This window comes from Molothrus aeneus, chromosome 10, assembly GCF_037042795.1.
Source record: "Molothrus aeneus isolate 106 chromosome 10, BPBGC_Maene_1.0, whole genome shotgun sequence".
NCBI classification, from domain to species: Eukaryota; Metazoa; Chordata; class Aves; order Passeriformes; family Icteridae; genus Molothrus; species Molothrus aeneus.
The window spans coordinates 25366784-25603532 of NC_089655.1; the positions used below are offsets into that span (position 1 = coordinate 25366784).

General features: G+C 45.4%; 12 protein-coding genes and 2 long non-coding RNA genes across 26 annotated transcripts; 7 read left to right on the plus strand and 7 right to left on the minus strand.

Moving 5' to 3' along the window:
• The first annotated feature begins 279 nt into the window (after positions 1-279).
• On the plus strand, positions 280-8949 carry MINDY4B (MINDY family member 4B). Its single transcript, XM_066556258.1, has 12 exons — positions 280-383; positions 636-663; positions 1501-1638; positions 2339-2458; positions 4069-4160; positions 4397-4562; positions 4953-5018; positions 5549-5619; positions 5776-5845; positions 6160-6318; positions 7154-7334; positions 8697-8949. The coding sequence occupies exons 1-12, from the start codon at positions 280-282 to the stop codon at positions 8837-8839; spliced, it is 1338 nt and encodes a 445-aa protein (XP_066412355.1). The 3' UTR covers positions 8840-8949.
• Positions 8950-10999: 2050 nt separating this feature from the next.
• Positions 11000-14374, plus strand: SIAH2 (siah E3 ubiquitin protein ligase 2). 2 transcript variants are annotated; one of them, XR_010784193.1, is made up of 3 exons: positions 11000-11430; positions 11959-12675; positions 13927-14374. XR_010784193.1 is itself a non-coding variant. In XM_066556646.1 (2 exons), exons 1-2 carry the CDS (start codon positions 11062-11064, stop codon positions 12514-12516), a joined length of 927 nt encoding a protein of 308 aa, XP_066412743.1. In that variant the 5' UTR covers positions 11000-11061; the 3' UTR covers positions 12517-14374. The 2 variants fall into 2 exon arrangements, 1 of the variants encoding a protein (XP_066412743.1); XM_066556646.1 differs by having other exon boundaries at positions 11959-14374.
• LOC136560675 (uncharacterized) lies at positions 11761-16450 on the minus strand. The gene is made up of 2 exons (XR_010784194.1): positions 16130-16450; positions 11761-16032 (listed from the first exon to the last, which is right to left on the minus strand). It is a non-coding gene; the product is annotated as an uncharacterized lncRNA (long non-coding RNA).
• A 406-nt stretch (positions 16451-16856) lies between these two features.
• On the plus strand, positions 16857-22350 carry ERICH6 (glutamate rich 6). Its single transcript, XM_066556259.1, has 9 exons — positions 16857-17069; positions 17876-17974; positions 18051-18208; positions 19168-19232; positions 20023-20456; positions 20593-20678; positions 21023-21175; positions 21446-21671; positions 22084-22350. The coding sequence occupies exons 1-9, from the start codon at positions 16857-16859 to the stop codon at positions 22348-22350; spliced, it is 1701 nt and encodes a 566-aa protein (XP_066412356.1).
• Positions 22351-23124: 774 nt separating this feature from the next.
• Positions 23125-29386, minus strand: SELENOT (selenoprotein T). Its single transcript, XM_066556872.1, has 6 exons — positions 29225-29386; positions 27984-28094; positions 26792-26918; positions 25443-25530; positions 24574-24725; positions 23125-23917 (listed from the first exon to the last, which is right to left on the minus strand). Exons 1-5 carry the CDS (start codon positions 29383-29385, stop codon positions 24601-24603), a joined length of 612 nt encoding a protein of 203 aa, XP_066412969.1. The 5' UTR covers position 29386; the 3' UTR covers positions 23125-23917; positions 24574-24600.
• A 132-nt stretch (positions 29387-29518) lies between these two features.
• On the minus strand, positions 29519-43519 carry EIF2A (eukaryotic translation initiation factor 2A). The gene is made up of 14 exons (XM_066556878.1): positions 43484-43519; positions 42396-42465; positions 42031-42105; positions 41292-41410; positions 40132-40231; positions 39679-39761; positions 38419-38492; positions 38129-38273; positions 37023-37139; positions 33274-33845; positions 31892-32008; positions 30928-31056; positions 30037-30102; positions 29519-29961 (listed from the first exon to the last, which is right to left on the minus strand). Exons 1-14 carry the CDS (start codon positions 43509-43511, stop codon positions 29896-29898), a joined length of 1761 nt encoding a protein of 586 aa, XP_066412975.1. The 5' UTR covers positions 43512-43519; the 3' UTR covers positions 29519-29895.
• A 131-nt stretch (positions 43520-43650) lies between these two features.
• SERP1 (stress associated endoplasmic reticulum protein 1) lies at positions 43651-45571 on the plus strand. The gene is made up of 3 exons (XM_066556492.1): positions 43651-43804; positions 43893-43968; positions 44171-45571. Exons 1-3 carry the CDS (start codon positions 43721-43723, stop codon positions 44209-44211), a joined length of 201 nt encoding a protein of 66 aa, XP_066412589.1. The 5' UTR covers positions 43651-43720; the 3' UTR covers positions 44212-45571.
• Positions 45572-48655: 3084 nt separating this feature from the next.
• On the minus strand, positions 48656-72555 carry TSC22D2 (TSC22 domain family member 2). 3 transcript variants are annotated; one of them, XM_066556680.1, is made up of 4 exons: positions 70387-72553; positions 57746-57817; positions 51027-51078; positions 48656-50271 (listed from the first exon to the last, which is right to left on the minus strand). In XM_066556680.1, exons 1-4 carry the CDS (start codon positions 72327-72329, stop codon positions 50032-50034), a joined length of 2307 nt encoding a protein of 768 aa, XP_066412777.1. In that variant the 5' UTR covers positions 72330-72553; the 3' UTR covers positions 48656-50031. The 3 variants fall into 3 exon arrangements, with proteins under 3 accessions (XP_066412777.1, XP_066412778.1, XP_066412781.1); XM_066556684.1 differs by having other exon boundaries at positions 50158-50271; positions 57709-57817; positions 70387-72555; XM_066556681.1 differs by lacking the exon at positions 57746-57817.
• Positions 72556-92517: 19962 nt separating this feature from the next.
• Positions 92518-131471, minus strand: LOC136560671 (uncharacterized). Of its 7 annotated transcripts, none has more exons than XR_010784189.1 (8): positions 131233-131468; positions 121828-121988; positions 119540-119750; positions 112133-112342; positions 109291-109374; positions 99291-99503; positions 94817-94934; positions 92518-92999 (listed from the first exon to the last, which is right to left on the minus strand). It is a non-coding gene; the product is annotated as an uncharacterized lncRNA (long non-coding RNA). The 7 variants fall into 7 exon arrangements; XR_010784187.1 differs by lacking the exon at positions 92518-92999 and adding an exon at positions 130661-130820 and having other exon boundaries at positions 94689-94934; positions 131233-131471; XR_010784190.1 differs by lacking the exon at positions 92518-92999 and adding an exon at positions 108444-108567 and having other exon boundaries at positions 94689-94934; positions 99291-99489; positions 131233-131470.
• Positions 131472-131648: 177 nt separating this feature from the next.
• PFN2 (profilin 2) lies at positions 131649-136872 on the plus strand. 2 transcript variants are annotated; one of them, XM_066556982.1, is made up of 3 exons: positions 131649-131845; positions 132816-133008; positions 135149-136872. In XM_066556982.1, exons 1-3 carry the CDS (start codon positions 131714-131716, stop codon positions 135244-135246), a joined length of 423 nt encoding a protein of 140 aa, XP_066413079.1. In that variant the 5' UTR covers positions 131649-131713; the 3' UTR covers positions 135247-136872. The 2 variants fall into 2 exon arrangements, with proteins under 2 accessions (XP_066413079.1, XP_066413078.1); XM_066556981.1 differs by having other exon boundaries at positions 131659-131845; positions 134835-136872.
• Positions 136873-138912: 2040 nt separating this feature from the next.
• RNF13 (ring finger protein 13) lies at positions 138913-157543 on the minus strand. Of its 3 annotated transcripts, none has more exons than XM_066556979.1 (10): positions 157443-157543; positions 153962-154089; positions 151804-151884; positions 147702-147827; positions 145687-145774; positions 143891-143981; positions 143306-143411; positions 141194-141287; positions 140762-140842; positions 138913-140361 (listed from the first exon to the last, which is right to left on the minus strand). In XM_066556979.1, the coding sequence occupies exons 2-10, from the start codon at positions 154073-154075 to the stop codon at positions 139997-139999; spliced, it is 1146 nt and encodes a 381-aa protein (XP_066413076.1). In that variant the 5' UTR covers positions 154076-154089; positions 157443-157543; the 3' UTR covers positions 138913-139996. The 3 variants fall into 3 exon arrangements, with proteins under 3 accessions (XP_066413076.1, XP_066413075.1, XP_066413077.1); XM_066556978.1 differs by having other exon boundaries at positions 157412-157537; XM_066556980.1 differs by lacking the exon at positions 157443-157543 and adding an exon at positions 157097-157118.
• A 310-nt stretch (positions 157544-157853) lies between these two features.
• Positions 157854-161609, plus strand: COMMD2 (COMM domain containing 2). The gene is made up of 5 exons (XM_066556877.1): positions 157854-157989; positions 158075-158152; positions 159174-159256; positions 160501-160674; positions 161167-161609. The coding sequence occupies exons 1-5, from the start codon at positions 157923-157925 to the stop codon at positions 161362-161364; spliced, it is 600 nt and encodes a 199-aa protein (XP_066412974.1). The 5' UTR covers positions 157854-157922; the 3' UTR covers positions 161365-161609.
• Positions 161610-165071: 3462 nt separating this feature from the next.
• On the plus strand, positions 165072-208913 carry WWTR1 (WW domain containing transcription regulator 1). The gene is made up of 6 exons (XM_066556720.1): positions 165072-165460; positions 187781-187917; positions 198513-198694; positions 203326-203459; positions 204008-204120; positions 205160-208913. The coding sequence occupies exons 1-6, from the start codon at positions 165072-165074 to the stop codon at positions 205342-205344; spliced, it is 1140 nt and encodes a 379-aa protein (XP_066412817.1). The 3' UTR covers positions 205345-208913.
• A 2719-nt stretch (positions 208914-211632) lies between these two features.
• Positions 211633-218784, minus strand: TM4SF4 (transmembrane 4 L six family member 4). The gene is made up of 5 exons (XM_066556759.1): positions 218614-218784; positions 218278-218367; positions 215362-215495; positions 211876-212065; positions 211633-211650 (listed from the first exon to the last, which is right to left on the minus strand). Exons 1-5 carry the CDS (start codon positions 218782-218784, stop codon positions 211633-211635), a joined length of 603 nt encoding a protein of 200 aa, XP_066412856.1.
• Positions 218785-236749: the final 17965 nt, after the last annotated feature.

Below are 236749 nucleotides of genomic sequence, written 5' to 3' on the forward strand. Positions count from 1 at the left end.
GTGCTGGACAATGCCCCCGCTCTGCCCCACTTTGGGAAACAGCCCCGTTCCTGCTCATGCTGGACAATGCCCCCGTTGGGAAACAGCCCCGTTCCTGCTCATGCTGGACAATGCCCCCGCTCCTGCCCCCGCTCCCGGCCCCGCATTCCCCGAGCAGCCGCTCCTGTGGCATTAAACATCATTAAACATCATTAAACATTGATGCTGCCGGGCTCTCTGACTCCCCGGCTGGCGGGAGGGTCGGTGCCTGCGAGGGCCAGCGCGGCTCCGCTTGGGGCCATGGGTGAGCAGGGCGCCGGGCACGCTGCGCCTGCACCGCTGCAGGAGATCGCCAGCAGAATCTCTGACCTCAGCAAATGGAGAGAAATCTTCAGTTTCCCCGGGTAAGGTTTTTATTCCGCTTCTTTAACACAGTTTTAATTCCAGGTGGTTATTTAATGCAATTTTTCAAGTTATGTTTTATTACAAAACTTATGTGACAATGACAAAAAGTCCTTGTGTACCCAGTAATATAAATGCTACAGGTCTTATTCTTCCTTTGTTCTGGGGTTCTCTTCTGGCTGGACTCCAGTTTCTCCACATGCTAGGAATACCTCTGTTGGGTGTTTTCATTTGTACTTTATTTATGCTTTCAGCTTGGAAATCAACAGCACGACTCATCAGGTAACTCCTTTTCCAAAGGTAATATTTTCTGTTTGTCTGGTGAGTTTTGGGCTGTCATTAGATGGCACACGTCCATACCTGCAGCCCACGTATCTATGGAGATTCATTTCTCATGCTGCTTCTTTGAGAAACAGACTTCAGTTATTTTGAAGTCAAAGGGGCAGACCAGTCCTACACTTGATTAACCTTTCCATCAAAAACTAATGGTTTTCATGGTGAGTTTTAGAAAACAAACTAAGATCTCTAAAATGTAAGTATTTGGAAAGCCTGCTGTGCCCTTAGGTTGGGAGACACTGAAGGGTATTCAGTATACAGTTTGTCGGTAATTCAGACAAACACAGCACTATTACCTGCTGCAGTCATCAGCTCGGAAGGATGTGTTGGGAATGTCTGAAAACAGCTGGAAGTCAAGGGCACCCCCATTCCAGGGCAGCCCGTGCCCCCAGCCCCCTGCCAGCCCAGGCGCTGTGCCCACCCTGGGAGCACTGGGGCCACGCTGGGTGATGGAGCAGCGGCCCCGGGTGATGCCCAGGGGAGCAGCAGCGCCGGGTGAGGCACTGGGGGCACGCTGGGTGAGGGAGCAGCGGCCCCGGGTGATGCACTGAGGGCACACTGGGTGATGGAGCAGCAGCCCCGGGTGATGCCCCACGCTGGGTGAGGGAGCAGCAGCCCCGGGTGATGCCCGGGGGAGCAGCAGCCCCGGGTGATGCCCGGGGGAGCAGCGGCCCCGGGTGATGCCCCACGCTGGGTGAGGGAGCAGCGGCCCCGGGTGATGCCCCACGCTGGGTGAGGGAGCAGCGGCCCCGGGTGATGCCCTGCCTGCTCCTCTCCCTGCAGCAAGGACGGAGCAGCGCTGGCCACGGACCGCCCGGAGCCGGGGAGTCCCCGGGGTCACAGCCGCCCTCCACCGTCCCCCGGCCCCTCCTGCTCCCTCAGGGCATGGGTGGCTGCCCCATCTCCCCGGACACGGCCATGGTGAGCTGCCTGCTGAATTAAGAATGAGCTGTAATTGAATCTCCTGAAGGGAAAGAGACTGGGGAGCCTTTCCTGGTGCTCTGACTGCAGGGTTCAGCCTGCTGTCAGCTGAACAGGGTGTGGAATGGGGATGGATTATTTAGGAGACTCTTAACAAATATGGCTGGAATGCCACCTTAAAGCTGATACGCAATAATTCTCAGGAGAGACCCAGTCCAATGACAACAGGCAACATTTCCCTGCACTTGGAGGCTTCCCTGACAAACAGCCTCAGGAGGCAGGATTATGGAATCTTAGAATTGTTTGGCTTGGAAAGGGCCCTTAACACCATCAGGGAGGGATTTCAGCTCCTGCTGAGTGCCTGGCCCCAAAAGCACTGCTGCCAGGTGCTGTTGTCCAGCAGCTTGGCAGATCTGCAGGCAATGGCACGATGGGCCCTGGTGCAATCTTCCCCAAAATGCGCACTGTACCCAAATGTAAAATGTAAATGTACAACCAAGCTTCACCAGAGTGGCTGAGTGCAGTGTGAAGTCCCTTTACTGAGCTCAAACGTCACTTTGCTCTGAAGTGGTGAGGCCTGGCTCTAGGCAGCTCTGGCTGAGGGCACGCGCGGCACCTGCACCCTGAGAGCCCTGATGGGACAGACCCTCATGCCAGGATGAGAGCCCTGACCCTGGCCCCTCTGCCTCCTCTTCCACAGAGGCTGCAGCAGCTGCTCTTCAGGAGCACGGCCCCGCTCTTCAGCTGCGAGTGGGCAGCAGCGCGCTTCAGGTTCCACCCGCCGCGCTCCCACCTGGCCTACGCGCTGCAGGCAGGAAAGGTGAAACTGTCACACAGCACCTGCCGCCAGCTGCTGCTGCCACAGACACTCCTGGGAGCTGGAGCAGGGCAGGGGCCTCAGCAGCACACACACCTGTACCCCGCACATCTGTACCCCCATATATCTGTACCCCGCACACCTGTACCCCGCACACCTGTACCCCGCACACCTGTACCCTGCACATCTGTACCCTGCACACCTGTACCCCACACACCTGTACCCCACACACCTGTACCCCGCACACCTGTACCCCGCACATCTGTACCCCCATATACCTGTACCTCACACACCTGTACCCCGCACACCTGTACCCCGCACACCTGTACCCCCATATACCTGTACCTCACACACCTGTACCCCGCTCACCTGTACCCCGCACACCTGTACCCCGCACATCTGTACCCCCATATACCTGTACCTCACACACCTGTACCCTGCACACCTGTACCCTGCACACCTGTACCCCACACACCTGTACCCCGCACATCTGTACCCCCATATACCTGTACCCTGCACATCTGTACCCTGCACACCTGTACCCCACACACCTGTACCCCGCACACCTGTACCCTGCACATCTGTACCCCCATATACCTGTACCTCACATACCTGTACCCCGCACACCTGTACCCCGCACACCTGTACCCTGCACATCTGTACCCCCATATACCTGTACCTCACACACCTGTACCCCGCACACCTGTACCCCGCACACCTGTACCCTGCACATCTGTACCCCCATATACCTGTACCTCACATACCTGTACCTCACACACCTGTACCCTGCACATCTGTACCCCCATATACCTGTACCTCACATACCTGTACCTCACACACCTGTACCCTGCACATCTGTACCCCCATATACCTGTACCCCACACACCTGCACCTTGCACACCTGTACCCTGCACACCTGCACCCCACACACCTGCTCAGGAGAAATGCAACAAGTTGCAAAAAGCTCGTATCTTTTCTGAGAATTAGACTTACCTGATTATTCCTGCTCCACCTAGAAATCCAACAAGTGAAGTCACCTAGACTATAATTTATAATTTTCTGAGATGGAGGTTTTCTTCTTCCTTATTTACCATCACAACGCTGCACCCAAGAAAGCAGAAGGCCAAGATACACACTCAAATTGTAATCCCCCCACCTCATCCGGGGGCTGGAATGCGAGGTACAACCACGGGTGCCACTCCCTGCATTCCAGAGCTCGGTGCTCATGGAGGGAGCACAGCCCTGGTGGGTAAGCACAGCCCTGGTGGGTGTCAGCACGGTGGGGAGCGGGCACAGGCACTCCTGTGTGCAGCCTAACATCAGCCCTGGCTGCCCCAGCACCTCTGTCCCTTTGCTGCGAGGCCAGAGGGGACAAAAAACAAACCTTGGGGCTTCCCAGCACAGAGGGTCCCTGGAGCTGGGGGCTGTTGCTGGGACAGAGGGAGGAAGGGCACCCACCCACAGGATCCCTGCTGCCCCTGCACATGGCCAGGGCTACCCTGCAGCTTCTTCTCCATAAGGGCTTCTTGTTGTCCCCCTGGCCAGGGACGGCTGGGTGTGACAAGTGCTCATTCAGACTCCTCAGATGGCAGGGGCTGTTTTTCTTTTCCTAGGGAGGAACAAGAGCCATTCTGGCAGCTGTACAAGCACACATCATCACATACCTGCTCTTCACAAGAGAGACAGAATGTACCCACCTGGAAAGGTAAGTTGCTGGGCCTCATGGGACTCATGAAAATTATTTCCATGCATTGCTTGGTCAGAACCTCTGGGTTCAGGCAAACCGGATCCAGGTTCAGGTGGGGATATGCACTGGGAGAGAAGCCTTGGCTGACTCCAGGCAAGGTTTCTTCCCACCAAATCCTCTGATTTTGGGACAGTGGCATGTGCCCCCTCCTCTGTGGTGCCACAGTCACAGCCCCTGGTTTCCCCCTGGCACAGGCTGTGCCAGCTCGGGCGCAGGGAGCAGGGGCAGGCACTGGCCACAGCCCTGGCAGAGACCCTGTGGGCAGCAGGAGGAGGTGGCAGAGCTGTCGTGTGCCTCGTCACTGCCCCTGTCACCACAATGCCACGTGCAGGCTGCAGAGCCAGCAGCTTCACCGACAGAGTGAGTATGGAACCGTCCTCTGCCATCGGGATTTTCCTTAGAGATACCTTTGGCCTGAAACGCAGGACCTCCTGCACCTGCTCCCCCACTTATGTTGCCCTACAAACAGGGATCACCCCAGGCCCAGGTCTTGCTGTGGCCTGTGATACATCCACCTCCCCTGCACCAAAGCCCATCTTCCTTCTCCTGCAAAAAGGAGAGTCCTGTCACCATAAAGCTGCTGCCCTGACTCCCTGCACAGCGCCAGAGCCCACAGCTGGGCAAAGGGGCAGAGCAAACCTTTGCATTGTTCTTTCACTTGACTAATGGAACAACAAGATTCAAAAGCTCGGCTTTTTGGTATAATTCTTGTCTCCTTTGCACCACCCTCACGGTGCCCATGCCCAACAGATCCGGCTGTTTGAGTTCTCAGAGAAAGCTGCTGCTCAGGAGTTCATCTCTGATCACATAAACTCTGTAAGTGGGGATAACTGCTTTATCCAAGTTATTTTCTTGCTAGATTACATCTTATTTCCCAATCAAATTGGGCATTTTGGACACAGCAGTGTTAACATCATCAGGATGTTCACATAATTAATGTACAGTTAGTTCATGGATCATTTCCAGCCTTTCCTATGGGAAGGGATTCTGCTCCCATGTAAACCCCTGTGACTTTACCCATTATTCCAGCTCTTTCAGCCCACAAACACTGGGTAAACAGGGCAGCATTTTGTACATCATTCAAAGATGTGATTCCTTGCAGCCTCAGCAAAAATATGGGGAAAATTGTACAAAACGCACTTAGCCAATAACTGGAAGTTTCTTCTTTCTTTTTTTGCCTGATCCTATTAAAAAAAAATTAGTTACAAAATATTCCTGGAATAACACCTTACTCATCTAACTCAACACACTCACATAGGGCTGTATTGAAGCAGAGGAATTGTTTTAATTAAATATTATTTACAGGCCATAATTCCTCCCCTGTGATGCCTTATTTCTTTTTTTAGTTCAAAGGTGAAGGAAGCCATGGAGTGATCCTATTTTTATACAGTTTACTTTTCTCTAGGACACTTGAAAGGTATATTTTGCTTTTTGAACATCCTCCTGTAGTTTAGTTTCATCTCCTGAAAAGCCTTTTCCTTTCCTCCCTTTTCTGCTGGCCAGGCACGGAGGTACAGTGTTGCCTCTGGCACAGGCCCAGTGCTGCCCTGATGATCTCTGCTGGGCCACACAGGGTCCAAGAGGATTTGGGTGACGCAGCTCCTCTGTTGAACATCAGTTCTGGAAACATCACCTGTACGGAGGTAGGATCAGCCACATGTCTCAAGCATTCTGGTTTTATTATTCCCACATCCGATTTAGGAAAAAAATTATCACTTGGTAATTAATCCAAAGAAAAAAGAAGCCTAAGTTCATAAAAAAAATATTTTGCAATTTTAATCATGACTGTACACTTAAAAAACAGGTGATGATGATGATGATAGTAACAATAATTTCTAAAATGCCACTGGCAGCCCGGCATTGCCCTATTTGTGGCAGACGTGACAAGCTGGGAGCAGGACATCCCGTGCACGGGGCGTTTGCCCGTGTCGCCGGTGTGAGCGGGCTGTTTCCGCAGGCCGTGCTCAGCCTGCTCCTGACGGGCCGGGCGAGCCCGCGGCAGCTCGGCGGCGGCCGGGAGCCGGAGCGCGGCGCTGGGAGCGGCGGTGCCGAGGCACCGTGCCCGCGGGGCCCCGTGGGCTTCCTGCGCTGGGAGCGGGCGCCGCTGCAGCGGCAGGTGAGAACAGGGACGGCCCCAAGACAGCCCCAGGGCAGCGGGACCCCGGCACAGCCCAGGGGAGCGCAGGGACAGCCCCAGGACAGCCCCAGGGCAGCGGGACCCCGGCACAGCCCAGGGGAGCACAGGGACAGCCCCAGGACAGCCCCAGGGCAGCGGGACCCCAGCACAGCCCAGGGGAGCGCAGGGACAGCCCCAGGACAGCCCCAGGGCAGCGGGACCCCGGCACAGCCCAGGGGAGCACAGGGACAGCCCCAGGACAGCCCCATGGCCAGTGGGACCCCGGCACAGCCCAGGTGAGAACAGGGACAGCCCCAGGGCAGCGGGACCCCGGCACAGCCCAGGGGAGCGCAGGGACAGCCCCAGGACAGCCCCAGGGCAGCGGGACCCCAGCACAGCCCAGGTGAGAACAGGGACAGCCCCAGGACAGCCCCACGGGCAGCGGGACCCCAGCACAGCCCAGGTGAGAACAGGGACAGCCCCAGGACAGCCCCACGGGCAGCGGGACCCCAGCACAGCCCAGGGGAGCACAGGGACAGCCCCAGGACAGCCCCATGGCCAGTGGGACCCCGGCACAGCCCAGGGGAGCACAGGGCAGCCCCAGGACAGCCCCATGGCCAGTGGGACCCCGGCACAGCCCAGGGGAGCACAGGGCAGCCCCAGGACAGCCCCATGGCCAGTGGGACCCCGGCACAGCCCAGGGGAGCACAGGGCAGCCCCAGGACAGCCCCATGGCCAGTGGGACCCCAGCACAGCCCAGGGGAGCACAGGGCAGCCCCACGGCCGGCGGGACCCCAGCACAGCCCAGGATCCCAACAAGTGTCCCCCTGGGCAGGTGAGCCCCGGGCTGCGGACGCCCCGGCTGCCCGTGTGGCTGTGCAGCCTCTCGGGCAGGCACAGTGTGCTCTTCGGCACTGACAGCCGGCTGCTCTCCGACTGGAAAGCCGAGAGAATTTTCCACCTGTACTTCTACAGTGGGCAGCAGGAGCAGACCCAAACTGCTCACCTGACGATAGGTACGGACCCAGATTTACCAGGGACTGAGGTATGGGCAGCGCAGACAACTCATTCCTGCGTTAAACAAACACTCAATACAAAGTTTAAACACACCAGGAAGCTGGACTGTTTCATGATTAGTTCAATATTTATAACAACATTCTCTCCATCTGCCGGGGTTTTACCCCACCCAGCCCTTGAGCCCCGTGTGGCTGCTCACTCACACCCCCACCCACAGCATCAGGGAGGGAATTGGCAGGGTAGAAGCTAAAGAACTTGTGGGTTGAGATAGAGATAGGGTAATAGGAAAAGCAAAAGCCACACACACACAAGCCAAGGAAAATAAAGAATGAATTCGCTTCCTCCAAAGGCAGGCAGGTGTTGCAGGGCCCCATCACACACAGCAGTGACTTCGGAAAACACACATCATACTCAAAAGGCCTTTCTCTTCTCTTCCTTGCCCCCACTTCATATACTGAGCATGATGTCACAGGGTCTGGAATACCCCTTTGATCATTTTGGGTCCTCTGTCCTGGCTGTGTCTTCTCCCAGCCTGCCATGCACTCCCAACCTCCTCACCAGCGTGGCAGTAGGTGGGAGCAAAAAGGCCTTGGCTATGGGGGCACTGCCAGGAGTAACAAAATCACCTCTGTATAATCAACCCTGTGTTCAGCACAAAGCCAAATCACAGCTCCATACCAGACGCGGGGAAGGCAATGAATTCTATCCCAGACAAAACCTGCACACCAACGCAGCGAGGCTGGCATGCAGCAGGGCCACCTGCCTGGCTGGCTGCGGCTGAAGTCTGTCTTCCTGCCCAGCACCAGGTGCCACCATGGCCCTCGTGTTCCCCACCAAGTTTCATATCCCCTCAGGAGGGATGAACTGCTCCTGTAGCAACGCTTGGGTTGTGAACCAGGCTTTGTGCTTGAGGTGCAAGGTTCTTGTTTCTCTGCTGCTGTGCATCACTTACCTTCCTCACTGGGTGCCTCCTTCCTTGCTCTCCTTTCACTGCAGCATTTAAAGCAAAGTCAGAACCTTGAAACTAAAGGGTAAATTTGCAAGGAAGCAGAGTGATTTGAGATAACTGTCATGATACCTGGTGTGGCCACAGATACTATCTGAGCATCTGCCCAGAAAAGCAATATGCAAACACATCGTGCAAGGAGCCCAGAGCTGCACTCAGAGCACCGGAATTTCCCGGGGGGCCCTCGGCGCAGGGGCAGTCCCCAGCCCGGGAGGCCCTGCTCAGCGCAGGACAGCAGCACCTCTACACCAATGCAGCTGCAGAGGCTTCTGCTTTTAGCTGTCACTGAAGCCTTTATGAGTGGGGTTGGGTTTTTAAGATTTTTTTAGACATTTATTTTTCACTTCCTCTTCAGACACTCATTCGCATCACTGGGAAGAGGCTCAGAGAGAAGGCCCCTGCAGCCCAGGGAGGAGGCGCCCAGCCCTGGAGATGGCAATCAGGACCAAGTGGGCAGGTGCGACCGTCAGCTGGAACGGGACAGACCCTTTCTTCTGAGGAGGGAGCAGGATGGACCCCCGCTCCTGAAGGGTACTGCCATCTCCCACACACTACCAGCTGCACTGGTCACTGCAGTCTGGAGGACAAAAAGCTCTCTCCCCAGTCAAACAGCCTTTGGTGCACTGAAGGGACACCCTGTCCATAAGGCATCACACCCACTGCAAAAGCATCCACTGCAGGAACAGTGACTTGCAACCCTGTCCCACTGCATGCCTTTTCCAGGTGGTAGGATGCAGGTTCTCCTGCTCCCCACCACAGCTGGCAGGAAAAGAGTCAAGCACTGGCAAAGATGCCATGGCAGTAGCGGAGTCTCCATCCTTGGAGGGACTGAAAAGCTGTGATGTGTGATCTGGGAACATGTTTAGTGGTGGCCTTGGCAGTGCTGGGGTAATGGTTGAACTTACTGGGTCTTAGAGAGCTCTTTCAACCCAAACTGCTCTGGGGTTCTGCGATTCAGTGATTTTACTGCCTTTGCCAAATCCTGGCACCCTACATTCACCTGACAAGCATGGGCAGGGCACATTGTTTCTAGCTGACAGAAACCACTGTCCACTTCCTTTTTCATTGTCATTACTCCAAAACGACCTGTAAGTCACACCCTTACTGTGTTGCTAACAACAATTGAGAACAATAAACCTTCTGCAAGTGATCCAGAAACTTGGTTACGATTTATTGAATTTTACAAAAAACAAAAAGAAGCCGCGGCACCCAGCCAGAGATTATGCTGGGCCGGGATGAGGTTACAGCAGACGCGAGGTCTGCGATCGCACTGCGGGGCCGCGGCTCAGCCCCGGCGCTGCAGGCCCTGGGCACCTGCAGCTCCCGCCGCACCGGGGGCATGCACGGGCCCGGTTAGTGGCACGGGCCCGCCGGCACGGCACGCTCCCGCTGAGGGACACGGGCCCGCCGGCACGGCACGGTCCCGGTGAATGGCACGGGCCCGCCGGCACGGCACGGTCCCGGTGAGGGACAGGGCACGGTCCCGCTGAGGGACACGGGCCCGCCGGCACGGCACGGTCTCGGTGAATGGCACGGGCCCGCCGGCACGGCACGGTCCCACTGAGGGACAGGGCACGGTCCCGCTGAGGGGCACGGGCCCGCCGGCACGGCACGGTCCCGCTGAGGGACAGGACACGCTCCCGCTGAGGGCGGGCAGTCCCGCTATGGGGCACGCTCCCGGTGAGGGGCTGGCAGGGCACGGTGCCGGTGAAGGGACACGGTCCCGCTGAGGGGACACTGTCCCGTTGAGGGGCTGACAGAATACGGTGCCGGTAAAGGGACATGGTCCTGCTGAGATGACACGGTGCCGGTAAAGGGCTGACAGGACACGGTGGCGGTAAAGGGACACGGTCCCGCGGAGGGCACACGGTGCCGGTAAAGGGACACGGTCCCGCAGAGGGGACACGGTGCCGGTAAAGGGACACGGTGCCGGTGAAGGCACACGGTCCCGCGGAGGGGACACGGTGCCGGTAAAGGGACACGGTGCCGGTAAAGGGACACGGTCCCGCTGAGGGGCTGACAGGACACGGTGCCGCTGAGGGGACACAGTCCTGCTGAGGTGACACGATGCCGGTAAAGGGACACGATGCCGGTAAAGGGACACAGTCCCGCGGAGGGCACACGGTGCCGGTGAAGGGACACAGTCCCGCTGAGGGGCTGACGGGACACGGTGCCGCTGAGGGGACACGGTGCCGCTGAGGTGACACGATGCCGGTAAAGGGACACGATGCCGGTAAAGGGACACAGTCCCGCGGAGGGCACACGGTGCCGGTGAAGGGACACGGTCCCGCTGAGGGGATGCTCCCGCTGAGGGGACACGGTGCCGCTGAGGGGCTGACAGGACACGGTGCCGGTAAAGGGACACGGTCCCGCGGAGGGCACACGGTGCCGGTGAAGGGACACGGTCCCGCTGAGGGGATGCTCCCGCTGAGGGGACACGGTGCCGCTGAGGGGCTGACAGGACACGGTGCCGGTAAAGGGACACGGTCCCGCGGAGGGCACACGGTGCCGGTGAAGGGACACGGTCCCGCGGAGGGGACGCTCCCGCGCAGCACGGGCGGGCCCGCGCGGGGCACGCCGGGAGCGGGGTGGGGGCCGCGCGCAGCCGCCGCTCGCCCAGCGCCGCCCCGTCCATCGTCCTCCTCCTCCGCCGCCGCCGCCGCCGCCGCCTCTGCCCCGTCCCCAGCGCGGCCCGATGGTGGCGGCGGTGGCGAGGCGCGATGAGCCGCCCGTCCTCCGCCGGCCCCGGCCCTAGCAAGCCTTGCGGAAAGCAGCAGCAGCACGCCCCGTCCCCCGCCGCCGTCCTGCCGGGGACCGGCGGGGCTTCTCCGCCGCCTCCCCCTCCTCCTCCTCTTCCTCCCCCCCAGCAGCAGCAACAGCAGCAGCAGGAGCTGACCTCTCTCTTCGAGTGCCCCATCTGCTTCGACTATGTCCTGCCGCCCATCCTGCAGTGCCAGGCCGGGCACCTGGTGTGCAAGCAATGCCGGCAGCAGCTGAGCCTCTGTCCCACCTGCCGGGGCTCCCTCACCCCCAACATCAGGAACCTGGCCATGGAGAAGGTGGCCTCGGCTGTCCTCTTCCCGTGCAAGGTAAGGATGAGGGGCTGGGCAGGGGGACGGGCGGGCCGCCCCCGGGACCACCCCCGATCCCTGCACCCCTGCCGAAAACCCCCAGCCATCATCCCCACATCCATATCCCCAGACCACCCCCCACATCCCCCTGCAGAGGACACCCACCCACCACCCCAGTTGTTGAAACTAGAATCCTCTGTTCTTTTTAAAGAAAAGGAATATCCAAGCCAGGACCTCTCCAGCTGATCTGGACGGATCAGATCTAACTGCAACAGCAGATCTAAGTACAACTCAGCCATACAGCCCATTTTATCTAAGTGCTTGCATTAGGAAAAAACAACCACAAAAGACAAGAAGAATCCATTTTAAGTGGAAACAAAAACTAAGTAAAGCTCAGCTTGAATCCAGGGCTCCATACAAGTAATGTAATATTTGCAATGAGCACGGTAGCTCTGGTTGATCACCTGTGTTTGCAGCTGATGGGTGGGAGCAGCACATACTAGTGCTGGTGCCTTTCCTGACGGCTTGTGTTTGGTCTCTTTCCAGTATGCCACAACAGGCTGCTCCCTGACCCTCCACCACACAGAAAAGCCAAAACATGAAGCCATCTGTGAGTACCGTCCCTACTCCTGCCCGTGCCCCGGTACCTCCTGTGACTGGGAGGGATCCTTGGAAGCCGTGATGTCCCACCTCATGCATGCCCACAAAAGCATTACCACCCTTCAGGGAGAAGACATCATTTTCCTTGCCACAGACATTAACCTGCCAGGGGCAGTGGACTGGGTGATGATGCAGTCGTGCTTTGGTCAGCACTTCATGCTGGTGCTGAAGAAACAGGAGAAGTGCGAAGGTCACCAGCAGTTTTTTGCCACCGTGCTGCTCATTGGCACCCGTAAGCAGGCAGAGAACTTTCAGTACAGACTGGAGCTGCACGGCAGCTGCCACCGGCTGACCTGGGAGGCATCTCCCTGCTCCATCCACGACGGCGTGCTCGTGGCCATCCGCAACAGCAACTGCCTCGTTTTTGATACAGCCACTGCACACCTCTTTGCTGACAACGGAAACCTCGGCATCAACGTGACGATTTCTATGTGTTGCCCATGATGCATTGCTAGCAGACTCGAGCTGGCTGGATGTAGTGCTTCACTGGGGTTTGGTTTTGGTTCCTGTTTTTTACGGTGTTCAACTGTGTCATCTTGTATGCTAAGGTTTCTGACTAGCCAACGGTTGCAACTTTGGGCAGAAGAGGAACAAGAGTGTGCTGTAAGTAATCTGAGCAGGACAAGGTCTTTTAAAATTCTTGGGTGCCTTAGGAAGATTACACACACAGTTACCTTTTATAATTTAATTATATTTTATGTAAAGAGTGCTTCCATTGGATATATGGCTTAAGAGGCTCCTGTTTGGAGCACACCTATAAGCCTTTTCATCAGCAGTACAGACTCCCTCTGATGCTGGTGAGCTTTAAGAAAAGGCTTTAGTATCACTAGAGGGTTTGGTTTGGAAGAGACTATCATCTGTTCCAATCCTCCTGCTGTGGGCAGGGACACCTCCCACTGTCCAGGCTGCTCCAAGCCCTTTCCAACCTGGCCTTGGACACTGCCAGGGATCCAGAGGCAGCCCCAGCTGCTCTGGGCATCCTGTGCCAGGGCCTGCCCACCCTCCCAGGGAACAATTCCTAATTCCCAATATCCCATCTCACCCTATCCGCTGGCAGTGGGAAGCCAGTCCCCCTTGTCTGTTACTCCAGGCCCTTGTCCAAAGTCCCTCTCCAGCTCTCTTGTAGCACCTTTAGGCACTGGAAGGAGCTCTAAGTTCTCATGATTTGCCCTCAGTGAAGCCACGTTGGCTATCACCAATCACCTCCTTATTTTCCATGTGCCTTAGCATAGCTTCCAGGAGGATCTGCTCCAAGCTCTTTCCAGGCACTGAGGCGAGACCTGACCACCTGTAGTTCTCTGGATCTTCCTTATTCCTCTTTCTAATAAAAGAAGGTTATGTTTCCCCTTTCGAAGTCAGTGGGAACTCCTCTGGACTGCCTCAACTTCTCAAACACGATGGATGACAGTGGCCAAGCCACTTCCTCCACCAGTCCCTCTGAACCTGCAGGTGCATCTCATTAGGTCCCATGGACTTGTGCACCTTCAGGTCCCTTCGACCTCCTCTACCCCAGTCCTCCCCTGCTGCAGGCAGTTCTTTGTTCTCCCACTCTCTGCCTTTGCCTCCTGCGACTTGGGCAGAGTGGCTGGAGCAGCTTGCCACGAAGGCTGAGTCAGAAACATGGCTGAGTACCTCAGCCCTCTCCGTGTCCCAGGGAACTGGGGCTCCCATTTCCTTCCTTAGAGGGTCCACATTCTCCCAAGTCTTCTTTTTATCACCGGTGTACCTATAGAGGTTGCTTTGCTTGTTGCCCTTGATGCCCCTGGCCAGATTTAATTCTTTCAGGCTTTAGCATTCCTAACCTGATCCCTGGCTGCTCACAATCCTCCCTGGCTGCCTGTCCTTTCCTTGTAGGTGGGGAAGGAAGGAAATCCAAGGAACCTCTCACAGGAGAAGCCGTGGGGGGAACAGTAGGTACTTCAGCAATGTTTCTCCATTCCCTGCTACCTTACAGAAGGGAAGGGCACTGGGTCAGCTGTGGTGGTGGTTTCAACAGGAAAAAGGAGAGAAGGGGCTGGATGGCATGGTACATTTCACATGGAATTGCTGGCTCCTGTCTGCTTTAGGGGGATCAGGCCAGGTACAGGTGCAAGCAGGAGGCACAAGTCCCACAGACTGCAGATGGATGGAGCCAGAGACACAGGGATGTCCATGTGCAGCTGCCCTGGGACACATTCTACTATTGATTATTGTAAAAGATTCTTAATATAGCAAGAGCTTTATGGCCAGTGTCTTGTCATTTGGTATTTAAGTTTTGTTGCCATATTTCTTTTATTTTGCAATAAATATTTTGCAAAACCTGCGCTGAGGAGCCGTGCTAACCCACGAGTGCGCGGCAGCTGCTCTGCGGTTACGCCGCGTGCTCGGCCGTGCTGGATCAGCTGGGATCCCCTGGCATGGGCTGGCTCTCCTGGCGGGGTCCTTGCCCCTGCCACCTCCCCGCCACCGTGCTGGCACCACAACTGACTCTGCCTGCAGCTCCCACCTCTGCCGTGGGATCGTTCTGCTTGAATCACTGACAGCAAACAGCAGCTCCCCGTGGGCTGTGCCAAACCTCGTCCCTGTGCCCTTTGGGGGAGGCACTGAGCCACGGGGTCACACTGCCAGGGGAAGCCTCACAGGGGTGGAAAACGGCAGGTAAAGGGACAGGTGAGACTTGGTGTGAATAAATACAATACAAACGAGGAAAACCAGTCCTGACTGTTCCTCCTGGGAGAGCTGTGTCCAAGCCCATAGCAGCCATCACCAGCCCTCAGAAAAGTGCACAAGAATAAGTTTAGCCTCAGTGAAGGGAAGCTCAGTCTGGCTGCAAGAACTTGGAAGTAGCCATGGAAAAAACCTCCCAAGGATTTACTCTCTAGGCACTGAACACCAACAATTAAAGATTCTACATCTGGTCTCACTTACACTGTGCTCTGGCAGAACTCTGGCAGCATCAGCCTGGTGAACTAATTGCTCCCTGCATAAGCAGGATCAAAGTCAAGCCATGCTTCCAACACCTGTTACCACCTGTGCTTTCATCAGGATTCATCAAGCAAGAATTCCTAAGGATTTGATTAATTTTTCTGTAATTCAGTAAAACTTGTAGTGGAAGGTAGTTTTCTTACTGACAGCTGGGACGTAAGAGGATTTTTGCATAAAGTAAAACTCCAAAATGTGTCTTTGAATATAGCAGGATTAATTAATTACTCCAGTGTTACCTGTAATCCACATTAGATAAGTTAACACATGTTATCATTAGGTCTGTCCAGACACTCAGTTCTGAAGAAGTGGCAAACTCTTGTTAGATTTCACTTCAAAAAAACCCACACAAAATGAACCCATCACCTCGTGTCTTTTCTGACTGAAACTGAGTTTAGGATAAGGAATACCTCAGCTGGCACTGCCAAGAAAAGAGGCATTTCCAGTTCAGGTCATTGAGCAGATAGGTGACATTCATTCAGGATTCCCTCTGGTTTCAGGTTTTCTTCCCAAGGCAGCTGATATGACTTGCCAAGTAGAAGTGTGACAGTTCCTCAAGACATTCAGAAGAGGTTATTGAGGCCTGCCTGGTTCTTGGAACAGAGCTGACCCCTCTCAAGCCCTCAGACTTGAAAGGGAGGGTGAAGCACATCCGGACAGAGCTCACAGCAGACAGACCTGTATGCTGGGCAGAGCGCCAGCCAGGTGCCCTGCAGCCCCTTGGCTGCTCTCCAGCCCACCAGGAGCACCTGCTGTGGTTCTAGAGTTCTCCCTAGAAACTATTTCCACTTCAGACACAAATTAAAATGCACCTGTCAGGGACTGATGAGTTTGGAGCGAGCACAGCTCACCTCGAGGGGCCTGCCCTGGCCGTGCCTGCCGGCCCTCTGCTGTCGGGACCATGGAAGTGATCTCGCAGTGCTTTGGGGAGTGCTCGGCACCGACAGACACCAGGTGAGCCACCGAGACACTGGCTGCACCTCAACACTCTCTTTCCATCTGAAATAGAAGTGAAACTGACTTCTCTGTTGTGGAACTCACGTGCTAGTAAGACACTGCGAATTCTTACCGACAGCACAGCTAAAGCAGCACACACCTGCTCTCCCGAGGGGAATCCAAACCTGGCTGGGTTTGTGCAAGACGGTTTTCTCTCTTTTATTCTCCGAGCTGTATGTGCAGATTCCTTGGAGAGGTTCGACAGCGCCAAGTCCTACGGGAGAGATCGGGAAGATGTGTGACAAACGTGTGACACAGGTGTAAGGAATCCACTCGGGCAGGTGTTCCAGGTGCAGACAGGTCGTGTCCGAACAGGCAGTCACGTCGGGTTTGGTAACGCGTGTCACCCCCAGTCCAGCTCCCAGCTGCTCCGGGGCTCGGCAGGCGCGGAGCGCCGGGACGGCGGGACCAGGACCGGGCGCGGCGGCTCGGGCCCCCACCAGCACCACGGGCCCCCGCAGCCCCGCGCAGCCCGGCCGCCTCCGGCTGCCCCGTGAGAGCCGCCCCGGCTCCGCTCCCGGCCGCGGGCCCCGGGCGGTGCGGCCCGCACGGCGCCCGCAGCCCCGCCGAGGCGGGCACGGGGAACGGAGCAGCCGCAGCTGCCGCCCGGAGGAGCAGTGCCGCGGGGCAGCGGCGGCCCGGGCGGGACCGGGTACCGGGCGGAGCGGCGGGGCTCGGGCCCGGCCGGGGCTGGGGCTGGGCCCGGAGCGCCGGGGCGGGGCCGGGTACCGGGCGGGGCGGGGCCTCGGGCGGAGCCGCCCCGCGCGGTCCCGGCGTGCCCCGCGCCCCCGGCGTCGCCCTGGAGACGGCGGCGCAGCGGGCCGGGCATGGACGGGCCGGGCCGGGCCGCGGAGCCCAGCGGAAGGGCGGACGATGCGGCGGGCGGGCCCCGCTGGCCCCCGGCCCCCGAGGAGGGCACACACCACCCGGCAGAGCCGCAGTGCGGGACGCCCCCGGCCGGCCCGCAGCCCACCCCCACGGGCCTGCCCACCCTCCTGGCCTACAGACCCGAGTCCTCAGAGGCAAACGTACACCACGAGGTCAGTTGGGGTTGGCACTCCCCGCTGCTTCATTCACACGGTTCTATGTGGAAAACTGGGAACCAACGCCCTTTGCCGAGCCCGCAAAGGAGCCCCTTCATGACAGGTTTTTCTTCTGCGAGGCTGTTGAAACAGCCTGGGCACCAAGAGACTATGCAGCCCCCCCCCCCCCCCCCCCCCCCGCTGCATCCTCTGTTGAGAATTTCCCAGCAGAATATTTTGTCTAAATCAGACACAAAATGTATATAAATAGGTACAGCCACCTAATACAAGCAGGGCACAAAGTTCCCCGTAACCCTTAGCAAAGTTACCAAAGAGTTAACTCAAGGCACGAGGTGAGGAGCAAGGGAATTTTGTTTCAGGATATCCAGTACCGATCCTCAAAACACACCCTGCTGTCAGCCTGTTTTGCATCTGGTCAGATGTGACCAGCTCTGTATCACCAAGTCTGCTGGTGCTTCCTCAGAAACTCCCACAACTGGAGTTTTTCTCTCTGTAATGCATTCAAATCCTCAGCTCCAGTGTTCTGTGCTCTCAGCTTCCCTGGGAAGGAGCAGAACTCACAAATACCAATCATTCCCTTTGTTTGGGGGCATTTATTGATTTATTTATAACACATCTGCTATTCTCTTTGGTGGTTTCCTGAACCTAATGTTTTGAGTCATTCCACGATATCCCAGACATGGATCTGTCGTGAGTGCCCTTAGGTGCTTTGTCACATCTGTTGCGTTTTCACCGTGCTAACCGAGGATCTGGGGGCTGGTGCCCCTCGTCCTTACTCCCTGCTCTCCCCACCATTGCTGCAGGCAGAGGAGGATGCTGAGCCAACCTGCGAGTACTGTGGCAACCTGCTGAGGCCGTTCCCCTTCTCCCAGGATGTGCCTCTCTCTGAGGACCAGGAGGACGTAAGCTGGCAGGGAGGACAAGCAGGGGTTTGCTGTGGAACAGCCACACTCACGGCTCTGCTCTCTCACCCTCTAGAAATTCTGCTGCAAGCGCAGCCGGGAGCTCTATGAGTTCATCATGAAGGAGAAGAAGAGGCTTGAGGATGCCAGCAGCCTTCCCAGAGCTGTCAGCACCCAGGAATCCCTCAGCTCTGAAGCCAACCTGCTGCTGTCAAAGGAGCAAGACAGCCAGAGGTACTGGGAGGACTGGGGATCAGGTCTGTGTAATGAACAACAGGGAGCTTTGAGGGGAATAGGAGCGTTAAGAAACCGCAGGGAGAGGGATGAAAGAAGAAAAACCTTTGCTTTAGGCACCAGTCCTGATTCTCTCTGGTCCCTCCTGGCTCCCCTTATTGCCAGGCTGCACAAGGAGGTGGCAAGGCATGTGCTGAGTGAAACATTAATTCCAATCCTGACAGATGAATTATCCAGAGACAGGTAGAGCCAAAAAAACCCACAGCTGTGGGAAGGGACAGTATTTGGGTGTAGCTTCTACCTCTGGCACTGAAACAAAGCTGGTGTTTGTATTTCTGTTTTGATCTATAAACTGTGTTTGGATTACAGTTTCCAGAGTCACACACAAGAACTCTGCAAGTTCTCAGGCTGTTTAGCAGGAGACCCAAAGCTTGTGCAAGAGTTTAAGCCTCCAGGGAAAGTCTAAGCCACAGGTGTACTGGTTTAGTTTTCTTTTCCTTTAGGGAAAACTAAACCAGTACACCTGGAAGTAAACTGTTGGTCTCCTCAAAAATCCTGCCTACTATGTACAGAGCACACACCAAACCACTGTCAGATTCACAGGAAGCTACACATGAATAGTGAAAATATTCTTGGAGATGAGCTGTTTTCTTGATCTTGTGGTCGTATGTCCTTCTCTTTCACATAAAATACTGATCCAAACCCCATTAAAATATTCAGCTCTCCTTCCAGCAGAGCTGATGCCACTGCAGTGGCAGTCTGTTCACTGAAATCTGTGTGGGCACAATTCCTTTCTGCTGAGGTATGAGTATTTTGGTGACGCTGTGCTGCTTATTACTTGGAATTGTGAGCAGAGAGAAAAATAGATTCAGAAATTGTGTTCCTAAAGCAGGGGTATCCACTACTTGTGGCTTTCTAAACATGATATGTGAGGTGTCAACAACACTTCTATTTTCCAGGCAGCAGAAGAGACACCTGGCTAGAGAGTTGGCTGACCAGTCTTTAAGGCTGAGTGCCACTAAAGGTGAGCTGGTATTTCCTTATGGATTTGTCCATTTATCTCAACAGTGCCTTCAGTGGAATTGCTGGTTTCTAACTGGAGGATTTTATATAGCGACATGTTTGTTCATTGTCAGATAAGCAATCTCATTAAATTAGATACAAATCATTCCAAGTCTTGTCCTCACACATGAGCACAAGAGGAGGCACATCCTCTTTGCACAGAGTTTGTCATGATTTTCAGTATGTATCTGTGATGTTTCCAGCTGAGATGCACAGAACCTGACCTGAGAGGATGAGTTGGCAAAGCGAAGCCCTTAGGAAATAGGAACTGCCAAAATGAGTCTTGCCCATATTTTGCCTGATCAGGTGGATATTCCATCAATTCCTAGTCCAGGCTGTAGATGACTGAGCAGCCTTTGGATAGAGGAGTTTGGACAGGTGAACCAGATTTACGATATGGGCATGTTTTCAGAGAGGATGGCAGGGCAGTGAGGCTTCTGGAGCACTGGGATCTCAAATGGTCAGTTCCAGTGCGTGGAGCCAAATGTTATCCCAAAAAGTTGCTCTTTACACAAATGTGTGTATATATGTAACTGAAAAAAATGCTATCTTTTATCATAATCCTGTGCTCTGAAATAGCTGAGCACTTTGGACTGCCCTTGTTAGAAAATAGCCCGAGACAGACTGTCAGGATGGAGCGTTTCAGCCAGGAACTCCCTCTCCCCCAGTTACAGCAGAGGTGTCGGGCAGCCCCACGGGGAGCACTGCCAACCCTCTCTGCTGCACAGAAGCCCTCTCCCTGTGCTCTGCAGGGTTACAGCAAGCTGGATCCGCTTCCTACAAGCCTTCCCAGGAACTCGCATCTCCCGAAGGTGGGACACCAGCGCCTGTTGCAAGTGCAGCCAAGCCCGAGCCCCGGCCTAAGGAGAAGCCCAAGCCCGAACCTGAGCCCCGACCCAAGGAGAAGCCTGAACCAGAATCCCAGCCCAAGGAGAAGCCTGAACCAGAATCCCGTCTCAAGGAGAAGCCTGAACTGGAACCCCGGCCCGAGGAGGAGCCTGAGGAAGAGCCCCGGCCTGAGGAGGAGTCTGAGCTGGAGCTTTGGCCCGAGGAGGAGCCCGAGCTGGAGAACGAGCCCGAGTCCCAGCCCGAAGAGGAGCCTGAGTCCAAGAAAGAGCCCAAGCGCGACAAGAAGCCCATGTCCCGCAGCGTCCTCTGCTACGAATTCAGTCTTCTGGGGAAGAAGGCAGGTACCTGCGGCCGACAGCGACGGGAGCACCTTGGACATGTCAGCACTCCGAGCTGGCAGAGCCTGGCAGTGCCCATTTTCACAGGGCAGCTGTGCCAGACTGCCCTCATCCATTTTATCCTTCCAATCTTAGGTGGGGAAGGGTAAATTGGTGCAGAAGTACTACAAAAATGGAAAGAAATTCCTTACCATGCTCCCAGACGGAACATCACAGTTATTGTATCCTTTACAGGGTTCACTTGCCTGCCTTAGTCCAGGGCTGTTACTAATTTTAAGTGTTCCCCGTCCGCTTTATTACAACCCAGCTCATCGATCCCACTTGCTCTGAGGAGCAGCAGCAGTGAAACTTGACACAGCTCCTGGGCTGAGGTTTCAAAGAACAGCCAGCTCCAATGAGCAGTAGCTTCCAAGACCCAGCCCAAGGAAGCAGCACACTTTTTAACACTGTGCTCTGGGTAATATATCAGTTTTTACACTCCAAAGTAGTACTCAGAGGTATTTAGTGTGTAATAACAGATCAACCAAGCAAAGCAGGCGGTTACAAACACCTTACCTAGTGGCAGCTATCCATCTGGAAACCTGGCCATCATCATTGCACAAGCCAAAGACCAGCTGATGTGCATAGTACAGGAAGACGAGCCAAGGACAGCCAAAATCCGAGCACTGTTTCAGTCTGATGGCAGGAGCACATGCTATTACCCTTCCGGAGATGAGTGGTGCGTTCAGCAGCTTTGCTGTCTCCTCTGTGCATTGACATTCCAAAGGCCGTAAAGGCTATTTTTAATAGTATCCAAAAATAGACAAATTTAGCAGCTCATAGGCCCTGCTTCAGGTGCCCCCAGAGCAGCAAGGCAACCCAGCTGTGCCTTGAGAGGTGGGGGACAGACCCTGCCCCTGCTGTGCCTCTGTCCCATCCCTCAGAGGAATAAGAGACCTTCTGCCACAAGAGCTTACAGGGTTCAGAGCTTCCATTTCCCTTTCTTTAGGATAAATATGAGTATGCAGGGTGGGCAGTATTTGGACCAAGCAGGCAACAGGGTAAGAAGGTGGATGTGGCCGAACTTGTTACCAGAACCCCAGGTCCCACTGAGCCCCATTTTCATCTCCCTGAACCACTACGTGGGGGTCAGGATCCTGGCCCAGGACAAGATCTTCGTCTCCTTCCTCGCCATGGGGCGACAAGCAAAACTCAACATGGGAACCAAAGTGCAGGTAATTGTTCCTGTGCTGAGCCACTCCCCACAGCGGGAGCGGGGCAGCCAGGGAAGCTCCCCTCCCTCTGTGCTTATCCTGTGTATCCCGTGGCGGATGCTCCCTATGTTGTCCCATGCTCCATCCCCAAAAAGAAAGCTGTGGAGATGCACATATTCCTGCCACTCCTATGGAGATGGGACACTTGCCAGCCCCAGCTCTCTGCAAGGGGCCACAGTGTGGGACTCCACTCCCAGGCAGATGCCTGGTAACATCCCCAAGGTCACCCTGGCTCTATGATCCATGTGGGCAGGGTGCATGGCAGCTCCTTTCCTCCGCAGGCTCCTGTCCCAGGGGCAGGTTTGTCTGCTGGAGATGGAAGCCCCATGCCCAGCCAGGGTGGCTCTGCTGACACATGTGCTCTGTTCTGCAGGTCAGCACCGACAGCCAGCTGCCTCCTCCAGCCCGGCTGGGTGAGGACGAGCTGCTGCTGCTCGCCTTCCGTGTGAAGATCCTGCAGCTCTTCGACAGGATGCGGGGATGCCTCAACTTCCCCTCCAGTGAGCAGTGGAACAAAATGCAGCCTCCCATGTACCTCATCAGCCAGGCTGTGAAGATCCTGGAGCTCTGCATGACTGCTGACATAAGTGATGAGCTGGCCAACTCCATCAAGGCGATAGTAAATGCCCAGCAGCTCTGACCAGTGTGTGTGTGGTGTAAGGGAAAATGAGCCAGAGACAGCCCCTTGACACTGTGGCACCTGCATGTGCTCAGCAAGATTTCTCCTCTGGCCCTGCCTGCCCTGGTGCAGAGCAAAGGGCAGTCCAGGGCTGATCCACACAGCCCCAAATGGGTCTTGCTCAGGGCACGGTACCAGCCTGCAGTGACAGCACCTTGGTCACGGAGGCATGGGAGGGCTTTGCTCAGGCAATCCCGTGCTCCACAGCAGTGCACTGCTCCTGAGCAGGCCCCCTTCTGTCTCCAGCCCCAGCACAAGGCACAAAGGCACAGCTGAGCCAGGGCTTGGGACAGCTACACAGGTACTGCTCTGCCGCTCCTGATAAGAAGGTGGCATCAGCAGGAAGCCCCAGGTGTTCCTGGTGCCCATGCCTACGGCAGCTCAGCCAGCTGCAGGTACAAGGCAAGGTGGTTCCCTGCGCAGAGAGCGACAAATGCCCTCAGAGTGCCCAAAGCAATCACCTATGCTTGGCTCCAGGGAGCACCAGCTGCAGCCTGCAATGGGCTCTGGTTCAAGCACTGCAAACACAGAGCTATCAGTGGGTGTTTAGAGGCTCAAGGTGCTGCAGTCAGCCTCTCAGAGCTGCCCTTGAAACTAGGGGTGCACCTGGCCAGCTTCCCCCAGGGAGGCCACACCTGAACTGTGGCAGGTGCCTAAAGGATAAGACCAAGCCCCATGTACCCTTCCCCACACTGGAGGTTCTTAGGGGCATACACATGACAAATACAAGGTCAGTAACTTTGGAAAGTTGGCTTTTTATGCAGTTTTTCAATTGCAGTTCCAAGAATGTCCATCGGTGACAAACCAGGTACTTCACACAGGAAATGGGAACTCTTTATTTCAATTAATGTTCTCGGGTTCTGTTCAGGACAGCAGGAAGGCCCAGCTCATCTCTCAAATGGCCAAGAAGAACTGCTGGAGCTGGTCCACATGATTAAAGAGTAGCTGATCTTAATTTTCACTGAAGTCACCAAGTGATGTAACAATTCCGCATATAATTTTCCTTATATAATTCAGTATATAATGCACTGTTCGACTCTGCCATAGATTTTGAAAAATATACAAACCTGTTTTAACCACATTAAAGAGATTTGATAGACAGCTATCAATTACTCAACAGTTTAGGACAATATCAGACACTCCTATAACTTCATTTTAAACTACAAAAACATAAATTCATATAAAATACAACAGATTAAACAAACTTCTCTTTTTCCAAGGAAAAATTAGGTATCAACTCAATCTGCCATAGTGTGAAACATGAATATAAAATAAGTTACCATTAGTAATGCCTGCATTGCTGATCTATGAACTGGTCGAATGAAGTCTTAAAAAAACTATACAGTATTATTGCACTCGTGGCTGTGCAGTGAGGACTGGCCAGCACTGAAACAGGGCTCATTGAGTGTTTGTCCAGGAGGCACAACGTGGCTGCAAGAGAGGCATCCAGCCTGCACCAACAGCAGCTGTCTTCAGTGCAGGCCTTCATGGGTCTGCAGCACGTGGCCCGGGAACCACCACCCAATGCCTGTGGAGAGACACCTGGGTTACAGTCAGCAACAGCCCTGCAGCACAGCAGCACACCTGCACTGAGCCAGCCCCAAGGTGGGGAATCGTAAGCCATGCGTTTTGAAAGCCACAGGTGACACAGGGACGTGGAAGTGCTTGGTCATAAAGTACCTACACGATGTGAACTCCACGCTACCAAAAGCTGTGGAGCTTTTGCAGAGGAACGGGGCAGGACACCAGAGCATGACATTGTTCTGCTCTCCAGGGTTAAGCAAGGAATAGACAGCATCCTGTTCCCCAAGGCTCTGGAATTCAACTGGGTTAAAAGCCAGGGAGACCTTAAGCCCCAGGACAGAGGCAATTGTAATGCACAAAGCAGTGTTCCTGATCTCTGCACCACAGCTTCACTGACACTAGGCCTTCTGCCTGTAGTAACACACATTCTCCTGCATCATGGAATGCCAGCTTCCTGCTCTGAGACAGGCGGAATGAGCCACATCCCAAAACCTCCCACCCAAACAGCCTCTGTGACACCACATGTGGCAGTTTTAACATCATGGGAGCTGGTTCTCCAGAAAAACATTTAACTGAACAAACACACAATGCTAAAATCCAGTCTCCAGCGTGCCTGTCTTACGTGGGCAAACACACTGGAGGAGACTGGAGGAGACTTACGAGAAGTTTCAGTGCTGATCGATGGGGCTATGATCGATGATGGGGCATTGACTCCATGTGCACATTGAGCTTCATCTCGTTATCAAGGATTTGTACAAGCTGCTGCATGGAAGGGAGGTGGCCAGACTCCAGCTTAGACCACACTGGGACATCTAGTGCAGAATACACACGGGAGAGAAGCACCGTTACACTGGGAGCATCAGAAAACAGGCCGAGCTGGTGTAAACATGGAATTGAGAAGCTCTAGGAAACTGAGCTGGTACTGATCTATGTTGAGGAAAGCATCTGAATCAACAATGCTTCCAACCTCTGGCTATGCTGAATCCCAGCCCAACTAGGAGAGCAGAGTGTCTAATGCTTCCATTTAGAAGTGTATCATATTGATGGAGAGGTGTAGAATATCCATTGACATTCCCCTCTACCTGAAATATCAGTACTGCTGTCCATCAGTACTGATAATCCAGTAACAGTAATGGATTCTTTAGGATTCCAAAGCTAAAGCATGCTGCAGAACAGAGAGGAAAAGCATCTAATTGGAAAGTACATGCCCCTAGCTGATGGTTTCTTATTTAATGCCCATCACACACAAAGAAAGAACATAACACAGTTATTCCAAGGCACCAAATATCCCTCTGAGAAAGTTTTTACAGACCTGTTCTAGAATATCTAACATCTGTATAAATTGCTTTAGAAGACTCTTATGATTTTCATGATTTATTCTGATAGGCAACACCTGAAGATCCAAATGGATGGCAATTTCCACATATCACATTTGGGACATAAATTTACCGACACCATCCCTCATTCTCCACACCCCACAGCCCTCACATGTGTATACGTGACACCCCTCAAACAAAGTCTGAGCTCACCATTCAAAGTGATTTCAAAAGCCCCAGTGGACATACACTGGTTCTCAATCATGTTGCTCAGGAAGAAGACCATCATGCAGGCGTACACCTGGAAGGGAACAAAGACCCACACAGATCTCAGCCATGTCAGGCACGCCTGCTGTTGTTCACAGGTGCCTCGGAACTCCCTGTCATTGCTCAAGGAATGTTCCCATCTACAGACACCTCCCCTTCCTCCTTTTATAGACTGCACCTTGCCTTCCCCAGAAAAGCACCAAACCAGCTCCAACCCCATCCAACTTGCAGCCTCTGCACACCTCTGGACCCAGCACAGGCAGCTGCAGGGGGCTGGCAGTGGGACATGGGAACTCAACTGTCCCCAGACACAGCCTGTCACTGTCACAGCAATCTCCAGATCACAGAGCCAAGGGCCCAGCCACAAACAGCAGAGCAAGGCAAGTCCCATGCATAAGAACCACCAACCCTCCTGCACACCTCCAAGCTCTTCATCTGGAATTTTCTCTGTGCATGGGTGACTAAGGAGGAAAGGACAGCATCTTCAGCAGTGCAGCTCCTCCCTCACCACCAGCACCTCTCCAATTTCCTTTTCCTGTTCACAGGCACACTCGCACAAGTCACTGCAACACCACAGAACCTGGCACAGGGACAGCAGCCATGCACTGCGGCCAGCCCAGCCAGGCACGGAGCTGGCCCATTTAATTCAAATGGAAATATTACAGCTTCTGGGCATGCAAATTGGCCAGTGAAAGACCCAGGGCACTAGGCAGCTCAGCATGAAGGTCTGTAAATTAGTTTAGTTTAGTGGAATAAATCTGGAACAAGGTTACTCTAAATCAGAGTACAAAACCCTGAATCTACTGGCATCATCAGTACTGACTCATGGGAATATTCTCCCACAATGTCAAGCCAGTCTGCTCTCCAAAAACACCCACAACATTTCAACTTCATTTTTCTAACACCCTTCTAATTGCTGCCTAATCTATCAGGAGTCTGATGGAAGCATCAACTGCAAAACCATTATGAGACAACAGAGAAGGGAAACAGTAATTTTAACATCAACAATACTGGCTTGAAATGCTCTTCTTGAGCCCTAAAAAATAAAGAACTCTTTTATCGTCTTTGTCAGCACTTTAACTTCAGCTGCCCCTCTGCAGTAGCAGCAGCTTGGAAAGAGATCACAGAAGCACACTTGGCTTTGTCAAAAGCGTAAAGCACAATTGGTAAAATTATTCTACTGTAAGGCTGCAGCATATGAAAGGTAAATCAGTCAGAACTGAGGGACTCACAGCACACCCTCATGAAGTAACTCTGAAGCTGCTTTTTTAGATTAAAAGAAGTATGTCCTTTACCTTGTTTTCCTGGCCCCACTGCCAGATGCTTGGAGCTTGCATGCCAAAGAAAGCAAACGGGTCCTTGCCAACGATGATTAAGCCAATTAATACTAGTTTGAAGACAGACAGGAAGGATGCTATGTGCCTGTTGGAGACAACACACACCAGTGACTGAAGGTTCAGTTCCTACTTCACCATACACAACTGTAATTCACATCACTGGGAGACAGTACAATCAAATGTTTCAGGGGAAGTACAAAACTTTCCACAGTTTGTCTCACTGGAAAAGAACCCCAAACCAAATCAAACCAACAAAACAAAAAAGCAACACACATAACAACACCTCCAATAAGGCCCTGCTTCTGCACAGCACCCCAGAATGCCACCTTCCTGTAAAACACAGATTCTTTTGCTCCTCAGCAGACTTCAAATGGGACTTTGCTTTTATGCCTGGCTAACAGATTGAGTTTCTAAAGCTGTGCCATATTACAGACATGTCTGACTGACGGGCACCACTTCCTGTGGAGCATTTCCCAGTGATGTGCAACTCCCCAGAGCCAGCCCACGCGGAGGCACTGCGCCCCGCAGCCTCCCACCACCACAACCCTGCCAGAAATCGGGCCAACGAGCGTTCCAGGAGCCACCCAGTAACTATGGCATCACTCTCCTGCGTGGGCACGCTGCTTTAAGTAACAGGAATAACACTGTTTTGCCTTCTTCTGAATTTCTTTGGGCTTTCCCCCCACAGCTGCAGCAAAGGCCACTCTGGCAGCCCCTAACCTGAGGTGAGCTCTCCCTGATTCAGATGTTAACACTGAACTTTTCCTTCCTCTGTGTCCTTAACCCATTACAGGCATTTGTCACTAAGTGCATAAGCCTGAGCAACAAATTGAATTTATGTCCAGATACAGCATGAAGAAAAGCTAGGAAAATTCACTGTTTCAAAAACAAGTTATGTAATTTATTTTAGGTTGGATATGACAGGCCTCATCATACAGATATACAGATAGTGATACTTGTATGGAAAACTAAGGCAGCTACCTGGAGGGCAGAAAATCACATACAAGAAAACCATACGAGCGTCCTTGTATGCAATCGAGTAGAAAATCCCCTCAAGTTTATATTTTCAGTATTATTTCAGTGTGAGTGCATGTGTTTAGCAGTGGAAAGCAGACAGACAGAGAGCACACAGCATGAGGCACACGCTCACCTATAGATAGGTTGAGGAAGGTAGTTCTCCCCTTCGATTCGGATGTCTGGGTACCGCTGGCTGATGACCCGCATGTACTCCTCAAACACCCGCCTGTAGCCTCAGGAGACACTGAACACAGACAGCATGGTCACCACAGCTCCAGGGCTGCACTGCTCAGCAGCACTCACCCTCTTCAGAACCCCATCAAACTAAAATAGAACTCGCATTTTTTATGGCACAAAGAAAACCTCATCTGCAGTGAAATTACACATCACAAATCCCGACAGGTAAGCCCTGGGTGTGACACTGATTTGCTCCACATCCCAGCACAGACACAGAGTTCTGGAAATACTCACTTAAGCATCAAATCACACGCTTTCCCTGCAAAAATCTGTAAAGTTATGATTAATTTACGAAGTCAATGTAAGCAATCCCTTGCTCTGTGCCGAAAAAGTCTTCACACAGAACGTGTGAATCCCTCTCTGGGACTGTCCAGACAGGCAATGTCTTTTCCAGCCATCTCTATGTCAGCACGACAAAGAAACTGCAGGAGTTAAATAGTCCCGAGCTGTCCTCTGCCTCGCCTTTCAGCAGCCGCCTCTATAAAACTGCGGTAAACCGCCGAAGACCCCGAACGCGGCACTTTCCGCTGAGCGCTTCTGCGGTGCCTCAAGGACCCGCAGGGCCCGCCCAGGCTCGGCTCCGGCCTCCACCTGGCCCTGCGCACCCCGACGGCCGGGAACCGTAGTGACGAGTGCTCCGGGCCTGTGGAGTTTTCTCGCCGCCAAGAGGCTCCGTGCTGCTGACACCATCGGCAACACCGCCGGAAAGGTGCAAAGGTGCCCGAACGCACCGACTGCAATACGGGCACAGCACCAACACACAAAATTACAGCCATTGCTAAGACATCGGCTCCTCCCAAACGCTAGTCCCGCACCAGCACAACGCCATACACGGCATTAAAGGGCCCGAAAAGCGCGATTTTATGGCGAGTGGCCGTAGAGCAGGACCCACTGAAAGAGCCGCCGCCCGCCGCCCGGTGCCGCCTCCCCCGCTCCAACAAGGCCGGGCTCCCCGACAGGTCGCCTGGGGCGAGGCGGCCCCTGGCCCTGGGGGAGGCCCCTCCACGGACAAGAGCGAGCGAGGCCGCCGCAGCGCTGAGGGAAAAGAAGGGAAGAAAAAGGAACGAGGGAGGGAGAGGCGACGGCCCGGCGGACGCCGCCATTTTGGCCGTCGCCATCTTGGCGGGCGCCCCTCACCAGATCTGAAACTTGAGCAGCGGCCCGGTGGCGTAGGCCATGCGCAGCTTCTTCGCCGGCAGCCCGCCCTGCTCCGCCGCCGAGGCGCCGCCGCCGCCCGGTGCCGCCGCCAGCCCCGCCAGCAGCAGCAGCAGCAGCCGCCGCAGCCCCGCCGCTCGCATCTCGCCGCCGCCGCCGCTGAGGCACCGCGCGCGCGCCGCCTCGCCAAGGTCACGCGCGCGGCGGGGCGGGGCCATGGCCGGAGCCCTGCCCCCGCGCGCCCCCTGGCGGCCACACAGCGCTCCGACAGCTCGCTGTTATAAATGCTCTTTATTTTATCTACAGCCCGTCATCGCATAAAGATCGCATCTCTTCTTAAATATAATAAAGCTATCAAATGTCTTTGTCGCCTTCCCTTCTCCCACCCAAATAAGGAAAAACAATCTGGTCTAGGCAGTATGTTCTCAGAAAAGGAGCGCATTTCTCGTTGGAACAGCAGCAGAACTGGCTGATGGATACTCATCACTTGCTCATGGCTTCATGTGCACAAATCTTTAGGAAAATTCTTTTTTAAAGGCAAATGAGCAGCAAATCTGTGGACTGTCGAACCCTTGGTCATTTGCTGAAATGTTTAACAAAACTACATTTTGCATGAACTTTGTGTTAGCACCACACTGGAGCTCGAGGAAGATTTAAACACCCAGTTCTAGGTCTTCCAGTTCCTTAAGGAGAGCAGCTTCTTTTTGAATCTTCTCCACCTAGAGCAGAAAATTTAATAGATGTAGCTTATTGTAAAATGAACCTGGAATAAACTGTACAGATCTCAATCGTACCTGATTCTTCTCCAGCTGTTTGCCAGCAGCTGCCTGTTCTTTCAGCTGCTCAATTGCCTTTAGTTTCTGAAAAAAACAACCAACCAACCAAACAAAAATATTGGTGAAACAAGAACAGGAAATAAATCTTAGAAGTTGCTGATGTGTCTGGAGGCAGGTCTCTATGGAAAGCACAATCCCTTGAGCATCTCCAGATGCTTCACCCAGAATTTCCCACCCATAACACATATTTCTTTCAGGAACAGAACTTAGGAACAGCAGTACTTCATCTCAGATACAAAACCACCAGGCATTGTCTCACTGAAGGGCTAGATCCAAAACTGGAAATTACTCCATCACCATCCCTCTTCACCACACATTCTCCTCAAAAAGCCTGGAAAGTTAATCCAGAGACTATGAGCAGCAGGAGGCAGCAAGATAAATGGGAAAGATTCTCTAGCCAGAACTTAACAATTTCTGTTCTGGAATTATTTAATGCGAGAATTCTCAAGACTGGCAGTAAACTTTGCACTCATGCCACAAGGGCACTCTTCCCTTGGCGGATGCAGGTCCCAACACCCACGGAATGCACAGAGCTCCTGTCTGAGCACCAACACCTGCCAGGGCACCCTGACCCTCAGCTGGGACTGGCTGCACCTCCACAGCATTCCTGAGGGTCAGGAAATGCTGAAACTCCTCCCTGTACTGCCACCTCTGATGGGACCTTCAGGAACCCTGGCACATGATGGCTGCACAGGTAGGAGGGCAAAGGGAGGTGGGTACAAATCTGGGACAATTCCGTGAAGGTTCCTGCATCCTCCTGGACTCAGCTCACCTTACACTTGCACTAGGTGTGACAGACCAGCCCTTGGAGGAATACTGTCTATTAGAAATCTAAGAATCTCTTCACACCTTTTTCAAATTCTTTATCTTCTTATCCACTTCAGGATCTCCCGTGGTCATGGCTGGCACAGTGTTCTGTAGGGCATTCTGTGGGGCTCTGACCTGAGCAGGGCCTTGGTGTGCATCAGCTTTGGCCTCCTGTAGACACATAAACACAATATAGAAAATACCTTTGATTACAAAGAGAATGAAAAATGTCTTTAATCACTTTAGGATCCATTTAATATTCCTTCTTTCCCCAGTTTGCTGGATGTATTCCAAAATCCAGGATGGCTTGCTCTGAGGTACTGCATTATCTATTGATCTGCCTTCCATGGACAAAGGCTTATCTGGAACAGCTCACATGCTGTTTCTTGTTTAATTTCTACTTCCTCAAGATCCCAACCACACACAGCACAGGGAAACACCAGTTTAAGGGTGATATGACAAATACATACACAAATATTTTACAAAGCAGACTGGGTCATTGCCTGTGAAGCAAAAAAAAAAGGGCTCAAAAGCAGTGCTAGAATTTTTTTAAAATAGCATTTAAAGAAATTATTGCTGCAGAGTTTTGTAGTAATTGGAAGGCTAATACCAAAAGCTGACTTTTATCTACCTAGTCAAAGAACAGTAAGTCCAGAAGTGACAGACAGGCTGTCTCTGGCCTGCCCTAAAAACACACCTCAGCCTTGACCTGCAGGAAACACAAAGCACCCACCTGTTCCTCCCTCCTACCTAAAACCAAACCACATTCTGCAGGATGTGAGAAGCCAGGATCACCTTGTCTCGACACTGATTTTAGCTAACATTTGCAGTGACTCTGCAAAGCTGTTACTATTGAATCACCCTTCTGTAGCTGCTCTTCTCTGGTTAAACTCTGCTGCCCTTCCCACACTGCTGCACAAGCCACTGCTCTGAGACTGACCCCTGCCCTTTGGGGAAGCTAATTAACTAATTAACGTGATTCTTATAACGGCGACTTTTGCAGTACCTGTTTAGCAGCTTTCTTAGCTTCATGCTTCCTCTGATTTTTGAGAGCTATTTTAGACACTGGCTTATCACTGCCTCCCAGCTGGGGTTTCATGTTCTGGGGTGGCTCATCTTCATGCTGCGGGACATGCAAAATGGTTAAAACTCCATATTCCATGTTGGCACAGAAACCCTAACATCTACCTAAGACAACATCATACACAAAGATGAAAGGAAAAAGAAAGAAAAAAGAAAAAAGAAAGTGGAGGAAAAAGTACGCACTCCTTGGAACAGCCAAAGAAAGGTGAAAAGGGTTTCAAACTCATCCACTCAAGTGTGCATGGGACTACCCCATGTGCCCCAATGATTTCATAGTTTTCCAGTAAGAAAACAAAATCATTGTTTTCTATCTCGGGAAGGAAACAAAATCCAAGAAGAATAACCTATCACAAAATGACTGAAGCCTGGCATTTTGCTGTTGCTGACAGCTTTGTAACTCAAACTCCCGATGACCAGAGGGGAAGGCTGAGTGCTGGGAGGGGAGATGGGGGGTTCTTGGGAGGCAGTGGGGGCTGAGAAAGGGGGCTGCTCGGTGTTTTTAAGATAACTCTCAACTGTGGCACTGTATTTTTTTAATGCATGTGACAAAACTTTTTGCCCATATAAGTAAGGAGAATTATTTTACTGACTGTATCTTTTCCCTACTCCCTCTGCTCAGGGATGGCCTGTGAGAGCAGCCCTCAGCATGGCTAACAAGAGACTGCTCGCAGTCTCCTGCAAAAGCACAGGGCTCAAAATCAAAGCTCTCCGGGACCCAAACACCAAGGATGCAGCTTTTACATGGAATTAGTTGCTACTCAGCCTACTCTGGAAACCTGCAGAAAGAAACTAATTATACAAGCAGATCACTGTACTGAAATGTGTTTAAGCTGCAGCTGACTTGCTAATGATCCAATCTCCAATAAGTATATTTACCTTATTAAAAAGAAAAAACCCAAGAAAGAATGGCTGTTGGGAGGCTACTCAAGCCCCAGGCTGGCTGGGTTCAGAACTGGCAGGGTCAAGTCACCCAGATCAGAGGCTTCTGTCCTAACCAGAGTACTCAATTTCACCACACGTGAGTTTAGTGTTCCAGTGCATGTTGCAAAGAGCATTACAGAAATTTGCAAATGCTTTGTGAAAGGACAGTGTTTGGGCCAAAGAGATGAGATCTTTCTAGCATACATTCTTGCAAACTGTGAGCAGAGTGCCAAAGAAGGTCACCAAAACCCCTCCAAACCCCCACAGTGCTGTCAACCTGGTCACTGTTCTCACGCTCCTCCTCAAAAGCACACAGATCCGCGAGGCCGAGCTCCGAGGAGGCAAGAGCCAGGCGGGCACCTGCCCCGGGACAGTGCCACTCACCAGCTTGGAGCTCGTGGCAGGTCTGTTGCGCAGGGCGGGCGGGCGGTACGCCTGCGCGGGGCTGGGCTCGGCGCGGGGCAGCTCGCCGGGCACCGCCTGGTACCGCACCGCTCTCTCCGGGAACACGCCGTCCAGGAAGGGCTGCCACAACACCTGCCACATCTCCTGGTCAGCCGGCACCTCGTGGGCGTGCAGCACGGAGCCCGTGTAGTGCCAGATCTTGTAGCCGTTGCCGACGCGCAGCCGGGGAGCGCACGTGGCCGTCACAATGTGCTCCCCGTCGGGACACCAAGCAAAGTACGTGGAATCCGAGGCCACTGGCTTGGAAATCAGCTTGTAGTTCTTAACGTCCCACACTTCCATCTGTCCCCTAAGGTTTCCAAACCCTGCCAGCACCAGGATGTGTCCGTGGGGGCTGTAGTAGGCAGCATTGCGAGGCCCGGTGCCAAAATCAAACACGGGGTCACATTTCAGGTTAAAAACCGTGGCTTTGGCAGGCATGAAACCATACACAGCACAGAACTCGACAGAATTGGGGCTCCAGGCAACATCGTAAATAGGGCCGTTTTTGGCTGAAGGAAAAGGAAAAACATGCAACTGTTGGGAGACTGCATTTTTTCAGAGCAAGCCAAAATAAAATCCATAGTGACTCTTCATGCTTTGCTAAAATGCTATATTCTAATTATTGACAGTGAAAATTAATTCTGCTAACAACAGAGGGAAAAACAACCTTGTATCTTCTGATAACTTTAGTTACGGTTTGCAACAACAACTGCAGTCATTCCAAATTACCTCTGTAGGGCCAGCACCAACACTTTAACAGTAAGCATAGCTTGACATGTAAAAAAACTCCGTTTTTTTTTTTTTTTCCTCAAGTATGACCTCAGGACCATCTCAAATTGTCCCACTGGAAACCTGCAAAAACAGGAGTTTTATACCAGCTGGATAACAGTTTCTCTTCTTTTAATCTAAGAAATATTGTGTAGTTCAGCTTTATAGAGGTAAGCAATAGTGACCTGAGTTATCTTTGGACTATGCCCATGCACAATATTTTATAAGTCAGACTTTAATGTGGGTGAGCACACAAAAATGGCCTTACATGCAATGATCAAAACTTGCTACCGTTAGAAGTTATTCTGGGGGTTGGAACATTAGGATATACTGAAAAATAATGAATAAGTGATGAAAACTCGGGTAAAATACCCAGAGGTAAATACAAACCACAGGCCATTATAACTTTTCATCATCTGGGTATATTCACCCATAGTTCAGATAAATGCCAAATGCATTACTGAATCCTTAAATCCAGAGTTGACCCAAGATGTTCAAACTGAGTTAAATGGTTCATGCCTGCTGTCACTCTGAAGTCTCATTATCTTTAGAAACAAGGATGTATAATCACACTGTGTGTTCCCCTTCGAAACCCTTTCAGTGAAATTAACCCAATGCAGCTCAGCTACAGAGGTGACAGAAAATGATATTTGGTGACAGCAACAGCTGGAGAGATGAGGGCAGCTCCATGCAGGCTTCAGAGCTCTGCCAGAGCCTGCAGCAGCACCACATCTTAGTCGAAAATGAAAAGCCCTTTGCAAATGCCTGAGTGGAAAAAAGCTTCAAAACTGCACTTCAAAAAAGATCCAACTCCGCAGGCACTCTCAGTCCAAGTGCCCACCACTTGCTTTAATCAGTTTGGACTTTTCCTTGAAAAGGAATAGCTAAATTAAGTGAAAAGACTTCCTGTTAAATACAGATGCAGTAGAAATAAAGAACATTTTAGTAGGTATGTAGTTAAACAAGTAGTGCTCTACTTGTAAGCTGGGTTAAACTACTCCCAAAGAGATTCTATATACTGAGTCATGACCCCAATTCTCCTTCCCCAGGGCAGTTACTATCAAGGGGAAACGTGGCACAGTACTCATCCACAAGTTTTGCAGCAGAAGGCAAACTGGAAATGTTCCCAGCCAGCACTGTTATGGAAGTTACATTCACAGTACCTCCAGCAAAGGTGGTCAATGTCACCCCCAGTGCTCTCAAGCACTCCCAACAAACCAGCCTCTATAATCCCAAGCAGGCCAGATGTTTGCACACAAGAGCAAGAGCTTGAGAGAAGGAAAAAAGACCCCCACAGCAGAAGTTAAGGCATGGACTTCCAGCTAAAGCTAGACACTGGAATTAAGCACATTCATCTGCTGCCCTCCAATATGTCATTTTTAGGTTTTAAAACACTTTCAGTATTACAATACAAAATAAAGGAGTTTTATTTTCTGACAGACTTCAAAACACTGCTGTCACTCTGCCCTGGCTCATTGTGGGCAGTATCTTGCATATGTTGAAGTGCAGGTAGGACTATTCTGTTTGGTGACACACATTCCTGCCTGTTATGGATTCTCAGACATCAACCTGGCTCCAGTGTCCAGGTGTTTTCTCAGAAAATGAGTATAGTTCCCTCCCTGTGCACCTGAACACCTTCCCAGTCAAACTATCAGTATGTATTAACTGGAACCTTTATGTATGTATTAACTGAATGCCACTGACATCAAGATGGTAAGTCTATCAAAGGTAATAAAATCCAGCTACTGAAAAAAACCCCACACCAACCCAGAAAAAAGCAACATCCTCCTGCAGAGGTAAAAAACAAACAACAACAACAAAAAAGGTGAAGGATTTTTTGTTTAGAGGATTTTGCTTTAAAGGTCAGTTCATGAGACTAAGAAGCCCAGCAGAGGCAGGAGCTGCAGCGCAGCCCAGCCCGGCCCGGCCCGGCCCAGCCCAGCGCGGCCCAGCCCGGCCCAGCGCAGCCCAGCCCGGCCCGGCCCAGCCCGGCCCAGCCCGGCCCAGCCCGGCCCAGCCCGGCCCAGCGCAGCCCAGCCCGGCCCAGCCCGGCCCAGCGCAGCCCAGCCCGGCCCGGCCCGGCCCGGCCCAGCGCAGCCCAGCCCGGCCCAGCCCGGCCCAGCCCGGCCCAGCCCGGCCCAGCCCAGCCCAGCCCGGCCCGGCCCAGGCCAGCCCAGGCCAGCCCAGCCCGGCCCGGCCCAGCCCGGCCCAGCCCGGCCCAGCGCAGCCCAGCCCGGCCCAGCCCGGCCCAGCGCAGCCCAGCCCGGCCCAGCCCGGCCCAGCGCAGCCCAGCCCGGCCCAGCCCGGCCCAGCCCGGCCCAGCCCGGCCCAGCCCGGCCCAGCCCGGCCCGGCCCAGGCCAGCCCAGGCCAGCCCAGCCCGGCCCGGCCCAGCCCAGGCCAGCCCAGCCCGGCCCGGCCCAGCCCGGCCCAGCGCAGCCCAGCCCGGCCCAGCCCGGCCCAGCGCAGCCCAGCCCGGCCCAGCCCGGCCCAGCCCGGCCCAGCCCGGCCCAGCGCAGCCCAGCCCGGCCCAGCCCGGCCCAGCGCAGCCCAGCCCGGCCCAGCCCGGCCCAGCGCAGCCCAGCCCGGCCCAGCCCGGCCCAGCCCGGCCCAGCCCGGCCCAGCCCGGCCCAGCCCGGCCCGGCCCAGGCCAGCCCAGGCCAGCCCAGCCCGGCCCGGCCCAGCCCGGCCCAGCGCAGCCCAGCCCGGCCCAGCCCGGCCCAGCGCAGCCCAGCCCGGCCCAGCCCGGCCCAGCCCGGCCCGGCCCGGCCCAGCCCGGCCCGGCCCGGCCCGGCCCAGGCCAGCCCAGGCCAGCCCAGGCCGGCCCGGCCCAGCCCGGCCCAGCCCGGCCCAGCCCGGCCCAGCCCGGCCCAGCCCGGCCCAGCCCGGCCCAGCCCGGCCCAGCCCGGCCCGTACTCACGCAGCTGCACCACGGCGCTCTCCCCGCTGGCTGCCAGGTAGTGCAGCGTCTGCTCGCCGTAGTACGAGGCACCGCTCTTGTCCACCTCGGTGCTGGCAACCACCAGCACAGCCGTGGCTGGGAACACACACAGTTACTGCAGCACAGCTTCTGAAAGCCACAGCAGCCACTGCACTAAACACCTGACTGAGCAAAACCAGCTCCACTATGAGCTCCTGCTGGTTGCTTGTGTGATAGGGCTCGTATCATTCTCTTTTGAATCGAGTTTTTCCTAAATGCTACCACAAAAGCACTGAATACATTCCTTCCTCAGGTGGGAAACATCAGCTCAGTCTATTCATTTACTGTTAGATCACAAGCAACTGAACATCCTTTGCAGCGATTAAAAAAAAATTAAACTATGGCAGAAACCAAACATCCTGATCAATCCTTGACCGAAACATTTTTTCAACATCTTCTGTATGCACATCTGTTACCCAAAGCTGTGGGGGGTGCAGAGCAGGGCACTGTCTCACCAGGGCAAGGCCCAGCCTGCCCATTCCCACAGACACGTGCACCCCAAAATGTCTCGAGCAACAATCTTTGCTGTCTCTCACAGTCCCCAAGCATGGTTTCTACATGTGTGAAACATCCTCCTTTATATTCCAAACTATGTGGGTTGAAGTAAAATGATTTGTACAAAATCATTCTGAAACAGCTCATTGCTAACAAACAACCAAGCACAGAGGCCTCTCAGATCACCCCAGTTATCATATATATGCATACAGATGATTCTACAGATTAAGATCATATCATCACATGAACGGTTGTTATGTTTACAATCCAATTACATTATTGACACAGGATGCAAAATTATATAGGAATTTGTCATTCAACTGAAAAATTTACCAGCATGTATAGAATATTTTCAAGCACAACACAAAAAATTATGAAAGTCACAAGATAAGTGCTGAGCACCCCAGGGTGTGCAGAAATGCACCTCAGCAAAGCATTAATGGCTGCCCTCAGGATTTATCAACATATGCAAATTAAACACAAACCCCACACAGCACACAAAGTCAATCCAAAATGAGCACAATATAAGTCTCAGTACATAGCTGCTATACCTTTTTTGTTCCATAGCATTGTCACCTTGTCAGCTTTAAAGAAGCTTTTGTTGGCTAGTGCTGACTGCGGGCCCCCAAAGTTGGGGTACTGGTAGAGCCTGACAAAGGACGGAGCACCTTTGCTGCCTGGGACATAAACAGCAACCTGAAACAGCCACGAGATTTCACTGCAGGTTAAAGCCTTGGTAGCACAGGGCATAGTTACTAAAATAGTTACAACTGTACTAAAATCACAGTGGGTTTTTTTTTTAAGAAAACAAAAAAAGGACTGGAAGCTGGATCAGAAGTACCTTGGTTGGCTGTGCTCCTGGGGACAACACGAAATCACTGACCTTCTGCAAATGCAGCTTGTTTGCAATGGTATCTGCCATGAAAAAGGTCACAGATGTCTGATGTTAACGACAAACCATGTTACCTGGATGTCCTAACCACATCCTTCTATGGGGCTCTATCCTGGATAACACAGACCAGTAAAGACAATCTCAAAGGATCTCTTTTTCTAGGCAAACAAATATTATTTTCCCATTTCACCTACAAAACCAACTTTAATCAAGCCTATGCCTGAAACTCAGCACTCAGTACTTGGAAGTTCAAAAAGCAAAGGAAGCCTCTGAACCCAAGGTGAATGCAGCCTGTGTTTGAAGCAGATATTCTTCACCTTATCTGTGCTGGCTTCAGTCACATTCAGGTGCCATCACACAGAGGGAGGGGCTCTCCCCTCACACCTCCATGGGATAACTCTTCCCAACAGGCCTGCACAGAGCTCAGCACTGCTCCTTCCCACAAACAACTGATGGCAACAGCATCACCCCACAGCTCCACTGCAGCCAGGAACCTGCACTGTCAGCAGACATCCTGCTGAGGCTGACATTCCGTGCTTCCCACAGCTTGATTAACAACACCAGGACTAATTCTCAGGAAACTGAGCCTCTTGTAGCCCTAATTCCTCTATCAACTTTATATTTAAAACAAAACAAAGAATGCAAAACTAAATACAAAACTAAAACCACATGCTGCTGTTCTCCCCTCCGTTTTCTTTTCACTCCTTTACATTTTTGTTCTAATTAGTTTTTATCTTTCTGCTTTTTTCTTCCCCCTTCCCTTTTAAACACCCATCGACTCCAGATATTCTATCACCAACAGTACATCTCTGTGGTAAAAATCTTCAGGCTTCACTATTTCATTTTTGCCACCAATTTTTTAATGAGCCATTTTTAGCAATCTATTGACAGAATATGCACAACCCAAGGAAGTAATGGCAGATTACATTTTCTACAAAACAATTTCCTGGATCTCATTAAATGAGTAACAATATAGAATCAGGCCTTCTTAACTGAGAATCAGATGCATTTCATATCATGTCAGTCAGTGAAAAGATAAATAAGAAAGTGAAATAATGATTCTGAATTTCAAACTGAAATAGAATGTAGGCAGTATTTAAAATAAAAGGCAAGCAAATGAAGAAACAAAGAAAAACCTGAAAACAAAAACCACCCCTCAAAAGTAGCAGCATTTATAGAAGGAATGAAATGTGAGAAATACTCGCATACTGAAGTTGTTGTATTCAAAGAAGTGCACTTCATTGTTCACATTTCTGGCACAAATGCTTTCATCCTCTGCCCAGCAAGGACACCTGCACATTAAGGGAAAAGTCACAAACATGAAATGATGCTCATCATTAGCACTCCAGGATTGTTTTTTCCCTCTACTGTGAGCCCAGTATGTTCAAACATGATACATTTAATGTGGATAAATGACATCTGCATAGCAAAAATGTACAAGTGGACTTAGTTATTGTCTGCTCAGCTTTCCCCTGTGGTGCAAAGTGAGAGTGAATTTACAATAAACTACACACAGACACTCACAGGCACAGACTCTGGCTTTCAGCGGGCAGCAGGCACTGCTTTGAAAGCCAACACCACACTAACAGCTCCATTTACCTGGATCAGATTTTGAAAACCACATTTCTTTGTAAACAATTAGCATCTGGAAGGCTTATTTACCAGTTCTGCATCTTTTTCTGCACAAAAGACTTTAAGCATTTTCCCGTTCTCAGATCATGGAGCTGCAGGTTGGGCACCCCTGCTGTGCCATCCTTAGCAGCTGCAAAAGAACATAGTGGTATTTGAAGCTTAAATCTGCTTCACCCCAACATCCCATCTCATGGTTCTGCATGAACTTCTTGCAAGCATGCAACTTCTGCCCCTGAGGGACCAAGCCCATGAATGCTGATTGCTGTGCCTATTAACCTCAGCCTCTTTGCAGAAAGAACTCACATTTGGAGTGCAGGTTTCTACTCCCCACTGCAAGGCTGCAACCAACACCTGCACAGCTTTTTAATCCAAACCCAAAACCATCCTCAGGGCAAACAATGGAGGCATGTTCTCTACTCCAGTGTTTTGCTCTCACAGGAATGAGGTGATTTTGTCCCTTCCACTGTAGTCAATGCTGCTCTCTCTGCAAGCCATGCAAAATGGTTCTGCTGCTTTTAAGCTGTCTGTACTCTCCTCCTAACCCAGGCTAGCAGAGCCTGCCTGCTGCTGTCAGTGATTTACAGCAGCCCCAAAGCAGCTCACAGCTTGTGATGTTGTCTTATCCTACAGCCTGTCCCAGTTCCCAGTCTCCCCACAGCCTGGCCAGCTCCCAAGGCCCAGCCTTGCCCAGCTCTTCCCTCCCAAGGCAGCATTTACACTGTCTGTGCCTCAGGCAGGACTGCAGCTCTCAGAACCAGGATCTCAAACCCCCCAGGGATGCAGAGCAGGGAATAAAGCTCTGGACATGGAGAACCCTCCAGCCATGGGCCCCGGGCAGGACACAGCTCTCCAGGACAGCATACCATCTCCCTTGCCTACCCAAGAACAGGAGCTGCCTGCAGGGCACACCAGGTGGCACCAGGACCACTTCCCAAAGCTTAGGAAAGACGTGCCTGAGTGACAGAGTGGCTGTGAGCACGAGCACTCTGACAGAGCGTGGGTGAGCGTGCCCAACGCCAGCTGCTCCGACAACGGCATCCCTCCCTCTCCACTGTGCTATGACTGCCCACACAACTTCCTGCACCTTCCTGCACTGCCCATTTGGCCAACACACGCACTACAGAGGCCACAGGCATGGGCTCAAAGCCTCCCGGCTGGCACAAAGCTTCCCCAGCTGGTACAATACTCACTTGCATAGGCCTGCCACGTTGCCAGAACGCTATTCTTTGGCGAGAATTCAAGGCAAACTGTCTTTGGGAGATCAAAGGAATGCAGTAACTCAGCTCTGGTGACATTAACAACATTGACTCTGGAACCAAAAGACGCTATTTCAATAAAACATGCTTACAATAGTTAATTAATGCTGAGAGAATTGTTCAGCATTGACTCTTCTAGATCTGCTTCAAATTTGGCCCACGGAACAGAATTGGAAGAGCTTCCCCCGCCCCCCCTTGTTTTTACTAAATTTTTCCAAGAGCACATTTTAAAACCAGACACCCAAGCCTGACAGAAACCACTGGTCAAAACATAATATGTATTTTTATATGCAACACATAAGCTCTAAATATGAGACTGAACTCTATAATGTACCTGATCTGTAAAAAAGGAACCTTGTATTGTAATGTCCACAAGGTGAATAGACTCATTATTTTCTGTAGGCTCTACTAATAGATTAATCCCAGAGACCAGGTACTGGGAGCCATAAATAAAAAAAACAACCAACCAAAGAGAGCATATCCAGACTGCATGAGAATGGATGCATCATGGGTGCACCAAGAACACAAAATGTTTCATCTGATAAACTCCATTTCAAGTGTACATGCAAACACTTGCATTAACAGCAATCATCTTTACACAGACAAAAGTAAATGAGGCATAACTGATTACATTTCATACAAGCTAAACATTAAGATAATAAAATGCACCCACTTTTCTCCATTGCACCAGGCAAAGAGGGAGCCGTCCTTGCTAAAAGCAACAGCTTTGCAATTTTTTCCAGAATCCCTGAAGAAATAAGAAATATACATAAGTACCCAACAGTGCCATGGTTAAGGTTTCCTTAACAAAAACCAACACAAGAGCTTTCCTGCTGTGCTCCTGAGGAGCCCTGTGTCACAGTGCAGTCCCTGCTACCCCTGCCCAGGGACTGTCACCTGGCAGTGAAAGCTCAGGCAAGTGCAAAGCCTTCCAAGTCATCAGTGTTCTGAACTCACTTATATTCACACATTTTTCAATTCCACAGTCTACCCTTACTTTACAGAAAGCAATTTCTTTAGTGCCAGTGCCAGCAGTACCTTTGGAATGCCACGCTCTCAGTGAAGCTGGGGGGCCCATTCACCATGTACAGCCCCTCGGAGCCTCTCACTGCAAGGGGAAACAAACAACTCATTTCAAATGCAGGAAATTTGACAAAGCAGGTGATTTTCTAACTTGTGAACCCTGAGCCATGCACAGTGCTTCCCATACTTGCTATAAGGAAATTCCAAGGCACAGCCGGGACACAGCCCTGGAGCTGCCATCACTGTGCAGGATGTGCCCCAGGGTGGGCAGCCACAGCCTCACAGGAGAACAGCCCTTCTCATGCCTAAGTACAATTGTACAGGGTTCATGCACACCACAGCCCCCAGAGACCCTAAGGGAACCCCTAACACACCTGAGGTGTGACCCAGGACCAGCGCAGCCCTTCCTGACCGTGTTCTCCAGCCCTCCCGTCACGCTCCCCGTTAGGATCCAAACTCACAACAGACGGCAGTGAGCAGCCAAAAATCCACCCGAGCAACTGCCGCCACCACGGGGCCGAGTGCGGGGAAACGGGCTCGTGTTTAAAGCTTACAAATACAGAAAAGGACAATACGCATCCCTTATGTTGGGGCAGTTTAAACAGTGAGACACGGAAAGGGAACACGACTCTCAAGAAGCGGCAGCCAAATCCCGCGGAGCCCAGCGGACACGGCAGCGGGGCCCGGCCGGCAGCGGCTGCCCGCCTGCCCCGGTACCCGCGAGTGAATCACCCGCGGCCGGAGAACGAATCCGCGACACGGGGCCGCGAGGGCCCCGCGGGGCGGGGGAGTCGGCGGCGGGGCGGCTGCTCGGGCATAGGCCCGGGGCAGGACCGGGCCCTCCTCTGGGGCACCGCTGCTCGCCCCGGCCCCGGCCCAGCGAGCACAGGGCCCGGCGAGCCCTGACCAGCGCCGGGGCCGGCACCGTCAAGAACTCCACGACCGGGGCCGGACGTGGCCACGCCGCGGCAGCGCACGCCGGGGAGGAGACGCGCAGCGGAAACCAATGGGCACCGGAGGAGCAACGGAGGGACTCCGGGCCACCCCACCCCAACTTGGCTGCCATCTCCCGCACACCGGCCCCGGGCCCGGGCCAGACGCACCTGCGAGCAGCGGCGTGGGCGGCGCCATCTTGAGGCGCGGGCGGAGCGGTGTTTCCGGTTCCGGGGCGGCGGCGGCGTAGCGGCCGCAGCGCGCGCCACGTTACCGGGCGGGGCGGGGCCCGGGGCGCGTGCGCGGGTTGGCGCGCGCGGGCCCCGCCCCCGGCGCGCTCCCGGCGTGCGGCGCGCGCGGTGCTGACGCGGCAGCGGCGGCCGGGCCGGACCGGGCCGAGCGCGGACATGGTGGCCAAGCAGCGCATCCGCATGGCCAACGAGAAGCACAGCAAGAACATCACCCAGCGGGGGAACGTCGCCAAGACCTCGGTGCGCGGGGCCGGGCTGAGCCGGGCGGGCACGGGCGGGGGTGGCGGGGCCGGGCCGCGCTGCGCTGACGGCGGTGCTGTGCTCGCAGAGAACGGCCCCGGAGGAGAAGGCGTCGGTCGGGCCCTGGCTGTTGGCTCTCTTCATCTTCGTGGTTTGCGGATCAGGTGAGCGGCCGCGCGCGGGCGGACGGGTCTGGCGGCGGCTCGGGCCGGGCGCTGCCCGTCCGGGCCCGGTACTGCCCCTCCGGGCCCGGTACTGCCCCTCCGGGCCCGGTGCTGCCCCTCCGGGCCGGGCGCTGCCCCTCGGGGCCCCCGAGCTCGCTGCTGGCGCTGCCCGGCGAGCGCTCCCCTCTCCGCTCTCTTGCAGCTATCTTCCAGATCATCCAGAGCATCCGGATGGGCATGTGAGGGGCCGGTGTCGGGCCATGGCCCGCCGGCCCCGGCCGCCGCGGCAGCTGCCGAGGAGCGGCGCGCGGCTCCGGCCGTGTCGCATTCCAGGTCCCTTCACGAGTCATTCCGAGTTTTCTAGCCCGTGCCACAGTGCCTTGAACAGCACCACATGTATAAAGCAATAAAAGTCTGTTGTTGATCTACAATCGTGGACCTACTTATTCGCTGAAGATCCGGCCTGGTCTCTGTAATACGTGGAGCTATACGCGACGTAGGTCCGTAGGAACTGGCATCTGTTTAAACACCGGTCCCAGATCAGTGCCACCCTCGCTGTATAGCTGGAAATGGCTTTATTTGACGCTGGAAGCCAGGATTCCTGTAGAGGCTGGAGCCCGACTGTGCAGCATGTTCCCGAGGAGCCTCTCTTGCTCCGACCCCGCCGTGCATCCTCCCGTGTGCGCCGGGCGGGCGCACTGCAGCATGGGCAGTGCTCGCCATCCCCACGCCACGGCACCGCCTGTAGCTTTGTCCTAATCCACGCCAAACGCTTGTCTGTGTAGGGGTAGAGGGGTGTGTGGAGCTGGCATGGCCGGGCAGCAGCTGCTCTGGCAGGACCCAGTGCTGGAGCTCCGTGGACTGCGGGAGCACCCTGGCCAGACCTGCGGCTCCCCAAGCCTCTCCCGGCCCTGCCTGTGCTGTAAATACTTCTTGGACAACTTTCAACAAGTGGTGATAGTTTTAAATTTGACAATGTTGTGTGGGAATATTGGGTGCAGGGGGGGACACACGCTGCCTCCCTGCCCACAGTTCTGCTTCTGTATGTGCAGCCCCTGCAGAGTGTGGTGTGTCTTGCAATATATATTTAATCCTATTTAAGGTAAAACCTGCCTTCAACTCAATTTCTTTTAACAATGGATTCAGTACTTAACTGCTTCCCTACTGGTGATCACAGTTCCTTCTTCTGTAGACGACTGTAACTTGAGATCACGTGGAAAATGCTGCTATTGATCATATTTCCCTGCTGATGGCCCTGACTCCTGCTGGCTCTGCTGTCTGCGTGGTGACAAAGGTGGTGGGAATTGCTCTGCTGGTGCACGCTGTTGCTAAAGGAAGATTTCTCCAGATTTCTTAGAAGACAAATTTTAAGTCTGGTTACACTAGAAATCATAGAAAACAAAATGGGTTGAGGTTACTGAATTGCCTGTTAGCCGTGAAGGAGCAGATCTGTACACGTTGTATTTCCATATGGAATCACTGGGACTGCTGTGAGCCGGGGCTGCCCAGGGCACGGGGACCTTGTGCTGGGACACCTTGTGCTGTGACAGCGGGGGCAGTCTGTATCATCGCTGATTTTAAATAAAGTTCTTTTCAAACGCAAGCTGTGTTCATTCTGATGTGGGCAAGGCAGGGCTCTGCTGGCTGTTGAGGCTCGGCCATTCACACCAAGCAGGGATTGATTGGCTTTTCCCTGGGAGGAGCCTCTGTGCCATGGGGCGCCCCGTGCTGGGCCAGGCTGGCACCGCGGGGCCTGAGCGGGGGCTGCCGAGGCTCTGGATGCCCCCAGCTGCCGCTCCCCTTCCCTCTGGGCCCCGGCCATCCCCCACGGGGGCTCAGCAGGTGCTCTGCTCTCTCTCACCTCCTGCCTCTGCTCCCGGGAATGCCACGGCGGCGCAGGGCTCTGGCTGTGCCAGCACAGCAGCTGCTCCCGGGCTGTGGGAGCGTTCAGGGTGGCTTGTACGAGTTGGTTCTTTGAAGTTCAGGGAATCCTTGCTTTGGTGCGAGCTGGGCACAGAGGTGTGTGCAGCGCTGTGCCTGCAGTGTGAGGGTCATGGGCAGCTGCAGTGCCAGAGCTGGGGCTGGGGGCATCTCTGGAGGGCCCTTCTGGCCCCAGCTGTGCTCTGGCTCCACACACCCAAGAACAAATGCTGCAGAACACCACACTTGTTTCTTTCCAAAACCCATCCGAGCAATACCCGTTTATTTCCCCTCGTGAGATGCAGTTGGTCGTTTCCAGGCCCTGAGAGCTGAGGCGTTGGCTGACCCTGTGCCACAGCCGCGGCTGCTCGGGCTGCTCCGCGGAGCTGAGCTTGCTCAGGTGACGTCAGTAACCACCTGCAACACACTTATTTAATTTTACTTACTTAAATTATTTTTTTTTCTTTTCACCTGTGAAGCCTTCTCAAGGCTGGCTGCAGGACTGTGCTCCAGCAGCGCATCAGGAGGGGCACACGGTTTGCCTCCCAAGGCGAGAGCTCCCTGCTGTCCTGCCAGGCCTCTCGCAGCTGCCGGCACCGCACAAAGCGCCGCAGCCACGTCCCCGGCGCCGTGTCCCGCCCATCTGCGCACACGCTGCACGGAGGGGACCCGGCAGCGACAGGAGCCACGTTCTCCGGGAACAGCCTCGTGGAGCGGGGACAACCCCTGCGCCGAGGCGGGAGCCCGGGACAGGCGGCGGCAGCGTCGCTGGGAGTGACGGCGCGAGGGCCCGAGCGACGGGGAACCGGGCCGAGGCAGCGGATCCTGGGCTGCGGAGACGGTCCGGGACCGGGACCGGGACCGGGAAAGAGAACGGGACCGGGCGGGGGCGGTGCGGGGACAGCCCCGCCCCGCCCCGCTCCACAGCGCCGCCTCGCGGCCGCCGCGGCCCCCCCAGGTCCCGCTGCGCCACGGGCGGAGCCGCCCGCCGCAGCCGGGGAAGGCTCGGGGGCAGGGAAGCGTCTGTGCCTCTCTGTGCTCACCTCACCCGGCACCCGCTCCAGAGCCGCCTCACTGCTGTGCGAGCCTCCTCCTGCACATGCTCCCCTCTGAGCCAGGGCCGCGGCCTTGAAGCTCTCCTCAGTAAGCATTTCCTCCGCATCCTCCACTGTTTCCGTAGCTTTTCCCCGCATCTTCTTTCACGTCCGGTCTGAGACGCCGGGCCTAACTCGGAGCCCCCCTCTGCCCAGCCTCAGTGCATTCAGAGCGTTGTGTGACACCGCGACTGCAGCCCGCTCCCCACCCGTGCCAAAGCAGACGCTGCCGTGAACGCAGCAGCTGAATCCTTTATACCAAAGCTATGGAACAATGTCGAAGACACGCGTTAGAGCACCCGCATCATGTGCGGAGAGCCGGCTGCCGCAGCCAGCTCGCCCCGGGCCGGCCCGAGCGCGCCGGGCCAGCGGCGGCAGCCGGGACAAGGACGGGGCACAGCAGCGCGGGCGGCACCGAGCCGGGCTGGCAGCAGCACCGAGGCTCCCTGCCAGCGGCAGCCGCGCATCTACCGACACCACGGCGCTCTCACTGTGAGAACTGCTGCTCCTTTTCCTCGGGCAGCCTCTCAAGAAGAGCCCGCAGCATTCCCAGACCCTTTCCTACAGTTCAGAGCTCTCACAAGCCGAGCCGCTGTCCACAGCTGAATACAGCTTATCTCTACGCAAAAACTAAACACAAACCCCCAAAGCAAACCTGACAGGAGCAGAGCAAAGCAAAGGCTTTCTAACAGGATCCGTTCAATCTTTGTTTCATCCCCTTTTTCAGCTTTACTAAATGCTTCTTGCTTTTGGAGAAAGCGCCTCTGCAGCGCCCCGGTGTGAAGGATGTGCCCATCACTGCCTCACAGCTCTCACACAGAGGAACAGGCATTCCCAGGGGAGCAGAGCTGCCCCCTCTGCTCCCAGCAGGAAAACAATCAGCACCTGTGTCTCTGTTCTGTTTCACTCAAAAGTGAACTGACAGCTACAGAGTATCCTCCAAGAAGTTTTAATCAACTACTCACCTGAGGGACTCTTGTTCCCAGAAATCCCCATTTTGTCCTTTTTCTTTCTTTACCAGCATCATCCTCATTGTACAGCTGGAGTGAACCACTGATCACACTGCAGAGGAAACACACATAGCTACTGGAATATTTTGCTTTCTAATCTGTGGCACTGAAGTCTCCCAGCAGTGCTCACAGCACAGGGGTGCAGCAGGCAGAAAACACCAATCCACAGCTAATGGAAAGATCATTTTGGTGTTACTTCAGCAAGAACTTTTCAATAAGCACACAACACAGGGTTTGTGTGAACTGTGCTGAACTGATGCGTACCAGGAGGAGATGCTTCTCTGTTTCCAGGACACGGACACTTCTTTGAGATCCGAAGACACCAAAACTTGCAGTTTCCAGCGTTTCCTCTGTTTTACCTTAGACATAAACCTGAGCAGAGTTAGAGCTGCTCAGGGCTCAGTACTGAAGCAGACATTCACAGTAGTGACTGAGCAGGCCCAGCTGTTTATTCAGAGCTATCAGTGCAACCCCAAACCCCTAAGGCAGCCACTGACAGCATCAGGAGATGCTTCTCCTAGAAGAGAAGAAACCAGGCTGTTGCATGAAAAGCGGTAACTCTGGCATTGGTCTGTTACTGCCTCACTGACACTACATTTCTCCATTTTGTTCAGAAGAGCTACTGAATTTAATTACACTGCAACAACATCTACAGCCAAAAAATTCAACAAAACTGGTTTAATTTCAGAAAATGTGTTAAAATATATATATATTTGTACATCAATTTGACACACTGCATTAGTTTACACAAATGATGGTCTTTTTTGAAACTGTATTTATGAAATGTACATTTTTAATTTAAATACTCAGTATACACTGCATTTAATCTGCATGTTGCATTTATTAAATACATTAAATCTGCAATGTAACAAAACGTTTTCTGCATACGAAATTCAAAACACCATTTTAAATGAACAAAAGATGGCTCACTTCATTTATTTGTTTTAACAACTAGTGCCTAGCACACTAGCTTAGCTCCACCAACACCAGCTGTTCTTTCTCTTTATTGACATTGTTCACAGACTAGTACATATTACACTAAGAGTGCTGGATAAAAACATGAGGTACGGAAGTGGTTCAAAGATTACAGGTCATGCAGATCATGCGAGACAGCAAAGAAAGTTGTGAATGAGAAAACACTAAATAAAAAATACATAAAGAATGTGCATTATAAAATAAAAAAAAAAAACCAAAACAACAAAACAAAAAATCAACAACCAACTCAATTATACAGCTTTGCTTCTTTGGTTACAAAGTAGGTTGAACAATTTCACAGCTTTTTATTCCCACCCAAAAAACCAAACCAAAAACGAAATGTCAAAAAGCAGAGGAATCATGGCCCCCTTCTCTCTATTAAAAAGTAGAAACAGAAATGAGCAAAGTTTTCTTCATCAAAATAGCCCATCACTTATTTATTATATCACAAGGACTGGTGACTACCTGTACAGATGCACTATGGTCTTCATACTTACACTCTATACAAAATTTACATTCAAGCTGGATCTTTACTACCGTAAATAAATACCAAAGGTCAATTGCCATTAGTGTTAGAAATATGCCAGGATTCTTTGTTCAATTATTGCCTAGACATTGTATCTATTAACGCAATCCCATCTATCATTTTACCCATACAGACGTTTATTAAAAAAAATTCAAAAGTTCTGTGACATTGTTCATGTACATTATGAAAATAGCAGCCCTGTAATAAATAAAACAAATAAATGAAACTAACATAGGCAAATGTTACTTATATGAAAAGAACAGTGGCTCTGAAGAGGAATAGTTGCTCCTTACCAGACAGCAAGGCCCAAAGCAGCCCAGGAGCAATGGGAACCTCGGAGAGCCACCCCGCGGTGACAGAGCTCCGTGCTGCAGCCGGGGACGAGCCCGGGCCGCGGGGCCCTGCGCGGCCTCCGCGCCGCCGCAGCGCGGCCAGGGCAGCTCCGCAGGGCGATTGTCTAATACTGAAAAGGCCAAACACACAACAGAAGCAGGCTGCTCGCTCGGGCTGAGCCGGCGCAGGCACCGGACGGGCCGGCTCACGCCGAGGAGACGTTGGGCTGCGGCGGCTGCGCGGGCGGCGGCTGCGCCTGAGAGGAGCTGCTGGGGCCGGCCTGTTGGCTGGAGAGCTGGGATAACTGATCGTTGTTGGAAAGGGACTTTAACAGTGCATTTTCTCGTTCAAGTAAAGAGTTTCTTTCAACTAATTCTTTTATTTGTTCCTTCAGAACTTCCACTTCTTCTCTCACTGCATACATCAAATGGCTTTTCACTAGATCCTGCAAAGAACAAGTGGACAATTACACCACGGGAAAGAACAACTTTCCTTCACCCCAGCCCCAGAACTTACTGTTACTGCTTTCGCTGCAGTAAGCCTGGGAAAAAAAAGCACTCATCACCAAAAATTTATGAATAAATCAGCCTTTGAGCACAAACAACCCAGCCCTTATGTGAAGTGGGCCTGATATGAAAAGCTTTGTCTCCAGCACTCCAGTCACTTCAGTTCTGTGGAAGCCGAGGAGAAGAGTGACGCCCCAGCTCCTCAGAAGGAAAGCACCTGCTCTGATGCTGTGACCTGGGGTATGGGTCTGTGGTACACAGGCCCAGCCACTGAGGCGTATGAGAACTAAATCAACAAGAAAGCTTTTACGCCATCACAAGCAAAAATCCAACAGCTCTAACTGAAGCTGAGCAGTGTGTTAAGGATGGCCACTCAGAAAAACCAGTAATGAACTTGGCTAGAGTAAGAGACTGAAATATGCACTCTATTTTCAGCACTCCATGTTCAATCACCTTGTTCACAGCAATTTGTAAGAAAATTAACTGAAAAATATTTCTAGGCCAACACTAAAAGCAATAATGCTTTGTGGTCATTCATAGATGATATAGAAAATCCTTTATTGATGCTCTCAGTCTGACCCACCTGGAAGGATATCACAGAGAAGCCCCAGAGAAACACAATAAAGCAGGAAACTTATGTTCAGTGATGAACCACATTAATCCTGTTAGAAATAACAACTTATATTTTACTTACCATTGCCTGTTCTATTTTGTTGTCAATGGCAACAACACTTGCACCAGAGGCACTGTAAATACAATGAGAAAACTCCGTGAGCGGTATTGAATCACTCAGGTCAAACTGTGCACCCGCAGGACTCCTGGATCATGCTGTCACTGGAAGGCTGAAGCTTAGAGTCAAGAATCCAGTATACACTCACAGGGGGGTGTCCCATGTCCCTCCCACCCCACCCCACCCAGCTGCCCAGTACAGTTGTGACTCACAAGAAACACTGCTCCTTCAGTTTATATGTTGTCATACTGGGCTTATGACACCCATAACCATAAAAATGCATTAGAATAAACACTAAATCAACTGCTTTAATTCCTGGCCTCATTTACCAGCTTTCTTCACTGAGGGAAAAAAAAATTCATGGGATATTCATCAGATTCTTACCACTACCATTATTTCTTCCAAACTGTTTTTCTAAAGCAATGAAGAAAACATCCTGTTTTAATACCTGTTCTCTGGACTCATTTGAGTCCACCTTCCAGGTAAGGAGCTCCTGGCACAGCACTGCCCCTGCAGCCTGTGGCAGCAACCGGCAGGAGGGCGAGACAGGACCAGAGCCCTGAGCCCGCAGCCACTTCCTGGCTCCCAGTGAATTCTGCCAGGATCCTGTCTGACAGCTGACAAACACACGGCCATGGGCCACAGCTAGGGCAGCTTTGTTCCACAGACACGCACACTGCTGCAGGACATCTACCAGCACACCTCAGTACACTGTGAAGATGTTAATTCCTGTGCCAACAGCACCCCAAACTGGGATCTCTGCATCCTGTGTGACAGGAATCCAGCCCTTAATAGCCAGGGTCTGTTTCCAAGCCACGCCAGAGGCGCACAAGCCAGTCCCTCACGGGCAGCTCTGGAGTGGGATTTCAGCAGGCCAGGGTGCCCTGTTCCCCCCAGACTCTGGCTTCTCCGTTCAGAGAGGAGCTGTGGCTCGCCCCTGGGCACGCAGGGCTGCGGCCTGCAGCAGCCACCTCCCCACCCTCCACATCAGCCTCCCATGTCCCACCCAGCCCCGGTCTGACTCTGACAGTAGCTCCTGGGCTGTGGCAGCCCCACCAGTGAGAGCTGCTGATAACACTCCCAGCCATGGACGTGGCTATCAGCATTGTGCAGCCGCGTTCAGTACACTTAACACGGGGAAAATGCGAGGGTTGCAGTCATGCTGGAAAACTCGCCTCTCTGGAATTGTGCAACTCACCAAAACCAAGTGCTAAGAAAAAAATCACTCAAGGCTTTTTACAAAGAGTATGGCAATGTGCTCAGCAGTACAAGTGACAGATGTGAAACACGGCTCAGCTCCTGAAAAGCGATACTGGTCAGAGAAGTTAATTTTAAGGGCTCCCACAGAACCATCAGCACTAGAACTGGGCTTTTACAAGCGGGGGGCATCAGGTTTGCAGACTGGGGGAGTAACAGCCTCTATTTCTACTGAACCAATCTTGAAACCCAAACCAAAAGCACCGAATACCCATTTCAGAAGATAATTGTTCCAATCTCTTACTGTCTTCTAAGCCTCTTCCAAACCCTATCTATGGTAAACCTCCTCAGAATAAAAGCTACTTATAACTCATGCCAAGGGAAGTATGCCTTTTCATGCTGAGTTAACATATATCATCAGACTCATCTGACACATTGACACTTCATGAACACAGAAGTATCTGTGTTCGCGAACCACAAAATCCCCAAGACTCCATGTCCTCTCACAGTCCTTCATGGACACCACTCTCCAGATCAGATGAGGCAGCTCTGAAGAGGTAACAACAAGAGGAGGACAATTAAAGCAAACTGCACACTTGGCAGTGGGATCTACTTCCCCATCTCTGCACCATAATCGTACAACTTTTGTCAAGACCCATCTAGTCAAACTTGAGATTGGAACTTTGTTCTTCTATCCCTGTTTCAGCTACTTTGTAGTGTGATTATTTAAAACAACAAACCCCACTACATGACTCTAAGTAAAGGCATTCAAGCTGTCCCATGAGAAAGACAGGCAGCCTTCCCTGAGCCTCCCAAAGAGCTGTACCTGCGTGGCATGCTGCAGAGGCACCTTTCCTGTGTGTACCTTGTGCTCTGAGCTCCCCTCTGCCTGTTGGGTGGGTGTAGAAGCTGTCCCTCACTGCAGTGTGACTGGAATGAGCCAGGGAAACCACTGCTTTACCACACACACTCCACACTTGACATGTCACCAACAGTGCTGAAAGCTCTAAGCAGCTTTACACACAACTTTGTAATGTTCTTGCTGCTCCCATCCCCAGAGCAGCTGTGCTAGGACTGAGATGCTGAGTCTGGATTCCAGCCCTGCTCCCTGCACACATCCTAAGTGCCAACTTCAGCAGGCAGAGGCTGGCACCGTGCAGACCCCTACTCGCCCACCCAGGAGAAGCTCCACACTGACACAGGGCGCCCCAGTTTGCCATCAGGATGAAACCAGTTGATTATACTTCATGCCACTTTCTCAAAGCAGATGAGAATTAGATGTTATGGTAGCACAATCCCACATGATTTTGTTCTTTATTCAGCTGACAGTGCTCCCAACACCAAGCAGCTCCTACGGGACATTCATCAGCAGAGCCCTCCAGTGACAGCTGCTCTCATGGGAAACTCCAAACATGCTGCCAAATCTTAAAATTTTGTATATTTTTCTCAAATCCTAAACTCTTGACATCAAATTCCAGTTTGCATAGAAATATTTTTATCCCATGGCTGCAGAATGACATTTATAAATACAATCCAGACCTTATGAAAAGGCCAGGAATAAACCCAAAATATCCCTTAAACAAGTCTTTTTGGATGACTGAATGGAGAGAGAGTCTGACACATTCTGTGAGTGCACCATCCACTGTAGAGCCAATGCCTCAACTTGCAAATCCTGGAATCAGAAGAGGAAAGACACCATTTAGCTCTTGTAAAAAAAGACCAATTGCTGATTGCTCCAAGAGCTACAGAAGTCTGACAACTATTGTCAAAACTGCAAAAAAATCCACATCAAGTACCACAGGGCAGATGAAGGGGTGCATTAGGCATGTAATACTTGTTTTTAACAGCAAAACCCCCATCCCATACTGAGCTTCTGCAGCCCACGAAGTATCAAACACATACACTGAACATGGCACACTTAATTTTGACGTGGACCTCCCAGTTAAGGTCATGTCCATAGAGGCTCTACCCAAAAGGATGCTATATTGGTACATCAAGTTCACACTGAAGCCCACAAGGTACATGGCAAGATTTACAGTCAGCAATAACATCAAAGGTGCCCCAAGCACAGTTTGTCATTCCCAGAGACGCACAGTAATCCCAGTGTTTTCCTACCTTATACACCAGGTAGACAAAACCCCATTTTGTCAGAGAAATCCTCATTTTGATGGTTTAAAAAAAATCTCAGCAGCTTTTGTTTTACCTACTAAATTGTCTTTATGTCAACTGACAAGTTCTCTCACTTTTCCCATTGTGGGAGAAGGGGGAGCTGAGCGAGCGGCTGCATGGAGCTTAGTGCCAGCAGGATTAATCCAAAACACCCCTTTTTGGCACCCAGCATGGGCTTGGAAGGGCTTGAGGTAAGGACAGATTTGACTGGGATGTTCTAGACTGAATGGATTGCTGTTCCTTCTGTGCAGCTATTGCCTGGAAGCTCCTGTGCTTGCCATGGGCTTGCTTGCCTGAGTCTCTTAGAGCCCACTGCTTGCTAGTGGCCACTCTTTGCTCTCACTGCTGCCACACTGCTCTTATCACCTCACTGCTGTGCCTGGAACACTTGATAACAGCCACTAACTACCATGTGCCCGGGCTGGCAGGTGCCCAGGGCAGTGCTGCCACACTGGGCAGGCTGCAGCTCCAGCCCTGTGGCCATTTATTCCTTCCCCTCATTGTTTACTCATTTATGAGCTACTGTCTTAGCACTGGTTGAGCTTTTCAGTCTACCCAGAGAAATCTTTTCTATTCTTTCAAGAGTTAAGGTCTATTTAATTGGCCTCCATCCCATAAAGAGGTTTTATAATGATAGCATCCCAAGCAATCCAATCACCTATCCAGCCTGGAAAGAGGATCTGTGTGAATTTGCAGACTTCCATTACTGTTCTTTGTCAAAGCCATGTGAGAATGTGCAACAACCTGAGGCAGAACTCACCACCTCAGGAGTTCCCACACACACTTTGAGTTAATTTATATTGTGAAGGCTTAATGCTTCACATATAAATGCAATGGAAACATAAATCCTACTACTTTAAATTCAAGATTCCAAATAATGTCTGTGCTTTAGGCAGACCCACCTAAAGCTGTGCACCTTTACTGTGCAAAGACAACCCAGGCCCAGAAGAGCAACCACCCAGACTCATGTGGACATGCCAAGAAGCCACTATTCCCCTTCTCAAATCACATCAGCTGAAAAAACCAACACACGAGACCTGTGCCTCCAGCAACACCCATGCGAGCACTGTGCATGAAAACATCCCTGCTAATGTGTCAGTAACAGCAGCATCTCCCTGAGTGCCACCAGCACTCTTCCTGCCACAGCATGTTGGTGAAAAATAAAATAGTTTCTATTCACCGGAGCAATTCAGCAATCTCTCTCTATTGCAGTATCATGTGTCTACCTAGGCTGATTTCAGCAGGTCCCCAGAGACAGCTACTCATAGGGGAATAATCCATATTTGTTAGAAAAAGTACTAGAATTACACAGAAAGATTTTCAGTTTACCCTGAAGTCTCCTAAGTCAAGCCCCTCAGGTTCACAAAGTACTTCTGAAAGAACTGCAAAATGTAATTAAGAGCTCACTGCCAGCAGCCTCATGGTCCTGGTGCTCTGCAGTGTGTCAACCCACACATTTTGTGATGGGCAAACAAAGGGACAAGTCACCTAAGTTTCTTGTTTTCACAGCAGCAATTTTTCTTTCCCAAACCAGAGATGCCAAAAAGAAGCCCCACACCATGTTCTTGCTAGAGCCCCCACTGTGTCCTGCCCAGCTCCATCCTGCAAGGGTTCCACCACCAGCTCACTGATGGCCCTGGTGTTCCCTCCACCAGCTTTTACTGGAAGTTTATAGCTGACAGCTTCTCTGTTTCAGTCATCCAGTGAAGGAAAGATGCCTAATGTGACCTTAAAATCCAATAACTCAGGTATAAATGCAAAACCTGCAAAATCCTGTCAAAGACTTTGGAATTTGAACGGATTATAAGTTTAAAACATGTATCAATCCTGATGAATTGCATTCTATGTTCTCACAAATGCTTGTTTCTAGCACAAAGAGTTCACTGGCAAAGATGCAAGGTTATTTTAAAGGTAACCATTTACATTCTTCTATCTGAATTTAATGTTTTATATCCCACATTTCCAGCATTTGCTTCAGGCATTGTACATAAACGTCAGATTTGTGAAGCCTCCATCTTAATAATTCATTATTTGATTTTAGGGTTTTTTGAATTAGCTTCCTCATCTTAAGCCTTATTTTGAGGCATGAAAATAGAGAAACAGCTGAAGGCTAGACCACAAAGTGACCTTTTGGTCTACAAACCAAATGTGTATTCTAAGCCCTGAAGTTCGTTCCAGTGAAATAACAAAGTCCTTGAAACCTAAATACCAACTCTGTTCCATAAATACAGGGAAGTGGCATCATCCAGAGCTTGAAGCAAGAACATAAATTTGTCCAACTTACTGCTGAAAAAGGAAGATGTGCTTTGAAACTGAGCTTAATGCCAGCACCCCAGCAATACAAAATAATTTTTAAAAAAGAGCAGAACACTGAGCATTACTTATAACCTTCATCATTGTGCAGTATACAAACTATTGCCAAGCAAACTTTAAAGGATTCAGTTGAGCTGTGCAAGTTGAGAAGCCTTTCAAGTCAAATACAGCCAGGACAGTGACGAAATGGTTATCAATACTTCAACAGCCAAACAAAATTTACATTCTACACAGCTTGTTAAGCAGAAGTTTTGACAAGCCAGAGCAGCACAAGGCATTAAATCACATCATCACTAGGACTTTGACTTAATGCTGACAAAAAAAAAATCCCTCAAAATCATTAAAGCACAGGAGAGAAACAGTTTGCAGCTACTGATGAATTAGTAATGCACCTCTCTCAAGTCTATCCATGCCAGATAAGACTTTGTTGCACTTCACTGCAGTTTCTCACCGTGAGTTCAATGCTAACCTTGGAGATTTACTTTGTCCTTGTCACAGTTCACCTCTGTTCCCCATCCAGCTTTACTTGAGCAGAATGAAAGTAAGCCAGAAAGCTTTTTTTTCCTGGTTTAAAGATATATATATATATATATATCTTAACTTTGCCAAAATTGTGTTTAAATGTAGTATTTTCACAATGTGTTTTCTGATATAGGACTCAATGCCAAAAAGTTTCCTCTTTTGGAAAAGGAAATTGAATATTTAGGCAAAGCTCGCCTAGGAGCTGACTAGCATTAAACTCTGAGCTTACACATCATGTATGATACATGCATAATGGAAGAAGAAAAAAAAGTCATGTCATATTTTAGAGTTTAGTTCCATGTCTCAGAACAAACACTTCACTTCCATGACCGCTTTCACCTCTTCAAACTGCAGAAGCCCAGTATGGAGTTGTGAACACAGGCAGCAGTTGTGTGCAAACAACAACAATGAGAAACTTGCACAGAGCAAAGCAGTTCATGCATACCTCAGCATGTATGCATTCCATACTCAAGCATCCATACCTATCCCAGGTGGTCTTTGACTCGTGTAACTTGTTGAAATGGAACGCTTGGTAGAATGCAGTTGACGGATTCCTATGAGATCCAAGAATCAGACAGACATATTGAAAATGGGTACGTAATAAAAATACCAACTCTCTTAATTCAACCTGCATTACAAAGTGAATTAGCTGTCCAGACAGGTTAAACTAATGTTTGAAAGGCCCTACTGTTTCTATGAGTTTGCATTAAGGACACAAGGATCCAAAACAAAATAGCAATTCTCCAGCCCTATGGATTTTCAGGCTATAGCAAGCTGCTCCTTTACAAAGATGAGACTGTAAGGCCAAAAATAAGACATCTCCTGTCCTGCTGGCAACACTGTATATAGTTTAGCTGACCACCACCCCAATGCCAAACATACCTAAACCCAAGAGACACCTTTTCCATTTTTGGTATGTTCCAGACTACCTCTGCACACAGTACCCAGTGTTTCCATCCTACTTAACCCCCTGCTTTGTACTCAAAACAGATGATTCCTTCAAGGGGACCTGGAAGTCAGAGCTCAATGCACCACATTCAAATTACGACAGATCAAGTTACAACTGAAAAACAGATCCAGCTAGAAATGAGAAATGGAACATCAAGTACCTTCGTAAGCACCTGTCAGCCACCTTGCCCTTCCCGAGGTGCAGGAGGGCAAGGGCTGATGGAGCCCTGCCCTGCACTGCCCAGAGTGCTCTCACAGCCACACGGCCAGAGCACAGCCCCCCTCTTGCTGAAAACCCTACCTGTGGCCCCGTTCCAGTGCCAGGGGCAGCCTCACCCTCCCGCCTCAGCCCCACCATGGCAACTACACTGACAGTGCAATTAGAACATTCTACCTCTCCAAAGTCTCATCTGAACATCTGTTGGGAAGTGGATACTGGATGAAGCACACGCTTCTCTGCTGCCAGTGGCTGCAGCAGCGTTACACTGAAGTTACAAACTCCCTTCCTCAACTGCTCATCCTCACATGGGCAGAGCTACGCCAGCCCTAGAGACAAAGGCAACAGCCTTGCTGAAAGATCTTCAGACATGCAAACGTAAGTTCAAATTCCTTTTAGAATCTGTTTTAAAATGAGATGTTTATAACGCACTGGAAGCACAGGTATCAATCCCTTTTCTAAGTTAATGGCAAGAATATTTCTAAAAACAACAGTTTTCAAGTTAATTAATTATTTCAACTGAAATACAATTACTGCATAATAATCACATAAAATAAAACAAAAACATCACAGAGGCAGCACCATAACAAAACACTATCAGAAGTAATTAGATTCTCATGGCAGGTGTATACCAAAAATCTTGGAAGGATAGTGGTATTTGTGTATCAGCAATGATCAGGAAGTGTCTGAGTTTAAAGTGTCTGTCACTCCTTCTCCCACCTTCAGTACTGTACCCTTCAAAAAAAGAAAATTCACACAAGTCTGGAATTTAGCTTAAAATCTGCTGCAGAAGTTGCTTGATTGAAACTGATAAACACCATCCTCCTATGTTGGTAATATCCACATTTTCTTAAGAAGCACTGCACACAACTCAACAAATAATTACAGGAAGAGCAACACAATAGCTAAAGGACATTGGTGTAATAGAACTTCACATGTGGAAAACAATTGGCATCTGCAGATCAGGAGAGCACTTCAGGCCCAGGCTCTTCTTTCTAACGCAGCTGTCAGGAGCATGTACAGTCCCCTCCTCGGAATGAGGCTGTAAATAGAAAGTCATTTAACTTCCAAGATAAATTTACTTGTAGCATATAAAGTCATGTTGCTACTGTTAGGTATAAAAAGTGGTTTATAACCACACAGCATGTATTCCATATAGTCTATTTTTGTACTGATACACTCTATGCTCTGTATTTGTGTACTGTTTTTAAGCAAGCATCTGAAAAGATATGGAAAAATTTTCCTTATTAGATTCTCATTTGTAACCCCTACTGTTGAAATTGCTTTTGCATTACTTCAGACAAGTAAGAGAATCTTTTCTACTCCACAGCTATATATTTTAAAAATAATTAATGGGGCTGTGTGTACCTAAACAGGAAAAGTAAATCCACAGAGGCATCATGAATGATGCCTCACATGCAGATCTGAATGAATATGACTGAGTTTCAGACTGATGAGGCATCTAGTTTAACCATAAGAAACAGTGAAAGGTTAGAGAACAACTAAAATGCCTTTCTGCTTGCAGAATCAACAGAGAAAACAGCTTACAGGAGCACTAAAGCCTAGCCTGCTGCTGCTGTGCCACAGCTGCAGCCCCACAAGTCCTTCTGACACTGCCCTAAGTGAAGGCAGGGACAGCCTGGACCAGAAGAGCAGACTGCCTATGTCTCTTCCCTGGCAGAATGCCAGGTCTGAGGTCAGGACTCGGTCCCGGTCCTTGCAGAGTGATGCAGAGGAACTGAGAGCCACACAGGACAGAAATGTCCCAGATGCTGATCCAGAGAAATAGCAAGCACCTCCCACAGAAGGTACTCCAGAACTTCTCTTCCTCCATCTCTGGTGAGAGACCAGGTATCCCCAAGGGTACACGGGCTGAATTTCATTCCCAGCTTAGTACACTTAAACATTTGAAGTGTATCTCAAGTGGCCAAAAATGCCTCTAGGTCTCTCTAAACAAGTCCTACAACATATACTGCATCTTTAAAAGCTCATGAATGCCAATATTCACAACTCACTCCCACACTCTTGTTTCTAAGAACAGTTTTCACACAACAGGAAATTTGATCCAAATTTAAAGAAGGAGAACTTACTCAGATCGCATAATGCCCAGGTCATCAAGCTGTCCCTTTAAAAGGGAAGCCTAGACCTCATCCCAAGTCTCATGTCACTGTTGGAAGTGTATCCTCCCACTGCAATTCATCTGGACAATATTCCAAATACAAACTTCATCCTTGAAGGCTCTGTTTGCTAGAAACCATGCTTGTGAAAGCTGGCAAATCATCAAGTATACAGATAAATGCCTTTTGGTTCAAGTAATGATACTGGCTTTGGACTGGGTATCAGCCCGACCACAGATGCCTTTTTACCAGCTACTTCCTTTGAAAGAAATAGTAAGATCATTGTTCATGAACAAGTCCCAGTTCAAACTACTGACCAACCTCAGAAACTGAGGGCAACAACAAGAACACATGTAAAATAGCACTTTTTTCCCGATAAAAAAATCAATATCAATTCAGACAGTTCTCTCTCAACCTGAGCTATTTTCTTTAGGTTTGAGAATAGGAAAAGGCCCAACCACCTGTCTTTGAAGAACATGAGAACAACAGGTCAGACAATCCACGCTCAGTACCTCTAAGGAAAACCAAATAAGAACAGAAGTACATATTCACGACCCAGACAGAAGCAAGCACACATGGGTGACCTTTACAGAAGCTCACTTCAGCCATAATTCCCTCTGAGAGCAATTAACAGGTCTCATATAGAAAGCCACAGGAGATGTGACCATGTCATAAAATCAGTTGCACTTTTAATGCCACCTTGCGTGACATTTTTGTTGGTAACAAAAGGCTGTTTACTGGGGTACTATGACCTGCAATGGACACTGATTACAGCTGCTCTCAAAATTACAGACTTGGGAGGGTTCATCTGAGATCTGGATGAGGGATTTGATGATCACTTGATCACAGTTTATCAAGAAACTTGCAGCATAGCTTATGGCATTTTGAGATTATGTTTACACTAGTAACATAATTCCTTCTCTATCCTTCTCCTTTTAAATGATGTTTCACTTTATTTTTAGCACCTTCTATTTAAAGCAGCTGCAACTTTGAATTAGCTTTCTTTCATAAGACTCGATCTACAGAACAGCAACTGGAGCACAAAGCTTTGCAGGAGAAAACTAACAGGGACTAAATGTGGGGGAGTCAATGCAAAATTAAGGAAAATAACATCTCAAGCTCTGAAGCAATGTGTTTAATTGCACATTCTGTTCATGCAGTTCCTTAAAGCCATTATACTTGCGATATACACCCTAGAAGACCAGCAAGAATTCAGAGGTTTAACACTCAGTTTTAGGTGCATTGTAGCTACAGATAAGAGGAAAGGCTGACTCAATGACCAACCCACATGACAGTTTTTGGGACAGTGGCTCTCAAACACCACAACGGATTTAAAGGGGTTTCACACGCTACTACAAAACAAACATATTGTAACAACGTAGAGAAAGCACACTGCAGGGAACTGATCTTCACTGAATAAACCAAAAGCAGTAGCCCATACTTCTTCACCTTGCTCTCAAAAGAAGATTTTGGCAAACAATTTCCTGCAGTGACCAGAAGTCTCTAAGGAGAAGGAACTACAGAAAACTGCCTCAAATACACAGAGTACGAAGTCTGGCAGAGGCACTTCACTGATCACTTCCCTGCTCTGTTCAAACACTGGCATCAAGCTCCCCCTGCTCTGGGTGGGCTTGAGTATTTCAAAACAATACCAGGAATATTTTCCAAATCCTACCAAGGTTATTACTTGCTTTATGTAATTATGTGATTTTAATAAATAACAAAAAAAATTAAGTTTCATTATTACCTATACTGGGTCATAACCATACACTAATTCTGAAGGAGCTTTGCTGAAGAGTTCAAATAGTGAATTCTAGTATGACTATTTAATACTAATCAGAGAAAGAATACAACAATCTTCTAAGTATCTTGTTATTCCTGATTTCAACAGCTGCAGCTCAAAGCTCTGGAGTCCAGTTCTCTTGGGTCCCACAGATTGGTCCCCAAGGCTCAGGAGAGCTGCACACAACTGTAATCGTAACAGCTTTATGATTTCCAGATCCAGTGATGACCCTTTCCATCCTCAGCATGCTGCCTTCCCACTGCCCAAAGCCAGGCTGGGTGCACTCCTGTCCCAGCCAGGCACTCAAGGCTCTCCTGCTCCTCCTGTCCCAAACCCCACTGCCACAGACGAGGTAATTAACACAGCTCCTGCTAATGGAGCGCGGCTCTTCTGTGAAGGCTGTCAGTCAGGCTGAACTTTAATTACTTCATCTTACAAACTGCGTGAGGACTAATCTGAGAGCTTCTGTTCTTAAATCAAAATATGTAACAAGCTAAGATTTTTTGTACTAATGATTTGTCTTCTCACTGGATATAATAAACCTTCGGTTCTTGGAGGGAGGATACAGAACAAAGTAGTCCACATGATGCACAGCTTGGCCTCCAGGCAAAAAAAATCTACAGCAGATCACATTTTCAGTGAGAAACTTACGGATTACAAGCTGAGAACAGCAATGCAGAAAGTCTGCCTGATCTAGTCAGGGATTCTTGCCTCTATCAAGTAGCTTTCAAGAAAAGCCATAGAAAAACTCACCAATATTATCCATGTTTGAATGAACTGAGAAAAGTTAAAAAAAAAAAAAACAAAAAAAACCCCAACAAACCAAAAACGAAAACCAAACAAAGTCTTATTGATAATAACACCCATGGTCACAACAAACACTTTGAACTCCACTTCACATGGAGTGGAGCCCTTCAGCATCTACTGATACCTGCCAAAGAATATCATAATGCCATCATACTCTCCTGCAAATTACCCCATCCATTCAAGAGAGCACGCTCTGAGTGCTCCTACCCAGCAGACCCTGATATGCTGGTATAAAGGAGGGAGCAAAATAATAAATTCAGCATTTCTGAAATAAAAAGAGCCACATTTGCTAGTATTGCATTATAGATCCAAAAATCTGCAAAACCCCTCAAAATTACTGACTTTTATACAACATGGCTGGTAAAGAAAAGGCATGTATTTGCATGTATGAACTTGTTATTGAAGATGATCAGGCTCCTGCTGCCTGTGATGCCCACAAAACCTGATTTTCTCAAACACAGTGATAAAGGGAAAGGTGCCTGTGATGTCTGATGAAAGTGGCCCCGCGTAGTGGAACAGGGCTTGAATATTCATTCTCAAATAAAACTGCACTAAAATGAGATTTTTTTCCCCCACTAAGTTGCAGTGACACTTTCAGCTATTTCAGTCATCTATAAACACAAATGGCTCCTGTTTTTTTGACAACAAAATATTTCAGTATCTGTGGGGGGTAAAAAATGAGTGGATAAAACAGCTTTAAGCAGACTCAGATGAATCCCACCTGTCCTACTCATGTGATAATGGTCAGGAATGCATGTATGAGCAAACGTTTCAAATTACACATTTGACTTTAAAAAAAAGATGTTAGATCCTAGGCCACGTATGGCACTTTGTTTTTACACAGAATATTATAAATCTGTCTGCCTTCCCACAACATTTACAAAGTCTCTAACACTCAAGTTTCAGGCCAGCTTGTGCTGTCAGTGAGTGCTCACCACTTGGTTTACAGAAAAAGTATTTTTAAAAATGCATTTGTAGGGTTGGTCAAGGTATTTACAGGCCTTGCACCCACCAAAGAGTGCTCGACATAGGAGACATTCCCAGGAGCTCTCATCCACACCCCTACAAAAATAGCCAAAGTAACTTGATGGAGAAGCAAGCAGGGTTTTTTAACCCTCATTTCTGACCACCTTATCCTCTAATGGATATGATATCTGCTTGAGATGGATGCAAAAGGTTCAGATACTGCTTTCAGTGAAGTATCTCATCTCCTATCCAATCTACACTCCTCCCCTGCAAGCTCACACCCCTGCCCCACTCCTCCCCTCCCAGACAAACGGGTCAGGACTCTGCCCTCCCTGCACAGGGGGTGAATGCCGTCCTGGGCTGCACAGGGCAGAGTCCAGCAGGTGGAGAGAGGGGATCCCTCCCTCCCCTCAGCACTGCTGAGGCCGCACCTGCAGGGCTGTGCCCAGATCCCACGTCAGTTTGAACCTTTCCTGTGTACGAGACAAACCCACCAGCTGCCAGTGCGACTGACAGCTGACACCTCTCCAGGGCACTAATTAATGTTTCTACCTTCTCTCTACACTGACAAAAGCACTCAAGCAGGCTGGCACAATTCAAATACATCCTTTATAGCTTCAAAGGGAGACCAGATATACACTCTCTTGGACTAATTTTGTCTTGATTGACAAAGAAAATTAAGACAAGCGTATAGCTGTCCTTCATGTGGCCAAGTAATTCACCTGCCCTGCCTGAGTGAAAATAGACTATCCCATAAGGAAAAGATTTCCTGGCACTTAATACACATTCATATTTATGAAGTGTGAAGTTTAAAGACGGAGTAATTTTCAAGAGGAATGAAAGTACAACCTTACTCTGCACTTCAAGTGACCTCTTATGTCTGGAGAGTCTTCACAGAAGACAGTGGCTTTAGCAGTTACTATAAATACTTTTATCTTTATACTTTGTCAAATATAGGAATAAAAGCAGACACCTGTGCTTGACAATCTAGATTTACTGAACAGACCCATCCAGATGTACTTTAGCAGGAGGAGCATCACAAAAGTTTAAGGAATCGTTGCTGACACAAAGCACAAACAAGGTTTGCACTTCTCCTGAGCAAGAGAAACTGCTAATTGCCAGCTTTTAAGCAGGAAAATTAATATACAGCCTCAACACACAACAGGCTGATAACTCAAATATCCAGTAGAGTAACAGGAAGCAACTCCTTTTTACTATAGTGTCACCTGAAGTCATAAAAATTATCAGCAGCTCCCATAAAAATGCAGCCTCTGAGAACTTTCAGCCCTTCTGGTGTCTGAGAGCAGTTTGGTAGTCCTGCCTTTTCAAAACATCCAAATACTTCAATATTCAGCTTTTAACAAGAAGTTTAAAACAGCTTCCATAAAACATATGCTGTTATTTCTGTCATACGGACAGTACTCAGAAATCAGCTATGGAACATCTTTTGTAGGAGATGAGGAAAAAACTAACCCCCAGCAGCTGAGCAGAACACTCGTGAGTCTGAGGTACCGGGAACCTCTCCTGTCAGGGCTGGTCACTACAGTCTTTGAAACAACCTGAAGAGTATCACTGTGAATTTCTTTCAACTACTTTCCCCATTCCCTCCTTTTAATAACTCTCTCATCTGAAACACTTGTACCCCATTAATTTTAAGAATCTATTGACTCCTCCTTAACAAAGGCATTTGAATGTTTAAACTGGGAAACAGTACTGTCAAACAAGCAACCACAGTTTTGTTTAGCTATCTTGCACCACTCTAAAAGTGACTGCACAGCACGACAGGCTTTCTACCGTGCAGAAACCCATGCAGTGCTGCAGTTACCTTTGGTCATGTTTGTTATAGAAAGTATAGCAAGCAGTGAACACAACCAACTGGAGTTCCTTTGCATTAACCATCGTTTGCTGCCATGAGCTGCAGAGGCCACCCCAGAAGTCCCAGCTCAGTTTTCGAACTGTCCATCAAACCAAAGGCTCTCCAGGCTCTGGAGCGTGTCTGTCCAGGCCTCATTCCCACCTGCTTCCACACACACTCACAAACACGGGCCTTCAGCAGGAGAGCTGAGAACAAGTCTGCAGCTGTAGGAGAGCTCAAACCTCTGTAAAGTTTATAAGCAAGGTGAAGAAAGGGATAACACTGCAAACTAATGCAATTCAAGTGCCATGTGCTGGTAGGTACTTGCAGAAAACTTATTATTTTTCTTTAGGAGCACAATAAAATATGCATGTAGGGCAATACTTAAATGATCCCATGCCCAGCTTTGTCTGAACATGGTCTCAAGAGCACAGTTCTCCCAGCAGTTAGTGCTCCACACGAGTACGTGATTTAGCTGAGCTCGCAGCCACGCTGCCGAGAGCCCTGCACAATCAGGTTCTCAACAGCTCAGCTGCCATAGCTGACAGTTCACAATTGCAGCCATTCATTAGTGTTCCTGGAATACAGCCGGAACAGTTCAAGCCGGGCAGTTATCTCTGGAAAATGATCTATACTCTGCGCCTTTTCCAACAGCCCCAGTAATATTTTGCCCCAAAAGTCTGCCAAACATGTAGGAGGTTTGAACAAGCTTTCTCAGTAACATTCTTTTAACAGAAGCCACATATTTCTTTTCCCCCAAGAGCCAAAATAAAGTTATTAAGCCAGATGAAATATTCTGCTTGTCAATTACAAATTTGTGTATACATGGGCATAAGGGCAAGCAGAGAACCTGACACACACTGATACCAAAATCCTCTCAGGTGCTCTAACTGCCCTCCCTTCAAAATAATTAGTACTAGTGTTGAAGTCCAACGAAAGAGAGTCAGAGCAATTTTGAGACCTAGTTCCAATAATGGTTTTACACAATTAGTATTTTCCCTGTTTGAGACAGCAATACCCACATCTGCCTCAGTACCAGTACTAGCTCCTCCATCCTTTAATACTGCTGCAGCTTATTTTATTTGCAGCCACATTTAAAGAGGAAAATGTGTTATGCGGTAAAGATTTCATAACTTTCACACACAATTTTTTCTTTTTAAGAGCTTAGCAATTTGGACACATCAACTGAAATACTGGCTTTGCTTTTCAAGGAAGGTGTGACACACTGAAGGCTTTTTTCTTTTTCATTCTTTTGGGCCACCTATCCACCCTTTCTTCCCCCACAGACAAGATTTTCCAATTAATTGATTCTTCACTATTCATCAGGTCAATGCAAGAAACCACAGGTTTTTAGACTACTGACAAGGTGTACTGGGCTATGGGAACATGAAATTAAAAGTCTTTGGGCAATGGCTTGGAAGAAAGCAATCTATAAACATAGTTCTCTTTATATATCATACTAGATCACCTCCACCCCTAATAACCTTAGATGCTGTTCGATTTAAAACAGCAGACTATAAGATAGGAGTAATAAAAAAAAAATAAGTTTCAGAAATACATTAACTGATCAACTTTTTACATCATGTTTACTGTATTACCAACATGCTGCTTTCAAAGAATTTCCATCCTAACTATTTTACCTTTAAAACAGTTCCTCTTCATATTCAGAATGGTAACTTTCCAGGTAAATCCAGGGTATTGAGAGCTATACACTACTCCTTGATGAGTCACTGTTTTAGAAGATGACTATAGGAGAATGATCTACGCAAGTCTGTGAAGCTTCAAGTATGTGCAAATATTGAAGTATAACTGAAGGTGCCAGAAGAAACATGGATACCTGCCTCCACACTAAGCCCCCTTTCTGGGAGTGTTACAGATTAATAGTACGGAAGACAAAGAGAAAAATGATTTCCACAGATTTATAGCTTCTATGACCACCAAGTAACCTCTCTGAACTGAGCTGTGCGCTAACTTCCTGGACCTGCCAGCACAAACCATGACTCATGATGTATCAGCTCCCTTTGTGCTTTAATAGCTTTATCAGTGTCAACCCCCAGCCTATTAATGACACTTGAAGGTCTTCATTAACTATTTCACCACCGATTCCAGCAGATAAGGCAGCTGGGCAAAGCCCATGGGAGTGGCAGCACAATTTAAATGGCTGGAAAGGGGAAAAAAAGCAGGAGCAAGAATAGAACAGCAGACAAGCAGGAGACAGTTTTACAATAAAGCCTTCCCAGAGAGTAAAGCACATAAAAACCAAAGCTAAAACAGCCTTAACAAGCTGCTAGGTTTTCATTCTCACCTTTCTCTGTCTGAAGCCAGTGCAAATCAGGCTACTGTTTGAGGGGAGCAAAGAATAAACTTCCATCTACTGTCTCTGTATCTATCTCCTATGTTATGTATGAGGTCTAGGTCTGCTTAAGGTGAGCTTTCACGGCTTACCAGAATCACCTTCCCAGCTAGGAAAGACTCTCACACCGTACATGTGCTCCTGGCTTTCTGACAACCCAGCACACAGCACAGTTTTATCACCCAGTGCAGAAGCTGACAAACGACACACAGGCGCTCCTTCACTGATAACCAGACTTTCGTTTCTCTACCGAACACCACAGCATGGCCTACCAAAAGGGCACACTGCATTCAGACCCCACTTCCATTTCTTACTCATGGCAAAGTGTCTGAAAGAATCACTTTAGACATGAATACCATGTAAAGCACCACTGCAAGGTGGCAAGCTCAAGGACTAAACTAGAAAATTAACTTTAGGAATCACTGTTCTGGTAAGAGCACCAAAAACTGACCCACTGGATTGCCACACAAAGTTACATAACCCCTGATTTGAGTAAGCAGAATAAGTTTTTCTCTATCTTTACACAGAGGTTATTAAGTTGTCACAGACAATCATGTTCATTGCCACAATTTATATTAAGTATTAGAAGCTATGGAAAACAAATGCAAAATGTATTCCTTTCTTTCTGATTCCTGAATCAAGAGAATGATTAAACACCAGACAAATTGTCTTCTCAAAAAACACTGAGCTATGAAAAGAACCCATCAGCTTGAAATCAAACCTTACTTGCACAAGGCAGTTTGTCAGCCAGATTAGCAGTCCTCTTAAGGTGGGCAAACTGCGAGTAAATTTTAAACTTTTAGTTAGTCCTTTACCACTTTATTCAAAACCAGCACAGGTTTCCAAACCACAGCTTTTCCTTGCAGAAAAGCACAGCAGTTACTTTCTCAGGCACAGCGTCAGCCAATGCTCCAGCGAGCACAGGCCTGCATTAAACCTGCAGCCTGAACTCACCATCCACTTTGAGGTGCTCTCTCCATGCACTGCACCCCAACTCCACAGACACAGCTGCTTCACTAAAACATCCTCAAAGCAACACTGACATATTATCTTCATGTCTGGTGCTGTCTCAAGGTGAGAGAAGATTTACAGAGAAATTCACCATAAGATCTGCTCTTTAAAATGGACTAATGCCTGTTTTTAAAAACAAGTAACACACATGTATTCCCTTCCTCCAAACTGCAGCAATTCTGACAGTAAATGTCGGGACTTAATTTCAGTGCTAAAACACTGCTTGATTCTTCTTTCCCTCAAAGAAGTCAATCAAGTGGTCTGGCCTTCAGAGCAGTCTGACGTGTCCATGGGAACAGCAGCCACACACCCACTCCCTCTCTCAGGCCCTCTTAGGAGTCTGCTCACACCACACCCCTCTGTTACAAGTTATAGTTCCAAATTACTTTCCAACTTAAAAAAACTCACTGTAAGGTTGTACTTCCCACCGTGTCCACATCTTTGCCCAAGTGGTGTCTGTTTTCTCAGCACAAAGGACCATTCTCTGCAGAGCTTTCCCTGCATACGGATTTGCACACAAATCCACATACAAGTGCAAGTACTTTCCTTACTAACTGACACTATAAAGTGTTAACTCCACAGCAGGGTAAAAATCAAGAGTCTATGTTAAAAGCCCTGAGATAGCACCACAGAGATTTAACACTGCAATACAGTGTCATTTTAACCCAGCTGCCATTGAAGTGCTTTATAATGCATTCAGGAAAAATGAGAGAACAACCCTTCTCACAGCCTCAGTCACTGGCTACAGAAATACAGCTTTCAGTCTTCTGATTTGGAAGAGGTAATATTATTCATGCATTAAGCAGCTTCCAGGATACTTTGTACCCCATTTTGTGAGAAAATAATCACACTCACACCCTGCAAAAAACAAGTACAATTCACTACTGGCCTAAATACTTTGCTAAGGTTTGCACTCTTAAAATAAAAATACAGTCCAGGTGAACCTCAGCATGACCTTCTGAAAATAAGAATTTACAAAAAACACTGGGCAATTACTTGAAAGTTGACTTCCCCCCCCCCCCAAAAAACACAGTTCTTTTTTATGGCATTATAAAATAATTCATACCTGTCTTCATCACCATCAACAGGAATGGATATGCCAAAAACAGAGCTGGCAAGACTGTTCATTGGAGTACTTGCAGGTAACTGAAGAGGATTTGCTAGAGTGTCTGGAATGGGAGGCTTCACAAGAGGTTTATTTTCAGCTATAAGAGAAAGTGGTGGCTGAGGTAGGGGTTCCGATTTTCTTCTAGTATCATCAATCTGGCCTACTAAGGACTGGGCCTGGGTCTGAAACTGTCCGAGGCTTGCCTGAGGCAGACTGGCGGGTGCGTTGGGCGCACCTTGCATCATCGAGTGTCCGACGTGCTGGGACTGGACTGCGCCAGTGCTTCTGCTGGCAGAAGGGTGGCTTGTCAGCTGGGACTGGACCAGCGTAACAGGGACGTTTGGCATAGCAGCAGAGGCCGTGGTGGACACGCTAGGCACACTTGTACCGGGCACAACCGCAGGCACGCTCTGAACTCCAGGGACCACAGCATGGGGGGCACCAGGCATTCCCGACACTTGACTGCTTCCCCCCATTGGATGCTGAGTCACAGATTTCTGTTGCACAACCCCCGTATGTCCAAGGCCTGGCTGCACCACACCTCCCGGCTGCGGGAGGGCAGGCTGACTCGCTGGTGCCTGGCCACTCTGCAGCAGCCCCGATCCCTGCCCGACTGCTTCGCCGGGCTGCGCTGACACCCCCATCACTGGCGCTCCCACAGCTGAGGGGTTCTGGCCCGTCACCTGCCCCACAGGAAGGCTGGAGGCCACAGTACTTGGAGCAGAGCTTGTAGTAGCCTGCTGAATTGCTCCTTGAGACTGCATAATTGTCATGTGCTGCATGTATTCAGCCTGCCCAGGAGACTGCGTCGGCAGTAGATGCACTGGTGGAATCTGGGACTGAGAATAAGCAAATTGTTGAGGCTGAGTCACTGGTATGTTTGCCTGCTGCACCTGCTGCTGGGCCACAGGAATGCTTGACTGCCCTACTGTCACGTTTGGAGGTGCCATGCCTTTCCCGTTGGGTCCAGCCTGTGAAACACCCTGTGGATTTACCTGTGGCTGTGGTTGCTGTGGCACTATCATTTGCTGACTTGCTCCTGAAGCCCCAGAAAACACAGGCTGAGCAGTACTCTGAGGCACGGCCCCACCTACGGGCTGTTGCTGTTGCCCAATGACAAAATTAGGTTGCTGTAGAGAGGACTGGTTCATTTTCTCTGTCTGAAGCAGCTGTGACACAGCAGCCAGGGAGCTGTCAGCTATAGAATCGGGGCCATGGGCTGATGCCGGCACAGTGGAGATCACAACAGAGCCTCCTGTGGCACCGAGGCCACTGTCCCTCTCTTGAGCAGCCTGCTCGAAGGTGCTGCTGTGCCTAATGCAATCTCCAGTCCTGCCCAGAACACCACCACCATCTGAGTCCCGGTCATAGTACTCCATACACGTCCATCGGCCTCGCCTGTAGGGCTCCCCAGTACCGTGGTCCAGCTTGATCACCCTGAAGCGTGAGCTGCACGCAGCAGCCGCCGTCTGAGACATGGCCCCGGGGGCAGTGGGTGCCTGAGCACTGCTGCCTCCCCCCACAGCAGTGCCAGGAGCAACAGCTGGCAGGGGCACAGCCGAACTTTTGGGCACAGCCCCCCCGTTGGGGCCTGCAGCCACCCCAGCAGCAGCCACAGCCAGCTGCCCGTCCAAAAGGAGATTGGGAGAGACGCTGCTGGGAGTTTCGGCCTCGCCCACGTTGTTCAGAGTCTCTTCGGAGGAGCTCCGCTCGCAGACGTCCTCGGGGCCGTAGTCGGTGGCTCGGGAAACATCAAAGATTTCAGAAGACACGTCCTCGGTGCGGGACTCATCCGGGTCATCCAGGCTCTCGGTGTCCTCGGTGATGCTGCTGGCCACCTGCGCCGTGGTCACGCTGGTGATCTGGAAGCAGCTCTTCTTCTTGGCCGGCATCTTGGACATGTTTCCTCCGCAGGAAGGGGTTCGGCCGGCCGTGGCGAGGCGAGCGGGATGCTAGGGCGGGCTGTCACGGCGTGCCGGCCGGGCCCCCGGCGCTACCGTACATCCTCCGGCGGCTTCCTGCGGCGGGCGAGGGGCGGCGGGGCTCCTCCTCTTCCTCCCTCTCCGCAGCCCTCTTCCCGCGGCCGGGCCTCCTTCTCCTCCCTGCCGCCGCTCCGAGCGCGCCGCGGCTTCCTGCGGGCCGCAGCAGCGGGCCCGCGGCCCGCCCCGCGCGAGGGGCCCCGCGCTGGCCGGGCGAGGCCCGGGCGGCCCCGTGTCCCACCCCCCCCGCTGTCTCCGCGCTCTACCTGGAGACCAGCGCCAGGCGCATCCTGCTCGCAACCGGCCCGTGGGCTCGCCCCACGGGCAAACCCCCGCCGCGGGCGGGGTGCCGGCGCCGCGGCGGCCCGGGGAGCGGCGCTCAGCGGCCGCGGGCGGGCGGACCCGCTGCGCTGCACCGGCCCCGGAGCTCCCGGAGCGCGGTAGGGCCGCGGCTCCTCTCGCCCAAGATGGGGCTCAACTTGTGCGCTGCACCCTGGGAGCGACGTGGCCACGCCCCCGGCGGGTGACGTCACGGCCCGGCGCAAAGCAGCGCAGCGCGGCGCGGGGGTGGCTGGGGAGCGCGGCCTGCGGGGGACAGTTGGGATATGGCGGCGCACGCCGAGTTCCCCCCTCCCCCCCGGGGGTTGGTCGCGCCCGGCCGCACACAGCCCCGGCCGGCGGAGGGTGCGCGGCCCCGCCGGAGCGCCGGCGAACGCGAAAGAGCGCCCTCGTCGGGCGGGGTCGGGCAGCGCTCCCGCTGCGGTTGGACCAGTGCCGGGCCCGGGAGCTGCGCGGCGGCCGCGGCTCGGGGCCCTGACTGCAGCCCTGACCCGCGGCACCGCGGCCTCATTCCGGCTGGAACGGACCGCTGAGACCGAACCGTGCGCCATGCCCACCTCGTTACCCAGCCCAGAGCACTGGGTGCCACGTCCAGCCCTTCCTGGGACACCTCCAGGGATAGGCACTCCAAACCTCCCTGGGCAGTTCTAGTGCCTGACCCCCCTTTCCATGGGAAAATTCCTGCTGTGCCCACCCTGAGCTGCCCTGGCCCAGCCTGAGGCCGTTCCCTCTCCTCCTGTCCCTGTTCCCTGGAGCACAGCCCGACCCCCCGGCTGTCCCCTCCTGTCAGGAGCTGTGCAGAGCCACAAGGGCCCCCCTGATCCCCCTTTTCTCCAGGCTGAGCCCCTTCCCAGCTCCCTCAGCCCCTGCTGGTGTTCCAGCCCCTTTCCCAGCTCCGTTCCCCTCCCTGCATGCGCTCCAGGGCCTCCGTGCCCCTCCGGGCTGCGGGCCCGGGGCGGACACCGGCGGTGCCTCAGCAGGGGACGGTCCCCGCCGCTCCCCGACGGTCCCCGCGCTGCTCACACCCCGGCCGGGTGCCGCCCTCAGGAGCCCAACAAGGAACGGGCTAGTGTGGTCTAGCAAAGAGAAAGGGAGATTAATAAAAGTAAAATACTCAAACGATAAGGAGCAAGAATGAATAAGGTGAACTGATTCACTAACAAACCAGAAAGGTTTCTGAAAAGTCAAGTATGAAAATTGCTACAGCCCACAGCCAGGTTAGCCAAGATCCACACAATGGCCTTGCAAGCGTTACACTGATAATATTTTTGCGATGTTGAATTAGTGCTGCACAATATCCCAGTATGTTGGGCACAAATACACTGATATTTTCATTAAGTGTCAAGCATGTACATATTCCTTTTTTTCCTTCAAGAACAACATTGGCCACAGTTAGCTGAAAGGAATTCCCAGGTGCCTGCTGTTTGTGCGTGCGAGCGCCGGCGCTGTGGCACCCTCCCGGTGTCCGTGTGCTGGTTGTTTAGACCTGGACAGGACAGATGGAGCAGGCAGGGAAGGGCCGCAGGCTCCCTCTCAGTGCTGCTGTGTCACCTGACAGAGGTTTGGGTAAAATTCTCCCCGCTCTCTCCATCACCTTCACCATTACACTCTTCACCCCCATACAGGTGTCAGTGGCAGTGAGACCCTTAGTGGCTTTCCTTGTGGTTCTCCTGTTCTCACTGTGGGTGATTTTACATATTTTACATATTTTGCCATTTAAAGATCATGCACCAGTCATGTGAAAGAAGTATCTCTCACACAGCCTCTGGCCTGGGCAGAAATGCCCCCACAAGTGATAGAAGACTGAAAAAGAAGCTGTTCTGGAGTGTGATAGCTCTAGATATCCAGTGAAAATGGCACTACAATGTTCTGTTTGTTTCTAGAATTTTAAATGGTCAAAAGGTGGTGCTTCCACTGATGGTGGCTGAAATCTGTGTGTCACTAGCACACACTAAACCCCTGAATGCTTATGGAGTGCACACAGCCCCACACGTGCTCACACCCAGAAATGAATGCATGGCTGGATAAAGATGTATGTTAATATATATTATTATGTATGTTGTATATTAATGTGTATGTATATATATATATATATGCATTAATATATACATTATATTTATAATATATAATATATAATATATATCTATAATATATAATATATATCTATAATATATTAATGCATATTAAATTATTGTATTAATATACAGTGATGTATATTATTGTATATACTATATATGTTGTGTATATTAATATATATTATTTATGTATGTTATATATTATTATACATTAATATTCATGTATACTAATAGGTGTATATGTACATTTAAGCTTTTGAAAAGCCCTGATATAAACTTTAAAATTACAATGTTTTTCAAAAGAAAGATGTAGGAATATTAAAAGGAGTCAGTTTATTAGTATCTAGAGTGCATGGGTTCAGATCTATCAGCCTTTAATGACATTAGGTGATTACTGTTGGAGACGAAAATCTAGCCTGGGGATGCCATTGATCTGACAACTAGGGCGTCTACTCAAGTGTCAGGAGTCCTGGCTGAGACTGTTTGAGGGGAAGTCAGTAGGAAACGTTCAGGGGATTGTTTTTATCTTCAGTCTCACCCCTCAGTTGGTATTGATCTGCAGTATGGCCCTGTACAAGTTATTTTTCATTATTTGATCTTCATTTTTTTCTCTCCCAACTATCATCTGCCTTATCTGCAGATACAGAGAACTGCTGAGGGCTCCACTTACCATTCTTTTGTGTGTTGAGTACTGAGACCTAAATTTTAGTCAGGTCATCTGATACTGTCTTAGCAATAGTAACATACTGGCACAGTAATGAACAAGTGACAAGCAGTTTATTTTTCCCTAGGGTCTTTTCAAATTTGAGGAGAAATTTAGGAGTTACTAAAACCCGGGTATTCTAAGAGTGCACTCTGTTTCTGATGACCCATATCAAATCCTGCATTAACTATAAATTTTAAAATAAACAGTAGTATAGCAATTCCTTACTGTAAACTGTACATTTTCCTTTTTATGAAACTTGTGGTTCTAGACAGTAAGACATTGACTCAAATTATTCTTGTTTTTAAGACTCCTCTAAATTACCCCAAATAGTCACAATCCTGACTGAGATGCAATTGTAATTTGAATTTCAAGTTCTTTTGAATTTCAAGCTGTAAGACACAAGACCTGGAAGACAAATACCAGGTTACAGACTGCTGGAGGGGAGAAGGGCACAGAAAATGGCAAATCAGTTATTTGAATGTCTAAGTGGGATTTTTGCATTTATAAAGGCCACTAACTATCCAGAGAACCATGAATAGTACCGCAGTATTTAGCTTCAGGCTCTTAAAGTTTCATGTGACAAAGAGCACAGAATTTTCCTCTCCCCTGACTCCAAAAAAAATTGCTCTTTTTGTCTTCGTAGTGTTCATAGTCTTCTACATGGGAAATAATAAGCACTAAATCCAACAACTAATGAAAAAAAAAATAGGAATGACAAGTGAGAAAGATGGACACTGTTTCACACATTGAAACACATCGAAAGGGCAAGTAGAAATGAATGGACGTTATGAAATACCATCAGCAGTTTTTAGCCTGATCCTGACCCCTCTCAAGTCAGTGGCAAAACCCATCAAATGTTAGTGGCAGGTGTGTCTTTCTTTACTGAGAGATGTTAAAATCTAGGAGTACATTTGTACAGATCAACAGACAGGCCTTTGGCAATTAGGCTCTTCTTCATGATGGGCACCTTTACTTTTTCTGTAGATCTTGTGCTGCACACAGTTGTGGTGTTTGAATAGGAGCAGCTCCTCTAGTCAGAATGATAGGTCAAACACCACTGTTCTGTAAATGTAAATTATTCTGTAAATAACTGAGGGAAATGACAGCATTCTGTGGAGACTGCCGTTCCGCTGGGGGGCCTGAGGTGGTCTCTTGGTGGATGGGTTACTGCCAATACCTCCTGGGCTGAATAAGCCCCTGTATGGATTTCATCTGTGGGATTTGGCTGCTCTTATTTACCACAGTAGTTCTCAGCCTTGCTGTCTGCTGCATTTTGAACATTTGTGGTTTAGAGGCAGAGGGAAGAGAAGTATGGACAAAATCTGAGCTGCAAATCTAGTTTGGGATTGTAGTTTGGGATTGCTCTTGATGCTAAAAAAGAACTGTGGATTTGGAAGTCATCATAAGGCAACTACCATGTTTTGGCACTAATGATGAATTGCTGCTGCAAGAACGAGGCTTTTAGTGAAGGCACAGAGCAGACCTGGGTTTGGGCCACAGTTTTAAAGCCAGGAAATCAATCCTGGCTTTAGGATAAATAAGTTACGTTGGTCTGTCTTTTTCTCAGTTTGAACGTGCAACAGTTTGTAAACTGTTGCTGTTTAGCTAATACAGTGGAATGCAGTGAAATTTAAAGACATGCAATGTTTCTTCAATTTGATGTATAAATAGATTACAGCATTTTCAGCATTCCAGTCTTATGATCAAGTGGAATCCAGATCAGGTTTCATTTAACCTAGTAAAGAGAGAAATGTGAACGGTTTCAGAGAGCTCTTGTGGCATTCAGCAGCATACTCTCTCATTTATTTCAAACTCATATTAAGTAAAGTGTGATATCAATATTGGAGAAAATCCACATCTCTTTGATAGACTTGGTGTGTCTGGAATATTTCTGATTGGCATGGTTTTATTTTAATGGACTTTTCAATAATTCATGGCTGGATTTCCTAGAATCTAGGTTGCTCATTTTCTTGAAAATTTCTGCTTTGAACAGTAAGTAATCACTTTGCTTTGTGTATAAACCATTCGTCCGACTTTTCACCAGCTTTATCAATTACATCTCAGTGTTAAAAGCATGAATAATGGCAGGGCATTTGTTTTTAATATGTTGTCTAAGTAAAAAAGGGAACATAGACAAACTTCAGAGAGCTTGTCAGATATTTTAAATAAGTACTATGTGGCACAATTTGATCCATAGTTATAAATCTATTTTCAGGACTGAGTTCCTAAAGGACTTATGTAATACTTCTCTACAGAGTAGACATTAAAGCCATTGCAACTCCATAATAATGATGTTTAGATGGCCTATTTAAATGGACATCGCAGGGAATCCTGGTTGTTTGGAGTGATGGGATCTGTGCTAAGGAGCCATGTGCTTGGGTCTGTGGGATGCTCAGGTTCCAAGGGGAATGTGTACCTGCACCCCTCACATTTCACTTCCAGAAGTGCAATGCCCTCTTTCCCCTTTTCCTGCAAAGCAGGAATTCAAAAGCAGAGATCAGAGCTGGATAAATAAAGGTGTGGGGAAACATGTACATATTTAAGTTCTGAGCAATTTTTGACAGCTCTATTGCTACCACATCATGCAGGACATGAGACAGCAGTCAGCCAAAACTGGTTCCCTGGCCTTTTCTGCATAAACATGCTTCAGAAAACTTACAGTCTGGATTAGCTCTAATTTTGCTACAAAAGAACAAATGCGAGGTTTGTAGCAGAGAGTGGATTGATGGATTCCCTGTCTCCACATGGAATCTGTATGCAAAATACATACAAAAAAACTACTACTTCTGTGGCTAATTCTTGCTTTTCTCATCCAACTGTACAGCTACTATCAACGTCTGTGACTGCATCCACTGAAATACTCCTGCTGCCAGACACTAAAATGATGTGGTGAATATAAACCTAAATTCTCTTCATGTAAATCTCTGCTTTTCTGCTGTTAATTTTGTTTTAAATCTTATATAAGTAGTTCTGCTGAAATCCACTAAAATAGAATCATCAGAAATTGAGAGCTTGCTAAGCACAACTAGTGTTTGGGGTAGACAAATAATAGTTGTTTATGAGGACCTGCATTTTGTATTGTTATTATTATTTTATAATTGAGCACTTCCATTATAAACATGATTAAAAGGCACAACCTGTGCTTCATTAATGCTGAAGAAGTGATCTCAGTGTGTATCGGGTTTGCAAATTCAAACCATTTTCAGAGGTCAGGTTTTGGAGCCTGAGAAAAAAGGGAAAACAGAACATTTGGGGAAGTGAATGTTCTGACATTTGTCAGAGTAAACTGATGGAAGTGATACAAACTACTGGGTTAAATGAAAAATACCACAATAATTAAATTACACTACTAGGATTCCCAAAGTAATTACCTGTTTCATGGCAAGCCCTAACAGATTCTCCATGAGAATTTTGATGCGTGGAATTGTCCTGTAGGTGTTAAATGGTGTGGGAACTCTTTAGTAATGCATTGCAAAGAGGTGATATACTCAGCATCATCATTTGGAGGATTTTTTTCCTCAGTTGCACTATAAATAATTCCATATGGATAAAAATTAGCTCATAAATTCTGCAAGTTAAGACTAGGAATTTTCTCTTCAAGGGCTTGTATTCTGTTAAGACATCTGAAAGTCATTAAAAGCTCTCAACATGGAATTGTCTCCAAGAAGAGGAGCTGTGGTCTCTGTGGGGACTAGTCAGGACATAGAGACTCCCTCCAAAACAAGGAGAGGGGGATTGTTGGGTGTTTTTCCACCCACAGTCCCACTTGCTGTTGTTTGCATGAACCTGACAGCACCTGAAGGGAACTGGTGGAGGTTCAGGTGTTGCTCTGCAGCACGTGTGGCGTGGCAGCTGCCAGGTCAGGGTGGGGAGGGATCTGCACAAAATGCAGCACATACAGACCAGACACAGGAACAGCACAACTGGGCTTTGGCTTTATCTCAGGGGAAATCTGGTGGTGTTGCCTCCATCCGTGGCACTGACCCGTGCAGGTGCCCAGTGGTCACCCAGACACACAGAAGAGGTGATGAACAGCAGAAACTTGGAAAGCTGGAGCTGAAGTTGTGCAAGGAGAAGAGAGATGCTTTCAGTTCCCTCCCACATTTTCTGCTTATATCTTTCCCTATCAGAATTGCTTTCTCATTCCTGTGCCAGCAGGAATGTGCTGGGTTCAGAGTAAGCCCTCTGAGGATGGTCAGTGCTGCTGGCTGGCACGGAGCCACGGGGCTCCCAGCGCTGCTGATCAAAGCTCTCCAGCACAGACCTCGAGGGCTGCAAGCCAGAGCCACACTCGGGCAGGGGTTTGACGCCGCAGTGTGACTGAAGGCACACCAGCTAAAATCAGTGTAGGTAGAACTGGGTAGGTCTGGAATTTTGCTCCCAAAGACAAGCTGTGGGATGTGAAATAGAGCCAGTGACAGGAACCTGACAGGGACCTGCATTCTGTACAAAGAACCCCAAGTGACAAGTCCATATGGCTTTTCCCTGTGGAATATGGACTGTGGATTGTTTCCTCCTATGACTCATTGACAGTTGCACACAGGTAGGATCCCTTTAACCCTGATTTCACTTTGTAAATCATTAGACTTAACACTTTTCAGACTCCTCTTGCTGAAATACTAAAATGAACCCCACAGCCTGGTAATGCCTGCTGGCCCTTGTTCCACCTGGGCATGCTCTGCTGCAGGGCTCACTGGCACTGGCCCACTCAGCTGGAAAAGAAAAAGCTTCCTCACAGGGTGCTTCTGGTAGGATCATGACTTCAGGACAATCCCTCTTTTTTAAAGTCATGTTTATAGGGAGTAGCACACTGTAAATTAAGACATTTGGAGATCTGCAAATCCAAAGCTGGGTACTGTACAGCAGTGACGTTCTGGTCAATAAGCAATCTCACTAGGCAGAATGCTGGTTCACACTAACAAAAGGGTTTAATGATGAAAGTGATCAGAATCTGATCCATAGCAATGTCACTGCAGGCATTAACACTTGGTTGGACTCAGGGTTCTTCAGGAGGGCAGTGAGGGAACAGAAAGGCAGAATGTGAGAGGAAGTACATGGTGAAAGAATGCACAGTGAGGGCTCTTTCCTGCAGCTGCTGAAGCCCTCTTTTCTCTCATAACAGTCATTCTTTAAAAAAAACAAACTGAGAGAAGTGAAGATTTATTGCTTAGTCCTTTGATGCCATGGTCTGTTGAAGCATGGAGAATGGCCATAAGAAGTGGGTTTAGTGTTCTTTTGTGGTAAGTTACAAATGGCACCAAGAATGAGGAAATGTGTCTAATCCTTGCATGGACATCAATTGATTCAATGGTATCGAGTGAGTTTCTTCATCTCATTGCATCACAGTTACTCCATCTTTGAAATCAGGTCGATGACTATCAAGCATTGTTCATTGTTTGAGATCTGCAGTTATAAAATAGGAGCAGCATGGGCAGTCAGGATGCCCCACGTGCAGCTGTGGGGTCCTGCCCTGTGGCCGGAGCTGTGTGCTGCCCAGATGGGTCATCCAATAGCCCACAGCAGCTGCCAAGTAACCACTGGAGATTATGAAAAATCTAATACTCAGAATTAAAAACTGGGGAAAGATCCAAGCTCACCGCAAGACCTCTCCCAAGGCTTCCTTATAATTCCACGTTTGGGGAATATTTTAAATTCATCACTGACATTATTTTTATGTTGCTAATTCCCAGAGCCCTATTCAAGTTTTATGCATCAAAAAGGATAATTGTGTTATCAAAGTAGGTTTCAGAAATTGACTTCTATCTTTGATACCCAATAGCTGCAGTCACCTGTAGGTGTCTGGGTTTGACATCAATATAAAAATCTATTTATGTATTCAGCACTTATCTAGATACTGCGTAGTTTACAGTGAGCAAAGGTGTTCAATATGGAGTCTGATCCTTTGGATATTGCCCAAGGAATAGCATTTAAAGTTATGCTTGACCCATGCCAATCCTGAGCAATTCCCACCCTTATGAAAATCTCTGTATGATATGATATTTGTTTTCTGTAATCCAGGATGTGCCTTTGTAACCATAACTTTTTTTTGCACACATATGTTTGCCTCTAAAACTGTCTTGTTCTGTCTGACAACATAAGAAATTTTCAGAATTACATTCATTTTGGGGACATGCACTTATATCTTGGAAAAGACTAAATTTATAAGCCTTGAGGGTGTAAGGTATAGCTTTCATCCTAAATTTAATTTAATTTTAAATTCTGTTGATAAATTCTCTGTACTGATTTCAAAGTCATAGGGCATGTTAGCTGGATGGATAAAATTTCTAGAGAAAGGGGGTTGGGTATTTATAAGGATAACAGTAATATTCAGAGTGACCTTAGTAAGGGTTATAAAAATAATTAAAAGAGTTAAGTTTAAGAATTAATACATGACCACACAGAATAACAAGTGAGGAGAAGGAAAATGCAATTCCTCTGCTATGCTGTCCTCTCCCTGATGGCGTGGCAGGGTTGGACACCAGACTGGATCCATTACTTTAAACAGAATACCTCTTCTGCTCCCCAGGTGAGCAGACACCAGATCTCACAGTCCCTCATAAATGCAGTCTGGTTTCCCAAGGGAACATTTATGGGTTTGGCAGTACATGCTGCGAGCCTGGCTGTTTCATGCTGTGGGAAAACCAGTGTTCTTGCTCTCCTCTGCATTCTCACCTGGAGGTTGCCCGTGCCTGTTTGCTGCCTCCGTTTGCTCTCTGTCCCTCGCTGCAGAGCAGGGCCGGTGTCGTCAGCCTGGCAGCGAGTGCAGCGTGGGGGAACTGGCATGGGGATAAGATCACACTTGTTCTGTTCTCTGACCTGAAGGAATGCAAACTTGCTGACCTCATGTATCTGCTGACGTTGGCAGATGCTCTTACTCACACCACCTTGTAATTCAATTCAGCATTATGCTTATTCCTCACCCTGCTCCGTGCTGTGCACGAGCTCACAACCAGTGCTCCTGTGAGATGCCAACACTCCATGAAGCACAAAGGCAAACTCCTCAGGCAGGCTGACTGAGGGGAGAGATGGCCCAAGGAGGCCCAGAGTCCCTCATTCCCTGGGCAGGCCCATGAGAAGGGACCTGGCTACTGTGTTCGTTTGTGCAGACAATGCCCCAGGGCAACGGAGTCTCTGAGCCCACCACCTGAGCCCAGTTGAGCTGAGGGGAAATCCTCTGGAACATCAAGACACCAGATGCCTGCCTCCATAGCTGCCTCCCTGCAGGCATGGGAGCCCTAATTCCCTCTGGAACATTCATTACTCGTGTGACTTCCACATGGAAGTTTGCTGTTAGCAACCTTCACAAGTGTGCAAACTGCATCTGCTGTCTTACCTGAAACCTGTCTTCTCCATGCTCTGCTGCAGCTCAGCTTGGCCCCAGAGGCAAATCTGTGACATTCCAGTTGAGCATGGTTCCACGTGAAGGTGCCTTAGCCCTCTGTTCCACGGGGGCAGAGAAGGGGTTTCTGAACAGGATCCACCTCTGAGCAATGCATGGAAGGAGCAGATTGTCCCACACAAAACTGCTGTCACTGCTGAGGAAGTGAGAAGTTGGCACTGACCTCATATCATATATGCTCCTTTTCTCCCATAAAATGGGGGGCTGGAGCACCACACTTCTGTGTCATTAGGGAATATGTCTGTGCTGGGCTATACATTATTTGGCTTTACTTTGATTTCAGAAGCTGTACCAATATGGGTCATGATTTACATCTCTGGTAGGTTGTAGTAGCAAGAAGAAGCAAACAACTGTTCTTGTATTTGACATTTTAAGTGCTTTTTAGCAGTGTTACTATCCAGACAAACCAACATTACTTTGAAAGCTACCATGGAAATTCACAAACGATAATATAGCCAGAGACAATTATAAACATGTAAAACAAACAAAGGTGGTGTTTTCTAAACATGACTCTAAGGGTTGATCACTGGCTCTCCATCATATACACTCCAAAGGGTCCGTGGATGTGTTATAAAGAGTAAATTTGTATATATAGCAAAAATTTAAAAATAGGTCATAGTTACATGCAAAACCAACACTTCTCCTTTAAGGATGACTGGCTGAGAGCCATATCTCCCCAGGAGCAGTTGCCAGCTCCAGTGAGGATAGCTGTGGGAGCAGAGGGACCTGGAGTCAGGTCCAATTCTTGTTTGCTTATTCTAGCAAAGAACCTTCTTAGAACAGTAAGAAAAAGCTCTTTATTCCTGCAAAACTTGTGGCATTATCCGCTGTAACCTTCCTGAGGGTGGGGAGTCACTGCCTGAACCTTTGCACAGCTTCCCTCTGAGGAGTCATCACAAACCCCGGCACTTCTCAGTGCAGAACCAAGTTACACCAACACCCTCACTTCAAAATGCAAAGGGTTATTGCTGCAGGAATAAATCCTCTTTCCTGGAAAGAGAGGCACAGAATGGAGCAGGGAAATTGAAAGATTTGGTCTTGTTCCTGCTGCAAACGCTTGAAATGCATAAGACTGAATTATCGAGGGAGCATGTCAAGGGCCTGACAAAACCTGGCAGTTTTAATTAATGGCCTCTGTTCAGCTGTCAGAATCCAGTGGGTCTGACAAGACAGAGTGATGACAGATCAACCTCCACTGACATCCTGTGTAGATGCCTTTAAAGTAGTAAAACATACATTTAAAAATTTATACTTAGTCATGTACACAAAACTTGAAGTCTTTCACAGGTGCTCCGATTTGTATCTCAATTACAGATTCCCTTCAGTGAGGCATGCAATTTAAATCCCCAAACCAAGTCAAACATGACACAAAAATGATTCATTATGGAACAATAACACATCATCATGACCATCTGTGGATAAAAAGAAGAGGGGAGTTTCACGACTGCAAATACAAAATTCACAGCTGTAAGACCTGGAGCAAGCTTGAAGCTTTTTTAATTAGCCAGAGGAATCATGGATTTGGAATCACTACAATGACTTAACATGGCTTTGGGTGCTATTATTTTGTTTTGCAGTGACAGAGACTTCTGCAGGAGAAAAATGTGGAATCCCACCGAGCCTTAAATCTCCCACTGCAGAGGTAATGTCTTTAACCTCATATGGAGCCAGGCCTGGCCACCTGCTCAGGAATGCTGCTGAAATGCAGCAGTGAGAGCAGGTCAGCCCTTTCAGTGCAGGTGTGCCAACAGGGACGGCTGCTGGGGCTGTCCAAGGGGAGCTCAGAGCTCCCTTTGGTGAGGAACCTCTCTGTTTCCAGAGAGGTACAGGCATGGCACGTGCAGGGCAGCGATTCTCTGAGCCGACTGAGCCCTGCTGTGCTCTGAGACTGTCCCAGAGGCTGCAGGTGAGCTGTGCTCCTGTCCGTGGTGCACACTGGGTGCAGCTGAGAGCAGCTCTGAGCTGTCTGTGCCCCACAGCACCCTCTCTGCAACTGCCCTCCTGCTTTGGAGGAGGCTCCTGTTCAGAGAAGGTTCCCTGAAAGGCCTTTTCCTTGTAGGAGAAAATAAATGTACTCTGGCCAGCCTGGGGACCCCTGATTTTAGGAGAAGCCTTAGAGCCTTTGGGAAACAGCCTTGACCTGTGTTCTGCAGGCTGTGGATGAGAGTTTCTGTGTGCCTCTGACGATGTGTGGAGAGATGTGCAGTAACTCCCTCGCAGCGAAACACAGCAGAGAGCACTGCCAGCAGCAGGCAAGGGCACCAAGCTGGGCATTCCCTCCCTGCTGGGCAGCTCTGATCCCCAGGGCTTGCTCAGGGACAGGAACCACGCCTGACTTGCACCTCAGCTGAGCACATAGCCAGTGGGAAAAGCACTCCCGGCAGCAAAGACAAAGCAAGAAAGTGAAAAGTGACAGAAATGGGCCTTCAGGTTAGCACTTGTGTCCATATCACCCCTGAGAGTGAATTTATATGTCCTCAGACAATCCGTTCTTGAGATCCTCAGAGTACCCTGGCTTTCCCTGTGCACACACCAGCCCTGTGTGAGCACCCCTTGTGCAGCTGCTGGCAGATTTTGGAGGCTCTGAACCTATGACCAAAAATAGGTGGGTCTGGTTTCCCTAGTCATCGTGTTCAGTGTTACACATGCCATGATGATGAAGCACTGTAAATCATGAGTCTGCTTGCATACACTGATAAACCAGTCATGCAGAAGGTTCCTTGGAGTAGGAATTCAGCACAAGGCATTTCACATCTGTCAGAAATAATTCAAGGGTGTGGAATGACTAATTGGGAACTGCATGAATAATCAAGGCTTCATTTTCAGCAAGACAAAGCCATGAACTTTTGTCTGGCACATCAGTAGGGAATATGTTCCCTTCATTAAGGCCCATGTTCTGGGGACTGATGCTAGCAAAAATACCACAAGGAGGGATTTTTGTGATGATCACAGTGTCCACTTTTAAAGTGCAGCTCATAAGTCTAGCTAAAGGACAGAGCAATTGGAGAAGCAGATGATGCTATGTAAACCTTAAAAAGAAAGGATTAAACTGAAAATAAAGACATAAAATTTGAAAGTAGAATAAAAAAATGGAAAACGAAACCAGCCTAAGCCAAGATTTTTAATATTAAGCAAGGACTCAGATCTTTCTCTTGGCCAAGTCTAGAAACCAGCCACTGGTCTGCCAACCACTACTGCTTCCCACTCATGTGGAAAATAGGAGCTGGGACTCCTTTTTCCCCCCCCTAGACTGCAGAACAAGCAACATTAGGAGTTGTGCTGGTCTGAGGTTTTGATTTGCTGTGCTGTGTAAGAACATCAATGAGAAAGGGGGAGATGGGATCATTTTCCATCTGGCCTGTGCCAGCTTGAGAGTCCAGGCACCCTCCAGGGTCAGGTGCTGGGGCCCTGAGCTTGTCCCATCACAGCTCCCAGGTACTGCATCCCTGCACACAGAGCTGTCTGCCCCAACAGCTCGAGAGCTGTAAATACTGGCAGCACTCGGGGACTGGAGACTTGGCAAATGTGAGAGATGGCAGGAAAAGCTTTAAAAGGCTGGGAGAAAGCTTATGAACTCTGGTCACAGGTTATAGAACAGACAAAAGCATGTCAAACAATGGACATTGCTGGATTTCTATGTGTACTGAGGTCCAGAGATTCTCACTACAGATAAGGTATTTCCAGTACATTTTTTCTTTATGCAAATTGTAAAATACCTGCCAAAAGTACTGGTTAGGTGACAGGATCTGTTCCTTCAAGGACAGGGCTGGGGCTAAACCCATCATGACCACAACTTGCCAGCACTTCATCTAACCTGATCCATGTGAATCACAGGGTGAGTGGGAGCTCTGAGAGCTGAGCCCATGAACAAAGCATGTCTTGGAGCAGGGTGAGGAATGCAGAGGCGTGTGCTGCAAGGTGTGGCAGGTATGTGTGAGCTGTTAATGACCATGCTGAGGAAATCCTGGTGATGCAGAGGTGAAGGAGGCCAAGAACTGGAGGAGTCCAGAACCCATGCTGTAGGATCAGCTGAAGGATGGATCTGCATCCATAGCAGCTGCTGCAGGTTCCTGGCATGGAACTGCTGTTCAGCAGCAACACTTCTGAATCTCACACTAGCAGCAGGTTTGGGTCTGCACTAGTATTATCTTAATTTTCAAAGACTTTATCATGTTTTTCAGAGCCATCCTATCTTTAATTTGAGACTTCACTGGATAGGGCACTCCATGGCTACTACCACTGTTCTCTGAACCAGCCTCTGTGAAGGTGACCTCCTCCACTTACAAGTGAGGAAGGGCAGTAAAAATAGAGTTTAATGGGTGGAACTCTGGATGGAGCATGGATAAACCCAAGAAGTTTAACAGATGAAAAGTGGCTAAACCACTGACTAGCATTTGCAGAACTGAAATGCAAAGAGCTTAAGTTTTGCAACTTGAAAAGTATGGAGTGTGTCTAGTTGTGAGTCAAAACTGTGGCAGGATCTGACCCTGCCTGCTCAGCCCTGCAACTGAGGCTCTCTTTTTCCATGTTAGGGGTTTCAGCTGTAGCACAGCAGAGGGACCTGCACCATCCTGACATGAACACTGCTCTGCCTGCCTGCACTGCCTCGCTGCAAAGAGTGGCTCTGAATTACGGGTGGGCAACATTCCCCAAAATGGATTCCCCAGAACGTTTGGTGCCATTCACCTTATTTGCTCCAAGGGTTTTCTCAACCCCCTTGAGGTCCCATGCCACTGGGGAGGGCTCTAACACCCCTGGAACAAGGTACACCTTGCTGGGGAAGTGACCTGTGGGCATAAGTGATCTTTCCTAACACCTGCAGTTGCCCCACCCAGGCTTCACCTGCATCTCCTTCAGCCACAGGAAGGATGGGGATCAGGCTGCTGGGTGAACAGCACGCTCCTGGCCCTGTGTCCAACCAGCACTACAGGACCAGGCATGCCACCAACAAACCTTCCCAGGAATTCCAGGCAGGAGACATGCCATGTCCATCTCATCTTGATTTTTGATATTTTTCCACCCTAAACACTTAACTAGGTGATTGTTGGTTGGCTTTTTAAGTTCTTCTGTATGGTAACTGAAGATGTTTACTACCAGGCAGGAGTTTTGTTTCCCCAAGAGCAGCAGCCTCAGCTCCTGGAAGCAGGCAGCTTCAGTGGCTGTACCGGGCACCTACTCACCTCAGGCCTTATTCTTTCACCTGTCTTGTCACTGACCTGTGTCTGCTGGTGCTGAGAGATTGAATATATGATGCCAACAGCCCTCCCCTCTGGGGAGGTGCAAAGGAAACACCAGACGTTGATTTCTAGTTGTCTCTGTTCACATTTTGTACTGGAAATTCACTGATAGGCATTCAAGCATGAAATGCAGCGATTGTTTGGAAGGTGGCCAGACAACCCTGACATTCTGGGAGCAAGTTATCTTTCTGCAGTTTGTCTAGCAGAGAGGCAATGTGGTTCAATGAAATTTTTCTGCCTATAGCCTGAGGTGATGCTGGTTGCTTCAAGTCATAAGCAGCGAAATCTCAGGGCTGTGAAACCCTCCAAGCCAGGAGTGGCACCTGTGTTAATACAGAAAGACACAGAGTTTGCTTCTGACCCATTTCCATGTCACAAGGTATTATAATTTTGTGCTGTTATGTTGTGCTGAATCTAGACATGGTTAACAGTGGGATGAGGCAGCTGGGTGCTCACTGCAGGAGGAGGAGGAGGAGGCTGCTGGGGCAGGGGCAGCTTGGGGCCCACCAGCAGGCTGGCCTTATCTCAGCTGTCACTGTGAACTCTTCAACCCCTGTGCTGAAGGGCTGAACACATTCAACAGCTCCACATTTGTCTTCTCTCTCACAGACTTTCTCTTCCAAAAATTCTGACTGCTAAGGGCCACAGTCCCCTGGGAACCCTGGGTGGGGAGGGGGATCTCTCCATTCCCAGGGACCTCCAGGCTGGGAGCAGGTGCCCTCTGTCCCCTGGGAGCCCCGGGCCAGCTGTGCAGGGCAGTGCTGGCACAGGTGGGATCAGCTGCTGCACTCAGCAGACACTGAGCATGTTTGCCCAAGGATTAAGCAAGGTAAGCCTCTGGGCTTGTCCATCCCCCATTTAGGGGGCCCAGTCCCTTCACCTTTCTCTGTGCACAGGGCATTTAAGGGCTGGTATTTAAAGACCCTGGTCCCCTCAGGAGGATACCTTGGGCCGGCAGGACGTGCTGAGCCCCATGCCCTGCTGCTTTGGGCAGGCACGGCTGCTGGCGTCTGGTGTCTGCTCAGCTTTACTTTGAGGTATTTAAACTTAGCAAAGTGGCTTTTTTTAGATCCAAATGCATAGATCAGGTGGTCACCTGTGTCAATATGTTTATTCACAGATCCTAGCTGCTCTCAGGGACCAGCCTTCTCTAAACATAATTAGGCTATTTAAGTAGTTGCTCGCAATTACCTCTCGGCTCATACAAAACACCATGAATTCCCTCACTGAGCAAAATCTCCATGTGCCACAAGGGTGAAAAGCAACAAGGATTTTGCTGTTGAGTGCCTCAAATATTTCTAAGATCCTACTGTCAATGGATGTTTACTTCTGAAGAGCTGCCCACTGTGTCTACTCTGCCATTATGTCAGTTTTCAGACCAGCAGCTTTACCGGGCACTTTGACAGCTCTTCCCTCCTGTCAGCCTCCCTCATCCTGGCTCACACCAATTAGGCTGGAGGTATATGCACCAAAGCCTGATTTGGAGCTGGATGTGAATAGAAGCTTTTCAGCTTTTGTCCTTTTGCCTGCCCTAAAAAAAATGATTTCTGGGATTGCAGCAAGGCCATCCCATTGTGTGTGTCTGTGTGAGAGTTGGTGAGCAGAGCCCCACACCTGGCCCCAGCAGGCGCTGAACTATCGGGTCATCTGGAACATGAGTCTCCTTTTCAGCACTGCACAATTTTCTCCACACTGATGTTATCTTTGCCATCAGCTACTGGCATGCAGCAGCTCACATATGCCATTAGCAGGTGGCAGAAGACATAAATGGAATTTTCTCTCAGAACATTTCTTCCATTCTTCCTCCCAGACTGATGAAGTGCAAGTTCAAGCTAAAGGCATGAAGTGACTACAGCCTGTTCCCAAACAGGGCCATGGAGAGTTAAAAGCAGGCTCCAGGAGAAACTCTCACATCTTTCAGTCTCTCTGCCATGGTTAGCTCTCAGCACACTGCCCTTAGAGCATGGGGAGTGCAGCTGTGTGTGGCTGCACTCCTGACACCCTGGTGGCTAAGGCACTTGCCCATGGTCTCAGCAAGCTGCTGGCAGCTTGGCACAGCTCTGGGCCCTGGAGATGAACACAGAAATTTAAGGATGAGGCAAACAAATCGCCAGAAAAGGCATGAATTCAGGAACACAGCATGTGCACACTGTGTGGCCTCCAAAAGGAGGAGGCAGCAGCATGAGGAGCTCCAGATCATCCCACAGTTATGCTGCTGTGAGCTCAAGCTGACCTGCCTTCCAGCAGAGCCACAGGCAGAGGCGCCCGGGAGCTGCTGCTGGAACCGTGTGCCTGAGTGCACTCCTGACTCACCATTCACTTTTGCATCTGGATGTCTTATCGAAGATATAAATGGCTTTTTGAAAAACCTTATTCAGGGTTCTTCTTTTATTTTTAATATGATTTTTTTCTGTCTCCCTCAACTGCAGCAAATCCTGCTCAAAGTTGCCCCTGAACTTGATGGAAAAGAAACCTATTAAAGACCATGGCTCAGGACCCCCTTGGTCTCCAGACCTGACACGAGCATTTATTTTTCATCTATTTTGATTTGTCCCAAAAGGACAATTTCATTCCAGCTCCATGAGCTCATACTGAAAAACAATAGAACATTTCCAAAGTCACAAAATTCTGTGGAATTGCAAGTCTAATGCTTTGGATCCAAAGCTCAACTTTGGATTTTTTTCCCCACAAACAGATACTCGACCAAATGAAAAGTGCTTCAGTGCTACAAGCACCACATTGATGCTCTTGTCTGTCTGACCTGTCTCTGTTTGTTTTGTCAGATAATGCAGATGGGGGAGGGGACCGCCATTTCCTTTTGTTCATGAAAATCTTTACATTCCAAGGTTATTTAAAATTATTTCCTTCCATACAAACATAGTTTCTATTGCCCAGTGTGCTCTCTCATCACATGTGGGAATGCCATTCCCTGGCTTCAAGAAGTCTTTGGGTTTTTGAATGCTGCTCCTTTCCCACGTGGGGCTGGTCTCTGCCCCCTTCCCCCTGGGCTGCTGGGGGTCAGGGCAGTGAAGAGAACACTGAACTATTGAAGCCAGACTGCTGTGCACACCTGGGCACAGCTGCCACTGGAAAGGTGCAGGGGAGAGGCACTTTGTTCCAACCATAGAAATAATTTCCTTAGAAAAGTATTTTGCCTAAAGCCCACTATAGATTGCAGCCCCAGATAACTCACGTGCTTTGGTCCAGGATCAGAGCTGAAACTCTGCAGAGGGGGCATGGCCAGCCCTGGTGTGAGCACTGGTGCCCACACAGGCAAAGGATCTCCTGTGCCAGGTGACCCAGGGCAGAAGGAAAGAAAAGGCAGTAAGGAAAACAGGGGTTGTAATAATTTTGTTGTACTGTGGGGAAGAAAAGAATTTGTAATCTGGCTAAGAAAGCAAACTCCACTGGATCCTAAATTTCCTACCTATCTCCATGGAACAGCTTCTGTCAAGTGCTGTCAATACCTCAGAGTTCTCCCATGCTCCTTTCTTTTAAAGTTCAAAGTCAAAAGGTGACTTTGAGGTGGCTGCATCTATTTGCCCTTTTCTTCCCTTGAAGCAAACAACCAGTAAAATTCCCCAGCATATTTTTCTCCTTTCTGAAGTTCCTTTCCTCCATTGCCCTCCTCCATAAAATCAGACCCTTTTTCACACATGGGTGAACCTAGAAAATCATTTAGAGTGGGAAGCACGTGAACCACTTCAGTGAACATCAGGTAATTGTATATTAGAGGCCTTTTGAAAGGTCATCTATTTCTGGGTAACTTTTCCAGCTACTTTCTTTGTGAACTGAAGCTCAGTGGCACCGAGTGAAGAGCAGGGTGGCTTTGCACACATCTCCAGCTCCCTGGCCCTGTGAATTGCCCAACCCGACCTCTGTGTGATTCCTTTGATGTTTTCTTTCCAAGATGCCCATCTCCACCTGCTTGTGCCATGTTTTTATCACTCACCTGTGTCCTGGGAACAGCTGAGGTTTTCAAACACACTGCTCATTAGATTCTACACTTTTCTGAAAAAGGCTGACTTTTCAGTTGCATCAGGATATGAAAAACAACCTGAAAATCACGAGACACACAACTAGACTCACAAACAGAGCGAGCACAGGAGTGCTGGTGAACCTGCCTGTCCATGGTTGCTCCCAGTGCATTTCTCCTACAACGAGGATTCCAGGTGGGCTCACGCTGCAGCTTTACCTTCTCAGCATCACAAATTTGGATATTGTTCCTAACAAACCAATAAACTTTGCGAGAATAAATAAGAAACTAAAACATTAATTTAAATGAACTGACAAGTGTTACAGCCACAAGATGGTCATACAATCCCAATTTCCATTCAAAACCAGACAAAAACCATCAAGCAACACTAAAGAAACTTTATGTTCTTTAGTAATGCAATTTCAACTACAGAAGTGAATAAATTTGGTTTATACTAAGAATGGAAGCACAGAGGGACTTCTCTAGATAAAATTTCTATTTTAGCAGAGATTTAAATTTCTTAAACTGATCTTGTTTTCTGAAAAACAACCCAGAATGACGAAAAGAACAATGACACTTAAGCTACACATTCATTAAAGTAAAGGCTTTTTAAAAATTGCAAACCTGGCAATTGAGGCCCTGATTTGTCCTCCTGGGAATGCAAGTACAGTCAGCTCCCAGTCCCAGATTCCTAACTGCTGCTGCAGACACTGCCCAGGTTCCACCAAGTTTGCCTGCGCAGGGCTCTGTTCCTGAGGCTGCATTCCTGGGTTCTGACAACAGCCACCACACAGCTCCAAACATGGCAGCGCTCAGTCAGACACATGTGCACAGAGGCATGTGCGCAGAGGCAGGAATAGCTGAAATTTTAATTAAGGAAAGTGTAAGTGACATATCTATTTGAGAAAGTGATGGTTGTGCAGTGCAAGTGCATCAGTGCCAACCTCCAGAGCTGCAACCAGCAGTGTCTTTGCTGCAGGAGAGCAGGAGCCCAGCTCTGCCCCCATGCCTTATAATTCTTTTTACTAGTTATTGCAGTTACTGTTTGGAATGCACTTCACTGTGGAGGCAGCAAAGCCCCATGGACATTTACATGAAAGAAACATTGATGTGACTCTGTTAAAGAGACCAAAAGGCATTTTGTGGATTTTTAGGTTTGTATATTTGTATTTCTTGATACTACTGCAGAGTCTAGCAGATATTGGCAGCTGTGCCTTGGCCCTGGCAGCCCTGGCCCTGGCAGTCTGTGCCAAGGTCATGGCCAGTAGCCACAGAGTGGCCGTCAGCACCTCACTGACCCTGCACTGACCTGCACTCCCACTGCCACACAACATTAATTCTGACTTATCCATGAAAATGAACAATTTTCCAATGGCAGAATGGACTCAAATTGGTGATCTTGGCAGGCTCCAACCAGGTGAAAGTTGACCCTGTTACAGTACTGTGAGCACAAAGGAACGCCTCAGCCGTTCTTCTGACATGGAACGGGGCCATAAAGCAGCTCTGACCCCCTGGCACTGCCAGAAAATCCTACACTTACGTGTCTTAAACCACTCTAGGCTGAGCTTGTCGTAAGTCTCTGATCTCTGCATGTTACTCATTCCAATGCAGACTCTAGGGCTAACCACAGTAAAGAGAAAAACAGCTGAGGACACAAAACACCAGAATAATTTTAAGCATTCACTCTTAAAATACTGTATAAATTAAAAATGCTGTCAGCATTTACACTAAAATCAAAAGCATCCCTAGTTTTAGGCTTTATTTTACATTTCATGCTGAGTTCAACAATAAATATTCAATCACAAGAACTTAGTTTGAAAGTTCAGCAATTTTTAAGACCGCCCAAAGCGAGTTTAAAGTGGGCCTTTCCCAGCAGCCAGAGCTCAGAGGGGCTGTGTGGGACTGGCAGTGTCCCCACAGAGCCTGCCTGTGGCAAGGGGGCTCCAGGAGCATGGGTCCATGCAGGAGCCAAGGTCGAGGTTGGCTGTGCTGGCTGCTCTCACCCAGCCCAGCAGGGCCCAGCCACAGCTCCCGTGGCTCTGGCAGAACCTCCCTGCCAGCCACGCACAGGGAACCCTCACCCAGAGCTTCAAGTGGCAGCACCCAGAGGCACTGGAGACTGCCTGGTCAGGGATGGCTGCTCTGCTGCCCAGGCACCCCCCAAAGGCCCTGTGCAGAGGCTGCACTCCCCCAGACACTGTGGATGGCAGAGATGGCTGAGCTCAGCACTTCATCACCAGTTCTGCTTGTTAATTAGTGTTAATTAGTGCTCCCGGCCCCAGGAAGCAGCAGCGCTTCACTTCCAGGTGAGCCACCCAGAGGATGCACCCCCTGTGGGTGGGACATGGGGAATGTGGGCCATGGGAAGTGGGCACTGCCCTGGGTGGGACACAGGCACTGCCTCAGCTGGGACTGGGCACGTGGGATGTGGGCACCACTGCAGGTGAACCATGGGCATGTGCCCATTGCTGCCTCAGTAATTGTACAGACTTCAGGACCAGAATTTCTCATCCAGAATGCCACAGAGCAAATCTCCACACTTTCCTGCAGTAGTTAAATCTTTTCTTTATTTATCAGAGCAATATCCTTCAGAAATCAAAAGCTCAGGTCCTTCCTCCCCCACTGCAGAGTTCAAGTGATACCAGCAACTGCCAGCACCAGTGACTGCAGCACTCACCCCTCACCATGGCCATGCTCCCAGGGCTGGTGAAGCTCCAAGGGCTGGAGAGTGAATCTTTGGGAGGTGTTGTCAGTCCAAAGGGAGTGTACCTGTCTTATAAACGTTTGCTGATCCCCTGAAATGAGAGATGAAATGAAACTCATTAAACTATCCTAAGCAAGGACTAAAAAAAAATTACTCCAATGAGGAATACCTGCATTTAAAAGAAATGATACAGGTATTATCAGCTAAAGAGGCTGCTGTCTCTTCCAGAACATGCTGCTGCTGACAAGACCTTAACATGTCAGCTGGTATCGCCACTAACACCTGAGACAGCAAACAAGAGCTAATCCTTACACCCTTCTTGTGCTAATGACTGCAGGAGATAACTGGTGTCCCTGGCAAGTGTCCCATTTAATTCAATTAACTCCAGCCAGGCCCTGTTGACTGCACTAGCAGTGTCAGAGAAAGCTGGAAGCCAGATTTGGAGTCAGATGGCAAAACCAAGGCAGTCTCCACCATCCCTCTGTGGCCCAGGCCCCAGCAGCCAATCCCAGGGCTAACAACCCACCTGGCATCCACAGCAGCTTCTACAAAAGAGTGTGGAAAAGCATCGTTTTTTCCTGAAAATGCTCAACATTTTTTCCCCAAGAAAATGCAGGCAACCAATTTTGCTTATTTATTCTGAAATGCTGGGTTATGTGTTGGTTTAAGCAACAGTTTCACAGTGTTCCCACCCCCTTCCATGGGTCCAAGCCAGTGGGAAGATCATGTTTCTCCTAACACAAGGCAGATGTCTGCCAGCTGATCTGGGGGCACACAGAGCTGCTGGCCCCTCCAGGGGACCCTGACACTTGCAGAGATTGAGGTGTCTGAGGTATGAACTGAAACATTCTGATAAACATGAAAAATAAACTAACCATGAAAAATTAAGCTTCAGGAACGACTGGTATATCCCCATAGTTGATACAATTTCCAGGTCTGTTTGATGATAGTAAAAAAATACTTTCCAAATATTTTCTTTTCCCTTTGAACATTCTTCTGCTGTGAGCTTCAACAGGCAGTGATGTATCTGCCAACTCATATTATTCAGTTAAGAAGTTTTGAAATAGAAAGAGATATGCAGAGAAGTTTCCTTGGTGGCACTTTTGAAGTGTAAGTCTGGGATAGCAGGTAAAATCCTGAGATGCCTGTACACTGCCAGCATAAATAGAAAGTGTATTTAAAGACCGGATATTATCCATTCCTTGACAGGGCTGTCATACCTACTGTGTTGTCAGGTCTTAGTAACAGTTTTATTTGAAGGTCAGTCCAGCACAAATAATGCCCAGAAAAGCTCTTCTGCTGCAAAACAAAGCATTCAAACCTTCAAAAGGAGTTATAAGGACCTATATGTGACCATCAGCTTGGACATGTCTCAGAAGCAGCATGAACCAGCGGAGATTTCTGAAGCTTCACTGAGCTTCTTTGTGGAAAACTTGTTATGGTGTTCCAGTCATCCTCCAGCCTTTGTGTACCCTCCAGGATGGCTGAGAGCACAGCAGGGAAGCCCACACAGTTAAAATGTCACTGTGCTGCACCTGCAAATCCACCGGAGAACAACAATTCTCTGCAAATCAAGCTCAGCTGCTCTTCAGCAACTGGCTTCCAAGTCAGAAAGCTGTGCTGTGGGCCCACTCATTAACATTAAATACACGTTTGAATAAACTTCTACATCCTATGGACATTTTTCCCATGCCTGGCTCCATTGGATAAAAGTGCTGAGCTCCTGGTACAGATCTTGGCACTCATCTCCCATTTGTCCCCATCTACGTGTTTGGTATTTTCCAGAAAAGAACCAACCTCCCCACTGTGCTGCAAACCCAGCTGTGTCCAGGTGTTTCCAGACAGCCCAGGCTATTCCATCAGGCACCACTTTTACACCAGTACAAGATCCATGAGGAATAACATGGGGAGACCAGAGCTGTGCAGAAATACTTGCAAGCAGAAGAATGCCACAAAGTGCAGCCACAGCTGGAACTCCCACCCCTGCGAGTGCCGAGGAATCCTGGGCAGGCTGAGCTCAGTGCTGCTGCAGCCCAGAGCAGGGGTGCATGGAGCACAGCACACAGGTCCAGGAGAGCACTCAGACCATGCCAGCACAAGTGGGACAGAGCTGGCCATCCTTCCTGGTGTCTCCCAGAAAGCCACAGGTGGCCACTGCCTAAAGAACACTCCAGTCCTTCCTTGCTGCTTACAGGTACAGGGTGCATGCCTAGGGCATCCTGCAATTAGCAGCCTCCCCCCTTCAGACCCCCAGCAGGACTGAGCCTTATCATTTGCCAGGTGGGGTGTCAGCCAAGGGGAAATTGTGCCTCATGAGGGCTGGTGCCCACGTGAGCCGTGTGTGTGGCAGCAGTGGGACAGCAATAAAAAAAATGGTATAAAAACCCCAGGGCCTTTCAAAGCATTTCTAAATGCTGCCCCAATTTCCCTGCTGTGTGTCAGGTTCTAGGAAGCAGCCACCCACACAAAGCAACTGTGGAGCCACATTTAAGACTGCCTCACCTGTGGTACGGAAAGAGCTGACAATGGCATTAGCATGAAACTAAAATTAGAGGCTAATTGGGTTCTGCAGTCACTGAAATTGATGACAGCTCAGTAATTAACATCCCTGGATTTCCTTGACTAAAATAAAGCTAAAATCTGCTCCCATTCATGCTTCTCCCTGCTCCATGAGCAAGCGCTGCGTGAGCCTGGCACGCTTTGCACACAGGGGAGTTCTGCCACCTCTGCCAGGGCTTGTGGGGTTCCCAGCAGTTACTGGGGCAGGCATAGCTCTAGGAAGAGACTGTGTATCTGCAAATCAGTCTCATTTCACAAAAATGGGATGTGATATTCACTGCCAGGGTGTGGGAACCCTCAGCAGTGCAGAACAGACAGGACACCATCCAAGAGAAACGGGAGAGGCAATGGCGCGGTGTCACCGGATCTTCGTGCAGGTACGTCTGGCAGTGAGGCCAGAGCAGTGCTGCTGCTGCTGCTCCAAGAACAACAGGGAGACACCAACATTAAAAAGTGAGGGACTAAAAGCATCTGCTCAGGATGTCAGTGGGACACAGGCTCAAGCCTCTATCAGTACTCCTTGAACGTGGATCAGAACATCTTCTGTTAAGGTGTGCAATAACACCTACCGAAAGGAACATGAACCTTTCACTGGACCTCCCTGGGGTGCATCACACATTTGGAGCACAGAAAAACACACCCTATTTAACTGTACAAGTTATTTTCAAGTTGCATGGGTGGTTGTCCAAGATCCATAATGAGAGACCAAATGCACTGCCATTACAGCTGCAAGCTCTGCCTTAGACAATGTGCTGAAGACTTTTGCTGTGCAGGATGTGGCCACGTGCAGCCTCTTTCAGGCTTTCTGTGAATGTGTGCTGTGTGTGCCCACCTGGCTGTGCTATGCTCACCTGCCCTGTGCTCATCTGCAATTTGTGCAAGAGTTGTATGGTCTCATTTTTAGTTCATTGTTCTGTACAATATTTGGAGTCTCTGATCCATAAAAACATCTTATAGTGGTACGTTCGGAAAAGCCACGGCATGCTTCTGCCTCCACTCACAGCTGAAGGCTCTGACTGCTGACAGAGCTGTGCTTCCAAAGCCAGCCCACCTTCCGTCCCTTCCTTCAGCACCTGGCTTGATTTTGCTGTGGCCAGCAATTTTATCTGCACTCTCTGGTCGAGATGTTGCCTGTGGCAATTCATGAGAACCTCCCAATTCTGCTGTGACCCATGAGGCAAGGAAGGGGCATGGCACGAGGCCTGTTCCCCACCTCAGCTGTGATGAAGACTGGGCCAGGGCTGGGCCCCTGCTGCTCCTGCTCTCAGAGGGTAACTCACTGCCATCACCACGCAGCTCACTGCAGTCGCTTGCTCCACTCTCCTCCTCCCTTCTCCTACACTTGCTGCAGGCACGAAATGTTCCAGGCTCCCACAGCCATGCCTGGGGCATGCCAAGTCCATATGCTGCTGTCCCTTTCACACACATTTCCAAAGGGCAAAAAAATTCACTCCTTGGAGATCCCCTTCTCTGTGCACTGTTCATCAAGCAGAAAGAACAAACCTGGCCAAGGTGGCCACAAAAACACGTCATCGTTTAGAAAGGCTTCACTTGACACCCAAAGATATCAAGTATATTATTTTGGGGTAAAGTAGTATAACCAGTTCTAATTCCAGTGCAATGTGCCTAACTTTTTCTTAAGTAAATTGCTTTTGTACTCATTTGGTTTACAACTCTTGGTGTGCCAGGAAGAAAAATGTCTGCATGTGTATTATATATATTATACTACAGACATCCATTCCTTCCACTATTTATATCAGTATTTCAGACTATGATCAGAGCACTCTTGGTTTTGTTCCAAAACTCATCCCCACAGATTATGAGCAAACAAGTTTCTGCATTACAAGTCCACAGCTCCCACTGCCCCTGGCTGTCCCAGGCAGTTAACCTGCTGGAGATGTCTGCTCTGTGCTGGCTTTGAGGGCACCATGACGTTCTGCTGTCTCTCCATGGGCAGAGGGGCACCGGGGCTGCAGTCCCTCTCTGTGGCTCGGGGTCCCTGGGCCTCCATGCCCCACTCCGCAGATGCCATCGGGCTCTGTCCCCAGGAGCATCATCACGGGAACTGAGGCTTCTGTTACAGCTGGCTGCAAAACACAGACTGTGAACAGCATGGATTGTAAGTGCCAGATCTTTTCTTGACTGATGCTCACAGCTGATGGTGAGTTCATATTTCAAGGTAACATCACATTCATCAGTGTCACAAACAATCACTGCCTTAAGAATCAACAAAATCCTTCTCTCCATTAAGTCTCACCTGAGGAATCCCCACATGCAAGGAATGTGTCTGACAGCTCTCTGGGATGCCAAGGCATAAGCAGCATAAAGACCCACGTGCTGGGTGAAAGCTCAGGCCCAGGGCTGGAAATGTCCTGCTGAGCAGCAGCAATTGCAGCCCACGTCACAACATTCCCAATAACAACAGCTGAAGATCCCTGTTTCAAAGTGACTGAACGTCATAGCCAAAGCTGAACTCTTGTACTCATCACTGCAGCAGCCTCATGGGGCTCATTCCCCTCCCTGTCCCCTAACATATGTGAATTATCCTCCCAAGTAGCTATTTTTCTACCAACAATATGGACATCTTTTCAAAGGCAAAGTGGAAATCCCTGCAAGTATTTCTGGTACTGCTTCCAGTCAGAAATAATAATCTGATCCACAAGTGAATTGCATTTCTGTTGCTGAATTCCTTTGTACAAGCATCTTTGCTTTCAAAGAGTTTGGCAGTAGTGAGGCATAGGCTAATTTTACTTATAAGGTGTGAATCAAAGAAGATTTGCAAGTTTCTGAGTCACAGAAAGGAAGCATCTGTGGCCTTTCACCACTCCTGTCAAGAGAAAATGTCATGGTTCAGCTATTTTAGATGTGATTTCAGACCGCTCACTGCGCCCTGCAGATCCATCTCCCACCACGCTCACGCTCTCCCCAGGAGACCGGGACAATTCCAGCCCTCTCTGGGGACTGGGGAACTCCCAGCCTTGCTCAAACCTGCTCTGTTAATGGCTGCATCACCACAGGCTGCAGTGTGAGAGAGCTGAATAAATTATTAATTTGGCAGAATTCAGCAGACACTTTGTGGGAAAAAGGGGTGACCAAGGAAAGGGTGCGCTACTTCCACATCACACAGCACTGAAATCCCTGGGAAGCTGAGGGCCTAAGCTACAAACACTGCTGCAGCAGCAGCAAACTTGCAGGGTCTGCACCGTGCCTACAGCGTGACTCTGCTACCATGTAAACAAGGAACTATAATCACCCAACTCCTTCTGTGCTCCCATGCTGCCAGGAGAGCTCCCACGCAAGGCTGGGCTGTCCTGAGTGTGGGGACAGCTCTGCTGCACTGGCTGTGCTGGCACCGAGGAGAATATACAGGTGTTCAGTTCCCCTTCCTCCAGTCCCAAAGATTTCTTGGCCTCCGAGATGCTGTTGAGGCCAGCTTTAGTCAGCAGCTCCACGCCCAGGGTCACTGGCTAAACCCAACCATGGGAGTTCATTCTGCCCAAGAGAGGAGGTGGGACAGCCTGTGCCCACGGTGCCTGGCAGCATGGCCTCCCCTGTAGCTCCCAGGGTGATGTGTGCGGGTGCTCCTCTCACTTCTTACCTCTTTATCTGCTGCTCATGGCAGACCTGATCTCCTCCAGGCCTGCAGGGATACGCCAAGGACTGGCATGTTACAACATGGCGTTCCAGTGCCACCACCTGCTGCTCTCCAACTCCAGCAGATCATTTTGCTGCCCTGTCCCCAGCTGCGGGTGACACACCATCTTCTGCCTTAGAACAGGTCCTCAGGGTTTGCAGACGGCAGGCATGCTATAAAAACTGCACAGCAGTATCAGCAGGAGTAGAGGGTCCTCCACCTTCCAGCCATCTGTGGGATCTGCCCATTGAATACATGGATGAATTCTCCCATAAAAGTCAGTATTTGGCATGCTTATCTGGCTTAATTATTTCCATTCACTGCCACCTTCAGCCTCATCCAGCACAGCTCCATGGCTCCACAGCCACTGTCAAACCAAATTCTTCCCCGACAGTCTGTGGAGATGTGTATTTGTCATCTGCAATCTATTCCTTGATTTCTGGCATGTATTTTCAGTGCTTCCTCTTGAAAGCTTTTTCAGATTTCCCGGGGCTTCTCCCTAACCTCTGTGAGCAAAGCCTCACACAGTTTAATTGTTGACAGCTGTGTCAGAAGAAGTTTTTTGGTTTTTTTTTTACATTCCTCTTGCTGCAGCACACAAGCCACTACACAAAGGGCTGCCTGGCTGTGTAATGCACCAAAATGTGGAAAGCAGGCCATGTCTTCTGAAGGGAGGTTTTGGGGTGTTTAATTCTTTGTGATGTTTTTCAGAGATAACTGCAGCTCCACAGATGAAAATGCTGACAAATACAAGGCAGCTGAGCAAACAGGTGAAAAGCTTTAAGTACTGGGTTGGATAAAAGTGACTCTCTCCTCCTTTCCAGGAGAGTCTGCATTTTGGTTTTACAGTAAAGAAAAATCCAGTTAAAAGGAAAAAAAGAAACTTACTTATGATTTTTTTTTCCCAAGCAAAAGATGGGAAATGCAGAGGACTAGATTGAGATCCCTTTTCTGCCAGGCTGAATTCAAATCGGAAACATCTGTTCACATAACTTGAGACAAGCTCTCCCAGTCAAATAATGTAAGCTCAAACTCTTCCTGCCATCAGTGCAGAACTATCAGTTAACTTTTTGTGGAAGCCTAAGAATCCAGACACGTCTCATGTTCCTTGCAAGCACTGAATAATGATGGGTTCTCGCTACCAGCAAATCACTTGCAAAGAGAAATTAGCACCTTTTCCTAGTATTCTAAATCCTAAAATCTTGCCTTTTTTCTAGAACGACACTGCACACATTATCCTTCGGGAGTTATTCAAACTGGGCAGTACCAGGTATATAAAACAGTATCTCACCCAGCACAGCGGGGTTAACTCAGGTGATTGCAGATAGCAAGGACAGGGGAAAATATTCTGTTTTTAATATAGAATCACAGACTGGTTTGTGTTGGAAAACACCTTTAAAAACCATCTTGTCCCCCAACCCCACCATCAGCAGGGTCACCTTCCCCTATCCCAGGCTGCCCCAAGCCCTGTCCTGGCCTTGAACACTTCCAGAGATGGGGAGCCACAGCTGCCCTGGACAACCTGGTCCACAATTCAGCTACAATCTGCAAGGGAAAGAGTAGGATTTTAGCTGAAAGTATTGAGAACCAAATTTGCCCGCAGAACTTGCATACAGGCCTGGGTTCAGGGCTCACACCCCTCACTGCATCCCCACGCTTGGCAGAAGAGCACCTATGGCTCATGTAGAGCTCCATTCTCAAATAAATGCCTGGGCATAGGTAAGTATAGAAGAAACATGTCTTGGCTGTACAAGGACAGGAGATTCAGAAGCAGAGCACTGACAGACCAAGCAAGAAGCCCCAGAACTGAGCACTATCCTGATCCTGTTCTTGTTCCTGCAGCCCTCCAAGAACTCTCTGTATTCAACATACAGAGCATGAGCATGAACCCCATCCTGTCAGATAAACAGAGTGGAAATCGAGGTTCACCTCAGATTCTGCTTCCAATTCTCTGTGTGTGTACAAGTCACTTTGTTTCCATGCTGTTTTCTCCAGCCTCACATTATCACATGACATGATGAACAAGCGGGGACTGTCCCCAGCTACAAACCTGCACAATGTCCCAGTCAGGGAACTGGATTGGAAGTGAAGGGCTCTGGAAACCATAGGGGAGAAGAAAAAAGAGAAAAAGAAAAGCGCATGCAGTTCACTGTACCCAGCAGCTCTGCCGTCCTGGTTGTTTTTGCCTTCTCCCCGCACAGCGGTAGATGGAGCCCTGCCTCCCTGCTCTCGCCAGGACGCAGCAGCGCAGATCCCGACCGCACTCGCTCTGCCAGGACCTGCCAGCGCTGCTGCAGGGACAAACCTGCGGGTCACACACGAGGGAGCTCGGGCTCACCGCTCCTGCCTGACTCATGGAATTCTCTGAAACTTGTGACCAACAGAGGTATTCAACTAACCACACTACTGCCTTGTCTTCCATTTAGGCAGTGGGTAATGTTTCTTTCCTTTGTTATCCTGTCATCAGGATTACATGGAATTCACCAGTTTTATTTCTTTTGCAAAATAAGGAAGGGCAAGGTTTGCTTGCCATACTTAGAAAGAACATATGGAAATTTGTATCATGTCTGTGAGCACTGGAGACTTCTTATCCAGAGGATTTTACAGGAACCAAAGGTCAAGGGATCCATGGCTCACAGCTCTGGTGCCTGCAGCTTGTGTGTGAGAGCAGGACAGAGAAGGGATGAGGGGACACTGGCCACCATTTGCATCTCTGCAAGATGGGAAAAATTATAAACGTGTATGTTGATTTTCTCTCCCCACTTCCATCTCCAAGGGCTCCTGCAAGTGACACCAGTACAGCTGCATGGGTGCAGGCAGCCTCTGGAGTCATGCACCACTTGGCCAGAACCTCCACTGCAGCTCCATCAAGACATGTCAGCCAGGTCTTCTACAGCAACAGCTCACAAATGGAACATTTCAGAGCAGTGAAAGCAAAATCCACAGAATCACAGAATATGCTGAGTTGGAAGGGATTTACAAGGACCGTGGAGTCAAACTCCTGGTCTTGCAGCATCACACAATGTTCCTGAAGGTATTGCCCAAATGCTCCTTGAACTCTGTCAGGCTTGATGCTGTGACCACTTCTCTGGGAAGCCTGTTCCAATGCCACACACTTCTTTTAATATCTAACCTAAACCTCCTCTGACAACTTCAGGCCATTCCTTTAGGTCCTGCCACTGGTCACCACAGAGATCACCGTCTGCCCCTTTTCCTCTCCTCATGAGGAAGCTGTAGACTGGGATGAGGTCTCCCTTTAGTCTCCTCTTCTCCAGGCTTAGCCCTCAGACACTCCTCATCTGGCTTCCCCTCAAAGCCCTTCACCATCGCTGCCCTCCTTTTGACACTAACAGCTTAATGCCTTCCTTATATTGTGGTGGCCAGGGCTGTTCCCAGCACTCGAGGTGAGGCTGCCCCAGCTCAGAGCAGAGCAGGACAATCCCTCCCTTGCCCAGCTGATGCCCCCAGACACGCCTGGCCCTCCTGGCTGCCAGGGCACTGCTGACTCATCTTCAGCTTTCTGTCAGCAAGGACCCCAGGGCCCGTTCCAGGCGCTGCTTTCCAGCATCTCATTCCCCAGTCAGCCTGTAGAGCCAGGGCTGCCCCATTCCCAGTGCAGACTCTGGCACTGGCCCTTGCTGAACTTCACAAGTTTGGTGATTGCCCAGCCCTATAATTTGGTGAAGTCTTTCTGCAGGCCTCCCTGCCTTTGAGGGAGTCAACAACTCCTATCCGTTTTTATCATCTGCAAACTTGTTTAGTATCCCTCCAGTCCTGCACCCAAGTAATTTATGAAGATGTGGAAGAGCACAGGGCCAAGGGTGGAGCCCTGCAAAACTCCACCAAGGGACCGGTGCCAGTCTCATGCCACCCTCTGCACCTGACCCATGAGCCAGCTGCTCACCCATCCCATGACATGTTTATCAGCAGTGAGATGGACAGTTTGTCCAGAAGGATGTTATGAGAGACAGTATTGAAAGCTTTACTGAAATCTCAAAAGATTACATCAAGTGACTCTCCTTGATCAGCTAGGTGGGTTACTTTGTAATAAAAGGAAATCAGGTTTGATGAGCAGGACTTTCTTCTCATAAAGCTGTGCTGGCTTAGACTGCTCTCTCTTTTTTCTGAATTTTTGGAGGTTGGTTTTTTGGTTTGGTTGGTTGGTTTAAAAGTGCACCTTGCACATCCTGCTTCATTCTGCTGCACATCCAAGTGCAGGCTTGACTGTATGTAAGAGCAATCCATGCTGCCAGGGAAGGCTATCCTCAAAGCCAGTGTGCAACCTGTTGTTCTCTGGAAACATGTACTGCTAGACAAGCAATATATAAAACTGTATTTTGTCTTGTTTTAGATTCTTTGAAGAAGACCATGTTATGCAGGTAGGAAAACTGAGAATATTGCAGTTACACAAAATGCTGGAGATTATATTTGCCAGCAAGGTAACTCAATATACATCTATTCTGGCACTCAATAATTAAAGAGAGGCCCCCAGCAGTGAATTGCAGGATGATCTGCTCACAGCAGCAGCAGCTCCCCACACTAGAGAGGAGCCAAAACCTTCAGTCAGGCACTCACAACCACACGCCTCATCTGCACAGTCCAGCTTCAAAATGTGAGTGGGCAGTGGCTTTAGCAGTACTGATTTTTCCTTTCTCCAAATAGAAATTAACAGAAGAAGGGAGATTAGACCCCCATCCCTGAAGACAAGGGGTTTCTACAGATTAGCCTAGAAGTGACTGAATTTCTGAATTCGAGACCTTATGCTGCCTCTGATCTGTATGAATCCATGGATTCATACAGAATCTATGTCCCACCCCTAAGTGGGTAAAAATCTAGGGAAGGACTTTGGCATTTGATCTTTACAAAGCAGAAGCTAACAACTGACAAACTAAATACTTCGGAGCAGTGAAAATTGAACAGTGCTACAGTCACGAGTGTTGGCATATGGAAAGCTGCCACTAATCTAATAATGGAATTGTCTGCCACAGCACAGAGGGAGCTCCCGGCATCCCAGAGCAGCCACACATCTGGAGACTGGAACAAAGCCATTAGCAACCTATGTTTAAGTAGCACATTCTTGCTACCTCCTGCCAGCTGCTCATCTCTCACCACAGGCCGAGGGCAGGGCCCACAAGCAGTAATGTGGCACTGGGGACAACCTGGAGCAGCCACGTACACAAAGGAGGTTCCTCAGTAGAACCCTGCCTGTCTGCATACACCTGCTTTACTCCACCAAAAAATGGGCAACTGGCTCATCTGTCACACTCCTGCATTTGCACATTCAGGACACCAACCACTTTCACTGGTTCTTTCAGGTACCTGTGAGGAGTGTAAGGTGCTGGGGGATGAATGTTCCTGGCTCACTCCAGCCTGGCCCCTGCACAATTTTCATGTGTGCAGCAGAGCCACACTGGTCAGGAATGGGAGGAGAATCAGAGCCAGGAAGCGGAAGATGAACCAAACATGCAGATTTCACTCACAACCAGAGACAGAGAACGATTTCCAGACAGGTGGGCATGGAGCTTGCACAAGGTATTTACCCATCAATGAATGACAGAGAAAACAAAATGGGGACAGTGGATGCAGCCAGACAGCAAACAGGCCACTCACCAGCAGCTGCCTGCAGAAGGGAGCCCAGGCAGGGATGGGAAGGCCAAAGCATGGACTGTGCTACAGGAGGCAGCAGCAAGAACATGGATGTATGGTGGGGCTGTGGGAGGAGAAGCAGGCTCTCCTGAAGCATCCAGCACTACACACACAGTGCTCCTGGAGATGCCAGATGAGGCTGATCCACAGCACTCCCCTCAAACAGTGTCCTCCCCTCTGCACCAGAGAGCTGGCAAGAGACAAGGAGCACCAAAGAGCAGAAGGGAGATAAAGCACTAAAGAGAGAAGGATGTAAAATGCTGGAGGGATGTGCATGAATGTCTAAACACACACAGGAACAAGCTTGAGTATAAAGAATGGGCAGCTTTAGCACTGAATCACTGCTTCTCTTCCTGAAGTACCTGCCTCGTACTTGAAAAGACTTTCAAGGTACCAAGCTGTAGAAAGCTGTATCATTGCTGAGCAAGCTGGATAGCACAGGTGAAACCAAGTGGAAACAGACCAACCATGCCTGTTAAGGATCCACCACTCTATAGAAGAGCAGTTCATGCTGGCTAAAGGTGGCTGTGAGAAGATCCTGCTCCCAAGGAAGCAAAAGGAAAGGAAATTCTAAGAAGTTTCTTGGCAGTCCAGTTCTGTACCCACTGACATCCACTGCAAGGGTTATTTGTTGGCTCAGGAGATGTACCATGGGTGTTGACAATGACTACAGCTTGCTTAATTAGGCCACCTTCCCTCTTTGGCAATAAAAGAGACCCGAGTGTCTCAGATTCACCAAAGTAGATTTGTGTCCCAGCTGCCCCTTTCAGAACACCGTGGAAAAAAGGTCTTAAGATCAATCAATATCTTGTTCTCCAAGTTTGTGCATAAAACACCTGGTGCATCCACACAAGCTGCTGTTCAGTCAACCCTGATACTAATTGCTCATAGCAATGACAAATGCACTAGAGTGCATGCACACTGTAGATGTATTCTCCAGAAAAATCTACTCCTCTTTGCCTGCTATTATAGCAAGAAAATAAAAACTCAAAAAGAATCTGCATGGTCTTCTGTTTAATGTTCAGTGCTTCCTGGTCAGAGGGATGGTCCTGCACCTATTGGTTTTCCCAGCAAATAGACCTACTGTCCTCCATGTGTGCAAGGCTTCCAGCAGTAGAATTTAGCTGACAATTTATCCCTTCAGAAACTTCGCTTACTGGTACTGCACCATCTGCCTGTCTGATTGGGAACATGAGCTTCCAAAAGCCCAGAGCTGCATCAGGTGAGCTTGTTGTTGGCCTTTTGATACCATTCCTTTGAGCTGGCCAGAGCAGGAGTTTGACTCCTGCAGCACTGACTACAGGGACACACCTGGGATGGATATATCTTCAGGACTGGACAGGTTCTTCCGCCCGTCAGGAGGAAGGGATGGCCTTTTCCTTGCTCAAGCTATGGATTACTATGGCCAGGCATAACAGGGAACACCTCTGGAGGCCTTCTCTCTCCTCAGCACAGGCTGACCATGGCCAAAATAGAGGATGGCATCCTGGCCTTCTCTACCTGTGGCTCGTGCATTTCATCTCTCTTTGGCAGCTCTCTTCTGCTGCCACCTTGGTCTCTCCTGCCCCTGCTGTATCTCCAGCAGTTCCCAACACAGCAAATTGTGAAGGGCAGGAGACAGGAGGAGGGAGCACTGGGAGGCTCCTGCACTCTTCTCCCTTCATCCATTTCTGGGCAGGTGACTATGCACAGCAACGGTGTGAATCCCACTCAGGGCAGCAGCTCATGTATTAAAATAGCAGCAACACTGACAGTACTCACAAGTCTCAGAAAAGAAAGCTGATGTGGAACTGGCTTGTTATCTTTTCCATGACAGGAAACACTTCAATCTCTGCTATCAGCACAAGTATTGTCTGCTCCCACCACGCTCTCGCCATACTCCATCCTGGGACCACACAAATAAAGAATGCCAGAGGGTTACTTTTGCCTTCTACAGGCTCAAAATGCAACAAAACTCAACCCTCTGTTGTGCTTTGCAGGCTCCAAAGCAATCAGCTGCTCAGTTTATCGTGTCACAGCCCATGGATGTTTCAGCCTTCTAAGTAAAGCAAGCTGGTCACCCAGAGCCAGCTGCTGCAAGTGCCACAGGACAAGTGGCCTGTCCAGGGCCAGGAGCCCTTGGGCCACTGGTGGCCACCAGCTGGCAGCCAGCCTGCCTCAGCCAGACAAAAATCCTCCATTTTCAATACAAATACATAACAACTGAGTTAAGAGGCAAGGAGTAAGAAGGGAAACCAGCTCTCACAAGAACATATACAGCACTATCTTCAGCTCCCATTTTTCAATTTCTTTTCTGCTTTATGGCCCTTAACACAAGAGGAAAAATGAAGGTGAGCTGCAGAAAGCAATCAGTCTCTCAGTTTCTCATGCACCCACACCAAAGCAGAGCTTGGATCAGGGACACCCTCAGGAAGTGCTGGAAAACACATCCAAAGCTTTGTGAAGAATTGCTTTTATGGAACACAGGTTGTTTTGGAAATCACAAGCAAAAGACACTGAAGTGTAACAAGTTTTTGAAAGGTCAGCAGAAAATTCCTATGGCATTTAATACACAATAAAACCTTATGACTTCAAAATGTGAATCAGGAATACCATAAAGAAGCCTTACCAGAAATCAAAAGTGAATCCTAGGGACTTTGATCTAAGCTGGAATTTGGCTGCTTCAAATCCTGCTGCAGAAAGCTTCATAACCCTGAAATCAACAGAAAGGACACAGCAATAAAGTACATGCAAGAATAAGACCCATTGGGTCTTACTGGCCCTAAATCTGATTTAGTAAAACCAGGATAAGATAGGATGCTAGCCTTGGCTTCAGTAGTTCTGAGCTGTCCCTCAGATAGCATCTGTAGTAGAGGAGCTGTACTCTAAAATTAGACAATAAATTAGCTATATTTTCTAAGGATCAAATTCTTTGTATACTTCTCACTGAAAGCTGACTCAAGCAGCCTTCTCTTTAGTGACTGCACAGTTAGATTTTGGGGCATCATGTACTTGCACTGGGCCAAATTGCTACAATTTGCCTCTTTACTTCAAGAGAAGTTTTTCTGGGGAAATAGCAGTTGCAGTAATGAGCTATGCCTGGGGCCCCAACAGCACAAACTGTAGCTCACGCTAACATACCAGCTATCCCAGATTTCACTCTAACCTACCTTATACACAGGTGCAGGTTTCATCAGCTAAAATTTCGCTTTGTGCAGAAGGTGATTGTCTGACACACATGCAGCACCAGCCTGCACAATGGCTCAGCAGCCCCTGGGCTCTGGCTTTCAAGGCTGGGAGAGGGCTGCAGTCCTGGGGTGTCACAGGTATCAGATATTTGTGTGCATGAATGAGGTACATAGTTGCCCCAAATCTGGTATTTGTATGTGCAGCTTGGAAATATAAAATCAAAAGTTTTTATAAAAAAATTGGCCATCAAAACAGGAAAGCAAGAGAATATATGGGCAGAAATCTAATTTCAAATGACAACCAATGCATGTTTGTTTTATGGATATCAGTTATCAACATAGGCCTTGAAAGACACTCAGAATAAAGCAGGGATGGCCCATGGCTTTCCTTTTCACCCAAAGACAGCCTAAAGCAGCAGCTTTGGTCATTTGCTTTCCAGAGTTTCTCAGGTTATGATGTAAGGAGACAAAGGCATCTATGACTGATCACTGCCTCTCTGCCCCTCTGTACTTCATCCCCCTCTCCACCAAGTGCTTTTTTTTACCTTTTCTCATGACTGACTGACTACCTGCTATGCCGGTTCTGGTTTTCCTTCCGGATGGCAAACATCCATCTCCTGTCTGCACTCACTTGCAGGAAGCAGCAAGCCTGCTGCCTCACTCCCCACAGCACTGAAACAAGTGACATGAGACTAAGCTTCACTATAACCACCAATGTACCTAATCCACTGAAAACTGTGGGGCCAAGTTTGCATGACAGGCTGCTTGCCGAAGTCTCAGACTTGGGGTACAACAGAACACCAGTTTTAGGTGTATGTTATGTGGTAGATGGAGGCCACTCATTCTGCTGTTAGAGCCTCATGAACATAGAAAAACAGTGTTAGACTCAGCATTAGCAGCTGACCAATGCCATGTCAGGAGAGACTTATCCTGTAGCACCAGATACTAAAGTCTTTACTGAGCATGCCACCTCTGTCCCTGGATCATAGGATCAGGAGACACAGACACACTGTAGAGATGATAAATAAAGCCCAGCCAATAAAAAGAGTTACAAAGACATCCTTATTTCCACCGTGAGACCTAGACCAGGATGGAGGCTCTCTTCTATGTGCCCCACAGTCCTCACTACCCTCTTCCTTTGAGGGCTTCTCACTTCAGTAACCCAGCACCCTCTGGAGCGAGAGTCGTGAGCTGTCTCATCAGGCCACAGCAAAGGCCAGCAGAGAGCACCAAGCCTAAACCTACAAGCCTGAAGTTATTTGAAGGCAAAAGCACACATAGAAAAACCTCCCATTTAAAACATGGGTTACAAAAGCCAAGCAGTTGTGCACTGCAATCAAATGCCATCCTTATTCCATCACAGCTTGAAATAGATTGGGTAACAGGCAAACAAGTGTAGAAATCCCGAGCTGCTGGCAGTGACCACGCAGCAGGCAGCGGCACCGTGCTGGCTTCCAGCTGGCCAGGGAAAGCCTCCACGATGCTCCAGGAGCACGCAGACTGTCAGGACACCCAGAAGAACCTTGCTGCTGAGCTACACATTGCAAAGGCTCCACAGGCCCCAGCAGTGCAGGCTCAGTGTGCTCAGACCTCCAGAGCACCCTCAGCTAACAGGACATGGGCAAAAATGCCCTTATTTCGTTTACCCGGTCCATAGAACAAAAGCTAGGCACATGATTCATGGTCTTCCCAGATCTTCTGAACCCCCTCTGTCAAGCCTAGGTAGTTCTCCTGTTTTAGCTGCTGCCTGCACAGGCTTTGTTAGTGCTGGAGGCTGAGGCTTTGTACCAAGCCCCAGGAGTTCAGTACATTCTGTTCACAGTGCCAAAGGCACTGAATAACCACTTACATTTGCATTTGCCTAAACATAGGCTAAACATATTGCAAACAAATAGCAGGAATAAGTTTAGCACTTGAGGCACAATTAAAAGCTAAAAACACCCATCAATAATTTGGTCCTTTTCCAAAAAGACCAGAAAAAGCTAATAAGAATAATTGAAATGGTATTTTTGTACTGCAGCAAAAAACAAAGAATAAAAAGCCCGAGATGTTTGCCAAGAACTTTAAAACCTATTTTTAACCAGTCAGTACATTTTATGAGCTTATCTGTAGATAAGATAAGCTGCTAAATACCATTTCTGAGGTTTAGACTTTTTGCTACAGGCATGTGCAAATCTCTGTTGCTGCCTGAGCCTGGCTGTTTTCCTCCGTAGCCGCAGCAGGATCACAGAGGTAGCCAGCCTCACAGCAGAGCTGCTGCATTATGAATCAGATCATGCTCACCGAGGAAAGGAGGCTGGAGTGTTGAGGGTGGGCTTGAGAGAGCCAAGAGACTCGGGGTGCTATTCTTGGCAGCAGCAGCGATTCACCGCGTGACCTTGTGAGAGTGACTTAATCACTGCACGGCTCCGCTTCCAGCTCTCCGTGTCAGACCGCGGCGCTGCAAACGCCCGCAGGCTCTCGCTTTCGGGAAGGGAGAAACACAACGAGACTCTATGAAAAAGAAAGGAAATGATACAGTGCATGAGGATGCAGTTACACTGCTGATTTCAAAGGCAGCTTGGACTGTGTTTGGAACAAAGACTAACCCATGTAATAAAAGAGAGGTAGTGTTAAAAAAAAAAAAGAGTAGCATCTCCTTAGTTATTTTATCCCTCTGGGCATTGAACGAGGCAGATACTACTGTAATCGAACGCCTGTGAGGTGTCTGGATGCTGCTACACCTGATGAGATTCATCCTCCCAACATCCCTGCATGAGCGGAGGAGGAGGCTGAGCCCTGTTTGGTCTGGAGCTGGTGTACAGCAGAACACTCCCACAGTTAAAGACAGCCCCTGTCGCAGTATGTGCGATGTGCACAGCGATGTTTCACTGCAGCTCCGCCCGGTAACAGCACAGGACACAGCCCACCCGTGCAGGAGAGATCCCCGCTCACCGCTCCGTGCGCTCGCCCCGGAGCTCGGCGCTGCCTCAGTCCCGGCCACGGCCCTCCCGGTGCGCGGGGCCCCGCGGGACGGCAGCTGGGCTGCCCGCCGGTCACCAGAGTTTCACGGGAGCCATCTCGGCCGTGCCGGACAGCAGCCGCTCACGGGCACGCCCGGCGGCGCCCGCAGGCCCCTCTGCCCCGGGCACGCCGCGGCCAGGCAGGCCCGGCGCCGCTGGAGCCCGGCGGGGCCCGGGCCGTGCTGAGGGGAGCTGCGGCCAGGCCTCCCCTGGCTCTGCTGCCAGAGCACGGGGCCTGCTGCACCGCCAGCCCCGCTCCCTCGCCGCCAGCAGCAGGCAGCCCGCGTTCTCAGCTCTGTCCAGCTGCCCCAGCGTGCTTCGGCTGCTGTCCGCAGCCAAGAGTGACTTCAGGGAGCCGTCAGCTCTGCTGCTGCACCACAGCAGGATGTCAGTGCTCTGTAACAGAAGGCTCCAATTTGCACATCTTACACCCACAGCTATACTTCAGAATCAGAACACACCACAGATCACACCTGGAAACCGCCTATTTAATCCTAGAGATTTTTTCCAACCTAAACAATTCTATGAGTCTGTAAGACTGCTCTGCCTGGAACACCGGCCTCAGCCTCCACTGCAATAAATGGGAGTTTCCACGAAGGAGAAACCAGTCACCACCTGCTGCGTTCTGGGGTCGGGGCTGCTTGTTTTGTATCTACATTCACAAGGCCATTGTCATCAGTTATGCATGTGTGTGTCAAAGCTGTTTTCCAAAATACTGCCAGCCACAGCAGCTGAGAACATGACTGCCGTCCGATTGCCACATCCAGTTTCAAAGCCCAGGCAGATCCTAGATTGCATCCTGCAGCCTGGATTCACAGCTCCACCTCAACATGCCACTGCATGCTTTATTGGAATGAGCTCCCTCCTCTTCCTGTGCATCACATAATCTCACACTTGCTGTTTTCACTCCTTTATTCTAGGTTAGCTGTACCTTTGCTGAGCAGAAATACTGCAATTCCAAGGAAAGCAACAGCCACAAGTCACTTCAAACAGTGACATTAGCCATGACTGCTAACACATGGCATAGCAAGGCTGCTGAGCAGGGACTGTCACAACCATTTTACAGATAGGAGAATGAACCACTTCAGAAGGCAAGGATGCAAACTGACACTGTCCAAGTGACCAGATTAACTGCTTTTGAATGCCAATAATCACTTGCGTTTGCTCTCCATTTACCACGGAGCACATGTCAGTGACTCACTCTCCCCTCTGCCTGTGAACAGCCACACCTCTTCTCATCTCAACCCTTCATCAGTCACACAGTTGTCCCTGTTATTGGACAAATCTGACAAATCAGTTACCTGATTAACTCAATTTGAATAAACTCTGTACCTCCCCCAGACTGAGGTGGTGCACAAAGGGAACTCCTATTTGAAGCCCTGCTCTGACATAGACTATTCACTGAATCCATCTTTGTTTTCTTTTTGATATTTTTAAGTGTTACTTCATTGTAGTCTACATTTTTCTTAATAAATTTATCTTCAACATAGGAAGAGGTGCTTCTACTAAGGTGTTTCTACTGTTGTGCTGAAGCCATGGAGAATTCAGGCAAAGATATCCTTTGAAGTGTATTCCAAACACTGAGCCCCATCTTGTCCTTCAGAAGCACCTGACAAGTGACATTAGTCAGTGCTGCTCTATGCTCCACCACCGTCCATTTGCAAGAGCTGGAAATGCTTCATGGGCAATATGGGATGCAACAGGGCAGCAGTCACTAGGGCAGCAGACACTTGTGTCTGCCTAGCTGGGTGGGGATACAGTTGTACACATGGTTTTTTCAACAACAGATAAGTCTATGCCTACAAATACACAACTAGCTTTTCAGGTGGCAGCTTTTAGGGAGCTGGCAATGAAGCACAGCCTGTTTCTGTGGCCAACACCTGCTTGTTGGTGACAGAAAGGCACAACCAGATGATGCAGCTGCTGCAGGACAAGTCTGATCAGCACAGCCTTGCACTCAGTCAGTGAACAAACCACCCATGCACAGACATCTCCTGTTGCCCACATGCCTGCTTTGTTTCTCCAGTGCTCCATCCCACAGGGCTGATCTCTGGGGAGATCCCACAGCCTCTGGAAGCACAAGTAATCACCACAGATCTCTGCTGTTGGTCCTGCTGATGTCGGGCTGATCAGGGCAAACACCTGACTGAAAGGTGCTTTACTTTGCCCTAGCAGACTGGTAAACTGGGGTTGAAACTACTCAAAGGTAGAAAATAGATAGACAAAGCCAACTAAAACAAGTTATGTTTTCTTATGTAAAACATCAGTTGTTCCCACTCACAGGGCTGACAGCTGCTGGCCTGTCTCCATAAGCAGGGACTGTTGCTGAGGCTCTCCAGAACTAGCCTGGCAAACTGGAGGTTTGGGGTTGTGCAAACTGACTCACACTTGGAAGGGAGCAGAAATCTGTTCTGCCTTTTTGATAGTGAAGCAAAGCTTCACAAGGAAAGATGTTATGGGCCACACTCCACACGTAACACTTGCAAGTGGAACATGGGCCAGCCTGGGAGGAACATTGCCCAGCAGAGACCCAGGCTCCTCTCCCTGCTTCCAATGCCCTCTCTCTGGCAGCCTGGCCCCATGGCAGGGCAGGATGGGTTTTGTGGCAGGGCAGGAGGGCTCCTCTTCCAGGTGGAATGGCAGCACTGAAACTTTCTCCATACTGAGAGGTGAAACAGCTCTACATCAGTAGAGCATTTCTATACACTTCTGTTACAGAAGTGAACACTACAGTGTCTTCTGTGCTGTCCAAAGACACAAGTTGTTGCCGAGATGCAGATTCAAATTAACTCAAAGTAAAAATAAATAAGTATCAGTCACTGCTTTAGAATTCAAATTCATGTGAAGAAGCCAAACTCTAAATGCAAAATTAGATCAACCCAGATCTTATACATAAACAGACCAAGTTTGCTCAGTCTTGGATTCGTGCCACTTTCAGTGTTTTTCTAGTCTTGCCATGCTCATCCTAAGCCAGGGACCCAGGGAAGCAATGTTTCTGATGAGCTACAATCACACACACACCCACCATGGTGTTCCCCTTGTATTTCTGCTCTCTCTCCCCACAGGTACAAGGGTGTTGCAGATGCAGTGTTTGGAATAGCCCTACCTGCTTCAGGGCTTCACCTCACTGCTGTCTCCATGGTTTATAGCACTGCCAGGCTACAACTATTCCACCTGTATTTGTCGTGCCAAGAGTCTCTCTCAAATGGAAGTATTTGGACTTGTGTAAAACAAATCAGGTAGTTTTAAGAACAGGGAATAAGATAGTGCTTTAATTAGACAAACATTAACCACTGCAGCTTCAGCAGAAGGTTTGGCAGATGAGGAATCAGCAAGCTAAAGAGGAACAAAACCCAGAGAGAAGTATTGAGGAACAATTGTACTGCACACCCAATGCAGATTCTGCCCTGAGGAATTATGTCAGAACAAGGTTAAATATTTCACTGGGACTAATACTTTGCATTTAATATTTTTTTATAAATCAATTTGCATAATGTATGCTGGCATCCTTTATGTTTCAATTTTGCTTACAGTAATAAAACTAACTGTGCAAATCTTCCTTGGCTGTATGTCATTTTTACATCCAAGAGCACCGAGCAATAGAAGCTTGGCAGGACAGATCTAAGAGAGAAAAAAAGCATTGTACTTCCCAACATAGCAGAACAACCCTGATTTTAAAGCAGTAGGATGAAAATGATTCAGCCTACAGTTAAAATTAGAGGTATGGTGAGTTTTAGACTGCAAGTGAAGTACTGAATTAAATGTGTTTTTACTTGACTCCAACAAGCTTTTTTTATTAGTCCATGGTAAATGAAATACTGGAAACTTTAAAAGTCTGTGAAACAGTCAAATCCACATGGTGTTTCACGGAGCGAATGCCACCTGCCATGGTCAGCACTGCAGGAAAGCCAGTGGTGCCAGAGCACGGGAGCCACACGGGGCAGATGCCATGGCTCTGGCTCCCTGTGACTCTCGGGGCACTCATCCCCTGCCTCCAGTGCTGCACGGGAGAACAGGGCAAGCCAGAGTCAAAAGAGAATGGCAGCAGCAGCCGTGTGCTCAGGTGGAACACTGACACCTTGCACAGCCAGGAGGCACCTGGCTCAGAGACACCCTGACACCCTTTTCTGTATGTTCTGTTGCTTCGTTGTGCTCAAGAGACACGCACACAGTACTTCTGGAGCCTCTTATAATGAATAATTACTGAAACTCACCCCAAATAGATGTATATGTACATGTATATGTACATGTATATGTACATGTATATGTATATGTAAATTTTTTTAATAGACGTAAAGAAATATAAACCCCACAAGCATTTTGAATGCTAAATGAAAAAAATCATTAACTGGAAGAGTTCACTAATCCAAATAACCAAATCAAGATATTCCCATTCCCCTCCTCCCATACACTATTTACAGCCATCAGGAATGTGTCACTGCTCAGCATTCCGACCCACTGCCTCTGCAGGCTTTTCCTTTCTCCAGCAGGAAATCCTCCAGCTGGCCCTACTTTGTTCTCTAGAGCATTTTAAATTCAGCTTATTTGCATCAATTGAATGTAGGTGCATGCAGGCATGTGGTACCTGCATGTGGGTGTTCTTCCTGGTTAGATTTCCTTACTTTCAATTTTGTTACGAGCAAATTAAAAGGGAAAAAAAAAGAGTAATTCCTTCAGTGATTTTTCTGCCTCTCTGCAATATACACACACACAAAATTCTTAAAGAAATATAGAAAACAACAGCCACTGCAGGACTCTGCACTTCCCAATTGGATTGGATTGAATCCCAATTGGATTCCCAAGTCCTGCCTAAGTTTATGGTGAAGGGTTTGCTCAAATCAGTGTTGCAGATTTCCCCTTAACAGGAAAACTTTTGATTTTCTAAGCCTTTATGCTTAGAAGCAATATTATTTGCAAGTTGGTGTCATACCACACCATGGGCCAAATGTTACCCTGCACATGGATTCCCTGGAAACTTAAGGAAATGTATATTGTGTCTCTCTCAAGCTTCCTTGGGGAAGCACCATGCCCACGATGGGCACCAGGCTTTTGGGGTAAGGCACTTGATTCCAAAGGCAGAGGGACAGAAAGGAGGCAGATTATGGGTGAGCAGGAAAACTCAACCCTCAGTCTGGCTGTGGGTAGAGCTCAAGGGGGTGAATCACTCTTGTTTCAGAAGCAGTACCTGGGGCTAAAAGTAGTAAAATAGGGAGTATGGTAGGACACTTGCTAGGCAGAGTATCCTTGGTTTGGTTTGGTTTGGTTTGGTTTGGTTTGGTTTGGTTTGGTTTGGTTTGTTTGTTGTGGGTTTTTTGATGCTCGACAGCTATTACCACTAAATAGCAGAACCTGTGAAAATACAGAGAATATAATCGCTTTGCTCTAAGAACATGAGCCGCGTTTTCACCAAACAAGAATGGATATGTTGGTTGTTTTAATTTCTGGTCTAGTTGGGCATGTCTTATCTCTGGCTAAAAAAAATGGAAATGCATAATGAAGGCAGCCAGTTGTCTTGTAGGTGACCAAACACAATTCCCTTCATAGGATAGGATTGTTGGCAAGATGTGGTATCAGTACAGGGAAACTTAGTACTGCCAGCTGAATAGATCTGTCAAATTTGTTTCTGCAAAATGTTATGTCTACAACTGCTAGAAATAGCACAGCTGAGTGATAAAACTTAAACAAGTGTGAAAAAATATTTGCTTTATTTTCAAGTCTGTTTTCCTTGTGAACCTGACAGCATTTTGTTTTCTCAAAGTTATGTTTCATGTGCCCAAGGACTGGACTTTTCCACCCCCTACACCTGTATTCTCATAAACAGCAGCAGTGGTTAAACAGATTCTGCAGCAGCTTGTACAGACTGAGAAGGCAGACTTGTTGGACCCTTTCATCTAAAAAGAAATAGGAATAAAATAACTGTATATAAGAATACTGCCCCTAAAACAGTGAAGTGCTCTTTAATGTCTGCTTGATGAGGCCTGGCCCTACAAAGATTGAAAGAATTTTCACATTGCCAGAACCCTCCTTCCATGAATAGGCACAGATTTCATGTACAACTTTAGGATAAGGTCTTAGAGGACACTATTTTTAACTATTTGAAGAACAAACATGTCTAAAACACCTTAACCTTCCAGCTGAAGCTACATATACTTTAAAGCCATTCTAATATATGCATAATCAATGTGTACATTACTCAGCAAATGGTAAACAGCAAGTGTTGCAATAACTCTCCTGTCACTAATTTTAATACTGTACCAAAATATGCTACTGTAAATTAACTAGTACATTATGGAGTGCCATAAATAATTAAAACTAAAATTATAACTGGCAAAATGAAGGAAGCAAGAACATTTTGTAACCCAGTGTTCTTCCTACTCAACTTCATAATTTTCTAATTTGTGTTAAACACTAAATCTGATTCTGTCTGAGCATAAAAAGGAATTTGTTCATATAATTTACTGATTTGGAAAGTAGCTTGGTTGGAAAGAAATTGAAACCTGTTAAAACCTCCACATTCTATGACAGAGCATCTGTCTAGATGCCACACAGCACAAACTGCTCTTTGGTCATCATTCCTGGGTCCCGAGGTGAAGCCAAAGGAAGCACAGCACAGCAAGTGAGAACCACCCAGGACAGAACTCTGCTGCCAGAGCTGGGACATCCAGCCCCAAGGAAGAACCCATCCTACCTGGTCTCAGAGGATGCAGGAAAGACACGGGCTTCTGCAGCCATCCCATCTGACACGAGGTGAGTGGGCAGGACCTCTCGGTGTTCCATGAGCCACAGCAACAGCTGCTGTACAGCACCATGGGCAAGGACGACTGCTGAGTGCAGGGCAGAGGCAGGAGAAACAGGCTCAGCTTTGGCACATGAAGTGAGACCACTTCAGCTTTGGACATCTAGAGGTGAGAACAGACAGGTGAACAACACAGGAGTGACATCACTGTATATTTTACAAGGATTTTTAAAGCACACCAAAGGTGCTTTTATACAAGTTGGTAAAACTTGCTGCTCCATTACTTCAATCAATAGGAAGTGTCAAATTGTTTTTGCAGAAGTCTTCTATTGTTCTGCATTGTTTTGCTTTTTAATTTTCATTCTTTGGTTTCACTGAAAGAACAGCTTTCTTTTTTAAGACAGACATAAAAGAGGCTGACAGACAATGTCTGCTGCTTCACTGTCTTCAGGTGGATTCCATATTCTGCTCCTTCACACCTCTCACCTTCCTGCCCTGTCTTCTCTGAAGTACCATGGAACCTTCTACCTACCCACCCATATTTTTTTTATTTTTCATTTGTTGGTGTTTATTTACTGGACAAAAAACTGCATCAATTAATCTGTTTATGCTGCCTGAGCTCACCCTGACTTTCATTGGAATAGAGCACCATCCCTACCAACACACCAGGGCCAGACCTTGCGTGGCATCCTGACCATGCAGCCCATACCCCTCCAGAGCAGTGGCAAGAATGCTGAGGGGTGGTGGCCTCAGGATGAACTCTCAGGGAGAAATCCCTATGGAGTTTGAGCTTTGACCTTGTTTCTGTAGCCTCCAAGAAGGGGGTTCCTGCATCTCTGGAGCCCACCATGGCACAGAAGGATCCTTAGTGGCAGTGGGCAACCCTGGGCTGCTGGCTGGCTGGTGGGCTGCACCCATTGCCCCACCTGAGGGAAAGGGGAGAGGCAGAAGGGAAAAGCTTCATCTCTCTGCATAAGCCTGACTTGTGCAGTCACACTGCAGCAGATGGAAATCTTTGGAGAGAACAATCTTCCTGCTCCACAGGGTAAGGCAGTTCCCCTGGCATGGCAGAGGCGGGCACAGCACTGAGAACATCCCAGGGGAAAAGCTTATTTAGAACTGCCCTCTGACAGTGGTAAAAAGGATCCTCCACCCATCTGTCCTGCCCACCCTGGCTATGGCACCCTCCCCGGGAGGTCGAGCAGGGGACACACAGCCTGTTCCTGGTACAGACAGCCCACAGGCCACCCCACAGAGTCTCCGGACCATGTGAGGAGCTTCGTCAGGCACCGGGAGATGCTGGAGGGAATGGGATGCTCCTGCAGGGATGCACATCCCCAGGAGATCTTGAGTTCTGGGCAAAGCTGTGTAGGTGAGATTGTAATAGCATTCTGCCATGGACAAGGACACCAGGGGGTTGTGCTGGTATAAGCAAGGACAGTTTCTAGTTCTCAGTTTTTTATAATAATGATGGATTAATCCTGTTCTTGCTAATCTGCCAGGACAGAACAGCTGACATAAAACTCCTCCAAGCTGCAACGGGTGTCCTCAGCTGCAGGAGCCAGCAGCTGTTAAGCACACAGTTAACTCCCACAGACCAACTATTTCCTTCTTTTTTTTAATAACCATTTCTTTAGGCAAGTGTCTCCTGGTATTTTAAAAATTCATTTTAATCAATTTAAAATTAATAACAAACCAGCAAAATCCTTAGGGCCTGAAAGCTCCAACCTCTGCCGCTCTGGAAGTGATGAGTCAGCTCCAGTGCAGCGGCCATGGAGCAGCTGAGGGCTGCCCATGAGAGCTGAATTAGGTCACTTGGTTTGCTATTCATGGAACCGTGGCTGTCCCTGTCGTTCTGAGGAGCTGCTGCACTCCAAAGGCACTGCCACAGCACTGGGCAGCTGCTGCTGCTGCCATGGCTCTGCCCTGTGTACTCACCAGGTGCGAGCACCAGGACGGAGCCTCTCCAAGAGGAGGGAAAGGACAGCGGCCGCAGGACTCAGCACACACAGAGCCCTGCCCCACTGCCTGGGCTCTGCATGGTGCCTCCTCACGTTCCTGCCCTGGTCACCAACCCATGCTCTGCTCAGGCTAGGAACAGGAACCAGCAGTGCACAGAGCCAGACTGCTGGCTCCAGCCTCTTCCCAAAAGAGCTCCCCCCAGGCCCAGCAGCAGTCTCTTCCCAAGGGAGCACATCCCTGGGTACTGGAGCAGACTGCTGTGCTCCCCCACTCATCACCTGTGTCTAACAGCAACACCATGGCCCAACACGCAGCTCCTGTGGCAGCTCCCTGCAAAACACTGGGTTGGAAGTCACCCACAGTACAGGATTTCCATGCTCCTGGCAGGTGTTCTCATGCCAGTCATTCTGGAACTAGCTCAAACACAGGTGTTTATGACCTGGGGAAACAAAGAAAACAGCCATCAGAGGCTGCAGGACCAGACTCACTTGAGTCCAATTCCTGCTCTGGCAAATGTCCTCTCCCTCACAACAGCCTTCAGAAGGGTCTGGTCACTTCAGGGACTTTTGGAGCTCCAGCATTCCTGTTTGCCAGCTGCCTGAACTCCCAAGTGCCCATGTTTCTGCAACTACAGTCTTCAGAGATCCATAAAAAGATCTTCTGAACACCCTGGGAAGCACATCTGTCCTGTTGCTGCAGGGCAGTCCAGTGCCCATGTCCTGCTTAAGCCTCTCGTATTCAAGGAGTGGTTTTGTCCCTGCCAGAGGGGAACGACATGACAAAATGACTGTCTGCTCACCTACTAATATTCAGCTGTGATAGGGATGAAAGATTTTGGCTCATATCCTCATTTGTTCGCTGAAGAGAAATCAAAATGAACCAAAATGGTTGAACAGTTTGTAAATTAGTAAGTATTGAAGCTCCACTTCTCTGGAAGGCTACAGAGTGACAGACGTAGTGCAATGGCAAATGACAGACTAGCTCTTTAAAGTTTAAGTGTGAGATTTCAAAAGACCTTCCTCTAATGCCCCAGACCAAGCATAACAGGCATCCTTGAGGCAAATAACAGATTTATTTAAAAAAAAAACAAGCAAAGCCGTCTTTAGGAGAACACAATGACAATTTCTGTGCAATCTCTGCAGGACATACCAGGCACCCCACAAATGCTCCCTGCCCTCCTGAGGCCTTCTGGGCACCCCACCTGTCCCTATCCTCCTGCTGGTTGGCACAAAGCCTCTGAAGAAGACTGAAATTCAAAGTCAGATTTTGTAGTGAAGCAACAAAACAATACTTCAAGTGCTTTGATGACAAAATCTGTTATGAGTGTCACCATTTCGGTTCCCAACTTCAGTTTCTTTTATGACTACTTCAGTGCTTGGACAAAAGTTTTGAATAAACCAGTCTCTTGCTGATAAGATCATGGGCACCTAAGAACAAAACTAAATCTACTTCCAGTTACTCCTGTGGAAGGAAAAGATGGTCTGAATTTCTGCTATGTGTGTGTGGCCTGTGAGACATGGTGCTTGCTAAATGAAAAGTATGAACACTACATTTTCAAAGCTCATTTTTGTTTGTTTCTATTTGTTCAATATTTTCAAGGGTAACACATGGAGGAAAAATGAAGTGACTTAAAAAAGATGATTCTGAAATGTTAGCTTTGGTAGCACAAAGTGAAAATACAAATGTATTCTTGCATGAGCACAGCAGACAGAAGGGGTGGTCATCCCCACCACATCCTGAAATATAACCAGGTACTTTGTTCAGAAAAGGCATTACCTTTATTCAGCACAGCCCAGGCATTACCTTAATTCTGCAGCACAGTTCCAGTGTACTTACAGCAACTTCCACTGTGAACCTGAGAGTACATTAAAGGGTGCTAATGATTATAATGCATGCATTAGAACAAGCAGATTCTGTGGCAATGTTTTAATTTTCATTTAGATTAAATTTAAATTATGATTTACACCACTCTGCTAAAAACACGGAAAGAGGTGCTGTAAGTGTAGCAGCAGGCACACATATCTTCATGCATTCTTCTCTATTTTTATCTTGTCGTTGAACTTTAAAGACTTCCAAGTGCAAGTAGATTGAAGCTCCATCTAGTGCCAGGGGCCGGCAAGTTGCTGGGAGATTTTCATTCCAAAACCAGCAACCATTCTCAGAGAGCGCCCGAGGAGCAGTGGCCAGCCTGGCATCCCAGCGCTGTCACACGCCGGCGGGACACTGCGGGATCGCTCTTGGGACGTATAAAGGCTTCGTCTGAAAGCTGCAGTACCTTGGGCCAAGCAGAGGGCATGGCACAGCACCTGAAACATGAGCCCACCATGGTGAGAGGGGTCCCTGCTCCATCACCAACATGTTCTACACGGCTCCTCTCTTTGGATCCAGGGAACCAGGACCCTGCTAACTTCGATCCAAAATCAGGCCATCAATGGTTCTGAAATGCCCTTGCTGTTTGATACATGGCTTGAGCCCTTGTTGGCAAGGCACCATCTCCTCCACAAACACTTACTAATGGTAGCACATAAAATGGGTGTTTATTACCAACTCACAGAATAGCCTAGCTGGTGCTAATGTTCCCTTCCTCTCTTCTTCTGTGTTTTTTCCCAATGGCAAGTGCTAGAACTGCACCTGTTTCTAGCTCTGTAACAAAGCCATGCTGCATGTCCCAACTCCTATAAGCACACACTATTCTTACCCAAAACAAGGAGGAGGTTTGTGTAGCAGAGGACAGCTGTTCAGATGGTTCAGTCAAAGCAGTAATGTTGGAAGTTTTTTTACATGTGGAAGTCATGTTTCTTCATTTAAGAAAAGTGGTCTTCATTGTGCATTTTAGATTTGACTTTCAAAGAAGTATGTAATGGAAGGAATCCTTTCACTGTCCTAGTTAAATGCAACCCACCTGAGTCATAAAGCTTTAAAAAGCACTATGCCAACTGGACACAGAGTACAGACAAGCTGTATTAGATGCATCTGTCCCACATTTGTCTTCACATAACCTGAGCCCAGACTGGGAACGGCCCCATCCGAAGCAGGCGGGACCAAACCGCAGGGGTGAGCGGCTGAAGGCGCGCCAGCAGCGACCGAGGATGCACTGCCAGCACCACTGATGCACGAGGATGGCAGCAGAACAGACAGGTGAGGATGGAGAGTTACACAGCAGATGACTGGACTCTTCTTCTTCATAATACCACCACCATGACTCTGCTCACGGCTGTGTAAAGGCTGACAGCAATACCTCATCTGTCTGCTCCAAAACAGCTCCCTGCCTGAGATCCAACGTTTCCTCCGCAGGCACTCACTGTGTGGTCACAGCAGTGCTGCTGGGGGACTGGCCACCCATGGCATGGGGGTACAGCAAGATCAGGACCTCCTGAAGCACGCCCAGGCCTCTGGGGATGCCCCACGAGTGTGGCACAGCAGGAGCTGCCCCAGCTCCACGCAGTGACTCTGCTCCTCAAGCCTGCCACACGCTCACCTTCCACAGTGAACAGTTCAGCTGAGAGACAGAATGACTTATTGTCTTTTGAGAGGTGTTTTGAAAGAAGATAAAACCTTCTAAATGAAACTGCATCATTCTTAGGCTATTTTCCCCTTTCTTCATTTCTACTTTTCCCCACTCCTCCCATTTTTATATTCTTCATGTTTCCTTTCACTCGTACCAGAGTGGCTGCTCTACAGTTGCACAGTATTAGACTTTCATTTTCAGACTGAATACACTTCTAAGATTACATAGACAACTTTGAGCAGAACAATTTTCATATACTTTGTTCCTCAAAAATGTGATATTTATTTGAGTGGATGCAAATGAGAGAAAAGCACTACACCTATGGCAGAAATAGTTCTCTTCATGATGAAACTAAGCAGTACTTCAACTACCAAAAATTCACACCAAAATATTCTAAATATTAAATGTACACTGTTTCTTCTTTGATGAGCTAACATCAAGCAAGTTGACTGTTGCTTATAGCTAGGATCAAGTTTTCTGTGACCAAAGAAAAATTTGGTATAAGGTTAGACTGCTATCATTTTGCTAGGAAAATATGGCTTTTTAGACTTCAGAATTATTATTAAATGCTTTTGAAGACAGTGGATGTATTAGGTAGAAATTGTGTATCACAGATAAATTTATGTATCTGTCATTCAAAAATCCTTTGGATTTTTAACAAGTAACAAGCATTAACAGCAAAATAATTTGTGATTAGAGGTGGAAGCCGCACACAGACAAACACATTTACAGATGTTACCAGGGAAAGCAAGTTGAATGAAGATAATAATGCCCTGAACAAAGCTCCAGAGCTCCCCAGCTGCATCATGTGGGTGACTGAACGTGCAGCAGAAAGCGGTGCAGAAACAATCACCTACAGTAACTGTGAGCTACAAAAACAGAACCGTCTGTCAGGGCTGTCACCAAGACACTGGCAGGACAAAGCTGCTGCCTGGGATGGTGTCCCAGGGGACAGGGTCTCCATGCTCCTGCCACAGCACAACAGTCAGAACCGGATTTTCTTCTCAGTGCATGCTAGCACACTGAAAACATGCAGACCAGCTCTGAAAATGATAAATTTGTTCTACCAGTCAACTGTGACAGAGAAAAAACCAAGCAGATGAAGCCTGTGAAAAGTTAAATGTTCTCTTTCATCTCCTATCACTTCTTGTTGTGGTCAGTGAAGCGTGCACAGGGGTCACAGGTTCAGACTTTACACCACAGTAAGATTGTTAACTGTCCCTGTTAAACCACACTGCACAAATATCCATTAAAAAATGACTGTCAAGAGCCCGTGCTTGCTGTGCTTCATTTTCCACTTTTCTGCTTTCTCTCCCTCTAACTTTGTGCTTCTCCAACCCTCTTATTGCATTTCTTAGCCTCAGTTTTGACTTTTAAGATTAACTTCCCCACAGCCTTTCACTCACTGCAACAGCCAGAGGCATGTGATGAGTCACAAGTTTGGGCAAAATAACATAAAGACCTAAGACTGAGTATGATTACACCTATCCAAGACTGCATCAAGCTATCTACAAACTTAATGAATTTCACAGTTTCATACTCTTTATTTCATAACTGAACAGTTAGCAGTCACCTATTTGGGTTCTGTTTGCTTGACTTTAAGCAAAACAAAATACTGCAGGATCTAAGCACACTGAGAAGTCCGACTGCTTGGTAACTGTGAGGCATAGAAAGCTGTGTCATAATTCTGTACTTGTTACTCGTATAGGGACTCATCAAAGACACCATTATGAACCAGAGACTACTTCTCCAAGTAAGAATTTATATACAATGTACTTTAATTTCTAGGAATAAGATTTCTTTTCTGTTGACCACCAGCAAGATAAAAAATTCACCCTAAAAATCCTAAAGTTGAGCAAAGTTCCATGACTTTAGACATCTTTTTTAGTGCTTTGGCTGGTCTGTAAATCATAAAGAACTGTCATTCCTCCTATTTTAAGTACTTCTGGAAGCCACTGAAACAGAAGCAATTTCATGCTCTTATATGACATAGCCATATCCCTACTCCTGTGTCTGATTTTCAGAGTTACATTGTGGGTTTGTTCTGTTTGAACTTGATGGTTAAATAAAGAATAAGCAAGGGAACCCCCTCAGAACTGCTTACATAACTGTCTTACATAGGAAAACAAAGGTTTTGCTGAGCTATCTTATTGGTAAAACCATACCAGGCCAAAATCCTCTAAGGAGATGAAACTCTCCTAATGGAGAGTTAACATGAAGTTAAACCATTGATCCAAACAATGCAAGATACACCAGAAAAGCACCCTTTTTTCAGAACTTTCTGGATGGTTTAAGTGCCATTGTACAAGGCTGTCTGCAGCGCAGTCACAGTTGTGCTGTCATGGGACAGGACCTTCGTCATGCACAGCTCTAGTAGCTGTGCAATAAAACTCTGTACTGTGGTCTTCATGATTGTTGCATTTTGAATTACCATATTTTTTAAACCTAGTTTCACATTTTCCACACATTAATATGTCATTTTCATAATTTGTTTCTAGCTAACACTCATCCCGGTCTTTGGTGGCTTCCTGGGGTTTCAGCCAAGTCCCCTGCCTGGGTAGCTGTGGAAGGACCCTGCCCAGCCTGACCCTCACCAGGCTGACACACACTGCTCCTGGCTGACACCAGAAGCAGTGAATCCACAGACTTGTAGCACTTGTCAATTGGTGTTTCCCTCTGCACTTCCAAAAGCACATGTGGTGAAGAGACAGACGGCCAGGGCCCAGCAGGACCCAGCGTGGTCAGCAGGGGAAGGCACCAGAGCAGCGCCCACGTGGGCACAGCCACAGAGCCCAGCACTGCAGCCCTGCCTCTGGGAAGGTTTTCTCCACAAAGAAGCCAGGCTGCGTTCTGCTGCTGGTTGACTGCCCTCCTTGTCTGTACCTAAGTGCTGGTTACAGTAATCTCCAAATGGTGAAAAACAGTAATTTGGTCAAAGACAGTTAGAACCTGTGACATCATAATGGTTGGACTAAATTATCCCAGAGAGCTTTCCCAGCCTAAACAATCCTATTGTGAGAAGTCCTGCCTTTGGCTGTCTCATCATTCCAAGCACAGCAGCAGTACTGGTAGCTACAAGGCCTGACAGAAAAACCCAAGTTACATTACTCACAAAATATAATCCTCCTCCAAGTCTTTGGCCAATTTCAGTTTTTCTGTTAACAATATAAAAGCAGTCAAGTTTCTCACAAAGCTGTAAATAGTGAGTACACTCTGGTTAGGCACAGCCAGTACTTTAGAATTCTTCCAAATTATTCTTTTTCTTAGATGTGATCCAACATCAATTTTAGACAAAGTTCTGAACAGAAGTAAAAGACCAGGAATTGTTACAAGCTGCACAACATCCTACCAAACTGTGGCTGTAGTGTGCAATTAAATTCCAGAAAGAACAACTATCAGGTGAAATGTAGGAAGAGACTAAAATGCAAGAAATAATGATTTCACAACTATGTACTATATGGCTATAGCTTAAAAGCAGTCCATTTCCTATGTGAGTCTAGGCACTGATGTTAAAATGACCTACTACATCTATCAATTTTAACAAGGATATTTTTATACATATATAAATATTTTGCTTCAGAAATGTCTCAAATTCCACTTAACTGTTATAGCAAAAAAAAAAAAACAAACAACCCCAACAACACTGAAGGTCTCTGCTCTTACAATCTTTAACATACAGAGCATACCCTCATTTTCTTAAACACAGCAGTCTCAAAGGTGCTGCTGCAGTAGTGTCTACACAAACAGTATTGTAACAATTGTATACAGCACACAACCAAATGAGGCACCTAAGAGTGAAAATAAAATTAAAGAATCATGATTTTCAGAAACATGACTCGTTACTGCTGAATCTGCAAATTATACAACCTACCTGGTAGCTTTGAAACATTAAATAACAGCAACCCAATTTAGACTTCACTTTCTAAATATATTACTAGAGTTAGTTCACAAATAACATGACTAAAAGCTGAGCTACCAAGCCGTGAAATCCTCTACTCTGATCCAACCATTTACGTTAAGGAGATCCCAGACTTCCATGCAGGTATTTCCAATTCAAATCATTCAAAACAGATGTCTGTATTCCCTGTATGGCTAACACAATCCACACACCAAAACAGACCTCACACCACTGATCACCTGGTCTGTGCAGCTATTAAAAGATAATATTGCCTGTGAGGCAAGAGCAGTATTACCTGGCCCTCTCTGCACTCTGACACGCAGGTGAAACACCTGTCACAGAGGCAAAGCCCTGGATCACCACACATCAGCCTGGCGTGGCTCTGGACTGTGGAGAGCAGCAGCTCCTCCCCAGAGCCTGGCCCAGCTCGGGGCTGCCAGCGACCATGGGCTCTCTGCCTCCTGTCAAACAGGACGGGATGCTGGGCTGCAAGGGCTCAGGAGGGCACAGGGTTCAGGATGCTCACTGGGCAGAAGGGATGGACAAATGTGTTGGAGGGTGAGATCCCTTCAGGCAAGAGGGCCTTTGGCTAAAGTCCTGGAAACCCACAGGTTCTTGTGTGAGATACCTGCATGCTTGTACCAAGCAGCCTGCTGTCCAAGAGAAGCCCACCTCTTATTAATCAAAGGATAATGATGATTAATAAAAGGATAATCATAGCAAATAAGCAGCTCCAAAATCCTCAAGGCCTGCCCCTGGGTCACGAGATGTCTGTCTCTATATCCATTAAATCAACTTATTAAAGTAACACAATTTGGAAACCTTAGTGCAACTTGAAGACAATCAACAAAAAATCAAACATATTTTGGTTGAACTCTAAAACTAATGGGCTCATCAGCTTCCCACTAATTTCAGATGGATACATTTCATGTTGTGCTAGTAAGAACTAGCCGTTTAACTGGGACCTCCTACAGACCAGGAGTAAACAGAGAAGCGACCCTCAATGGCACTTTCAGACAGAAGAGAACATTTTCTCCTTCCCACGGAAGGAATCTCTGGAGGTAGGATGATGAATGCAAGTCAAACTGCACAAAAAGCTTTAGCTATTTTAAAAGCTAAAAGCAACTTTAAAGACTGTAACTCATTGGTAGATACAGTGACTCAAGAATGTTTCTGGGATACATGGATGATGGCTGTCCAAATTCAGAGGGGTAAAGGCACTGTGAAAACAAAATAGAGAAAAGAAACCCTTATAGAGTTAAGGTAAAAGATAGAAATGAGCTCTTTTCCAAGTATCTAGTAATCCAAGCAATTAGTACTAAACAACACTCAATCCAATGACAATAGAACTAGGTTGTTAAAGGACTATGAAACCCTGAAGTGTGCTGTTGGGTTATCCATAATAAATACCTGGGGACTTGAGGTAAAGGAAAAGAAGGGTAAGGGAAAGGTAAAGGAAAGGTCAGGAAAAGGCAGATTCATTTATTGTATACTATGCATTGGCATATTCAGCTATGAGATCTAACTCCTTGAATTATAGCCACAAAGCTACTGACATGGACGGCCAGGCCACATCCTCCCCGTCTGCACTGCCCCAAGAATCACAACAGTCATCCAATAAAGCAAACTCACCCTGCTCAAAAGCAAGGTGACCGCCCACCAATTTCAATGTTATGAAAAACAGAACAATTGCCTCGAAACACACCCTTAAGGTGCTGGTGAACACTCCTGCGACCCAGAACAGCCTTGGAGCAGCCAAGCCATCCTGCCCAGGGCCCAGTATCAGTGCATCAAACCAATGGCACCAGCCTCGGGTGTTGTAATGAACGTGGAACTAAATTATTGCAATAGAGACTTGGTGGAACCTGGAACAATAAACCACAAAACCACCAGTTACAACCCCTTGTAGAAAAAAAATGTAGCAGATGCTGGTGTGTGAGAAAGGAACGCATCCCTGAGGTCCGGGAGGATGAAGGGCACGGGCGAGGCAGGCAGGGCTCAAGCCCTCTCTGAGGGGCGCGAAGGCAGACCTGAGATTATAGAAACAACACAAATGCAGCGACTGCCAGGGGCCGTGAGGGCAGAGCGGGGCACGGGAAGGACGGGGCGCCGGACCCTCTGTGCACGGGAGCGGGCACCGCTCTGCCCCGCGGCCCTGACCCCTCCGGGCTCCCCGGGACCGCCCGCCGGGCAGGCAGCGCGGCCTCTCCCTGAGCCCCGGGGGCCGCGCCCGGCTAGCCCCGGGCCGGGCTGGAAGGCGCCACCGCCGGTACTCACCGATCCCGGCCGCTCCCGGCCTCCGGTGGGGGCATCGGGGCGGCCGCACGGATCTCCGGCCCCGCCGCGGCTCTGCCCCGCGCGGTCCCAGCCGGGCGCGGGGAGGGTCCCGCACCGCCCGCTCCTCAATTCCACCGGGCCGAGCCGGGCTGGGCCGGCCCCCGCAGCAGTGCCGGGACTGCCCGCACCGATCTCCAGCGGCCGAGAGGCCCCGGGCCCGGGCATCGAGCACCGGACATCGGTCCCGGCGCCGGCCGCAGCCCCGCCCCGGCCCCCGGCCCGCTCCCCCCGGCCGCGGGGGCGGTGCCGGCCGCGCCCCTCCTCCCCCCGCCCCCGGCGCGGCAGCGCAGGGCTGGGCTGGGCCGCGCCGCCGCCGCCGCAGCGCTCGGTCCGCTCCGCCGCCGCACCGCCGGGACCGCCGCCCGCCCCGCGCCCCCGGCCCGCCCGCTGCCCGCTCGCCCTCGCCCGCCGCCCCGCGATCATGGCCGGCTGGCAGAGCTACGTGGACAACCTGATGTGCGATGGCTGCTGCCAGGAGGCCGCCATTGTGGGCTACTGCGACGCCAAGTACGTCTGGGCAGCCACGGCCGGCGGCATCTTCCAGAGCATCACGGTGAGCGGGGCCTGCGGGAGCGCGGCCGGCGGGAGCGAGGCCGGGAGCGGGGCCCTCGGGCCGTGGCCGGGGGACGGGGGCACCTTGCGGGCGGGGGGCGCGGGCCCGGCCGCCCGCGCCGCCTTTTTGTGCGCGTCGGGAGCGGCGCGGGGCCGGTCCCGCGGGCGGGGGCGGCGGCCGGCCCGGGGCGGGGGGTGCGGGCGGCGGGCCCGGTGCGAGGCGGGCGGCGGAGGAAGGCGGCTCGAACGCCGCCGCGCCGCCGGCTCCATGTTTTCTCCGCCAAGATGGCGCTCTGCCATTGATGCTCCCCCGCCCTGCCCGCCCGCGCCCCCGGCCCGCCGGGCTCCGCGGCCCCGCCGCCCGAAGAGAAGGGCCGAGCGCGGCCGCCGGCGCGACTCCCCCGGCCCCACGCGGCCCCGCCCCGGGCGCGGCGGGCCCGGTCCCGGCCGAGGCGGAGCGGGGCCGCCTGGGCCGCGGTCGGGGGGCCGGGCCCGCCGTGACGCTGCACTTTGCGGCCGCCGCGGTGCGGCCGGGCCCGCGCCGCACCCCCAGGCTCCGGGCCCGGGGCCCTTCCCGAGGGGCAGGCGGAGGGGCCGCGGCGGCGGGAGCAGCCCGGGCCCCGCGGGCGGGCCGCAGCCGGGCTGATGCCGCGGGTGCGGGCAGGCCCCGGGCTGATCCCCCGGGACAGGTGCGGACAGAGTCCGCGGCAGCCCGGGGTCAGGCTCCGGCAGACGCCCTGCGCCGTTTAACGGGCTCGGGCCCGGAATCGCTGAGGCAGAGGCTCCCCCGCGCGCAGCGACCGCGGAGCAGCCAGACTGCGCCTAACAAAGCCCTGTGTTCTGGAGCACTTCCTGCGGGTAGCGAGGGGAAATCACGGCCTCGGTCTCTCCACACGAGACGGGACCAGTTCTAAATAGAAATTACAGCAATATACCCTTCCGTGCTAACTCTGAGCTCTTTCCTTTGACAGCCAGGAGAAATAGATATGGTTGTAGGAAAAGACCGAGAGGGTTTCTTCACCAATGGTCTGACCCTTGGTGCAAAGAAGTGCTCTGTGATCAGAGATAGCCTGTATGTCGATGGTGACTGCACAATGGACATCAGGACAAAGAGTCAAGGTGGTGAGCCGACATATAATGTTGCTGTAGGCAGAGCTGGACGAGGTAAGCACCCTTTTCTCTACCTTCAGATAGCTAAATTAGGAATGTGACCCTAAGTATAGACTCCAGCTATTAGGAGAACCAAACTCCTGTATTTAATGGCTAATTTTGGGAAATGATGCAAGGGAGTGGATGGCAGTGCTCTAGCTGAGTTCTGACTGAGAATTATACTCATCCTTGTTCCCACCTGCATCCCAGCCCAGCACCAGGCTGTGCAGTAGTTGACAGGTCTGTGACAAGCAGGAAAAAGCAGGCTGCAGCTCCAAGCAGGCTTAGCTGGTATTCCATCACTTCATACTTGAAGCTCAGGAGGGGTCTGTTAATGACAGGCAGTGACTGCAAGCTTTCTCATTGTAAATTGCTTGATGGAAAGTTTATTCTGCAAAGATGTGAATCTCATGGATGAGCTGCTCCTACTAAAAAGTTCTACATTAACTTTTCTTGCACTTGCTATTGAGCCTGCTAAAGTCTGTCCAGGCAGAAAAATCCTGTCCAGTTTGGTACCACTGAGAAATGTGCTTCATTCTCAGACACCTGCTCCTTTGTGCTCTTCATTTAACTTCCAGTAAAATCTGTTATGGTGCAGGCACTCATCTGGGATATGAAATAACGTCCAGTAGTGGTGTGCCTTATGTTGGGAACACCTGGGCTAGCATTTTTGGGCTGGCTGTGGAACAGGTTCATGAGTGACAAGACTTTTGCTAATAGGTGTAAAACCAAAGGCAGAGCAGATGTCTGTAGGCTAAAGCCCAGGGCAGGCATGCAGGAAGAGGGTTGGCAGCACTGAAGTGAAACAAGCAGAGTTCTGACTTGTGAAATGACAATGAGAACTGTCTTAAGCTTTTATGGGCAAATTGCTATGGAGATAGAATCATAGAGTCATTAAGGTTGGAAAAGCCCTCCAAGATCATAGAGTCCACCCCTTCTCCCAGTGCTGCCAAGGCCACCACTAACCCATGTCCTCAAGTGCCACAACCACATGGCTTTTAAATCCCTCCAGGGTTGGGGACTCAACCACTGCCCAGGGCAGCTGTGCCAGGGCTGCACAACCCTTCCAGTGAAGAAGTTTTCCTAATATCCAACCTAAACTTTCCATGGCGCAACCTGAGGCCCCAGTGTATGATCATGTGTAGGTAGACTGGCTGCAGCATTCCCAGCTTGGTGAACAGTCCCTGGCCTGTAGCAGCCCAGTGTTCCTTGTGTCCCCCTCCCTGTTGGGGGATATCTCATGGCAGCTCACAGTGGCTCTTGCTGGTGAGCCTCCAGCGTTCCTTTTACCAGATAATCTGGGATACCTTGCTGGAACTGGGGGAGTGGGGAGAGCCTCAGTATGACAATTGTCCCTGTGTTTTGTCTTATGTAAAAAGTGTGGTTTACAGCTGTTTACTGCATGGAAAGTCTCAGCCCAACTCACCCTTTGGGGTTTTTTACCAGCATCAGGGCAGTTACTCTGGTTCCAGATCATGGGAATTTTCTTTTGCCACACATGCACTGTACCCCTGCTCCTACAGGTGTTTAAACTGCTGCCAGGATTTCCTTGCTGGCTGATGAGTGATGGTGAGAGGCATTGTAATGCCGTTTTGATAGCTGGTGGCATTTTTCTCAGCAGTGAACTCTTAAAGCTTCCACAGTTAGATAAAATCCCTGAGGATAGCTTGTACTTTCTCCCAGCCCTTTCTACATCTGTGTTTTAACAAAACTGTTAAATTAGCTTAATACTCAAATACTAAATCTTGAATTTGAGGGTGTTTATTGCACTGCCTAAAAGTTGCATTATTTCCATGTCTAACACACTCTTTTAAAAACTTTTTTTTTCTTTTCTCTTTCAGTCTTGGTCTTTGTAATGGGCAAAGAAGGGGTCCATGGAGGCGGATTGAATAAGAAGGCATACTCAATGGCAAAATACTTGAGAGACTCTGGGTTCTAGTTGTTAGGCAGACTGTTAAGTATTAGGGGAAGATTGCTATTAAATTTTCCTGGCGGTGAGCTTTAAACCTTACATTCTGGAAACTTTACTAGCAATGCAGGGTGATGGGGTATGAACCTGTGTCTCCTTTGTATCCCTTTGTTGGTGGGGAAAGGTGTTTTTTTTTTTTTCCCTTTAATTCTTTTCATTTCTGTTTTGTTTCCTTGTGTACTCCAGCATTGGTTATAGTCATGGGAAAGGAAGGTGTCCATGGAGGGACACTCAACAAGAAAGCGTATGAACTGGCTTTATACCTGAGGAGGTCTGATGTCTGAGCAGCCTCTCCCCATCCACCTAGCAGCTGTCTGCAGCACCACCCGCTTGTGCTCAGTGCTACCAGACCGTAGATGGTAGTTTGTGTTTTTTTATTTACCCATTTCCTACTGTCATAACTCCAGTTCCCCCTTGTTCATCTCTGTAACCACTGTAGGTAACCGAGCCCATCTGGCACCACCATGATGATGATATGCATGATAACTTGAAACTTGGGAGGGGAACATGCCAAGTGTAGGCTCTGCTTCGTCTTAGCAATTAGTATGATATTGACAGCTAAACCAACTGAGATACTAAACAAGGTGCCGATTGTACAATCTAATTTGATCAATGCCTCTTCAGCACTTTGAGCAAGTCACAGCTCACTAGTCTTCCTTTCACAGAGCACGGTTGGGAGGAAAAAAGTGTGTGCATATCTTCATTTCTGTCCCTCTCTTTGTTTCTGTTTTTTAAACCCATGTGTTTGCTTACACCCATTTTTATAGTGCCTGGTTTGTTTAACCAATTTGCCACTCAAAAGCTATTAATGTCACATTAGTTTTGTCATTGCACTTCACTGTAGGCTTAAGTCTCTTACTTTTTCTTGATGTTGTCTGAAGGTTGTACTGCTTAACAAGTGCAATCACAAAACTATGAAAGGGTACAGATGTACTTCCTCCCATGACCTTAAACCACCATCCTAAGGACTCCCCAGACATTCCATCATTACAATAGCTCAGGCACTTTTTTTTTTTTTTGCCAGCTCCTGTTCTGTAGTTGACTTGTGCAAGGCTGCCACTGTGGCCATTAGCTAGCCTGGTATAACCAGCTGGAGTGTGTCTGGTTTCAGTTTCTCATAGGACCAATTTTAATTTGCAGCTTGGGGGTCGGGGGGGTGGGGGGTGGTGTTTTTGTTTTTTAATATGAAACTGCAATGTCATTGTGGAAAACTGCCACCTTCAGCTACCCTGGGAGCTATGACTGGCTTCAGTCTTTCTGCCAGATCACTTAGTGGTGCAGAGTTTGGCTGCTCTGAAGCCACTGTTTGGATGAAGGTCGGTAGTTTGTAAGCTAAACTGTCAAAATACCATTTCAAATTTAAAAATCTTCATCTGGCCTGTCACACCCTTGCTGCAGAAATGATGGAGTGAGCTGCCTTGTGCACGAGTCATCTGAAAATGTCTGTAACCAAACTCAGTTCAGGCACTGTTCTGACCTGTATGTCCATTGCAAGAACTGCAGAACTCTGTATACTAAAGAATAAATGGGAGATGGTAGTGGTTGGAATAACTGACTTGGCTGTCTTGTGATGAATTTTTTAATATGTATTCTGTGCCATACTATTGTTAAAAAAAAAAAAATGAACTGTTGCTATTGTGAGATGGATTTTAACTGACTCTGAGGGTTTCTTTTGACTGGCACTACCTTAGGGACATTCTAGTATTTGCTTCTATTGTTGGGCCTTGTGGATAATGTACAGATTTAAACAAATTCTTGTTGCTGATTTGTCCATTTCTTTCCCTGCACTTTGTTACATCTGGGATACAGTCTAACTCATCTGATTTAATATGCATTTCAAAAAATGCCATAACTATTAAAAACACCTTGTTTACAGACAGATGAAATAAATTTATTCCAACCAAACAAAATCAGACTGTTGGTAATTTTTCTGCCTCACACCCAGGAAATCCTCTGAGGCCCTTCAGTGCATGGCTGGCCCCGCTAGCAGGAAGTCTAAGTGCAGTTTTAAGTTTGGCAGGACAGCAGTAGTATGATAATATAAGTAGTATGATAATATGACTAGTCAAAAGCCAGGCACTCTTTGGGGCAGATCTTAAATTAGGAGATGATTTCTCATCTCTTAATTCCACGTTTATCGAGCTCTCTGGTGTGGGGCTCCCCTACCCCTCTGAATGCTCAATACACCATTCCTAAACAAGCTGAAGGCAGCCTGACATCGGACCTGGCAAAGGAGCGTGGTGGCCTGCCCAGGTCAGTACAGCCAGGGTGGGATTGTGCTCCCCTCACCCAGAGAAGGGGCAGATGTAAGGTCTCCCTTACTTAAAAGGATTGCACCTGTATTTGTTACTTCTGCTGAGAACTCCTAAAAATACAGGCCCAAGGGGATGTGATGGTGAACCCTGGAGCTTGTGGGATGGGAGGACCACTGAACCCAAATCATGGGAGGTGAATCTGCCTTCCTGGGCCCTCAAACTAGTCAGGTGCTTCTGGACAGGACCTTTGTTCTCCCCTCCTTCCCCCACACCTTCATCATTAGTGTCAGCTGCACCTGCTCCTCTGTTTGGCACTAGACCTGGGTCTAACTAAAACCTTCCTATATATAGTGTTCATATTGTCCCACTGCCAAGTGGCTCTGTGTCTGAACTGGATCTCCCAGGCCAAAGTTAGAGCAGACCAGCGCACGCAGAGCACAGAGCAAATTCCTTTCAGTAGTAACCGGTACAGAACATGCAAATCTGCTTCCCTCTTAAAACACAGGGGAAGCTGTGCTCAGTGTCTGAACACAAAGCTGTACTCACCTTTTGACGGCAGAACCTTGTTTCTCCCTAGTTAGGAGGAATGAGGATATTATATTCCGAGAGCTGATTCTATGGTAAGGCCAGAGTGGATGGAATTGACTATAGCAGCACCCCAGAGGCAGAGCAGCTGCTGGCAGCACACACCAGGTACTTGTCATCACATTCCTTAGTGTGACATTGCTCCTTTCTGACCAATTTCCCTCTCTTGAGGTCTATGTCACCTGTTTCCTTCTGCTTGGTTAAGAATTAGGTGTTGTTCAAATTACTTTTTCAAATGCATTTGTTGGTGAATTTTCCTAGCATAACTGTCTGCAACTGACTGCAGGCACTAGAATTACATAAGAGTATATTAAAAAGTTTAGGTCAGTCTGTGGTTCTGGAACTCTTCAGATTTTGGGGGCCGTTCCTGGAATACAATAATGAATAATCATATGCACTCACAGCAACAGCAGGGACCTATTTTAAGAAAAATCTTTCAGTGTAGTAATTACATTTTCAGAAACCATTTTCCCATTTGGACTCACCTAGACATATGCACGCTGAAGGGGAATTTTGCCTTGTGAAAATATACCACTACACTGGCTGTCATTACCCCATGGCTGCTGGCAGCAGTGGTTCCGAGATGAATCATCCTTTTGTTATTATCCTTTTGCTGTGCCTCATTGTGCAAAATAAACTTTCCCAGCTCTCAGCCAGGCCCAGAAAACAGATCTGCACTGCAGAGTATGTGGCTGCATAGAGTGTAGGGTCAGAAACCACATCTGGGACCACCTCACCTGCCATCGCTTGTCCAGGGTTCTAGCACTGGGCTGTGGTTCTGCAGGTGCTGCCAGCTGGGAAGGAATTGTTCAGAGCACCCTGGTCCTCCTTCACACTCCCCCACGCAAACTACAGACTCTGGCCAGTCCAAACTCCTCCTCAAGCTAGAAGTGAACAAAAATGAAGGTTTTCTGCATAACTCAGACCCCTGCACATAGCACTGGTCAGTGCAACCCCTTGTACTGTGATTCACAGTATGATGCAGGAAACATCTGCTTGGGCTCCCAATAGTTCCATGTTACACATCTTCAAAAGCACTTCAGCCTCAGTAATGGAGGTGAGTACTCAAGGCCTCAAGTGATGCAAAAGTTCAATAAAGTCCTTTTGATATTTAAAGTGGAAAACATGTTTATTAACATTCTTTCAAGCTTTCCTTAGTCAAGGCCATATAAAAAAATCTCCATTTGAGTATATGCATGGTTTTACTTTCTACATAGTTACAGAGGTATTATATAGAATCTACCTTTTTTGTGATACACTGGTAAGTACTGAGTTCTGTGAGACTGGTGTAAGCACTTGTTTTCAAATCAGGTATTTGAAAAGAACAATTTTTTATATACAGTTTAGCAGACTAATGCAGCATAAAATGCTCTTAGTAAGAGGTATATGAGCCAAGGATCAATATAATACTTACCCTAAACTTTTTTTTCTGTGTGGAACAAAACCTCTGTCTCGGTTATCTCCCAGCTCCCACCTCCTCACTGGAACCCACACAACGAAGTAGTAGAAAGGAGGGATAATAATGTGCTTATGGTGGACCTGACCTTGTGAATTGCTCAAAACTAAGCATATACTCTTAAGTTTCCTCATCCTGGGAATTGCCCAATGGAACTGCTTAAACTCAGCTACCATGGCAAATTCCAAAGGATCATTTGGAATCACTGCATTGAGATAAAAGTGGAATTTCTTCTGCTTTAACATACCAGCACATAGAATATTGATCTGTTCTACTTTTTCCTTTCAGCAGTGGTGACAATTTTTAGGAAAACTATACAAACATGCAAATACAGTTTTTGTTGGGCCTAAGGGGTAACACATATCTACATATAATAAATATTGCTCTCAGGATGACCCAGTTGTAGCTACAAAATGGAAATAAAAGTACTTCCAGAGAAATCCCATTTCAACAGGAGACAGTCTCTGCGATATTTCAATTGATATAAACTATTAACATTATTCATTAGCATAGTGAAGTCCAGTTTAAGTGTTGGTTTTGAGAAGACAGAATGCGTGACTTAATACCTGAATCAAAAATAATCTACCTGTAATGATTTAACCAGAGTACTACTACATGAACTGCTGCTCCTATCAAAGAAACCAAATGGATTACAGATTAAAAGAGATTCCCTATGCAAAGGTTTGTAAATAGCCTCAAGAACCCTTTTGTTCATACACCTATGGGTCATTAGTAGTCTCAGACAGTGTTTGCCACTCTGTACTCCCTGTCCTCACTGGGCTGCAGCTGAACCACTACACTTTCTTCATTCATCCCATTTTCCGCATCACTGCTATCAACATTGTCATTGTCATCCTCCTCATACTCTGAGGACTCGGTCATGTTCTGATGGGAATGGGACTCTGACAGAGCCCCGAAGGACTGTGTGCTGACCGAGGCCAAAGGCCTGAGCAGAGGAGTGTTCTCAGACACTTCATTCTCCTCTTGGCTGCTGTCTGTCTCCGAGTCAGAGTCCCCCTGGGAAGGGACCACTTTCTGCTTACACACAGGACAGGTTTTTTTTGTTTTTGTCAGCCATGGGTCCACACACTTGCAGTGATATGCTGTTAGAAAATAAAATACAAGGACTTCATTATAATGGGGAAAAGGACAGGGAAATCTGCTAAACCATTTCTGTTCAGTGACATTGGAGAATTTTAGAACATAACACACAGAGAATTCTAGTGCCAAATTTGTTGGCATGCAGCCTGTTCAAAAGGCCTATTTATTTAAATGCAAAAGTGTTACAATAAATATTGATATTTAGGGGACAGCATCAAGTCTTGATTTTCTTTTATGTGTATATCCAAGGAAAATGCAAAGTGGGAATGCTAGCTTTTTAGCTTGCCTATTAGCAAAATGGGATTTTATAAATCACTTACTGAACATATGCACTGTAGGTTTTGGACAGTGTTTTGGAAAGCTGTTTTAATCTAAATTCAAACTTAAAACCCAGTTGCTTACCATGAGAGCACGGAAGGATCCTGAGCTTGTCTCCATCCTCATATTCATCCAGACAAATGGCACACACATCATATTCATCTCCTACAGCATACAATTGAGAATTAGTTTGACTTTAAAGGACTTGCAGCAGACCCTCCTGACATGCACATGGGCTTCGGAACTTGCATGCAATTTCTGCACTAATTTTTTTAAGCAGTGTTTTAATGCTCGGCCACAGCCTTCTCTGCACCCACTAAGGAAGTGTTAGAACTCCTCTATTTCAGCGAGAACAGGGCCAAGCCAAACGTTTTGTATGCTTTCACTCAAAACTCTTCTACCTATTTCAAGTGTACTCAAAATTATCACTGAAACTTAATACCCCTTTGATTTACAAGGTTTTTGGAGTTAAAAACAATATGATCCAGTGAGTTAGACAAAGAATGATCCACTTGCCTTTCTTAAACTTATGTACAGGAAGTTTCTTAAGCTGATCCTTCCTAAGCCGATTCCTTCTTGCTCTGTGTCTGTCCTGAACAAATTTTGTTATCTAGATAACAAGATAACATGAATAGTAAGTTACACCAATAAAAGAACAATAAAAGTTTTGATTTATGAAGCTTTGCAGTAAGTTGGTCGAAAAGGAACCCTAGCTAACACAGAATAACTTCTTCCCTTGGCTGAACACAAGGATGAAGCCAAACAAGCCTAAAGGCCGTTCTCCATGAACATGGCACTTGGAACTGAGAGTACACAAGGGTTTTTTTGAGAGGAAAGAGAAACAAAAAGGTATGTATCCTACATAAAATAATGGCCACTGCTGCAATCCTCTACCGAGGCCTGTAAAAAGCAGGAAGCATACTGCAGAGCAAAACACAATTCAGTAAGTTTGATCAGTTTTTCTTACAGGTTTAAATTATGACAGCTCTTTTAGAGAGTTATTCCCACATTCATCAGAACAGTTTCCATATTAGCTAAAAAAGTAGGTTGAGGAGTAAAGGGTTTACTTTGAGTTATTGTTACATGTTATACTATGCCATACTAAGATCACTCAGTAAAAAAAAAAAACCCACTAAATACAAAGCTCTCCAAATAAGTGTAATAAAAATTTTGTTTCCATTTTCTTCGTAGTCCCGAATGCTATTTCTGTTCAATTTCTAAATTTAGCACTTGTGATATGACATTTTTTCAAATATGATGACAAGCAAAGAAATGAACAAAGGATATTTGAATCTAAACTGTTCATTCAGGCTCTTTCACCACAGCTAAACCATAAGCTGTATGCACAAACTGCAGTTTTTCTGCTGTAATGTAGATCCTTAGTGACAATCAAGAGTCTCAGGTAAATTTCCTAGTTAAAAACAAGATTGTCTTAAAGAAGCAGGGACAGAATCAGAAAAGAATGAGGACCAAATCCAACCTGGAACCTCCCTGAGATCAATTTCACTGCACCAATTAATTGTCCAGTGCTCCAGTCTGTTGAGCTGTCTCTGTGAAGACCTCTCTATATGCAAGGGAATCAGTATCTCCTAGTTTAGTATCCTTGGCAAATTTACTCAGTGTGTATTCGACTCCTCTGTCTCAGGTGCTGACAACAACACAGCAGAGAACTGGCCATAAAATTGACTCCTGATGAGCACCACTGCAGCCCAGCCACCAGCCAGGTGTTACCCCTTTGCTGCACCTCCCTCAGCCTGACCCTACCCACAGTTCACCCACCGTCCTGTGTACACAATTAGCTTTCCTGGGGTGGTTTTGAATAGAAGGACACTGTAAAAGACAGTAGCAAAACTTTGCTAAAAAGGAATTCATCTTTAGGTGATCATTCTGCTTTGTTTTCAGAGCTGCTGCAATTGCAATGGTGCCAAACGTGCCCGGGATTATCAATGAAATACGTAACTTCCAGTGCAAAAAATACTAATGCAGAAAAATATTTTAAGTGTTTATACAACAGTTGATGCATTACTTGCTTTTTATTAGAAGGTAAAATAATAATTTTGGCACAGATTACAAAAAAATGGGATGCTGAGTATCCGGAAATATGTAACTATGCTACCTTCCCATTTCAAGGAGAGATGTCCCAGCTGAGAACCCCTACAGCAATGCATGTGCTGAGATCAGTGCTCTGTGCTGTGAGGCTCTGTGCTCACACACTCATAGCTACACCTAAGTGCAGTACAAAACAGTGAGCCCTGCACCCTGGAGCAGCGGGACTAATGATTACTAAGTTTGGTAAGGCAGGATATGCTCACAGTGTACAAGAGCACAAGGTCACTCTGTATGGGGCCAAAAGCCAAGCACTTGTGGAGTTAAAAGTGCAGTGAGGACAATTCCTACAAGCAGTTACACGCTAAGGAGAACATGCAAAAGGCTCCTGATATCCCTTTGACAAAATCCTGCACCTGTTTGTTTTATTGATAAACTAAAGGATTACATGTAAGCATGGTACAGATATGTGCAGTACACACAGCTTGACTCTTCCTTTACTGTATACCTTCCTTTAACTTCAGTGTGTGACAGCTCCCTGATGATTTGAAAGAAAAAATATTATTAAAAGAAGAAACTTACCATAAATATGACGATGAGAATAAGACAGATCCCTACTATTATTAGGAAAGGGATTAAGTAGTACTCCAAAGGAAGACTGAACTCTGGGATTAACACAACGTGGCCACTGTGGGGAGGAAGAGATAACACCTTCTAAATTAATGAGAACTTAATGAACAAGTTGAGGAGCAAATACAATAAAAAAATTTTTAAAAAGATTGTCACACAAGACACAGGAACCCTACAGGAACCCTACCTGTGCACAGCAAGGTAGAAAATTCAGTCCATAGCCACACAATGTAAAGATAATTAAATGAAAGTATAAAACACTGTTTCTTAGAACATTTTTTGAGTTAAAACTATTTACTGACCTCAATCAAACCTAGAGAAACCAGGAAAACCACCTCATAGCTGCTTTGACAGCAGAATGAAAAAAATGTAACATGACTATCAAAACATACAGTGAAGGTTGCTCTCAGCCACAAGACTTCACCTGAAACACCTATAACCTCTGTCATCACAGCATCCTACTTAAAAGCCATAAATATTCAAAAGAGACAACAATTGAATGCAAGGAGTAACACAGCTGCATGTGAGTTAACCTACCCTTTTTCGTAAGTAAACTCCTCCTTAAGAGAATTAGCTGATGTCTCACCAATAAAGACAGAAGGAATGTCAATCTTCTTTAAAATCTCAACTGTATAAAAAAAAGTAGGAAAATAAAACTATTATTATGTGGACCATCTATGGGTACTCAAGATACAAGACCTGAACATTATGAGACTATCACAATAGAAGACATTTTAGCACAGTGACATTCAGCCCAACGCACATGCATGTTACAGCTTTACTTCGTGTAAGTACTATTATTTTTCCTACACAATTTCTAGGGAATTTATTGCAGGTAGAAAAGTTTCAATTCCTAATGGAATAAAGGGAGCCTAAAACCAAAATATGTTGATAAAACAGGATCATAATTTTAACTAGAATACCATTCTTCACTCAGAGATTCAAGCAAGTCACATAGCTCCATTGATTTCCAGAATTTTTGGCAACTTACATGATTTTCTGAACTGGTTCTATAAGTTTTAATTAATCTGTCTTCCCTCCTTTTCACCCCAAACATAAATAAACATACTGGAAACAACTGTGGCTAGATAAGGTCAGAAAGAAGAAAGAAGAAAATTAACACATATTTCAGTCTCAAGAAACTGGATGAATTGTTGTCTTCTCTGTCTACCAGTGAAGGCAGTAATAAATGAAAACTTATCAAAAGATAAGTCACACATTCTAGAAAACTTTCTCCTCAGCTTCACGTTATATTGATTTTCCCCCTAATACTTCACACTTAAAGCTCAAAGTAACCTGAGTTTAGTCCATCTCAAAGCAGTCAGGTTCCCCAAGGCAAAAGCACATGTGGCTGAACGTCAGCTCACTCTATGAGGTCTGTGTATGTTGGGAACTTGTTCTACATTTTGGTTACTCAGTGAAACCTGAAAATAAGATTCACATGGGTTGAGAATTCATTAAACCCACTTTCACATAATTGCCCAGACTACTCAGCTCCCATGTAGTTTCTCAAAGTTCACTCCTAGTTTACTCAATGGCATTTCCACTGGAAAAGAATTTATTTTCCTCTTATTTATTTTCTTCTTCCATATTGAACAGGTTGAAAACTGAACAAAATAAAGAAATGCCACAAAGAAAGCAGTAACAGCACTAGAAACACAAAGCACATATCACAGAACAAACCCAGCACTCTGACTATATTTCAAGATGTTCTAAACATATCCACTTCATGAAGGTTAAAATTGGAACAGCTAACACAAGAATGGTAAATGGTGCACTGGTCTCTAAATACTCTCTTTCCAACTGAAAATCAGTGCAGGTGATATGCTAGAATCCATTTGTCCAGAGGAACAGGAAGATGCATCCAACAGTGCATCAACAAACTGGAATGACTATGACAGATGAACTTCATGATCTAAAGTCCTTTCCAACCTAAACGGTTCTATGACTCTAAATACTAAAATGTCATATTATAAAGTTTGCCAAATGCGCATTTTCTACTTTTCCACTTAACTAAGAATACATCAGCTATTTTCCACCTAAGTAATATAAATCTAGCCCAGAACACTTGAACTAAAATTTAAAGGAAAACCAAAAGAAACAATGAGAGAAGGCACAAGTCAATGTATTTGTTCTTATGCAAAATTTCCTGTTATTATATCTTAAAAGCAAGAGGATTTATCTGGGTTTTTTGTTTAATTTGTTTTTGGTTTTTGTTCATTTGTGGTGGTGGTTTTGTTGTTGATGTTCTTGTGGTTTTTTTGGTGGTGCTGCTGTTTCCAGTGGGTGAAATGATATTCAAACAGGAGAGAAGAAGTGATACCTGTACTTACTGTCGTTGGATCCCATGCTTATGAGGTCATCAGAATCAACATTGTGAACTATAGCTGCCTTGTATCCGGCTCTCTGGGCATTTAAGACCTGTAAGCCACACAAAATGCTTACTGGAAAGACTATTGCTTCCAAATACAGTAGCCTGCCCGTGCTTTCTGAGATAAGGTGCACTCCCACAAAGTTATTAATATGGACATAATTTGCACCTATAAACCGTGTGTCACCTTTCAAGGCAAAATCATATAATTATTCTTACACTCATGTAAAAATTTCTTCAGAAAGCCATTTTAATATTGTCTGCAGACAGACTATATATATATATATCAAAAACAGAATTAAAAACTTTCTACAAATAGTTAAAAATATTTCATCGTAATTGAAAATAAAGGCACTAACTCACTTTGGTAATCTAGATATTACCACTTGAGAGTTCATCAAGTCAGATGAGTAGTATCTTTTCTGTGCTTTAGAGATGTCAAATATCTCACCTGAAAGCCCAGGTATAAGAAGCTCTCTCATGGAAAAGTGCAAAATTATAACTATAGGTACAAAACTATTAACATCCTGTGTACCAATTACATTTCTAATACAGACTCACCTTTTCATTAATACAAGGAAAACCCAAGGTCCATGTAAATGGCATTTACTGCAGCAACTATAACCAACATAAACTTAGCTAAGTTACAACTGTTCATCTTGGATATTGCTTTTACTGCATCCATCACAGTATAAAAATCTCTGCACAAGCTGCAAAGGGCACTTAAGAGCGCCTTGAGAAACTTTTGGGTTTCATCCCAACAACACCAATCCTCTTCCCATATTGCTAATGACTATTTCAAACAGCAGAACAATGATACTGGAAGATGCAGAATGTAGACACCTTGAGAAATTCCAATATTAAAAAAAAAAAAGGCAAATCCACTTAGAGATGTTAACATACATAACATACATGCATGGTTGAGAATTTGGCCAATATTGCATCACCACAGAAAATATCCATAGTGCATGCATAAACAAATCAAGAAATAACTTATACCTGCACTTGTAACACTTGTCATTTTCAACATAAGACAGAAGTAGAGGACTTTTGCCCCCTTTGTTTTCCCACTGAGCCATATGCACACGCAGTGGCAAGATTCCCAGGACAGACTGTGTGCCGTTCCCAAGTCTGATGTGAAGGCAGATGACACGCAGTGAACCCACCTCTGCAGGTGGAAGCTACAGTCTAGGTAGAATTTATATGGCTCAATCACCACATAACTGAATCTACCACACAGCAGCAAAAGCAAACACAGCTGGAATCTCCTTTTAGTTCATGAAACTCAACAACAAACTGAAGAGCCCTGTTTTCCTTAAGACATCCTTAGCTGCCTCATTGTATCAGATTAATTTTCAAGAAAGCCATAGTCAAACACAAATCATTCTAACTGTGCATTTTTAAAATCAGAGAACATTAAGGGTTGGAAGGGACCTGGCTGGAGCATGTCCAGAGAAGGGAATAGAGCTGGGGCAGGGTCTAAAGCACAAGGAGTGGCTGAGGGAGCTTGGGGGCTCAGCCTGGACAAAAGGAGGTTCACGGGTGACCTTCTCACTCTCTACAGCTCCAACAGGAGGGTTCAGCCAGGTGGGAATAGGGCTCTTGTCCCAGGCAACCATCAGTAAGACAAGGGGACATAGTCTAAAGCTGTGCCAGCAAAGTTCAGGTTGGACATCAGGAAGAATTTCTTCACAGAAAGGGTGATAAAACATTGGAGATGGTAGAGTCTCCATCCCTGGAGGTGTTTAACAAAATCCCAGGCATGGCACTCAGTGCTCTGGTGTAGTTGACATAATGGTGTTTAGTCACAGGTAAGCCATTGGTTGGACTTGGTGAGCTCTGGTTTATCTGTCTGGAGACAATAAAATTCTCCCTCCACTTTGTATCAATATCTATTCCACTGTTAACTACAGAAATTTTTCTGAAGCACCAATAAACTCTTTGAAACAGAGGGTGGGGGGAAAAATCACATCTTACCTTGACATCAAAGTTGCACTCCAGCCTTCGGATTAACACAATAAAAGCACCAGAGGAGTTGTCTCTCAGTGGAGGTGGGGCTATAGGTTCACATGCATTTTCTGGTTTGGAATTTATTAGAAATCCCTAGAAAACAGGAGCAGAAAAAGAAGTTTCATTTCTTTTTAACAAAAGGGTCAGTAGTCAAGTATATGGAAAGAAAATGACACATTTTCATACAATAGCTAAAAAAATTGTTATTATCAGCTCAGTCCTGTATCATAGTAAGATTTCTGCTACTTCCCTGACTACATATTTTGATTCATCAGAATTTTTATATCTGTAAAGAATTAGAAAGTTTAGAAGAAAATACAGTTTTTCTAATCCCATCATACTCAGACTCTGCAGTGTAATTCAAGAAAAAAGAAGACAGCATATACTACATTAATATAGGGTAACTATTGTTCTAGGACATATGAGACTAATACAGGAAACCACAAATACAATGGCCTAAGAAACACCAACACAAACTCAGCACTCACCAATTAACAACAGAACACAAGCAAAGTTCCATTTATATGACCCCAGCACTGACCTAGCATACAAAACAGTTGGTTTGCTATGGTAAGCAAAGATCACTCAATAAGCTACAGCTGAAAGCTTCAAGAAGTAGGAAACTCTGGCAATACCAACTTTGAAGTAATCTTTGAGTTTTTAGGTGGCTGAGATGGTGACCTTCTGTCAGCAGTCTATAGCCACTTACTATAGAATCTGACAAATAGTTTTTTACAACTTGCTTACTAATAAATCTTAATCACAAGTTCTGAAAGAGTATTTCATCCTATTGTAACAAACATCATAGCATTTTAAAAAACTAATTAAAATCTTAATGCAAAGAGAAAGTTTTAGTATAATATTCAGTTCTAAAACTCCATAATTTCTACACATGTGATGACATCTGCCTTAATTAAGACACAGAGCTGTCTAAGAGTTAAAAAGGTCAGAATCAAAGCTCCTTATATCTATTTCTGGTGTATTAAATTGGCTCACTACTTGGGTCACTTAATCACCCTCTGATTCCCAATATAGTCAGTAAACAACTACACAGCTTTAACATACCTTCTCCCCATGATAACACTCACTGGGCATGGAAATGAAGCTTGCTTGAGGGAAATTGCACAGAAATTCCTGAGTTACAGGAATTCTTGCAGTACTTTATTACCCTTTGGGATTAAAAGGGCAACATGGAATTAAAGAGCAGTCCACCCTTTCACCTTACCACCAGCTTTTTTTCCTTTTTTTTCCTTGCATAGGGGTTACTTTCAACACTGCAACATTGACAATGCTGCAGAGCCAGTTTTTGGGGCCCTACAGGCTTACAGACAGAATAAAGATGAAAACAATTTCCTGCCCACACGGGCTATTCACGGTCTCCATGGGGTTAATACAATACAAACTCCCCTTTCTCCAGAATTTGGAAGGTGGTCTGCCTAAATTTTTGTTTAAGAATTCTAAGCTGTAAAAGTAAACACATCTCAGTCATAAACCCTCATACATTGTTCAAAGGGAACAGCAAGACGAATCACTGCCACATGACTGATTCCATGTAGCCACTGCCACAGCAAAAAAAAGTAAGGAAGCCTGAACCTCCCACAAGCCCTAAATTGCCCGGATGGCCAGACACAAGCTCCTTTCTCATGGACAAGTGTTTCAATTGCCTGAGCGAAACAGAAAATACATTTTATCCAAAATGAACAAACTTACTGACACTGACTTGTACAAACCTGACTCTAAAGGAAACAAACGGTTCCTGTCACTGCAGAGCACCTCAGGTCAGGCAGCCAGAGAGAGAGACCCTGCCCCTTGATGCTGAACTCAGCACAGCACACCAAAATGCATAATCTCAGCAACAAACTGCTTCAGAGAATGTGAAGACTAGAACTGAACTGGATATTCACCTGGCTTTTATGTACTTTTCTAAGCAACAGGACTATGACACCAGTTCACAGCATTAACATCACCATAGGAAATTTATTTTTAAATAATTTAGTTTCTACCTCCTCTATTTTATATTACAGAGATAAAAGATATGAATAAAAGCCTTCACACCAGTTACTACTGTCACCAGTACGTCTGGACAGCTACTACCTCAGCAGAATCCAGAAAGACCAAAATGTGCCTTATCATTGCTGTCTAAGGAAGACGCATTTATTTAACCTCTCACAGTTCTTTCCTATTTTATTTTCAACTTAATCTCTCTTCTGTTAGTTTCACTCAGTCCACCTACAGATCTTCCTGTCTTCCAAGTGAGTGTACTGACCACACTAAAGACATGAAAAGTAATTATCCTGCTGTAAAAAACATTCTTGCAGCTGTACTTCAGAACACATCAAGTCTTCAGAATTTCTAATCCAGTACAAAATACTGATAAAGCCTAACCTGTACTCCCATGGCCATATCCATCTTGGACAGTTTTTACATATTAATCATTTTCCATGAAGTCAATACAATTTTTCCCTTTCCAATTCCACTAACATTTGGAAACCTTTACATCTTACTTCTCTCTTCTCTAATACTAGGCGACTTTTTCAATTCCATATGGTGTAATATTTATACATTTTTCCATATCAATGAAAATGGGATTAAGAAAAATTAAAAAAATAATTAAAAGCCACCTGCATATTTTCTGCTAATTCAATAGATCAGCACTTCCTAGTGCCTTCTCTTGATATTATTATGACCAGTTTTCAAGTCACGGCCCAGCATCCCTACCCAACATGATGCTATTTCAAGGAGTAAGACACTCCAACAGATAAGTAACAAAAATGTATATGTGTATCTGCATTTTCCTCAAATATTGATACAGAGTGAAATAAAAGAGCATGAGTGTAACCCATGCCTTAAGGGGCACTGGGAGAATGGGGGGACCTTCTCACCTGCTACTGGGTGTGAACTGCAATTGAAGGGAAACCATGTAAGGAGAGGGCCCAGGATCAATCACAATCCCTGCCTTGGACCCCAGCGCTGGGCACAGCACACAGGCACCACTGCAGAGCTGCAGCCCCTGAGCTTCTCCCCTCGGCTGCTTGAGCAACGCAACAAGAGTAGCAAACGCACAGCAGCTGTAACTTCCCAAAAAACTGAGCTACAGTTGTTTTATACAGCATAATTAACCTGGGCCACACGCATCTCTCTTGCCATGCCACCCCTTCACAGTGTGAAGGGGCTTCCCAATGTAGGACTGTAGGGAGACAATGAATCTTCCAAGTAGATTTTTAAAAAAACTGTATCACACAAAATTTAGTCTGTCTTCTGCTGATTCCAGTGCAAGGTAACTGACGTCATGTATCAGTATTGCCATCAAAACACAGAAAATAGCGGTCTATCAAACTTCTTAGTAAGATTTCCATTATTTATCTATTTTCAATATATTTGATAAAAATTCCAGCAAAATCTCCTTAAGTAGACAAAGATTACCAAAATTCACTTCTTTGCAAAAGAATCGGCCTTTTCACAGGCAACATCAGATCCTTTGCACGTTTGCTGCTCACTCACACCCCCACCCACAGCATCAGGGAGGGAATTGGCAGGGTAGAAGCTAAAGAACTTGTGGGTTGAGATAGAGATAGGGTAATAGGAAAAGCAAAAGCCACACACACACAAGCCAAGGAAAATAAAGAATGAATTCGCTTCCTCCAAAGGCAGGCAGGTGTTGCAGGGCCCCATCACACACAGCAGTGACTTCGGAAAACACACATCATACTCAAAAGGCCTTTCTCTTCTCTTCCTTGCCCCCACTTCATATACTGAGCATGATGTCACAGGGTCTGGAATACCCCTTTGATCATTTTGGGTCCTCTGTCCTGGCTGTGTCTTCTCCCAGCCTGCCATGCACTCCCAACCTCCTCACCAGCGTGGCAGTAGGTGGGAGCAAAAAGGCCTTGGCTATGGGGGCACTGCCAGGAGTAACAAAATCACCTCTGTATAATCAACCCTGTGTTCAGCACAAAGCCAAATCACAGCTCCATACCGGACACTGGAAGAAAATAAACTCTAACTCAGCTTAAAAAAGCACTATATATCTATCTATATATATATATGTATATGTATGGGGTTTTTTTACCTTCAAGCCTTCTGCTGGCAGTCTGTAGCCAAATCTAGCAGGTAGATCATCAAATGTCTGGGTTCCATTTTCAAGGTTATACTAAGAAAAATAATTAAAAAAAAAATTAGATTTGCAACAAGACCAATAGTTAACAAGTATAAACAAAATCAAGTATCACTGTGTATTTTTTTAGATTAAAATATTCATCAGACATAGGACATCTTGTGACCATGTCGATGACATCACAAAACTGCTTATTCCACCTGTCTCCTACTCACATGTTAACATAATTCTTTTCTTATCTAGCTGTCAGAACAAGAAAGTAAGTAATAGATATTTTGTTGAACTATTTACATGGCAAATCTTTCTTTCTACTGTATAAAACTCAAATACTATCATATGTGCACAACAGAAACTACAAAAAAACCAAGCAAGCAAAAATCTGAAGAGCGGGGACACTTTGATGTGGAGTTTTCTTTGGATGGTAGTGGTGGGTCTTTTGCCCTGAATTCATTTGTGTACAGGGAAAGCAAGCTTTTAAGAGTTGCTTTACTGTAGCCTCCATATGCCATCTCTTCCCAATTCCCAACTATACATGCAGAATAGTCACTGAAAAGTATCTCTGTTTTTGTTTTATAACTATGAGTTTTAATTTTAATTTAGAGGAATACTATAAAAGACCCTAAATATGTGCAAGTTTTGTTTCTCCTTTCTTAGTTCATCTTCTCTGGCTGTATAACATGCCAAACCAACACAGAATTCAAACAGAAAAAAATGCTGTGTATTTATGGCATATTTTTTAATTTAAAAAAAAGTTTCCTGCAAAAGTTGTGAACTCTACAGTTAACAGACTTGAACATGAACCAGTTGTTTTATTAAATGGTTTAGTGAGTCAGAAATGTCTATTCATCACATCATCCAACTGTCACACAGAACAGCCAAGTAAGGATCCTGTTTGCTTCAGAGGGATGCTTCCTACCAGCCAGGCTTGGACAGGGGAATCCAAACTACAGTTCAGAGAAAAACACTGCCGTGATTTAGCTGAAGTCTTCCAAAGGAGCAATGTTTGGAAAGAGCTTTCTTCCCACAGACTTTGAGGGGAAAGAGGTAGGAATGGAGCCAAATTTCAAAGAAGCTTCTTTATTCTATGTAACCAATGTGCCCCACACAATCTCTCCTCCTGACCTTCCACCACAGAGAGCACCAGTGCACCACCTTCCATTCACCTTCTTCAAAATGTCCTGAGCTGGGGCTACTGTCAGTTTGCCCTTGAATCACTTGACAAGCCCCAGCTTAAGCCAGGAGTTTGACACAAGCCTATTTCTTTTTACCCCTTTTTAAAAAAATAACCAATCCTGTCTCACATAACAGCACTTTACATAGACAAGATCCTTTGAGGCTGCAACTATATGAGAACATAGAAGCATAAGACCACTCCTACATTTAAAGGGAAAAGAAGAACTTCTTTCCTTGGTAGGAACCCAAAACTTTGGCCAGAGTTTTGCTAACAAATGGTTAATCATTAAATGGTGAAATCTCTCAAGACTCTAAGTGATCTGTGCACCAGCAATTCCATGTGACACAATGCAAACATTCCCTCTTCTGAGCATCTTTTAAGCATTCCACTGGCTCCTTTGCACAGCAGTTTAGTATCTAGTTCATCTCTTAATTTCTTACTTCAAGATATTCTCAGAATAAATCTGCAACCTCCAAATATCTAAGAATAAAACACGCTTCATTTTTATACAGTATTGTTTTAGAATACTACACACAAAGCTTAAATAGGAAAAAAAAAAACAACAACTAAATTTCCAAAGTGCTCTGTTTTTCTTTTTTGAGGTTGAGGTGGGTTGTTTGTTTTCTTTTAAGTAACTTTTCTAAGAGAGGAAGAAGCAAGAATGAGTTAGGTTTTTATGAAAAGAGGAAGCTCAGACTTGGTGACAGAGAAAAGAGGGGAAAGGGAAATTGTGCTTACAGTAAAAAGTTTAAAATTTCACAATAAAATGATCATGTCAGTGCCATAATAAAGTGATTATCTATCTGCATTGTTTCTTTGTATTTTTTCTTCAAAAAGTTTTTATAGAATAGTATAAACTGATTCATTAATAGAACAGTTGAAGAGATTATTCAACTTCATAGATATTTCATCCATGTAGAAAAGTATTATTATACTTACTGCTAAAATATCTGCCTCCACAGGTAAAAGATTCAGGAAGGCAAACAACTGCACAGTCACAATAGTGTATATCTGAGTGGCAGACAACATCAGCATTCCTATTGATAACAGCATATTTTATTCAATATCTGCAAGGAAAGAATCAGAGTCAAGGCACATAGCAAATACTTTCCTGTGTCATTTTACAGGACTCTTGGTAACTTAAAACTTTTGATATGCAAAATGTTATTCAATGCATACCTTGAGAAACAAGTAATCTTAAAGTTAAAGGGTTATTTTAGAAGTTACACGATTATTTTAGAAGTTCCTTTTGCTAGAAGCATGTCCCTCCGTGGGAGTGACAGCATGCATAAACAACAAAAACTCTAAGAGCAAGACTTGATAAGGCTTTAGGCACCACAAAGCAATGCAAGGGGTACAAAGGGATGATCATTCACATTACATTAATCATTCTTAGACACTTCATTTTAAACTTCCCTTCTTCTAGCACAAATCCAAATCAGCAAAATTCCTGATGTACCTTGAATAATTCCACTAAAAGTATGGATTCCAAAAATACACTTGCAAAAGCAATGCAATACCAACTTGAAGGAACTTGAGATTTCTCTCAGGCTTAGCTACACCATGACTGTGGGCAAGCAACCTCCTAAGAATACAGAAAGCACAAAGTATCTTATTCCCTTTATAAAAGCTCACACCTAAACATGATCAAGTCAGAAAAGCCCACATTCAGAATTTAAATAAACATACTCCAGTACACCTCATACCCATGAGTACAAAACAAGCACCGATGAAGTGCTACATCCAGCGGGAAATGTAACCACTTGCACTCCTGAATGTAAGACAATTGTAGGGTCCACAGATGTCTAAATGTCTCTAGAGATTCTTACAGTCTCAAAATAAGAAATTACGGGAAATTACATAAAATAGTTGTAACACAAAACAATGGGTCCATTTCTAGGTCCAACATAGCTATAAGAATTAAAATAATTAACAGACAAGTTCCAAAAGTGCACAGTATGCACTTAATGTAATTATCTGAACACCTGGATCTCCACTAACTTCTTTTACTGGAGTAATTAATAAAGTACTTCACAAAAAAACTCTTATTAAGTCACACAAAATGTTAGTTGAAACAATTTTTTGTCAAAAACCTCCAAACTGTGGCTTCTTATACAAATGCTTTCATGTGAATTTATTTTCATTGGACTGTAGCTATTTCTTCTGAAAACTGTTGACTTAACTGAGAAATCACAGCCAACACTACTACTACTTTCTTTTTCAGAATCAAGAAAAACCTAAGAATTCCTGTCCTTCTGACCTACCCTTCATGGGTTTTTCAACCAAAAAGCATTGTCCCGTGATGTGATTAATTAAAGCAAATACCAGAGAGATAAACTTGACTTAAGCTAACATGAAGATAATTAGAATTTATTAGTAGTATTTGGAGGAAACAGCTGATACTTTCAACTGTAGTATATAAAGTTTTGTCATTCTGCTCTCCAAAACCGATATGACATTAACAACTCTTAATGTTGTTAATTAACAACATGGTGCCAACTTGGCCAGAATCAGATATATAATGCTTTGTGAAATTTTCAACTGGTTCACAGAAATGAAGTTACACTCACAGGAAAGAAATAGTAGTGAGTTACAAAACTAATGAACTTTTATTACTAAATTAAGATTTATCACATTCTCTCATCAGGCTGCCCTAAAAAAGAGGACATCAGTGAAACTGGGAGGATAAAAGAACCATTGTTTCAAAAATACAGCCATTTTTACTATGACAGAAACAACAATACACTTGAAGCTACCAGAGCACTTAAACCAACACAGTAAGTCCAGCACAGAGAAAAAGCACTAAAAGAGTATTAAGCAAGGTTAGAAAACACAAGAATTATAGTGATCCTTGCACACAACATGCATATACAGAGTGCACCCTTCCCCATCAAAGTTACATGCACACAAATTCTTCTGTGCTCAGGATCTGACGTCTCAGATGCAAGCCAAAAAGCCTTACAATTCCTGAAATTCCATGGCTCTTTGGAAAGCATGCCCCTCTCAGCTGAGGGAGGCAGCTCAGAGCACACAGAAATGCAGGTGTGTGGAAAAGGGCTCTACTGTAAACTAAACAAAACAAGTTCAACCTGACTCTGCAGTAACCTTCCACGATTCACACTTGATTTACCAGTGTGTATAGATAAAGTTGTCCTTAAATAACTTTGAGTATTTCTTTGCACTCTCCATGCTAGAACGCACAAACCAAACTGTGCCTGAAGTGCTGCATCCCTCTGTCATGGGTCTGAAATGAGGATGGGAAAACGCGGAGTGTGCTGGACCAGCACAGCTATGAGCAGCAAAACACCCCTGGAGTAAATACACTAAGCACATATAAGATAAAGGTCACAAACACATTGCACAACTCAGAGACACAGACAAGAACTTTCACAGCTTTTGGCAAATATTCACAGGTCAGGCTTCACAAACTACACCTAAATATGAAATTTTTAGATATTTGTATCTTAATCAACTCAAAATCTGTTTCAGAGCATAATACAACACAAAGCAATTCTATATTCACATGGTTATGTTTACATTTTAACTCTCTCAATAAAACAGCTTTTCCCTCCCACTTCTAAAAAAAATAACTTGTACATTTGTATGAAACAAACTTAAATTCTATTCTTTTAAAGCCAAATGTGATTGTTAATCTTACAGCAATCACAAAAACAAACATATGAACATAAGGAAACTTTGTGACAAATTCCAAATACTTTGGTAGACTGGGCTGCACCTTCCAAAATTTCATAAGCAGAGGATTAACAAAAACTAGACAGCTAATAACAGTAATTCTCATTCACGTCCTCTAATCTCCCCATATCTGAATTCTTGCATTTTGATGCCATCGTATCATTACTGACACAAATGTCCATCTCAGACCTATCACAAAACTGGACACTGACGCACGCGAAGTAAGATCAGCATTCACACCTGTTAAGATGCAGGAACAACTCCTCTCAATTAATTTTAACGTTTTTACTAAGAACTTGGCTTTCAGCTAGTCAGACTCGACGCTACTCATCATCCCGCAAGCCCAACCAGCACCTCCAGCCCGCCTCAAGAACCACGCACCCGGCAGAGACGGAACGCGCGACCAGGGGTCGAGCTTCCACCGGGCCAAGCGCGACGCTCGGGGAGCGCTCCAGAGGCCTCCGCTCCGCGTTGCTCATCTCCCTCCCGCGGTTCCCGGCAGTCCCGGGACCGCGGCCGCTGCAACCGGGCTCAGCCCCGGCAGGGCCTAAGCCGCCTACGGAACCGGGCACCGCCCCGCCACTCCAAAGGTGGAGGCGAATAAGCACTGCGCAATAGAGCAGCAGGCCCGAAAGTGCTCGGCCGCCGCACGGTCGGAGCACCCAGAGAGCCTAGCGGCCGTGCCCCAATGCTCACCTGCGGCCCGGGGGACCCGCCCCGCGCTCACCTGCGGCCCGCGGTCCCCGGGCGGCCTAGGCCGACGCCATGGCGCGTTCCGTGCGATCGGCGCCCGCGCCGGAAGTCCCGCCTGCCGCCGCTCCGTCGAGGGCTGCGGCACGAGACAGCCCATTGGCCACACCGGCTGTCACTCAGTTCCGGCGGGGCGGGCCCGGCCCCGCCGGGGGCGTGGCTACGCAGTGGCTCCCGCCCCGCCGCCAGGGGGCGCGCAGCGCCTCCGGGGCCAAAGCGGCGCCTCCGGGAGCGCCTCGCACATCTGGGGCACATCTGGGGCACGGCTGGGGCACATCTGGGGTACGGCTGGGGCACGGCTGTCCCAGGGTGTCCCAGGGTGTCCCGGTTGTCCCAGGGTGTCCTAGGCTGTCCCCGCGGGTCCCAGGCTGTCCTAGACTCTTCCCGCGGCCCCGGCGCTGCGCAGGCGCCTGCGGGGCGCCGCCCCTTCCCGGTTGTTGGTGGCGGAGCCGCGGCGATGCTGCTGGTGCTGTCGGTGGAGCACCGAGCTCACCTGGGCTGTTTGCCGCGGGCCGGCGGCGCAGGTCTGGGCCGCGGCGGGTCCGCGGGCGGGGTGAACCGAGCCGGGCCGGGGCTGCAGCGGGGTCTGTTCTCTCTCTGTCCTTACAGCCGTCGGCGAGCTGGGGCGCCTGGCGCTGGAGCAGCTGCGGCGGGGAGCGGCACCGCGGGCCTACGAGTCCGCCGCCAGTGAGAGCCGGGCCGCGGGGAGCGGGGGCACCGGGACGGGGAGCGGGGTGACCGGCCGGGGAGCGGGCCGGGGACAGCGGGGGAGCGGGGAAAGCAGGTCCGGGCGGGGCGGAGCGGGCCGGGGGGCGGAGGGACCGGCCGGGCAGCGGGGGGACTGGGACGGGGAGCGCGGCCGGGGCGAGCGGCGGAAGCAGGCCGGGCCATGGGGAGCCGGGGGACCGGCCGGGCCGTGAGGAGCCAGGGGAGCGGGCCGGGGAGCGGGCTGGGGAGCGGGGGGACCGGCCGGGCCATGGGGAGCGGGGGGACCGGCCGGGCCGTGAGGAGCCGGGGGACCGGCCGGGGAGCGGGGGGACCGGCCGGGCTATGGGGAGCGGGGGGACCGGCCGGGCCATGGGGAGCGGGGGGACCGGCCGGGCCATGGGGAGCGGGGAGACCGGCCGGGCCGTGAGGAGCCAGGGGAGCGGGCCGGGGAGCGGGGGGACCGGCCGGGCCATGGGGAGCGGGGGGACCGGCCAGGCTATGGGGAGCGGGGGGACCGGCCGGGCCATGGGGAGCGGGGAGACCGGCCGGGCCGTGAGGAGCCGGGGGAGCGGGCCGGGGAGCGGGGGGACCGGCCGGGCCGTGGTGATGCCGCGGCAGGAGGGCGGGAACACGGTGGGCTCTGCGCCGGCCACGAAGGACTGCCAAGGCCCTCTCTGCCAAGGCGGAGAGGGGCCCAGGGAAAGGGCTGGCGGCATGGAGCTCCAGCACCGCGGGGGTCGGTGCTTCGTGCCTGGAGTGGGGAGGGATACGGACATCCCTTTTCCGACACAAGCCGTTCTCTGTACCATGCCATAAGAAATTGGTTTGTGTTTTTCTTAGTTTTATGCGCTAATATGCTGTACATTATTATTGGAAAGGCGTGACACCCTCTTGTTTTTCTAAGCATATTTTGCACATTAAGCATTTGATAACTTTGCAGCTTTGAGTCTCGCTGCTGCGACAGTTAGCAAGTAAAAAACACTTTGTGCTTTCTTTAAAGGAAAGCTGAACATTAGCGTTGACATCATTCAGCACGGGGTAGAAGGACTAGTGTATCTTCTTACTGAGAGTTCCAAGCTTATGGCAAGTATACTTTTTCATGAGGAATTTGGGGATACTCTAGAAATGTCTTCTGGACACGTAGGCCTCTAAAAATGCTGGTGAATGGGGAAAAGATAGCTCAAAATTTAATGACGTGTATTATTTTAATTTCAGAAAAAGGTGTCTCATGCTGTTGTCTTATTGAAACATTGTGTCTACATGTATGACTCTGGAATTTGTGTACAGTGTCTGACGCTAAAACTTAACAACGTTTTAATAGTGTAATTTATTGCATATAGAGAAGCTTACTTCAGGATAAACTCTAAATAATAAAACTCAAATGAAGAGTTTGTTGTTCAGCTACTGCACAGGATGTGGGCTAGACTAGCCCCCTGTTCAGCATTCCTTGTCTTTGTCCAGTGTGGTGGGTTTGAGAGCTTTTTCAGCTCTTGGCATCAAAAGTTTGAGTGGGTATAAGTAGATACTAAATGATTAGTAGTTGGACAATTACTGTTTCCATCAGAAAGACTAGTAACTTGTAACTATTGATATAGTAGAATATTTGAGCAATGACTACGTGGAGAAGGAGTGCAGAGACAAGGAATGTCCGATGAAACTCCCAAGTGTTGCTCCCAAGAGTAGCTGAGGAGGGGATGGAAATGGTGCAGAGCCTTTCCTTGAAACAAGGGCTCTTGAGTGACAGGTTACAGTGTACTGTGGTAGGATGTGGTTGGTTACAGACTGTTATTGCGGGGTGGTGCATTGGAGAGGTACAATGGTGTTTTCTACGGAGTCGCTAACAGCTTCCCCAGTGCCGGGCCAGGCTGCTGCAGTAAGCACAAAGGCCTGTGAAGCTTCTCCTGCCCTTGGGACAGGAGCCTGAGCATTGTGCTGTGTGCTGCTCACGTGCAGATCACTGCTGGGTATTTGCAGTCTGGTTATCAGTGGCACAGGAGCACCCTGACAAATGTCGTGCCTTGTGACACAACTGAGGTGCTCCCTCATGCTGTTTTGGTCTTTGATGTGAAGGCTTACATGTGACGGGGTTGAATGTTCTTTAAAAAAAACTGCTTCTGAATCTCATACAAATCTGCAGTAATGCATCAACCTCTGCAGATCCTTTAAAACCTGGATATTTGTTTTGTCAGAGGTGTAGAATTGTACTTGGACATTCCTGCAGGAAAATAAATAAATAACTGCACCATAGCATAAGTGATGTTTAGTTACAGTTTTATTTGGTTGTCAGGAAATAATGATGATTACCTGGCCTAAATTGCTATTTCTAGATTTCTGAGGCTGACTTCCAAGATTCCATTAATGTTTTGGGATTCTCAGATGAATTGAACAAATCCTTGCTCCAGCTGTACCTTGACAACAGGAAAGAGATCAGGAGCATTCTCGGAGAGCTGGCACCAAGGCTTCCCAGCTACCACAGTCTGGAGTGGAGACTAGATGTACAGGTGACTTCCCTGATGTTTTTAGTATTCCATCCTTTCCTTCACAATTTTTTTGCATAATTAAAACCTGCTAAAAAATATAAAAACAATTGAGGCACCAGTACTTCATGTATTTAAAAGTGACATGACTTTGTTAGTGTCCCACAGCCAGCCAGCTGTGAAATGAACAGGATATGCAATGATGCAAAGTACTTGTTGCCTGATGAAAGTTGAATTCATGGTTCTATTGATGTTTTTAAAATATTAACATATACTAAACGTATTTGGTCTTGATTATTACCTTATTTTCAGAAATATTATGAAAGCATTGATTAAAGCAGGTTAGTGTTAATTATAAAACACAATAGTAGCTTGTGTATATCTTTAATGTGGATGCAAAGGGTTTCTGAACATTAGTCTGAACAGGTTCTACAAAGCTCTTGAGAGCCGTTAAGAACAGACTTTGATAACCAATGGTCATTTTCGTGTTCCTGTTCCACTGGACCCCTCCTGCAGCTTGCAAGCAGAAGTTTGAGACAACAGATCAAGCCTGCTGTGACTATGAAGCTACATCTTAATGAAAATGAAGATCAAATTGCCCAGGTGTTGCAAACCGACCCTGCTACCCTTCTTCACCTTATCCAACAGCTGGAGCAGGCGTTGGGGGAGATGAAGATGAACCACTGCAGAAGAATAGTGCGCAACATGAAATAACCTTGGTTCTCCTCTGCTGTCTTGCTAAGCAGTTTGTAAAACAACTCAAAACACTGCTCACAAATACATTTTGAGGAAAAATAAACATCTGGATCAGATGAACTGTTTTCCTGTGCCAGGACCTTGAGCCAGTATATACTGGCCAAATATCCTTGGCTGCCAGCTTCGCACATCTATGTGTGGTGACCTTTTTCACACAATCATCTTCATATTAGTACATGGTAATTAAATGTGATCAAATATTATGACTTGGGATTTTTGACTGGTATTTTTTATGTAATTGATCTCTGTTTTCAGGTGAAACACAAGATTAGCCAATACATAGGAGAGTGGTTTCCCTCATTCCATCTCTCCTCACTACAGCCAAAGTCTGGAACTCGGGGCAGCAAAGCAGAAGTTTTAGATAGAGATCTTTGAAACTTTTTGTGTCATCTCACTATTGCCCGATGAATCTAAACATATTTGCCTTTTTCTCAGGTAAACATTTTAAAAAATCCAGCTGCTCTAGAGTTGATTGGCATCACAGTAAGTGCTGGCAGTTTACACATGGGTCATATCCTGAAGCATGTGCTAACTGAGAAGGGGAAGGGTTTTCCTTGGGGATTCTGAGTAAAATGGTCAGTTGAAAGCAGATGTTGAGAATGCAGAATGTCACTGGAGAGCCTGCATGTTTTTCTATGCAGTGTGTTGCAATATTGAAGAAGGAAAAGCCGCAACACTGAATGATTTTGTTTCCTTTTACAAAAAATTACCTCAGCTAAGGATGGTCAAAGGTAAACTTTGAAGCTGGGTGAAATTGAGAGAAGCTCAAACTCTGGCAGTGATCCACAAAGAGACTCAAGGAGAGAGAGGAGGAGAAAGATCCTTTATGCCAAGCATCTTACTTTTAAATTGTACCTTTCAGTTTGTTCTGGGGGAAGTACTGAGCCTGGAAAAGCAGCTGCTCGGCAGCAGGATTTGGGCTTAATTATTGGAAAAGCATATTTGCCTTTAGGTGAGGTTGGAACTGCCCTGCAAGTTCTTGCTTCTCTGTCTTCACAGCATCCAGGGCGGCTGCCGAGGGCCAGCACTTCCATCCCACTGGTGAGTGTGACTGCAGGGCAAGCAGCACAGGTGCTGTGCCTCTGTACAGCAGGGGAGGCTGGGAGTGAAAAGGCACATGTGTCAGTAACCCAGAGATACTGGTAAAATAGGAATTCACCATGGGATACTGACTTGGATTTTCTTCTAAACTCCCCAATTAAAGCCATATAAAGCTACATTTAATGCATCTTCTCTAATTAATTTGCACTTGCTTTATAGAAACCCTTGAACATGACAAGACTACAAAGCATTTTTCAGAAGCTACTAAAAAAAGTTACAGTGCTACTTTTAACCCATTTTATGGGTTAAAAGTATTATATTATGAGTTATTTTTTGTAACAGGGTTTTCTAAATTTACTACTGTTCCATTGTGTTCTTTGTTCTCCATTCCCATTTAGTTCAGAGGAACACAAGTTTTCTGTTCCTGTAGGGCTGCTCACAGATGGATGTGGAGCACCAGCTGTAGTTACTGCTTGCTTGGAGTCTCCTTGCACAGAGCAAACCCAAAGCAGTTGGGCAGAATCATGCCAGGCTGTGCTGTGTGCTGGTCACTTGTTTACTGAGAAAGAACAAGGCTTGCCCAGGGACCCCTGAATGTTGTACTTTATAACAGACATCACAGGTGTTGCTTCACCTAGGTAGGTTTTCTCAGAAAAATGTTAATCTATGAAGAGCTTTGATGCAGAGCAGTGATCTAGCTTTAAAACTACATGTGCCATTTCTTTAACTCATTAGATGCTCATCATGTAGGGGTACTTTTAAAAGTGCACTTACTTCTAAGCTTGGGTTTTCATTGAAGAAGAGATTGAACTTGCTGCTAGAAAATCCACAATCAATAGGGTATAGTCATAGTACTGGGCTTTATAAATCCTTCAGATGAACACAAAATCTCTGTACTATTCAAAAACATTTGAACACAATGTGAAATTGAGATAAAATAATGTTACTGACTTATTTTTTCACAATGTAAAATCTTGCAATGAGAACAAAGAAATAATGATAAGGAGCTTTCTATGTCACACTTGTGATTTGCTTCCATTATCACTTAATCCAACCCCATTGTGATGGAAGTGTCCTTGTCTTCCACAGACTTGAGCATATTGAGTCACTTGCCCTGAAAGCTGGTGGTCATTTTTTTTGTCCAAAGAAGGTAGTTAGTATTTCTAAACAAAGACTAATGACAACAATACTATGAAAATTTATTCTTACAGTTTTAATCATTTTCAAATTATTGGAGGAAAATCCTTTAGCCTATACCACATTTTCCACTAGAGAAGCCAAATGCAACTTTAGAGAAGTTCATGCTTATTTTAAAGAAATAAGGAATAAAGTTCAGAAAAACATTACTTAGGACTTTGCTAGTGTAGATTCTGATTACTGAGGAGGGTGTATTCTTATCAATCAGCATAGCCTGGATTCTGTCCAAAACACAGAAATAAAATAACAAATGCATTGCTAAAATACAGTTGTGTTCATTTAGTCAGTGTGTGATATCTCTGTGTGTAGTCATAAAAACACTGGATGCTTCCCTCTGTAAAAACCAACACTTAAGTTGGAATGTGAACAATATTATTCTTTATATACACAGTTTCTGAATTTAAACAATTTTTGGTCACATCGCTATTCAAAAGTTATTCCAAATGCTCCAAAAAATGAGACAAGATTAAAACAACAATTGTATTTAATAATTATAGAAAACCTCAGGCATGGACTTTGATGACAGCTCTCATTTCTAGTATAGGCTAAATCAAAGACAAGTGACTGAATGGGCAGAGATCCACAAAGCATCATGCCTGCATTTGAAACTACCCCTATGGACAGTGAGCTGGAAGGACGTAACATACAGCTCTGCACAGGACTCCTACTTGCCAGCAAAAGGCCAAACCTTATCCAAATCACAGCGAAATGGTTGCTGTCCATGTCACTACGAATGCTTAATTTCTCCCCATAGCTATAGCATCACTAAATCATGCAATTAAACTTGTACGTGAACTAATGGAAGCATCATTTTGCTTTCAGAAATTAGCATCGCCCAATAACTTTCTGAACAACGGTTTTGGAGCAAAGCTCCTTAGCTTGGCAGAGACAGAGCGCTCCGAAGGTTCCCCGGGCGCCACGAGCTGGGGCTGGACGGGAGCGGCCGCTCCAGCGGGGTCGCAGCGGCGAAGAGCCCGGCCGATGCCCCGGCTGCGAGCGGCACAGCGAGCGCGACGCGAGAGGGGGCGCGGGCGGGGCGGGCTCCGATGGCCTCCAGGGCCGTCCCGTGCCCAAAGTTTCCGCGGCAGTTGCATAACTGCGGGTGGGGCGGCGCGGGGGCCGGGCTGGAGCCGCCGGCACTGCCCCGTCCCGGCACTGCCCCGTCCCGGCACTGCCCCGTCCCGGCACTGCCCCGTCCCGCCGCTGCCCGCCGGGGGGAGGGCGCCGCGCTGCCCGGGGCCGCCCCGCCCGCCCGGGACAGCGGCGCGGCTGGCGGGGGCGCAGAGGCTCCGTCCGCCCGCTCTGCTCCCGGCGAGCCCGCCCGCTCCGGAGGGCACGTCCTCGGCGGCGGCCCGGCAGCGGGGCCGGCCCCGGCCACCGCCCGTCCCGGGACGGCTGCGCCCGCCGCCGGGCCAGAGGCGCGGACAATGAACCCCGCGGCCGCGGCCCCGCCGCCGGGGCAGCAGGTAATCCACGTCGCGCAGGACCTGGACACGGAGCTGGAGGCGCTTTTCAACGCGGTGATGAACCCCAGGCCCAGCTCCTGGCGCAAGAAGATCCTGCCCGAGTCCTTCTTCAGGGAGCCCGACTCGGGCTCGCACTCGCGGCAGTCGAGCACGGACTCGGGCGGGCCCCCGCCGCGCCTGGCGCCCGTGCACGTCCGCTCGCACTCCTCGCCCGCCTCGCTGCCCGGCGCGGGCGCGGCGCCGCAGCACGGGCACCTCCGGCAGCGCTCCTGCGATGTCACGGACGAGCGGCCGCTGCCGCCGGGCTGGGAGATGGCGCTCACGCAGACCGGGCAGCGCTACTTCCTCAAGTGAGTGCGGCGGGGGAAGCGGCCGGGGGGATCGCGGGGCGCTCGCCGGGAGCGGGCTGCGCCGTAAGGCGGCGGGGTGGCCTCCGGGTCCGGGGTGTGTGCGGCATTCCGGGGGGGAAATCCCTTCCCGGTGGGGGGAGAGAGGCGAGTGAGAAGTCCTGCCGTATTTGTTGATAACGAATTTCTTTCCTGCTTGGCCACACGTCCAAGATTCTGAAACTTAATTTTTTTGAGAAAAAGTTGAAAGCCAGTTATTTCAGGGAGTTTCTGGAACGTGGGAGCAGAGCTCTGCATGCCCGTGACCTGCCGAAGGTAGAAGGGGCTGTGGATGGGTGGGAGTTGCCCGGCCCGGCTCCGGCCGCGGTGGGTCTGAAGCATCCCCGTCTGCCGGGACGCGCAGGAGGCCGCCTTGTTCTAGCGACAGGCTTTGGGAAGTGTGGTAACACAACTGCCGATATTTCTTCTGGCCAGTCATTTTCGCCAGAGCGTTTTATTTATGGCAATTGACACTTGATTCAAAGCCGTTTAATAGGCCTGAAAATAAGCAATAGCTGTGGTAAGTGGTAAGGCAGCAGTGCCTTATTTTGGTAGATTCTGTAAGTCAGCTACAGATTAATTGCAAACTAAGTTGTACTGCATTAACTTGGTAAATAAGATAAAATGTTTGCTAATGAAATAAAACATTTACTGATGAAGCATCTACCTCAGGATATTGAGGGAGTTAAACTGCCAGGATTCCAGGATGTGATTTACTTGCTCACTACAGCCTTCTTGTTCAGAAGAGTAAAATCTTGAGTTCACATATGTTCACCCATGTGTGGGTATTCAGCCATCATAAATGTCATAGAAACAGTGTGTGAGGGGAAAAAGAGACAAAACTGTTTAGAAAAGTGAAAAAAATTTACTTGATTGTACAATGATTTCTTTGCCTTGTGGGTTTGGAATCTCTAACGGATTACTCAAGAGCCCAGTCTCTGAATAACTCTGCAGAGTTTAGATTTTTTGCGTTTTGTCACACTCTGAGCTAACAGCAAAGCATGTAAATACTTTTCTGTATGTCACTGTATGTTGTTTATGATACTGTGTGCATATGTCCCAGGGTCCAAACTTTGTTATTAATCTGGTTTATCACTTAAATGAGAAGATCTCACGTCTCTGCACTTTGCATGTATTTTTCTCAATAGAACAAACTACAAAGAAGTAGCTGACTGACAGGAGCAGTGTAACAGACCATTCATAAGTAATTATTCAATATAAATTCTTGCTAGGGTTTGGCTAGTGAGTGTTTTCAGATACCTCTGGCTAAACATTGCATAATATAATCTTTGTATGCTCTGTGTCTTTTGACTAATATCAAAATGAGCTCATGTGGTTTCACCTTCCTGTCATGCATTTCTGACCTAGAGACAAAGTTTTCCAAGTCGATGGATTCTTGTTGCTTAGGCCAAAAATAAAAGGCCTTTAGTAAATGAAAGCATAGGTAAAAGACTCCAAGCGGTTTTAATTTTTTTTTTCCAAATCCTGTCAACAGTAATACTCTGATTAACAACATTCTTTTAAATATAAAATATAATAGGCATTGTGCATGTAATTTGTTACCTAAGTTAATATTTGTTTTATTTCCCCAGTTTTTCTGTCCAATAGAACTTCTCTCGTTTATATAAAAATTAATTGGAATAATGCATTTCTTTATACCTTCAATGTATTTTGTTATACCCCAATGCTTTGGGGAGTAATATTTAGCTATAAAATGCTCTCATGTGAATGATATTATTTTACAAATGATGTAATATTCTTCAGGTGAAAATACAATTTAAGATTGATTATGGAAAGCAGCATTTAAAGCTGTGTGCAATAAAATAATAGGTGATGTGCTAAAAGTCATATTTGATTAAACTAGGCATACAAAGTTACATTTCTCTATATTCAAGGGAAAAAAAATGCTTTCCAGCATAATGATAAAGATTTGTTTCTTGGCATTAGCAAAAAAAATATTGAGAAACCAATTGAAAGTAAATAGACATAATAGGTCCTATTAAAGCCTTAATTATCTGTTGAAGTTTAGAATGCAATTTGTTGTATTAAAACATATTTTAAATAATTATTTAACAGAAGTACTAGTGTGAGTTTCAATGAACAGTGAGCTAATCTTGTTGATGGGGAACCAGCTACAACTTGAAGCAGTTGCAGTCCTGCATGTCAGTTCCTGCAGAAATTTTCTGGCTGTGACTGGAAGAAACATAAGTAGCCTGGGGACCACTCCACCCTGTAATTAAATACCAAACCACACAAGTGGGGGCTGGAAAACAGGCTAATGAACACACACTTGCAGCAATGTTATCTAAAGCATTTTTCTGTGTGAGCATGTGTGGAAAAAAATGTAAGTGTGATCTATTTGTGATAAAAAGCATTTCTGTAGAGACAGGCCTACTGCCTGCTCTTACGCCGTGAGAGGGAATGTCAGTTGCATATTGAACTACATGCTGGGCTACGTATACGTATTCTGTAAAAAGAATGTTTCAAGTATTACTTTATACCAACTTGGTTTAGCTGGTGCAGCCTCATATTTCAAATGAAGACTGAGGGTTTCATATTTTCTCAATGTGTGTAGAGATCTTCTCGGTCAGACTCTCATAAACAGATTTGTGAAACTTTTGCCACTGTTATCTTTATCACTGTTATTTTTAAAATGTTATGGTAAACATTTGCCATATCAAGACATATTTGCCAGTAAGTTCTGCTCGGGGATAAGGAAGCTAATTACTTACAATACTTCATTTACTCAAAATGTTCAGATTTTTTCTTACTGGTTTCTGTTGGAATAGAACTTGATTTAACACACGATCAGTTTTATATAACTAAGCGTGTTCAGCAGGACAGCAGAAGAGTAATATAAATAATATAAATACTATAAAAAGTAACACAAGTACAATGAAAATCTTTTTTCCTGAGAATGACAAAACAAATAGTACTAAGATAGCTGAACTGCTGAAGTGATTTTCTAATATGATCTTTCCTTGAAAAGCATTTGTGTTAATTCTGTAGAGACTGTTGTTATTTTACATTGGTAATTTACATTGTGCTTGGTCCCGCACAGCATTCGTCATAGAGAAACTTTTCCATCTTGGTGCATGTAGTTACACAGCTGGAAGCGGGGGAGGAGATGGGCAGTGCTTGAGGAGGTCACTCAGGTTCTGGTAAGAATGTGGAACGCGCTGGTGCCTCTGCACTGCATACGCAGGTCTGGCCTCAGGGTGTGACGGCTGTCCTGCGGGGGCTCACATGGCTTTGGCTTTCCTTGGTCCTTGTAGAGGAGTGGTGCAAGGCAAGAGGCCATGCATCCCTGCTGGCTTTGGCATTGGGCAGTAGAGAGAGACATTTCACAGATTCATGGGGCTTTTGGAGCATTTAGTCCACACCTTAAGTGAATTTTTTTGTTCCCTGTTTTCAGTGGTTATTCCTGTGGGACTTAGAGTCTGAACTCTTCCCCTTGCCAGTATCCCTTTATTAAAAATAAATTGTAATGTGCTAGACACTACCAGGATGTATCATTGCCAATGGCTTTTATCCAAAATTGAGTGCATTAAAGAGTTCTTAACAGGCAAGAAGCTGTAATGCACCACTGAAGTTTAATTGTCAGAAATTCAACCATAGCTCACATTTATAACTCATTTTAGAGATACTTAAGAAGTTCTGAGATTGGAATGCACACATCAAAACTGAATTTTCAACCTGTAATTGACAGCATTAGGGGTCTGTTTGATTGCTCCTCAAGTGCTGATTTAATGAGGATGATGTTGGAGTTCCATTTAAAAACTACCAAGGATCCATGAGCTGCTCTTCTCTGAATTTGGCAGTAGAACCAGCTACAGAGTTTCTGATGAAGGCTGGTATTTATTCATTTTCTGGTCCAAGATGGTGTCTTTCCATGATGAACAGACTGGTTTTTTCAGAATCTAAAAATCATGTCATCAGTGCTGCTTTAAAGGATTTGGTGGTTAATGTGGAGCTTAATAAAATCTGAGGACTGAAGCAGATATGGAATAAAATTGCTTCAGGGACGCATTTGATTTGCAGATGGGATCCAGTTCCCTCTCCTGTTGAGTTTTCTGAGTTAGGATACAAGCTACATTTTGTATCCTAAAGTATCAGTGAAACATCAGTGAAGAAGAAAGCTTTAAGCAAGACTGCACTGACCCTCGAAGTATTTACAAGAAGAATTTCCTTTGAGGAAATATTTAAGAAAATTCTTGTAAAGAGCTGTCTAGAAGCAGAATTTGAATTTTGCTGTATGCATTTCTAAATTATTTAAGCAATCAGTGGTAGCTGTCCTGTACAAACTGCTGTGTTGATATATTGGACTTATGTACAATTTTAAGATAATAAATTAATAATGTGCACATGGAATTATTGGTTTAATGAAATTTGTCTTAAGTTAGTCCTTTAGTCATAGTGTTAACCCAAAGTCCTTGAGTACTTGTGCATTAATGGAAAACAACTGTCATACATTCATCTCATTAGATGAGCTGAAAATACAATTGCTTTTTTGCATTAATGATTAGGAAATAGTAACAATTAGCATATTCTTAGAAAGATATCTATGGAATTGGTACAGGTGTTAATTAGGAATGCTACCATGAAAACTGGACCTTTTCTCTGAACCCATCTGAAAGGGTTTTGTCTTTACAAATGGTTTGGGTTGCGCAAAGAAAGAAAATGAATAGTAGGTTTATTTTTATCATGTTTGTGAGCTGCTATAGTCAATATCTAAAAGCTGGTCTGCCTGACCATCTTTACTCCATAAGTAATAAATGACAGTGTGGAGAAATGTCTGCTTCTGAAGGTTATGGATGTGTTCAATTTTAAACAGGCTTGACAATATAGAATCTGTAAAGTCTTACTTTCAAGATTTTTGCTGTTCACTCCTTCAAATAGCGTTGGAAGAGTCAGTGGTTGGGCTTTGGCTTGTTTCCTTTTGGATGCTTTGGCTGAAGTTGAACATTCTGTCTTTTTGATGTCGGGGCCTATTACAGGACAAGAGCTTCTTTGTAACAGAGTGTTTGGGGCTCAGGGCCTTGCTTGATTGGCAGATACAAATTGTATCAAAGCAATTAAATCCAAAGGAAATGTCATGTGGGCTGAGTTTCAGCATAAAGACTTGTGGCATTTTCCCTCTTCATTTAGGGAGAGAAAGGTCAGCATGATGTAGGGTGGAGATATTTGGGGGTTATTGTTTCTTTGCTTGTTTGTTTGTGGATCTTTTTATTTTCTTTAACTCAAAGTCCAGACCTAGAGAATTCTTTAAGAATGGAAAACTTGGGAACACTGCAGTTTTCCCTACCTCTGACTATTTTAAAGGCAAATGTGATGGAAGCTGCACTGCAGAGACAGACACAGCCTTGCTAAGAGAATTGAGCAGAATATATTGTGTTAAAACTGAAAGAATTGCCTAGAGTGTCACCAGAAAATAATGGAGTATAAAGGGAGATGTGAAAGAGGAGGCGGCTGCTCGCATGTCCTCGTGGTTCACAGCATGTGCATCAGCAGTCACAGCACAAGCACAGCAGAGCTGCAGGCTCAGACACAGCTTTTCCTGCAGTGACTTTTTTCTCTGACCATGTCTGCTGACCCCTCTCTGTTTGCATGATCAAAATGTTCCTTTTTGTTTATCAGGTATTGATCTGTCCCTGATAATTTTTGGACGCATTATTCTGACAGTCTTCCAGGTTTGAGACTAGCAAGATGCTTCCATGGTACTTTTGAGTTTTTTCTTGTACCACAAGTAATCGTTTTTTCCTACCTGTGATCGATTTTCCTTGTCTGTCTACTGGGTTTTTTATTAAATGTTCTATATTCCTGTTTTCCAATGATGGATTGGTGAGAAAAGGTTTAAGCATTACAAAATGCAGTAATAGTCCTCCGTCAAGCAATTATTGAAGGTAATATTGAAAATAACATGGAATGTTATTTTCACAGTGTTTGAACTGCGAGCCTTAAATTTTGTGTGGGCTTTTAAAGAAGTTTTCAAAACTTCTTGATTGATGCATTTTCTTAGTTTTCACTGTCACTGTGAGGCCCCTGAGCTCAGCAGCCTCTGAGCAGCAGGAAGTGGGAATCGTTGGGAGCTGACCTGGGCTGAAGGAAACGGCAGTGAGGTTCCTGTTGTGCTGCCGACCGTGTCCCTTCGGAAATCATGTAATTTCTCTGTGCCTTCTTTTTTGGGCTTCATTTCAGCATCTGTTCTTGTCCATGAAAAAACTTCTGTGTATTGAAACAGGCAGTGTACAGTAATAAAACTTAAATATTGCTTCATGGACGTTGTTTCTTACCATGCAAGCTTACACCCTTTTGTGTTCCCATGGATCAGCTCAGACTTTATCACCAAAATATCACAGGCAGTTGCTGGTGATTCCTGATTGATTGCTGCCAGCAACAGGAGTTCAAAATCCCTGAAAAGAATACAGATTGCTCTTTGAATACACTTCTGCCACTGGCAAAAGCTAGCTATAGTTTGTACAAACTACAGCAACTCCCCAAAGGCTTTTGAAGATAGAGCACATAGAGGTATGTACAAGGAAGGCACCTTACCCAGCTGGAGTTTGTTAGATTTTCAGATCATATTTCCAAAGGTCTCCTCACCTGATAAAATCATCTGACCAATGTGGGTTGTAAGTCACCTTTAAAAAAAAAAATGAAAGGAAAAAAGAACAAAACTGAATTGTTGGGTGTTTGTTTGTTTGCCTAAGCAGCCTTTTGTAATCTTAAGGTAGAAGTGGCAAAGTTGTTTCAGAAGTTTCCTAAAATCCTCTATTTTCAAATGCTTCAGGAATAGAAGTGACTGCCATATGAGAAAGGCTTTGGATTGTCTGCTTAGTCAGACTGTTTGGACAAAAGCAGCTTTTCTAATTTTGACACGTGCTCCATATGGTTCATCTCAGAGCACACAGGCAGTTCCATCCTGCGGATGCCCATCTTTGCAGCCTCCTGCCAGTGCCCTCACCTACATTAGGTGTCTCTGGACTCAAACAAAGCAGAGTAAATCAGTGCAGCCTGTGCTGTGGGCATCATCGCGCAGCTCCGTGGGGAATGTAGAAAAGGTTGGCCTTTTGGAGCTGACAGCCAGAATTTTGTGTGGGAATTCTTCACAGAAGGTTTTTTTATTTCACATTTGGTTTTGATACTGCATTTCCCATTTCATGTTTTACTCATTCTATTGTACATGTTTAAACAGAAATATAAGTGCTTTTGCTTCAGAGATTGGGGAAAATATTTTTTGCAAATGAAGCAAAATGAATGATGAAGAAAAGATGATGAAAAGAAATGCCTACTGTTACTTAAAATGTAATTTCTAAAGGTATAAAGCAGGCTGAATTGTACTGGCACATCAAAACTGAGAGTTTGATGTGAGTGAAGTTTATGAGGAAATTGTGGATCACATTTTCATTTTGAATAAATGTGTGTCTCTGCAGCCTACAACTCTGACATGGCAGCCTTGCCAGCAGGAGGGGTGATGCCAGTGACTCTTGCCATCCCTTCACACTGCAGAGGATATACCTGGTATAATGCTTTGACAGCCATTCCTTTGATAAAGACTTTTCCAGTCATGGAATGTTATTTTCACAGATGCTGCCATCACTGTCTCTCTCAGCCCTGACATTACCAATAGTATGTTATAATATAAGATAAAGTTTAATTTTTATTAGAAGTAGTGGGGGGCTCTACTTCTTTATTCATGTTCTATAGTTTGCATTTTGTTTTTTGTCTGTTACTGGAAGACTTTGTGGGAATGGAAAATCAATGAAATTATGCTACTGCAAAAGAGCAGACAATGTAAAATTTAATAACTAGAGTAAATGAGATTTCTAGTGAGACTATTTATAACTTACTGAAAGTGCAGTAGTAAATTATTGATATGTAAAAGAAATTAAGGTTTTGTTAAAGGTTACTAGTCAGTAAAGGCATGTATGTTACAAAAGCTTTTTCAAAGCTAGGAGAGCTCCTGGTTTGAGATTTGTAACTTTATAAAAACCTTAGCAATTTAAGTCCATAAGTCGTAAATGAAAAAATAGCTCTTGGTGTTAACCATGCTAATGCTCACCCAAATATATGAAGAAATCTTATTTTAAACGGTCATCTGCAGTGACTGGATAATTCACATTATTATTATGTTTTCTTTCTGTGGTAGTCTTTCTTTGAAGACAAAGGGAAGATCTAACTTTGATTCCATAAACTCTGTTTAGTTATATATATATATATCTTGTGAATTATTTGGCAAATTTGGCACGATTTCCATTGCCAAACATCTGGATGAAGGGTCATGCTGCCATGGCAGGTCCCTGTTTTGTATTGCAGTGTGGAAATGAGGGAGCAGTCTGGTGCAACAGAAGTGGTTTCAGGTGCTGCACATTCCAGAAAGCAGCTCCTGTGCTGATTCTCTTGTCAAATAATTGCTAAAACTTGGGCATTGGAATGATCCTGGTGTTTATGCTGTATATTTATGGTCAAATGCTGCTCAAAACATTCACTAAATTTTGAAGTTTTCCACAGTTTTTTTAGCAATCATGACAGATCTTTCTTGTAACTAAGAGTTGGACAAAAAGGGCGAAAGAGCATAAGTTTGCAGATAAAACAAACTGTGATGCAGTTAAGATACAGAAGCACTGTCAGTTTCCATTTTGTGCTGCTTTTCCTGCAGATACAGACATATGTTTGCATTTATTTGAGTCATTTTGTGATACTGCCTGGTTTGCTTTACTAAAAGCATTCCTTCTACTGAGGATATTGTCTCATGAACATTTCCTTTTTCTGTCAGGATGGCTTCTACTAGAACAATATTTTCAGTGGTCTTTTTTTATCTTAGAGAAACAAATGACTGATTCATTTTTCTAGAAAAAACAGGAAGCTGTGAAGTAGACAGACTGGAAAAGAAATGCATGCTGTTACCTAAAATGTAATTTCTAAAGGTATAAAGCAAACTGGAAGTAACTCTTTGTTAGATTCTGAGGGGATATTACAGTTTCACTGTTTTTTCTTCTATTATCTGGACCTCATGTGAAGAACAATTTAAGATGATCTTGTTAAAAAAACCCCAAAACCCAAAAAAACACTTACTCATATGAAAACTTCAGATGAAAGCAGTTTCCGTGCAGCAGCCTCTGCACTTTTGTGAGTGATGTTTTCTGTCCCCTTGTTCAGTATTGCTGCACTGGGTCTGACAGATTTTCAGCACAACTACTTTTCAAAGCAAGAGAAAAGACCTAATGGGGAGATGGAAGTTGGGAGTTCTTTCTGGCATGTATGAGGTTGAGATCTTTTTAAAATGGAATGACATGATTAATGGATAAAATGTTCTAATTAATTGTAATAGACTGAAAACCCCTGCATATTCATAATCAGGTTACTAAGCATGGCTCTTTTTTTTTTTTTGGTTGGTTGTTTTTTTTGGTTTTTTTTACTGTAGAAATGAGTGATCCTAGAGGCAGATTATTCTCAGATTTGCATGCAGATTTGTTATTATGACCTTCTTGGGTGCTGGAAATATCCACAGACATTTTGCACCTGTAAAAAGCAAAATGACCACATGTTGAAAGGGAAGTGGAGCATTACAAATCCCATACCACAGTAATCACTGCAGTGGGATTATGGTTCTCAGTACATGCAATCCCAAGTATCAACTCAGTGGTGAGGTGTTGATGCTGTGCTGTATCACTGGTGTTAGGCTTGACCTTGCTGTGAATAATCTGGTCCTCCATCCCTGGGCCTTTGGTACTGTTCTTTTCTCTCTGGGAGCTGTAGTCTTTACTGTTGCTGTAAATACAAAAATTAGAAATTATTGAAAAATTATTCCCTTAGCACAAGCATTGTGAAAATTTGAAGATTTGTCCTTCATGTCCCCCATGATAGAGGGATGCATCCTAAGGAAAAGTCAAGCTAAAAGACTTCTGTTATTCTCACATTTTGTACACTGACAAATAGGAGATGAACTTCCTCAGAGCTGTAATGAAATAGCTCTGTTGAAAATATGTGAAGTTCAGTTTTGGCTTCTGCAGATAAGTAAAATACTGTGTGGAAAGATTATCTTGACTCTATTTATAAAGCACCTGCCCAGTGCAAAGCCATCAGCAATGTTTCCCTCTTATTTGAAGTGGTGTCTTTTTCTTGATGACTGTACTAGGAACAGCAGAGAAGAAGAAAATTCTGAACTAAAATTCCTCTTGGGGGCATATGGAAAGAACATATCACTGCAAGAATTCCATCTGATACAGACCTGGATTTTTCCTGACTCTGTTGGGCAGGCCCCTGTTGTGGCTTGGGTTTCAGGTACTGGCAGAAGGGAAATGTTTTCTAGTCATTCAGGTTTTTTTATCAAAAAGAAAAGTTGCAAAGGTGTTTCACCATAGGGTCTTTGAGACAAAGCTATGTCAGTTTTTAAGATTTAATTTATATGTGACATTTTACATAAACCACAGCTTTTAAAAAAATTATTTAATGTTAGCTCCTGAGAGTTTGCAGTTTACAATTGAATTATTTCTTTGAGACATTAGAATAACTATTCCTTTGATAGTGTAATTCTAGATGGCATATGCAAGAGTCTTGACCTGCCAGATCATCTCTGCTAGGCCTAAATAAATCTTGAAAATATTTAATTGTACTTTCACTTCATGCTTATTATTTAAAGTAATCTAAAGCAAGAGGATGATCTCTTTAAACATAGATGAGGCATACATAATAGTTCTTCAGTTCACATAGTTTTTCTGTATGAGGTCAAACCTCAGATATCTGGGTTAACTGTGCCATGAAGAGGGCTACAAATTTAAATCCAGGGCTGATAAATGACATACCTCCTGCTGCTTAATTTGGTGCAGTTTTTAGTTCGCTGTGCAACCTTTATTTTGACCCCTGTATTTTGACAGGACTCAGTGTAAGCACTGACAGACAGAGCCTTGCATGAAAATAACAGGTAAACAATATCTTAGGTACTGGAAAATACTGTGACATTGTGAGTTCTTCATGGGGGGAGCAGAGGGAGGTGCTGGGTGCTTCTCCCCATCCCTGGGGATAGGACACAAGGGTTGGTTGAGAGCTGCGTTAGGGAAGCTCAGACTGGACATCAATCTAAAGCTCTTCACTGAGGACCGTCAGACACTGGAACAAGCTCCCCAGGGAATTGGCCCCAAGCGCATTGTTGGTCAAAAAGTGTTTGGATGACTCTCAGATAGCTAGTTTAACTTTTAAGTTTCCCTTTTGGAGTCAGGCCTTGGACTGGATAATCCTCATGGGTCCTTTCCAGCTCAGGATATTATATGTTTCTATTAAATAATTCTGCATTTATTTAATAAGAAGTCCAGTTGAAATACAGGGAGACTTTTTCAGGTAAGAAGCTGGTCTGAAATATTTCATTCCTACTAGATTTTAAAAACCACACGTTAGGTACCAGATTTTAAAAGGTGTATTAGGAAATTTTACAGCACTTAGGACGCTGCCTTTTAAATTCTGTTTTTCAGTCAGTGTCAGCATTTTTTGTAGCTATGATACAACATTTTAGTACTAAAAAACCCACACCTTTTCTGAGGGTAGCTAACATTTTTCTCCAGCCACTCCATACACACACACACACTCCACACTACTCCCCAGTCAAAATTGTATTTGTTAGCCCAGTTAAATGTCTAGGCTAAACATTGCCTGATCAGTCATTCTCTTGCATTCCTAAACAAATAGATTTAGGGACTGCATTTGACTTGCTAATAGTATGTGGGATTTGTGCTGCCTCCATTTCACAGCATTACTCCTTTTGAGTACAGCACAGTGTATTCCTGTGACCCGTGCCCATCTTCTCATACCAGTAATCCTGAGGCACGTGTTCCTTGCACCCCATTAGAAATCAGTAAGATGCACCTACACTGCTAAACATCTGATACTTTTATACATTATTCTGAGCTTAAGGGAAGCCTTGCTTGTCAATGTTTCAATCTTAAAAATATTTATTTTCAAATAGACTCTGTTTGATTGGAATATTACTGCAGTGTCAGAAATGACAGAAATTCCTTATGTTCAGCTAAATCTTATTTGAAATTCTGGTCTCATTTTTAAATTCTCATGTACAGAGAACACCAGTGCAGAACTGTCACCCTTCCTAAGCTCAGGTCAACTGTCAGTTTTGAGACATTGTTTCTTTATTTTGGAAATGTTTTGTTTGAGAAAACACTTGGTCTTTTAACCAGCTCCTGCTTTTCATCTGTTTTTCATGGCAAATGATCATGTTTCCCAACCATTTGCAAACAGTGACTGTCTGGCAGGATTTCCTGGATACACGTTAGTTTTGAGATTTGAGTAAAAGGTCAACTTTCTGAACCCCGGCGTTTAGTGTGGTTATTTGTCCTGCCTTTTCTTCCATGGGAACTAATCAGCTCATATGGAAGGTAGAAATAGTGTCCAAGAAAAATTCATCTGCTAGTTAATCACCTCCACCATGAATCATAATAAAAAAATAATCCAAGTAGGACATCTCCTGACCTTTGTATACTAAAATTCTGAACAGCTGGAACGAATATGTTTGGAGTCAGAGTTTTGTAAGAAGCTTCTGAAAAAGTTATTCATAACCTGATCCCATTTTTGTCTCTTAGAGTGAGGTACTGAGGCCCTCACAGCTCATAACTCTAAGCTGTGTGAACAGAGAGAAGTGGATAACTAGTGCTGACTGTGAAAAGAACCATTTCTTTTAGACCTTTTTTTAAATATTCTAAGCTGGTCTTCAAAATTGAGAGGGTAATAAAAACAGGTAAACCAACAGATGTTTATAGAAATTTGACCAGTTTTAATTTGTTTCTTCTGACTCCACTGAAAGAAGTGATGGGATTTTTCTTATGTGCATATGCCATGTAAGAGATTGAAGCCATAGAAATTTTTCCATGTTGTGAGGGAACCTTCTAAATGGGCAGTAGGGAACAGTAGAGAATATGTTGATGTTGATAAAAGACAGGATTTTGTCATTATTTGCATAGAATCCATCAGACATTTCTTCAGCCCTGAAAGTGGAGGGGTGTGTTTGAGTATTAGAAGTCCTAATGGATTTCTTAATCTTATAGGGAAGATGAAAGAGCCATGCTCCACAAACCTTGGCTCCAGCAGCTGAGTTTGGTTGATTGCTTTCCTTTTCCTCACCTTCTGAGGACTTACAAAGAGGGTAACATTCTTATCTACCTTTTGTCTGTTCAAGAATTATGTATCTCCTGAATTGTCTGTTTTCCTTGCTGTATTCTCAGTAGTGATTAAATGGCCCAAATGGAGGAAGTAAGATAAGTCCTGATGCATTCAAGGTCATGGTTGTCTCAGCATTCATTTAAGTGAAGCATATTTTTTCCTATTGAATTTATTTTGCAGAGGAAATGCCAAAGGCATCCTGATAGCTGCTTTCTCTGCCCGTGGTGTCTGGAGCCTTTTTTCTGCTCTAGGAATGAGATCTGAAAGTTTTGGATTTGTAGGGTTGGGGCTGGAGGGGAACAAGAAGCAGCTGTGTTGGTTGTTTTTTAGATAGGTGTGGATTCTCAGCCCCTCTGGTGTCTGTAAGAATGTCACCAGTGCCACCGACCCGCAGGTGGGTCAGTAGAGACCTGAGTGGAAGCTTTTTTAGACCTTGCAGAAATGCTTGGGCTGAACAACTCCATCACGTAATCATGTATTCGTGTCCTTATGTACATACTGCACATGGAAAAGAAATTTGTAGTGTTTATTTAACTTTAAATACATGGATTTGAAACAATGGTTCTTATGATTCTGTGATTAATCTGCATCATATATAACACTTAAAAGGATAGCAAGGACCAAGAACCACAATTTGTGGTTGGATAAAAATAGAAGTGTTATGAATCATGAGCACTGAATAAAACTTCAGTGTTTACAGGTACCAGTCACAAAGTTGTTCCTGATGATATTTCAATAACAAATTATTTTCTATAGTGTTGAGAGATTTGAGCGGCTTGGTATTTTAAATAATTCTATCTACCTCGTAACCACTATTGAGGTAGATAAATATAGACCCAAAATAATTTTATTCATCTAAATAGTTATGTCAGTGATATATTGAATTAAATTTGTTGCCTCATCAATATTTTTAGTTGGTTATGTTTAGTTGGTTATGTTTTGCATTTGCTCTTTGGCAGACCAAGGTCTTATTTACAAGATATAAATCTTGGTCTGAAGAGTTAGGGATTTGGGTCATGGAAGGAAAAAAAAAAAATATAGTATCTAGTTTGGCTCTGCATGTCTGTTGTGCTGTAGCTACTGGCATTCATATTAAAATATAAGTATTGCTGTCTGTGAACAGAAGTTATTTTGAACTTCTGTTCAGTGAACAGAAGTTATTTTGGCCTTTTTGGAGCTTAATAAATGTACTGACTTGAAAGCTGAGGTTGTGAGAATGATCTCTGACTGAGAGCTGCAGTACCAGGAACTGCTTTGCACAAATGTTTGTATTTTGAGCCAGTGTTCAGTTTCTAGTGATGGAGGATTGTCTGTTTGGCAAAGGCACTCCTCAAACCAATCTGTGTTATTGTTTGGAAATCCTGACCAAGCAGTTCAGGAGCTTGTCATAGGAAAAAGTTAGAACAACTGCTGTGCATTTGTGGAAAGAAACTCTAGAGACTGTGGTAACAGTATTTTGTTTTCTTTTGAAGAAATGCTGTTCTCTGTATGATTTCAAAATCAGAAGGTAGGCAGGATTGCAGATGGGCCTACTTGCAGAGTAGAAAATAGTTTTATTTCTGCAACAAAAACCTTTTACAGACGTGCACTTGAATATATTGCAATGATCTGAAGCTCTTGACAAGTAATTCTTCAAATTACAAAGGAAAAACAGTGCATAAATGTTAGTTAAATAGCAAAATAGAGTCTTATTGGTGTTATGACAATTAATTCAACCCTCTAAATTCTCTAAATTAAAAAGGCACCAGTACTAGAAAAAAACCTCTTTTAATTTTTTTTTTTTATTTTTTAGTGAATTTATTTTTTTTATTAAATTCACTAAAAAATAAAATGTTTGGCATGTTAATGCACATGCCAAAATGCGCAACGCCCTGGAAACATTAACAGTCATTTTCTGACGGACTCAGAAACCAAAACCTGAAATAAAAATTTTGATTACAGAGGAGAATTCTGAGACTAAATTCCGTGGAGTCATGCATTTCTCTGCCTCTGGCCAGTGCAGTAGAATATAATGTTAGGTATTTTTTCTATAACTTCAAAGGTATTTTGTGTCCTGTTTTGCTCTGGGTTGTTTTTCTATCCTACCATCATTTCTTGCCTGGGGAAGATTTTCAATGTGTCCTTATAAGGGCACTGCATAGTTGAAGGGGGAGTTCTTGTTTTTGCATTCATTTCTACTAGAATGCAGAATATGTTAAAGTAATAACAGCTTGTCTAGAAATTCCACCTTGGTAGTCAAAGACTGTTTATTAGGTTGGGCCACTTCTCCCATTCTTGTTACAATTCAGCATCAATTTATGTTTTATGTATGCAAACCCTGATTGTTCCTAAATATGGTCCCTTTTGACGTGGCTTTTATACTGGTAAAATGAGACATTCGCAGCATGACCTGGTGATAGCCCTCTAGCTCAAGGAGAGGACAGATAGAACCTTTCATTTTATAACCTGTTCAACAATTTCAGAAACCGCACACCTCTGAAAATGTCATGTATCGCTCACAAAAGAATGCTTTGTCTTCAAATGGCTACATATTCCCCTAAATAAAATAAACATCGTATTAATAAAATCATTATATGTCTCTTTAAATATGAGTGCTACAGGCACTCATCACGCAAACAAATGTATTAATGCTATTATATACTGTATACTTTAAAAACCCTAAGAATGTTCTATATAATAGCTTCATTCAATACCTTTTTTTTCTTTCTCTCAAGAATTGGGATTTCATCCAAATTCTAAAGGTTAAGTTGTCAATAGAACTCAAAAGGGTGGTTTGTTTCCATTTGTATAACTAGTTTAATGTTTTTTAAGGCCTCCATGTACACCAACAATGGAATCAGTCAGTTACAGGGGAGCTTAGCAGGACATTCTCGAAGTTCTCTTCACAGCAAATTATGCTGAAACTAATTCAGGAAAAGAGCAACTCTCTTCACTGAAGGAGTTACTTAGCATAGTGTAATAAATATTCAAATACAGATGTAATGTTCCAGCTTCAAGATCAGAGATGAGGATGAATACGCAACAGGAGAACAAAGTCCATGGTTCAATCAGTTTAATAATTACATTGTAGCTCCTTGTTAAAGCTTCATGTAATTTTCATGAAACATTATTGGTGTCTAAAAAGCAAGTGCCATGAATTTGATTAGCTCAAACTTGGGAGCTGGAGTTCTGCAGAGCCTCACTTGAACTCCCACAGTAACAAGTGGCCGAACTATTGAGTGTTCTTAATTTCTACACTCTAAAGGAAAGTGATTGAGAAATACTGGATTTTATATTTGTGTGCTTTTAGTGGTGTAAGGAATGATATATTCTCATTCTTTCCAACTGTTGAACAGCAGAAATGGAATCAGGAGCATGCATCTCTAAGCTCTTCCACCTAATAGCTATTTTAGTTTCACGTGTATATACTGGGTACGTGATTTTTGCAAAATATTATTAACATTTTGGCTTTGAATAAGGCAAAATATTGTCCATTCCTTATTAACAGTGAGTAATGTTGGCATATAATTAAATTGCTGAGGTAGATGTTTGGGCTGAGCCACTGGTTGTTTTGAGGTGTTTGTGGGGGCATCTTGAGTGCTTTGCAACAGCTGTGGACACACTGGGTGCACCGCACCAGGTTACTCTGAAGTGCCAGCAAGTGCTTTGGAAGTGCCTGAAAATACAAAATTCTTCTTTTTCAGAGGGAAGTTCTTCATACTAAAATCTTAGTACAGCATGTGACTTTTGATGTCTGATTTTGGTGTAAAATGAAAATAGTGCTGTAGAGTTTTGTTAATCTCTCCCATTTTTTCCTTCTCTGTCAAAAATCACAAGAGCAGAACTGACTGTGACATTGGCTGACACTGTCTCAGCCATTTCACAGCTGATGCTGTCCTGGCTGAAGGGTACTGTAGAGCAGTGGCCTGGCCCTGTCCTCTTCTTTTCAAGTATTTTTCTCCATTTTCTTCACATGGGGCTGCAGGCTCAGGCAGATCAGTCTGTTGATGTATCTGAAACAACCAGCAGGATTTTGAACATAAAAGCAATACATATTTTGTAGATTCAGGGGCTAGATGTTTCAAAGTACCCCCTGAAAGCGCTGAATACTGTTACATATCTTGTACCCCTGATCTGTAGAATGGGGATAGCCTTGCAAAACCTAATGGACATGTCTGAAGTTTCACTGTGATGATTTTCTCATTATCTTTTAAAGGTAGTTTATTACACTTGTCACTAGAGCGGAGTTTGAAAATTTTGCAGTAGCTATGGGATGAAGCTGCATGTAGGTTTAAGAAAATACTTCATAGCGCAGCCTTTGAATAGTGAAATGCGCTTTGTGAGCAAGACAGGTACTCTCCAGAAAAAGCATGTGATTAGATAATTAACTGTGGTATTACAGTGCATGACTGCAAGGGAGTGAAGAGAAGCTAGCACTGAGTTAGCTGTGTTCATTGTGTGAAACTTTCCACGTTACTTTTTTTTCGGTAATGTGAATATAATCTGAAAAAAAGTCTGAGACAAGTGCCAGCCTAATGACATTGATGCATTGTCTGCACAGTCTGGCATGTAAACTGTTGATGCCAACCAAGAATTTTCTCCAAACGTTTTCTGTGTGGGTTCATGCCAGCGTGAAGCACATTGTCTTTAGCGGGATGTGATTCAGATCATAATTTAACTCAGTCCCATTTCCACTTAAGTTTGAATTTAAAAGAGCTGTAAACAAGTTACAAGCCATAAAAATTGGGCTGAAAATCCTACTGAAATTGTAGGATTTTCAAGCACTTGTAGGAGAAGTGACTGTCTCTTCCATGTTTGAAGGTAGCTGCTACATCACAGGGACGGCTGCAGTCTGCTTAAAGAGTTTAAGTAATCAAATGTACAGGTGCATGTGTAACATTAGGTCATGGTGCTGTACTTTCCGTGGAGTCTTTTCATGTTGCAATGAGAGCAGAGCTTCGCTCTTGAAATTTTCCAGTCTGTGGTGAGAGAAGGGGAAAAGCAGCATGGCAAAGGAAGGCATCTAAGGAGAGAACACTGTATTCTCATGCAGTTGTTGGACCACGTCCTGCCTTTCCCAGCAAGAAACATTCACAAATTGTCTTTCAATATCCAGGAAAACATATAGCATATGCGCAGGTGTTTTTCTAAGAGGTAATCTAAAATGTTTCTCACCTACTGATTTCTAGTGAACAGTAAATTCCTCCTGTTTTGGATTAGAAGGATGGCAGTAACAGAAGTGCATCCCCAGGTCTGCAGAGCTGGCAGGTGCTGGCACAAGGTGACCTTGGTGGGACAGGCAGGGGCAGTGCTGAGGGTGACCGGCTGTGTTCGCGCTGGCAACAGTTGTTGTGGCACCCCTAGCCAGTCCTCCCACCAGTTCCAACAGCTGCCATAAGCTGCTGTGAAGTACCACCTAATTATAGCATTTCTTGATCCTCTTGATCCCCTTCAGAGATTCCTGGTCCTACCCTTGGTCAAACTCACCACCCAAAGGCAAGGCACCCGTGAAGGTATGACAGTGGCACCACTGCTGCTGCCATCCTTAGGGAGGAGGTGGTTCCGTGGTGAGCAGTGGGTTTGGAGGTCTCTAAGTGTCCCAAGAAGTGTAACTACTACTGGTAAGCATTTAGGCTAGTTTCATAGGGCAGTGTCACGTATACTCACTAATTCCATTAGTTTCTGGGAGAATTGGACGTGTACACATAGCGTAATTGTTTCTAAAGCTAAAAATCATTCCCATTCACATCTTGCATTTTCCTCACCTGTGACTGTAAGAAATAAAAGATCACATAAAAAAGAATACTAGAGGTAAGTTTTTTAAGAAGTAGATGGTACTAGACTTTTACAGATGCCCAATATTCTGTGAGTTTGTACACAGTTCCCCTTTTGCTGCTGCATCCTGCCTGGTGGTGATTACTGGAATAGTGTGGGGATTGGCCCTGGTTGTAGTTTTACCAGAAATTGCACTGCAGTACCCTGAGCAAGCTCAGACAATAGACTCAAATGTTGTGTCCCTGAGGTAATTTTCTTAAATTTAAAAATCTTCCCATCTGTATAAAGGCATATCTTCCACATCACACAGTGTCAGAGCAGTGTGAATGGCCTCTGACTTCCAATACACTTTCTTTCTGTGCTGTTTTTGTTTACAGGGAGCAGAGGGACAAAGAGAAGGTTGGGCAATGCCTTGGCTCTGCTCCAGGAGATGTAAACAGATTTCCCAATGTTTGGCTTTGGATGGCTGGAGGTGCTCCAAGGCAGTGTGAGTGTGGCTCCCTCGGAGGGGCTCTGAGTCAGAGCTGAGGGCTGTGCAGGTGGTGAGTCACCAGCTTCCCACTCAGCAGCAGCTTCACTTTGATGTGGCTCACTCGCAAAACCCACACTCAGTCCCTATGTTTAAGCCCTGAGAAAGTACCCCAAAAAAGCTCCACGCTGCTGGTCAAACTCCATGTTTGTGTTATTTCAGGTGATAGTGCACTTACAGAATAATCAGTTTGTCTTTCTCACCTCCCCTACAACCTTTTTAGATAAGTTGCTCTGAATTTCCTAATACCAGAAAAAACAAAACAAAACAAAACAAACAAACAAAAAAAAAAAACACGAAAAAAAGGTTTGAAAATAGAGCCCACTGAGATACATTGGTTGTTGGAGTGCATACAAGCAGAAAGAGAATTGGTGTCCCTAATGCTGCTGCTTGCTGATTTAAACTCACTGAGATGTCTTGGCAAGGCTGCAGTGGAAGTCAGGGATTAGAGCCTTGCAGTTACAAAATGCAGGACGAAGAAGCAGCAGCACAAATTCAGGGGAACTCTGCCATTTCAAAGCAGGAGACTGATACCCAAACAGGAGGCATTTAACAAAAGGCTAAGGTGGAACAGAATCCTGAAGTCCGAGTAAAATACTCAGCTGTTTATATCTGAGCTTTGGTTTAATTTTTCTTTAATGAGGGTCTACTGTTGGGATACAATTTGCTACTTGCTGTATTGGTGCACTGCAGGACTTTATGGGTGGGAATGCCATGATCTGAGCAGGCTGGAGAACCAGCTATGGTAGCATGTTCTCTGTCCTATTTGTCAGATTCTTGTGTGTCTCATTTGAGTTTTTTTATCATTGAGTTTGTAAATATTTAACTTTCCCTGATTTTATTGGAACATGTAAAATTCTGGTTTGCATATGGAGACCCCCATCAGTCTCACTCATGATGCAGAAACAGAAAGTAAAATGGACATCTCTGCTTTTCTGTTCTGCTTGTTTATGAATGAAGACCTTGTTGAAAAATGGCCAGCTCTGATATTAGGATTTTTAATAATAAGAGATGCAAAAATTGCTTATGAAAAACTTGAAAGTGAGAACTTTAGTATGGATTTTGGGGCTGCCTTGTCATGTGTTTGAATATTCCTCAAATAAGAATCTTATAGAAGTAAGTCGTAGATGTTCTTTAATTATCTACATAGTTCTATTTCAATATTATAGATGAGGCAAGATATTGCTGAAGTTTGAGGCTCCGTGACTTCATGCACTGTATGCAAGAATTCTTACACTTGAAATATAAGAGTAAAGAGAATAAAAGCTAAAATATAATAAAAATTTACAGTGATGGGAGAATAAATTTTAATTTATTAAATGTTTTAATCCTAGAGAGAAGCAATGGTGAGTGGTTTCATTGTGAATATTAACAAATACTCTAGAGGTTGTGAAGAAAGGAAGTGACTCAGCAGTTTGAAGCTGAGTAACAATCATGTAAAAGTGTGATCTTCCGTTTGAGAATTGTACATTAAATGCAAAATATTAGGAGAAGAAAATGGCTACAGACTGCATAAAGATGTCACGTTTTTCTGTTCTTTAAAAAATGGTCTAGGTTCTTTTCTTTTTTAACTTCCTGTAATTCACGCTATTTTGGTAATACCCAAGATGTGCATCACAATATAGACTGAAACTTGGTTGTGAAATTGGTCTGGTGATGAGCTGGGTGTGGAGTGGTGACAGCAGCGGTGTTCGTGCCACTGGGGTCTGCAAAACCAATGATAAGTTTAAGATGGAGCTCAGTAAAAATTTTAGGCTGTTCTTTTATGAAAGTTGAATCAAAATGGTTTTCCAAACACAGAATGTTTAAATTTTTATGCCTCTTGACATGTTCTTCTTAAAGACTTACCTCTTTGTGACTAAAAAGCTAATAGAGGAGAGCCCACTCCAGTACAGACAGTTACCTGGTTAGCTGGTTGGGCTTGAAGCCAGGCAATCCCTTGATAGATAGTAGACTATTGATTGCTTCAACGTACTTCCTTTTTCTTTTCTTGTTTCAAATAGAATTACATGCTAATCCTTAAAATGCTTCTCCTGTTAAATTTCTTACAAAACAGATGCATTTCAGTGTAAACTTTCAGTTGCAACAAAACCATAGTTCTTTTACCGCTGAATTCTGTGGCCAAAAATATTTTACAGGGATCATTGTTATTGTTACTTCACTGTAAAATTTATGTGGATTTGTGCATGATTCCACTGTTTTCGGGAGAATGCATGTATATGAGAGTTTGCATACTGAAATGGTAGGTATGTTGTTAACTACCTTGCAATAAAAACTCTCAGTGTCTTTACAGAGAAATTGGTGATTACACATGAGTCATAAAGCTGTAATCTGCCTGGTTTGGTAGTGGGAATATTTGCTGGTATTCTTGGAGACATAGTTTTCATAATGTGGAAAGCAAGAAAGCAGTTGGATTTGGCAAGACAAATACTTGTCTCTTCAATACTCAGGAAAATGACCATTGCTGAGTGAAGAATGGCCATACATTGTGTATTTAGAAAAAGACTGGTAGGACAAGAGTAAACAACTTTCAGACAATTAAATAATCTGAAGATGAGTGTGTATTACAGATTTTCAGTACGACAATAGAATTTTTCAATTGTTCAAGTAAAAGTAATTATTCAGCAGTAGAGCAAAAAGAAATTAGAACAGCAGGGGCAGAAGATCAGAAGAAAAAGTGAGCAACCAGATGATAGATAATTTCAAGTGGGTGAGGGTGAGATGACAAGGGCAGATGTGGAATAAGAAAACCAAACAGGATTTTCATGACATTATGCTTAACTGTCTAAATAATATACCAGGTATTTTATGTTAAGCTTGTATCTTTTCTTTCTCAGTCATATAGAAAAAATTACAACATGGCAAGATCCTCGAAAACCTATGAACCAGCCACTGAATCACATTAGCCACCATCCTGCAGCCACGTCCACACCGGCACCACAGAGGACCATGGCAATGTCTCAGCCAAATCTCAGTGAGTACTGGATGGCATCTCTCTGGTGAAAACAAAAAAGAGATAGGAGAGACACCTTCTGATTTGTTTGTCAAAGTAATTTTTGGTTCAAGAAGGTAGCTCTGATTCTGCTGTCAGACCTAACAGTATGTTCTGCCCTTCATTTAATTAATTTTCCCCTCTGTAGACTTGGCAGCAAGTGAATTTGTACTGTTTGAGGTGAAGTTCTAACATCTTGTGATCTATTTTAGAGCCTCCATGGCTTTTTGGCATAGTGTTAGACATAGAGAAATAAATTCTGTCTGTGCTTTTCTGTTCTGAGGTGGTATAAAACCCCCATAAGCCCTCCATATCATGTCCAGGCTGTTGGAGAACTTGTGCACAGTTAGTCCTACGTTTCTTCAGGTCAGAAGGTGTAGCTGGTTTGCTTGTTAGTTTGTTTATGGTGGTGGGGTTTTTGCATAGTGGGGTTCTGCACTGTAAGCAACTTGCAATCTACTAAAAAGTCTTTGCAGTATGAATTACCCACAAAATTCTTATAACTGGTGTGGTTCCCTTGCTGTTTCTGTTTAGCACTTCAAGTGTAAATTTAATCGTCAACTTGCATAAATCTGATATTGCCAGATTTAAGCCTTAGTGAAAATAAAGCCATTAAAACTCAAAAATTTTAAAGAAAATTTGTAAATGGAAGAGAACATTTTCACGTATAATTGAGAATTACGAATAATCCCTAATATTTCACTTCTGGAGCTTTAACTTTTCTACTACTCAAGAAGATGAGTTTACAGGCTCAAGACGTCAAAAAGGGAGACTTTAAAACACATAGCAGTTTCTTGTTCTGGTTAATTTTTGGTAAGTTGATCTCATGATTTCTTGATTGTCCACTTGCAGTGTGGTTCATGAGTGCTGTCTCTTCACATGACAAGAAAACGCTGAACATTTGTCTGCTAATGATCACCAATAGAAGTAGTGCAATATTTACTTTGGTCTTAAATTTATAAGAAACACCTAGGACCTCTGAGGTAATTAGCTTCAGTTCTTTTCTCTAACTTTGTCTCATCAACTGCTTTGCTTGCATATATGCAGTAAGAGTGTTGGTTGCATTACAAGATTTAGTGGGCAGTAGCAAACCATAATGTGAGAGTGGATATCTGCAGAAGAAATTGGAAAAAAATCTGAAAGGTTAGGGTATCTGCAGAGTGTCGTAGCACATGGTGAAACTAACAATTGCTCTGCTGTGGCTTCAAACCACAGCTGCGCGTGGGTCAGTCTGTTTATAGCAGTGCTGGAATGGCTGTAAGGTAAGAATAGGACAGCAGGGTATTTGTTCATACCAACTCCTCCACTTATGTTAACATCTGTTGCATTGTCCCTAGTTAAAAAACAGTACCGTAAATCAGGACACTGTACAGAACATTTTTCCCCTCAGTTTATTAGTGGAAGTGAATGAAAGCCAAATCCTGGACTAAAACACATGTATACTGAATTTTAGAGGAGGGTCTTTCTTGAGATTCAAAGGATTAGAAATAAAAGTCTATACCTAATGAAAAGTCTGTTCCTGAAGGTATTTCATATGCCCGATAAGGGTATTTCCACAGACTTCAAAATCTGTTCCATTAAATACAGTCTGTATTTCATTCAGTACCCTTCATATATACGTATATATATATGTAAAATATGAGGTTCTATTTTTTGTGTAGGCTTATATGCAGTTCTTGGCATAGTGGTTCAGATGTATGATTGAATTTCCCACTAGAAATAGTATGCAAAAATCTGCTCAGTATCCATATTTATTTAATCCAGAAAACGTTCCATCAATATGTTTTGATGAGCTTTTTCTCATTTTGATGGTTTTCAAAGGCACACTAAATGTGGCACTATTTTATTGAAAAATATATCTTGCAAGATTTAATCTAGAAACTGTGTATATGCATGTAAATACACACAGAGGAATTACACAGAAAGATTGCAGTAATCTGCAGAGAACACTGCAGCCCCTGAATACTTCACATGGCAGTTTAAAATCGACGTGACTCTCGTTTCCAGTGCTGAAGCAGAATGCCTCTGCTTTTAAACTGCCGTGGCCAAAAGGCAGCTGGCAGCAGTGCAGCTGCTCAGCCCCACACTCTGCTCCCCTTGCAGGGGCAGCCAGGAGGAATCCTGCCCCCAGCTCACAGATATGAGGGGAGCACACTCTTCTGGCCCTAATTTTGTGACCTTGCAGCAAATGAAGTCTGTGCCTTCTGTGCCTCTGTCTTTTGCCTTAGCTTTTTTTTTTTTTTTTTTTTTTTTTCTTTTTTTTTCTGTAGGAACTAAAAGAAGTTTTTCTTTTGAAGATGTGCCACTTAAAAGAAAAAGATTTAAGTATTTCAGGTCTGCACACTGGTCTGCACTTCCAATTGCTAACACATGTGTTTTCCTTGTACTTCTTATGAAGAGGAGGAAAATATGTTTTGTTTTGTACAGCTTGTTGCTTTGGTTTATAAACTTCTTTCAGCAATATTTGCTGGGAATTGTACAAAGGCACTTACAAACATTTTATCAAAGCACAGAGTGGGACTAAGTGATACCAAATCATAGTATGCCTGTGTTGGGGGCATACAAAAGCATATAGTGAAAGTTGGTTGAAGTTAGTAGTCATACCACAAAAAATCTGCTGTATTTTTCTAGCTTTTATCTTACTATGGTTTTATGTTGCCTGTTTATGAGCTGTAAGTGAACACTTCATTAGCGTTAGTTTTCACACTAACATTTAAAGCACTGCCTTTTAAATGTTATAGAACAAAGGCATTGGGTGTTTTTTCCTTTGATGCATCTTGTTGAATTTACAGGAAAATAATGTATGCTAGGCAGGTTTCTGTGCTCATTTAAACACCATGACTAAATTCAGTGACATTTCAGGAATGAAAAGGAATATTTGTCACATAGATTGAAAACATGATCTTGCAGGTTAGCATATATTTAGACTTGTTCATTTTACCATTGTTGTTGTTCTAAGATGATTTGTATATGTATATTTGTAGATGTAAGGAAAGCACAGCATTAATAGGAATGTTTTCAGTGTATGTTTTGTTGTTGGAAACAAAGGGCAAGTGATCAGTGTCAGACTAAAGACAAGCAGAAAAAGTGTATTTCTTGCATCTTCAGAAACTTCATTTACCATGATGCTGATTCTGCAGAGATCCTAATTTTCTTTCCCTTCTAAAACAGAGTCTTTTCCAGCTGATTAATCAGGTATTACCTATCTCTTGCCAATCAATTAATGCAGTAGAATCAAGGGCCGTTTGTGGAAGGAGGGATTACTTTAAATCTTTGTTTTAGCTGTCAGGCTGAGGTCCCTGAACAAGGAGAGTGATCTCCCCTGTGCCTGAGAGGAAGGCGAGAGCAGCTGCAGTGCACCAAGCCGTGGGTCACACTGCTGCCTCAGTCTGAGCTGCACACCCCTTCTGCCTTCACGGCATTCCCTGCTGTCAAAAGATGGTGGAGGATGATTTTGGACCACATGTAGCAAGATTTAGAGGAAAAAATAGGTCCTTACAGGAGTTTCTTTTGCAAGATTTTTTAAATTAAATGCTACTTGTTTTGTAGTCTTTCTGTATTCTACATTAAGCAACACTCAAAACCATTGTTATTTCCTTCCTTCTCCCTTCAAAGTGTTTTAAACAGATTTCTTTTGTGATTGTACTCTTCATTCAGTGGGTAAACACAATCTGGTCCTCATTTAAATATTTTCCAAATTTAACAATTTGCAATTTATTTTTCCATAAAATAATGAACCCCTCTAATAGTATTTACATTTTTGGCATGAGTTAGCTTGAATTTATATGTGAGTTCCTTAAAAAGCTCATACAAAAAGAACATCCTATCTGCAAAAAACCTCAGATGACTTCTTGCCTACCCTGTGGCACAGCTGGATGTGGGATTTGGGCCTTGGAGCAAATAGCAGTTGCAGGCTGCAAGGCACAGTTATTCTACGTCCCGTGTGAGTGACAGAAATGTGTGTTAAGCGGTGCCCAGAGTTTGCTGGTTTGAGAGACTTGGGCACTGCCACTTTGTGAAAGGCTTCTGAGTTTGTTTGGGTGTGGATAGGGGGATTTCAATTTATCTAACCGTGATTAAAATTGGTGTTTGGTCTAACTCAAGCTGCCAAAGCCCAGCCAGGTGGGGTGTCCCTGATGCTCCCTACTGCCCAGCCGCCGCTGTCCCCTTCGCCTTTCCTCACAGTGGACACTCCTGCAGCAGCAGTTACAGAAAGGTGTGCCTGGTTTTACTCCTTCTGGTACAAAAGAGAACTTGTGTGATTCATCAGACTGTGCACAGAGATGGGATTGATGGGCAGAAAGGGTTTTAAATGCTGTAGTTACTTATGACCTGGCTGTCAGGGAGGGAGTGACAAGGTCTGGAGCTCAGGAGCAAGCTGTATTCATGTGGATCTTCTGCTTAGAGCTGAGCCATCTTCTGTTACCCTCTCTGTTTTCTCCCTTGCAATGTATTGTTTTCCAGGTGAGTTTGTACAAGATGGTCTTTCAAGGTCCCTGCTGACTGAGGCTGTTCTGCAATGATGATTGATATATAGTATCTGTTGGCCCAGATAAGGCTGCCTTCAGAAAATGTACCTGGATCACTTTTAATTCTGTACACTGACATAGTAACTTATAAATATATATTCTCTTAGGTTCTGCCAGAATGAATTCATTAATATGCACATTTACAGGGGGAAAAAAATCATAGTGTTACAATTCCTGAGATTTTCTGTGTTCCTGTACTCTGTATCTGGAGCAGAGTGTATTACTTTATCTCTGTGCCACTGGTTTATCAGCTGTCTGCTAGTCACATCCTCAAGGAGGTTTGATAAGAACCTCATTAGTGGACTCATTCAAGTGTACTGAATGGAGGGACAGTTGCTGGGAGATCAGTATTAATGTTGTGAGCTCACAAAGGTGGAGATGCCTGTTCTGAGGTAAGGACTTCTTTCCTGGATGAGTTTCCACACACAGCTGAGGCCTTGCACAAGTTATGGTTGTGTCCATCACAGAATAGCTTAGCTGGGAAAGGGCCTTGCAAGGGCTCCAACCCAGCCTCTACTGAAAGCAGGGTCAATGGTGGGACCAGAGCAGAAGCTTGGGACTTTGTGCACACAGGTGTAGAAATCCTTTGTGACAGAGGAGAAGGTCCTGTTGCAGTTCTCACATGTTCTTCAGGAAGGAGATTGGCACCATGAGGAAAATTCTATCATCAGCACGGAGTAGAGCAGTTTCAGAACATGTCCCACATCCACACCCACCCACCTAAGAATGGAGAAGAATTTCTGGCAGAGGGAGAAGGGTGCCACATGTACTTTAGTTTGTTCTTGACATCTCCACTTTCACCTGATCAGATTATGTGTAAATACTGACTATAAGAAAAATGACATGACTCATCTCTGGTAGAGCTGGTAATATTTATCTTCATTTTATAAATCAACCAATTCAGGCAGAAGACAGTGGAAAACCTGATGTTAATTTGTTTAGGGTCACTGTATGCATTGATCCTGAGAATTCAACCATGTGTACTTCTTGTATCAAACTCCAGGTGAAGAACTATTTAATTTTTGGTTTTCCTTTCTGAGGAAGAGAACCTTACCCTCAGAATGTACTCTGTCAAGACCCACAAGCAGGTGTGACCCAAGTGATACAAACAGGATGGCTTTCACTATTAATTCACTGGTTCTCTAAAATGTAGGACATTGGGTATCACAGATTAGAATTTTTTATTGTGAAGAGCTTCTGATGCTTGTTGTTTAATAGAAAATCACCCATGAATCTAAGAAGTTTAGCTTTCAGCTGTATTGGTAATGATATTTCAAATGGGTCTGGACAAGTGGGATTTATAGCACTTTACCTCTGCTTTCAATTTTTTTAACCAGCCAGGAAATCCAATCAATAAAACAATGCCAAAATCCTGTCTAGGAACAATAAACACATGAACCAAAGTTTCCATATCCTGCCATGATAAAAGAGGTGTAGCTACTATTGTTTAAGGATGATAAAAGGCAGTTTTGGTAACTATGTCAAAGAAGTCTCTGGAGATAAGAACACAGAAACTCCCAAAGTGTTCAAAACCAAATTATATGTATTTTAGTGTTCCCGAATGTCCATGAAGAGTGTTCACTAATGTCCAGGATTTTTCAAGTCTTGGTTTGCCTTGGCTAGAAATGTGTGACACTGAGAGGAATATGTTTTTCCCTCTCTATAGTCCGTACCCTCATACCACCTGCGTGGTGGAAAGGCTTCCTGTTCCAGATCATTTTTAATTACTGGATATCCTGAAAGAAGCAAACAATTCATTTGTGGTCAGTGTGAATAATCTTGGCACCTGCTTCTGATGATTACTTTCTGAGACCTGAAAGTATTATAGAGGACTTGCACACTCATCTGTGGGAATGAGTGTTTTGTGATGCAGCTCTCAAAAGAATGAGGGGATTTTGGTAGTTTGCAATTAAAATCTCTAACAAGTGATTTCTCAGACAGATCTCAAATGGAGTAGTTTATTTATGTTTAAGGACGGTGGCTAATAGGTCCAGAGTCTAATAGGAAGTAACTTAAGTATACAGTAAATTAAATCAAAGGACATACACCTTTAAACCAGCAACTGACCATCTAGTAAATCTGAAATGCTAAAGGTTGATGTGTTCAAGAGAGATGTTGGCATTTTTTCAAATTCTAGTAATTTTTAATTTTGACACAAAGAAGTTCCTGTTGGTGTAAGCATTTCCCCTCAAGGTTAGTAATCCAAACATGTACCAGTGCAAGAGTGGAGGGTCATTTCCATAGTTTCAAAGGAAATGAAATGTAAAAGCTGAAGACTGCACGAAGTGAAAGTAAAAATAATTTCTTAAATATTTTAAATCTAACAGTCATCAGTAATTAATCATTAGCATTAAAGCTGTCCACTCAAGCAGCTCCCATCATCACTTTTTGTTACTGATTTATTGTTAAAAGTGCTTGCAGAGTAAATCTCCAATCTTTTAAATAACTTCCTGCTAAATCATAGCTTTGATGTTGCACCTGCAGGCTGTTTGTATTGATTTTTTTAATCTTAAATCATTGAAGATGGGAAAGATTAGTTAAATGTGGATGTCACAGGCCTTAACAGTTGAAACTGATGAGAAATTTCTATATAGCTATTTTCAGCTCAGAAGTCTGAATAAAGGAGTCTCTGTGCACTGGGATGGTGCAACTTTTTGCTTTAATACTTTACAGATTTTTGGAACAAAATGCACCAGAACTGAAAAGCAGCATTTTTTGCTGACCTTGTTAGAAGGCTAATGCTTCTTTCTGGGAAATAAATGAAACAAGCAGTTCTTTGTTGGCTGAAGTGGAGTGAGAAAAGGAGGGGAGCCCAGTCTTTTTTTCTTTACAGTGTCATGACTAAGTCAGAACTGTAGTATGGCTGGTTTTTCAGTTTTTGGGGTTTTTTTTAACCTTTGTAGACATTTGTTTTTCATCAGACTGTGTTGCATGAGACCTGGCTTTGGCTAGTTCATCTGAATTTGTGTCTGGGCTGCCTATAAACAGAGCAGAAAGACCCCCAGTTGCTCTTCTGACACTTAAATAATAAAAATGTCCAGACACTTCTGACACTTTAATCATAAAAGTAGGTGCAATCAGTTCAATGCATATGTCTAAAATGATTAACACTTGCATGTTTTGGCTTCTGCAACTTGCATGTCTCTTGCCCACAAAATAATCCTTGCCTAGTATATATCCAGTAAGGTCATCCACAGAAAGGTCTCCTACAATGTCAGAAAACCTAATTCACTAGGATATCACTATTAATTTAAAGGCAAACAAAAGCAATAAAATAATTATTTTATTTTTCTTCTAGCTGGAAAAAGAAAACCACATAGGTCTAACTTGATGTAAACAAAATAATTGCAATTTCATGAACTGCAATGGAACTGTGGTTGCATAGTTCAGGTTTGGAACTTAGCTCCATGTTTTTACTTGCTTTCATTGGGGCTGGATAATTGCATAATGGCTGTTTATTGAAAGACTTACTTCATTTTGCAAAATAATTAGGTTTTCCCCAAGAGAACTGAATTTAAGACCACCCTGAGTCTGTCTGCTGTAATGATGATACTTTTCTCGTCTCATTTTGGACCCATTCTCCTTTACCACAGAGTGGTAAATTTGAGCTTTTGAATATTTTTTCTTTGCAGAACTTTAGAAATGTTACATTGGAGTCCCAGACCCTGCCTAGTGAATTGAAGCTTACTGAAGACCAGTTGTTTTTTCCTTTAGTAACTTTTTAACCTCTCAAAACCAGCCCGATGGTCCAAAGGCTCTGCAGAGCTCTGGCTGAGAGGAGCTGTCAGGGGTCCCTGGTGTGTCTGATGGTGTCAGAGTGGGGTCTGTGTTGGGCAGTCTAGCTGGAATGTGAACTGCAGGTTTTTCTTTTTTAATCCAAACTTTGTTATGATCCTCATACCATTCAAATACAAATTCAGAGCTGAAATATAAATTAAAGCAGGAATTACTAAAACCTCATAAATAGCACAACAGATGTGCCATATGATTATATCACAAGGAACAGAGATTTGTAGAATGTCTTTGTTTGTTAAGTTGCTCACTAGGGCTGACACAAGACTTTCCTTTCACTGGGCTTGTTCAGACCATTAGTGACAAGAAGTTACCAGCTGTATACCAACCCACTTTTGCTGTTTGGGTTCAGTTCTGGTTCAGTTGAGCAGTCCTAGGAAAAGCACTTAGGTAAAATATTTTTCACAAACTAAGCTCAAGTATGTACCACAAGCGTAATTTGTCTATTGTTGGGATTCTTTTTATTCTACCAGTGTATTTAAAGATGCACTATTAGTTTGAAGTCTAGACAGTATCAGACCTATCAAGCATGCTTAAAAGTGTTCCAGATAAAATATTTTTCCATTTTCCATATGCATATCATTGTAACTCTACCGTTAAGAAAAGCAACTTAGTTTATTCAATTTTTTTTCTTGTTGTTTGAAAAACTGACACCGTGAAAATTGGTAAAGCAGTAAGAAGTCTTAGTCCTGTAATAACTGTATCATCACACTTTGCCACAGTTCTTTTGAAGAGGCTGCTGTTCTGCCTGGGTACTGGGGCTTGCCCAGGTAAGTAGGGTTGCAAGACAAAATCTACCTGACATTACCTATAGTCTTGCATATGAAATTGCATTAAGATCTAGCCCAGATCTGATAGAATTGGAATCAATGAATCATTTGGGTTGGAAAAGCCCTCAGAGATAATTGAGTCTGACCATTAACCCAGCACCACCAAGTCCTCAAGTGCTGCAACCACACAGCTTTTAAATTCCTCAAGGGATGGATCACTGTCCTGATCAGCCTGTGCTAGAGCTGGACAAACCATTTGGCAAAGAAATTTTTCCTAATCTCCAATCTCAACCTCCCGTGGGATGACACACTGGAGTGTGCAGTGCTCTCCAGAACACCTGCTTCTGTAAGCAAGTTGCAAAGATGGTTTGGATCTGCCTGCATGCTTTCCACAAGGTCCAGAAAGATTTATTAGTGTGGGCTTTGCACCACCTACAGGTAGTAAAGCTGCCCTTAGATCCAGACTGGTCCTGGAGATAGCCCAGGACTAATTCTCACCCGGTCCATGCAGCTAGGCCTGATCTGCATCAGTAATAAATCTAACCTGGGTCCTGAGCAAACCATAGAGTTAAAATGTTGAAAATTCACTGTGTTTCACTCCTGGCTTGTCTGGAGGATTTCAATCCTGGATTATGGTGCTATTCTTAGCACCATAAACAGGAAGAAATTTGTCTTGCTAAGCTAGGAGGGATACCTGCTGTCTGAGGTGACAGCGCATTCTATTAGCTTTGTGACATGTTGGCTTCAGAGTGACACACAGAGAGCTACACAGACTTAGTTTCTTTCATAGCAGTTCTATGAATGAAGATGTCCATCTCACAGAGAATTCTGCTCTGATTTATAGTTTCTGAATTTGATCAGAAAAGATGATGCTGATTTAAGAAATATTAACAATCTAAGCAGTATTAACTTGTTCAGCAACAGCCTTCTGTCAGCAAGTGAAGGGGTTTACCTGGGTATAACTCAGGTTTGCTTACTAAAGGTCCTGTTTCTAACCCTGCCATCTATGATGTTCTTCCCCTGTCAACCTTTAGAATATCCTACCAAAGGTGGGGGACTGATGGGTCATATTCTAGCAGAAAAGGTTTCAGTTGTTAATTGGAAATTACTTCCAGTAATAATTGATTTAAATCTGTCAATAAAGAAAATGTTGAAATATTTTTACTAGCTTACTGCCTATTATAGGCGCACATTTTTAGGAATTTTCAATTTTAAAAAATGTTATTTACTAGTTCATTAGGTAAATATTTGAACATACCAGGATAAATATTATTATATTGTAAGTATTCCTGTTTGATACACTCAGAACATATAAAATCATTTATTAAGCAATTGCTAGTGCGGATCTTGCCAGATGGAGTCGTTCTCTCACTCATTTGAAGTGCAGCAATTCTAACAATGCATTCCTGTGAGAGAGCAGCATGTGTCCTGGCCCTCTGTTATGGTGAGTGCTTGCAGCCGTGCCACGGGCTCTTGTCGTTCGCAGTGCTGAGCGCTCCGCCGCAGCTGCCCCCCGGAGCAGCCCTGCCGCCCCCGAGCCGCCCCCCGGCCCTGCTCACCCTGCCCGGCGCGCTGGCCACGCAGCAGCAGCAGCAGAAACTGAGGCTCCAGAGAATCCAGATGGAGAGGGAGCGGATTCGGATGCGCCAGGAGGAGTTACTGCGACAGGTAACGCCAAAGATACTCTTACTTTGCTCAAGAGCTTTTAGTTCAATGCATCATTTTTAACAAGTACACTTAGTAGCTCTGTTACTTTATGTCAAGACTAACTATGGTTTTACAGAACGGTAACCAAAAAGCTAATATAAACAGATAATTTCATTTTTTTTCTCAAAACTAGCACTGAACAGAACACAGGATGGCCATCAGTCAGAAGTCACTGACCTGCCGTCTTTCTTAATAGTCATGTAAGGGCCAAATTCTGTTCTGTGTCTGTCCGTAAGCAACTAGGGCACGCTGATTCATGTGCAGTTTAACTTGGTTTGCATAGGAGACCATGTTCATACTTCACTGAAGATAAAGGAAGAACATATGGAATTGTTCTTGACTCCAGTCTGTACTCTCTTAATTTGCACCCTTTGCCTTTTAGTTAAAATAAAATCACATTCACATCTTACATGAACACCTCTGATCTAAAGACTTTTCAGAGTTGGTTATTTGTGGATGTTTTGCTTATTGTTCTATTTCTTAAGTTTCAGCTCTATATAATGACTCATTCTGTACAAAATAGATATGTAATTTCCTTTATACTGCCTTAAGAAAACAAAGTTTTAAGAATTGTGTTTCACCTGTTACAGTCAAATCCACTAGTGGTGTTGTGTTTGTATGGCATAATAATCAGATTCCTTAGTGGAAAAAAATAGATAATCTGTTTCTCTCAGAAACAGCATGAAAGAAGTACACTTTATCAAGAAACACATCATTTTTTGTGGCCTTGCAAATGCTGCAGTTACCAGTTCTAAGTACCTTTAAAAACAGCAACTTTCACAAGATAAGGTGGCAGTCTCTGACATGGGCAGTGGTCTCAAGTCTTTCGTGTGGCTTCTCCTTTCCCATGAAGAGCTCATAACAGAGATGGATGTGAGAAGAGAGTGAGGGTATTTGGTACGAGCTTAGTCATGATTGTCATCATGCTAACAACATGTTTAGTTATTTTTACTCTCTTTGGCTCTATTCTTTTTTCAAGACGAGCAAATTAGGCTTCAAAACAGTTGTGCCATTAACACAAGGGAGGGTTTTGCTGCTTTGCGACTGTGAAACCAATACATTCACAGCGCTCTGCAGTTGTGCCATACTCAGTCAAGACTTCCACTTACTGAGCCCTGTACCACCCTGCCCTTGTAGCCTTTCTTGAAGCTCCACATTGCATGAAGCAGCACAGCGTCACTTTGCATTACTGAAGTTTTACAACTGGTGTAACTCTTAGAGAGGAAAGCAAGATCCAAAATCTCTTCTTCCTAACAGAATGTTGTGAACTTCCTTCCAGTAACCTCAGAATCCTGAATCCTGGCAAGTGAGGGTGCAATTATCCTCTTGGGTCATCAGTGTCCAAGTACAGTTACTCCTGTTCTGACCCTCCCTTGCTGTTTTTGCTTTTCTAGTGTAACCTATCTAAGGGGAAAATGCTGAGTAAGGGTGTGTGCTGCTTCGAGCAGCTGTGAAGAGGTGCAGAGCATTTGAGCGAGAGGGAAAGGATTCTTTGGAGGGTCACAAACCTTTCAGCCCAGTAGCAGCTGCTGGCTCCCCACAGCCATTCCTGGCAGCAGCTGCTGGGGTGGAGCAGCATGCCCAGCCTGGAAGAGGTCATAGCTCTGGAAGCTCTTGGCTTAGGGAATTTCTTTCCTTCTTTGTCCTCCTCTTCATGTAGTTGCTAAAACCCTAGAACTCTAGATTGAGTACATGCCAGAAGGGCAGCATTTCAGAAAACCAGTATGATAGCATCTACTTAAAGGTTTCCTTACTCAGTTTTATCATTCTATAAGGAGTTAATGTTCTTTTACACTAATTTGGTTTTGCCAGCTTTCCAAAGGAAAAGAGAGAATCTGCTTGCTACTAAAGAGCTTCTTGGAAATGGAAGTTGGTAGAGGTAATGTCAGTCAGAAATCTCTGAAAGGTCTTGCAGAGAAGGTGCCCCAGCATTTCTCTGTGTGCACCAGGGCCATTATGCACTGTATTTGTGCATACATTTGAAGGGTACAAATAGTCCCAAAAAGGCAGCACTTCTCAGAGGCTTCTTTCTGGTCCAGGGCTCCTATTGCAGAAAATGTCCAGAAGGTTAAAGGGACTTAGAAGAGGCTGAAGAAGCGGTGGAGCAACATGTAGAGGAACATTTATCACTGTTTTGTCCTCGCAGAATAGACCTTTACTGGCCTGCTACAACCTGAAGAGAAAAATGCCCCTGTGCTCCTGTGCTGTGCTCCTCCCACTGCACAGACTGGCCGAGGGTGTGATTTACTGGTGGCACAGGCAATTTCTACATCTCTTGCTTTCCACCGTAAGTATGAGGACTGGCAGAAGAGGAATTGCATCTACCAGCAATGTAAACACGCTGTAAAAATGCTCTCACTCATCTCCCCCAGCTGGAAATGAGAGTTTGGCAGCTAAGGGTGGAACTCAGGTCAGTTCTGCCGAGAAGAGTTCCAGGAAATTTGACAAGAAATTTCTGTGCTTGTCAGGCATACAGATAAAAAAGGGTTTACATCAGAACTGTGTTCTGAGGCAGTGAATCATTCAACTCACTATAATGCTGTGAAGCTTTAAAAGGGTTTTGAAGATAACCACTTGTGAAGTTTTTGACATGACTTTTTGATATCAGAATACTGTGGGGTTTTTTAGTTTATTTTATTTTGTTACTTATTTTGAAAGTCTTCTTTGGGTTTATGTGCGTCATAGTGCCAAGCAGATCACTAAAGGCACTTGGTCCTTTCTTAGCTGAATGCCAGAGGTGGTCTCTGCTGGCCAAAGTGGAGGCACGCTCCTACACTCAAAAGACTGGGAGCTCACTGGTGTGGCTGAGACTGATATTGCTGCTCACAGGGCTGCGAGACATCTCTGCCATTTTTTGCCAGACTTTCATCCTAGGGTAGGAGATTTACAAATATTCTTCTTAAAAACCTTGTAGTCGTGCTTAGAATAGAGAATAGGACATAGTAGGGTATCATAAAGTTTTGGGTATTGTGTAGTCGATCCATTTCTCTATTACCATTGCTGTAATAATGTCAAAGGAGCAAAGGAATCTGACATCTGTAGTAGTTATAAAATTGCAATGTGACTTCTGAACAAATGACCTACAGGAGAAGAACATATGTCATGTATGGTGGAGCCAGTACTCTGTCTGCTTCCCCAGCCAAATCTGACTGCAGTGTGCAAGAGTCTGTTCTTCCACATTTTAAAAGTACGCATGGAGTTAATATTACAAGCAACAGGCAATATGTTGAAATAAAGACATGGGAGGTGAGCCATTCCCCAAGGGAGAGTGAATCAAGTAACTCTATAATAAATATGGTGTTTTTTGCAACAAAGAAGAGACAGGAAGTTAGATTATGTAACTGATAGTGGGAGTTTTTCTTTATGGTGCTGCGGGCTTTTCAGCTTAGAGATGTTTTGCTTTGGATGGCCTGTCTAAATCTCGTGTGGCTGTAGATGTCATTCTTATATTTTTTAAAAAGTACTGAAAATATCTGCCTGTAGACAGCTAAAAAAATACACCTTCCTCTTCTAAGAGGTTTGTACATTTTCACAGACTCCAGCTGATTAAATTCTAAGTAGAAATGTCACCATTAAAATTGTCACTTGACAAATTTAATCAAAAACCTAGCATACATAAGCTATTAAGAATCTTAAGAATGTTTGTTTTTAACACTTGCTAAATACTGACACCATCTAAAGTAAATTGTAATTTATCAATGAATATATTGATAATTTTGTTATAAAGGAAATACTGCTTTTATGGGCACCAATATGTGCTACTTTATTCACAAAGAGACCAGACCATTCCTCCTCAATGAAACAAATAATTGAAAACATAGTAAAACATCATATTCTAGCCTTGAAGACCTGTTAATCCTTTGTGTGCTGGGGAGACAATGATTGAGTCAGAGAAGTTTTCTACTAGGATTTAAACGAAATATTTACTTTGCTTGTTTCATTAAAAAAAAAGTAAGTGGAGTTAATTATGGTAAGAATAGATATAGCTTTATTATTTTAAGGTCTTCGGATTTTTATTTGGAACATCCAGTTGAGGTCAGACAACTTCTGTATAGAACTCTGTACCACTAGATGTCATGTGTGTTTCACAGAGATAATGCTGGAAGAATTTATCTTTCAGGAAGGGTTGCAAAATAAGTTTCCTTTGGCTCTGATTGCTTGTTTGTCACCCTGCAGATAGTAGACATGAGACAGGTCATTAAGCAAATGCTTATTATTAGGCAGAGTGTTCTAAATAATAGAGCGTTCTCAATAATTTTAAAGATAATTGAATCACAGTCTTGGTTCCAGTGGTTTTCTTGTAACATGTTAAGTACTTTGTGGTAGCTGAATTGCAGGCCTGGCTTCCAGACATGGTGGAACTGACATCTAGATTCTGTGGTGCTTTAAGCTAGCACAGGTGGGCATGAAAGACACGGTCTGTCTACATCATGGTTTTCTTCATATCAGAGTAAACAAATACTCATAGTGACATCACTCAGAATTACTTTCCTTCAGTGTATATGTTATGTGTTCGTTATATGTTGTTACAAGACTACAATATTTCTGAGCTGTTGGAATAACCCTTCCCTGGTATTTATTTGTCTTTTCAGGAGGCTGCTCTTTGCAGACAACTTCCTGTAGACCCAGAAAACATGGTCCCAGTTCAGACAGCTGTGAACACCCCTGCCATGACACAGGACATGAGGCCTATTACAAATAATGGATCAGATCCTTTTTTGAACAGGCAAGTTCATTCTTCTTCATTAGGCAATTGCTTCTGTTGCCTTCTCTGGGCTGTTACAGGCGTCTCTCTAAAATAGTCCCTATATCATCTTCTTTTTTTACTTACTGTAAACAGAGGGTATGGCTGAGTGGCTGGCCTGAAATCTTTCAGTTTATGCTTCAAGAAGGAATCTTTAAAAGAAGCAATAAATTGTAACAGGTGGTTTTAATTCTATTGTTAGTGTATGTAGAAGACTAGGTAGAATAGGTATGTTATCTAAGTAACAAAAAAGTAAATACATGCAACTTTTTAGGCTGTCAGAACTGATTTCAGCTAGAGAGTTATATATGCATGTGTGTATTTCAAAATGTAAGAGTGACCTTGCTTAAATTACTTTGTTGTTTGGGCTGATGTGATGCAAATATTATGTTGGCTGATCAGTGGCCAACAGTTACAGGATGAGGCTTAATGACTCAGTATCTATTTCTGTGTTCTCTTCTAACACTGTGCTCAGGAACTGTGTCTATCAGAGCATCTTTACTGAGTGTTTTTCATGTTTCAATTTGTAGTGGGCCATACCACTCCAGGGAACAGAGTACAGACAGTGGCTTGGGATTAGGATGCTACAGTATACCAACAACACCTGAAGATTTCCTCAGCAACGTAGATGAGATGGATACAGGTAGAATACTCAGATTTAGCTTAAAGTATAATCCATGTATTATGGCTAGTAATGTTTTATAATTGCATAACTGAATGATAATCTGCAGCTTTCCTAATCAAGAGAACAGACTGACATTGTGGGAGAAAAGGCCTAGAAGGTGCTTAGTGCCCAGAAAGTTCTCAGCTTTAACTTAGGTCCAGATTCTGCTCTTTTACCTCAGACTGATATTAAACAGAATAATAAAACCTGGAAAATGCAAGCCTTAATTTCTGTTTTCATACTATTGTCCATGGTAGGGGGACTAAAAAGCTTGTTATGTGTTACATGTAGAAATTAATACATTTTCTAACTCTGGGAAATCAGTCTTGCTTGTAAGTCTCTTACATCGGCTAAGTTGCATTTTCCTTCAAACAGAATGTATTTAGCTAGCTTACATTTTGATACATATTTATTTTATGTTAATGTCCTCATGGTGTTTAAAATACTGAAATAATTTACTAGGAAATCATGAGTTTTTTCAGAGAGTGAAATTCTCAGCACTTCCTCACCTAAACTTCCTTTTGAAGTCATTAGAAATTCAGTATTATGCAGAGAATGAAAGATTTATCTATTAAAGGTTTTCATGCTTGTTCTTATTAATTTATGGGGGGAAAAAAAGTGTCATATTACAGATCTAAATTGCTGTAAAGCACTTTTTTCAGTTATTTCCTACAGACAACGTTGCCCCTGGTGCAGGGAACAGGATGGAGGTGTACATGAGGGCCCTTTGCTGCTTCCTGGGCAGACCAGGAAACAAACTTGAAACTGTCATGCTTCCCAAGTGGCAGACCAGAGCTGGATGCCTTGAGCACTGCTGGAAATGACCTTTTGTGCTTTTGAGATCAAAGCCAGGGTATTCTTAGGAGGATATGTACTCTATACCTAAATGCAGTTTTGAGATAAAATTTGTGTGGTGCTTGTGGGAAAGGGGGAATACATTTTTATGTAGTTCTGTTGGTTTTTTTTTTACTCACAATAAGACTTTGGTACTTCAAAAGTTCTTCTTTACTTTTCCTAGGAGAAACTCTAGCACAGACAGCAATGAACTTAAACCCACAACAAACACGTTTCCCCGATTTCCTCGACTGTCTTCCAGGGACAAACGTTGATCTTGGGACTCTAGAGTCAGAAGACTTGATCCCTATTCTCAACGACGTGGAGTCAGTGCTTAACAAAAACGAGCCCTTCCTTACCTGGCTGTAATCAAGCAATGCTTGTTGGGCCTACAGTGCAATTCAGATTTCTTTTTCCTCTTGGGGTAGGCATAGAATATCTAAATATCCTCAAGAGATACAACATACTGCCATATTGACTTTTGTTACATCATCTTTATGGTCAGTTTAATATCTGTCTGAATTTGATTGATACTAATTTAAGTATGAAATACATTTATACCTATATATATAAAATACATACATGGATATATATTTCTTAAAAAAAAACCATACCACTTTACACATCTGTGTACTTTTTTACCTTTTCAAACCGGGCAGAAACGCTTCAGTTTTAGGACAGAAAGTGGCTGATGTTTGTACACATCCCTGACTGATCTCCTGGGTACTGATTGACATCACAGACCCTTTGTGCATCAGAAAAGCTAACTCCTAGGTCACTTGGTTCAAAAAAAGTGCAAAGGATCAGGACATGAGAGCAGTTTTATTATTATGTTTATGACAATACTATCAGAAGCTTTTTTAAAATCAAATTACTTAAGCCTTAAAAAGCTTTTTTAGTTGTTAGTGACTAACTGTTCTCTATAGAATACAGTTCAAATAAGATCCATATCAAGCATAATAATTCCTATTATATATTTGTGAAGGCACAAACACTACTGTAGCAGTTTCTTTTTTTTCAGTAAATTACTGTATAGTTTTCAGAAAATAATTACATCTAGTCTCAAAGTACCAGAATTATTTAGCAACATTTTTACACTACAATATTGTTACAAAATAAACCAGGCTGGTACTGACTGTTGCCTTTTAAAAACAAAGAAATGTATTATGAACAAGCATTTTTTAAAAAATTCTTAGGTTTTTTAGTTTATTATATTAAGCACTACAGTTTTGTAACTTAACACATGAACAAGCAATTTTTTATATATATGAAATCTGTGGCAAGTATCTTAAATGCAAAAATATTCTTTTAAAATCAGTTCTGGAAAATGTGGCACAACTTGTTAATGTCATACATAGGGGAAGAAAAATCTTCCTCATACTGTTTTCAGTGATGTTTATAACTGACAATGTAAAAATACATGTAGTTCTATACATGAAAAAGAACCAGGAACTTTATCAGGGCACTGCTAAAGCAGCATTGGGACTCACCTGGTAAAGCTGCTTAGTTTTTATGTCTTTCATTTACCATAACTGGTGCACAGGACACGAGGCATGTGCTGTGTGGTTTTGCCTGCTATATATCCTACAAAACTTCTTTATCAGAGGTTTGGGACTGAGAAGACATCAAGAACATTAAGTCTGCAGTTCCCCTGAAATGCAAATGAAGTCCTGAATATTCTTAAATGTTTTGAAATTATCTTATTTATAATTAATGGATATAAGCATTTTGTATTGAAGAATAGGTAATTTTATGAAAGGCATTATAACTTTTCTCTAAGCTTAATCCAGGCTTTGTAAAGAGAAGAAGAGATGTAGCACTAAGTGTAAATGTGTGTTTGCCGGGTCTGATAACACTTAGCAAGATCTTACTGATGCATCAGAATATTGACCCTTAAAGACCTTTTTCCATCTGGTTGGGTGAAGGTAGGTGAAAAGGTCGGCGATGAAGTGGTGGGAATACAGAGTAGATTTGGAAGATGATGATGAGGTTATAAATGTAGATCCTTGCTGGGAAGGATGGCTGCAGACAGGGATGCATAGCAAATGAATCTCCGGTGTTCAGTGAAAAACATAAGAGAAGCACTCAATAAAGTAAATGACCGTGTCTGTGCTGAACTTCTAAGTGTACATGGTGTCACAGGAAGGAAAATAAAAAGCACACACACTGAAATTTTGAAAAAAGAGATATTAGGCAAAGACCTACAGTTGTGAGGTTTTATGACATAGTAAAAAGTAGCTTTTAAAAAATGTTCTCATTTTGTTTTTTTTTAATAGAAAAAGAGATGTAACAGCAGAGTTGTGTCTGCACAGAATTTAATCGCTGAATGGGCATTGTGTTTCTTTTATTCTTTTGGGGGTTATTAGTTGGGTTTTTTTTTTTTTTATTCTTGATAGTTTTGCTAACTGTTGAGATACCATAAACTTCTTTTCAATAAACAGGGACCGGGCAGGGCTGACCAATATTACTGTAATTAGTTTTAATCCCTCTCTCTCTTTTAAGGATTTCTTCAGGTTGTCAGCCTAAATGAAAAACAGATGGTCCTAAGCCTTTATTATTTAGTACCATGACTGATGTTTGTAAAGAATTGGAGATTTTCTGGCCAACTTTCAAGGCCATGTCACCAGCACTGCTCATTTGGCATAAGGAGCCGGCAGCCATTGGTGCTGGAATGACCCACAGCAGCTGTGGACCTGCGTGCTGGTGTGATCCAGGTGGTAGTGCCCATCCACACGTTACCTTCAGAGAATACAGTTTGTTCATTTACTGGCAAATCTGCAGCATTTAACATGTCAGTTTGTCATAAGAGAAGATATTCTGAGCAGGTTGGCTAGCAGCTCTGTGAGGTAGCTGGTGCTGATTCCTGCCCAGCCACATGCATTGTTGTCAGCCAAAGGCTGTTCTGTGTATGGGGAAAACTAATGCAACTTTCTAGTGAAATCACATCAGGTGTTTATCAGAATTGTGAAGCTGCAAGCTTGATTCCTTTTTTATTTCTGGTGGTTGAGTGCCTTGGTGCAAAGACCTTAGAAGGATAAAGCAATCATAAACTCTGTTTCTGTGTTACTTCCATAGTAAACCAGTAGCAGATCTGAAACAGGAAGGTACTGAGTGGAGCAGCACTTTCAGGCTGACACAGCTGCCAGAATCTTAGGTTAGATCTTTACTCAGTCATGAAATAAATCTTGGTTAAATTAAAAGTGATTCTTTACACTGTCAGCTTTTAATTTTTGTTACGGAGATAATGTATCCGATGAAGTGCAATGACAATAAAATCTATTTTTCAAAGTTATCTTTAAAAAAAGTTTTTGGCTTTAAACAGACTTATGGCAGAATTTTTCAGTATTCAAAGCATATGTAATATGAAAGTAAATTTATTGTTGACAATATTTCACTGTACTATTTCAGGTTTTGAGCATTTACTGTACTAAATTGTACACTGTCTACTTGTAGTATAAATACAACCAATGTGCCAGCTGGACAATTTTGCTGTGACCATCCCTGAGGGGGCATATGTAAGTCTTGGTGATACAGAAGTAATGGGACATGGTTAATTACAGTTTGTATTCTGGTAATACAGTTAGAATGTAACTTGGGGAGGGATTGGGTTTGACTTTTTGTCAATAAATACTGTTTGGGGGAAAGGAAGGATTTAAATCTCTGTTTTAATTACAGAAAAATGTGGGTGGTTGTCCAAATAAACTTGTTTCCTAATACATACATCCATGTACATGCTAGTTCTTTAACTATTTTATTTACTTTTTTCATTTTTTATATGTCTTGTGTGAGCATTTATTTTTAATTTTTAGTACCTTGCAATAGATTGTACTAGAGGCAATCAGATCAAACGGTTGTATCCTGGGTTTGATTCTGTATTGGTTTTTTTAAAATTATTCCTTTGATCTTTTACATGAAAAAATACAAATGAACTTAAAAGATTTTGGATGCATATTGTTTTTTTAAAATAATTTCTTTAGGGGAAGGGTGGGTTTGAGGGTTTTATTATGGGCTTCCAGGGGACTGTAAAACATTGCTTAGAATAAAGGTGTGGACATACTGTTCTGTGAAAAAGGCATGCATTTTGAATTAAAATATTCAATTTTATATTGTATAGTCAATTATTCATATATGTATATACATATTCAATATGTATATTCAATTCAATATACATTTGAATTAAAATATGGGGGCTAAGACCCCACCCATGTCAGCGTAATGGAAGAAGCTAGCCTTTCCACCCTCTGACAGCTGGAATGTCTCCAGGGTTTGATGTTGTTTGCCTTGCAACTGGTTATGAGTGATGTACAATCCATGAAGAGGGAGCTAAAGTTGAACTGGAGACAAGTGATGAACATTCAAGACTGGAATGATGTGAGAAAACATCCCTTGTTCTGGGCTGAGCAAATATTTTTTCAACATTGTATATGTTACTTCCCTGCTTTAGAGGTGAACCTTTTGCAAAGAGTCTCCAATTAATGCATCATTCCCTGAAAGATGACCCTGTCCTGTGGTTAATGTATCATTTCTCTGCAGTCTATTTATTGAAGACAATCAAAAAAGACTAACTGTATATAGTTCAGCTGTGCAGGGGCTTAACCACTTTTGTCCCACTGAAGTGCATGGACTCAAAGTCACATGCTCATACTCCACATGTTGTAATCTGAGTTGTTAGATAACCGATGTGTATCCTTTTATGATAGCTCTCAGCTAAAACAGTGCCATGCAGTGTTGAAGTTGCCATGCTCTCAGCACCCTGCAGTGCAGACAGTTTTAAGGGGTGAATAATAAAGCATCAGCCAGCATGGATATTTCTGAGATTTTTGCAAAGAATACTAATATTCTTTCTTTTGATTACTATTATTTTTACTTCTGTATTAGTGTATGTTCATAATTCTACACACTGTAACACAGTGTGGTCTTTAAGTTGGTCAGGGTTCCTGAGGTCTGTTAACACTTTCAGTAATCCTTGTTTGTGCCTTCTTTCTTACCACAATCTTTCTGTCCCTTCCTAGCACTGCACTCTCTTTATCTGTGCCTTCTTTTCAATAATTAACACTGGCTTTTTACATAATTCTCTGTTATGAGGTTCTAGGATTAATCCCTCTCCTTCATTTTACTGGATGCTTTGCTGAGTAAAAACACAGAACAATCTCCAGTTACTGCAGAATTGATACTGCGTATGTGTGATTTGCTTGAAATTAAGTGCTAGGAGAGAGCCTCAGATGTTAGTTTAACTGAATAGATTTTGGAATATCATTGTTGGCACTCCAAAGTGTGGGTTCAGCTGGGCTGCTGGTTCTGGCTCATTTACCCTTTTTCAGTACACCTGAAGGCCAAGGTGTGAATGCAGTCTGGATCACAAGATGAAATGTGTGCGCCTTGTGTCAGTATCAGTTCTATATTAGCTCATATTAGAAAGCCATCACATAGCTGGGTGTCTCTTAGAAGCAGTAGCTCATTGATTATGGTTTTAGGTTTCATAGCTTGCTGCCCATTATTTCTTATCCCATCTCCCACAAAAATTTATGTACTCTGCTTATTGATATATCAAGGCTGTACTCAGTGCAGCTACCCCATCCCCTTGTTGAACACTGATGAGAAACATTCCTTGTTCCCAAAGGCTTCATAAAAATCAAACAGGGCAAATGTGAGACGAGGTGCAGGACAGCTGCTCACCACAGATGAAAGAATAGATGTGAGATAGTTGCACAATGTGTGTTTCTGTTGAAATAAAGGGTGCTCTCAAGTTCCTGGGCAATGCAGTAGAACAGGTGGGATAGACAGCTGTGTATGAAGAGGTTTTTTGTAATTTATCATCTTGTACAACATAATTCTCAGTACCTATATCAAACTGTTTAACATTTCTGCATATTGCTCAACAGCTTCTAGTGCTTTCAAGTACTTCTAGATTCTTCAGATATCTCCTAGTGTATATACACAGTACATGACATACATTTTCTGAAAGCACAGACCACAGAATCATTATTTCAGAAGGAAAATTTACAGAACAGATATGGCCAATATTGAGAAGCATTGAGACATCCAACCTGGCAAGCTGGTATGTGAAAATTTGTTTCAGAATTTTTTAAAAGAAGCTTATTAGTTTATTTGAATCCCTCAAATGTCTCCAATCCCTCCTATCTTCTTGATTCCTTCGGGAAGTAGCTTTTTCTTTTAAAGTTTTAAAAGTTCTTTCTAAAAGGTATTTTTGCCTTTGAGCTAGCTCTCATTGTCTTTCCTCTCTCTTTCATAGTATTGTGCCAAATACAGCTAAATTGAACTTCTACAAAAAGATTAATGAACAGCATTTTTGCTCATGTGTAGATTGGAAACTTTGGGGATTTACAAGCTGCTTAACTGACCTGAATAGAAACTGTAACATAAATTTGTATTTTGCCTGAGAATACCCTCTTTTTAAATGGAAGCTCTTTTACAAAAATAAATATGAATGTGAGAGTTGTATTTCACTTATTTTATTCCATGATGAGAGATTTCAGGAAGGCTGGAAAGGGAGTCAGGGCTTCATAACACTAGTGGGAGGAGGAGCCCTTCATTCTCATCTTAGCCAGAGCCAGTGCATCTGAGGGCTGCTTTGTGGAGTAGCTGCCGAAGGGATTCTCTCAGGATGAGGAGAGTTGTCTGCAATATTCCTATTCATTAGACAGTTCCTTCTCCCTGTAAGAATAAAAACATGGAGGTAATTTCCTGGTTGCTATTGCTGTGACTCTCAAAGGCTTTTATTATTTCCTAATGGCAACAATGTATGGTTTTGGCAGTATGTTAGAAAACATGATCATGGAGCTGGAGGAAGGGCAGTTTAGTTTTTCTGACTGTCAGCTAGAGGTGTGTATGTAACTCATCAGTACACAAAATAACAAAGGAGAGCCATCAGTTGCTCACCCCACAACATCCGCAGCATTTGCAGTCCCCACAGATGGTTCCAAAGAGGCCGTTCACCACCTGAATGCCACAGAGCACTCCCTGGATCCCGCTCATCACCAGCAGCAAGGAGAAGAGGGTCAGGTGCCATGGGACAATATTATCAGGTGAAGTACACTTATTCCACAATGCATGGTCAGCAAGGTAATCCCTACATGAGAACAAAACAGTTAGGAAGAAGCTATATTAACTCACAAAGGAGTCTCTCACCACTGAGAGGCTGTCACTGCTGCGACATGGCCGAGGTTCCACTCACTTCAGTGAATTTCTGTGGGATCTCAGCACATCGTTCCCGATGTCCAGAGATGCCAGGAGAACCCTTGGGGGTCTCGAAAATCCTGGAATGTTGCCAGAAGTGTCTGGTGGCTTGATTTTGATCCATCCACAGAAATAACAAGAGTTTGAGGACAAGAGAATCACTTTAGAGTAAAAGGTGTAAAAGAGACACATTTAGAGGGTGAAGTATAGACTTTAAGGTTTTTGGTACAGGGGGGTTATGGAGACAAGATGGAGGGATCAGGGCGTGTCTCGTCCTTCTTCTTTCTTCTTCTTGTCCTCCATCTCCTGTGGTGATGTTGGCACTTGGGGATTGGTTTATGGTGAAGGTGCACTTGCTAACATGGGTGAAAAGCATTGGGAAATAAAGGTAAATATTATGTACGTAGATATTAGTATAAAAGGACATGACCGCCCCGTGGGTGGTCAGAGAGTGCCTGTGACTGCTTGCAGATCAGACCTCTGTTGAGCAGACAGAAAATTTTGTAGATAAGAAATAATAAACAATCCGAAGATCGAAAAGCTGAAGAGTCCAGACTCGTCCTTTAAAACGCGTGCCACCCAAGAACCACACTACTCGTGTCGGGGCAGAGACAGACAGCCGGACCCGACAAATTTCCATTGTCACACTGGTGCTACTTGTCTAGCAATTGACTTCAGTTTAGTTTCTAGATAAGTTGAAGCAAGTGATTTGGAAAATACATCAGAAGGGAGCGATTGGAGACAAGTATGTGTTTGATACAATTGAACCATTTTTAGTGTTTTGGGAAGAAAAGATCTTAGCCAAGCATGTGCCAAATGGGTTTTATCTGTTACAGTGTTTTGTCAGGGGCATTTTTGCTGCTTTTACTTGATTACAGCATTTTTTTGTGTATGGGGGTGGGTGGGAGACTGTGATCAGGGCATGTAATCCAGTATCTCAAAGTAGAGTTGAGAACAAGGGAGTAGTACATTGTAATCAAAGCAACTGAATTATCAAAACAAATCATGAAATTATGCATGTCACCTCTTGTCCACTGAGCTGAAAATAACAGCTTTTGCTGTTCTAGATGCCTCATGTAAAGTAAAGGTAATAACTTCCATAATTTTTACCTTCACATTTTGATTTAATTGTAAACTGCTTAACCACTGGCTATATTTCATCTGCATATTCTTAGTGCTGAGTTGTGTTCTTGTCAAGTGATTTCTGGATTGCAATCAAAACTATGTTTGAAACAGAGCATATTTCCAAAGACTCAGACTGAGACCAAGGGAGTTGGTTTCTGGCACTCACTGGCCCATGAACAAATAATCCTCTACCTGTACACGTCTCATTTTCTTTTCTTTTTTTTCTTTTCTTTTTTCTTCTTTTCTTTTTTCTTTTTTTTTTTTTTTTTCTTTTTTTTTTCCAAGTAATTTTTTTTTGGTATATTATATAAGAAATGCTGCCAGGTCACTCTTGACTGAGGCAGACTACATTAAAGGCTCTGAGGTAATGGAGAGTTTACTACAGCCCTTGCCATTCTGTTCTCATCACACCTGCTCTCCTCAGTAGCACATTGTGACCTGTTGTTTGTTGAACTTGTCTTGACTTCAGTCTGAGCAGTGAGATAGCTGGGATTAAGCAATAAATATACATGAAAGTGAACATCTTTGAGTTGCAGAGCATGAGGAGCAAGCAGCTTTGAAATGCCATAGCCAAAATAAAATTATACATAGATTATATTTATGAATATATTATATTATATTATATTATATTATATTATATTATATTATATTATATTATATTATATTATATTATATTATATTATATTATATTATATTGTAATTATTTGAATACCATTAAATTTCAATATAATCATAGAATCACAGAATGGTTTGGGTTGGAAGGGGTCTGAAAGATCATCTCATTCCAATCCCCCTGCCATGGTCATGGATCCCTTCCACCGTCCTAGGTTGTTCCACACCCTGCCCGACCTGGCCTCAAACACTGCCAGGGATGGGCCATCCACAACTTCTCTGGGCAGCCTATGCCAGTGCCTCACCACCCTCATAGGGAAGAATTTTTTTCCTAATAATTGATCTAAACCTACTCTTAGTTTAAAGCCATTATCTTGTCCTGTCATTACATGCTCTTATAAAAAGTCCCTCTCCATATTTCTTGTAGGCTCCCATCAGGTACTGGAAAGCCACAATCACCCTGAAGCTTCTCTTCTCCAGGCTGAAGAATCCCAATTCTCACAGCCTTTCTTCATAGAAGAGGTGTTCCATCCCTCCGATCATCATTGGTAGCCTCCTTCATCTGTGTCATTAATGAAAACATGAAATAACACCAGTCCCTTAGGGACACCTCTTGTCACTGATGTCCAAGGATCCTGAGCCACTGACCACCACCCTCTGGATGCGACCATCCAAACACTTTCTTCTCCATCTAACAGTTCACCCATCAAATCCATCTCTCTCCAATTTAGGGAGCAGGATATTGTGGGGGATTGTGTCCAGACAAATGACTTCTGTTGTTCTTCCATTATCCACTGATGGAGTCACCCCATCATAGAAGGCCCCTGGGTTGGTCAGGCAGGGCTTGCCTTTGGTGAAGACATTCTGCTTGACCCAAATCACTTCCCTGTCCTCCATGTGCATCATCAGACCTTCTAGGAGGAACTGCTCCATCCATGATCTTCCCAGGCACAGAGGGGAGACTGACAGGTTGATGGTTCCCAGGGTCCACCTTTCTACCCTTTTAAAAGAATGGGTGTATTGTTTCCTCTTTTCCAGACACCTGGGGCTCCACCTGACTGCTGGGACTTTTCAAATATGGAGAGTGGCTAAGCAAATACATCAGCCAATTCCTTCAAGACTCTGAGAGATGTCTCAATGTGTCATTGCTATTCATCAAAGTGGAATTTATTCCCGTATGTTGCTTATCATCCCAAGAATAACCTAGGAAGAGGCTGTGCATTTCTCTTTATAGGCCCCTTTGAAACTCAGTAGTTTTTATTGTACTTGCTTTTCTTTACATCCATGCTCTTGAACCTTATGAAGTCTTGCTGTGTGCTGCAAGCACTTGTAAGATCTTGTATAATTTAGAAAAGCAATATCATTCTCATTTTTATACAACGGATTTGGAATTTGAATCATCTCACAAACTTAAAACATGTATATCTTTTCTTTCTGATTGCCTTGTCTTACCCAGCCTCAAAAGGGTAGGTCCAACCTCCTTGACTTTGACATTTAGGGCCTTTATTCAGGGCTACTGCTGACAAAATAAAGCAGTATCCAGCTCCCAGAACTCCAACGGCAGCAAATATTATAGAAGAAAACATCTGATGAAGAGAAAAATAATGTTATTTTGGTTTCCTAATTTCAGCTGTTCCCTGAAATGTTCCCTAAATTCAGCTGTTAATAGTCAAATAGTCAACACCTGAACAGCTGAAGTCTATTAGTTTCCATTGCATAGAAAATGTGTAATGCATACTTGTATTGGTATTTTAAAGCTTTAGCAGCATTGGCCCCGTGTTCCTGAGGAGGAGAAGGCAGGGACTGGCAGCAGATGGCACTGCTCCCCTCTGGGGCCTCCTGCTCCCCTGTGGCCAGACCTTCATCTCAGGACACTGCAAGCAAGACTAAAGTCTTGGACCACTCAAGGCATTAAAAAAATCTTCAGTATCCTTTACAAGTTAGCTTTGGTGTCTTGGTTATATGTGGACCAAATAATTATAGTTTTCCTTCCCAAGTCTCCCTTTAGGTTTCATATTAGTATACTTTTTCTCCTCACAGGTGTAAGCTCTAGTATTACAATTGGAATAGATGGGAAAGTATGTCTTTATTTTTCTGGTTTCTATTACAGAATTTTCCATATATACTAATATGTAAGTAAAATCATGCAAGAACTAATGCACTGCTTGAATTCTGAAATACTTGTAGTTATAACAATTTGTAGGTTAAGGTTATGTGCTTTATTGGAATAAAGTGATACAGGTGAAGAAAAAAACCCATTACTTTCATGTCACAGAATAATTTGGGTTGGAAATGACCTCTAATATCAAGTACAATGTGATTTTTTTGTTCAGACCTCATTGCAAGAGTCTTGTCTTGAGTCCTGGCATGCATTTTTATGTTGATATATCTGTCAGGGCTAACTTTAAAATTATGATTTTGTAGTAGACATCAAAATAATGGGCTTCAGCTAAAATACCAAATTTGGTTCTCAGACATGCTGATGCTGATAAGGTCCATAGGACTCTTGGAGTAGAGTGTACTTGGCACTCTTGACTGTATCAATACTGCCAGTCAGCTGCACTCTAGCATGCTGTCAGCAGAGAAGGCAGGCTGATTTGCAGGCAGCACCACACACCTGCAGGTTGGCTCCCATGCAGCCAGTGCTGGCCCTGGTGACCGCGGGAGGGAGGCCCTGGTGACCGCGGGAGGGGGGCCCTGGTGACCGCGGGAGGGAGGCCCTGGTCACCGCGTGTGGCCCTGGTCACCGCGGGAGGGAGGCCCTGGTCACCGCATGTGGCCCTGGTCACGGCGGGAGGGAGGCCCTGGTCACCGCATGTGGCCCTGGTCACCGCGGGAGGGGGGCCCTGGTCACCGCGTGTGGCCCTGGTCACGGCGGGAGGGGGGCCCTGGTCACGGCGGGAGGGGGGCCCTGGTCACCGCATGTGGCCCTGGTCACCGCGGGAGGGGGGCCCTGGTCACTGCGTGTGGCCCTGGTCACTGCATGTGGCCCTGGTCACTGCATGTGGCCCTGGTCACGGCGGGAGGGGGGCCCTGGTCACCGCGTGTGGGGGGCCCTGGTCACCGCGGGAGGGGGGCCCTGGTCACCGCGGGAGGGAGGCCCTGGTCACCGCGTGTGGGGGGCCCTGGTCACCGCGTGTGGCCCTGGTCACCGCGGGAGGGAGGCCCTGGTCACCGCGTGTGGGGGGCCCTGGTCACCGCGGGAGGGAGGCCCTGGTCACCGCGTGTGGGGGGCCCTGGTCACCGCGTGTGGCCCTGGTCACCGCGGGAGGGAGGCCCTGGTCACCGCGTGTGGGGGGCCCTGGTCACCGCATGTGGCCCTGGTCACTGCATGTGGCCCTGGTCACCGCGTGTGGCCCTGGTCACTCCCGGCTGAGCAGCAGCAGCACTGCAGTTCTTGGCTGCCTGTGGAGTGGTATGTGCTCTGCAAAACTCAACCAGCTTCTCTTGACTGCTTGCAGAAAATGGATCATGCAGTGTTGTAAAGACAAACAGATGGCTCCATTTCCTCCTTCTCAAGGTTCAACCTGTTTTGTTGGTATTGCATGAAGACAGCATCAAAAAGAGAATTTAGGGAAAGCTCTTCAGTCAACCTCATAGGCATGAATCTTTTCCTATTTGTTTTTCTCTCTTTTTTTTTTTTAATTTTCATTGGAAAATCTGTTCCTTTGTTTAAAAACTTTACTGATCTACTGGATCAAGAGAATTTATTTCGAAAAGACATATTTTCCTACTAGAAATAATTTTTTTCTGATTTAATTTTTAAACTAAAATGCTTGAGGTATTTACTAGTGTCTGAAAGTATTCTTTGGAAACTTTTCTAGTGTGAAAGTAAGATAGCTATAAATTCAAAGTGGAACCTCACTCACACTGCTTAAAGTAGGAGGTTGGATTAGGTGATGTCCCGAGATCTATTCCTTCCTGAAAATCTTCCTCTGTATCTAATGAGACACATCTCATTTTGTGGGCCTGTAGTGAGTTGGGAATGTAGTGTCTAACTGCCAGAGTGATTTTAAAAGCTGCCAACAAAAAATGGCTAAGGAGAGGACTCTGCAAAACAAAATGTAGATCTTTCAGCAATAAATTTTAATTGTGATAGTAACTATAAGTATCTTGATATCCTTTTGCTATCCTGATAGCAAAAACCAACGAGGCCATACTGTTGTAGTACCTGTGGTAAAACATCAGAGGCATAATACAATTTTTACAGCCTGCTATTTCTACTTCCCAGCACTCAAACAAATGGCAGGGCTGTTTGTCCCACATTAAGAAAGCCTCTATCTAGACTCGCAAAGACTGTGAGAGGAAAATACATATATCAGTAACAATTCAGCTTTTACTTTTTTTGCCATGTTTCCTTTCACTTACCGCAAACCTCTTTCCACAGCTCCGATTACCACAGCATCCACAGCAATCATTATTCTGAAGGCCCAAAAATACCAAGGCAGGGAAGATCATCTATGAATAATATAAATATAGTTTGAACTGGGATTAATTCAAATTACATCTTCTTTTAAATATAGTAATTTTATGGGTTTGGGTTTTTTTCTTATCATTAGTTTAGGTTACTTATTGCCAAACCTTTGGATGGCTTATAACTTATTTGTTTATCCAAGAGGAATTTGCAGTCCTGAGAAAATTCAACAATGCAAGTCATGGCTGTGGGTGGGGGAAAGGTATAAATGTCTGAATTTAGACACTTACCAATACACCTGATCCCAAGATCCCTCCAAAGTACCAAACTTCATCTGTAATGTGTGCACTCTCTTCAACTTTTCCTCCAGGGAAAAACAACAAAATATTAGCGAGGGTGCAGAGCACAGCCAGGGGGATGAGAGTACTTCCCAGGCACTTGGCACAGCCTCCCGTGCACATGCTTCTTTAAAGGAATTGTAAACACAGTTGAAGATAAAATCTCTCAGATGTTCTCAGAACTGATTTATAAAAAGAAGTTTCTGGGTGTACTTTGCAAAATCCAGTTTCTGTTGTGCTGTTAGAGGAGTTGAGCCTGTAGAATGCTCCTGTCAGTGTTCCTGCAGTCAGTTGAAAAGGCACTGTGCTGGTTTTTTATATGTCCTTGCAGCTGTGATGTCAATTTTCTGAACATCCGTAAATGAAATTACGTTCAGGGCAACCTCTCATTTTACTATGACAACCCACAAAATCTGTTAATATTTTACTAAGGTGGCTGACACATTTCATAATCTGGGCTCAGGTCATGGGTTGATACATGTCTTAGTTCTGGATCATCATTTTTACAACACATGATCTTTCTTCATACTAGAAAACACTTATTTTGCAAGGACTGACAAAAAATGCGTAATGAGTCAGCTGATATGAATAACATATTCATAGTCCAAGTTTTTACATGTCGTGAGACAGTTCTGTAATTGAAACAGTAGAGAAACTAGCTAATACAAAAATGAGCCATTTTAGACCAATAAAGATACACATCCACAAACCCAAGAAAGTTCTTGGGTTGCAGCGAGATGAGAAGCACTTATTTATTGAAGTTAGGTGGTTGGACTGTGCATCAGGGCATGCATTTCTTCTCTATTTTTGGGATTAAAAGATTGATTTAATATTTATTTTGTAATTTCATATTCTACATGATGGAAGACTGCACGAAAGACTGAATTAGAAATGCTCTAATATTTAATAGCCCTCTTCACCAAATATTAAGTTATATGATGAAGATGAACAAAAACTTGACAGTATTTTCCATAGATTTTATTTTGAAATTATGGCATATGCCATGTTTTATGATAACTCATACATTTTTTTACTTTCATAGGACAATATTTAATAAACTTAAGCTTATTCAATAAAGGATGGCAAGAAATGATTGTCACTGCCAATCATACGTATTTGTTATTATATTAGGAAGAGCAGAGGACGATTTTTTTGTGAGGACCAGTCCTAGGAACTGCAGTGCTGAGCAGACTCATGATTTCTGATGAAATGACACTAGTTTACTTTGTAAAAGGTTTTATTCAGGTACTTTTTAAGACGAATTTTTGAGTAGCTTCTCAAGTTGGCACATAATGCAACAGGAATTAAGTGAACAGGTTCTTGGTATGAAGTGCAGATCTAGCAGAACAGCCTGGACAGTGACAGTGGTTGTTCCTGGTGGACTGGAAGATCCCCATGAATCACAGTGCATTCCATGCTGTTGGCACAGGAGCCTGCAGCTGATGATTTACCAAACAGTTTCTGGAGGTTGTACTGTTTTTGTTTTTCATGTGTCATCATGATTCCCCTTAGTGTTTTTGCTAGAGCAACAGATGCTGTTTGGTACAGTTTGGAAAGCATGGCCCTTTGCAGCTCACACTGCTCAGCCAGAGCAGCTGTCTCTGCCAGGCACTGGGAGCTGCCAGGGTGTTGCCAGCCGTGTCCGGGTGTGGTGTGTCTGACCTTGCTGTTCCTCTGCACAAAGTCGACAATGCCCAAGGTGTTGCCACTGGTTTGTTGGTTGGTCCCTGAAGGAGAGAGGAGCCTCTGGTCCTGTCTGTGTAACAGCAACATACATATGGTCCCTGAGGATAGCATTTTGAAAGGCACATGCTCATAAATTCAACTTTTCATCTCAAGAAGTAAGCTATTATGCAATCAAAGAGCAAGCAAAGAAAAAAAATCCTGAGAGAGCACAGCTTACATGTGGTAGTCGATAGGATGTCAGTTGGGCCAGTGTAAGCAGTTTTCATGGCTTTCAACAGCCAGTAATTGATTCTGTGTCAAAGATTCAGAACCTGAAAACTCTCCATATGTCACCTGATACATTAAAGAGGCTTTCGCAACATTCCCATTTGGTAGAGAACACCTGTAATTTGTCTCCAATTTACAGTGCGTTGGTAACAGGCACTGGGAAAATGTTTCCTGTAGCTGGAATATAAGTCTTAGTTGGCTTTCTCCCTTTCTCTATCTGACTACAATGTGGCTTTGTTTTTGCAGCCAGTGAATCCTGGCTTTGCAGTAAAGAGGAAAAGTTTTAAGTTTTATTGCATCCAGCACCCTGCCATCCTATTTCACAGCAAGTGGTTCAAAGGCAGATTCTTCCATCAGGTTGTTGCCAGGTGTTCACAGCACTCCTGCACTTTTCCTTCCTCCACTCACTAACGTTGCCAGTGCCACTGAAGTCTAGCCAGACCCCTCTGTTCAACTATACTCATTTATGCATGGAGTTTTTAAACTATTGCCAGCTTTTATGTGAGGAGTTAAGCTGCACATTATTTTTAGCAGGGAAGTGGCATCCAACCTGAGCTGGAAAGCAGCACTCAGATTGAGTCAAGCATTTTCCCCAGGGAAAAACTGACTGGCTTGCACACTCAGCTGCTCTGAAAGAGGCTCTTCCCTTCCATTCCCACCCATGTTTTCCAACTCTGGCCATCTATTTGGGAGGAGTGACCCATTGTCAAACATTAGCCACAATTCTAGTCCTGGAATAAATGTTTCATCTTGGAGACTCTGGTAACTGGGGTGGAACCAGTCTTTCAATGTTGTGTCACCCTGTCCTCTTGAGCAGCATGTATATAGAAACTGTAGTATCATAATGGAAGGCACTCCTTTCTGGTGTACTTGAGCAAGGTGTTTCCTTCACTCTTCATCTCCTGAGTCATACGAAGTCCATGCTGTGTAGAAAAGTGAAATGACAAATTTTCCTGTAGAAAATTATAGGAGTATCAGGCCACTCAGTTTTGGTAGTTTCAGGAGGATGTAAGCAGTGCTGATACCTTTCAAATTTTGTATTTTGATGTATCTAGTAATTTGGAATTGTAGATAGGTTTGTCTTGATCCTTTTTTGTGTCAATTACTGAACTCATTAGACAGTTATGACCTGAGGTCATAAGTCCTTGCTCTTGTGATTTGTGTGGCTGCTTCCATATTCTAAATGTATTTTTGATACCTGGAGCTTGATAAGCTTGTGACAAGTACTGACCCTCCCTTAAATTGAGCCAGGAGGGAGTGGGATGGTACAAATTTATAGGTAGGATGGGATTTACACTAGCCTAGTAGAAAACAGGTCTGCTCAAGCCTCTGCTGTTGCTAGTAAACTTGTGTGTATGCATTTACACATATACATATTTAATAATTTACAAAATATATATGATGACACATAGATGTCAAGCAAGAAATACTGAAGGATGTTCCTGCATCAAATTGCTCTTAACACGTGTAACACAATGCATGCTTGGTGTTGTGCAGTTCCATTGAGGGCTGGAGAGAGGCTGGTAAACTGTGCACCAAATTTCTTTCTTTCAAGAGAGTGCAAAGGAGAATGAGCTGAAAAATGTGTCCCTTCATGTGACCCAAATCTTCATTGCAGTGAAGGATCACATTAGCACAAGCTGTTTTTTTGAGACCTCTAAAAAGCCCTCCAGCTCTGACAGCTGTGTAGTAAAGGGGTACATCCAGTGGGATGTACTGAGGAGGCAGACCCTGCTCCTCTTGCTGGAGATTCAGGCACTCCTTCACTGTGAAATGCACGGATATGTAATGCATGTCAGTGAGAAGCTGAAAATGGGGCTATGTATGTACAAAAGTAAAAGCCACCATTGCACCCATATACACAGCTTTGGCATGGGAGAAATTAATTCCCTTTCCTATTCCCAGGCTCCTCTGTCAGACCTGGGGGCTGGCTGTATGTGAGGCACCTGAGAGCAGAGAGGGGAAGATGCCTAAGGAAAAGCTAGGTTTCATGGGTTTCCTCACGACAGGTTTTCCTGTCCCAGCCCCAGCTGCTGGACTCTCCCAAGCTCTGAGGACAGACTGTTGATATACATAGTATTTCCCTCATATCTTTTTGACCTTTGTCAAAGCTCAGAGCTTATGGAAAACGTAGCTTGGACTGGGTGGTGTCCTCAGTGACACATGGACATTGCATCACCGTGAATACAGAAAAGCCAAGTATGCTGATGACGAGTGTCTAGAAGAAGTGGGCTGGAAGGCACATTAGAACTACTGTATTCAACTGTACTGTAACTCAACTTTATACTTTGCTGTTCCATAGTCATGTTCTGTTTTACATGTCCCCACTGCTCATTCACCAGCTTTCCCACAAATGCCCTTTTTGACATGGAGTGTGTTCTGTAAGGGTTTTAATAAAATTCCATTCCTTCATTCTCCTGGAGACATACTCTGAACATGAGTCCAAAAGTAACTGTCAACCAGTAGCAAATGGGCATGTGGGCTCTAAGCAATCTCTGATGCTTCTCTAATTTATATTACTTTAAAGTAAGCAAAAATTACATGACTGTATGTATGTAATACCTCTCTTTTTCTACTGTTACATTTCTTGAATCTTATGATATTTATTTTTGTTCATTTGTATGAAAAGTGTGTTGTTATGTATTAATGAAATTTCCTTTTTTGTAATCCACAATGTCTGTAAGAGAAAGCAAAGGGACTTCAGAATTGTGGTGGACCACCTAAGCACCACTGAAGTACTTTTAACAATTAGGACAAAAATTCCACCTAAGGTATTTACAAAAATGAGAGAACCAAGGAATTGTTTCCTTTAGGGTTACCTGTTACTTATTTCTCTGTGGGGCTGTGTGCTCTTTATTGTCTTGTTACAAGTTTTTGCCAAGTCACACAAATTGTTATTTACAGTGGTTATACAGCATTTGCAGTTATATTTTCTTCTTGTCACTATGCCTGCTGAAGTGCACAACTGTCCATCAGGTACCATTAGCCTCTTGCTGTAATTTAGTTTTTCTTCTTCCTCATGACAAAAACAAGCAAACAAGCAGGATATACCTGGGAAATTATGCCAGTTGCTTCAAATTTTAGAAACGGATTAATCTGCCTCCTATTTTTACCAGACGCATTTATTCTTTCCCTGCTTTGCAGGGAAGTGTCACAGGATGCTATCACTGGGCTTGGTTTTCTGTATCAAAGTGACTATTAGTCACTTATATGTCTTCAGAGCCCAGTGTTCATCCTGATTCGGTGTGTTTCTGAAGAGTGCAGCAATATACAGTGTGTCTCCATGTGTATTATCCTCACAGAAACCCAGTGCTTTTCCTGTTTTGGTCTGCTTCTAGTTTCATTTTCTAGCAGTCAGCGTACCTGATATTTCACAAGAAAATTTCAGTTGTAAGAAATACTTGTACAAGGACTCTAAATCTTTGAAAATATGAGAAATTGAAATTACTGTTGCTTGAGTGACATCTTGGCTACAACTTGAAACACATAGTTCCCATCATATTCAGGGAGGGCAGATTTTAATTCTTGTATTGTTGGTTTTAACAGGCTTTTTATGTCTATATTTTGAAATTATTCTATCCCTTTGTCTTTTGCAACAACTAACATCTTTAAGTTTTCCCATCACATGCCTGGACCTGGAATTTCCTTCTTTGCTTTTATAAGCACTCAGATTCTTATAGTGTGTGACAAAAGCCGTTCAGCTGGCTTTGTTCTCCCACTCTCCTTTCAAGGGCTCTTACAGACAGCCCAGGGTTTTACCAGCCTTTCTGGTGCAAATACCCGATAGAATGCCAGGAGTGCTGCTGTGGCTACTGTGGCTGTGGTTGCTGCCTTCCTTGTTTCCAAACCATCAGCGCTGGTGCAGGTGGAGATTGCTTCTGTCTTTACTGGGGTGCAAACATCAAGTGTACACATAGCCTTAAGGGAAGGTAGGTGCCAGAGATAAAGCCAGTGCATTCTTACCCCTTGCTAGATACCAGTGTAATTGAGATGAAAATCCTTTTGTGAATTCATTAACTCACCATAACTAGGAACCTTATGTGGCCCCAAATGCAAAACAGGAATAATGCCGCAAACTTTCATGGAGTTGCTTTACTTTCACCCTGGAAGAGAATACTTACCTCTCATCTTTCTTTCTAGTCTTGGAGGAGATGGGAGTAGAAGAGAGCCAGCTCTTTCTTTCTACAGCTTGGTTGTGATGATGAACATCTTTCCCATATGCTGGTTCCTGTGGTAATGAGGAGATGTGAGCTCCACATCCGTCAAACCCAGTCTCTCTGTCAAGTTTCATCCTTGCTGCTTTGTTTCATATTCTCCACTTGTGTTGTCCAACTGAATTGATCACATGCTCCATGAAAATGGCATGATTGTGGCTAATTGGCTCTTTGCTCTCTTGCTTCTCCAGAATTCTGTAAGGGATATGTCTGCCTTAAGGCTTGTGTAGGGAGGCAGAATGAAGAATGAAAGGAAGGAAGGCTATCTTTTCTGTGGAAGTAGAACTGTTTCCATTTTGGGTCAAATCTGAATGACTGTTACAGTTTTGAGTGTATTCAGATCTAAGGATTGCTGTAGGTAATTCCAAACTGTATGTGTCATGTACTTAGATGCAATTCTGTACAGCTTTTGATTGACAGTAAGAATGTTATATACACCATTCTCTTTAATCCATCTGATGAGAGACTGGGATGTGTAATGCCTCGTATTTCTCTTACTCATAACTACAAACATGCCTCCAGCTGGCTAGTCCACCTCCTGTGCTGATTTCACCCGGACATTTGTTAAGAGTGGGGTCATAGTCCAGGTTTACAATTTATTTCCTCTTCAGTTGTTTTCTTTGTTATCCTCATGCTGCAATTCTATTACAGAAAGATTGTCAAGACTGAATAGTATGTTTTTCTATGCTGCTCTCCTCTGATAGCAAGAATCAAGAAATTCTAAAGGAAGCAGCTGGTTGGGTTTTTATCTGTGGAATGCCTAGAACTCACAGCTGTGACTTTTTCTTCATTTTTCCAAAATAAATAAAACATTTAGTTTTTACTAAATACATTAAGAACCTAGTTGTATACCTTGGATGTATCCATGGCTCCCTCAAACTTTTGTGGGAAGCCTTGCTGTAGAAGAAATGAGAAATTGTCTTACCCAAATCCTTTTTCATCCACAATTTAAATGGTATTATTTTACCCAATATGCTGAAGTTGCTAGTGGCTTGACCTTGGAGTTCCTGGTTATCAGCAATAGGCTCCACAGGCTCGTGGAGGGCAATGTGAGACTACATGTTTGTGGCCTTGTCTGCAGTAGTCACTGCAGTAGTGGAGATCTGAGACTGAGCATTTGCTTTTGCACCATTGTAGTAATTAATTGATTTCTCAGTTAACAAATAAATTTAAAAACTGAGACAGACCATGCAACATTAAGTCTAATTTCCAGCAAATTTTGTGGAAGTTTGTGTTCTTTTTATGAACTGGTTGAAAATGTGTGAAAACTTGGGGGTTTTGTGAATTGTATGCTGTCTACTGACATGCTGTCAACTGACAGCCCCAAAGACAACTCTCCAAAGAAAAGCCCACAGAGCAAAGACAAGCCATGCTATTCCTGTTATCAGACCATAAGTGCTTTTTTTTTTAGCTTGGATTTCTTAATTAGAGTTTCAGAGGGAAGATGGGACAACATCTACACCTTCTCCCAGCATCTTTACCCCTTCAGTTCTTTCTGTGCTGTTGCAGCTTTGAGAAGCTCGCCCTGTCCCTGTGTCTGGCAAATTCACAGGAGTGGGGGTGCATGTTCCATGCTGCTCCCTCACCCTCCACTACAGCCCTTTGCAATCATGAAATCTACAGCAGGTACAGCAACAAAGTGGTTGCTCTGTAAATAGACATCCAGATGGTCTAAGGCAAATGTTTTGTATTAGGCACTGCTTGTGCCTGGTGATTATGGATTAATTGCTATTAAATTTGCTAGGCTAGGAGTAGAGTTATACTGCTGGTTACAGTATCTACATTAAGCTTCAAATGAACCTTAGCAATGGAAATCTTGCCTCTGGGCATGCCCTGTCCCTTCTTACAGCATAATTCTTGTCATTGTCATTATGCAGTATCTTTTTCAGGTTCTGTTGTTGTGTTGTTACTAAACAAAAGGACATTTGAGCTCAGCTTGAAACCAAATTAGCTGTTACTCCCTCATTGAAAGCCCATATGGTTTTTAGGTGTAGTATGTCGTACACAGAGTTGGAATGTCTTAACTACTTCACAGATGTGTTTTTTATTATACTCTAAAGTTTCTTTTCTTTTCTGAGACTTACATGGACCATTTCATTTTGTCAACATAGTGAAGACAGGCATGATACGTGTTTCCAAAAGAATTTGAGTCTTGATTTCAGAAGTGAAAACAAACTTGAAACAAGTGGTATTTTAAATCAGATCTTTTTGTTTCAAAACAAGTAAAAAACCTTTATTGTCAGGAACAAGTTATATTCGATGACCTTCACTTGGGTTTTCAAAGTTGACACAAATAATTAATTCCTTTCCACCACTTCAGTTTAAACTCTACCATGAGTGGTGCAAGACTGTCAACTGAAACCTTTTTCCTTAAAGCAGGGAATCTACAGAAGAGAACAACAGGTTTTTCTTGTTGCGTCACTGAGATGATACTAGCTACACTTATTGAGAGGAAAAATTGCTTTATTATAATAGCTTAATAAATGGGGGTCTTTCAGCAGCTTTTGTTAAATTGGTTTTATTTCCATGGCAACTCTTTCTGCTTCATGGACAACTTTGTGTCAGTAAGGCTGAACAGAGTGGAAGATAGGCCTTTCTGTGCAGCTGTAAGTGGGCAACTACAATAAATTTCCATATCACGAACAGATAGTTGTGTAGGAAATGCAATGTTACAGTTTGATGAGAATCGAATGTCAGCAAAAAATAAACAGGTAATTGAGAGTGAGGCTGTTGATAATGCAGGCTCATCCAGGCTAAAAGCTCACACAGGATCTCAGCTGCAGGAAGCATAATGCAAGGTCTCTCTCTTTCTCTCTCTCTCTTTCCTTCTCTCTCTCTCTCTCCCCTCTCTCTCTTGCTTTCTCTCTTGAATTTTTAATGTGTTTAGGAGTGTGATAGAGCCAGGTAACTATTAGTCTATTCTGGAAAATAACCTCTTGCTTCTGTTTCAGTTTGATGCTTCTGCATAAAATTTGATGTTGGCTACCATGTAGTTGCAAAATCCAGAAGACATTTACCAGAATGCAGTTTATTTTTGAGATTTATCATGTAGGGGTTAATGGTTTATTTTGTTTTCTAAAGGCGCAGAAGTAATCCAGTTTGAATGCAAAACACTGGGGTTTGTGAAATTGTTAGAACTGCAAACTCAGGGTTGGTTACAAAATTTTTTGGTTTTATTTTTTTTCAAGCAGCAAAATAAAATTTGGATCTTTTTCACATATGTGTTTTCTCACAAAACTATAATGTAGCATGTTTTACAACAATTTATGTGCTTAGTCTTGATGTATTAAACTTTCTTTTTTTTGGTAAATGGTTAAAACTGTGGTCAGAGTTGACTCACCTTGAGTAGATTAGTTATCACTTGTGTTAATATTTAATGGTACGGTACCAGGCTGTACCCTGTTCCTTTCAGAACACTCCCATATTGTTTTGACAGATAATGGATCTCTTGCATTTATATCAGGGATCTGGGATGAAGTGTACTGTATGACCTCAAAAGTGCAGTGCTTCTGCTGTGTTTATCTTTATGTAAGGGCTGCCATGGACTGTAACAGTGCAAACATTCAGATTCCAAGAGCCTAATTCTGGACTTAGAGTGATTAGCAAGAAAATAGTAATAATTTAGATTGTTTTTTAAAAAGAGATCATTCTAGTTAGTTATCTGTATTTCATCATGAAAAATATGTTGAGCATTTGAAGCTGCCCTGAGGTCAAGGGACTGTGGCAGACCTTAGAGTTCACATCTTCTGTTTTTCCTGTCTGTCCCTTAAGCTGTCTTTTGTATCATCTCCTCCTGTCACCATGGCCAGAGATCAATTGCACCCCTGAGATGTGGTGCCTTCTGCTGCCACTTCCCCATGGCCACGGCTCTGCCTCCCCCCTGTCCCCACGCACAGCACCATCACCTCTGCAAGTGAGACACTCTGATGGAAGGAATATCGCAGCAGGTGCCTCTGTTCTGCAGAAACAGGGATCTGAAAAGATACCACCCCAATATACAGGCTCATCCTCTCTGGCACTTTGTTAAGACTCTCCAATTGCTTCCCCTGCTCCCTTTGTTGTGTTTTTGGTACTTCACCAAGAGCACAGAAAGCACATTTTTGGTAGTGAGGGGTGCTTTGGCTGCTCCAGGCTGCAGGGCTCCTGTCCTGGCCCAGGCAGCAGACCTGGGCCTCCTTGTTGCTGGGGGTCAGCAGTGTCCACCTGAGTTTCCACCAGCACCCAGAGGAGCAGGCATGGTGCTGGCATGGTGCCACTGCCCTTTGCAGATGGGCTGATCTGGCTGAACAAAAGTGGTTTGAAAATTTGTAATTTGTAATTTCCACCACTGGGCTAGTTTTCATCCTTGTTAGTTCTCTGATCCAGTCCAAGTAAGACCACAGGAATGCTAGGACCAATTTCAGGGAATGAGTGTGAACGGGATCTCAGAAGAATACAGGGAGTTTACTGTTGAGGGCTGCGCTGATGGGCTGGGTTGCATGCAGCTGTTATTGACAAGAGAAGTCCCTGGTTAGATTAAGTGCAAATAGTTTAATCAAACTCTTTTTGAGGTGTCTCTCTGTTTCAATTTTCCCTCTTGGACTTCTAGCGGTCTGGAGTGATTTTAGGACTCCAGAATGAACTTACATATATGGTAGTAAGGATCTGTTTTAATAGCATTTCTTTTCAAGTTCAGTGTGTAGGAAATTGCTATTTGTTTGTCAGCTTCTTGGTAGCCAATTCTCACACCATTTAGAGGAGCTGGGAATAACACTACCTTTCTAGAGTGGAGACTAAATTTTTTTTTAACTGGTGAATATGTTCCAAAACCTTAGTATACCTTTACAACCTGGTTTTAGCAAAGTAGGTTCTTTTAGATCATAACCACTATGCATTATAGTACCACTCCAGGTTGCCCCTAAGTGGCCTGTCAAGATTCACCTTGGCTCCTCTGATGGTTACTGTATGATCTTGTGCAAGGGCTTCACCTCTTGTCACACCCTAGCCTTTTTTGAGTAAAGCTATTGTATACTCTTGAAATATGTATATCAATACTAGCTTAAAACTACCTGACTTGCTACATGAATTGTCATCTTAATACAATGAGGTCTTTATTCCCGGCTTCATCTTTGTATTTTGCTGTTTTTACTGACTTATTAGTCTCTAATTACAATGTGGAGCTCATCCTGTGAATTTGACAACAGCTTTGAAAGTGCTAAGCTTTTTATAGCCTTTTATATGTTCTTTGGCATGGGATAAAATTGCCATTTCTCTAGCATTGAAGAGAAGAAGAAGCTCTGTCTGAATAGCTGTTTCAAATCCATGTTTATGCTTGCAGGTAGAACCAGTTTCTCCCAGACACAGCAGATACGCACTTTGATTTTGTCAAAACTCCTGGCTTTTCTTAGTTTTTTTCTGTCTTTAAATGAAAATCAAGGAGGGACATGGGCTTTTCTATTTCTGATTTCTATTTAGGCAACAGAGTAAGTGACCTGAATTTCAAGATGCTGAAAATCACAATACACTAGTTAAAATCCCCTTGGGATTTGGTGCGTAAACTGCAACCAATTTGCAGCAGGAACAACAATTCAGCAGGAACGTACAAGCTGAGTGTCTTTCCAGGAAACACACGTAGCCCTCATGCAGAGATCTTCCTCTGCAATTAGTGGTGTTAGAAACTTGGTGCTTAGCCTGGCTCTGTGCTCCTTCACTGTTTCTGCTCAGTCCCTGTGCTGTGCTGCTCACATAGGAGCATTCTGTTTCCTCCCTGAAAACAGTGCCCTTTTTGCCTGATGCTCTTTGGGACAAGCTCAGGTGGTGATTTTCTGTCTGAAGATTTGACTTGACAGATGGCAGACGTATCTGCTCTGCCTTCTCCCTTGTGGAGCCTGTGGAAATCACTGAGGAATTCCCATGCCTGTTCAGCCATGTTATGCTGGAAGCAGTCACTAAGAATGCACTGTGCTCTTTAGATTTAAATGGTGAGAAATCTGCTGCTGAACCTGGTGGTGTGTACTGCGTGGGTATTTTCCTCCTGCTCCACTTGAAAACAGGAAATCTTCTGAATAGTGCTGGTAGACCGTAGAAATGATACTTCCTTAGTGGTGGTGCATTTAGGTCATATCTGTAATGATGTGGAAACAGGTGTTTTCAGAACTTCTGTTAGTCTTTAAAAAGTAACAAATACGGGACTTTTAAGACAAAGGCTATTTAAAAAGTGATCTCTGTTTTCTTGACTGTTCCAATAATTATCCCTGATAACAGGCATTTCTGCTAAATGCATAGCGGGTGTTACAACGTAGTAAGAATATTAGGAAAAAAAAATACAAAAAATAAAGACCAGTATGTTTAGTCCTACATAATATTCTAGGGCATTTGATACACAGAGAGTTTGCTCCCAAGTTATTTTTCAGTTGGAATGCTTCTACCCAAAAGGTATAGATATGATTGAATGTGTAGGTATGCCTCGTAAGTACTATACTTAGAAAAGCAGAGTTGCATTTTTTAAATTTTTATTATTTATTTCTGATTAGATATTTCAGTTTTGCCTGCTTATTTTTCCTAATATTCCTAATACTCCTGAAAACTTGTGCATTTCTGTTTTATAGTGAGACTATATAATGATAGTTGAGTTGCAAAGTGTGTAGGAAAAGAGAAGGTTTTTATTAGAACTTATGAGCTGCATTTTCTCAGCAGGCAGGTCAGCATACTCTGCACACCTGCCTCTTACACGCAGTACCCTGTAACACCAAGGGAGAGCATTCCATCTAATCTGGGGCTCACAGGAAAAAGTTCTTAGTCATTCCTTCAGTGGCACACACATTGCCTATTAAGAAGTATTTTTAGAAAGAAGCAGAAGTCTACAGCATGGCTCACAGAGACTATTTTGAAATACCTGGCTACATCCACACCCATGCTTGTAGCCTTTACTTGAGGAAACTTTTTAATTACATCCATGACAGCTGTGTCCAGGTTGAGCAACAGAGGACAGACTCTTAAATATAATGGGCTACCTGTTGGGCAAGTGAATCAACTATTTTCAAAGAGGGAACGTTTGTGTGCTTAGCAGAGCTAAAACCAAAATATCCAGGTACATAGCATCTTTGAAAGCAGACATAAAACCTCACAAGATTTTTGTAGACTTAGCAAGATAATTTGGGTTAGCTTGAGGTCAGGATGATGTATGCTGGAAGAGAAGTGCTTGATCTGTCGTGACATGGTTTGTAGTGACACCTGCAAAGGCACCTCAGAACTGACACTAATTTCCAGCAGGTGTGAGGCTAACTGTGTCAGCCTTGTGGCAGGGAGAGGGAATTCCTCCCATTGAGATGGATCTAGCTGGCTGCTTGAGTTTGTTGTTGGCCAGGAGGAGTGAGTCATGCCTTGATCCTGTCAAAGAAATGAGGTAGATTTTGGAGGCTGGAGCAAATAATTTTGTGCAGAGGCACATTTTAAAACTGGAGTGAACATCACTGCTTTTAGAGTACAGATGTAGGAAAAGTTGGCATGCCCAGTTCTTGACAACAGATCATTAAAACTCCTCCTCAACATGAGGAAAGTCACAGGCCTTCCTCAGCCTCAGGACTTAGTAGACCACATCTTTTTGTCAAACACCTTATCAGTAGGCAGGTCATGCGGGCTGTGCTGCCTTCTTGTGTGCCATCTCAAGTAGCAAAAGGTTTTGAGAGGCGCCCAGTACAGCAGAGCAGCAGCAGCCCAGTGAGCTGTGTCCTGGAGCTCAGGACTAGAGTAACAGTTTTCCAACAAAGTAAAAGTTCAGGTGTGAATATATTTGGCAGGATTTACAGGGCTCTTTGCTTCCACTGATGTCCTCTTGTGAGCAGGCAGAATGGCACTCCAGGCTTTTTATTTTGTTTCAAGATCATATGCTGAAGGTAAAAAAGGGCTTTTCATAATTTTACATATTTCTTATAAACTGTTTTGACTGTTACATATAAGCAAATTTCAAGTGCATTATGAAAACCACCCTTCTGTAACTCATCTGCAAGTGAAATCTATTCTGTGTGAAGGAACAAGATTTCCCCTCATGTAATAATAATGACAGTTTTAGGACTTTCTTACATTGGATTGGGCAAATTGGGTTGCTACTGCAGAACACTGTGCTAATTCATAATGCTTATATCTTATTCTAAGATTGATTTAGAGAAGTGGGGAAAGACTACCTTGCTTTTGGGAGTTTGTATTATGAAGAAATACATTCACTCTGCTGGTTTTAATATGAATTTCTAATAATGATTTTGTTTTGTTTTGTTTAAAGCAGGAAGAAAAAGCTTATTTTCTTCCCTGTAGTGTGTGAACGTTTGGGAAATGCCTCCAAATGGAGAAAGAATCATAGGTTTGACTATAAACATTTTGGAGAGTTCTAATGTTAAAGGTATGTCTTTTATATCCAGTAAGAAATTTCAGAGGCATGTATTTGTTTTTCAAATCTGATTAACTCTGAAAGTAAGATTCAGACACAGAAGAATGAATCCACAAAATTTTTCAGGCACTGTTCAAAAATGTTCAAAATGTTCAAAAGAAGTATTCCTTGACACAGGTGAAAGGCAAGGCTCCAGATCAGGTAACCTATAAAATGAATAGTTTTCTACTTCTAATCGAAGTGTGATTTTATTGGAGAGAGGTTATTAGTATGAGACCATTTTGAATTCTGTGTTGAAAATATTATGTTTTGCAAGCAACAAAATAAACTTTAAATAAAATTTCCAGTATGATTTAACTGATTTTTATAAAGAATTCTATATCTTTTCAGAATTTCTCATTGCTAACTACTGCACAATGCTGTGAGCAATATGATGAAATTAGTACCTTCAGCTATGTGAATAATGTCTGGATACACAGTGTTTTTTACTGCTTTTTCCTGTGCAGTAGCACGGGCTGTGTTACAACGTGTGGTAAATCTACTGCAATTGCAGCTTTGCTGCTGCTGCTCTTAGGTGCTGAGGCTGTGGAACTCAGCTTCACTTCACTCAGTCTGTGCTGACAGACAAGGCACCTGGGAAAACAGCCTGCCCAGATCTGATGCTAAGGGGTGTTCTCAGCTGGTTATTTTAGAGATATTTTCTCTTCCCTTGCATACTCTGTAGTGTGAGGAGGAAATCTGTCACTGGGGATTCTAACCATGTCTGTACATATAATGGTTGTCAGACCTCCCTCACAAGTATTTGAAGTATGTCGCCATTAAATAATTCAGCTAAAAAAGTTGTTCATTTTTATAACATTAGTCCTGGGATTTTTATAACATTAGTCCATGTGCTACTTAAAAAAATTAAAAGTAGTTAGAAAAAAAGAAAATAACCATTGTTAAAGTAGTAAAGCAGCAAATACCTATTAAAAACAAGTAATCTGTGGATTGTAAATCAGCTAAAAAGTAAAGAAAGGGAAGAGATGCACTGATATTTTAACCTAATTTTAAGCAAAAGCTGGAAAGTGTTCAATTAAAAAAATTATTGTGTAATTTCCTCTTGTGATATTATTGTGATATTTTCCTCTTTCCTAACAGTAATATAAAAAATGTTGCTTGGAGAGTCAGAGAATAGTAAAAAGGAAAAAGAGTTGGTTTAAACCTTAGATCTCAGTCATCTCATGATCAGAGAAGCAAATGAATGCTACGGCACAGCTTGGAGCTCCTAAGTCTCTGTGTCTTTAGGTGTTGGTACCTCTTGGCAGCTGTTTTGTTCAGAGCTGGTCTCTGTCACATGGGGCAGAACATGCAGTACCAGCAGCATCCCAGCCAACCTTTCTTCCTTCGGTGAAGGGGAGAAGAGGGAGACTGTCTTCAAACAAAGAGAACTGCAGTTCTCCCAAGAGCTCCTCTGTTTTCTGTGGCAGATGTCCAGGCCCAGAGTTTCTGTTCCCAGCTGAGAGCTCAGCATGGCAGGAGCTGCACCAGTGTGTGTGGAGCAGAGCTTGGAAGAAGGACCCTAGAGTGAAGCTCTCCAAACACCCACCACGCCATTCTGCTTCCCAACGAGCTGGCTGTCAGCAGTGATCTTTCTATTTAAGGGTTTTGTTTCATTAGTGTGTTTGAGGGGAAGAAATGAAATATTGGAGGCTGATGAGGTTTGCAGTCCGGTTAAATTCAATTGGATCTATGCTTAGTAAGATCTTGTAGCTAAAAATCATCTTAATGCTTTGCATAATGACTGCTTTATAAAATGAACTGAAGGAAATCCATGATCACAGTGATTACTTATGCAGAAGTAGAAATTACCATGTGTGTAAGTAACAGGCTGTGTTAGTCTGGGTTTGTGTACTTTAGATAGATGTGTTTACTTTAATTTATTGTCAGGATTGTATTTGAACCTAACCAATTATTAGTTATAAAGTTGAATGTCTTATGGATATAGGCATTTTACAGCTATTAGTGGACTTTGGCTCCATAAAACTATTAGAGGACCTTGGCTCCATGTAGTATTTTGTCTTTCATATGATAACACCTATCATTTCCAAGTGTCTATCTAAACCTTGGTGTGTCTCGATTGTTTCAGATTATCATAGAAGTATGGAATCAGTTTATTAAAGCCCTCTGGGACCGTTGAGTCCAATGATTCCCCCAGGACTGCCAAGGCCACCCTAACTGTTTCACCCAAGTGCCACATCTACACAGCTTTTTAATCCCTCTGGGGATGGGGACTCCACTAAAGGGCTGGTCAAACCTTTTGGCTAAGAAATTTTCCCAAGTATCTCATCTAAACCTCCCTTGGCACAACATGAGGCTGGCACATTATGGCTTATTTTACCAATATGGAATTACTCTCCTTAAAGTTCTCCAGTGCTGTACTAGTGTGAGACATCTAGCCTAATACAGTCCTTTGCTTTAAGAAAGTGAATATGGATTAGGATCCTATTTTTGTCATATGCCTGTTTGACTATATCCTTTGGTTCCAGTAGGACAGTTCACAATACAGGGCTAAGTTTTGTCTTATAGGTATAAAATAGTTAATTTTTAACTGACACAGAACTTTTGTGTGTGCTAAGTTTTATTTTCTGTGTTTCAAGCAGTAGGAAATCTAGCTTTGAAAATGTATTGCCACTAGAATTGAGATGAATTACTTTACTGTGGTGAATCCTTGAACTAATGCCTTGAGGCCTGCACTCTATTCAAATGCAACTGCATGGGCTTTGGAACAGGACTGGTTCCAGATAGCTAAGAACTTGGACCACAAGTGAGAAAGTACCTACCAATAAAACATGTTCTAGTGTCTGTGAAGACTGTTTGAGAAGATGATCAGACAGTCCAAATTATACTACTCTTACATGACAGGATAGTTAATTTTCAAATTTTTAAAAATATGTATTTTCTATTGATGTTAAGCTCTGCCTGACTAAAGGAACTCATTTTTGTTTCACAGAGCACCTTCTTAATGCAAAAGGAGAACAGGAATGGAGTTCCAGCCTCTTCTGTCTGTTTTCTCATTCTGCAGAGCAGATGTGAAATTCCAGGAGAGGAGAGACTGTCAGATGTGTGTTGACTGAATCTAGGAGGTGAGGGTGTTGCACACCTTCACTAGCCTCAGCAGGTTAGCCTTTTGTCTATAGTTCACAGTCTAAGTTCTGCCTTGTGCCATAGTTCCATGCAGAACTGTGCAAGTGCAGTGTCGGTGAAGTTATGCTCTTGCAATTCTGTGGCTGTATCTGAGCCTTTTTTCTTTAAGGCAAGGAAAGACAGAAGTGTCTGTCATGACTTCTAAGGTACTGGGACTCCTTATCATCAAGATAAAATGACTCTATTAACAGTGCAAAGTTATATAGCCCTGACAACTATGTACCCTCTAACCAATGATGATTACTTTTCTTTTTCCTCTTTGTAAGTATAATTTACAATGTTAAGGATGATCTTTGAGATTGTTGCAAGATGAGCTTGTAAATTTTAGGTCTTCATTTTATTTTGACAGAAAAGTAGAAATGTCTTCTATTTT

What these genes read in the sequence shown, in the direction of transcription:
- WWTR1 (XM_066556720.1), top strand. Translation starts at nt 165,072, where the DNA reads ATGAACCCCGCGGCCGCGGCCCCGCCGCCGGGGCAGCAGGTAATCCAC. An exon ending in AGGAGGAGTTACTGCGACAG is followed by an intron (nt 198,695 to 203,325) that starts GTAACGCCAAAG and finishes TTGTCTTTTCAG; the next exon opens with GAGGCTGCTCTTTGCAGACA. An exon ending in CGTAGATGAGATGGATACAG is followed by an intron (nt 204,121 to 205,159) that starts GTAGAATACTCA and finishes TACTTTTCCTAG; the next exon opens with GAGAAACTCTAGCACAGACA.
- PFN2 (XM_066556982.1), top strand. Translation starts at nt 131,714, where the DNA reads ATGGCCGGCTGGCAGAGCTACGTGGACAACCTGATGTGCGATGGCTGC. An exon ending in GCATCTTCCAGAGCATCACG is followed by an intron (nt 131,846 to 132,815) that starts GTGAGCGGGGCC and finishes TTCCTTTGACAG; the next exon opens with CCAGGAGAAATAGATATGGT. An exon ending in TGTAGGCAGAGCTGGACGAG is followed by an intron (nt 133,009 to 135,148) that starts GTAAGCACCCTT and finishes TGTGTACTCCAG; the next exon opens with CATTGGTTATAGTCATGGGA.
- TM4SF4 (XM_066556759.1), bottom strand. Translation starts at nt 218,784, where the DNA reads ATGTGCACGGGAGGCTGTGCCAAGTGCCTGGGAAGTACTCTCATCCCC. An exon ending in GCTGTGGAAAGAGGTTTGCG is followed by an intron (nt 215,496 to 218,277) that starts GTAAGTGAAAGG and finishes TCTCTTCATCAG; the next exon opens with ATGTTTTCTTCTATAATATT. An exon ending in ACCTACCCTTTTGAGGCTGG is followed by an intron (nt 212,066 to 215,361) that starts GTAAGACAAGGC and finishes GTTCTCATGTAG; the next exon opens with GGATTACCTTGCTGACCATG.
- SERP1 (XM_066556492.1), top strand. Translation starts at nt 43,721, where the DNA reads ATGGTGGCCAAGCAGCGCATCCGCATGGCCAACGAGAAGCACAGCAAG. An exon ending in GGAACGTCGCCAAGACCTCG is followed by an intron (nt 43,805 to 43,892) that starts GTGCGCGGGGCC and finishes CTGTGCTCGCAG; the next exon opens with AGAACGGCCCCGGAGGAGAA. An exon ending in CTTCGTGGTTTGCGGATCAG is followed by an intron (nt 43,969 to 44,170) that starts GTGAGCGGCCGC and finishes GCTCTCTTGCAG; the next exon opens with CTATCTTCCAGATCATCCAG.
- SIAH2 (XM_066556646.1), top strand. Translation starts at nt 11,062, where the DNA reads ATGAGCCGCCCGTCCTCCGCCGGCCCCGGCCCTAGCAAGCCTTGCGGA. An exon ending in CTGTCCTCTTCCCGTGCAAG is followed by an intron (nt 11,431 to 11,958) that starts GTAAGGATGAGG and finishes GTCTCTTTCCAG; the next exon opens with TATGCCACAACAGGCTGCTC.
- RNF13 (XM_066556979.1), bottom strand. Translation starts at nt 154,075, where the DNA reads ATGCTGTTATCAATAGGAATGCTGATGTTGTCTGCCACTCAGATATAC. An exon ending in TGCCAGCAGAAGGCTTGAAG is followed by an intron (nt 147,828 to 151,803) that starts GTAAAAAAACCC and finishes CCTGTTTTCTAG; the next exon opens with GGATTTCTAATAAATTCCAA. An exon ending in TGTACATAAGTTTAAGAAAG is followed by an intron (nt 140,843 to 141,193) that starts GCAAGTGGATCA and finishes TGTATGCTGTAG; the next exon opens with GAGATGAATATGATGTGTGT.
- COMMD2 (XM_066556877.1), top strand. Translation starts at nt 157,923, where the DNA reads ATGCTGCTGGTGCTGTCGGTGGAGCACCGAGCTCACCTGGGCTGTTTG. An exon ending in GGCCTACGAGTCCGCCGCCA is followed by an intron (nt 158,153 to 159,173) that starts GTGAGAGCCGGG and finishes CTTTCTTTAAAG; the next exon opens with GAAAGCTGAACATTAGCGTT. An exon ending in AGTGGAGACTAGATGTACAG is followed by an intron (nt 160,675 to 161,166) that starts GTGACTTCCCTG and finishes CCCCTCCTGCAG; the next exon opens with CTTGCAAGCAGAAGTTTGAG.
- TSC22D2 (XM_066556680.1), bottom strand. Translation starts at nt 72,329, where the DNA reads ATGTCCAAGATGCCGGCCAAGAAGAAGAGCTGCTTCCAGATCACCAGC. An exon ending in TCAAAGACCACCTGGGATAG is followed by an intron (nt 51,079 to 57,745) that starts GTATGGATGCTT and finishes TTGTATTTACAG; the next exon opens with TGCCTCTGGTGCAAGTGTTG. An exon ending in ACAAAATAGAACAGGCAATG is followed by an intron (nt 50,272 to 51,026) that starts GTAAGTAAAATA and finishes TGTTCTTTGCAG; the next exon opens with GATCTAGTGAAAAGCCATTT.
- MINDY4B (XM_066556258.1), top strand. Translation starts at nt 280, where the DNA reads ATGGGTGAGCAGGGCGCCGGGCACGCTGCGCCTGCACCGCTGCAGGAG. An exon ending in ACGCGCTGCAGGCAGGAAAG is followed by an intron (nt 2,459 to 4,068) that starts GTGAAACTGTCA and finishes TTCTTTTCCTAG; the next exon opens with GGAGGAACAAGAGCCATTCT. An exon ending in GAAACATCACCTGTACGGAG is followed by an intron (nt 5,846 to 6,159) that starts GTAGGATCAGCC and finishes CTGTTTCCGCAG; the next exon opens with GCCGTGCTCAGCCTGCTCCT.
- EIF2A (XM_066556878.1), bottom strand. Translation starts at nt 43,511, where the DNA reads ATGGCGCCGCCCACGCCGCTGCTCGCAG. An exon ending in GAGAGCGTGGCATTCCAAAG is followed by an intron (nt 42,106 to 42,395) that starts GTACTGCTGGCA and finishes TTATTTCTTCAG; the next exon opens with GGATTCTGGAAAAAATTGCA. An exon ending in CAGAAAAAGATGCAGAACTG is followed by an intron (nt 39,762 to 40,131) that starts GTAAATAAGCCT and finishes CTTAATGTGCAG; the next exon opens with GTGTCCTTGCTGGGCAGAGG.
- ERICH6 (XM_066556259.1), top strand. Translation starts at nt 16,857, where the DNA reads ATGGACGGGCCGGGCCGGGCCGCGGAGCCCAGCGGAAGGGCGGACGAT. An exon ending in AGGCAAACGTACACCACGAG is followed by an intron (nt 17,070 to 17,875) that starts GTCAGTTGGGGT and finishes CCATTGCTGCAG; the next exon opens with GCAGAGGAGGATGCTGAGCC. An exon ending in TACCCTTCCGGAGATGAGTG is followed by an intron (nt 21,176 to 21,445) that starts GTGCGTTCAGCA and finishes CCCTTTCTTTAG; the next exon opens with GATAAATATGAGTATGCAGG.